Source organism: Neodiprion lecontei, chromosome 4 (assembly GCF_021901455.1).
Source record: "Neodiprion lecontei isolate iyNeoLeco1 chromosome 4, iyNeoLeco1.1, whole genome shotgun sequence".
NCBI lineage: Eukaryota > Metazoa > Arthropoda > Insecta > Hymenoptera > Diprionidae > Neodiprion > Neodiprion lecontei.
This window is the reverse complement of record NC_060263.1, coordinates 32092020-32380377: the sequence shown is the minus strand read 5'-3', so window position 1 is coordinate 32380377 and position 288358 is coordinate 32092020. Positions and strand designations below refer to the sequence as shown.

The 288358-nt window shown below is 39.0% G+C and overlaps 20 protein-coding genes and 4 long non-coding RNA genes across 74 annotated transcripts; 10 read left to right on the top strand and 14 right to left on the bottom strand.

Moving 5' to 3' along the window:
• The first annotated feature begins 47336 nt into the window (after nt 1–47336).
• LOC124294023 lies at nt 47337–53991 on the top strand. Its single transcript, XR_006903912.1, has 4 exons — nt 47337–47636; nt 48177–51951; nt 52235–52455; nt 52755–53991. It is a non-coding gene; the product is annotated as an uncharacterized LOC124294023 (long non-coding RNA).
• A 3586-nt stretch (nt 53992–57577) lies between these two features.
• Nucleotides 57578–77416, bottom strand: LOC107226493 (glycoprotein 3-alpha-L-fucosyltransferase A). Of its 8 annotated transcripts, XM_046736881.1 has the most exons (9): nt 77299–77398; nt 67473–67568; nt 65048–65298; nt 63953–64024; nt 62573–62764; nt 62222–62446; nt 61899–62087; nt 61481–61716; nt 57578–61230 (listed from the first exon to the last, which is right to left on the bottom strand). In XM_046736881.1, the coding sequence occupies exons 3-9, from the start codon at nt 65240–65242 to the stop codon at nt 60885–60887; spliced, it is 1455 nt and encodes a 484-aa protein (XP_046592837.1). In that variant the 5' UTR covers nt 65243–65298; nt 67473–67568; nt 77299–77398; the 3' UTR covers nt 57578–60884. The 8 variants fall into 8 exon arrangements, with proteins under 8 accessions (XP_046592837.1, XP_046592836.1, XP_046592839.1 ...); XM_046736880.1 differs by lacking the exon at nt 67473–67568 and having other exon boundaries at nt 77299–77416; XM_046736883.1 differs by lacking the exon at nt 77299–77398 and having other exon boundaries at nt 67473–67632.
• Nucleotides 77417–79602: 2186 nt separating this feature from the next.
• Nucleotides 79603–84959, bottom strand: LOC107226494 (leucine-rich repeat-containing protein 40). 2 transcript variants are annotated; one of them, XM_046737097.1, is made up of 10 exons: nt 84326–84959; nt 83711–83904; nt 83356–83559; nt 83150–83273; nt 82236–82405; nt 81950–82092; nt 81632–81847; nt 81229–81561; nt 80863–81048; nt 79603–80766 (listed from the first exon to the last, which is right to left on the bottom strand). In XM_046737097.1, the coding sequence occupies exons 1-10, from the start codon at nt 84474–84476 to the stop codon at nt 80661–80663; spliced, it is 1827 nt and encodes a 608-aa protein (XP_046593053.1). In that variant the 5' UTR covers nt 84477–84959; the 3' UTR covers nt 79603–80660. The 2 variants fall into 2 exon arrangements, with proteins under 2 accessions (XP_046593053.1, XP_015522811.1); XM_015667325.2 differs by having other exon boundaries at nt 79608–80766; nt 81632–81835; nt 84326–84948.
• Nucleotides 84960–86294: 1335 nt separating this feature from the next.
• Nucleotides 86295–88317, top strand: LOC124293965. Its single transcript, XR_006903829.1, has 3 exons — nt 86295–87155; nt 87353–87556; nt 87798–88317. It is a non-coding gene; the product is annotated as an uncharacterized LOC124293965 (long non-coding RNA).
• Nucleotides 88318–97332: 9015 nt separating this feature from the next.
• Nucleotides 97333–98336, bottom strand: LOC124293847. Of its 2 annotated transcripts, none has more exons than XR_006903719.1 (3): nt 98188–98336; nt 97790–98007; nt 97333–97519 (listed from the first exon to the last, which is right to left on the bottom strand). It is a non-coding gene; the product is annotated as an uncharacterized LOC124293847 (long non-coding RNA). The 2 variants fall into 2 exon arrangements; XR_006903720.1 differs by having other exon boundaries at nt 97790–98067; nt 98188–98276.
• A 2818-nt stretch (nt 98337–101154) lies between these two features.
• Nucleotides 101155–103568, bottom strand: LOC124294273 (ferritin, lower subunit-like). Its single transcript, XM_046739258.1, has 4 exons — nt 103429–103568; nt 102295–102399; nt 101797–102086; nt 101155–101691 (listed from the first exon to the last, which is right to left on the bottom strand). Exons 2-4 carry the CDS (start codon nt 102392–102394, stop codon nt 101404–101406), a joined length of 678 nt encoding a protein of 225 aa, XP_046595214.1. The 5' UTR covers nt 102395–102399; nt 103429–103568; the 3' UTR covers nt 101155–101403.
• Nucleotides 103569–103639: 71 nt separating this feature from the next.
• On the top strand, nt 103640–108773 carry LOC107223393 (ferritin subunit). The gene is made up of 5 exons (XM_015663065.2): nt 103640–103919; nt 107089–107207; nt 107281–107442; nt 107543–107683; nt 108138–108773. The coding sequence occupies exons 1-5, from the start codon at nt 103850–103852 to the stop codon at nt 108291–108293; spliced, it is 648 nt and encodes a 215-aa protein (XP_015518551.1). The 5' UTR covers nt 103640–103849; the 3' UTR covers nt 108294–108773.
• A 285-nt stretch (nt 108774–109058) lies between these two features.
• Nucleotides 109059–111462, top strand: LOC107223395 (coiled-coil domain-containing protein 115). 3 transcript variants are annotated; one of them, XM_046739260.1, is made up of 3 exons: nt 109215–109372; nt 109476–109652; nt 110262–111462. In XM_046739260.1, the coding sequence occupies exon 3, from the start codon at nt 110272–110274 to the stop codon at nt 110746–110748; it is 477 nt and encodes a 158-aa protein (XP_046595216.1). In that variant the 5' UTR covers nt 109215–109372; nt 109476–109652; nt 110262–110271; the 3' UTR covers nt 110749–111462. The 3 variants fall into 3 exon arrangements, with proteins under 3 accessions (XP_046595217.1, XP_046595216.1, XP_015518554.1); XM_046739261.1 differs by lacking the exons at nt 109215–109372; nt 109476–109652 and adding an exon at nt 109059–109178; XM_015663068.2 differs by lacking the exon at nt 109476–109652 and having other exon boundaries at nt 109217–109372.
• LOC107223394 (zinc transporter ZIP9) lies at nt 111136–113313 on the bottom strand. Its single transcript, XM_015663067.2, has 5 exons — nt 113013–113313; nt 112449–112578; nt 112003–112241; nt 111632–111766; nt 111136–111563 (listed from the first exon to the last, which is right to left on the bottom strand). Exons 1-5 carry the CDS (start codon nt 113106–113108, stop codon nt 111312–111314), a joined length of 852 nt encoding a protein of 283 aa, XP_015518553.1. The 5' UTR covers nt 113109–113313; the 3' UTR covers nt 111136–111311.
• Nucleotides 113262–119425, bottom strand: LOC107223389 (transcriptional repressor protein YY1). 3 transcript variants are annotated; one of them, XR_006904225.1, is made up of 4 exons: nt 118939–119425; nt 116645–117239; nt 113682–116280; nt 113262–113452 (listed from the first exon to the last, which is right to left on the bottom strand). XR_006904225.1 is itself a non-coding variant. In XM_015663055.2 (3 exons), the coding sequence occupies exons 1-3, from the start codon at nt 119423–119425 to the stop codon at nt 116166–116168; spliced, it is 1197 nt and encodes a 398-aa protein (XP_015518541.1). In that variant the 3' UTR covers nt 113649–116165. The 3 variants fall into 3 exon arrangements, 2 of the variants coding, with proteins under 2 accessions (XP_015518541.1, XP_015518543.1); XM_015663055.2 differs by lacking the exon at nt 113262–113452 and having other exon boundaries at nt 113649–116280; XM_015663057.2 differs by lacking the exon at nt 113262–113452 and having other exon boundaries at nt 113649–116280; nt 116645–117200.
• Nucleotides 119426–119589: 164 nt separating this feature from the next.
• On the top strand, nt 119590–122288 carry LOC107223391 (E3 ubiquitin-protein ligase FANCL). Of its 5 annotated transcripts, XM_046739253.1 has the most exons (7): nt 119821–119943; nt 120038–120106; nt 120352–120444; nt 120718–120965; nt 121039–121228; nt 121305–121545; nt 121719–122288. In XM_046739253.1, exons 1-7 carry the CDS (start codon nt 119929–119931, stop codon nt 121835–121837), a joined length of 975 nt encoding a protein of 324 aa, XP_046595209.1. In that variant the 5' UTR covers nt 119821–119928; the 3' UTR covers nt 121838–122288. The 5 variants fall into 5 exon arrangements, with proteins under 5 accessions (XP_046595210.1, XP_046595209.1, XP_046595208.1 ...); XM_046739254.1 differs by lacking the exons at nt 119821–119943; nt 120038–120106 and adding an exon at nt 119590–119723; XM_046739252.1 differs by having other exon boundaries at nt 119826–120119; nt 121305–121481.
• On the bottom strand, nt 121828–123724 carry LOC107223390 (NADH-cytochrome b5 reductase-like). 3 transcript variants are annotated; one of them, XM_046739255.1, is made up of 5 exons: nt 123603–123724; nt 122946–123484; nt 122624–122855; nt 122346–122554; nt 121828–122249 (listed from the first exon to the last, which is right to left on the bottom strand). In XM_046739255.1, the coding sequence occupies exons 2-5, from the start codon at nt 123196–123198 to the stop codon at nt 122059–122061; spliced, it is 885 nt and encodes a 294-aa protein (XP_046595211.1). In that variant the 5' UTR covers nt 123199–123484; nt 123603–123724; the 3' UTR covers nt 121828–122058. The 3 variants fall into 3 exon arrangements, with proteins under 3 accessions (XP_046595211.1, XP_015518544.1, XP_046595212.1); XM_015663058.2 differs by lacking the exon at nt 123603–123724 and having other exon boundaries at nt 122946–123568; XM_046739256.1 differs by lacking the exon at nt 123603–123724 and having other exon boundaries at nt 121828–121979; nt 122946–123568.
• Nucleotides 123394–130955, top strand: LOC107223387 (proton-coupled folate transporter). 5 transcript variants are annotated; one of them, XM_015663053.2, is made up of 7 exons: nt 123394–123413; nt 125653–125844; nt 128327–128587; nt 128690–129039; nt 129122–129401; nt 129526–129708; nt 129796–130955. In XM_015663053.2, exons 2-7 carry the CDS (start codon nt 125742–125744, stop codon nt 130020–130022), a joined length of 1404 nt encoding a protein of 467 aa, XP_015518539.1. In that variant the 5' UTR covers nt 123394–123413; nt 125653–125741; the 3' UTR covers nt 130023–130955. The 5 variants fall into 5 exon arrangements, with proteins under 5 accessions (XP_015518539.1, XP_015518540.1, XP_046595205.1 ...); XM_015663054.2 differs by lacking the exon at nt 123394–123413 and adding an exon at nt 123625–123754; XM_046739249.1 differs by lacking the exon at nt 123394–123413 and adding an exon at nt 123646–123769.
• Nucleotides 130956–132569: 1614 nt separating this feature from the next.
• On the bottom strand, nt 132570–137982 carry LOC124294274. The gene is made up of 3 exons (XR_006904227.1): nt 135017–137982; nt 134158–134788; nt 132570–132929 (listed from the first exon to the last, which is right to left on the bottom strand). It is a non-coding gene; the product is annotated as an uncharacterized LOC124294274 (long non-coding RNA).
• Nucleotides 133752–153671, top strand: LOC107223402 (tetracycline resistance protein, class D). 11 transcript variants are annotated; one of them, XM_046739247.1, is made up of 8 exons: nt 137002–137034; nt 137126–137141; nt 150598–150751; nt 151246–151509; nt 151753–152102; nt 152183–152462; nt 152554–152736; nt 152812–153671. In XM_046739247.1, the coding sequence occupies exons 3-8, from the start codon at nt 150649–150651 to the stop codon at nt 153036–153038; spliced, it is 1407 nt and encodes a 468-aa protein (XP_046595203.1). In that variant the 5' UTR covers nt 137002–137034; nt 137126–137141; nt 150598–150648; the 3' UTR covers nt 153039–153671. The 11 variants fall into 11 exon arrangements, with proteins under 11 accessions (XP_015518560.1, XP_046595203.1, XP_046595201.1 ...); XM_046739241.1 differs by lacking the exons at nt 137002–137034; nt 137126–137141 and adding exons at nt 145024–145041; nt 145639–145713; XM_015663074.2 differs by lacking the exons at nt 137002–137034; nt 137126–137141 and adding an exon at nt 133752–133782.
• Nucleotides 153262–154789, bottom strand: LOC107223385 (sepiapterin reductase-like). Its single transcript, XM_015663049.2, has 3 exons — nt 154531–154789; nt 154042–154355; nt 153262–153877 (listed from the first exon to the last, which is right to left on the bottom strand). The coding sequence occupies exons 1-3, from the start codon at nt 154763–154765 to the stop codon at nt 153629–153631; spliced, it is 798 nt and encodes a 265-aa protein (XP_015518535.1). The 5' UTR covers nt 154766–154789; the 3' UTR covers nt 153262–153628.
• A 454-nt stretch (nt 154790–155243) lies between these two features.
• On the bottom strand, nt 155244–156773 carry LOC107223386 (sepiapterin reductase-like). Its single transcript, XM_015663050.2, has 3 exons — nt 156054–156773; nt 155673–155986; nt 155244–155575 (listed from the first exon to the last, which is right to left on the bottom strand). Exons 1-3 carry the CDS (start codon nt 156286–156288, stop codon nt 155339–155341), a joined length of 786 nt encoding a protein of 261 aa, XP_015518536.1. The 5' UTR covers nt 156289–156773; the 3' UTR covers nt 155244–155338.
• A 138-nt stretch (nt 156774–156911) lies between these two features.
• LOC107223398 (ras-related C3 botulinum toxin substrate 1) lies at nt 156912–166849 on the bottom strand. Of its 3 annotated transcripts, XM_015663073.2 has the most exons (6): nt 166299–166849; nt 164795–165006; nt 159791–162405; nt 159275–159603; nt 158975–159153; nt 158734–158868 (listed from the first exon to the last, which is right to left on the bottom strand). In XM_015663073.2, the coding sequence occupies exons 1-3, from the start codon at nt 166549–166551 to the stop codon at nt 162103–162105; spliced, it is 768 nt and encodes a 255-aa protein (XP_015518559.1). In that variant the 5' UTR covers nt 166552–166849; the 3' UTR covers nt 158734–158868; nt 158975–159153; nt 159275–159603; nt 159791–162102. The 3 variants fall into 3 exon arrangements, with proteins under 3 accessions (XP_046595213.1, XP_015518557.2, XP_015518559.1); XM_046739257.1 differs by lacking the exons at nt 159275–159603; nt 164795–165006; nt 166299–166849 and adding exons at nt 156912–158022; nt 158109–158422 and having other exon boundaries at nt 158504–158868; nt 159791–159917; XM_015663071.2 differs by lacking the exons at nt 159791–162405; nt 164795–165006; nt 166299–166849 and adding exons at nt 156912–158022; nt 158109–158422 and having other exon boundaries at nt 158504–158868; nt 159275–159596.
• Nucleotides 166850–168826: 1977 nt separating this feature from the next.
• LOC107223383 (phosphatidylserine decarboxylase proenzyme, mitochondrial) lies at nt 168827–171381 on the top strand. Its single transcript, XM_015663047.2, has 5 exons — nt 168827–169425; nt 169497–169770; nt 169957–170190; nt 170327–170618; nt 170712–171381. The coding sequence occupies exons 1-5, from the start codon at nt 169385–169387 to the stop codon at nt 171098–171100; spliced, it is 1230 nt and encodes a 409-aa protein (XP_015518533.1). The 5' UTR covers nt 168827–169384; the 3' UTR covers nt 171101–171381.
• A 135-nt stretch (nt 171382–171516) lies between these two features.
• Nucleotides 171517–175908, top strand: LOC107223384. 5 transcript variants are annotated; one of them, XM_046739237.1, is made up of 6 exons: nt 171517–171680; nt 172958–173165; nt 173724–174101; nt 174268–174736; nt 174814–175107; nt 175343–175908. In XM_046739237.1, the coding sequence occupies exons 2-6, from the start codon at nt 173000–173002 to the stop codon at nt 175479–175481; spliced, it is 1446 nt and encodes a 481-aa protein (XP_046595193.1). In that variant the 5' UTR covers nt 171517–171680; nt 172958–172999; the 3' UTR covers nt 175482–175908. The 5 variants fall into 5 exon arrangements, with proteins under 5 accessions (XP_046595193.1, XP_046595191.1, XP_015518534.2 ...); XM_046739235.1 differs by having other exon boundaries at nt 171517–171959; XM_015663048.2 differs by having other exon boundaries at nt 171518–171865.
• A 2555-nt stretch (nt 175909–178463) lies between these two features.
• LOC107223397 (CB1 cannabinoid receptor-interacting protein 1) lies at nt 178464–183444 on the top strand. 3 transcript variants are annotated; one of them, XM_046739259.1, is made up of 3 exons: nt 178464–178736; nt 182019–182295; nt 183182–183444. In XM_046739259.1, exons 1-3 carry the CDS (start codon nt 178561–178563, stop codon nt 183218–183220), a joined length of 492 nt encoding a protein of 163 aa, XP_046595215.1. In that variant the 5' UTR covers nt 178464–178560; the 3' UTR covers nt 183221–183444. The 3 variants fall into 3 exon arrangements, 2 of the variants coding, with proteins under 2 accessions (XP_046595215.1, XP_015518556.1); XR_001525655.2 differs by having other exon boundaries at nt 178466–178736; nt 182019–182460; XM_015663070.2 differs by having other exon boundaries at nt 178466–178736; nt 182019–183444.
• A 73-nt stretch (nt 183445–183517) lies between these two features.
• Nucleotides 183518–189978, bottom strand: LOC107223396 (RNA polymerase II-associated protein 1). Of its 3 annotated transcripts, none has more exons than XM_015663069.2 (8): nt 188657–189978; nt 187926–188511; nt 187267–187771; nt 186855–187024; nt 186628–186787; nt 186275–186554; nt 186072–186178; nt 183518–185976 (listed from the first exon to the last, which is right to left on the bottom strand). In XM_015663069.2, exons 1-8 carry the CDS (start codon nt 189134–189136, stop codon nt 184608–184610), a joined length of 3657 nt encoding a protein of 1218 aa, XP_015518555.2. In that variant the 5' UTR covers nt 189137–189978; the 3' UTR covers nt 183518–184607. The 3 variants fall into 3 exon arrangements, with proteins under 3 accessions (XP_015518555.2, XP_046595190.1, XP_046595189.1); XM_046739234.1 differs by having other exon boundaries at nt 189404–189972; XM_046739233.1 differs by having other exon boundaries at nt 188923–189122.
• Nucleotides 189979–190056: 78 nt separating this feature from the next.
• On the bottom strand, nt 190057–194738 carry LOC107223382 (excitatory amino acid transporter 3). Its single transcript, XM_015663046.2, has 9 exons — nt 192635–194738; nt 192334–192511; nt 192004–192046; nt 191503–191542; nt 191240–191423; nt 190903–191136; nt 190577–190768; nt 190361–190495; nt 190057–190229 (listed from the first exon to the last, which is right to left on the bottom strand). The coding sequence occupies exons 1-9, from the start codon at nt 192873–192875 to the stop codon at nt 190073–190075; spliced, it is 1404 nt and encodes a 467-aa protein (XP_015518532.2). The 5' UTR covers nt 192876–194738; the 3' UTR covers nt 190057–190072.
• Nucleotides 194739–194820: 82 nt separating this feature from the next.
• Nucleotides 194821–276956, bottom strand: LOC107223392 (ankyrin repeat domain-containing protein 50). 8 transcript variants are annotated; one of them, XM_046739225.1, is made up of 18 exons: nt 276321–276956; nt 249799–249840; nt 229105–229163; nt 203878–206128; nt 202927–203100; nt 202446–202679; nt 201309–201620; nt 200854–201175; nt 200473–200719; nt 200100–200283; nt 199734–199950; nt 199364–199555; nt 199049–199296; nt 198367–198905; nt 198090–198267; nt 197663–197844; nt 196694–197517; nt 194821–196599 (listed from the first exon to the last, which is right to left on the bottom strand). In XM_046739225.1, exons 4-15 carry the CDS (start codon nt 205489–205491, stop codon nt 198096–198098), a joined length of 4455 nt encoding a protein of 1484 aa, XP_046595181.1. In that variant the 5' UTR covers nt 205492–206128; nt 229105–229163; nt 249799–249840; nt 276321–276956; the 3' UTR covers nt 194821–196599; nt 196694–197517; nt 197663–197844; nt 198090–198095. The 8 variants fall into 8 exon arrangements, with proteins under 8 accessions (XP_046595181.1, XP_046595184.1, XP_046595183.1 ...); XM_046739228.1 differs by having other exon boundaries at nt 194821–196533; XM_046739227.1 differs by having other exon boundaries at nt 194821–196500.
• Nucleotides 276957–288358: the final 11402 nt, after the last annotated feature.

Here is a 288358-nt window from a genome sequence, read left to right as displayed (position 1 = left end):
GATAAATTTTTGCAAGCCATAGTCTACATATGTTGCGAAAACGGATGATTATTGGTACAGATGCAAGAAAGAATCGGATGGAATATAGATATTTCATTTTTTATCGTTGTCGTTATTGCTCATTCTCTGAACCCCAATTTATCACGGGATCTACGGTTCTTGTTCCCTCAGGTTTCCATGCAATAATTCTTATGGAAAGACGGTCAACCAACCGTTTATAATTATCAACTGATATTTCAGTCGCATTACGTTTCACCGTCGCCCCGCTAATTCGTCCCGCCTTAATTATTTTATACGCATTATTATTGGCGCGCAATGAAACGCCATTGTGCCAGGGAGTGCAGCCATGCAGGGTAGGGCCTCGGGCTGTTTGACTTTTACACGACGTTTTTACCATAATTTGATTATCCCCCATGCTCAAGGCGCGCGGTCGGCGGCACGGGGGAACCGCCACGAGCAAAATGGCGGGTCCCCACGTTAGACTAGTATTATAATTAGCAATTTTCGAGTTATTTACTCGAGACGGTAATCAGAGTTGATCGAAATAATTGCGCCGCCTTTTGTGAAGTTTACTCGCGGGGAGCAGCGATAAGCGGCGTCTTGCAAACGTACCTTGATCAATACCAAAAGTAACACTGACAAATTCTTATTTTATTTAAAGTTTTCAGCGTAGGTGTCATAACGCACCACCTACGGTAAGAATCGATGGAATCAATACCGTCACGACTGCATTCTAACGTAAGATTTCTCGAATGTTCTTCGGACAATTTTCGAAGGTTTGATCAAGGAGCAACATGAGCCCAAAGTATCGTAATCGGATCAAATACACCAGATTTTAATAATTTTGAACCTTCTAAATACATATAAATCCTTTTCTGAAATGTTCATATTACATAGATTATGTATCATTCGAATTTGCTCATATTCATTGTATTCATTGCCGTCACACAGTAGCGACGTCTCATTTCATTCTTGTTTACTATAATTATCGTGGCAAATAACATTGCTTGCAGATATACTTTCTCCTTTCCGAATAATTCATTCGGACTACGAGACCCACTCGTATTTAAATGAATTACAAAAACTTTCCGGAACTCGTTGCCGTAATTTCCAAGAGGCTTCGCAGAGACTTTCGAAACATCCGAGACCCCGCAGCACACGGTGAATTTCTCGAAAAGGTTGTAGGGTCGGTAAAACTGGCGATAACTTCCGTCGAATCGACTTCTTCCCCGAACCTAACCGAACTCGTGATCGTTTCGATTAATTCCCACGCCCTTCGATTGGGGTTCGAATCGATGAATTTGAAAAGGAGGCACGCGGCCTGAAAGTCGATCGAGTCGAGTTTTGGAGGGAATTCTTCCCCCCCCCCCCCCCCCCCCTCGCGCATTTATCCTTGTAAATCCTGGACGCGGTGAAATTATTGACGAGTGGCGATACGAAGCGATGCGAAACTCGAATCGGACACGCGTGCAGGGTACACGGTTGGTATATAAGTCAGTGCCTCCCCGGCGTATCGATCCCTCTGAATCATTCACCATCCACACGTCGACCCTGCAAACACGACCCAGGACAGGGTAGCCACCTTCATGCGGCGCCAACCCCTGTAGAAATTTCCTCGCCCCTCTTCAACCTTTCGCCGTCCTCAACCACCGACCTACAGGGAATGCTTGGGTATATACAGAGAGACGGGCAACGTGCCCGACCTGACAATATCCTCGGATCGCATCCTCGTCGTCCTTGTCGCCCTCGTCCTCGTCCTCGTCCTGAAGAGGATCGCGGCTAGGGACTCCTCAAAAGTTCCTCCTCGCCTTTTCAATGCATGTACGTTACACGTGTACGTGTGACTCACGTCGCGTTTGCGGGTGTCTGAAAACGTCACAGTTTAGATTGTACAAAATTCATCTTACCCGGATGATAAAATGGTTCGGAAAATCCGTTCACAATACGTATACGGAATCAGACCGCGGGGAGATCGATCGAGCGTAGATGTACCTCGATATTTTCGTTTCTGCAATTTTTCTTCCTCCCGCACGTTTTCTTCACGGTACGCGGTAGTCTTTCAGCGATTTTTCATTTTTATAAATTTACCGATAACGAATTCTCAACGCACGCACTCGTAAGGACAAATCGGCTGTAAGACATGATTGGTATTGCTGGAGATTTTTTTGAAACACGTTTTTGTTTTTTTTACTTCCCTTTTTTAGTTTCTTAACTTTTTATCCACACGACAAGGCCGATTAATGTACTTGTCAATGTATTGTTGTTGAGTTCCTGACCATGGTATTTGTTAATAAAATTTTGAATTCCTCGAGGTAGGTCAGGTTTGATTATTATCTTTGTTAATTACGGAATTACGGAATCAACTATCATTATTCGTAATTAATAAAGATAATAGGTAAACCTGACCCACCTCAACGAATGGGAAATCTTATTAATGTAGACAATTGTAACAGGAATTCCGAAACGCTTGATTGCCTTCCAATTTTCTGAACAATTTTCCCTCGTTTGACTTATTCAACACGTTATTCGAGATTTTCATTTTTATTCTACCGACCCGACAACGAGGCGTAATTAACTTCACCCCCGTTCAGGTAGACAGAATGTATCGCGTAGGCGTGTACGTGTTTACGTATAACGTATCTCCGTGTTCGTCACGGTACGAAGAGCTTTGGCGGTGGAGAGAAAAATGAGATTCAAAAAGGGAGGCAAAATGGGAGAGTGTAAGAGGTGAAAAAAGAGAGGGGAAAAAATGAACCCCGCGCAGTAAAATAAAAAACAAAGAAGAAAAAACGCAACAACAAGCCGTTGACGTTTCTGCACTGCAGAAACAATACCTTTGGACACTAATTACCGAGCTACGTCAAACCCAAGATCTTGTTAGGGTGAAAAATTAACGGTGACCAGATATTTTTCCAACCGTCGCGTTGAAAGGCGGTAGAACAGTTGTTTGAAATGTCAAGCTTCCGACTGTATTTCAGGAGCTAAAATAACGGCCTAACGATTCGAACAGAAATTCTAACTGCGGTAATATCGATTTCGAATATCGTTACTTACTTCTAAGTGATAACTGACGGGGTGGAGAGATAATATGCAAACGAATGAGGAACGAGTAATTTTCTCGATAAATTGACGAATGTTTATACACACAAACACGCACTCAGTGTTTCAGAATATTCGGACACCGATTTCATGCGTAAAATACAAAATGACAGACAGGTGTGATCCGCGGTGTATACCTCAAGCTACGGGGTGTTACTCGAAATTAGTGAAATTAATCACGAACACGGGGGTTTGCTTTTCTGTTTACCGTAGCTGTGTATAACCTGCAGGTTAACTGCGATTATTCTTTTCCCCAATGCGCATTGTGCACAATATTGCTTTTACACCCTGCAATCGAACACCATCCAACGAAATTTCACCGGGATTCAGAAGCGAGTCAAAGTGCCCACCTGGGGCTGATTCATTTTTTATTTGCTCTTGTCGTTTTTTTCAAAAGGTTATTGCAATTTTGCGGACTCACGTTGAAGCGTTTATTATACAGACTCTTCGGAATTACGCGATATCGGAAAACTGCGTTAATTTTACTTTCTTTGTCCTATTTTTTAGACTTGATTTTTTTTTTCTACCGCTAGACACGTGCTACGATTGGTAAGTGAATTATCGTACACTTGCGCGTTGCTGCCCGCACTTTTTGCCATGCATACCGTAGAATAGTTATATGTATATTGTGTATACTCTGGAATGTTATAAATGAATTTATACGTAGGTACGTATATATCTATATGTATAAAGGGTTTGCAGAAATTTCACCGGGTTGCCACAGATACGCCACGCACAACATAAACTTCTTGGGTTCTGTTTCTCCAGCTGTTTGTGAATGGAAATCAACCTTGATTACAGAGACTTGAAACTACGCGTGTAAACCGTCTGGTTTCTACTTCTCGACTCGGTTCTTGATCGTATCTCCTATTTCCACTGAATAAACCTTCTGCAGCGGTACGGCATAAGGGATGCGAATATATATTATAACGCCGTTTGATATGCTTACCGAAAATTTCTGCACGTATTCACAAATCAGTTTTCCCCAAATGTATAAATCTCCCCGCGTATGATAAAATATTACGACTGATCTGTCAAAGCCGTTGAAACAATTCCAGGACCAAAAAAACAATAACCAAAAGTTTGTGAAATTTTATCCAACAGTTTTTTTTTCTTTTCTACCGTTTCGGCTAATCCGGCGGAGCGATATTTTAAAAATTTCCAATATTTCAAGCTCGGCCGTCAGCCATCGAAAATCGCCAATTAGACCGTGCGGAATTCGACATTATATGCTGAATCGGGAAATTTTCTCTGCGCGAAGATCGCAGGGGGGGAAAATATCTAAAGTATCGACCCGTCTTCATGCGTTGCGGTATTTTCAGCCAGCGTTTTCCGTGTTTAATTAGTTAATTAACGTATCCGTTCAAATTCACTTCGAGCACATTACATTATTCAGGTAAATATATATCGTTATAATATAAAAGTTTGAACAGCAAATTCTCACCGATGTTAGCCCGCATTATCGAGTTGTTGGATCGCCACCGAGTTTTTGTAATATCGGAAAATAGAGTCGGTACACCATAGAAATAATGCAGGGAGTTTGCCGTGCATTGAACGGTGGCTGATAAAAGTAAAACGTATAAAAAATAAGGACAAAAATAGCGGGAGGAGAACGAGAAAGAAGAACGGAAAAAAAAATGAGCGCAACACTTCGGCGTGAAAAGGCGCTGTGGAAGCGAGGCGCGAGGAGAAAAATTTTATCACAATTTACGTCTTCTGCAGGATTTGAAACCGCTTCGGGCAAATATCAAATGTAGTTTACTACCATATATCTGAAATATGAAATGACGCAAATTCTTTTACATTACATAACTCCGTAGCTCCTCGTCCTCTTCATTTTCTCATTCAATTTCTGGGCAACTCCATCGCGTGAATGTACGTGGACAACAAGTACGCCGAATATTTTTTTCATCGCTGTCATTTTTGCACGTAGGTATACGTAGTGTAACGTATAATAGTCCGTCTCACTCGGCATTTTGATACCAGCGAATTGGGAAAATGATCTCGTTTCGTCGAGGTCCCTACTATACCGACTGTTACACCTACGTATATACACGTGTTTGAGAAGCGGCTAACCGGAGGGAACAATTCCATTCATTAGATCGGATCTTTGCAGAGCGATTCGGCCGCCCTCGCGAACCCGACGACGGTCGGTCGCGTGTCGTAAATAAAATGCAGGGGTGTAATAGCTGCTCGTATCTTTGTCACGGTGGTTTGGCGTTCTTTTTCCATTCCCGCGCTGCTCTTTTCGCTCTTCCGCGACTCATTTCGCGATTATAACGCCGGAATGCGAATGAGAAAAGGGAAGGCAAAGGGATTTCGCCTCGCGAAAATCCAGGGGTTGGATGGTGGGTGGGGGCGGAGAGGGGTGGAGAGGGGGGGAGGGCGGTGGATGAAAGCTGGCGACCTTGTTCCGACGCAAAACATGAAGATTGACGAGCTGGCGAGACGGCGCGCCTTAGAGGAAAACCCCTCCTTCTACTTGCCAGGAATTAAGATCTCCCCCGACGCTTTCGCCAACGTCCGGGTTATTTTCTGGCCCACCCTTCGGCGACTCCTCGGCTCTTCTTTTCTCCCCCACGTGGAAGAAGAAAATTAACGTAAAACATTGCGTGTACACAGTGACTAGCTTTTCATTTATTCTACATTCAATCGACTTTTTTTTTTTCTTTTTTCCACAAATATTCCTTGTACCTACTCAAAGACGTATCTATGTAATAAATGTATGCTTTAACAAGATTAATCTCTGTTGCAAATATTCTCGTCACATCGCGGTTGCGACCGTACAGACAATTACTATTCGAAAAGTTTCGGCGAAGCTGATTCTCGAATCGGTCTAAGGCTAATCGTCCGGTCTCGCAAGCTTCTAACACCGATTACAAAAGCCATCTTCCATGATTTCTACCAAAGGATCGATTCAACTTCTTTGAATAACGCGACGCGGCTTGGCAAGAACTCGAACCTATAACAGTGCGCTACATAAGTTGAAACACCTAGCTTTTCTGTACACAGCTTCACCGTAAACTTGGATAAAGTGTTCTGCAGGTCGTAAATAAGTTACTACTTATCGCTATTCCCCCTCCCCCCCCCCCCCCCCCGCCCCACGCCGTCTTTCACGCTTTCTTCTTCAGTCAGCCATATTCCCGCTCTTTGACTATACGTAGCGCTGTTCCCGCGTCAATACCTACACTATCGCGTCTTCTATCGAAGGCTTTCTTTTGTGCGAAGAAAAAGGAAAAAGGAAAATAGACGAATAAATAATCCGAATAGAATAACGGGGAAAGGTGAGGAGAGAAAAGCGGTGTTGAAAATCCGCTTCGACGCTCCTTACACATTATATTTTAATATTCTCCCGTCCCGATGTATACTCGCAACACACGCAAACGCACACGCACACAATGTTTTATGGCGTACGGTAAACGACGTTCCTTTTTATCCCCCAGGCACGCGAGGGTGAAAATCTGATTGTAAAATGTCGAAGCGGGGAAAGTTTAGCCGAGGTTCTACGGAAAATGTGTACATGCATACACGATATACCCAGGTAATATATTTTATATACTTTCGTGTCATACGAAGAGCATAATTTATAAATGAATTTCGTGTTTTCTTTTTTTGTTTTCACTTTTAGATTTAGAACTCGAATCGTTCGTGAGTGGATATTTTTGTCTTTATACGCGTCTCCCTGCAGCTTTTCGAAATTTCTTATCTCACACCTCGCCTCGACTTCGTCTCGATGATGGCTTGCCTGTATTACCCTCGTACAAATTACCGGCTTCCGCCGAATCATTTGTTAAGCTTTTAGAAGTTACTCAGCCAGGCCGATACTAAGATAAAAACGAGTACTCGAAGATCGAAACACCTGAGAAGGACTGTTAGGTTTTATAGACTGAATAATATTGCACCGCGCACTCGACTGTAACAAGAATAATAACAAACAATATCTCAGGTACGTTTACTGTACAATAAAAATGCGGTACTTCTTTGCAATATGTATTTTTTGTACAACGTACAAACAAGTGGATAAAACAATAAGGATAGTTCTGGTTTTTCTTGCCTTTCGTAAAGTCCAAGTATTCTATCTGCACCTGAACCTGACACAAGCGTGCATGGATCAACGCGTAAATCGTTCGGTATATAATTTTTCTCCCCGATTTCTTTTTACTTTCCTTATCTTCTTTTCCGTCAAGCTCTAGGAGAGAAGAGCCGTGTTCTGTCTTTGTCCATAAGGGTGCGGTGCGTGTAATATTACAACGCGCAGCTGTAGGTGGACGTATAATATAAGAGAGTGAAAAAGTTAATACGAAGATTATACGAGGCGCAAAAGTATAAAGGACTCCTTCATAGAGGGCCATTAATTTCGGACTTATCCCGCGGCAAGCGACACGTACAAATCTTTTGCAAACTGGCAAAAACCGAGGGGGTAACGCGGCGCCATGTTACACTCGATTGTTCCTTGTCCCAAAGGATTTCAGTTCAATGGAGCGATTCTCAGATTCCGTTGCGCAATGCTGCACGAAGATTCTCAGGCGCTGTGCAATTTTGGTGCGCAGTTAATGCGGTGCGAAACCAATACTGTCCTTGTTTCGCTAGAACCGTAATAATGACCAAACATAATTATTCGACTATTACAATTGATATTGCAATACGTTATCAATTTATATGATTAAAGTACTAATTATTATCCCTGTCTAACTCACTAATTAGGTACCTGTTTTATATAATAAGTGAGAGGTAAGTGAATATTTTCCCATGAAATTGAACAATATTTCGAAGGAAACTACATATTGTCAAAGAACTTTTCCCCTATTAAAACTACATGCGAAAAAATTCGAAATAACAGATGAATCGATTAATTTTTGCCAATTCAATCGACCGTTGTGCGATTATTTTTTTTTCGGACTTGATTAATCGACGCCCCGATTGTTTTTAGCTCAGTGGTGGTCGTTGCTACAGTGAAAACCGCTCTCCTGGAATCCGGATAATCGAGTAGCCGGATGCATTTATTCATTCCACGCCTCGGCCGGATCCCGGTGTCCTCGTACTTTCGGCGGTATTCCGCTTCGTAACTTGCAAATAACGGCTTCGCACTAATCTGTCCTAATTGGCGGGTTAGGCGGAGCACCTGCCCCAGGCAGCCCGGACGGTAATGGGGAGATTTTGCTACCTGACGCCCCAGAAGTTAGTTTCGATAATTCTGCGCCCCTACTCTTATTGCCGCGCTCCGTCTTGCCGAAGTGGAAAAGGCGCGGATATGGTCCGGAACGGAGTCAGCGTTGCCGGTAATTCGACGAAAAGGCTCGCTGATTGAAGTTTATTGTGACTCACGCGTGTTCATCCGAGATACTCGAGCGGCGGGGTTCATTAGGGATGAATAGAATCCTCTGGTGGAGGTCGTAGAGCAGAATAGCCACGCAATAAGAAGGGTCAAAGTACAGAGTTTTCAAACTGCCGAAAATCCCTGACGACTCTACATATTTTGGTTTTCTACACTCTGACTGAATTAATTCTTCGTGCTTTGATCTTTACATACTTTTACACTTTTATATATTCTAAAATTCTACCAATCAAATTATCGGCACGAATTATAATGTTTTCAACCTTTTATTCTGTGGCCATTCTACTTTTTGAACTACACCCGGAACTCGCGTGAATCCACTCGGAATGAAAAGTTAGGAAAAGAGAAAAATTAACATTGCTGGAGATTTGTTAAACGATTTCGTTCTCTTTTACGAACTTTCGATTCAGACTGTGCAGCGTACGCCTGATTCTGACGAACGCGGCGCAAGACTTCGTGACTTTTAGTGGAAAAACACGATCCTGGGCAGCACCGTGCCTGCGTGCAACAGATTAAGGATCGACCCTCAGGGGGATGTAACGATGGAACTAAACTGGGTAAGGGCTGAGCGGGGCGAATCGAAACAAATATTTTCAACGTCTATAGAACCTCCCTCCGTCACGAAATCAAAAACACAAAAGTTCGCTGATGAAGCCTTTTTTCGGGACACGTTGTAACTGCGGTAATGCACCTGGTATAATATTATAAACTATGTTCTATATACGCATTCGTTATTACACGTTCTAAAATGTAGGTATTTTCCGTACAAAACTCGAATGTCATGGTTCGAAAAAAATATTTTGTTGCTGTTCAAACAATTTCATCAACGTATTTTGTAACAATCGCCGAATAATTTTCGAACTGGTCAAAAATAACATTAATTAGTACATACCTCAACCTTTCGACCGAGCCTAATTTTCCCCGTAGAAGACGAAAAATCTGTCTAGACGTTAATTATAACATGAGCCTCCTTTGGCGGTGTAATAATTATACCATAATAATCATTCCACGAATACATACTATACACTAATGCCGGTATTCAATTCTGGAGACAGTTCGGAATGTGTATACATAGTTCTACGTTATTTCTTTACAGGGAAGAGAGAGAGAGAGAAAAGGAAACAAAATTACAAAAATGAAACTAGTTTAATACGATACGCGACCAGCTTTTAAATTTTCCACCGAGAGGAGTTTATGAGGGATCTGAAGTGCGAAAACTTTTTCCACCTTTATATATATATATATATATATATATGTATATGTATATACACACATATGTATCTGCAACTTTTCAACAAAGTCGAAAGAGAATTGCCAATTCCCTTTTCCCTAGTGCGGATTATATAGCCAGGTTCTTCTCTTTCGAGAATAATAATTGAACGATCATTCGAGGTTAAAAGTTTCGTTGCGACTGGCATCCATTGATACGTACCTATTATAATTATCAGCGAGTCCAACCGTTCGTTTATCCGTTTTTCCTTTGCCCGGTGCAACTTTTGCCGACTGTAGATGCAGGTATATGGGGCATTCCACGAATTATCTATCAAGGTCGAAAGTTGAGCTTTTCGATTTGCTTTAGAATTTTTTACACGAATGTAATGGTTGAAAAACAGAGCCCTACTTAAAAACGAAAGTTTTAACCACTTCTGTCTAAAATATGATTTAATTTGGAAGATATTTTCGAAGAGCCCATTCTCTGCAATTTGAATTATTTCAGGATAAAATGGTAAAACTTGGAGAACGTTTTCAAGCTCTTTTCAGAAATAGAGCGATTATTACAGCAAACGAAATGTCATTGCGAAAAATGATGAAATTTAAAAAAACAACAACTGAAATGAAATCTTACATTAAATCAAAAAGAAAAGTTTCCAGTAATGTGGGTGGAAAAAAATACATTCAGGGAATTACAAAGTAGCGTATGTACCTGTATTGTGAGATCAAATATTTATCATTTGTAACCATTAATAATTATGTTTAAAAATTACAAATCTTTTTGTGCACTGCAAAACTCCACTTCTGACAAAGTTTCAAGTGTTTTGTTATATTTTACCAGATTGTTCTGAATACTTTCACATTTCAGCACGTGGATGCTCTGGATATCGTGAATTAAATCACGTTTCAAACAGCTGTGTTTAAAAATATAAAAAATAAAATATGGGGCTGTGTTTTTCGATCAATACCCACTTGCAGATAGGTGAAACATTCTGAAGCAAATCTAAAAGCTCAACTTCCGACCATGATCGATGCCTCATAGAATGCCCGATGAACGTACAATGTACATACTCGTACATCGCTGGGAGTGATATTCTTTGAAACCGATCTCGGCGCGTCGTATTACCGGCAATCAGAGGTGGTCAGCGTTTGTTGATCGAATTGAAATCGTTCATCTGCGATGCGAGCCAGCTTATCGAATGATCGGACAAAGCTAGAGGGTCGCTGCTGGCGCCTGATATACCGACAATTTTTCATGCCGCTATATTATATGCGTATATGAAATCGTGTGCGAGTTTATTAAACATGTTTGATACAACGTGATAATAGATTTAAAAAAAAAATAAATAAAAAACACACAGTCTCGCATTACAGATTATACTTCAGGCGTGCACCGATCGAGGCAAAATCGCTGCAGAAATCGTTGGGAAGATGGCGAATCTACGTGCCGTCGAATATACAGCAAGTGGAATACCAATTTGTACAAAAGCGTGCAGGTGGGAAAGAATTTTCTCATTAAAATATATCCGTTCGTATTTGAACGACCGATTCCCATGCTGCGCGAGCAGCATCCCGGCGTAACTTTAACAATACGCGTTCATTCGCGTGCTAAAGAGTTGAAGGTAATTTAAATTTTCCGTGTAAGCCGAAAGCTCCGTCGATCCGATCGACGTTGTCCCTGAGAGATCAACTCGAATTGTTCGCCGCTTGGATCTCGATCTCATAGTGTGAAAAGCGGAAGGAGAAGCGGAAACGAATTCTGTTGCTAATATAAGAGTAGACGGTGGAGCAATCGGCGCGAATTGAACCGGAATGACCTTATTGCCGGGTAGCTATACTCCGTTCCATGCGCAGGGTGACAGTAGGGGTTAAACGTCGCTGCAGGGGTCGTCGATTGTGCTGCAAGTTTCGATCGCCGCACGTTTTAAGAAGTTTGGTGATCGAAAAGTTTATCGCTCTTTTTAACTTTATCGTGAGATACCAGTCTTACATTGAGTATACCTACGTAAAATCGTTATAATAATTTCATTGATTCGTAAACTGTCAAGATATCTTTTAAAATAGAAAAATAGGAAATACTGGAATTATGAAAAAAGTAGGGGTATCGTTGCTTTGTTTCAAACCGCTTCGAAATTGTTGGAAATCTAGTACCTAGATTCGTTCAATTTTACTCTACGCGATGGCTCGTTTTCTTTAAAAGACTATTTTCTACAAATACATCGAAACAGATTTTATACTCTTGAGTCAACAATTCCATATTGCCATTCGTTTATCATAATCAGTATCGGTACAATTCCGCTAAATTATATATTCAGCAATGCCAGAACGATTCGCAAATGCGTTTCACAATGAACAGTATTGTCATAAAATATTTTGAGAATGTAATGAGCAATTGTATGTCAAATTCGAAGGAATTTGACAGATTTTTCATAGTTTCGCAGTGATTTATAACTAATCATTAACCAACGCATAAGCTTCGCGTTGCATTTCCAGCGTTTGCCATTTCTGAATCTCTTTAGAAAACGTGATCATACTTTGCTAATTACGTATTACGTCGTAGTAAAATTGACGCAACGTAGATATTAATTTTTGGCTTACAAACTTCTTTAATGCGCTCATTCCGCACGTATAGAGAGGATCATCAAATTTGTTATTAATTTTAAGCCTACTCAATGCAACCTAAATCTTTCATTGCAATATTTTAGCTTCACCTCAGGTAGTTCAATTATTTTAATAACTTATCCATCACTCAGATAAGTCTTACAATTACAATAAGGTTATTTCATTCAACCGAAACAATTCATACAGATATGTATAGAAATTATTCTCTGACACTACCTGTAGCTTGTTACGCTCAAAACGGGTCTGTTGATTTGGTGTTGAAGGGACGCGTCGACTGGCTCATCAGTAACGTCTAAGCAGCTGTTCGGTAGAGGTAAAAGCCTCATCAAGGCGCTTTATACTATATAATATACATTATATACAACTGATACGCGTCGTAATTCGTTCGTAACATGTGGTTAATCTATGTTTGTGAATGTTCATTCATGTTCGAACCGTGGCTTGAATATTCTCTTATACGTGTAGAAACCGAGAAAATTTGACCCAATTGTTTGAAATTTGAAAAAAAAAATTGCAGTCCCTAATTACGTAGTCTTTGAAATTTTGCACACCCCTCGGCGGTTCTGCCGCAAATTTTTAAACGACTCAAAGTTTGAATTTCACAGAGAACAATTTCCACCCGCACGGAGGGATAGGCTTACGTAAGTATTCAGCTTGACTGACAATGAGAATAACGTAAAAATTTTCACCCGTGTTAAACGTTTTTCCGAACACAGCACTGCAACACAGCGATGTATCGCTGCAGAATGATATTACATCGGGGCACCCTGTGGAAGCGGTGACGGTTCTCTCTTACAGCGCGGCAGCGGTGCCTTCCACCAGGAGATATTGCTTTACACGGTGTTCGAGTAAAGCCGTTTACGGCGAAAGTGGTGGGAGTGCAGAACAGGAATCCGTGTGGCGGAATCGATTCCAATTACGAATAAGAGAGAGAGAGAGAGCAGAAGAAGAGAGGCCTGCCTGCGAGTCCCAGCGATAAAAAATAAGCCGGATGCTCACAACGGCACCCGCTTCTAGACATATACAAGCCTTCCCGTGTTTAATAGCTCGATTTTTCCCTGCAGAGAATCCCTGCAGAGAACGTTTTCCACCGAGGCTCGTCCGCGGACCCAATGAAGTGCTGCCGAACCTGTACGGCCTTTCGCTACTGCCGCTATTCCACTGCGGAGACCGAGTGCGCGACTCTTACTACTGATTCGGTGATACGGCTGCGTGGCTTAAAGGCTGCTTCAGCTTTCGAATTTGTGTTAAAATCATAACTAGGTATAAGCTTGACGCTTAGGTATGTTGCGTAAAGAGTTGTGTGATAATGTTTTCCAGGAGTGAAAAGGAAAAGGGGGAAAATTGTTGTTTTCTTTTTAGCATTATACCGGATATTTTGACTCTCGGAACTCTGATTTGAGGGAAAACTTGGAAAAGATTTTGTCTCTTAGGAATCGCGCGTAAAGCCGTGGCATTGTAATTCTTCACGCCCTTCGCAGCGACGAAAAGTTAAAATAAGGTAAACGCTGTAATTGCACCAAAATTATCATACCGACATCACTATGTACGTAAATTTTGCTACGCGCATTGGCCGCGGAAATTTCTAACAAGCGTTCCTATAAATTTTTACTTCCCTGCAGCTGTGACACATGTCGGTATTTACAATGATTTAGTACCTACGACACCTGATCCTCCCTGAGTTACTCGAATATCAAATTTCTTTGTTTCGTGCGGCGAGTCTCAAGAACGGCACTTAATTTCCATCCCCATACCGAGGTGAATTTGCAGAAAAGCTCGCACCCTGCTTCAGCGTTTTCCTTGTTCCTTAATTTCTGCTTCCACAGCTGTTGTTTTTGTAATGTAATTAAAGAAAACTAATACTGAGCTCGAAAGGGAGTGTAAACATTTTCCTGCGGTTTGGAAACGTTGGTCTCTTTGTCTCGTAAGTTAATCTTTTTAATTAATTATTCGAATTACTTCGAGGAAGATGAAAGGCGGAGAAGGTAAAAAAAAGAACACGGTTCATGCCTGCCTGAATCCGTTTGGGATTAAATTACTAACAAAATTAAACAACGCTGCACGGATTCGTTCCTCTGATCGTATTGACGAGTCGGTAAATTGCATCGTTCTTCATTGCAAGGTGAATAAAATTCAAATACGATAGTTGGAAATTTCGTCCAAGTATTGCCTATATACAATAATTGCAGACAGGTCGCGGCTTCCCGCTTTCAATAATTACAAAACCCGTCCAGTGCCCAGAATCTATTTCGTAATCCACATTGTGATTAATTCTACCGTTGAATTTATCATACCGGTTGCAGCATCCTATATGTCGTATACATATTCCGTACATGATCATATATATATATATATATATATGGAAGCTGCTGATTGGACTATCATTAATTACAACACGGTCCTGCGTTCGAAGCCTGCCCCCTTTCCCCTTTTTCCCATCGTCATGGTCTGAAACTTGGGAATCATAATACCGAAATAAGCATTATAGAAATGCTATATTAGTTTAGTTACAGACCAGCTATTACGCGATATTTTGTCCATTGCGAGACGAAGGATGAAGTAAGGTAAGGATAAAATCCTTGCCCGCGTGTTAAATCCACGGAGTTAATCCGGCATGGGAACGAGGCCGTTTTCGATTGTGATACATGTAGTTATAAATGATGAGGTAAACGTTACAAGAATCCCCCCCCTCGCCCCCCCCAACCTTCTCCTCTTCTTCTTCCTCTATCCCCGAACAACGTGGCGTGATCGCCAAAATTTCTATTCTCACTGTCGGCTAAGCCCACACAAATTGTCCTTTGTATTGTCAGATCTGCGTGCAAAATTAGATGAACGTGGGTAGCACGAGTTTCGTTATACGTTATACGAGCTGGCACACGTTGAAATAACCGATGACATGATTATAAAACACGGACCGGTAAACTTTTTCTCATTCCGCGGGATCATTAATAACTCCTGCTGAGCTCGTCGAGTATCAATTCGTACCTCGGTTACAAAGTGCCGGGGAATAAATACACGCGCTTTCACGCATGAATTTTACGAGGACTCTGAACATGTTACAGGGTATCGTGTTTTACCTTGCCGCGAGACGACGCAGAAATTTTATATATCCGATTGCACGCTGTACGGTGAAAATTATTTTATAATAATTGCCTACATAAACGGCTGCGACGCGAATACCGCCTTTGTTATATCAGTAGAGATAAAGTATCGTACAATCCACGATGGCAGATATCGCATATCCTCCTCATATTCCTCTTGTAATTCTGTTTTAATTTTTCATCTTCTTTCCGAAGCGGTCGTTTAATTCAATCGAACTCGAGGATTGAGCTGTTAAGAATTTACACTGACAACGAATAGATACATTAGAAACTTCTCAACGTGCACGGGTGGTCTTGTGGCGAACTAGGATAGAAAAAAGAAAAACAAAACGTTCGTGTTCACTCGGCGTTTAAAAACTTACGAGTTTGCCAAACGATCATATTTCGCGGTTCAAGTTTTACCCGGGAAGTTTTTCAATCTACCGCACGCGCAAATATATGTATATATATATATATATATATTTATATATTTCTCTTGACGTTTTTTAACCCGGAAGTAAAAGAAGAATAATAAGAAGCGGGAAAGAAAAAAATCTTTCCAGCCACCCCAGGGCCAAAGTTACAAGCCTGCAGCGGTATGCAAGGTACATAGGTACCTACCCAGCTACTTCAATTCGCCACCGCGCGCTTATAAAATTTACACAATATGCACGGTGTGCGTTCAACCCACCCTAAAGCACGCAAGTCTTTTCCGCCCAGCTCATCTGCATTCTCAATGAGGAAGCCGAGCGCTAAATACATCGGTGTAACACGCGGCAAACGCAATTAGCGTTACAAGTCGAGAGATGGTAAGTCAGCAGTCACGGGGGATGACGCGTTTGATGAACCCGCATAACGTATGTCGGATCATTCTCGATTAATTCGAGTTCATCGTGCGTCGTCGTTTCGCGTGGGCTTACAGATATAACGCACCCACCTGTAAAAATACACGAACAATATACACACGCCAACAACTCTACAGTATACCTACGTATACCTATAGCTATATTGTGGCAATTAAATTTGAACAAAAATAGGTGTAGATTTTGTCCCATGAAAATGGGGTTACCCGGCTTTGTGTGGTCGGTGGTGTATTTATTCCGTTATAGGTGTATCCAGCGCAAATACGGGATCTATGTTACATATTTTACACAGTTATTAATACCTATGGAATGCACAGCGCGCATCTAGAAAATAGAAATTGAGAATACCGATACTCGCCCTTTTCTTTTTACTCAAAGTACGCGACTCTGTAAACTCGATCCTGATCCAAAGTTTCTACGGTACGCACGATTTCGCGCATTAACTTTTCACCGGTGTCTCCCTGCGTCCCCAAGAAAAGAAAAAGAAAAACGAGAAGTGGGAATTGGGAAATGGAAAAGGAGAGAAACCGCTTTCACTGAATCATTCAGGCGAACGCGGATGGTTTGTCATACGAAAATCCATCGAGCTGTCACCAGCCTCAGAAGAGAAAGTAGATCATCATCCCACGTAGCAACATTACTGTAAATTTTGGTCTCCGGAGAACAAAACACCCGTACACTGATTCTTAGGTGACGGTTGCATTCGACTTTCTTTTCTTCTTTTTCCCCACAAAATTGACGAATTTCGAAAAGTTCAAATCGTCTTGTTACATGAAATTTCCAGATTTCTCACGTATCAGTGATTCGAGCAAAAAGTTTGCAAGCTCCGGTACTAGAGAATAATTTTATCCCGATCAGTGGGAACGACTTCTTACACCCGGGTGACAGGTATTATACTCATATTAATATGTCTACGACTTGTGACTCGCCGAAATGTAATTAGTTTAAAAGCGGAAGCCACCGCTGATGTCGCACCTCGAAGACCGGTTACTCGAACGTCTATCTGACTAATTGGAATCCACGTGCGATAACTCGATTAATCGGTTGAGATGAACAATGCGCCAAGTGGGTTCGACAGGAATGAGTTAACCAGCCGCTCGGGCACTCGTCTCGTGTCTCGAGATAGATTCGACTTTTCCTGCAAGCGTTCGCAAATTATTCCGCTACTGCAGCGGTATACCTACGCCGCTTTGGGAATTCAATTTACGAGGTATTGTCATGCGGGTGCAATATTAAATAAATAACGGTGTATAATTCAACGGTGAAAGGGCGAAAGACACGCGATGAATGCGTAAACCTACCGTATACGTGTATACGTATACAGATATGTATAAATGCACCAAGGGACGCGAATATAGATAGAGTCTACGTTTCGCTCGCACCTACATAAACTTCCGAAGAAATGGACCGTCAGCTGGTATTTTATTGACGAAGCTGACCGTTTTTCTAACCGTCGAAAATCAATGCTCACGTTCATGCGCTCTCAAGTCGGTTTAAAACGTCTGACTTAAATAATGCAAGCTCTCGAAGCGTGGCTCTAATCCCCAGCTATTCAGGATCTCCTGAAAAGACTCGGGCGGATAAAGAATCCTGCATCTCTCGTTGCCTGAGTCATTTTATCGCGGCTATAATTACCTTGGCGAGAAAAATTCTACCCTCGTATCAGCGCAGATGCTCCAAAACTTTTTACTCCGCACGACGCATGGAATAGAAAATTTTCCAGTCGGCAAAAATTTTCACTGAAGCCCAATTCCGTGCCGGGAAATCGAGAACATGTGATCAAGAATTACGTATCATCACTTTATACACAATGGTACTGATTAATTGTGACGTAGGTGCAACACCGCGAACTTATAAGATGAAAAGATTTCTTCAAGAAGTAATAGTTTCAAAAGGGAATATTCGCCCGGTCTTCCGTTCCCTCAACGAAGGAAAGTCTCGTTATGATGGTATAATTTCATCCGAATTCAAATGGTCCCCGTGATTATAGGTACAGTAAATCCGCGAGAATGACTCAGGTGAACAATACAAGACCTTGCCAAGGCTATAAACTTTCACCCATTCCTTGAACTGGAATGCTGGATATAATTTTACCAATTTCTGTGTGAATGGAGCTATTTTCAAAACAAAGAAGAGTAACTACTCGATGTTACACAAAGCTTGTAATATTCTGCGCGTAATAAACATAAGCTTACGTGAATCGCAGCTTCACCCTTTGGAGAGAAATCTTATACAAAGCTTGTTGAACAGTTATAGGTATTCAATCGAGCTATTTGCGAATATCAAAGACCGGTGAAACAACCCTCAGAGGACACAAAATATGTCGAGATATAATGCAAGAAATTCTGGGAATAGTCGCGTAGATTCGAAAATTATGAAGTCACGAAGGTAAATTCATGCGTCTCATTTAACCCTTGGGTGGATACATTTTTTTTAGATGTGATTTACTTGAAACTTTGCATGCGTGGGCTTTTGGGGTCGCTGATTACGAATATAATCTTGAAATTCTAAAATTCAAAATGGCGGACCCAATATGGCGGACAAACAACAACAACAAGGAGACAAATTTTTGGTAAGTAATAAGTTTCTGTAAGAATTAAGACTCGGATTTTTATGGTAGATAAGCAGAAAATGATTTTTTCGTAAGAAAGTACTAATTTTGACCACTTTTTTACGTGTGCTACTTCTGCAATAAATAAATAAATAAATTTAATGATTTTTTAGACATGTTATCAGAAATATTTCAGAAACCATGTGGAACCAAAAGATTTGGCAGTTGTTACCAAAAGAGTAGTCTGCTAAATAAAAATCTGTAAAAAAAATGTGGGACGCCGAGCGTGTCAGCGTCAATTAAAGGGTTAATGAATTACATGAAGAACGAAGAAGCACGTAGTTCGTTCAATCTTGCTTAATACTCTCGTCGATTCCGGAATACTGTAGTACAGCCATGGCCCATGGACGTACAGGGTGAATTGACAAGGATCGACTGTCCTGAATTTTCGGATGAAGCGAACCTCGCCCGGACGAAGCTGGGCGTAACCTCGATGAGTCAATTAAGGGTTCGCTGTAGGGTCAACGGTGAACAGAGAGAGAGAGAGAGAGAGAGAGAGAGGCGGGGTAGGTTTCATTAGATACACTGGAAGGACAGCGCATTGTCTCCGGGAAGACAATGACGCGAAAAGTACAATGCACCTAGGCAGTAACGATAACACCAAAGCAACTCCCCGTTTACATGGATCCAAGCTGCAGTGACAAGGATCGTATGTACGTACATGAGACGCTAGGCGAAATCGGGAGAAAATGATATGCACGTCGAGTGCAGAGATGAAATCCAATCAGAATCCTGAGCTTGCCGAGCTAACGACGCGCCGAGTTTGGAAGCCGAAGTTTGGAACAGGGTCGGCAAATATTGTTTGCCGTTTTGTTGTCCCGCTCTTCGCGTCTTGTGCACGTGGCTCTCCTCATCGGGGCCCGAGCCCCTATTTGATTAATCAATCACCCTTGGTTAGCGGCTCCCAGGCGACGCCGACGTCGCGGGTGGCGGCCATTAGTTCGCGGTCAAATGCACGACCTCGGACCCAACTTCGCAAAGCACATTCATTTCCCGGAGTTAACTGTTGATACGACAAACGCGCGTGCGGCAAACTTTCACGAACCAAGGACCGCCGTCCTCCTCAGTTCCGGCTTCGATTCCTGTGTTGCACCGAACACTGCCACAGCTATACCTATATCCTGTACCGCTATCGCGAAAAACGAAAAAAATTTTAAAACGCTAAAATTTAAAAAAAAAAAAAAATAATAATAAAAAAATACATCCGACGATTTCTAATTCATTCGTTTACGAATAAAATAAGCTCTTGCTCATCGACGATCTATACATGGATTTTCCGGTAGTAAATACTAGAATAATTTGATTTTTCTGACATTGTTATCAACGACATGGTACAGTTTACAGTTGAAACGTGATGTTTGACCATCTCTTTCTGGACCAAGAGGACGTTTTTTAAAATTATTATTATCTCGATGAGGTTAAATTGCACTTTTTCAAACCTTTAAATATTATTGTTTCGGTACATCCTTCAAGAGACAGCACCTTATGGTATACCTTTGTTTGCGCAGACAGTGCCGCAGCCTTTAATTCAATCTAAAACAATTATTGCAATTGGAACGATAATGAATCTTGTGACTATTTATTTTGTTGCGCAACTATCGGTGCGGGGGTGAAGATTTATCCACCCCTGTTTATTCGAACGTGGTTTTGGTATGTCCAGCTGTTTGTATCCGTGGCATACCTATAATGCGTAGGGGGTAACTTGCCGTCTAGAAAGCCAATATCCGCTGACACCGAGAATTATAGCATCGATGGTGAAATTAAACTTGGGCTTGTTTCAATGCTTGAACTAAATTACAACACGCAGCGATAATGTCAATGTGATTATTGTCACACAAAACTACGATTCATTAATAGTTCGTAATGACCCGCTTGCTTGGATTCGTTAAACTCATGCTTCAATTACCGCAGAAATTAAAAAACGTTCGAATCAAAGACGAGATTAAACCCAGTTGAGAAATGATTGATTTGTTGAACATTCAACTTATCGCAATAACTTCCCAGGTAAAACGGCCAATTCAATAACCGGCTATTGTAAGCACCGTTTTGAGTCAGAAGTCGAAGGAAATACTCGGATCGTTTCCGGTTTGTGCAGGATGATAGTGATAAAATATAAACTGTATATTGTATCCGGTGTTGTGCATGGATTGTTTCACTTGTCTGGAACGGTACGGTATTGACCTGTACAGCATTATTAAACGCAAACACTTCCGTATTCTGCTATTTTCATCGTGACACATTTAATAGCGTCCGGGCTGCTGATGTCCTCCGACGTTATTTGTGTTCAATTTTAATACGTTCTCTCTCTCTCTCTCTCTCTCTCTTCATTCTGCTCAACTTTATTGCACACAAACGAAGCGATGTATGTATGAGCGTGCCTGCAACGTGTCGCGTATGGCGAGTGAATAGCGAAGGGAGTTTATCTCGTCGTAAATTCAAAATTCATCTATCAAATTGCGCAAACACTAAATTCTAGGGACGTTAAATAGAACAACCGGTGATTTGGATGTCACGAATGTTTATCTCATAGCCGTAAAGAATCGCGGCGTTAATTTCCTCCAGATTACACGTGCAGTGTAGGTCTATCCGCGCATTGTACAACCTTGTAGTCTTCTGTGTTCCAACTATCTATCGCGCAGGCTACTCATTTATTCATCGCGTTTCGCGTACTGCTCCAATAATTTATTTTAATTAAATTAAAGCTCCAAAGATACTCCTCTTCGTGAATTCGACGTTACGACGTTGGCTCGTCGGCGTTGTTCATGTCACAGTCCATGGAAAAGAAACATAACATGCAATGTGGGAAATTCGTCAGTTTTCACGCTCATCAAAAAATAAGATTTGACTTTTTTCACCGGTATAAATTTCGACTGTTTAATTATTTCAATTTGACGTACCAGTAGAAGATTACCTTTTACAATTCGATTCTTCTTTTTATTAGTTACTTTAATTTTTCTCTTGTCAAAAAGCTCCCCAGAAGATTGTTAAATTTATTGTAAATCTTCGCATTGTTATTAATATAAAGCTGGGGAGCAAAAAAAAATAGTCATAACTTCTCGCATTATACATGATGTTTAAGGCAAAACTGAACATATATATATGATTCAATAATGAGTTTTCGAATTTTGACCAGTCAATTGTGAAATAAGACTTATGTATAATTGAGGGAGGATTAAATAGGCAGGCTCTTTTGGAAGAAACTTAGTTACGAGTCGCTGCTTTCATGATAAATTTTCTAATGATCAATACATGTTTATTTCTGCAAGAGGATCGTTATTCTGACGATTTTATAAAAAAAAAGATTTTTTAAAAACTTGCATATATGGATATTGTATACGTATACATAAATGCTTAACTTCCCAACGTAAACCCTGTCATAATTCAACTTCACTGTGAACATTCTGCTAAACATGCATCGTTATAAAATCGCGTAACAATTTTTTGACAGAACATTGCTTAACATAACCGAGCACAAATAAAGATAATCAACTCAACATAACTCGCGTAAAGAAAAATTTTAACCAATGAACAAGCATTTCGACGCGTGAATCGGAGCTAATTACGTTATACCAACCCAATTTTTACCGCGGAATGACCGTAAGCTTGGACGCGACTTTTGATAACACGCGTTTTCAACACTGCAAACTTGCGGGGACGGGATTTTCTCCGAGTATCAGTGGCGGTGAAAATCACGATATTTTTCATCAACTCCGGCGGAGGATCGAGTAATGATTTTCAAGATGGGCACCGCCGCGATGCTGCAGCCCTGGGGAGTTGAAGTTGCCATATTGTATATTGCAGAGCCCGCATATTGCTCCTCGGGCGCACCTCTGGAAGTATGTGCGTTGCGACCCAAGGCAACGCCACTTGCGGAAAGTATAGTTGGGTCAACTGTAATTTCGCGGCACAAAGTGCAGGCAGCGCATCCTGCGAAATTTAAGGATGCATGAGATGTAGATGCATGTACGTAGTCAGCTCGAAAATTGTGACGAAGCAAAAACGTGACCAAGCAAAGGTTCTAATAAGTTTAATCAAACTAACCTGATCAAACCTTGTTAAGTTGAATCTGATTATAAAAAAAAGTCTCTGCAATCTCGAGCAAAATATTTAAACACCGAATTTCAACTCTAAAAACCCTGTGATTATAACCTCAGATAAATCACATTATTCTTATACTTATTTCACCAAAAAATTACCTACTATATTCATAAATGAATTATACAGTATAAATTGTCACTGTCCGCAATTTTTTCTCGAGTTTGTGGGCTGGTAAGAAAAATCCGTTGTGTAAAATCTTGCTAATTTTCAGATGCAGATCATAAATTTGCGATTTAGCCAATAAACGTATTATCGTAACCCAAAATCTAACTCAGACGATCTATGGATAATTCATTTGCGAATAAAATAAACTATTGTCAATCAGAATCGGACGATCGATGTGAATTAATTTTCGCGGTAGAAAACCACAGAATAATGTCATATCTCTGAAGTTGTAAACATAACAACGTCTTTGCATACAAAAATGTTAAGGTTTTAAATTTTATCTTCCGCGTCACGAAGACTTTTTTAGTTACCTGTATAAACTCGATTAGCTCAAGCAATTTGTCTAAGCCTTTGTTTTATCAGGTGATCATTCCGACTGCTTATTCGGCCTGACATTACGTTAACATACATCCTTAGTATTAATTATAACATATTAATAAAATATTTTCCCTGCATCGATGCGGTTGCAAATGCGTGTAAGGGCGCTGAAATTATTCCCGAGCCAAGCTTGAGTTATCGCCAGAACTTTCTAAGTGATAATAAACGTTCACCGCTGCAGAATTAGATGAAGATGCTACGGGGGATGTTTAACCGGAAGGAAGACCGAGAGGGGAAACAATAATGCCGCTGTCCTATAAAGGGGAGCTTCTCGGTATAGCTACTGCAGCTTTTAGCTTCTGTTCTCTCTCTTCTCGGTACCCTAATCTCGCTTATTACTTGTGCACGTGTGTGTGCGTGTGTCGTAAAGCTGAGCTTTCTCAACAGAGCCGGTGGCGGTGTATGCGATAGAAATTTTTCCCATCGTCTCGTTCTCCATGTTCCTTTAGAAATCACCGATCTACCAGAGCTCTGCGTGCAGCTAAAATTTTTGTGTCTTTATAATATACCGTTCGTCGATCACTAGCGTTATTCCCACCGAATAAAAACAATGTACATATTTGTTCGCTCATTTTACGTTTGGAAATCAATTTCTTTCAACGCAAAATTAAAATCGTTTGAATTTTCCGAATTTTTGAAGACAATATATCGGCGAAATTAAATTTCTGATTTCTCGTGGATCAAAATAGCGATAAAACGGATAATAGTTTTTGTTTGTTTGCTTCTTTTTATTTTTTTTTGTTTAATACACCTTACGCCGGCGCATTTCCCGCATGCAATACCTCAATTCGCGGGTGGAGCTGAGTTTCCCGCAGCAATTTACCTCTCGTTGTCCATCCAAGTCGGGGCATTCTACATGTACGCAATACCTACATCCAAAACAGCTTACTCGGTCCGGCCGGCCCGTAATTACCTGAGATGTGGCCGCTCTCCAGCATCTCTCTGCAATGTGCTTCTCAAAGGTACATCCCCGTATACCTAATACAACGACCTCTGTGTGTACATGTAATATACGCACATATAGGCAAACATACGTATCTGTGGGATGTAATAAGGTGGGTGGAAGGCTTATACCCTAACCCCGGTAGTACAATGCTTAGATCTATTGATTTCGCAGTTGGATTGTCAGCCATGAGCGTTTCCGTGCTTAAATTAATATCCTCTCAAGTATTAAATCCGCAATTGTGAATTATTTGACGACGAGCAGCTGCGCAGACGTCGCACCATCCTTCCGTTCATCCTCCATACAAATGTATGCTGCCTGTACACCTCGCATGCAAATCCACCGCGCAATTATAATCTCTGTTAACGTAAAAAAATTTCTCATTGCGAAATTAATGATCGCGAAGACGCTTATAATTATAAAGCTGAATAATTGTATAACACCCCCATTGACCGATGCTGCGTCGAATCTATGATACAGGGTTTATTCAACGTGCATATCTCTCAGTCACATGTTCTCATGATCCTCAAATCGGTATTCATGGATTGACCTAATTGTACCTTGTCGGATAATCGTCAATGCGCGATAAGCCTGCAGTGCCGACTGTGAGTAGAATCGAGAATCAATCTGCGCCGGCAAAATTTACTCCGTTCAATTTTTCGCTGCAGATTATTTTGAAAAGTTTATAGCAATGCCGTGAAAAGTATTCGTGAGCGAACTGATTATTCTTAGGTTGAAACATTTGAAGTTTGAAGAATCTTATACCGCTGGGAATGTCATCCACTCCATGCATCGATTTCCGATATACAATATACACGGATATACACAGTAGATGTACACGTGTACAGGTGTAATAGATACAACATCGAGATTCTTCGCCGAGGTAAAAAAGCCAATATCTTCATTAATGACGCTAAGTCAGAGGAAAAGATTTCTCCGCTGGAGTTTCTGTCGCATCATTGCTGACAGTTTACGAGATTGTGATACAGAAACGATCGGTCTGTTCAGTAAATAGGCAGATATACTGGAAGACGGTTCAAACAGTGGGTTTAAAATGTATCGGATGGATTGTACGCCGTGTTAATGCTGTAAACAGGCCAGTCTATAAGAATAGAATGTTTTAAAATGACGAAATGCCTGAAATAAAAGGAAAGGCTGGTGCGGTTTATATAGCTGTACAAATTCGAAAATTTACCAACGCTAAAGATATTCCCAAAGGTCGGCGTTGCGTCATTCGCGTAAATGTACATTGTATACACGCGGTATATATATGCTAATGAAATTGTGTGAAAATTGACGGTTAATGTTAATGCCGTAGGTCGATGCGTTGGGCGAAATTAAATTTCATAAGGCAAATGATATCCCGACAAGATATTGAATCTAAATTGCAAAATTTTACGTACAATATTGCAGGTGTATAATGTGTGAGTTTGTATACGTATATAAACTTACACACGGCTATTGAAGACGAAGAACGAAGCTCCGCGGTCTCTCCAATCCTCCACATTATTAATACCGTTATATAATATACCCGGACCAGATGTCTCGGAAATTTATTAAAAGTTGCAGTATGACCAGCACGTCGTCGCACATTTTCATGCCACGTTATGCGCTTGTCGCGAGTAATAATTTAGGTAGAGAGCACGCGATTAATAATAACCGCCTTTGACGTTAACTAACAGGAAACACGCCAGTTGAAAAATATTGATTTTTAGCGAACGGATGATACCGAATGGCCTAATATAATGACATCTGGAAATACACAGATATTTCCTTCCAACGTTCATTTACGTTGCATCTCGTATCCTGATTGAATTTATGTGCACTGCATTGGAAAATTTACAGGGAATGAGTATAATCGGCCAATTCTCCTGTTTATATAGACAGGGATAGCGGCAACGATGTACAAACGTTACCTTCTCCAATGTCAATCTCACGCACAGTGCGAACTACATATTTACGCTGAATTCATGGATATCGTTGACCAGTTTTCGACGCTTCGTAACATCGGTTATTCCCCATTTCCTCCAACAGCCGGTGAAAATAAGCTCAGCATCGGAGATTTCAGGAAAGAACATATAAAAGTATCGGACATAATTATGAGAGATCAAAGATGCACCGTTTGAGGGTTTGACTGCGTCAAAGCCGTGGCTAAGAAAGCGCAAATTTCCGACAACTTTTTTTTTTCCACTTGATTTCTCTCGCCTTCTGCAGGAATATGGCGTATTCGATATTTAACAGATCTCAAACAGTCCTTTCAAAGACTTCTCAGGTATTTCTGAAATGGTTACAAGTCGGGTTTGAGTCTGACTTACGAGTTCGAAGCTGTGCACGTGTATTAAAAAATCAAATCATCGGCCCCAGGTTACGTTATATTGAAAATGCAAATCAATTGTGAGCGGGAATTTCAGTCACGGCCCGGTTTCTATTCCTGAACGCGGAATCAATGCCGCAGTCTGCCAGGGTATCCCACCGTAATAATAGGGAACTGCGTAGACTGGCAGAGATACGTCAGTATTCTCCGAATGTGTATGTGCATCTAACAGGCACGGACCACGGGTAATTAAAATCGTTCCGCGTAGCCGAAGCCTCATAGAATATAATGTGCGAATTACAGTGCCGGAATGTCACCGATCACTTTGTGATTGAAATTGACAAACAAATACACAGCGACATATTAATTCAATTTTGAATTGCCGAAATGAATCGGCGTTCAAATCAACCCTGATGTAACCGCAGAATCATCAATTTTCAAACTCACTTTTCACTTTGATCAGTGATCAAAGCGCTTTTGGTAGTAGAGCTTTAGGCTGTCTGCAAACTTCAGCTTTTACGAAAATCCCGTTGAACGTCGGTGGGTTCGCGTATATACATGCAATATGAAATAAAAAAATGTTCTTTTCATCATTTTTTCTTGTTCAAATCGGATTATTATTTTTTTAAATTTCATTCTTCTCGCAGAATGTTACGTTTCCATTGGGTCAGTACCGTGATGGGATTCGTTCCTTCATTACTTGTACCTACAACCGATAGACAGAGAAAATATTTTTCGCAACTTGTAACTTTATAAATATGCACTCAAAGAAATACCTTTGCTATCGACACACTGATATGACCTGCAGCAAATACTGTTTCGAAAATTAATTCTGTCGAATTATTCATCTCGTCCTCTTTTTTTTTCATGATATAACTGATACTGTAGAGAGAAAATGTATAACGGTAAACAAAAATCAGGAATAAAAATGCCTCGTGAAATAATTGCCGAAGAAAGAGGCAAGGAGTGAAGAAATTTGGCGAGGTGAAATTAAAGAGCAGTTAATCGAATTACAGTTGCTATTCCTTTCGCGTATCAGACGGGAATATGCATTTTTTCGATTTTGCAAATGGGACTTATTGGAGAGAGCGATACGATGAAGTGGCAATAAATGTATGATATCGAAAAAATGTACCGCTTATCTGGTTTTAGGATGAATTTCGGAGGGGCTATTCGGTTCTGGAATAGTTGCGGTAGACTTCAGGTTGTCATCAACTTTCAATTATCTGAAATCGCGGCATAAGTAATCGTAGAAAAATTGAAATCGGACTTGGAATCATCATCTGAAATCGCTCATCACCTACAGCGATACGCGATGTATCCAAATACCACAGATAGGATTTGAAATCACTTGAAATCGGTATAAAGTATTTGAAATCGCATGGGACTTTGTGCCTTCTAAAATCGCCCATAACGGTACGGAAATTTTTGGAAAACATTCAAAATCGCATATAAATAAAGTTTCGACAATTATAATTACACTAAACAGTCGCTTGTACAAATGAATTTTCTTATCTTTAATTCCAAAGCGACGACGTTCTAACCGTCAACTGTACAAACGCAACGCCGATTCAACTATAATTTTCCTCCCAACTGTGGAATGTATAAGATGCTTCTCATTTCGTGAATATCCGATCGTCGAAATTTCTCGTATTCTAAAAGCACGACGATTGTCGCTGCGGATTCCGCCGCCGCATGCGAAAGCCGCACGCGATCGTATAATAAAAAGGTCAGCAGCCGCCACGCCCGTCATGTACATACTGTATACGAAAGGATCCTGCAGGGGTGCCTTGGGATTTGGTTCGTTGCCCGCGTACCTTACCGACGCCTGTGACGCGCCCTACGCGCCCTACGTGCCTGCATACTTAGGCTTTACCGCGGACCCGCTGCCGAAGCATATTTCGCAACACCGTCGAGCCGTGAACAAAGCACAACGGGGACGAAAGCTCCCGGAAAATAAGGCACGCGTGGCCCCGCGTAGCGTCCCTCGGGTTTGGGAGCAGCTTCTCGCTCTGCTCGCAGGGAAAAGCGGCCTGAACGCCGGCGCAGCGGCCTTCTTCGTCGGCACACGTATCGCCGGCAGCTCGCCCGGATCCCACATTCGACCCCACCTCGCTATCAGTCCCGACCCTCTTCACCGTTGTCCGACAAGAACCCACAGATATCACACATGCCCCTATAATATAGGTACCAATCTGCCCCCGAGCCGGCCGCCTTCGCCGATTTAGATTCGACTATTGGCCCACCTTCGCGTCTCAAACTGCACCCACGATTCCATCCCTTTCCTCGAGTTCGTCGTAAGTTTATGCGAAATTTCGGACACCGTTTTTATTTCGTCTTGAAAGTACAGTTTCAAGATTTCATGCTCAAAGATGTTGCTAAACAGAAGTAGACGTTTGCACGGAAATTTATAGGTGACTGAAATAGCAAGTTTTTCTACAACTATTTTTTGTAACGTATTGATATCACTGTGATTTTCCGTTTTTCAGAATCGAGAAACGTGCAATTTAACCATTCGATTCTTGGGTGATTTAAAATTCTCAGTAACTGTTGATACAGTTGAACGAGCAGTAAACACGCACAATGGTATTAGAGGTGAATTGATTTTTGATCTAACGTCATCTAACCTTCTGCGGTGCGATCACTGAAATCGAATATAAAAACCGTATACGCAAAAAAATATCGATAAGAATATAGTAAAACACAGACAGGACAGACGTGATAAATAAGATTAAAAAGTGTCGATTGTCACATACCAGTTTGAATTGTAGTATATCATTTGGCCAATTCAGTATAATTTTCGTGTCACACAGAGATTAATATTGAATTCATTCTGACGGACAAGTATGGGGCATGATATACCTGCTACAAAGTCATAAAACCTTATTGAGCGTGGAATAATACGGTCATGACAAGGTAGGTATAACCCCCAGTTGATGAGAATAAAGAAAAAAGTGTTGGACAGAAGACAGTGAGTAATGAAAAAAATTTCCGGTCACGTGAATCAGAGGTACGACCAGTGCATACGGACTTTCATACGCAGAATGGAATTCCAAGTTAATATTCACGGTAGCTTGGAGGGCGAGAGCTGGTATTGGATTATTTCGTTCTCCATTCTTTTCCGAAGCAGGAAAATATTTCGACAGTTTGCATGCTTGAGTTACCGAACAACCAAGTTTCTGAAATTCCAAAGACCAATTCGGACGCGATCGCGCTTGAACGGATCGAAGCGAATTTCTCAAGGAAACAAACGCACCAATTAACGAAATGCTATCGAAAATTACCCCCCTGATCTCTCCGTAGCGCATGACGAAAATCCATGAAACCTAAAGGATGCAAAAGGAAGGGGAACGCCTTATTTTCCAAAAAATTCGCTCTGTGTACGGTTAAGTGAAAATAGGGCCATTCGTTTTACCGTCAATACTACCCGGAAGGCGACCCGGGCGGTTAATTGAGACGCGGTTCTCCGTGTTGTGGTTTAAGTCATGCGGTCATGGTTCCTTTCCGGTGAATAATGCACGGAGCAGCAGCAGCGGCCGAAACGTTAATATCGCGTCTAAACTTCGTTTCCTCCTTTCCCCTCTATTTGTTTACCCATGATCGATACCAACTTCTCAGCTAAACGGAGTCTTCTCTCTCTTCCCTTCCGTTAGCTCCCTCACTTCGATTGTACCTGCGATGCCATTGTTTTAGCTTTTCCCGAGGCGTCGAATACGCTTGTTCGGTACAACGTCCCTTTTTCCTATGCACGAGGAAAAAATGACTTTCCCGCTTGACAGGACCGCACAACTGGATCAAACATAATTTCTTTGTTCTTTTTTTTTTTTGACAAGCAGACAGTCGTGCTTTCCCCACGGAGAAATTAATCGACTTCAATTAGTGTATTACCTTTATCGAGGGTAGATACGATCCGGGGATAACGGGGTGGTTTTTTTTTCATTCACGGGGAAATAAAAACTGTCGATCGTTGAACGTGAGTTGTCTGACAAAATAGGTCGACGTTCGAATGAATTATTTTTTCGACGCGGATAGATCGCGATTAGATGTCGATGTATATAATTCTACACCGGGTGTTTCACTATAATTGCCAATGATTAGTCTTGATTATTTATACGCGAGCAGCCTATAACTCACAATTTTACATTAACACTATCGCAATTTTGAACTTGCAGTGCCACCATACTTTATACACCAAGAAACACTATTTGTTCCAGCATACATTATTCACATACCTATAGTATACATTGTACGTACCAATCGTAAGCCAACGGCTTATAAATTCTGGAAAGTAAAGTTTCATCCATCAAGTTCACTGGAGCAAAATGTGCGAGCGGTTGGAAGGACAATGAAATCAATATCTTCGGTGCAACTGGTAGTAGCGTGAATTTAACTTTACAATTAGATTTCTCAAATGTTTATCGTATATAAGTCATAACTTTACTCTAGAAATTATTCTGCCAACAAGAGATAGAAATTGACCACCTCTCCGATGACATTGTTGCTGCACATTGTGAAACAAACGAACTTTCCGAGTAGACGGTAGACTTGGACGACGTCTCGTGCAAAACAACTGCGGGATTCGCGTCTGTTGCTCGCCCAGCTTCCTCTCTAATCAGTTAATAGTGCAAACAGCAAGTCGGGAGGGAATAGCCTGGAGATCATCTTCCAGAAATAGTTGAGCGTGATTTCAAGCGTTCTAAGATCACAAGGTGAGCGTGACTGCTCTGTGCGAGAATCATTTAACAGTATACAGACAGAGGGGCGGATTGATTGACTGACAGACGACCAGACTGGTGGACGGACAGACGGACGGCCGGACGAATGGACGGATGGATGGATGGATGGCCGTATAAATGGATATAGACGGAATCCGCGGACCGCGCGGGGACAATCCGAATGGAATTCCGAGGTCTGTCGTTCGTCTGATAAATAAGCAGTAAGCACCGATAAAATTAGACGGAGAATCCGAGGGCCTCGAAATATTTCCAGATTTGGCAGACGAGGAAGAAGCAGAAGCATCCGAGGTAAAAGTCAGTGGCCCGGTAAATCCGTCCGTCTCGTCGGATTAAAGATCTAAGCAAAATCATCGTCCGGCCGGATCCTCAAGGCCGTGTAATTACCTGAACGGGTGGACAAAGTTAACAACTCCAACCGCGTCAAAGGGAGATGAGGCGACGATGTAACTTCTAGTGTGGATCTTCGGGGCTGGTGCGTCGGTTTGGATACAGAAGCAGGGATCCGTGCCCCTTTCTACCCGAAAGTTTATCCATTCACCGGAGTCGTATATATACATTTCGGCTAGTTAAACCGTCGACGGTGGGAGAATACAACAAACGAGCAGGCTTCTCGATTAATGGGACGGCGGCTCGACATTAAACTATTTTAATTGATGCACGGCTGCCTTACCGGCGGGGGGGAGCAAAAGAGGAGCACTCGGAGAGGGTGCCTCGAGCGACTTGACGTGTCTCTCGCGGGGCGTGACCCATTTTCCAACTCTGCGTTTACGTGTTGGTACGCTTAATGCTTTTGCGGCGGTGGCTGTGGCTGCGAATACCTCGCCGCCGCCGTGTGGAAGTTACACACTGTGTTCGTGTATTCCGGAGTAACTCCTTTTCGCGTTGAAATTCACGCACGCGGGCACGGTTCCAACGAAAGCTGTTAACCGTGGTAACGGGGCTTAAATGCGAAGGCGGCGGAACGGGGTGCGTAACAAGGTTTCATCGCGAGCCAATTTAATCGAGCGGGAGCTTTCATTGGCTGAAAAGTACGGCTCTTTTAAACCCGGTAGAAAACGTTGCGCACTGATTATCTCCGAAATTCCCGCCCAATAGGGAGAGGGATCGAATCTCACGAGTCTTGAGGAATCGCTGAAGAATTATAAATGGATGAAGCGGAGACGGGGAATCGGAATGGGAATGGGAATGTAAAGGAGACGGGACTCGGGAATCACATGAATAATTCGGGAGTCATTAAGCGTAGGATAAAATGAAAGAGAAAAATAGGAAACTTTCCCGCAATAAATCGTCTCCTTTCCTCGACGAGATGCGAAACGGAGTTTGAAACTCCCTACTCACGTTTCGGTATTAGGGGCAGGGCCGATGCGGTGGAGAAGTTTCTTGGCTCGTGGTCTTCCGCTCCGAGATTATAACGTACAGTTTACGCCGAAGCACTGACTGGCACTATTTTAGAGCCGATGATGCACTGTGAAAAATTTCTGCACGCGACGGACGGCGCGACGATACTGCGCCCTGTCGACCGCCCCTGCGCAATTATACCAACGCCCCTCTCCACTATACGCCCCCAACCCGTGGCCGACGCTGCCGCCGCCGCCACCACCGACGTCGACGCCGACGCCGACGCCGACGCCGACGCTTCAGGTTGCTTTCACCGCCGTGGCCCTCCTCGTCGGCAACCCCTACGCGCCACCGTAATCCCCGTTTGAACGAAGCGGCCCGCTTTGTGTTTCCACCAAATGAACTCCAGCTCGCCCGGTTATTCAGTCATCCCCTGAATCGCCGCACGTCAGACGCACCCCGCCCATCCTTGCCATCTCTTTATTACATGCGACCTCCGGGCCTCACGGACTCCCGGTTGGGCTCCTCGAACGCGTCGATAGTGAGCTGGTTCCTCGGAGCGCACGTGCCAAAACTCTTTATCAGCGCTCGTCGAGAGGTCCAATTTCGTATGGGACCTACTCGAGGGGCGGAAGGTCACGGACTCGGAGTTTCGGTCCCGAAACCCGCTTGTTGCGAGAAAGAAGAGGGATCGCGAGAGGGACCATGAGCGTCGAATGTGACTCGATACCTGCAGCAAAGAGTCGATCGAAATTCATTCAAGGCGAAATCGGACTGTGACCCACTGTTCGAACCGTTATTCGATATCATTCCGATTACGATACGGCAATCATAAAGGAGTATACGGTATTATTTCCGTGATTTCGTCTCTCAAATTTTCACACAGCCGAGAAGGCGTTGAGTGTCTCGTATAACACAAAGCCGATCAGGTATAGCTATGCGTATACATATACACATATATTTATACCAAGTCAGGTTCTGGAGGTACTTCACGAGCTTTCGTATATACCTATAAAGAAATAGCTTGTAGACCAATTGCCAAAGTGCCGTGATCGGATTATTTTACACTTTCGTCCGACTCGACAGCCATTCTTTGGAAATCATCCGGAGAATAGTTTAGATGTTTCCACTTTGACAGTGAGACGGCTTTAAGGCCGACTTCCTGTTATGCTGGGATATGGAAATCACGAACAAGGTTGTCAATTGTTATTGTCATCGATTTTCCCTCTTGCTTTAAACCGATTCCACGCTTCCGCAACTCGTCTTATCCATCGTGTAGCGCGATAGCTACGGTTTCGAACGAACACAAAGACTAGTTTCTAGTCAGAATTCCGCAAGTTTTATCGTTTGTTTCGCCAGCCCGAAAGTGCGCGTGTATATCTCCTCGTCTCTCCGGGTCCTTGAACACTTACCAAGCCCTCGTCTCGCCCTCGCCAGGTGTCCGAACCATGCAAGTTCGGTTCGAAGACCTTCTCGGATATGGTAGGGGTGTTGGTTTCTCTGTTGAGATAACAACTCTAAACAGCTTAGGTACACACGGAGTGGCGCGGAAGCGCGAGCCCTCCTTCTCACTTGCAAAAATGAGGAAGAACGTGTGAATTATTCCCGACTCGTACCTTGATATTTTTTATTTATTTTTACTTCATTTCCGCTCACCTTTCTTGCCCCCACCTCCTCATCCTATTTCGTTTCCGCTATTGATCTTTCGAATTTTCTTCCAGGAGCGTGTGCTCCTCGCTTCTCGCGGCTTCTGCTCCGGCTTATAAGCTGCTGCCGCTTCTGCCAACTGAAATGTCCTTGAAAGTTTCTCGGTTAAAGTTTAAGCCTATACGTGACCTCCGGTGCCCACGGGATTTTTCCTCGGCGCGCAGACGCGATCAGACCAAATCTCTTCGTTTTCGGATCCGCAGGACGGGGCGCGGGACAGCGGATATTGGTATGCAAAAATTGAATCGATTCACCCACTCTCACCCTACTACCCCTAAATGTCGTGGAGAATAAATCGCGTCCTCTGAAAACGAGCTTCACGCCTCTTTACTGCTTTCGAAATACATATTCCTCCTTTTCTTATCCCGGTGTTGCACGAAAATCGTTACTTACCCCTTCGTGTTCTCTAAAACGTGATCGCGTAATGCGCGCTGATTACTGACCCTCATTATTCGGTTACGTGGAAAGTCTATGCGTACATCCCAAAATTCAATTCGGATGAAAGTGCACCGTGGTTAACTCCTAATTGTACCCAGAAATAACCCTCGCAATTAGCGATACTTGATTCATTAAAGCGCTGCATGCGTCGAAACACATCGTCTCAATGTGATGCTGAGTGGGTATAATTCAAGATCGTACAAGTCAATCTTCGCCGAGCGTCCTTCGTGATCTTTTGTATTACGCGTTTGGAGATGGAACGAAGAGCAACCAACTACTGCGGTGATCTTATTCCTTTTATATTTACCAAAGGAAACAGAAACGCTGCGAAAATATCGGAAGATAGCACCGTACCTACGAATTCGTTCTTTCTTTGAATGAAAAATCGTGCCTCGATTCAGCACGGTTTCGATTTCAAATCTTTTCACCCGTGTTCGCCATCAGAATCTATCAGAAATCGATGTCCCGTCTGACAGATTGGACAAGAAAATCCCGCCGGTAAGATTTTCTACAGGTGCCTATAAGAGTTTCGTGACCACGAGCCCATGTTTTTTTCTTCTTGTTCTTCTTCTTTTCCTACCCCGCAGAGTAGAAAACTATTTCATAGGTCACCTAAGAGTTTTCTTTTCTTACCTTTTTTTCTTTTCGTTTTTGTTGTCTTTTTTCTTTCTACGAACGGGGAAAGTGGGAGTGAAACAAGGCTCTTTGGTAAAACGGGTCAACCAACGTACCGTGTCTCGGCCATAGTCCTAAGTACCAGGTAATCCCCCGCACTCGTAATCCATCACGATGTCCGTTCGTAGAAATTGCAGCCAGTAATATATGTTACATGAAATGTTGAAAGCTCGTCTCGCGCACGTGGGAGGTGAAGCATTCTCTTATGAACACGTATTACGCAAAGATTTCTTGCATATTATGGTGGTCGGTCGGCAATTGGTTGTACCTGGCGATTGAATTGCATCACCGAATAGAACAATTAAAATCGTAGGTATATATATATTATTATATTATTATTATTATTATTATATATATATATATACAGCGGAATCGGAACCTCGGTTGAATTTCTCCCTTGTGTATTTATAATTCCGAACAAGTTACATGCGGACGTGGTACAGTTGGCAAAGGTAGTCGCCGATGAGCCCCGGGTGCGCAAGCTATGTATGTTTCTCTGGAAATACATTTGATCCTTCAAAGGCTGTAACAGTCAACAAGAGACGAGTAAAGCCTGAATTGAGATTGCAGAGTCAGAAAACAGGCGAGTGACTACTCGCTTACGCTGATTGCAGGCAACTCAATTTTCAGGACGAGCATTCGGAATGACTCGGGGTTCTTCCCTGTTTCATCAGGTGGGGTGTATCCGCCTCTACCGCCGCAGCCAGCTGTCCTGTTCACAGTCCCGGTGTAGAAGACCACCTTAATTCCCCCTGATTTTGGATAATATTCAAATTACCTCGCCTCGTTAACCCGCAGCGATCGAGAGATCCGTTACTCCCGGAAACCAAACCTTTTTTCGGCGATTCCAATCCACGTTGTGTTAAAGCACATGCGACTGTAGTGATGGAAAATCGAATCGTGCCTCGGAATCGACGAGGACCGTATGAATAATATAACGAACGTCAATTCGAATTGTTTTCCGATATTCGCCTCGATCTCGCTTGGAGCCCGTGTTCATTCCCGCAAAAGTTATCGTACTGTGCGTGGTTAAGATGTATGTTTGTTTCCGTCGGGTCTTGAAATAATTTGTCAAGTTGTAAGTAAAACGCGAAAACGCGAAAACGCGAATTAATTCCGCGCGATATGCCCGTCCGAAAAATATGTTCACCGCTAAAGCTCGAGGTTTATAACACGTAGCGCGTGTTTCTAAGCTGATATTCCAGGCCGACGCTTAGGTACGCATAGTAACTACGTACGTATGTAAGTTTTGCGAAAAAGGAATAAAAAAGCAACGGTCTATCTGATGAGCGAATTTAGAGCTCAGCAAAAAAGAAACTTTCGTCGCCGAGAAGGTCAGCCGTTCTTCGCCTGACCCGCGCTCTCTTCATCTCCACGTTCACGCCCACGTCCTTTCTCTTTATTTTATCCTACATGCCCCATTTCCAAACTCGGATTTTACTTTTTTCACCCACCCTTATTATACGTGAGACCCATTTTTCTAGGCCCTCCTGCAAAGCGCTTCCGAGATCACGATATCAGCTGGCGCTGACATATGTGAAATTCGATATATCCGATTCGATCGTTCAACTCGATTCACCCCTGTCCGAATTCATCCTGCGAGCCACGACGCAAATTCTTCATCGTTACGTCGCAAAAAAAGAGGATAATCCGGATTTAACTTACGGTTCTTTCCGCAGGTTCTCGACTCTTTGCAAATTTTAATTTCTCACAATCTTATACAAATTTCAGTTCGATGTTCTCCGCATTAACACATCCAATCTTAAAACCAGAAGCGATGGCGAATCCGGGTTCGGTTGACTGATTTTATAAAAATGAAACGAAAGGTAACACACGTTTGGTACAAATCACCTGTTTATTATTGCAAGCCTGAAAATGTTCAATACAAAAGAAAGAAGTTGGACTTGAATAAATTAACCATCGTTATTATTATTATTATTATTATTACTAAGCTCTGTACTCAAACGAGTCGTAGAATGCTAATTGTTATCAAGTTAAGGCTGTTCTTTATGAAGGGAATTATGAATGAGACAATGAATAGTACTCTCTCTTAACTACGACTGTATAGTATTCGTTCTGAATCGCGTTAAACGACTTTTCAATTCCCGGCATTGTAAGTCATGCCACGTAATGTACCTTACACCTATACCAACCGCAGACATAAGCCGTACCAGCTTGATGCGCAGCAAATGAATTCACAGGATTAAATTTTTTGATCTTCTTTACCATAAAGACAGAATACTACAAGAATCGCAGAAAGTCGATTGTTTGTGTCAAGGGTGAACACGGCGATGGATACAATTGTATGGTGTAAGAAAATGCAAGGCATCGCGAGTATTTTGCACGAGTCGGCCGGCAGTTTCAACTCTGCAAGCGCGTTTTCCCCGGAATTCGTAAAACTTTGTTGGGATATCGGACGTGGGAGTTTCGGCTGAGAGACTATTCAAACTCGCGAGAATTTCTTGGAGGAAAGAGGAATACCAGCGGAAATTCACATTTGCAACGAATTTAACACAAGGATGTTACCGCATACGTATACAATGCGTATGATATATTTCTCTCTGAACAACCCGGTTGTACAGAAATGTGGAGCATTTAGGTTTATCCCACCACTTCCAGTTCGCAAACCGCTTCAACTCCGAACGTCTCGATCAATCATTCTTCCACTGACACTTTCTCTTTCTCTTCTTCTCTCTTTCTCTCCTCTCTCCTGTTGCTCCGAAAGACATCACTGCAATATAAACCGCACAGCCAAATAGCCTGGGGAGGATAGGACAATTCTTCACAGGACATTGCGCTCAATGATCGGAAAAAAAAATGTAACTTCAATACCACCAGCCGAATTCAAGCCCAGCTATGGAAACAAACCCTAACTGATTCTGAAAACAGAACCAAGCTCAAATGTCAACCGAATAATGAGCTCCAAAAAATAGGAATCGTTTATGATGAACTGGACGAAGAATTTTCAGTGAGATTTCAGATCAAAGCCGTGGACTTTGAAAATTGAGAAGTTGCTCGCCGAAAATGTGCGTCCAATTTTGAAGTTGGATGACATTTTTTTTTCTAATACCCAGGCATGGAACTCAGACGAAACGGACAGGATAAAATTTTTTTTCACAACTCGAACGTAAAAATCAAGGCAAACAGTTTTTGCCCACTAGTGACAAAAATTGTTTGGCAATTCCCAACAGCCCTTAATTCGTTGAGAAACGAGGTATTTCGTTCACATTCAGCAGGTGGCCAAAATCGCCTAATTTTATATTTTCATTGCGAGATATACCGTTTCCAAACGGTCAATTTCCGGGGAGCCTTTTCTCTCGGCAGCCACGCGTGACGAGATGATCGGGTGCATTTCTCCGCTGATCATTATCGGTTAGGTAAGTTAACAAGGCGTATGCCGCTAACGACGTATCGAAGCGTTAGAGCTGGCGATGCGGGGCTGCCATAAGCGAAGCGCCGGTTCACTGGCTCTGATGGGTAATCAGGTATATTCTGTGCCATATCATGCATACGGAATGAAAAACAATGTGTGCCGTACACCGGCGAGCCTTTTTTACGAGGCGGTGAACCATGCGACCGCCAGACTGCACGGCAAGGGTTGCCGTGCCCTCAAAGCAGGGTTTGAGCCGAGAGAGACACGGACGCACGGTCGAGATGCTCTCAAAGGATTGTTAGCGCCTTTCGCTGCTCATTCTCTCGCAGATCTCTAGCAGCCCCCGCCAACGGCGTTTGTTCTTCTCCTCGTAAAGCAGCCCCGTGTGTGACCCTTTTGTCAAGCCACACGTGCGCCCCACCGCCCCTTCCCCTGCCCCCTTATTTTCGATATTATCAGCTTTTTGCGCGACTCGTCCGACAAGTTTATAGTTGCATAACGACACAAGGTGTCTTCCCGACTCTCGCGAGCGCGAAGCACTTAGGAAAAAATAAGGGAGAAGACTTCGGTACGATCGAATGCTTTTATTGCAAAGTCTACTTATAGAAAGCTCGGAAAATTTACGGCGCAGGTCATTCGATTGCTGTGTCTGACTCGAAAGTTACGAACATCTCGTCGTTCTTTCCTGGGCGAAAGAGAAAATATGGAAGAAAGAAAAGACAAAAAAAAAAAGAAAAAAGCGAAAAGAAGAACACGGGAAACCTTGAGGAAAAAAAAACACGGGGTCTTATTTTCTTTATTACCGGGAAAAAAGGGGTCCGCTTAAATTCTCCGGCTACCCGTGTAACACAATATACAAAGTACCGATGAAACGAAACTTTTACAATTTTTCGCCACTTTACAAAATAACTCTACAGCCCGAATGGTTATTGCGGTTATGAAAACGGTTATTCACTAAAATTAAACACACGTCACGTGTGTGAAATGAAAAATGATCGCACTGAGGAGAAGAAATCGGTAAGGTATTACCTACCTGATTCCATTTTATCATGGACATACTACAGACCCACCTGTTTAAACAAGTTATAGGTAGATACGCCTGCAGACTTGGTTCTTTCGTACGTAGACAGTTTCTGCCTCGTGGTAAGAAGCCGAATTTAATGTTTGAGAAGTGGACTAACGAAGAAACGGCGTTGAGACGAGACGTGAAAAAAACTTGATGCAAATATGCACAGCGTAGGTAGTGAAACACACGTAAGTGAATTAAATAGTTACAGACGGAGTGACGCGTGTAATATTGTGAATAATTGGTGTGCATTCGCTCGTTCAAATTCTTAAAACCGCAACATGTTACAATGGTGGAAAAAATATTTCGTCAATTTTCACACGGATTCGATCAGTTCTATCTGCCGTTGAAACTACGGCTAACTCCGATATTGGATTCGAGTACGATTTTGTTTTTTCGTTCACAGATTGATCTGTATGGAGATTAAATTTTATTCAGTGTGATTTCCACTGTAGGATAGATTGAGTATTGGATTGGGGACAAATTGATGAATAACGAATTGACTGCGCATGACGATCGGTGCTCAGTTTTTTCGGTACATATCCGTCGTGCAGGTTGTTGTAACTGTTTATAAGAGCTTGCAGGTTTCGTTTTCTCTGCGAAGATAGAATAAAGCCTGGCGAGAAGTATCGAAATCGTCTGAAAGGGAGTTTAACAAGTTTCGGCAAAATGAGCGAAGGTGTAGATGAACCTTATACGTAACTGCGTAGGCGTATGACGTTTTCAAGCGGTGGCTTCCGAGAAATCGTCGTAGTTCGAAGGGTGGATAGATCTCGAGAGTTTTGCATCCCCCGTTCGGTTTCACTCTCCCTTTTCTCCGGGAGCCACCCCGGCACCCCACTCCATCCACGCTTCTCCATTTCCCTCATTTTCAACATGATTCGAGACCAGCCTTGCACCTTGTCTCAGGTTTCAGGACATCGTAAAACGAACCATTATTCCGCTAAAGCTAAGTTCGATTCATGGCGCATATACACCAGGAACAATAAACTACCAGCTGTTCAAATTTTCCGAGTTCATTTGTCCGCGTATAATAGTTTCCCAAGTTTCAAGTATTCAAGTCAACAGCTCGTCGCAATAATACCTTGCCGTGCGGAGTGACTCGAAGAGCAAAGGAAGCAAAAAACCGGCCGCCAGATTAGGGTGGATTTTTCATCGAGCGAAAATGGCGAACCGGCGAAGCTAGGTTTCGCAGGCAAACTTTATATCCCGTTTCGCGTGATAAGCCGAGTTGTGTACACACGCGTTAGTATAATAGACAAGCAGCGTTATTGTTCGCAGTTATTCAGACGCGATGACGTATACTGTAAATTAGATACAGCGAGAGCTGTGGATTTTCCAGGAACTAGTCGAGCGTTAAACGCGTCTCGCTTACAGACGGTCGAATTTACTCCGTGAGCACCAAAATGGCCGACGAGGGTTTTGTGCCCCCGAGGATACACCCTCGTTTCTCCCAAACATTGGGTTTTCATTTATCCAAATCTGGAGAGGAGGGCGGCTGCAGGCTTGAGCGAGGTTCACAGGCGCACGAGGGACTCTCGCATCAGCGAACAGACACCTTGCCTGATGGCGGTATGTAAGAAGCACGCCGCTATTTTTACCTGCTCCCTTCTATCCTCGAGCGAGATTTGCCCGCCATGGTTATCCGAGCATTATTTTCCACCATCGAGCTCACTCAATTTCACATCACATCGTGTACACCGTTCTTTCTCATGAAGGAGTATCGATATACCGCGGGACGCTCGATTGAAGAACCTTATTCATTATGCGCGGTCATGAGTGAAGAACGCAATGCGCGAGGGTAGGCGAAAGCGCGCGAAAATAATTCAAATCCTACCTGGCTACATGATCTATAGAATAACGTGGAACCGATTTCATCCTCATTTGCATTTATCTAACAAACTTTTAATTAAACGCTTGCAGTTTACAACTTTTTGAGAAGTAGGCGGTCGCATTCACCGGCTTCACCCTGGTCCAGATGTTGCATTGGATTAGCGACTAGATTTACGTGGCGTTAATTTCTACGCGGTTATTATACAAACACCGTTGTTTGGACACGTCGAGATTAAAATGGGAAAGTTTAACCCTTTCGGGGGTTTCTAATTTGATAATTACGTAATCGTGATGAAACACCTGAGCAACTTTATCACGCTATCCGCGACCTGCGACCATCGCGCTCGATCCTTCGCGTTCATTCATTAGTGACCCTCGCTATAAATCACCGCCGAGTGGTGTTACACTTTCAAGACATGCCCGGCTCTATTAGCTCTCCTCTCCGGAGGAGCTTCAACCCGACATCCTTCGTTCGACAATCGATACTTCCGGCTTTCGCCGGACTTGTAAGGTACGCTGCTCACCGCAGCTAAGCAGCGACCGTCAAGGGTCAAGCAACGGAGGTTCGAACGACCAGGAATCTTTCCAAGACGAGTACTTTAAAGAAGTCTGATCACTTGGACAGTGATCCATCTTCGTCTTGCACTCCAAGTTTCAAACTTCTCGACAACCGCCTTCGGCACGTAATCAGACATTCTCTGCTGCCGGCTGGTCCAATCGACGTGTTGCCCGCAGGTGAACCGCTTTGGTATTCACGAATCTGAAACAGTTGGCAGGAATTCGGCAAGCATCGATGGCTCGCGTCAATTATCAGATTTATCAGTTAGGCACACGCTCTTGGGATCGACGTTTCGCACTTGCGAGTGATATTGCCTTTTCTAAATCCCACCGACGACAATCAAATTTTCTCACGACGATTCCAAAAACGTTACGGTACTAAACGAAATAAACGAAGCAATTGTGAAGGAGGCAAAGGAATTTCAACGGTTACTTTTAACCGTCTTACCGATCACTACGTCCCCTAAATTCAACAACGAATTTAGTATCACCCTTTCCAGCAGTCGCGTTTCCCTCCGTCGGTGCAGGTTGGAAAAACGGAGACAGATGTAGACTAGATTCATCTGGACAGTTAGAGATGTGCGGAGACGCAGAGGGGCCGAAGAGCTGTGGTTAAATAAACCGAGGAGACACCGCGTATTTACATCGTTTCCAGAATGTCTACCGCTTCGTTAGATGATTCGCAAAGCGAATTACTTCCGCTACTGACAAAAGCTGTGTGTTGTCGCCTCTTGGTGCCTGGTCAACCCTGCTAAGCCTCGCAGCCCTGAATAACCACCCCTAACCCTGCGGTTCAGGTGTCTGTACTTAACATCCTAATCCCTCAATCGATTTTCCTCATGGTTTCACTTTATTTTTGTATAATCACTCCGGTTATCTTGTCAAAGAGTCAGCCTAGCAAGAAGACGCCTATTATACACATGTGCGGGTTGAAAATTTCGAAGGAGACTTTTATCACGCGTTTTCACGCCGTTACACTCCGTGCCAAAAATATCGCACAGCTGCACAGCAGGAAACTGAACTTAATCAGAGTCCTTTCTAGTAAACTAGTAAACTCGCCGCTTGCGTGTTCCAGCTAAGCTCGATCGAACGCAGCCGTAGAGAGGAGAGAAGCTTTCCGAGACGATTATTCGGAAAAGACATCCGATAGGTATTCAGAGTACCTATTAGCGAAACAGCAACAACAAATGTTGCCGATATTGGAACTGCGGAGCTTGCAATCGCTTGTACACAACGGGGTTGACAGTGGAAGACGGCATTAGTATTCGCGCGCAAGATTCTATTTGATAGAAAATCCCAACGTATTTGCGGCTTGCGTTTCTCCCGCACTGTTTTCCTCAGCATAAATTCCGAACCACACGTATTCTCAAGCGCGTACGATGTACATCGAAAACCTCCAAGTGAAGTGTATGGAGTAGGTTTATCACAGTGCCGAGTTAATTTGTTCCCCGAGGCAATTTCTTTCTTGCTGTCCGTTGACTTTGGAAACAGCGAAAAATAAGGTACCCTTAATATTTCTTTTATACACAAGCAGAGCAAAGTCTGAGCGAACCCAGTCGCTTCGAGATCCTGCAACATTTCTCTGAATTCAGGCTGAACAATTTTTGTCACATTGCATACTTTGCGTGTCTTTGACTCGCAATTCCGCAAAAGATAACAGATTTTTACCGAGAGTATAGCACGTGTCGAAGCCCGATTAATGATCGATTAGCATCTCGGTTGAATCTTTAATCATAACAAGTACGTGTCGTGTGTACAACCGGGTATATTGTGCGGTGAAGCGCGGCCGTGTCGTTAGCCGACGTATCGTTAACATATAACGCACAACATATACCGCCAATTCCAGACCGGACTTAATTAACGAAACATGCAAAACAGCTGCGTACATATAGGTATGTATACAAGCATTTCGGCGTTGGCCTGTTGCGCAAAGAAACGCGTTAAATAACACCGTTGTTCGTCTCGTGCATTAGCCGTTGCGTAAAAAAGAGCTAAAAGCTCTTTCTCATTTTACACCTACGAAGTCCTCAAGTATTCGGCTCGCCGTTTACTCTTACAGTTTAGGTGCAGGTATACTTCGCCGCGAATCATTCAGAGCTTGCAGAGGAAATTTTGCACGGATCTCCGCGAAAATCTTCCACCTTACTTTCTCTTTCAGCAGATTAACCATCGAACCCCAGTCGGCAGGTATGGCAATAAAAACCAACATTCAAACTGTTTATGGACTTCGCTTCGTCCGAAATATTTCACAATGGTCTGGATACAATTCGTTTTACTCGTATACTATATGTGCCTTTCTAAGGGCGCGATATCAGTCTGCGAATTTATATGTATATATATATAATATATATACATATATAATATATATACCGTTCCGTTTTCTCTCCCTTCTGTATACCTACGCGCAGAACAGCCGTGTTTTCTTTCGCTTGAAAAAACCACCGCCAGGATTGTATCAGCGTAAATCAGATAACATCAAACTTTACACAATGGCATCGCGACTATACATCGAACTAATCAAAACGCCATCCAGTCGCCGCTACACGCCCTTGCAACACCGAGAAATCTACGCCCTGCAGGTTCAATAACCCAGAAAACGACGAAGATAGATCGAGACAGCTAAGAAGGGATTTTTTTCCCGTTTTCCCGATACTTGGATATTCACATTATTCACTGTAATCGATGATGGGATTTAAAAATTTAAAACGAATAGCAGAATTCGCAACGTCAGAAAAACGGTGTGAATAAGACTCGCGCGCGATAAAATAATGCCCACCTCAGGCTACGCTTTAAACACGGCGCAGACTTCATAAATTCATTTTCGCGAGCCTTGAAACCTGAATATTTCTTCACCGTAGAATTATGGTTGACGGCGGAGAAAAAGTTATAACAGCACCAACCCTTACGATACAAGAAAAATTTAGTGCACCTGTAAACTGTCATTTAGACTAAAAGGAAAACAGAATCACGTAACATCTGCATTGTTTCACCATTTTGAAACACAAAACGGGGGCATGGTGTGAGAATAATAACGGTGATTAATACAACACATATAACATAGTTAAAATCGGATCAGATCCGTGTAATCGGAAATAACAGAATTTATTCTCTGAGATCAATCCTCGTGTCGTGAATTTTTCCTCACAACAAATTCGAACAGGCGTACAATGGCAAGTAGATCAGTCTTGGTCCAACTACGAAACGAGTCGGTCGACGTAAACAAAGTTACCGGCCCAAAGTGTCACCTAATATAGCTAGTTTACAGTTCGTAACGTGAACACAGTGAGCCTATAATATAGTATCGTATTCGACATCGTAAGAATAAAACAGACTTTGTGTCTTTGCGTAAAAGGTGAATTGAATATTTGGAATTTTTCCTCCGTTTTCAAGCTAAGCTAGACTTGAATCGATGAAAATAACCAAAATGCTTTGAAAAAAATTGAAACTAAAATACCAGTGCTGGACAATGGAACCAATATCAAAACGATTTGAGTAAAGCATGAAATCTTTAAGAATATTTTGAAAAATATGATTGTTTGAGAAGGCTTCAACGTTTGTAAGTTAGAAGAGTCTCTAAGAAAACAAATGTAAAACCCAAACTAAGACTACGGTCGTTATCGGTTACAATTTTTTCAACAACACTAAAAATTACAAGAGGGGAATTAAAATCGTTCGGTTTATCAAGTGCCCCATGGGAGAAGCTCTACTCGGTGAAAATTATGCTGAACTTGCGTAGGTACATATACAGAAGTCCCGCGTAGATGCATAATGCATATCCATAATTGAGAATTCAATTGATATCATGCAGTCGTCGTTGCCTATCCTCCGAGGTGTTTGGCTATGCAAAAGTGAACTTCCGGCTGTCCATCGACGAAAGCAGACACGAGTATCCCGGCACTCAAAGCCCGTGACGTCCAGACACCCTCGGTCACGTTTCCTAGTCCATTTCTCGCTCTTTGGCCGGAAAGTTTGGGCTACGCGTAGAAGGTGTAGCAGGGTGAAGATTAGAGGGCGACGTTGATCATGGACAACCGCCTGGGAATAGTCCCAGCTTTTGGAGATATGAAGAGCAGAAAAGGGCTGCAGGATGCGGTTCTCTCGTCCGAGACTCGGGTTCTCGTGAAAATTCTATTAATGATAAATGAGGATGCCGATGGCCCGGGGCGCCGGAAGTTACGAATGAGAACGGCGTCTTTCGCGACGCGACGTGCCGCACTGCCATTTTTATTTAACCCCTTCCGGTAGGGGAAACATTTTCACTCTACGACACACATCGAGCTCTTTAACCCGCGTTGGGCTGCAGAGAGTCGATCGATGCTCGTTTCCGTCAAAATTCAAAGTAACGTTCTCGTCGGGTAAACGAGGGAGCAGCCGGTGAATACCTGCGACCTGAGTGCATCCTGCATAGCTCCAGGTGCAGTTTTTGCCTTTCGAATCATTTGTTCTTATCCGTGTATGTTCAGCGTATAGATATATACGTTAGGCACGTGTATATGCACACGCTGAGAGTGCTTGGGAGAGTTTTCTATCAGAACTCTGAGCTTTATATAGATAACTTGCACCCACCCACCCGCAGCTTTATCAGCGCGGAAAAGCGCTTGAAAATAAATGGGAAAAAATAAAATCAGGTGTACCGATAGAGCTGTGAATGCCTGTTATGTAATCTGTCCGAATTACCGGTTTTCAAAGGTTTACGTAACCGTGAGTAATAAATTATTCAGAAAATCGTTGACGCGGCGTGTTGTTCTCGCCTCGGGGATAAATCGCTTTTTTGCTTTCTGGCGTCATTATGCGCAGGGTATTATCATCGCGCCTCATTTGAAAACTCGTTTCTATAACTGGACTATCGCTTGGTTATATTATACATGCCGTACGCGCTTTGTGAACTTGCGAGAGTCGTTATACGTCGACGCGTTAAAGCTGCTTTAAAGCGTAAGCATTCCGTTGTTCCGAGTCTCAGCCAACCGAACGCAAATTCCAGATTGATAATTCCCGATGAGCTAATTAAGGCGCAAGTGATTTTCGCACAGCACAACCGCAGCCAAACTCTTCGATCGATCTCGAACTCGTCGTCGGCAATTTGTAATAACGCTAAAGACGAGGAAATGGGAAACGGGGACGATAATTAAGATCAACGGACCCTGACTCCGCACGCCAAATGGAGGAAGACCGACCATTGCGAACGGATTGAGGTAAGTAACTCTGGTTTTTCGGCATGCAATTCGTCTCTTTATAAGATCGCGAGTATCGTATAACGTCGCCACACTCCGTATTCCAGAATTGCAATTACGTGAAACGCTGGATTCAATGTCTCTGCAATGAACTTCAATCCTTTGCGCGCGATTTCTGAAGAATCTTGTTATACGTGTTATTATTGTTGCGGTCGTAGAGTTTGAAATATTGTTGGTTAAATTCTTGTGCGATGGTATTAAAGCCCGAACGCTGGATTAACTTCACCCCTCAAGACTTTAGTTGGCGAATATGAAGGAAGATAAGGAAAATTACGTACCGTATCAAGTCCCGCTGATTACTCCACGCTTCGACGAGTGGCGTGTGAAATCATGCCGAATTATTTAACTAGTTGGCAACGGTGTAATGTCTGATTACCTGTCTAATCGCGAATTAAACGCACGAGTCTGAAGTTCGCTCAAACTAACTTCCGACTACCCAAACTCGGCAAATCTCACCCGTCTGTAACAAAAAAAGATAAAAAATAAAAACGATGTTTCCAGATCTCGCGAATACGGATTTTCATCGAAAAGGCTTGCAAGCGAAGCAGCCGAGGGATGTGAGGAAATTACAGCAACAGCTGACGCCGCGTCGAATCATGAAGATGAGAGAGCTGAAAGATCTACGATGTATAATATCTGTACGCGTAAACTTTAAACGTTCGTGCTATATATCTGTCGTATATATGCAGTGGTAATAGCGTAGGTACAGTGGAAAATGGCGAACGTTGAAAGCAGCAGCCAGAACTTTTCCTCTAAAGCTGCAGCGGCGCCGCCGCTTATCTGCATACGCGTAAAATGGCCATTCTCGCCGAGGAATATACGTATTTAAGGGCACAATCTCTGGGTTCGAAGAGCTGCGCTTAGTCCCCCGTAAAATATAAATCGCCAGCTATTTCGATGGTGCAAGGCTGAATAACGGTCCGCGATAAATTGAAAGTCGAATTTGACGGTAATCGAGGACACGGGAGGCAGGCCTCAAGCGTTAATCTCGAAACCAATTTCACCCTCAATGCTCCGTTCACCTCGTCGAATTGCGAATTGTCCCGCACTCGCCAGCCAACCCGTTGATTATTCTTTACCTTCGATGTGCACAATTTCGACATTCAACCTTCCGTTTGCACTCAGATTCGCTACGTTCGCTGCTTACGGTTCAGTCATGCTCGACATCAAAGCACTCTCCAGAGGGACGCGAAAGCGCACCGGAAGTACTCCTCTCCTTACTCCCCGCCTTCCGCGTCGCCTATAATAAACACACGCAAACACAGGCAAACGCGCAGATATCACGTACGACTTGTAACGCGCAGACACTTGCGAACCAATGGGAAAGCCACCTCCGTGACTTTTCTCCACGCCGAGTGTATGGTGAGACAATGGTATATTGTGTGACAAGGGAGGAAAGCTGACGGTTGCGACGAGTGTGAAATGCGCGCCTCAAACGATCACACGAGTTGAGATCCCCAACTTTTGCCACCGAGTCACACGGGACAGTTTTTATAACAAACGAATGAAACGAGTGGTCAGGCTTTGCGCGGCAGTTTTGCGGAATGCGAGTGGTCAATTTCTCCTCCCTAGGGACGAAAGTAAAGCAATTGTTGACTGTGCTTGCGCGAACCTATATTTACAACTCTAAGACGAAATTGACTAACTTCATTTCGCTGGTTTGCTACGCAAAACCTCACTTTTCATGCACGTGTGATAAAAAAAAACCTTGTTCCAACTTTGTTCCACTCTGAACTTCCATTCGTCGGTACTTCGATGTTTGAAGAAAATTCGCCGAAAATCTTTTCCATTTATTCAATCCGGAGACACTATACATATTTGTTCGACTGCAAAGCTGTTGCACTTATTTATCTCCTTTGTACAACTTGCTCGTCGAGTAAGTTGCGGCCAGGCGAATGGCTATAGTAATACCTACCGACGAGTGATCGGCACCACCGACACGTGATATGAGCAATGGTGATCATTGCGGGTAGACGCTAATTCGGTTAAAGTCCCATGTCGTTTTTAGAGCATTAAAGCGCAAACCAGATCCAGGGGGATGTGACGCTAGGAGGTGAAGGTAAGTTGTCTGGTTACACGCGAGGGTGAGTGCGCATTCAGGAGGAAATCGGGCGTGCAAATTGATCCGCGTGTCGGAGGTGGGGCGATGAGTTGAGTCAATCCCTGCGTAAAGTGATCCTCTGAGGATTTATTTTTAATTTAAAAGTTAAAGTAATATTATCACCCTGATACTGCGGATGGAGAGCGAGAGAGAAAGAGGCGAATCCTGCTCGCAGACGCAAAAGTGGAGTTATACATTGGTGTACAAATTTTTTGCGATATTATCGAAGGGTTTTAATGAACACGGCGTAATTTATATTACATGTGAATAGAAAAGACGCATTTCGTCGTGACTGCGGCGCAAAAAGGCATCGTCTCGCCGAGATACGTGTATTATGAAAGCAGCAAAGCGACTTATTCATGCCTTTTTGAACAGCCGCATTTATACGATACGCTTCTTCTGTCTCTCCCGTTTAGATAGGTACAGATTTTTCATTAAACCTGTCGTCTGTTGTTTCATATACTTTTAACGTCAAACGATAAGATCGTGAGAATCGCTCGCTAATCGTAAGGCGAATCCGACTTTATTACTGCTCGTACAGCGCTATAAGAAAAATAACACAGTTTAATTATTTACTGACGGCGTTGTGAATGTATAGAGAAACTTCTTAACCCTAGGTTGCAGTACGGCAAGAAAAGCCTCGGATATACATACATTAAAGCGTTTAGTACGGTCGTTGGAGAAAGTTTGAGGTACTTCAAATTCATAAATCATCGAGTTCTAAAGTGCTGAAGTACCTTCCGCGAGGGCGGAAGCGTACGGCTTCCGTACCAAAAAAGCTTTTAAAGAAGTAATTGGCTGAGTGAACAAGCACCCCTTCACGTGTGCCAGTTGCCAATCATCCGCAATTTTAAAACCGTGGGAAACACGCGTTTCGAATAAATAATAAACTTGTATTATTAAGTGATCGGAATTCGTTGGATTTTTACTGTATTCATATTTTCATTCAATGGGATGGATGTTTCCTATCTAATTTCGATTGAAAGCTCATTTTTTCCCGTCCCTATTACATGCTAGTTAACAAATCAGCCTTTTCATACTTTGCCGATTTTCAAACGATTAGAATGACCAAGAAGAACGGAAAAATAACGAGTATCCCATAAATAGAAGGTATCTTTCATTCCGACCAACTAAGAAGCTTCCACAAAGTTTTTTTGAGCCATACGTTAAATTCTTTGCGAAAATACAGAATCCACGCATGCATGTGTGCATGAAAATTCCGAGCGAGTCGAACAATTTTCAACATCCATCGGTTCCATCAGCGATGCAGCCGGTGAGCTCGCCAGTTTAATGTAACCTAATTTTTTGAAAGCTTTTTTAGCACCGTATCGTCTTATCCGAAAGTTATATATCCCGAACACATGGCAATGAATCTATAATATTCTAGGTAGAAGCTGTCCTCGGCGATACACTTGTCTACGTAAAAGCTAAAATACTTACCATTTTGCATGCACGTAGTTCCACGTGTACATTGTACCGAACGAAGCGATAGTTGGCGATAACTTTCCGGGTCAATATTCATTCGTTACAAATTAACTGGCGATGCTTTCACAAACGAAAACGAGTTAATATTTTCAGCCTCTGCATCGCTCTGTATTAAATTACGATTCACGTAGTAGACACGTAATTAAACTAACTTCTGTCGTCAGTTAATTTACGGTAACTTTTGTATTCGCCAATAATTAGTTTAGTTTACGACTCTGGCGTACACTGTGCGGATGATACTTAAATTTGCTTGTTCCAGTTGTTTCATTTTTCAATTCCGAATAAACGAAAGCGAGCGAATGAAGAACTTTACGACGAGTCTGAGCTTGATGTTACAGGTAAAAAGTGCGATGAACCAGGACACGTAGCCCCTTGCATCGGAAGCAGTATCAACGTCCCGGTGTATGAGAATTACGATACCGCAGCGCAGGGTCGGAAGTGAAGTCGAGTAATATTGTTTCAGTGTCTCCCGGGGCTTGCATCAATCCGGCGGTCGCTGATCGAATCTCTTACTCTTCGTATTTTCCGGAGAGAGAGAGGGAATCTCGCCTCGAAAGACGGTGAAATAACAGTTGAGAAGAAAACATCGGAGACGCACAAAGCAATGCGGATTCAGACCAGTATCACTGCGCCATAGTTTAATTTTCTTCCTTCGGCAACGTGACCACATCGACCGTTAACCAGAGCATCGTAAGCAGCGGCTGATTAAGAATGACGAAAAATAATCAGTTTTCGATTAAATCGATTATTTTTCCTCGCAATCAGTGAAAGATAAATAAATATCTTTACCCCAAATTGAAAAATGTTTCGAATGAAACTAGGAATTATGAAAAAAAAACTTTCCGCCATTAAGACTGTGTACTGGAATTTATTAGATTTTGATTTCAAATGCACCGTTTCACAAAAATACGAAATAATCGATCTATCGATTAATTTTACCCGATTTAATCGAGTCATGTTCGATTATTTTTAGCTTGGTTGCCATCGCTAGCGCTTGACCTCATCAAAGAATCTTAGAAATCAGGCTGACTTGGAGAGTCGCTGCGATAAACGATGGCTTCGGAAAACTATGTACGCTTTCACCCCGTGAATATGACCCAAGGCAACAAGAACTGCTCGGATACGGTTGCTTTTGTCGCCGCAACTGATGCGGGCTGTTTAATTAGAATTAGGCGGTGAAAAGGAAGCAAAAAGGTATTTATTAATTAAAATTGCACACGCTAGTGGCCGCAGAAGAGTCATCGAGCTTTCCCATTTTCAAGTATCACTCAAGTATAATAAATGAGGGATGCATGTCATATGTGTGATTGTAATAAGTAAAAATGATACCGCCGAGTATGAATCGACGAGAAACACGCGTACATTTCCGACTGCTGACTGACTTTGAGGCAGGTCCATTCTTATACTGTAAAACTATATTGATCGGGAACACTAGAGATTTATTCGGCTTGTCGCAACAGCTTAAGCTAAGACTTATGTTTTTGTTCAACCAGGTAACGAGGTGGGATCAATTTAAGAGAGCAGCGTATCGATTGCTCTTGAAATTCCGTGTAACTTACTGCAGGTCAGAAGCTCACCTATACGCAATCTAACCCTGTCGTTATTCTAACGATTTCATCGTTCGCCTGACAAAAAGGAAGCATCCGTCGGCCTGGAAGGAAAAGAACTTCCTAGAGTCACTTCCTATTGAAATTGCTTTTCTAATCAACTTCCAATATGTATGTCCCAGTGGTCTTTCAATTCCCTGCGCACTCTCATTCTATGAAGCGATTGAAAGAACCATTATACGAGGCTCTCGAATTGCATTCGATGAATTACTAATCTACCATTAATTCTACCTTCCGAGTGATGGAACCGAATAGAAACGAAGGAAAAGAAGACGGGTAATTATCGGGGGAAGAAAATAGTGAATCAAAGATCCCAATCTAAATTTACTCACTTGCGAACACATTGTAGAATGATAGCAAAGTCTTCCAAGTCTGACGGAAGGGGGGGGGGGCGAGGCAAGAATAGCAGAAATTTTTTTCACCAAATTCAATTCCAGCCTTCACTAAATATATATGTATATTTGCGTACCTACTTTGGCCATTTTTATTGCCGGTATTTTGCATACCATCAGAAATTCTGCAGACAGTGCTTCGCATACACGATTAAACGCTGTCACTCTTGCCTGCTTCACAATGCGAGAAATAATTAATCAAGATGCTAATTTTCATATTCATTTTATCTATCTCTTTTCCTCTTCATTGTCATATCCTTCGATATTACTTCATTTCGCGACACTTTCTGACGCAGAACGAGCAATATTTCCAAGGGACTGTAATCGTGATTAATCAATCTGTAACTTGTAAATCCAACACCGCGACACGCAGGGGTGAGCAAAGCGTAAACACGTCATCGACAGTGGTGCGAACCGATCTGGTAAAGGTGAAGAATCGATAAGCTTGATTCTCGTATCTATATTAGATACAGGTAATTATAATAATCTTTCTTTTATTTTTCTGGAGTGAACGAGGGTTTTAGTGTGTATCTGCTTAAGTTACGTAATTAGTTACGTTACGTAGTAAGTTGAAAACAAGTGAAAAAAAAACTATCCGATATGGAAAATTTATGACATAGACTTCTCGGCGTATGTACCTTCAGGTCGCAATAAATCGGAGCTGAGCTACCCGCTATGATTTCATGACTGACGGATGAGAGAAAGTGTAATATCAATAAATTGAATCGTCTCAGATTATAAGAATATTTTTTTCCCGGAGACGGACGATCAAACGAACGTGAAAAATTTACCGGGGTCAACTTTATTGCTACTTAGACGTTCTCACAGCGTACGAAGACTGAGGAAAAAATCCAATAAACTCATAACCTTTGTTCCTGTCATAAATATATACTTAACAGCAATTCCATGCCTATCGACAAGTAGTTATTTGGTGGGATACCTACACTAAATTCTTAATCCGACGACGTTGCTAGACGTCCTATTGACCGAGGACTGAATCTTGTTTTTTTTTTTTTTTTTTTTTTTTTTTTGTAGTCTCATCATTTCTTTTTCCGCCTTCTTCAAACTTTTTTTTCCCTCTCCTTGAACGAGTACCACCAAACTTCCGTTTTCGTGCGGACACGAAAGAAAGTGCGGACTTAATGGAAATTCAATCCCGCGTTCAAACAGGTTGATTATAGCACTGGGAGTTGGAAATTTTTATTTTACCTTGACCTCAGTTTGAAAAACTGGCGAGGAACATACTGCAGAGAAAGAAGTGAGAAGAAAAGAAACGGGGAGGCAGGGAAAGTGGAAAAAAGGCGAGAGCCTCCCCCGCTCGGCAAAGAAACTCGGCAGAGCGGTTTCCTGTTCTTGGTAGCTTACGGTTTTCTAAGAATTACGCGTTGTAGTCCTGGGGATTTCGAAGATCTAAGTTGCCGACTTTTATACCGAGCCGGTGGATGAGGGAGGAAAACGCGAGAGAAAGTCTCGGGAACATAAGTCGCCTGACTGTAAAGTAAGAGGAAATTTGTTGCTGAATATTTATTTCTCTCGAATTAAATTGCCCACGTCTTTAAGGTTCGCGAAATTTAGCCTCGTAGGTTTCAGCACCCAAACTTGGATATTCGAGAGAGACGATGATATCCCCGCGTTGAATCGTAAATCCCATTAATACGTCACATAGCCTACGATGTTATCGTGCGAAGCTCTCGGTTGGGCACTCGGGTGGCAAACGTTCGTAGAAGTTGGACCCCCGCAAAATTCACGACGCAGACCTACCTTCAATTCAGAAAAGCGTAACATCCATCAAAGTGGGATTTACCACCGTTGAAAGACCTCGCGTTAGAACTTCCTGCTACCAATATCCCTCGTTCCTCGACACGTATGTAGGTATACACATGTAGATACATAAATTCATAAATATAAACACGCTCTACAGAATGAAATACAAGAAACATCCGTGGAGTCCAATTCCGCGTGTAATTAAACCAGGGCCAAAGTCACTGCGGAGTCAAAGTTCTTCGAAGTTTGGTTGTGGATAAGTTGCGCAATCATTTCGATTAAATGAGCACAACTTTTACAACTAAACTACAGTGAGCACTAAAATGAATTTACACCCATCGTCAGAGTCGAGTTTCAGTAGATTCCCAGAAAAATAAATCTCCGAATCTCAGGCAGCAACAAAATCGAGTGCAAATTATATTTCACCGGTTGCCACAAATTATATCGATCAACACTTGTGAAGTTATAACTACCGTCGGTTTTTTTTTTATTTTGTACTTCTAATATTCAGGGTTGTATGAAAAAAGTACCAAAAAATTAAGATCAATCTGAAATTCAACTTTATCAATTTCTCGCTGAAGGGTTAAAGTGAACGCGTGATTGATACACATTGGCGTCCGAGTTGAGGAGCTTGTGGTAAATTTTAAGGAAGAGTGGACGAATTCAAAGCACGCTACGCAATTTTCGAAAATTCAAGTTTAATGAGTGTATGCATCTACTGGCGCCTTGGAGGGCCCAAGGGCTTCACGTTTCGACCTGTGGGTGGCAAAAGTAGCGAGTGACACGAGAAAGAGCGGAGAGCCATAAATCATCAATTTACGATGCTTAGAGAAGAGAACTCTGCAGTCCTCGGTAAGCTAGCTAAAACATTCCAAGAACGCGAACTGAAGACTTTTTATGTACAGAAGACAAGTGTCTCTTTCCCAGAAAACGGCGAATCAATAGTAGTCAAAATTACCCTCTCTCATGGATCTTCGTGTCAGTAAACAGGGCCTGCATGCCACTTATTTGAAGAAATTTAGAGTCAGTTGGATCAATTATCCACAGCAAACACATCTCGAATTATATACTTTGCACATTTTCTATGAAATTTCCTATTGAATTCAGATGATCATTGAACATCGAAACATTAAGAACCCATTGCGCTTATGTAAATAGTAAAATATCTGTCAATTATAAACACTAATTAGTACAATGTGGTTTCAAATTTATTAGAAACTGGTGTGCTTACCTCACGTATACGTTCACGCGCGGAGCCAACAAACTCAACAATGAGCAAATGATTATACCTACCTATTTTACACGTCGAGGTACCGAGACAGGGTTCGTACGCTTTTTGGAATTTGAATTTCCCTGACTTTTCCAGGTATTCCAGAAAATAATTGAAAAGTAACAATATTTCTACACATTAATACTAATGCCTCGAGTATTACCTGGTAAATATCTTACTATTTGACAATCAATTTACAAAAAACAGCCTGCGATTTTCCGTAAGAAAAAAACGAAAGAAAGTTTGGTATTGAGTAATATACGTAGAATGTACGAAGTGGAGCGATAGAACAAAATTGTAGGTACATTTTTTTTTCTCAACATCGATAGTACTTCGTATAAAAACGAGTTTATTTCTTCGACGGACTCAAAACTCTAATTTTATTTACAAAATTCCCTGACTTTTCCCCGATTTCCAGGTTTTACCTGTGCGTACGAACCCTGCGAGATCCTTTTTCAATATACTTCTACGGCAAGTAACGCTTTAATAATGTTCTGAAGAGTTTTTAAGAGAATCAAGGGTGGTTTTCTTCCCCGATATCACGGGAGCGTAACAAATCTTCTCAGTTGATCGTGATCCTCGCATTGCCTTCGAGGACGATTCCAGATAATTGAACCAAGAGAGGAAATTTTTCCTCTAATGCTATGTCATCCACCCTGCGCCTCATAGTTTCTATACGAATCCGATTATCAAGTGTAACGAGGAAATGGATTCCGTTTTGGAAATGTCTCAAGTCGAAGTTTGCGAATGCACGCGGCAAGAAAAAAGAAAAGAAAACGGATATTAAGATTGCACAAGATTGTGGTTCAACCCCGAATACACTCAGGTTAATTCTTCCAATTACATTTGAAGACGGGGGAGGTTCTTTAATATTGTGTACCGATAATTTTTCTCGAATAGACCATCATTAGAGACTAAATCTAGATACAATGTCGAGCTTTTCCAACTAGTAACACGAACCGCACGAGCATGTTTCATTAGAATTTCTGATGTGTAATTCAGTGCATGGAACGTGCCCTTCCATTCGATCCACGTTGCAGCTTGACTTAATTCGCGGAAGGAATTTCCCAAGGCTTATTAAATTAAAAAGGTCAACCCTCCTTTTGAGTTTATCCACTATATAGCCTAGGCACTTTCTATAATGACTTAAAGCGGTAGCGGCTAGTTCAATCTCACAAAATACATGTGTATTACCGAATGTACATACGCTGTTTGTTCGTTAGACGGATTTAAACTAATGATTAATTTAATTTTCATCCGAAAATTGATAAAATGGTGGGTGGTACGATAAAATGTTGTTGTTTTTATTCATTCAAAGTAACATGTATTTTTTATTTTGTCTAATATAACAAAAATATATTACAAATAGCCACTTACAATCAATAATAATTGTGCTTTTCTCGTCACAACCATGTAGTATTTCTATATGATCTATAACCAACATGTTGTACTTGTTTATTATATGCGAATGAGTAATTACAGTCATCGCAAAACTCCACGCGATCGCATCGTCGATCACTTTTCGATTAATTCATCACTTATAACGATCATACCGAGGCGACGATCTCTTTTTCCGATTCATACGCGCATTATCATAAATTTGATTTCGATATTTGTCTTTCTTTTTTTTTCAACGTGGACCAACACCCGTTATTACCGCACACTGTGCATGTATTATCCAAATGTATTGCGGACTCTGATTGCGAGATAAGACAAATTCATATTGCATATTGTACATTCACCGATTAAAAAATACTCGTAGTTAAACAATATTCATATGAATTTATACACGCGAAATTATACTATTATACGCACATGCGTAATGTGCAACTAACATATCTTTGGCTTGCTAAACTGAATAAATTAACATTGTAAAGAGTCTGTACAGTAACACTCGTTTATTCAAATAATAAGAAAATATAACAGACGTTAACAATTAGACTAGAATGCTGCCTCATTTTTTTTTTTTTCTTTCTTTTTTTCCCAATTTGGAACATTCAAATTAAGGACAATCCTAATTCAGCCACCTCAGCATCAAAGAACAAACTCTACGTATCAATGAAATCTCATTCCTCATTTATCTCAATACTGACCATGTATTAATTATTTCTACGCACGTAAGGATATTTGGAATTTTCCAATTACGATTCGTTAAAAGCATACAAACCCTTTCGCGGCCAGCAATACTCACGGTTGCCTACGTAATAATACTTTGCTAATACTAAATCGATGTCGATGAGGATTAACAAAAGTTAACAGGAATGTTCATGCAGGAATGACAATTCAGCAACAAAAAACGCGTTTCAAACTTTCACGAACGCAACACGGACACTAACTAAAATTAGAATTCTAAATTTCTATTCTACATCTTTCTCGAACGAATTCGTTACTTTGATTTGTCTCTACTCCGCATCACGAAGTATTTTATTAAATATACACCTATACTTCGTGATCATTACCGCGACAATATATTAACGACAGGAAAATTTCAACCGATATCACAGAAATATAACTACCATACGAAATATCTCTTCACTGGTGAAATTCGTGGGAAAAAAATATACATGTATTCGTAACTTTTCGAATACAATTTGCAAAAAATATATTCAAACGTTTAATATTGAAAGATGTCATCTAATTTCGCCAAGAAAATTTGCAACCGTCACAGTTTTATTATTTGTTTTCTTAATCGTTGCACTACTGTGCGTAATTGCATTTTATGCCATCATTATGCGTTTGATGCCTTTTAACCGCCTATCTTTAGTGTATTAAGTGTTTTATGGCAAAAAGCTTAGATTAGAATTGACATTTAGTCACCGATTGATAACAATTTTTAGACCCGTTGCACTTTCAGATGTAAGAAAATCAATCAAACAACCAAACAAATAACAATAATTTCCCGAAAATCTTTTGCTCTTGATACTGTCATACCAAATAATAATATAAATATTTACAATACTTCGCATACACATGCGAAGAAAGATACCGGCCGTTCATTTATTATATGCACCATAACCAGCACCATTAATAGTAATTAACATACGACTAACGACTTTACACCTTTACTCACACTCGTTATAGGAATAACTCACGTGATTAAATGATATTTACAATCATCCCTACATATTTGACTAACTCGATTATACTCATTCGTGTTATACGCTTATGCAGACTAGGACCTATACTTTTGAAATAAAAAATACGCCACTATTTCATCTCTTACAAATGCAGAGTTCTCCCTTATCACTTGGGAGACAAATAAAATTTTGCCATGCGCTCTCGGAACAGAATAGCTCTAATCGCACGCGGCGGCATTTACGCGATCAGTTTTAATTCGTTTGACGCAGAGACGGTACGTATTTACGTCGTTCATTGAGAGAAAACGAAAATAATAATACCAACCAGACTCATGTCAGCACGAAAAAAGGCAGCAACCAAACGAAAACCGTTAAGCATCGTACGTATACTTAACAGATATTATACGTTATAACATTAGGCCATTGATATAATATTGTAACATTACCAATTAGGAGATATACTATGAATATTAATATGTATACGGTATAGTAATACACGCTGCGTATGGTGAATTGATAGTGACTCAACACATAATTGATTATTACATACGGGCGTTCGTTTTTTCGCACAATATCAAACGATGCAAATATTTCAGAGCTATGATCAATTTAAACTCTGTACTACCTGAGTAGGCACATGATCGTTCACACGAATGGACGTCATGAAGTACGTATCTCGACACCGAGTATCGAAGTGGGAGATCACAGCGTTCTTTTTGCAAACGTACCAGTAGGCCTCGATTCGCCGTGAAGGAGCTTATTTACAAATCGGGGAATCAAGGGAGAAGAAAAGAAATTCGGATACATCCATCGTACGTTCGCGTCTCCGAACCGGAATCGTTTTACGTAAAGTGGTACAAGACGTACAACACTAAACGTGCTCACCGAGATAAGTTATTGAAAAAGAAATTTGGACAATAAATATAACCTTGGATTGACTTGTACTTGTTTTAGACAAATCTTGTTTCTTCACTCAGAATATATGAACACTTCATTGTAAAAATGCCTCTTATCTGATTCAATTGAAAATATAGTACGTGCGACGGATGATTATTATTTTTTTTTTCTTTTTGTTTTTGGGGGAAAAACGTTTGTTAGATCGAAAATAGAATACCCTTGCCATGCGTGATGCGCTTTCCGCATTACTCCGTTAATTCTTAACGTTGCTCGATGTCTGTACACGTCGGACTTTTCCACCTGATTATTAGATACGAAGGCTAATATTGAGCCGCGAACTATCAACGTGAATGAGCCTCAAGGAACATCAGATTATAAATATCGACCGACCCGTATTATTCTGGCGAACGAGCTTAGTTAAATTCGTGGATAATCTCGTCGCAAATTTGAATTTCCCGCGAACCTTATGGTCCCACCAAATCGCACGGCGAGCACCGTGATTTTCAAATACAACCGCGAAACCCGGTTTACGGAATCCGGATATCCTCTCTCTGTCTTCGCGACGAAGATCAATTGGCGACAGCTTTCAGCCTACACGTTTCGAGGAACTAGTTATTCAATTTCCAATCGCGTTCAATGGCGCGTTGTGCTTCCGCCAGGAGGACTGCGTGCAGACTCCTTCACCTCGCCACCAGACGTTCACGTCGCTGTACGATTTCACCGGATACTCGTCGTGCAGCATCGCGCATACGCGACAGAAAAAATACGTATTTATAAATTCCCCGGTACCCTTCCAGCGGAAGTACGAATTGTAAAGCTCGTCGTCCTTGTCAAGGCGGTGCAAGTAATCCGCCAACTCCTTAGGCGACTCGAACTCGTCCACGTGGATGTACGACCTGTACGGAGAGCTTCGCTCGTAGTCTTCCGGTCTGGCACCCATCACGATCGGCAGCACATTGTGCCTGTGAGATTGATGAGAAATCAGTGCGTGATTACTTGGAATTATTTATCTTCATTTCAGGCAGGAAGCACCTGACGTTCAGTGAAATTAAGGAAACCCAGATGGGCCCTGCAGTTGTCAGAGATTAAGCTAAGAACATTCAACTTCTTTTAAAATGGACCCAATTCTATCCAATTTAAACCCAACAATAAAATCGACAACAGCTGAAACAGTGGGATGAGGAAAGTCGAAGACAGAAAGCCTGTCCATACCCAAGACCGTTGACGAAGAATTTTTCCGTTATGTAGTCCTTGCAGTTTGAATTCTCAAAAGCAAGGTAGAACTTGTAGTCAGTGTCCAACATGTCGAAGCATGTCTGCGCCCTGGACCGTGGACACCTCAGGGATCCGCAGGCCCCGTATATGTCAACTGGAATGTATTTACCGAGTTCCCTCGCGTACTGGAGCCTCTGATTTCGCGCGTGGCAGTTTGATACGAACCAGGCAACCTTTACAGAACCAGAAACACCGTCGTCAATGATTTTTGGTAATGAGCGAACGAAATCGGCAGAACTGTAGGTATAAAATTTTTGAACCGTTCGTGATATCGAATCGAACACACGGAAGGAATGGAAATTAGGTAGTAGAAAAAGCTTGATGTTTAGTAAAATAGTTAACCAAGATGGCGGACCTTTCTCGTCTTGTTGGCGGCGTAATTGATGCGCTGTGGAATTTGGGTGATCTTCGGATCGTAGTAATGCCATCTTTCGTAAGGAGCGACTATGTCGCTGTCCCTCCTGTACGTTGCCGTCCAGTTTATCTGAGGAAACTTTATCGTCTGCGTGTGGTAAGGACACTCCAGAAAATACAGCATCCATATCTAGTGTTTTAAGGTATCGTTAGTGCGTGATACGACAGCCAAGACAGTGTGACAATTCACGAGTATCACAGAAGATTAATCATCTCAGCGTGATTGATGAATTGAACGTGCTGAAAAAAGACGCAGACACACACCTGGTTCTGCGGCCTGGAACCGGGATGACTGACGTGGTCTTTGAACAAGATCAAGTCGGCCTCTTCAGGCTTACTTCGTAGGATCGTACACGTGTCGACGGGGCAGCCAAGCTTCTGGAATATTTCACGGCCAGGTTTAGCCTCGCCCATCCCATTGGTCACCAATATTTTCTTCAGCTTCTGCTCTGCGCTGGTCTTGTTGTACTCTGGAGGTACGTACATCAGCTGAAAATGGAATTTGAGCCGATTAGCGTGCGAACACAATGAGAACCGCGACCCAATTTGCCGGGTCCTGAATGTCGACCTAGATTTCGGTGAGAAACAATGCATGATAACGAGCCAAGGTCCGACCTGATTGGTGATGCGATCTTCCATAGGATCCTCTTCGGGCCAGAGACGAGCGACTCGTTTTCCACTACGCCGAATCCGCGGTGCGGGATGCGGCAATCGGTGGCCATCCTTCATGTACCACGGTCTGTGGGCTGGGTCCCAAACGTCTTCAGATATTTCCAGCAAGTTGACCAACGCGGATGAATTCACCGCCTTGAAAATCAGGTCAGCTTTATTACACGTGATGCACTTATTCGGATACCCATAAAACGCGGTTCGCATTCGTTGTGTGTATTATATGTATGTACAAACAAAATTGGTCCCTCGAATGAATAATCGTTGATTCTATCACCCCCAAGTACAGGATAAGTCGAGTGTCTGAAGTAGTGACTTGGGACCAAACTTGTCCTATTAATAGTAGTGTGCATCAATCTTAGGAGCTGATGCTGGAAACTAAATATATATACAAGGGTAATTCGTGGCGGTTTCATCACTGCCGAACGAAATTATTAACGGTGTTATTCCCGTGAGCCTTCCCGTCATTTCGGAGTGACGAGGAACTCTGTTTCCCGTAACGAGGCGAACGTATCACGTTACGCCTGGCTCGCAGCGGAAAATTAACCTTTTCACTGTTCCGTATAGTTTCGTGTCTTACCCCAGTTTTGAACAATAGAAATAATCGCCCGAACTTATAAGGTATAGCGTGAGAACGTGGCTGCGGCAGCGCTCCAGTTTCGTCTCGACTATTTTCAAGTTACATCGCATCGGTAAAAATATTACCACACATCTTCATTACAGACATGGCAGGCAATTTTTACACCCGAAGTACGTAACACCGAAGACGTACCTCTGGTACTATCGGCGTTTGGCTTGCGAAATTGTCAGCTAAACAAATACGGTGTGGTCTTTCATCCTATCCTGTCAGACCACGATATATTTGAAACGAGTTCAATGACGCGACAGCGAGACAGAAGCAATTTATTTACTTGCGTACGTAGTCTACATGTGTGGAATAAGTTGTACACGTGTGATAGTTTCCGAAGCTGATAAGGAATTGAAAAAATTGAAAATCTGTAGGTAGATAGAAGGGTGATTTTAATTTCATTCGAAGGACCATATACCATGATATTACATATGATGAGGATTGATGTTCTAGATTTCTAATTGTAAGTGGCTGGCTATTTTGTGCTTGAATAATTTACTCTCAAGTTTCTGTATCGCTTGGGCTAAGCTTGTAGCTAATCTATAAAGCAGACGTGACGCGATAATGGCGGACTATGCTATATTGCATTAAATTCAAGGATCGAGGAAAGGGTCCGTGGGGTTTGCTTCTGCGAAGCTCTTTCAAGCACGACTAATACATAGTCCCAGTCCCGTATTAAATTTGCTTATCGACAATACCTCTGTTGCTATCTTTTCTTTTCCTTTGCTCTTAGGACGGACTCTCTTCTTCGTAGACCAAACCTGTTTCATCTGCGATTCAAATTTCTCAATTTAAAAGTGATTCTGACTCCACGATTCAAATCACTTACATACATTGTACAATATGCGGACAAAACTCAGGGCAACCACTGCATCAATCAGCGCTGCGAGCTTTCGCGTGTAATTGGAAGATAGAACGCGTGGCAAGCTGTTAGTCCTCGATTTATTGCTTCTTTGACTGTCATGTATTTATAATTACGGCGCTTAATTTCAGCCACAACGTTAAACAAACGATTCGCATTACTATTACTTACACGATTGATAATTATAATGTTTTACGTTGATACAATGAAATAGCTGAAATAATTAGACGGGTTAGAACACAACGAACGAACAGAGGATCTCGGCTGACACGTGGCTGCCAGTCAACTCGATGCAGACTGGAAAAAGTTGTTGTACCAAATTAGAAGTGATAAAATCTTTACGCTCTTCCTGACGTCACGGCGTGCATCCAGGAAGAGCTATAAACTGGAGGTGGGGTGAACAGGAACAGTGACCGTACAAAAAAAAGGGAAATATCCAAACTCTAAGAACTACTAACATGTATAATATTAAAAATATTTCGTATCATAATCACGTTGCAAGGTATCAAAGATTTACTTATTTTGCGAGTTAATTCGCATAATTTTTACCACATTTTTGTCTTCTCCACTGCGTCAGGTTTATTCTCGCCGAATTACATGATATGAACATATGGTGGCCCAATTATCAGTTGATCCGATATTGTATCGATTGACTAATCGATTAATTCGGCAGTTGATATACATTTACCAAATTATAATTCGAATCAATGTCGTTAAATCGAATTGAATCGAGTCAAGCTGATACGTTCATATCAATTCACATATCACTTTGATTAGACGGGTTAACTCTAATTAACTTTATTTTTAAATTATTTCTTCTTTCGACACAATCCGAAATAAAGCAAATCCGAATGGCTGAGAAGGTCTTTGAAAAATCTTTCCTTAAAATATATATGGACTGACGGCAGAATCGCTGTGTCCTTGAACATACCTTCGACCCGTCAGGTATCGTCCTCGCCGGTGTATCCGCGTGAACAGCATCTGTTCGTGGGGGGTGCCAAAAATCTCTCTGGCGAACATTCAGTACGAAGAATAGCGCCACGGTGAGACATAACACATACAGAAAACATCGTTTCAAAGAAAACCGCATCAGACCGACAGCCATTCCTCGATGTTGTTCAAGCATCGAGCAATATCGCCGGTAATTTTCTTCGCCGGCTAGCTCTTCGACATCCAGCTAGTCTGAAACAGGGATTAGAAGGTATAAATTACTTCAGTGCCACAGCCATAATTAAATCGACTTCGATTCCATCTCGACGATGAGGTAGAAAATTGCGATTCGAGCCCGAAGAAATTCGTTACAACTCACCGCTGCAAATTTCTGAACTCCGAACACACTCGATTTACGTAATATACGGTCTGAGCAGCCACGTTTTAGCGCTGACCACTGCTTCCGCTTGCGATAAGCAATTGCGATTTAACCGGGATGTGTTCGCTTCAGCTTTGAATGTAATAAAAAATTATATTCTTGTGAATTTTGCGCATAACCATGCAGCAACAATAATTATCAGGCAGGTATTATTATTGCATTTGGCATAACGAGAGCGACATATTTTTATCCATATGGTACGTGAAACAGGACACACGCGGACAGGATAGAATACAGGATTGAAGTGAAATACTGAAGTTTGTCGCTGGCACATACATTCCGCATTGAGGTCTTACTGAAAATGAAAATCTTATTCGATGAGCCGAGCAACAGCTGATTCGTCAAATAAATTTATCGAGTTTACAAATAACTTGGCTAATATTTTTAACCAGCAAACTCTTTAGACGAAGAGTACTACCGCACAGCACTCGATAGAAAACGGCCGACGTCGACTCGGGACCACGTAACGATAAGAACTGACGTCGTATTTCGTGCACAATCCTCTTTTCACAGGTAAGTACATAAAATGTTTCTCTACGCGTATCGAACACTTGCAAAAACAATTAAACAGACGGAGAAGACTATAATTTGAACAGTTTGTCGTTTTAAAAGCGTCGCCGTACATGTACATATTATGGATACTAGAGTAATTGCCGACGAAACAAAGGCGGCTTGCTGCAGCCTTGCGAAATGTCAACTAAACTCATGCATTTTTAGTTTCAAATTTATATCGATATACGTATTTCAGATGACACACCGACCGCGGTTCAGACCGCGAAGCGGCTTGTGCAGCCAGAGGAAAACCGTTCGCGAAACACCGTTGTACAAAAGTACAAAACGTCACAGTTGAAGAATGAGCCAGTCAAAACGACAACGGGACGCAACGTTCTGCACCGAGAATCCCGCGGTGCCGTAACGCTCAGTGACGTTCGTGTAATCCGCGAATCTGTAAAGCCGAAGAATCTCTGTATTCTTTCGGATCCAAAACCGACGCCTGAAATCTCTATGTCCAATCCTACGCCGTTACGGCGATGCCGATACCGCATTGCCACGTTATTTGTTCAGCTGGAGGCTGAAATCAATGGAATATCTCTTCCATTTGCTTTTCACAGCTTACGTCGACTCTTTAATACCGCCGTCAGAGGGAGTCGAGCGGACTGATTGTCAGCAAGGTATACAAAAAGGAGTTCTCGTGTATGGGAAATTATTTTCCTACATTGTCAGATTAAGCTCCGCGTCGAGATAACCCGTATGGCTCAGGTGTTATCTCCGGTTTTTATCGAGTGACCGGCATATATACACGAGGCGACGTTCAGGCACTCGGCATGTGGAACTGTCTATTGACGTATTAAAGTTTTAAAAAGAACCTTTATACCCTCGCTCATTGTACGGTCGCATTGTAATGTGCCCCGTTTTGAATCGACATTGTAAGTTGTTCGGTGTGGTTAATCATCAGTTGCACGCGATATTCATAAGGTAGAAGATTCATTGAGAAATGTCACCGTGCTCACGATTGCTAAAGATCGATATTAACTGGTGCACGAGGTGACCTTGTCCTATAGTGCGTGTATGTCTGTGCGAAAAACCGCAATAATGTAACTAGAACATGCTGTAATCGGTTATGCATCATTTGGATAATTAATTCCAAGTGTTCTCACCCAACGGTGGTTGGTTCATCGATAGTTGAATGAACAAGGAAAGAAATCGCTCGAAATTACAGCACAATTCAATGCTTATAAGGATAACCGATCCCTCGGAACGAGTCCTTTCGTTCTAATCGTGACCTGCGACCGCATGCAAATAACACTCAACACCGTAAACAGTATTCGCGCGCCAAAAGTGTGTCGAAAATGTCGGAAAGCCGTCCGCGGCAGGTGATGCTACCTGGGTCCAAGTTTCCTAATTCGACCGGTGCCAACTGATTCTTGATTAATGGATCGCCCGATTACGAGCGGGCGTGCATGAAATACCGATACTTGCGTCATACCTTCAATGTTTCAGCCGCACCTTCTTCGGCGAGATCGGAGGATGCCGAAGCATTGACGCCGTCTGTGGCACAGCAACGACCGCACGTCCGCAGAACCTGGATGGAAATCACCGAATCAGACTAATATAATTTGAAAAACCAACCGATCGTACTGTTCGTTTGGATCACGATGATACAAACCACTGCCAACTGGGTCTCCGTTATCTTATCGTCGATATACCCACCCACACCACGCACCGGCATTAATAACGTAGTTACTTGCATACGCCCACCGGCCATGAGGACAGACTTGTGAAAGGACTGCGATATCACGAATCAAATCAGACTCATAATCTCAGCATTCCAATAACGTTTTCCAATTTTACTGACAATCGACATCATCTGACGCTGTAGCTCTCTGCCACTTCTCGTCCGCGATCTTAAGTCTCGCGCGGAATGGACGTAACACGGACCCGAACCACTTACAATCGATCCTAATCTGCATCTAGTTTGTATTAATTGACGCAAACACGCGTCGCGAAGGTGTAAAAGCGTATCTCTTAACCTGACTATAAATAATTTATACGGCTCGTTGTCAGCTGGTTGTATAGTAGCTGGAGTTCGGATTTATCACGATCAACAATGGTGCGCGGAGATCACACGTGCTTTATTATCCCGGCTGACTGACAATCGGTAAATAATACGCATTGGAAGCAGTGAGGCCGCCTTCTTCTGATTGTCTGGTCTTGATCCAAATGATATTGCACGGATCATCAAAATATCTACCGGATACGAAATTTTCCACATTATTTTTATACGATACCAGTTAATTCGTAGAAACGAAGCAGATCTGAATTTATGTTATGTGGACGTTTTTCCAGTGTGTATGACGGTACGTTTCGTGTACCGGCAACTCGAGCCACTTGGAATAATTCTTGTTTTTTCACACTGACAGATTTTAATGCTACAGAACGCTGTACTTTATATTTTTTCCCTCATACTGTACAGCAATTTCTAGTATTAAAATCTCTTCGTACAATTTTCTTTTACAACCTGACGTCTGTCATTAACTGTATATTTTATTTGGTAATTGACAATATGACTTTTAGAAACTAACGTTCAGCTGTTCCAAGTTCTATCTATCACCTGCCAGTGACTGAACAGTAACCACGATAGACACGAATTCTGATTGCGATACGCGAACTGATAATTCTTCATGACTCTCAGACCGTTTGATATAAACGCGTTGTAGTTGAAAGAAAAAATAAACCTACAATGGTCGGAATTCAAACGAAGCGAAGAATACATGTTTCATAAAGTTTCAAATATTTATTTGTTCATTTCTCACCGCGGAGTAAAATTACCTTCAATGAATAGGAATAAATATCAGCTACTGATCAGAAATTGAATGCATTGTTCATGGCTTAGTAGCAAGACTTCTTGTGATTTCAGTTCATATACCAATTTATACATCCATATGGTTGTCACAATGGAGAAAACAATATTTTAATGAGGTCAAGGGAGTTCCTCTTTGTATACGCTGCATGTTTTTCAGACCGCTTTTCATATTTTATAGGACTTGCGGATAACTAGATAGGAAAAACTTTAACCTCATGATGGTTCTTTAATTTTTTGTGAAAAGAAAATTTATATTCCGTGCCGTCACGCAGACGAACTGTAGCTTTTCATCCCTAAAAAAAAGAATTAATGTTAACGACCATTTCCCTAAACTAATATCTTGAAGATACTTCGCACACTGGATGAGTAACAGATGAGAGTATAACCAGACTTAGGCCACAACGTCGAAGCTGACAAAAAATAAATATTCATTCAATGAATTCACGCTGAGTAAGACATTTCTCAAACTGCGAATCATTGATTGAATAAAAATTTTCAATCGTCTACAAACAACTTCGCTCGACTTACAAAAGTACTATACAAGTTGTTGATTAATTATTTCTATCGAAGGGATTAATAAAACTGAGAGAGTGTTGTATTGATTTTATAAAATAATGGTGTGTATGATTCCACAATTTTGTTCGCACCACTGAATAAAAGAATCTCGAACTTTTCTCGGTTAGAAGAAACTCTCATGGTTCAGAAGTTCTGACTTAGAGATATTTTTTGCAGTGTACATTCATAGGTGCTGTTCGAAATGCTAAGAGTTGTTTGCAGTCCTGAATTTAAAGTGAACTTGAGCGACAAACGAATGAAGTGAGCTTTTACTCTATGTGATGATTCTAAATACTATGCAGTGATTGCGAATTATTATACATAACGTGGTATCGGAAAGTTATTTATAAAGAGTGACTATGTGCATGCGCCTGATCGTTAGCCTCGTTGTGTACGTTTCATCGGAAAGTACAACATATGCCGTTGAAAATGTGAAATATGACGTCGTGAACCAGTGACGGATTAAACTAGACGATACGAAGGATCAGCATTCACTCGGTAAAAGTGATTAAGCAAACGATTGAATAACTGTAAATGGATAAACGATGAGTCCAAGGTCGAGACAGGCATGTGGACCACACATGATCTGCGGTGAATTTAACAATTTGGTGAACAACGCGAAAGTCCGCGACCTAGGAGAGAACGCACTTTCAGGTAAGTCAACATGCCAAATCCGCGTTACCGATCAATTGTTCCAATTGTCAATCATAAAAATCCACACTCGTCGTTCCGAGTGGTGCACATTTTCCGCGAATCACTGCACACACATGCCCATATAATTTGAGTGCGGTCTACTTCCTTGTTAAATAATGTAAACAATAATTATAAGCATTAAGGGGCTCTGAAACAGGACATTTCAACTCAAGTAGGTAGGAAAATTTGGGACCTGAAATGAGATCGACATCGAATGTACGTAGCGAGCTGTATAAACGAGCGATAACGCATATCAGGATCGCGACCACCCACAGCTGCACAAATTTTCACATACTGTATGTATATGTTTATGTAATTTAGTGAGCACTGTTTTCTCCGCGGAGTCCACTCGGCATCCGGACGAATAGTCACATGTCTAAATATAAATTGAAATTGATTAACGTGTATGCGTGGTTTAACTTGTAACAGAGTTGTAACGATTTACCAGAGTGTGAATTCTTCGTTGGATCAGCGGCAATTAAGCAACATTTGCAAAACCCAACTGGAAATTAAACGTTCTAACGAAAGACTAACGCCCGTGTATACATTATATGCCGGTCAAGAATATGTCGGAGAAAATAATGAAACGCTGTGAGCACCAGTCGCTATTTCCGTGTAACTGCTGCGATCCCGAAGCCTCCCACTGTCCAGTTATTGCGAAGAGCGTGCGCGCTAAACGTTCAAAGTCATACGCGGGCTTACAATTAAATTACGAAGTACCATTCGTGCCGACGAATCTTCCCCCAAAGGGTATAAAGTCGATGTATACGTAGTATCGAGATAAACAAATATCATTCGAAAAATGATCAAGGGTTTTCAATTACACGTAGTAATCTGTGATTCGCTAGGCACTGTAAACGCAGCTTGTGCAACAACTTAGATATTATACATTTAACGGATATACTACTAGTCGTTTCTCTTTTTTCCTCTGTTTATTTTTTTTATCTGTCGTACATAGTGCGTGCGCATATCATCAGATAGCGGGCGTTAATAGGCCACATTGTAATTCGCGGATAATACAAGAGATAGGACACCATAATTGGTATATTTTTACTGCGATCTACCGATACTGTTCACTGTCATCTTTATCCGTGTACCGTTCGCATATTAGATGTCGCATAATATATAGACCCACTTTTATTGCGAGTTATCGGCATGAAGTAATTCTTTCAATTCTCAATCACCCGACGACATGGATAATTCGCGGTAGCGAGTCTAATCGCACAAGCTTGCAGGGCAACTGCGATCCCAAAAGAATGTGTTGTTATTATTGCCGAATTGTTGGCGAGTTATATCGAGGTTTTGGTAGCGGAATCAAGCAAATGAGACAAATATAGTCTAATTCGGAATGCTTATTCGTGCCTCGCAAGCATCGCGGTAACTCAACGTGCGAATTAATGGGATATTGTATACACCGTGCTCCATCGTTAAACCTCTCTGAATTTTCAACAACCACAGGTAAGCACGATTCCCGCAGTATCCTAAGCTCAAGCTCTTTCAGTCAGACTATAAAGCAGAAATAATTTACCGCAGCCTATATCCAGTGCGGAGTCTAGAGTTACTGACTAGTAGATAGGAACTGGTTAACCGGTGGGTTTTACTGTCGTATGAGAATATAGAATGTATTCCTAAATATATGTGCGATAGTAAGTGATCGCGACAATTACACTGAGACACAAGCAAACCGGTATTTATTAGGGACATGCTGGTATAGGCGAATACGCAATCAGCACACTGAGAGAAAAATGTCGTTGAATGAGCCAAATGTACGGTCAAGGGCGAGGAAATGAATTGACACAAATAAATATTTATTTCGCCACCCGTGACCGCACATTTACTTGATTCAACGACTTTTTTCTCTTAGTGCATATATATATATATATACACGCAGGATAATGTATAAAACAATGACAATTTTTGAGTGACATTTCCGTCGTATTTTATAACTTGTATGCAGGCTTCTTCTGCGTGAACCTGTCTAATCAACGGCATTATATGTAACAGAACGTGATTACGAGAATACCGACAATTGTCATCATGCCTCGGCGAACAACAATGACGCTTTTTTCGTCACCAAAAAACCCGTGGGTTTTCATTGAAAAAAAAAAAAAAAATTAATAACTGGGCGGAACTAATAATCGCTTAATATTCTGATTATGTGAGAGACAATGCATATTTACGCTTTGGCTGATCATTCGTTACATTCATTGCTAAACGGTATTCGTTTAAATTCTTGCCCATTCTAAATTTATTCCCGGGCACAAGAATTGCGAGTTAGTATGCAGATGGACATTATATTCCGGCTTTAGCGAACTAGGACAGTAAGTTTTGTTAGATAGCAGAAAACATGCCGTGTAAACCTACGAGTGAAACATGCGGGCGACGGGCCGAACTACTTTCATAATTGTGTGAAAATAATAATTGTAGACCTTGAGCGAAAACAGCGGAGTACGAATTTGTAACCAGAGACAGGAAAGTGGCAATGCTTAACCATATGCGTGATTTAAAAATCATGGCCTCATTGTCTGTCATTGCAAGCTCAGAAATGTAGAATAATTCCATTATACGCGTAAAGGTACATCCGTAATGACACCTAATCGATTTACGCGACCGCGTGGTAAAGCCACTTGGCTGTAAGTCTGTGCCAGCTTGAACCATGAACCGATTTACCTAGATTAAGGTGCAAATCACTTAAATGTACCCGAGACAACGGCTTGGATAACCACCGACTTTACTTGGCATTTATACACATTTCAAAACCAGAAGAAAGGTGTAGGTAAAAGTGCAATTTCGACGTTCGAAATTAGATGGACATCCTATATTACAATTTACAAGAACTCGAGCTGTTTGAAGGTAATTAAGATATCACTAGCATTTTTAATATCAGCTGCTAACATAAAATGTTGCACGACGTATGAAACAGGCACGAACGAATATCGCAAATAATCGGAATAGGTGTCAGCACAACAAATTCGTACTTGGCTTGGGTTACTAATCCGTGCATGGAATTTCTTGCTCCTTATTTCTTCAAAGATTTAAAATTCTAATATTATAAACCGAAGGTACTAACGCGTTTTACACTTTGCAAAACTGTCGTAAAACAAACGTTGCAGCCTGAGTGTACATTCGGATATTTACAGACTTCAGAGATATAAAAACGACGTTAGCAGAGAGGAAAAAGCGGATTCGCAGACTTATCGGAAACGTTAAATCGAGTACAAGTTTTTTGCGATTGCGTAGAAGCATTTAATGAAAATATTTATCGCAGAGATATAGCAGTGCGCAATCGCGTCACTTCCTGGACGACAAAATACGTCACGCGTGTTCATCAGCGTGTAAAACGTAGCGTATAATAAATACGTACGAGTTGTTTGACAAATGATCGCGATCAACCCCAACATCCGTATCACCGACCAATAAATTTTATATCCCGATCCACCGTTTACACAAGTATAATACTTACTAATAAATAAACGGCGTCCCCTATAATTATTTTCGGATTCCTTATAGATTCAGGTGTAGAATCGTAGAATCTGAGTGCGGAATAAGGCCGAGCAAGAACTGTTATGCACTTCAAGCGGCACATGTTTCGAAAACTGTTATATTTCCACTAAAATACTCGCGTGAGCATAATATTAAGTGCCAGTATACGTTCTGGACTCGCATGATAAGGTGCACTCAAGTTTCTAAACTAACCACTGCATCTCGACTCGGGCTCATTTCTTCGACTGAAGATTACAAGGGAAGGGAAACCCGCCGAGGTACCGGCGATTACATCAGGATATCGGCCCACGACGGACCGAACTCATCTTGGCAAAGAATATTACCGGCCTGCTGCAATGTGTGTACATCCTCCACCTAACACCGTGAAGCTAACAACCGACGCTAATTGCGTAGCCAACGATAAGCCCAGGTTAGTAACCTGCAGGACAGCGAAGCGATATCGTTGTCAAATTAATCGATAGCCTGTGAAGGGATTCCGTATAACCCGTGGAAAGAATGACTTAACGCGAATCGAATCACACCCGTAGCGTTAACAGCTGTCGAGTATTTTTTTGATCGTCTGATCAATCGAATACGTACCTAAATGTAAGCCGGATCAACAGATGAGCTCGCATGACGTATGAATATACCCAATGCATAATGTGCTATACGCTTGTTTGGAAAGTATTGCGTCAACGATTTGCAAACTGCCGCAGAGAGTAATTGCAGAAATTTGTTAGTGTGCGATTGAGTGTAAGGTGAATAGACTGTGCAATATAAATGTGAATAGTTCAACATCGTGTGCATTATTCCAAATAAACGCGGGATGAACTTTAGCAGTTCCTTTCTGAACTGGTGAAAGGTAGCGAGCGGAGGTGGAACCGGCGGTTTTACGACGCGTACGTTCGCGCGACTCTTCATAACAATCGATGTTCCTCTTCCATTCGCGAAATCAATGAATCTCTGGGATTTCTACAGTTGCAGAGCAACCGCGGCGGAAAGGTTGCGGGAAAGTACGGACATAATGTCGCCTGCAGTTGGACCTGATCGTTGAGAATTTTTTTAACGGGCTTGTGTGTCCGGTGAATTTTGTAAGAATTCTGCATTTTCGCAGAACGATTCACTTGATTTCTTTTTTGCCACTCGTTGATACAAATGGAAGAATAATGAACTGATCGTGATTAAATGAGATTACAGACAATTCTCATTACTAATCTTGTTTGATTATGGTTGAACAATTGCAAGGCGTAATTAATCGTAATATCAGTATCGCGTCAAAAGTTGTAACTAAATTTAACTGAAGTTGATGATCAACAATACTGTTTTACAGAAATTTCACACTGTTTTCATTGCCAGAATGTAATCACAGTCATTAACTCATTACTGACATTCACCCGGATACGAGGCTGTTGAATGATGGACAATTCGCAGTGATGTTCTGTAGAGAATAAATCGCGTGATTGTAAATGCTTTTCAGGCGCAACAGTACTCGAGGTTTTTATCTCAAGTTTCTGCGTTAGTCGAAATCCCTGAGCACTGATAAAGTGGATGACGTCGGGGGTCCTCAACGACGGCACTTATCCAACCTCGCCATCCTTCAAGCGCCCAATTTCTATCCTTTCTCTCTTGTACGTGTATTTCCCTCTGTCTGTAGCGTATTATCCACGCTTGGAAAATGCTGTCCCACGAGTAAGTCACAGGCACATTAAACCTGCCTGTAAAAAACCCTTTCCACCTTATAATCCGTCGTACCTAATCCACTCGGAATGGGACTACTTATGGTGTCGAGTTCCGAATCGATGAAAAAGTGCTAGTCCGAGTCACATTCCAGTTCAGCAAAAGCTTCGGAGGTGTGAATCCTGGCTTTTTTCCAAAATAGACACCTCTTCTGCTCGTTCTTCTTTACTGGAATAGTTTCCATTCTGGCCGAGAGAAGAAAGCTGCGAGCCACGCCAAGTTTTTCTCTTATACTTTTGTGAAACCGTTCACACTTTCACGCGATTGTATACTTTTCACGTAGGAGCATTTTAACGCTGACTTTAAAGTACTCGAACTAGCATGAATGTTTTCAAAAACGAATTACTAATTAAAATATTCTCTGCTCAAGTGCACCAGCTTTGTCAAGTAAAAATTGTATGCGATGGCCACATTTCAGGTCGCTAATTTGTGTTATTTATAATTGCTTTATCCTCGCAGGACATTAAAGCTATTCCAAGCTATAACGTTTGGTCCTTTGTTCGTTCTGCAAGAAGAGGGATCGTTTATCTACAGGTCAGTTCGCAATGTGGCACCGATATTATGGAATTTATTTGAGCAAACTGTATAGCCTCGCAGTACTAACTAAGGGACACCGGTGTAGCAGGCCGGGAAACTCGCGTTAAGCTTTCGTTATCTCGTTAGTTTAAGTGCGATTCGAATTAAGCTTGTGCTCGAAACAAACGATCGCTCACGCAACGCCGCTTTTGCATAAATCTGTAATAAGGTCATTTGCGTGGAATATAATGAATCCGTATTTTATCAGATAAATACGGATCCACGGAAATACTCAGCAATGATAAATGTAAAAGAGCCGAAGACTCGCGGAGATTAATTTTAATTGTGAAAATAATGTCATCCGACAACAATTCATCTCGTGAATTCATTCGAGTAAAACTTCGTCGATATCGCGCGTTATGAAAAGCTGTATATATATGCTTCCGTTTGTATTCTAATTGTGTCCGCGCTTTCATTGCTTTTTAGGTAATAATTATAAAAAGGCGGTCCAACGGTTTTCCGAGAGGGTTTAATATTTTTTTATTCTTGCAGTTTTTTTTTTTTAACATACTATAACGGAAATCTACGCTTTCTTACAACCGAATGAGTGAATCATCACAAATGTTTTCAACTTGCTCAAGCCGTGTGTAAATAATGATAGTAATGTTATTTTGCAGAATGATTAACAGATTAACAACCATTGACTAACTAGAAATCTATAACCTGTAAATTGAGAACATTTATAGTCATTCGTAATAATATTGTCGTGATCTTATAGCGGCTGTATAATATATACACGTGAACATATATTTATTGGGATATTGGAGATCCGAACGATTCTAAAAAGAAATGTTCATCAGAGGCATATGTCAAGAAAATTGGAATGATCTAAACTTTGACAAAAAGTAGCCATTTCGTGACGGTCTTACAAATCTTTGTCCTCGTTCGCACAATCCACTGTATGGCTGATCTCTGTCAGGATTCAGGATTGTGTAGTTAACCCGAGAAACAAACATATATCGAAGGATTCCGCACCGTTATTGACAGTAAAATTTCCAAGCTACATGCTCAACAATTGGGGATTCTCAAAGTGCCCGTCGGTCAATGATCACCGTGATGTGTTACAGTAAATATATATAATCGCGAGATTGTAAGAAATTAATTTTCACCCGGGAAAATACGAGATGATAAACAAAACACACGCAGCAGGGATGAGCATAATTTGATTTGCTCCTCTGTATGCAGTACCTGCAGGTAATAATAAATGATTAGTGCACGTGTGCCCCTAGACTACACTAGGATATCCAGTCTGATACACTCCCAAGTTACCGAATAACAAGGATAGGGGCGAGAGGATGGCGGCGGGGAAATTCGATACAAGCGAGAATGGGGTTTCGGTGAACGGGTTTTGAATTTCTGAATTGGCGTGCTTCGGTGGAACGATGAACGCGCAAGACTCACTCACCGAGCACGAAGATCACCTCACCGGGTCCCGCGCTCCGCCTCGGAAAGAGAAACGTCGACTGCACCGCCGGCGCTTTACGCGCACCCTCGCGACTTCCCATTATCAACCCTTCGAAGTCGTCGAAAAAGTCCTGTCCATTGGAGGAGACCCAGACCCGGCCACGGGAAAATCTATAATCCACGCGTCTGCGCCACCGCGCGAGGAATCCGCCAGTGTGGGTGCAGGATGCTTGTTTAAAACCGGAAGCTTTAACCGACGGATGCGTAGGGTGGACGTATTTACGATTGACCGGAATTTTTTGGACTTCTGAGCTTCGCGCTTTCGATCCGGCAAGCGAGATATAGGTATGCTATTCGCTGTGCTGGGAGTTCTGCTTCGTGTTTTCAACTTACCGAGGTGAAAATTTTACCTAACGGTCTCTTCCCACTAATCAGGACGCCTTAGAAAATCAAAAGGGATTGCGCTCTTCGAACAGCTCGACGAGAAAATCGATGAAATACTTGAGTCAACAATTTCTTCCTTCTTTACAATAGCGAAGCTTGAGCTGTAAAACTAACTGTACGAGTCTTCTCTGAGCAGGAAAAAATCGCTCGATACTAAAACCAGAGGAATATTGAGCTATGTAGCTACTCGGTACGATGGACTCTAATTGCATCTTTGCTGATATACTGTACGACACTGAATATTATGGGCAACAGAATAAGATAGTCAAAGTCAGAGATCGCGATGGTACTTGAGAGATTAATTAAGACTTCATTCTGGTAACAATAAATTACAGACGAGCGATACGCATGCGAAAGGGTACACATGGTAGTCGAAACTCAAATAATTGAAACTGTTCTGCTCGATACTTACCGATGACCGCTAATTTATACGGGCTACAGTATTTTACATTTGTTCCTGATTTTTTATTTTAATTTACTATCATCGTGTAGTAATAGTGACATTGTTAACGACGACATGAGAACTATCTTAAAATAATTAGCTCTGTCTTAAACTAAAATGTAGTAGGTAAATCCTAGGAAGAAGTCGCTGTTTGTGTATGGCATAATATGACATATATGACATAAAGTGTATGGCATGTCAAAAAGGAACGGAAATGGGCAAATTAAGACTCGTCGGAACATCTTGAAACACCTCAGGAAGCGCCCTGGCGGATCATTTGGCGTGACAATTGCACCAAGTAGCTCTGAGGCATCGAGTGTTGCACAACAATTTTTTATTTATGTAAAAAATTTTCCAGTTTTCAAAGTTATGCTGCATATAGATTTGGCAAATTAAACCTGTCAAGATCTGCTCCGCCGAAGAATTCGTTAGCTTCTGACGCTGCTTTCTTTTTACTCCCACTGTTTTAATTTTTAAACTAACTGCGAAATTGCACGCAATTTTCTACTACAGCAAATAAAAAGTACTCAAGCAAATTATTTTTAACCAACCAGAAAGACCACACCTTACCAGCTTTCGCCCCCTGCTCTGCTCTTACAAGTTAAAGTCGTTTTACAATTAGTTGGTGGCTGACCATATAACGGAATGTACTACTGATACGGCTAGCCTCGTTCGGCTTCACACCAAAATCCCGGTAATTAGGTTGCTTACGATCTTTTCGATTCTTTGATCCATTTTGTATTTTAATAAAAACTGTAGCCAGTTTGTAGATTGAATAAATTTGAAATTTTTAATTTATTTTGATTATTGCTGCGACTAATTTAATTCGTTTAAATATGTAAAGTGACGGTCGCTTGAGGATGCGGAATGAGTAAGAAGTGAACAGAAGGATTCTTTGGTGATTAACCGATATTTTCTATTTTATACTTTCACATGATAAAATATCATTCCAAAGCCGTTGTTGTATCATGACATTCAGATAATTTTGACTCCTAATTCTAAAAATTTAACGAACAAAGTATGTCTGACAAATATATAATTACGCCTATAAATATTTAGATAGCAGGATATTCTTTCAAGTAATAGTAAAATTCTTCATTCTTCCGACACGTGAATTTGTAGCATTTGTACTAGCGATGGCCACTAACTAAGTTAAAAATAATCGATGCATCGATTAACTGAGTCCAAAAAAAAGAGTAGGACATGACTCCATTGAATTGGTAAAAATTAATCGATTAATGAACTATATGGTTTTTTTGTATGAAAAGATGCAGTACGTAGTCTTAATGCCGAAAAAGTATTTAATAATTTATACTTTCATTCAAAATATTTTTCAATCGGGTAAAAAATAAACATTTATCTTTCACTGATTATATGAAATCAGTACTTAGTATGTAAGACAATGATAATAATTGATACTTTAATCGCACAAATTGATATTGCATTGAATTATGTAAAATACATTTATTTAGGCTTTGTACAATACATTTACATCGGTATAGATCCTTACGCGAACTCAATCAGTATAGTAATATCTATGTATAATATCGTGCTCACAGCGATCGTGTTTGATTTCTACAAAAATCAATAACAGTAATTTATTGACTCATGGCATATCTATAAGTTTATTATAAATTTATTCTGACGTAATTATTACTACATTCATACACAACTGATCTTTCACGGGATTCTAAAGAATTTATTACTAGTGACTACGTTGAAAAAGCGAGTGTCAGTGACGCCATCAACAACACAATTAAATACTACGCATATGGTACATCTCATCGCAGCTGCCTAATCCGTGAAAATCAAGATTTTGCCAGTTTTCGAGTATGACTGAAAAAACAAGTACAAGCTAAGGTTCAAATGCACTTGATTCACTTTCTTTGACCGTATTTCGCAATTTTGATTACATGGTTTATTTGATTTCAATCAGCCTCACACGTACACAGATTGGCATGAAATTAGCGTAATTTTAATACTATAAGTTCATTTTTTTTTAGACTCTGCAGCGTTGAATTACAAAATCTACTCTTCCTCCTTTAATTCTCTAGATTGATAAATAATCGAACAATCAGTCAAGTTAGCGCTACGTAAATCTTCGAATAGAGTTTCTAATTCGTAACTTCTGTCTTTCAAAAACTGTTTGTACTAAATTTTTGGCTTCACATTTAGTAAGCCGCAATTCTTTTGTAAAGTTTCTCCACTATTGATAATATCAAGTAGAAAAATATGCAGATGAATATCATAGGTGAAAATTTGTAAAAACTGAACAGAAGATTTTAAAGAACAATTTTTTCAACACATTTACACCTAACATTATTTCGCACTGCACCAATGGCTTATTATCACGCAAGCAAGCTGACCGTGATCAACACAATTTGTATAAAAACAGTGCTTCTCGATCGTGATTACAACTACCGTCTTATGTGAATTATAAATACTATTGAATATAATACTATAATATTATAATAACGTTAGGTAGAAATTCGATCTCGAAGGTAAGCAAGGATTTCTTCTGTACTTTTTGAGAGCGTTGTATGTCGAGGTTGCTTGAAGCAATTTCCAGATAATGCCAAATATCTATACATCATTTGAAATATTTGATATCATGAATTTTTTTATGATGCATGCAAAAAAGTAAGCGAATTGATTACTTGCATCAACATAATGACTTACTTTAGCTGTTTAAGGTTTCCAAGTTCAGGTGGTACGTTTCCGATATTATTATTGGAAAGATCGAGATTCGCCAACCTTTTGAGTTTGCTTAAATGCATGACGTCAATTTTCTCAATCTTGTTATTGTTGGCTATTAAGATTTCTAATCCAGGAACATCGTAAATGCACTCCGGAATATCGACAAACCTGATACATTTGAAGTGATTAGCTATTTTTGCATCATTTTACGACACTTATGCATTACGAAACTGATATCTAGATATCTTATCACAGTAAACTTTGTTAGAAAATTCATTTTGAAAGTTTGAAGGAAACAACATGCTGCATACAGAAATTAATGATGATATGGTAAATCAATGGTAATACCTATTGTAAGCTAAATTGATTTCTCTCAAATGAATTAGCATAGCGATACTGTCAGGTAGTGAAGAAAGTTGATTATTACTGATATCCATGAATTGTAAGTGCTTGAACTTATCTCCAACCAAGTCGGGCAAACACTGTAGGCGATTACACGCTACTTTTAGTTCCTTAACAGTTGTCACTATGAATAAACTTAGTGGGAATTCTTTGAACTGATTTTTACTTAAATCAATGCTCGTTACTTCAGCTTCAAATGCATCTTGTGCTATCGAATCTGGTATCTCACCTAGATTTTGATTGGCCAAACTTAAGTATTTTCCATTTTTCAAAGCATACCTGAAAGGCAGATAAATTTTCATAATATTTTACATATCATGAATCATTCAATAAGTAGTAATATACTAACTTGTCTGGCAATTGACCAGGAGTTTTGGAAAAAGGTAAATACATCATATTAGATCCCAGGTCTTGAACGCTCATACTTTCTCTGAGATAACGCAAAAGCCTAGAGGTTCCGCATTGAATCACGTCACGTCTAATATTGCGGATGTTATTTCCATCAATCAGCAAAGTATGCAGATTGGGCATAAAACATATGCAACTAGGGATGCTGCAAATAACCCTATGTGTAGTTGTGACCTCACGACTCAACAAATGTGAATCAAAAATCTATCACTGGAATTTCATTGAGAAATCAGTATGACTTTAGAGGTAAAAAACATACTTAACAATGTTGTTGTTGGATAAATCTAGTCGTTCCAGGTTGCACAGCTGCACGATTTCTTCAGGGATCATTTCAATCTTGTTGTTTCCTAGAATGAGTGTTTTCAGATGCCCCATGCTTTCCAAACTCAATACATCGATCTCCTGAAAAGGGTTGACTTTCAATAAAGAAAGCAAACGTGTTCAATACACTAACTGAACTTATTAATATTTCTTAAAAATATATGCAAAAACGAGGTATAGGCGAAAAAATGAGACAATGAGAGTATTCAGAAGAAGGAACTTACACTTATTTTGTTATTACCCAAATGGAGTTCACACAAGGCCGTGCAGCCATTTGTATCTGGTGAAGTACTGAGATTGTTTGTATGCAGCATAAGAACTTCAATTCTGCGAAGTTCACCCATAGGCGGTACATCTTGCAATTGATTAACACTTACATCCAACTTCTTCAGTGCTGTATGTACGTATAAAAATATATTTAGGTCACAGAATAAATAGTCCAATTCTCGCTCTCTCTTTTTGTTGCATACGCTATACGCCTGATAGGACGATATTTGAGGATTCTGCGACGTAGGCTTTCCTGTCATTCGAAGCACTTGTTTCTTCAATAAAGCGCTATATCATTATATGAAAAACATAGCTCGGATGACATGGAACGACCCACAAATTATTTTTTGTAACACATTAAATGTCTGGACATGCAATAACACCAAAAATTTGTCACAATATTAAAAATGATCAATTCTACTTCTACACAAGTTTTATGATTGATTAACGCTATGGTTATTACTACTACATCAAAGGGAAAACAAATGTTATATAAAAAAATGTTTTATCATGCAACCAGCTCTTGATCAAATGATAAAATCCATGTACACATGCGGAAATTAGCTGTGTCAGAATCAATTTCCGCATATGTGGAACTATTTCAGGCATGTGCTATTATTTGAAAAAATCGCGCAAAAAGATTGTCTTTCTACTCAAATAATTGCGAAAATGTTACATGCCATTGCCACATGCCTGATGTATTCATAAAATTTATGATTGAGCAAATTAAGCGACGATTCTTTTACCTAGTGATTTATTGTAAGAAAACTATAAATCCAAACCATGCAATGTAACATCTATATAATCGACTGATGATGCAACCTGACATGGCAAGAGAAAAATAGATTTACAACGTAAATTTGAAACACACCTCTCATACTCATAATGTCTGGAGGCAACTCTTTGAGCATATTGTGACTTAAATCGAGAGTGACCAAACGTACCAGGTACCCCATTCCAACAGGTAAGGTTGTTAAGTTGTTACACGATAGATTCTGAATAAATACAGTTAGCGATAGACGAGAGATAGTAATTCTACATAACTTCCCAACCATAAAATTGTTTAAACCCACATACCAGATGTTCCAACATAACTAGATCTCCAATGCCTGGATCAAGTTCTTTCAATACATTATTTGCAATATCCAAGAAACGGAGCTCACACAACTTGTAGATGTTCAATGGTAGAGTCTGTATTTTGTTTGAAGCCAAATTCAAATTTCTCAATTTATTCAAGTATCCAATTTCAAGCGGCAAATCTTCAATAATGTTATCATGCAACTGAAAAATTAAAAAGTTCGTTTTCTCAAGATATTTAATTCATTGTATTACCCTGAATACTGTTTATAAACGGATCACTTTTGAATTTACTAATAAAAAAGTCTTAATACTGTGAACAAATATATTTGCACATTTATTCTATCCAACATACATCCAAAACATTGAGCTCCGTCAGATACTGCACTCGTGAGTCAAGTTCAGTCAAGCTGTTTGAACTCAATTTCAATATTTTCAATTGTTCATGTTCCCACCATCGCTCCTTTCCCTCGTCACAATCTAGCGTCATATCCAACTTTTTCAGTTCTTCATTCGTCAGCTCATTTAAATGCCATACTCTTGCCGGCACTGTAATTAAAATGATTGAAGAATGCACTGCTTTAACATTAGATCAAACAAGCATAATTATAGACAAATTGTGATGTTAGTTTTATGGCACATTTAATAATTTTCTGTACATAAAGAACTCTGTTCCTTTTTCTTAAACTTTTAAGTGTAAATGAGACTGAAAACAAACTATGGATATATGCTCGACAAGGTGACAGCATCAAATTCATACAATAGCCACGCGGAGTTAGCCTGGAGTCAGCCACCGTTATACCTTTACTGGACGAATTTTTATGTATTATCGTACTCCGTTTCTTTCTACTTCTATTGTCTAACATCTACTTGTACATCTATTTTAGAATTAATCAGGCCGCGAAAACTCGCAGACATAATTTCTCTGATACGAATAATTGGTAAACTCCAAAATCTCTGAATGAATTACCAGATGATAATCCTTTCGCTGATAAATTCAGTTGACCACTCGTTCTGGCTGAAATTATGTCACTCTCGGATAATTCGGTATCGTCATCCTTTTGTGTTCGAGATTTGAATACTGCCCGGTAATTGGACCTATTTCTACCAGCATAATTCATCCCAACAAACAGTTGAATGTAATTTCTGGTTTTAGAATTCAATTATACAGTCAACGAAGAAGTGAGGTTAGGACGATGCGTTCGAGCATCGCTGCATAAAACCGAATTTTCATTAGGTCGCTAAAATTGCTAGGTTACGTTCAGTATGAACACCCGGGAGTTTTTTCCGTTCAAAAATAGTCAATACGGGCTTCCACACACGCTTCATATACATCTGCCACGAATGAATTTGTTTTTACGGGAATCGATTGTGAATCGTGTGTGTGATTAAATAGCGCAACCCCGATTTTTGACAGTCAACAGATTATTTATAGAAAATGGAACAAATTCATCTAGGGAATTTAAGGGGGTGCTCTAGTCGATTTCGATAGCGAGATATATATATATCTCCAGATAGCCGAATGTATATCCCTAGAGTACCCTGGACACTCCATCTCTCTCACTCTGCTTTTGATTAAATAAGAGGAAACGTATCGACCAACCAAGTTGTTAAGCAAGAGAGACAACTCCTCCGCCATACTTTCTGCACACGCGGGGCTACCTCCAACGTTAACTAAAATATATGAAGATTCACAGCCCTGGGTCATTATTCGAAACAGTTTTTCGGGTCTGGAGGTATTAGCAGTTTCACGTATTATCAACCAAGCAACTATCTACGCCGCTAAGAGAAATTCTTCATAACCACGAACGTTGACTGACAATGAAGTATAAAAAAGCAGTTGCCCTTATGGGCTTTGGCTGCACTAATCTTCTCAGTAACAGTCTTCGCAATGGTAAGCTCAAGCCAGAACTTAGCCTGTGCGTACTCAACAACTTGTCGGTGATACAAGAGATTAAAAATGGGAATAAATTTCGTCCAAAATTCGTAGCACAACAGTAATTTTTAAGTTAGGTACCCGAGAGAAGAATGTATACATAGATCATAAATGATAATAGATCAGATGTAATAATGATGCGGAGACCAAAACGTGTATATGTATATGCGGTCCATATACGATATTGATATATATGATCCATTTACGGTTAATACGTGATGCATACTATACATTTTACAATTTTCCAGGAGACATACTAGATCATCTACGTCTAATAATACGTCTATAATATGAAAATAGACGAATTATTCTTTTCGAAGTGGGATTCTATTCGACTCGGTCTCGATATATTCCATAACATAAATATTCATAATTATTCCAACAACTTTTCATCTGCTCTCGCGATCTTGAATTTTCGTAGGCATAGAATCGAAACGCTGTTTTAGCTAGTCGCAAGTGAAGTATCTACGTTGGGTACAGAAGCCGAATCGTTTTTCGAAAAGTGTTCGTGTGGAAGAAAATTCAGAGTAACTAATACATCACGGATGCGCTAATCTTGATCGAGATGAAACGGATGCTCCGTATATGAGACAGTTTTTAACGCAGTGTCCTGATTTAAAGTCCCAAGAAGGTGATTGTCGGCAATTTTTTATTTATTTTTTTTTATTTTGATAGGGAGAGATAGATCGAAACTTCTCAAAACTTTGACTGTATTTTAACACACACTTGAAAGATCCGAGCAAATATTTTTACAATCCAACTGTCGCAGAACGGCGGCGTTATTAGCTGACCCGATAACTGAAGAATATATCTTTAGTCAACGGTTAACCATCGAAGGGCATAGCCGCTTGAGTCTGGAATCCGCAGGAATAACGTGCGTATTTCTTTCTGACATGTAAAAACTGAAATCATTACACATCATATCATTTCGTCATAAATCATACATCATACATCATCATACATCATACATCATACATCATACATCATACATCATACATCATACATCATACATCATACATAGTATTAAAGTTCGAAACCAATGTTTAGATGTTCGGATGTTCAGAAAGTGACGTCACCCAAATTTTTTTTTCTCTTGACGTCATTCATCTAAAATCAGCTAGTCAAATTCGTCAGTCTGGAAACGAACGCGCAGTAAAGCGGACGTATGAAAATCGCGCTCCGCAGGTTTCGAGTAACGGGTTCTCTACCTCCTGGATCCGGCGCTCCGGATCCGCTACCTGGTGAAACTCGCCTTCCAGAACAAGCGCTCCGTAGTTCTGGCTGTCCAGGTTCTCCACCTAGTGGATTTTGACATCCAGGAAAAGCGCTCCGTAGTTCTGGCTGTCCAGGTTCTTGGCCTGGTGACTTTTGACCAAGTGCTGCGTAGTTTCTGCGTTCCAGGTCCACTAACTGCTGGAACTCGAGCCCCAGGACAAGCGCTCCGTAGTTTCTGCGCTCCAGGTCCGCTATCCAGTGAAACTCGACTTCCAGGAGAAGCGCTCCGTAGCTCCTGCGCTCTAGATCCGCTACTTGGTGAAACTCGACTTCCAAGACAAGCGCTCCGTAGTTTCTGCGCTCGAGGTCCACTACCTGGTGAAACCCGACTTCGAGAACAGACGCTGCGTAGCTCTGGCTATCCAGGTCCTTGACCTGGTGACTTTTGACCTTCAAGACTAATTTTCCGTAGTTCTGACTGTCCAGGTCCTTGACCTGATGACTCTTGACCTTCCGGACTGATTTTCAAGTTTACAAGTTTAATTATCGAAAACGTCACGTTTTTTACTATCAAACCAATATGCATGTTACAGATAACATTTTGAATCGGAAAAAAAACCGAATGACCAGGATCAACAAATTGCAATTGGTGAGTGGTTGGCATTGTATACATAGCAATACATGACAATAACGTCGTTCAATTACAGCTGAAATTCGTATGCGTAGTTTTTCAAATCTGTCAGCATTTACAATTATTTGATTGTTCTGTGGTATTTTTTGACGAAATTTACTGTCGTAAAATCACAATACGTTATACTTACATGCATGTGTAAACGTGATTTATAGCATTATATAGAAAAAATCACATGGACAGAGACAGTGTTCATTCTGTATACTGTGAAGCGAATGCCAGAATTTTTTGGGGAGTCATCATGCCCCAGTCTCCCCTACAACTATGTCATCTGGTAAAACACTGACAACGAGTAAGCGAGCGCACGAGATACAAGAACCAGTCACACTAGGCATCCGACCCCGAGCGAGCTTTAGCGAGTAAGTGTTTCAAAACTAATTATTTTTAATTCGCGCACCATTCTATTATCGATGTACCAAAATAACTCAAAAAACCGTGATATCATATTATTTGTCTAGCTCAAACGTAAAAAGTAACAAATTTTACCAAGAAAATTCTCAAGAAAAATGAATGTGATTTAACGTTTTTTTCTGAGATTTTTAGTTCATCAATGATAAAAATATATGTCAATTCAAAGTAATTTTAGTTTTTACATTCCAGACAAAAATTACGCACTCCATCTTTCGTGCCAATTCGAGATTCCAGCAGCGAGGCGCTTCAATGGCCAGCTAATAACTTCGCCATTTTGCGACAATTGATGATAAGTAAAATTTTCTTGTACTGTCGAAATGTGGGTTAAAATACACTCGAAATTTTAAAAAGCTTCGTTAGTTATCTCCCATTAAAAAAAAATAGCCGACAATCAACGTTTCGCTTAGAAATTATCGTATTTGATTGATTTAAAAAAAAAAAAAAACTTTTGTGCACTTTTCCCGATCTTTCATATAGTAGCATTTAAAGTACCCGGTTTTCACTTTGAACCGACATGAAAAATATTTTTTCTCCATTATCTGACTTTATTATTGACCTTTTTTCGGCGTTACTTAAATATTTAGCTATATAATTATTGATTGCTTTCAGTTTTTAACCATTTGTATACGATAAAAGTACAGAATGAATAACAAATAATGAATTATTTTTATGTAAACCAATAAGAAAAAGCTATGTTCCTATTTGTACACGGTGAGTATAACATTTTTATAATATTGAATGGTAATTGTAATCATATTTTATCTAAAATTTTTTGAACTTGTTGTGTTTATAATAGATTATTTCTATAATTTTTTATAATTTTCTCATAATCTTCTTGGTGAAATGTGTCGATAAATAAATTACATTGATCCTTACAGACTATGTTTGATGAGTTCTAATACTAAAAATATTAATTAGTCTTCGAGGTATAACCCGAAGTCGTTAGCGGTGATCGTTGGAGGTGGTTGGCGGTGGTTGGAGGTGGTCGGAGGTGGACCAGGAGGAGGACGAGAATTTGTGCATGGTGAGTAGAACATTTTCATAATATTTAATGGCAATTGTAATTATATTTGACCTGAATTTTTTAAATTTGTCGTGTTTACAATGAATTATTTCAATTCATTTTTCGCGCTAGCCCAGTTTCAGTAGCTATCAGTGCGCTAATAAAATTTCTATGATTTTTTACAATTATCTCATAATCTTCTTGGTAAAATGTGTCAATAAAAATATTATATTAATCCTTACACAATATTTTTGATGTGTTCTAATACTGAAAATATTCATTAGTATTCAAGGTATAACCCGAGGTCGTTAGCGGTGGTCGTTGGAGGTGGTTGGCGGTGGTTGGAGGTGGTCGAAGGTGGTCAAGGAGGAGGACGAGGATTTGTGCATGGTGTGTAAAACATTCTCATAATATTTAATGGCAATTGTGATTATGGTGGGGTCGGATCGGGTCGGGTAGGGCAGGGGGTAGGGTAGGGTAGGGGTAGGGGTAGGGGTAGGGGTAGGAGTATGAGTAGGACTACCCTACCCTATCCCACCCCCACCCCCACTTCCTCCCCCTCCTCCACTCCCTCGCCCTTTCCACTCCACTCTAACTCTTACTCCTACTTCTATTTCTACTCCCACACTTCTCCAACTCCTACACCTACTTCTACTTCAACTACTATTACTCCCACTCTTAATTCTACTCCTGCACCTTCTCCAACTCCTACACCTACTCGTACTTAAAATCCTATTACTCCCACTCCTACTTCTACTCCTACACCTACTCCTCTTTCTACTTCTACTCGTTCTGCTACTCCTACTCCTCGAGCAAGAGTAGCGTTCGGAAAATCTTAGTTGTGACCGACCTAAAGTCTCGCGCTAATTCGTCAAATTCGAGCATTCAATTATTCTGTTAGCTGCAAGAGACTCACTATCTTCTACGTTTCCATCTTTTATGTGCTTTACTAAATCTCATCATTTCGAGAATAGACATTTTTGTGCCATTCCATTTTCCATAATTAAATTGAGTTCGGCCCTGATTCAACCGAATCAGGTAATCTTAAGTGATAATAATAATAGCTACATTAGCGTTTTTAATAAATAATCATTGCAATCATTTTTAACATACATCAAAATCAGAAAATAGACACTTTCAAACTTTCGATAATAAGATATCATTCTGAATCTACAAAGGCTAAGTGACCGACGTTCAACATCGTTCGATTGATCAACTCTTCCAAACTTGAGGTGAGGCCCTGGTCCAGAATTCTACCGACGCAGACCGACACGATCCGACGGCTCTCAATCTCGTCGACCGATTCACCTAAAGCTAAGTCAATCCGAGTGTTAATCTTCGAAATTGAACGAATTCTAGTTTCACCTTTATAATCAAAATTTACTTCAGTAATATTCATTCAAAAGCAAGTCTAGAATTGGTGGCTAGCTTCACTACCCCCAATTAAATCATACTTATTGTGTTCCAGGAATTTACCAACGAGACTTAACAATAGGATATATAATTGATTGAAGATAATCTAAAAAGAGAGATACAATACAATAATCACGACCAGCTAGTTAACCATCGTTCAGAGTGGATGTTCCTGGTACCAAACAATAATATCCTCTAGAATAGAATAACACACGATTTGTATAAGCTTGAACACTTTATGAATTGTTACTTTCGGCTCTTATATCATTATCACCATTGATTGTTACCTGACATTTCAATCACCAAATCGAAACAGAATAAACTTCATCTTTTACCAGTTAAATCAAATGAAAAGAATTTATTTTGAACGACCTTTTTCCCATTTTTATTATTATAAAATTGCCTCAACAATTTAAACAAACCTCACAGACCTGTACAGGACTATAGCAACACGATCCTACAAATTACCGGCTTATCGAAAGGTAGGTCTTTTCTTAGTTTAAATGATTATTCATTGTCGTTGCGTGGGAGCTTGATGATTCAATTATTCATTAACTACCACCGCTCAGTACACCCTCGACCCCACGTAACACAGGTTTTCGTTTTTTGGCTGTAACTTATGATGCGTTGATCGCAGCGTATTGGGGCTGCGCCCAATCGATTTCTCTCGCAAAATTACGTCGGAATAGTGCCTGAAAGGATTGATTCCGGCACTTTTCAAAATCGCGAAAATTTTCGCCAAAAATACAAAGGGGTTAACCTTCCTTTTTTTTTGACCAAAAAATTTTTCGTCTCAGAATTGATTCGTATGACTCTTTTCCGACCAATTGGACCCCAAGGAACTCAGAAAACGCAGCGAAAAGAGCGTGGGATCAACAGGAGAGAAATTCAGAAGAAAAATACACCTGCTGAAAAATGTCGAAAATTCGGGTTTTCGTTTTTTGGCTGTAACTTTCGATGCGTTGATCCCAGCGTATTGGGACTGCGCCCAATCGATTTCTCTCGCAAAATTACGTCGAATAGTGCCTGAAAGAATTGATTCCGGCACTTTTCAAAATCGCGAAAATTTTCGCCAAAAATACAAAGGGGTTAACCTTCCTTTTTTTTTGACCAAAAAATTTTTCGTCTCAGAATTGATTCGTATGACTCTTTCCCGACCAATTGGACCCCAAGGAACTCAGAAAACGCAGCGAAAAGAGCGTGGGATCAACAGGAGAGAAATTCAGAAGAAAAATACACCTGCTGAAAAATGTCGAAAATTCGGGTTTTCGTTTTTTGGCTGTAACATTCGATGCGTTGATCGCAGCGTATTGGGACTGCGCCCAATCGATTTCTCTCGCAAAATTACGTCGGAATAGTGCCTGAAAGAATTGATTCCGGCACTTTTCAGAATCGCGAAAATTTTCGCCAAAAATACAAAGGGGTTAACCTTCCTTTTTTTTTGACCAAAAAATTTTTCGTCTCAGAATTGATTCGTATGACTCTTTCCCGACCAATTGGACCCCAAGGAACTCAGAAAACGCAGCGAAAAGAGCGTGGGATCAACAGGAGAGAAATTCAGAAGAAAAATACACCTGCTGAAAAATGTCGAAAATTCAGGTTTTCGTTTTTCGGCTGTAACTTTCGATGCGTTGTTCGCAGCGTATTGGGACTGCGCCCAATCGATTTCTCTCGCAAAATTACGTCGGAATAGTGCCTGAACGAATTGATTCCGGCACTTTTCAAAATCGCGAAAATTTTCGCCAAAAATACAAAGGGGTTAACCTTCCTTTTTTTTTGACCAAAAAATTTTTCGTCTCAGAATTGATTCGTATGACTCTTTCCCGACCAATTGGACCCCAAGGAACTCAGAAAACGCAGCGAAAAGAGCGTGGGATCAACAGGAGAGAAATTCGGAAGAAAAATACACCTGCTGAAAAATGTCGAAAATTCGGGTTTTCGTTTTTTGGCTGTAACTTTCGATGCGTTGATCGCAGCGTATTGGGACTGCGCCCAATCGATTTCTCTCGCAAAATTACGTCGGAATAGTGCCTGAAAGAATTGATTCCGGCACTTTTCAAAATCGCGAAAATTTTCGCCAAAAATACAAAGGGGTTAACCTTCCTTTTTTTTTGACCAAAAAATTTTTCGTCTCAGAATTGATTCGTATGACTCTTTTCCGACCTATTGGACCCCAAGGAACTCAGAAAACGCAGCGAAAAGAGCGTGGGATCAACAGGAGAGAAATTCAGAAGAAAAATACACCTGCTGGAAAATGTCGAAAATTCGGGTTTTCGTTTTTTGGCTGTAACTTTCGATGCGTTGATCGCAGCGTATTGGGACTGCGCCCAATCGATTTCTCTCGCAAAATTACGACGGAATAGTGTCTGAAAGAATTGATTCCGGCACTTTTCAAAATCGCGAAAATTTTCGCCAAAAATGCAAAGGGGTTAACCTTCCTTTTTTTTTGACCAAAAAATTTTTCGTCTCAGAATTGATTCGTATGACTCTTTTCCGACCAATTGGACCCCAAGGAACTCAGAAAACGCAGCGAAAAGAGCGTGGGATCAACAGGAGAGAAATTGAGAAGAAAAATACACCTGCTGAAAAATGTCGAAAATTCAGGTTTTCGTTTTTTGGCTGTAACTTTCGATGCGTTGATCGCAGCGTATTGGGACTGCGCATAATCGATTTTTCTCGCAAAATTACGTCGAAATAGTGCCTGAAAGAATTGATTCCGGCACTTTTCAAAATCGCGAAAATTTTCGCCAAAAATACAAAGGGGTTAACCTTCCTTTTTTTTTGACCAAAAAATTTTTCGTCTCAGAATTGATTCGTATGACTCTTTCCCGACCAATTGGACCCCAAGGAACTTAGAAAACGCAGCGAAAAGAGCGTGGGATCAACAGGAGAGAAATTCAGAAGAAAAATACACCTGCTGAAAAATGTCGAAAATTCGGGTTTTCGTTTTTTGGCTGTAACTTTCGATGCGTTGATCGCAGCGTATTGGGACTGCGCCCAATCGATTTCTCTCGCAAAATTACGTCGGAATAGTGCCTGAAAGAATTGATTCCGGCACTTTTCAAAATCGCGAAAATTTTCGCCAAAAATACAAAGGGGTTAACCTTCCTTTTTTTTTGACCAAAAAATTTTTCGTCTCAGAATTGATTCGTATGACTCTTACCCGACCAATTGGACCCCAAGGAACTCAGAAAACGCAGCGAAAAGAGCGTGGGATCAACAGGAGAGAAATTGAGAAGAAAAATACACCTGCTGAAAAATGTCGAAAATTCGGGTTTTCGTATTTTGGCTGTAACTTCCGATGCGTTATTCGCAGCGTATTGGGACTGCGCCCAATCGATTTCTCTCGCAAAATTACGTCGAAATAGTGCCTGAAAGAATTGATTTCAGCACTTTTCAAAATCGCGAAAATTTTCGCCAAAAATACAAAGGGGTTAACCTTCCTTTTTTTTTGACCAAAAAATTATTCGTCTCAGAATTGATTCGTATGACTCTTTTCCGACCAATTGGACCCCAAGGAACTCAGAAAACGCAGCGAAAAGAGCGTGGGATCAACAGGAGAGAAATTCAGAAGAAAAATACACCTGCTGAAAAATGTCGAAAATTCGGGTTTTCGTTTTTTGGCTGCAACTTTCGATGCGTTGATCGCAGCGTATTGGGACTGCGCCCAATCGATTTCTCTCGCAAAATTACGTCGGAATAGTGCCTGAAAGAATTGATTCCGGCACTTTTCAGAATCGCGAAAATTTTCGCCAAAAATACAAAGGGGTTAACCTTCCTTTTTTTTTGACCAAAAAATTTTTCGTCTCAGAATTGATTCGTATGACTCTTTCCCGACCAATTGGACCCCAAGGAACTCAGAAAACGCAGCGAAAAGAGCGTGGGATCAACAGGAGAGAAATTCAGAAGAAAAATACACCTGCTGAAAAATGTCGAAAATTCAGGTTTTCGTTTTTTGGCTGTAACTTTCGATGCGTTGATCGCAGCGTATTGGGACTGCGCCCAATCGATTTCTCTCGCAAAATTACGACGGAATAGTGTCTGAAAGAATTGATTCCGGCACTTTTCAAAATCGCGAAAATTTTCGCCAAAAATGCAAAGGGGTTAACCTTCCTTTTTTTTTGACCAAAAAATTTTTCGTCTCAGAATTGATTCGTATGACTCTTTCCCGACCAATTGGACCCCAAGGAACTTAGAAAACGCAGCGAAAAGAGCGTGGGATCAACAGGAGAGAAATTCAGAAGAAAAATACACCTGCTGAAAAATGTCGAAAATTCGGGTTTTCGTTTTTTGGCTGTAACTTTCGATGCGTTGATCGCAGCGTATTGGGACTGCGCCCAATCGATTTCTCTCGCAAAATTACGTCGGAATAGTGCCTGAAAGAATTGATTCCGGCACTTTTCAAAATCGCGAAAATTTTCGCCAAAAATACAAAGGGGTTAACCTTCATTTTTTTTTGACCAAAAAATTTTTCGTCTCAGAATTGATTCGTATGACTCTTTTCCGACCAATTGGACCCCAAGGAACTCAGAAAACGCAGCGAGAAGAGCGTGGGATCAACAGGAGAGAAATTGAGAAGAAAAATACACCTGCTGAAAAATGTCGAAAATTCAGGTTTTCGTTTTTTGGCTGTAACTTTCGATGCGTTGATCGCAGCGTATTGGGACTGCGCATAATCGATTTTTGTCGCAAAATTACGTCGAAATAGTGCCTGAAAGAATTGATTCCGGCACTTTTCAAAATCGCGAAAATTTTCGCCAAAAATACAAAGGGGTTAACCTTCCTTTTTTTTTGACCAAAAAATTTTTCGTCTCAGAATTGATTCGTATGACTCTTACCCGACCAATTGGACCCCAAGGAACTCAGAAAACGCAGCGAAAAGAGCGTGGGATCAACAGGAGAGAAATTGAGAAGAAAAATACACCTGCTGAAAAATGTCGAAAATTCGGGTTTTCGTATTTTGGCTGTAACTTCCGATGCGTTATTCGCAGCGTATTGGGACTGCGCCCAATCGATTTCTCTCGCAAAATTACGTCGAAATAGTGCCTGAAAGAATTGATTTCAGCACTTTTCAAAATCGCGAAAATTTTCGCCAAAAATACAAAGGGGTTAACCTTCCTTTTTTTTTGACCAAAAAATTTTTCGTCTCAGAATTGATTCGTATGACTCTTTGATGACTCAAAAGAGCGTGGGATCAACAGGAGAGAAATTCAGAAGAAAAATACACCTGCTGAAAAATGTCGAAAATTCGGGTTTTCGTTTTTTGGCTGTAACTTTCGATGCGTTGATCGCAGCGTATTGGGACTGCGCCCAATCGATTTCTCTCGCAAAATTACGTCGGAATAGTGCCTGAAAGAATTGATTCCGGCACTTTTCAAAATCGCGAAAATTTTCGCCAAAAATACAAAGGGGTTAACCTTCCTTTTTTTTTGACCAAAAAATTTTTCGTCTCAGAATTGATTCGTATGACTCTTTTCCGACCAATTGGACCCCAAGGAACTCAGAAAACGCAGCGAAAAGAGCGTGGGATCAACAGGAGAGAAATTGAGAAGAAAAATACACCTGCTGAAAAATGTCGAAAATTCAGGTTTTCGTTTTTTGGCTGTAACTTTCGATGCGTTGATCGCAGCGTATTGGGACTGCGTTTAATCGATTTCTCTCGCAAAATTACGTCGGAATAGTGCCTGAAAGAATTGATTCCGGCACTTTTCAAAATCGCGAAAATTTTCGCCAAAAATACAAAGGGGTTAACCTTCCTTTTTTTTTGACCAAAAAATTTTTCGTCTCAGAATTGATTCGTATGACTCTTTTCCGACCAATTGGACCCCAAGGAACTCAGAAAACGCAGCGAAAAGAGCGTGGGATCAACAGGAGAGAAATTGAGAAGAAAAATACACCTGCTGAAAAATGTCGAAAATTCGGGTTTTCGTATTTTGGCTGTAACTTCCGATGCGTTATTCGCAGCGTATTGGGACTGCGCCCAATCGATTTCTCTCGCAAAATTACGTCGGAATAGTGCATGAAAGAATTCATTCCAGCACTTTTCAAAATCGCGAAAATTTTCGCCAAAAATGCAAAGGGGTCAGCCTTACTTTTTCTTCATTTTTGGAGCCGAAAATTTTTGGTCTCATATTCGATCTAAATGACCCTTTTCTTACTAATCGGACCACCAGGAACTCAGATAACGCAGCGAAAAGAGCGTGGGATCAACAGCAGAGAAATTACAAAGGAAATCTTCCAATCCTTGGCTGTAACTTTCAGCCTGCTGCTTTCCACGGCATGAGGCTATACGCAATTGATATCTTCCGCAAGATCACATCGACGTAGGGTATCAACAAACCAATTCTATCATCTCTCAAAATCGGCAAATTTCAGCCTGAAAAATTTCAACGGCGCAAATTCCCATCTTTTTTTTGCGCTTCTGGAGCCAAAAACTCTCCGTTCCGTCATTTTTTCGAATGATCCTTTGTAGACGAATTGAACCCTAAAGAAATTCGAAAAGGCCGTAAAAATGTGTGGGAAATAAATGCAAAGATAGACGAGCAAATTTTCAATCATTTATTCATCTTAATCCAGGTCGCATCAAGTACTAATGATAGAGTATCATTCATGTTATGTTCTGCGAAAGAGCATTGCACCTGCACGCAGGTCATTACTTGAGTAATACCTCCAATTTACGATAATCACTGCATTACACAATATCCCTCATTTTTAGCATCAGATAATATTCGTTGCACTTTTTCTTTCTGACTTAATATTCAGATTTATTATTTAATATTTAATCATCCTTTTGCATTGCTATGTGACCTCGACTGTTATATATTACAGTTCACTGTATTATACAAGTTACGTTCCATACTGACACCCGATGGATGGTTGTAGAATTCGCACGCAAACACTATTTACCGGTGCAAATCTAGATATTCAAATTGATGGCATGAAATTTTGTTTCAAACTTACAGACCGATAAAATGTATTAATCATTTTCAATCACACACGCCACAAAATTCACTATCTATGCGGCCTAAAAGTCAAACCCTAATGTTAAGTTACCCGCCACACATTTTTGTCACCAGCTGACGTCGAACAGGCGTCACCATCATTTTGAGGATCGATTTCTTCACGCGTGACAGAAGAATATAAAGACAGTTGCCCCTTATGGGTTTTGGTGTGACAACCGAAAATCGTCGTGCGCTTGCGCCCCCAGAGATGTTCCAACGGTAGAGTTGAGAACTTATTGCAGAACATCAGAGAGTTGACGATTTCGAGATAATGCTGGCTGCATTCATTTCTGATCCTACTCCTACTGCATCAAATCTCTCTATCTATTAAAAAAGTTCTGAACAAATGAACTGGTAAAAAAGATTATAATAATGGTCGTCCTCGTCCATCTTGCTGTCCTCGTATTTCTCGTTCTCCTCCTCGTCCACCGCCGAACACACCCAACCATCGCCAACAACCTCCAACAACCACTGATAACCACCTCGAGTTATACCTGGAATAGTAATAAATATTTTCAGTACAAGAACACATCAAAAATATTGTGTAAGGATTAATATAATTTTTTTATTGACACGTTATACCAAGAAGATTGAAAAAATCATAAAAAATGAAAGAAATTTTGTTAGCGCATTGATAGCTACTGAATTTAGGCTTGCGCGAATAACGAACTAAAATAATTCATTAAAAACATGACAAGTGTCAAAATTTTTAGATAAAATATAAATACAATTGCCATTAAATAGTATAAAAGTGTTTTATTCACCGTGCAAAAATCCTCGTCCTCCTCGTCCACCTTGTTCTCCTCGTCCACCTTGTTCTCCTCGTCCACCTCGATCAGCCGCAAACACCCCTAACCACGTCTGACCACCTCCAAACACCGTCAACCACCTCCAATGACCACCGCTAACCACCTTGGGTTGTACTCCGAATACTAATAAATGAGCGTTTGTCCCGGAAGTCGAGTTTCACCAGGTAGCGGACCTGGAGCGTAGAAACTACGGGGCGCTTGTCCTGGAAGTGGAGTTTCACCAGGTAGCGGACCTGGAGCGCAGAAACTACGGAGCGCTTGTCCTAGAAATCAAGTTTCACCAGGTAGTGCACCTTGAATGCAGAAACTACGGAACGCTTGTTCCTGGAGTCGAGTTTCACCAGGAAGTGGACCTGGAGCGTAGAAACTACGCGGCGCTTGTTCTGGCAGTCAAGTTTGCACCAGGAAGCGGACCCGGAGCGCAGGATCCAGGAGGTAGAGAACCCGGTACTCAAAATTTGCGGAGCGCGATTCTCATACGTCCGCTCTACTGCGCGGTCGTTTCCGGACTGAGAAATTCGGATAACTGATTTTCGTCTGTATAGATCAAGAGAGAAAAAATTTTTGGTGACGTCACTTTCTGAACATCCCAACATCCAAAATTTGGTTTCGAACTTTAATATTATGTATGTATGATGTACGATGTATGATGATTTTAATTTTCACATTTCAGACAAGAAATGCGCACCTTATCTTTCCTGCCGATTCCAGACTCAAGCGGCTAGGCCCTTCGATGGTCAGCCGTTGACTCAAGATATTCTTCAGTTAACGGGTCAGCTAATAATAACGCTGCCGTCCTGCTACAGTTGGATGATAAAAAATTTTGCTCGTACCTTTCAAATGTGTGTTAAAATAAACTCGGAGTTTTATGAACCTTCGTGCTTTCCGAGGTTTTTTCTCTCCCTGTGAAAAAAAAATCGCCTACCATCACCTTTTTAGGCCTTTAAATCAGGACTGCGTTAAATATATACTGTCTCACATACGGAGCATTCATTTCATCTCGATCAAAATTAGCGCATCCGTGATGTATTACAGTTACTCTCAACTTTTTTTTATACGAACACTTTTCGAAAACAATTCTGCTTCTCTACCCAACGTAGATACTTCACTTGCCACTAGCTAAAACAGCGTTTCGATTCTATGCCTACGAAAATTCAAGATCGAGAGCGCAAATGAAAAGTTGTTGGAATAATTATGAATATTAATGTTATGGAATACATCGAGCGCGTGTCGAATAGAATCCTATTTCGAAATGAATAATTCTTCAATTTTCATATTATAGCCGTATTATTGTAGATAATATAATTTTTCTCCTGGAAAATTATGAAAGTTACAGTACGCATTACGTATTAAACGTAAATGGATCATCTATATCAATATCGTACATGGACCGCATATCCATATATACTTTTTGGTCTCTGCATCATCATTACATCTGATCCATTATTACTTATGATCTATGTATAAATTCTTCTCTCGGGTACTTATACTTTAATTAAATCACTGATTTGCTACGAATTTCGGAAGAAATTTATTCTCATTATTAATCTCTTGTTTCACCGACAAGTTGGTAAGTAAACACAGGCAAAGTACTGGCTTGGGCTTACCATTGCGAAGACTGTGTTGCTCGGAAGGTGAATGCAGCCAGCATCATGTCGAAATCGGCAACTCTCTCATGATCTGCAATAAGCTCTCAACTCTGCCGTCGGAACATCTCAAGGGGCGCAAGCGCATGACGATTTTCGGTTGTCACACCAAAGCCCATAAGGGCAGCTGTTTTTATATTCTTCCGTCAACGGCGGTGAGAAGCGTTTCAACTTCCCCGGCGAAAATATTATGACATATTTTCCCCTTTCATGATGAAATTTGATGATCGACAGGTTTTTTACGATTCCAGATTTTAAGAGCTTTCATTCAAACTCTGCATCAATACGATCGATGCACGGACAGCCGAAATATACCAGTTTTAATATCGTCCAAATCGTCAGTTCGATCAAGAATATTTGTTCTTCGATAATTCTCTAGACTAGATACATGACGTATGCTTGAACTATGTATATGCCATATTAAGCTACTAATAGCTGCGAGAAGCTTACGGAGACAGCACAAGAGATCGCGTGTCCATTGTTCGCGCTCAGGCAATTTATGCCTGAGATGATGCTTCAACATCGATTTTTAGGCAGAAGGAACGGTAAAATATAATAATAATTAGAGAATCCGTTGTATATGGCTGGCTAGACTCAGGTACCTACACGAACTGTTAGGGTCGAGGTATCCAAAAGCAGCTAGCGATAGATAAATAAATAAACTCATATCAAGGACATTAACAGGTCCATCAGTTTCGAGTCAGAAAACAGTGATGTTCTCTCAAACATGACATTCTCAGATTTCAACTTATCAATGTACAGAAAAGGTACATCCAAATGATAGGGATCACAATGGAAAATTGAATGCTCAGAAAAAGAACACTCATCACCCGAGACATTTGTACAAACAAGATACAGTATATTACAGTTGAACACAGTATTTCAAAATTTTATTAGCCGATGGCGTAAAACTATCATTTTCTTTTTCAATGTGGATGTTTAGTTATGTAGATACCGTAGTAGTTTAATGAAAAATAATTTGGTTCGTCTTTTTTCGTTCAATTGGCGAATTTGAAAGCAAATTAAACAGATTGGGGAAAGGTACAGTATGACACGACCCATCCAATTGAACGAAAATACAGTCATGTACATCTCAAGTTTATTTATACACATGGGTATTATGTGAAATTTTCACAACTGTGAAATTCAGACAACATAATTCAACTTTTGTAATCATTATTTGTAACGGAAGACGAGAAATACGACGTTATCATTTGAAAACGCTCAACTTTATGTACATATAAGATAAGCAGGCATTTCAAGCCATGAAATCCAATGTAATTACTGGTGAATAATGAATTTAATTTGTAGTAATGAAATTGATACAATAGAATATTTGAATTTGACATCAATGTCAAAATAACTTGTTGTTAGTGGAGCATTGCATTTCATTCAGGCAAGACGTCTGTTTGAATAGAAAGTGTTCTTCCTCTTGAGCACAACTGTAAGAATGTCTGTAAGTGTGTTTACATTTTGGAATCTTACGCTTCTGATGCGAAGCCCGTAAGACAGTCAATGACCGTCTAATAATTGAAATGCGGATATGCATTATCATTAATCACGAGGACTTTTCATTGTTGAAGATATAAATTTGATAAATTTGATAAATTTGAAAGACGTCTGTTTATTTCAATAGTCAAGACAGGTGGTAGAAATAGAGATTTTTGCACTAGCTAAGCTACAAAATTTTATTTTATTTCATTTCATCAGTACCTTTTACAAATATGTGGTGTAAATTTAGTTTGACACAGCTAGTTGCCCTAGTTACTGGGTCAACTACAATCCACTGAAATCAATGTAATGAAGTAAACTGTTTAGTCTATATTACAGAGAACAAAAAACAAAAAACTAATCTGTATTGTCATCATCACCATCTAAATATTATAATAAAATAAATTGATGACATTACAATTTTGGAAAAATTTACATGGATGTCTGCAAATATTCATCGAAAAGGAATACTGCAAGAGATGCATCAGGAGCCGAAAAGAACCGCTTGAGATCATTAACATAACCAGCCAAGGTGTGCACAGTTTTCGCTTGCCGATTGAAGAATCTCTCTTCCAAATAATGAGCAACGGATCCATCTGCCTCAGTATGCTTTGCTGTTTCTGCATGTATTTTCAAAGCTTCGTCTGCCAACTTTTTGTAGTTATCCAAAACATTACTCATACTGTCAAATTCTGACAGATTGTCTTTAATCTGCAAAACCTATTACAAACATAAATATGCAAAATAAAATATGCCACATTATAACAACTTGTGTAACAGTTATTGAAGTAACAATATCACCTTCGTTGAGAAAAATTCGCTCACCTTTTCGTCATCGTCGCTCCAGAACTTAGCTTCATCATTAAAGTTCATGTTTCCACCACGCTGAGTGATAAAGTTGATGAGATCTTTTGCGTCATCCCATGCTTGATCAGACAACTTTCTATAGAAACCTTTGAATCCATCACGATTACTCATGAAATTTCCAAAGTAACTAGACATCAGCAAGTATTTGAAACTTGCCTCAATCTGAGCATTGGCATATTGTTCGAGCTCACTATGTATTTTATCAAAGTGTCCATATGTGGCATTACAATTCTTCAATGGAACATCACCTGCAAAATAAGTAACAGAAAATATGAATAATATTTATTAACTATATATTAGGTAATAATAATAATAATAATAACGCAAATCGAGTTTCAGCTCATGATTATTTGTCTTTCTTTACCACAACTGTCAAATAATCGTTGTAGTGACTGAAATTTGTATCTCTGTACAAAGTTAGTTTAAATGAAAGTTATTATAAAATAGTAACGTTACTTGAGTGATGACTTTTGCTACATATCTCATTGACATTTCTGTAACAATAAGTTGCTGAAGCAGCCACCATCAAGGTGGAAAGAACCACGAAAACTTTCATATTAGCTGAAAAATGAAACAATAAAATGTTAATCTCACAATCAAAATGTTACTGTTTATGAAATAATTCGAAAAACCCATTAGGCTAACAGCTTCAATCCTAAAACTTCCCACTATTCCAGTTATTTGTTGAAGTAAAAATTTTTGGCGAGAATTGAAGATTGTTATCCTGGTAAAAAAAACCCTACCGATAGCCCAGCCAATTTTTCTGAAAATTTATTTGGTTCTAAGTTAAGTGAAGACAAACCAGCAGGCCACAAATCATCTTTAAGCTTTAAATAAAACCAATATCACAATTGCGTTGCATGCAATATAGAAAAATATATATATATGGGCTTGTAAATATATGAGTATCTGTATGGACCCTTGCGACATGCTCATACGACATGTGACACAGTCATTCGTTTTTATAGATAAGACTTCGGTCTATCGTTTCTTCACTTATTATCGAACAATAAATTTGTTACGTACATATAAATACACAGGAACAGGCATTGATCCAAAAAAGGCCAGAAATGATTTGCGAGGTTTAGAAACTCGTAGTTACGATATCAAGTAAAGATGTATTTATCAGGGCGCGTACAATAACTTCCCTTTCGCTTCGAGCACAAAGTTGCAAAAAAACTTCTAGGATAAAGTAAGATCGATACAAAAAAAAAAATTATAGTTCTAATGAAAGAAATGTCACCAAGTTGATGTTCATTCAAATGCTATTAGAAACTATCTTTGTGAAGAAAGAAGACGAATTATTCAAATGACAAGAAGAAACTAACAGTAGAATATGAACGGCGACCGACCGTTAGTATGCCTCGATTTAAAAGCAACTTGTGACGCCCCTGAAGTTGGGTGATACGTCATGAACTGTAGTATACATGTGTGTGTAAAAATATTCTACTGCGGAATACGATCGGAGGGACGATTGTGTTGATTGAATGCCGACAATTTTTTATTTTTTTCAACAACGTAATACTCGAACCCGATGAAGGATTAATTGCACGGTACACAACAGTTGGAAATCGCGAGAATGGAACGTACCTTAAAAACCGTGAAGTGCCCAGCTGACAGCGTGAATACTCTCGCTTCGACGCTCTGCTGAACAATGAACACTTTATCGGGGGGAATATTCCTGAAATCGGATGGTCGTCTCGCATATCAGCGCATGCGCAGTTTTATTGCGCAGCAATTTCTGGAGTGCAAGCCAACAATGACATGCTGAACCATTGTGGATCGCATCGTACCAGTGTACTTTGTTTTTAAGGCGCTGATGGTTGATTCGAGAGTTTAGTTACACATATTATCTGAACAAGCTTTGAAGCCTCCTTCTATGCCAGTGTGTATAAAGGTTGCTTCGAAATAAGGGTATTCTTCGTTTGACGAGCTTCGATCGATTAAGATACTCATATTCTTTGATCTCACCTAACCCACATATTTGCGCACCTTGAGGTACATCGACGCGATGAATTTTATCTACGGATTTCTACTCCTTTTGGGTTGCTTCAGCATCACTCCTGGGGTTTACTCAGTATGTAAGTAAAATTAATTTACCATTTCTTTCTTACCTAAGTAAACGCAGGAAAATTCAAATGATTAGAAAAAATAACCATGAACGGATTTTTCCGATCCGAGTGAGCGATTTGTCGCCTTGTTCGGCAACGTTTTCGCACGCTTCGTACAGCCCTGAGATGCAGTGTTGCCGCTTGTACCTTATTTGAAGTACTGATATATCTAAGAAGCGAGGCTACTTATTATTGCAGTTTACGTGATTATTTACTGATCATTCACGTAATACGTTCGATCTTGATCCGGTGGGCTAAACATCTTATACTACTCTACTTTTTTCTACTTTGTTTATATGCCTAACTTGTGTGCCAACAATAAAATAAGACGATAAAATTAAATTCACCGTATGGCTGGATTAGAAAAATGCGGCGCAGTATTTTGCTACCCGTAAAAATCCAGCATATCACTGTTAGGTCAAATGCCAGACATTGAATAATACGATAACATTATCTCGTTACAGATCATACCGTCCAATTGCAAAATCCCCCCCAATCGCTGCAGTTATCTGCAACTGAAATTAAAACGGTCAATTAACTCCGTATGCTACCATGTCTCATTGTCAGCAATATAATAACAAGGTTGAAAAATACAAGCGAATTATAATAATAATATTTTTTTTAAACCAAGAGCACTTGTCTGGACTTAATTAATTCATTACCATGCAACAAGAATTTTTGATACTGAACGAAGAGTTTCAAAAGTGATTATAATTAAAAGGATAGTAGTTCAAGTCAGTTTTGCAACATCGTATTCACATACATGTTCATAAGAAAAAGTTGATGGATGTAAAAACTACTGCATAGAATCTATCATACTTCTCATTAATCTGTGATTATTTTATAACACATTCCAATACTGTAGTAGCCTTATCGCCTTGTTACGGTAGGTTGGACATAACAATTGCCCTTTCTAAACCCAAGATATTGTATGCCTCGAGGACATTGAATTTTGACCTGAATTATATCCGATTAGTGTCGGTTGAAATATGTATAGCAGTTGAGTTACTCAATTCAATTCAAACATCCATAATAAAGTCTATGGTTTAACCAAATAGATTTCATCATTCTATTTTACAGTATTTACATATTAGGAGAATGTAACGGACAGGCACTTCAATAGAAATCAGAGATTTGTTAGTGTGCACATGCATTTACTGTAAATGCTTATGCTGATTGGTTATGATTACGAATAATGGTGCAGCATATGATGAAGTCAAAATATGTGCCATGTTACATTTGTAATTCTCAAAGGCAGTTTTCACTTGACAGTCACATTATAAATCAAAAATAAATCCCAGTGTGTTCAATGCTTGATTATAATATTTTTATTCGGATGACTTGTGGTTTTTAATTGTAGCAAAAAATATTCAGATTCTGTCGGTGAAGTTTTACTTGACGTCACTATGATAAAAATTTTACCGTGAAAGATGTTTCAAGTTTTGCAGAAAATTTTTGTTTTCGCACTTTATCTTGGTGCAACTAATTGGACTACAGATTTGTATATATGGTTTTATAAAAACTAAAGATGTATATGTATTCATCCCCGTTGATAATTTGGAATTAAAATAAGGGGAGGAGCTTAGTGAATGACGTTTTTCCCGTGTACAAAATCATTATAATAAATTATTGTTATTCTGGAACCAACTTGACAACAACGCCCACATTGGTCGACAACGGTGTCTGCCCATACATAGATAAGAAAAATATTGATAAGTTTGTTCCACGTGATCTCTTATGAACACATATTGTCCATGGTACAAACTCCACACAGTGAGCAATGCATATAGTCTGCAACACTCCAATTTATAGTTCAACAAGTATTGCCGAATCTTTCGTCATGAATTTGTTAAGTGATAGCAACTGATACTCTAATATTGATTGATCTAACTGTACGACACAAATAGAAGAGAGATACGATCGGATGATTAAATATTAGAGGACAGTTTGAAGTCAATCGTACTTCACATTACTCATTCGTATCATACATCGAATGTATTTCAACATGTTCCAAAAATTCTAAATTATTCATCTTGCTAGTTCATCCAGTATTAGATGAGAAATTAAATTTGCTAAAATAGCAACGTTAGTTAACTATTTGAATGTTTCGTGCCATTATTGCAGAATCAACAGTCATTACGACACCCCAAAAAATTCATTGTTGCACTCTTTGATCAACGAAATCATAGATGTCTAAAGAAAAAAGTATCATTGAGGATGTAATCTACACTATATCTTGTATCAACCTAAAAGCCAATTCAAAGAGAATTGGTTATAATAAAAAAAAAAAAACAATGATTATGAAATATCACTCACTTGAACATGTAATTAAAAGTAACTTAGTATCTATATCTTAGAAATTAAATCAAATAATTAAAATCTGTTTTTGAAGTGGCAAATTGTTATTATTATTCTTTTAAAATCTAATCTCATCAAATTGCCTTTTCATCATAATTGCGTCTATAGGTAAACTGAGTTTGGTTTGCATGGAACATATTCATTTACTTATAAGTATATCTATGATACATCCATTATTCTCCCAATTATGAAGATCAAATAATGTTATGTGCAAATGAATGTAATTTACGATTTTGCCTCTCCACTTGAATGAGAAAAAATGTCCTAATGAATATATTTGACTCTAAATAAGAGCAGATTATTATTGATGTTATTAACTATAGGTACATCATTATTGGAAAGATTCAGGTATTGAGCAAATCTGTTTCATATTATAACTAAATTCAATTGTCCAGAAATTAATGAAGTGTAAAATGGTAGAGAATTTCCAACAGGAATCATAAGCACACCCTTTCCACGCTTGGAAGATTTCAATTTTTACTATGTTGAATGATGTTTAAATGTACTCTTTTCTGCTGAGTTTTTGTCAGCAACCTTCTACCAACCTCAACCTCATTGGAAACTATTAATGAGTCAACCGCCCATGCTCATAAAGACAAATAAATAACCAAATACAAGATAATGAACTGCAAATATTTGATATCACAAACATGTTGACATGAAACAAGGTCTGGGAATTTGAGCGCTTTTAGGATATGAATTAAAAATGATTAAACCTTCTTGAACAATGGAACAGTCATTTAATATTTATTTATTAATCATTTTTCAATTTTACTTTAAGGTTCAATTAACGAAGCACCGATCGATATAAAATGGGTGGATATGGTTGGAACGTGTACGAAAAGACTGAAGGATCAGGTTCAACTGGAAATCTCCGCATCTATGACATATCTTGCTATGGTAAATGAGCCAATTCCATTATTTTATTACATTTAAAACTGCCCACTTATTCTAATCACTTTACTGTTTACAGAGTGCTCACTTTGCACGCGATAGTATTAGCAGACCTGGATTCAGTAAGTTTTTCTCACAGGCCGCGGATGAAGAACGTGAACATGCGATCAAACTTATTGAATATCTATTAATGCGTGGAGATGTAACCAAGAACTTCCAACAACTACTAACATTCCCGCTGGTACGTTTGTAGTTATTGACAAAATGAATTATTAAATAATGAAACATAGATTCAATGATAATACAAAAAATCGTTGTTTTGTTCACCCGTTCTATTTTAGCAAGTGTCTTCAATGACATGGGCTGATGGAGCAGCAGCACTTAAAAGTGCTCTCGCAACGGAAGTTGACGTTACAACAAATATTCGAAGTATAATTAAACACTGCGAAAATCCAGGTGCAAATGCTAAGAATGATTATCATGTGAGTATCATATCTTAAATAAAATTGCTATATACTTTTTAATGCTGCTTATTGTGCTAAATCTACTTCAACATTGTTACAAAATGACGTAGTATAGCACATACAACTTCTATCTCTATAAATCGATCTAGAAATTTTCAAGAGACAATGTACAAATTATCAATTAATTACGATATAATAGATTATGGATTCTTGCGTAAAAGAATTTATATCATTACTCACAGAACTGCACGTACAAGATAGTGTTGAGAAATATTGAAGGCTGTCATCATAGTCACGGTGCTCATTGTAGACCCCAAGCATATTTTTTTTTGTATCTAGCCTCTGATCTTGGTTGTCATCGCATCTTTTCTAAGAAAATATAATATATACATCGTCGATTTGTAACATATTTAGAATTCTTCTGTAAAACATTTATTTCTGTCAATATAACACTGTATTTTTTCTTCTATAGTTGGTAGATTGGCTTACTGGTGATTTCCTAGATGAGCAATATAAAGGGCAGCGTGATCTCGCTGGAAAATACACAACTCTTCAAAAGATGATGGACACTTATGGTCCTATTGGAGAATTTTTGTTTGATAAGAAACTGCTTAATGGAGAAGTGTAAGACACATGTTTGATGCAAGAGCGAGGAACTGTGTTTGATTTTATTTTTATTACAAATCAGTCATATTCAAAATTGAATCAGAGTTTCAATAATATTCAACCGCGTATATGGTAATGTAGTAACTCTTGGTTTTACCAACACCGTATGTTTAATATGCCATAATTAATTTATGGGATATAATGCAATGCATCGTCAGTACTAAAAATGTACTGGAAGTAAAACATCTCATCAACAACTCACTGGAATAAGCGGAATATAAAATAGCTGTTGGCACTGCCAGAACATACTATAAAAAGTATATGAATACGCCCTATATTCTCTGATTTACTATTATTATTTCTGAATATGGCTTAAATAGTATGTGCGCATAGTAGTTTTAAGACAATGTATAAAGTAAAGAGTTTATAGTGTTTGTTATTCGGTAATAATTTTCATAATGTAAATGCTATTGAGTGAATAAACAAATACCGCTCTAACTTATTTCAGACTTAATATGGCTGTGCTTTTTTTGTTATGATTACTCCTCGAAAAATTTCGACAACTGTTTTTCAAGGCTCATTGTCAACATCCGAGAATCGCTCCAATTTGAAAAGAAAATAATGCAAGATCAGCGGCAGTGAGTTAATAATTTACAGGTATTTTATTTTAAGTTGATCCAGAAGTGATATCCAACTGATAAGAGCAAACCCTTGGTTGATAAAAATGCATTCATTTTTCAATGTCGTATTTAGAAAATCTTTGATTGTGCGCCGCAAACACTTCACACACCCATAAGCTTCTGCAGTAGTCACGCGCCGAGAGAGAGTATAGCGTACTACGAGTGGTACAGACAGAGATCAAGAATCGGTCTTTGAATGACCACATTATCATGGTTGGTATGACTAGGTAGGTGTGTCGCCACTAGAGATCAGTGTGGCCAAGCTAAGAAATCTGATATGCATACATATCAGTGTACGAAAACTGTCAACACTGAGCTATCACCTGCTTTCACCCATGCCCTTCATCAAACTTAATGCCGAGTTCGCAAAATTTGGAACAATCGTAACGAGCCCGTCTGTCCCTGATCGTCACAATTTCTGGTATTCAATAATTATTAGATAGCTTTTATTTTATTTCGCTTTCAGGTTTCACTCGTTTACTTATTTGTGTCATTTATGCTATTTTATGATCAAATTATCTTAGGTTAAATGAGGTTAGAAAACATGCGTTAGTAGGACTTGAGATCTAATGCTCCCATTGAACTTCACTATTACACTAAACTAATAGGTATAATAAACCTGGGGTGCACACTAGCCGAGTCAAAAGAAATAGCTCAAACGGGTATCTCTATCTCTATTACATCGCTCAGGGAATACCTAGGTATGTGTATAACTCAAACAGGTATCTCAATATTTACCTATGCCACTCATGATACAACTATGTACTATGTGCTATATCTCTCAGCACACGTTACTACCACGGCAGCTTATGGATGATACGCGCTACAGTAAAAGGAAAAATTCAGTGAATTTTCACTACCGATTTAAGACAACTTGCAATATATTCTTCTTTCTTACTAAAATGTACATACGTCATGAATACAAGATTTTTTGTTTTGCGAACAGCAGCTAATATTAACTATACAAAACCTTGAATATTTTGGGGATATTGCAAAAAAAATTAATTTACAAATTCTAGTATTTTAATTGAAACTTCGTTGCTCATTGAATCATATTCTCACCCCACCTATATATACTCTTCCGTGTCTCGAAAAATGCAACATACACCACCCAAAGTGAATTACACGAGTATCGTCACATACAAATTTCACGTCACTACTTGGAAAACTTAGATTATTTTATGAATGAAAATGAGAATTTATGTTGAAGTTTATTGTGTGGTCAACATTGAGTGGTCTGTGTAGAATTTCTTGAAACATGGAGCTATGCAAATAGACACTGTAATGTTCCCTTTTTTTCTTATTAAAAGGTGAAAAAATATGCATGGAAGTGTAGACGAAGTATGCGCAGCTTTGGACAAATTCACGCTGCGAAGCTTAGAGTTGATGGAAGAAAAAGTGTCTGTGACGCTGCAGATGGAAGAGATATTAAGGGATGGTCACATTGAATTAGCAAAATCCCGATATATTCGTGGTATGGAAAATATTGGAATGTTGCAAGTACCTACTGAAGCAGGCCAGTTTGAATCACTGTTCAAGGTTCAAACAGAACTGGATGAGGAAAGCATTCCACAGTTTGATGTAATTAATAGGAAACATAATGATGAAGGTAAAGAAATTCCAGATCCAATTAAGTGGTTCGGAGTTCTTGTTCCACAAAATCTACGCAATGCACAAAAACGCTTTCAGGCAACTGCGCAGTTGAGTAGTAAGTGCGGTAATATTCGTACAGAGATTATATCTACCACGGAAAAACTAAACGAATTAAAACGCATTAAAAAAAATATATCCAAATAAGATGAAGAGTTTGTACATTTGTACAGACATTACATTGTAAAGTAATAAATAAACCTGATTACACCAATAACCTGAATAACCAACACCTATTGGTTCCTGCGCTAAACTACTTGAGAAAAATAATAGCTCATCTCAGGAAGTCTACCTATAAGTAAGAAAGTAAAATCGAACCATACAACCAAACATACAAATTAGAATACGTATGCTTCATTATGAATACCGCTCTGTTTTTCATAAAGTATACCTATGTTGATAATCGAAGTAAAAATTTAAACGACGTACGCTACTTAAACTTTGATGGTTCTTAAAATATAGAATAAAAAATTGAGCAATGTGCGTGAATTATGATGTGTGTATGGAATTTCGATGATTCTGCACGATACTAGATGTAATAAATTACAGTACGTAATGTATTAATTTACACATTGCAACAATAAGTAGTAAACAAATATCCGAACAGTCGTGTGGATTAAAGATAATATATCATTTTTGTAATATGATACAAATAATTTCAAGAAACAAAAATTAAATGGAATCATGCCAATAAGATTGTCAATTTATGGTCAGTGATGGTGTCCGGTTGTAATCAAAGCTGGTAATAATGAGCCAACTACTAGAGCCAATAATTCTTTGGATTTGAGTCCTCCCACTGGGACTGATCCACCCTCTGTAGTTGGTAAATGCGAATGGGTAGAACTTCCTCTCACCATTAATTCTGGCAAAACGTGAACAGTAGCTACATAAAGGAATGTCCCTGCACTGAACAACATTGCTAAGCCTGTCGCGTTAACACTGCTTAAGGTTTCTTTGCCCTCCTAAAAATCAAACAATTTGAACTGTTATTATGATTCACATCAAAACAGAATGTATCAAGTTGGCTTACCTTTCCAATGCCAAAGAAGGTAATTAAAGCAAGACAAGGAGCTGCCAAAGAAAATACTAGCAGATGCTTTCGTATCCTTTTCCTATCCACGCCTTCATGTAATAGAAACGACACAAGTCCGAAAGCTGCTGGTGCCTGTAAAAGTAATTTTGCTACATTACAAGCTTCGTTTCATTAAGTAACAAAAGAGTGCAAGCGAAAATAATTGCAGAACTGAATTATTCTGTTTAAAAAGTAGAGAGGACTACATTAAATCAATAAACAGCATAGAAAGAAAAATAGCACAATCCACCAGTTGTAAGGTTGAAAGAAGGTTTGTTTGAATTTACATCACCTGTGAATATGAAAGCAAATGTAAACAGCATAGATACCTTGTGCAACATAATAGCTAGAAAGACGATCATCTCGACATCAGCTTGTGACGTGGTAGCAGCAGCTCCTAATGCAACACCATCGGCTGCGGAATGAACTACTAGACCTAATGTAGCTGTAAGGCTTTTTTCTGTAGGTTTACCACCTTCTCCATTATTTCTGGTTGAACACTGATCCACTAATAGCATGAATATAAAACCTAGTACCAGTGTTATACCTATGAGGCTGTGGAGGTCACCTGAAAAAATAAGATGCACAATAATCAAGTAATAATTACCCTATGCCTCGGATAGAAAACACTTGACAATAGCAAATGAATTTTGTTTTATTCTTATATATATATATTTTTTTTTTTTTTGCCTCAACTGAATATATTCCAAATACAAGACGGGGATATAGAAATTTTTGGCCAGTCTGACGCACTCTCGATCTGACGGTGTCTTACCGCTGCCATGCTGATGGGCTTCGTTACCTCCAGCATTGAATAAAGCTCGCACACCTTCTGGAATAATAACAGCTAAAGCTGTTCCGACAAGTAGGCCTGCTCCCAAAACTGAGACAAGCTGTAATTTATCCTGAAATTGATGAAAATAAAAATAATAAATAATAATGTAGTACGCAATAATGAATGTATGAGAATACTTAAAAATAACGCTGAAACTAGCAGGTAACAGTCAACAGGTAATACAGGTGGAAAGGTTCCAGGGGATGATCTAACGATCAATCTTCGCAGGATTACTTAGGGAACCCTTTTCAATGTATTCTTTGATATTTTATCGTTTGCTCACTCCCTGAAAGCCTTACAGACGTATTATCTGCTAGTTTCAGCATCATTACTTGAAATAAAAATAATCACTGAAGTAATCGATCAATGCTTATATATCCGGACATAAATATTTTGTTTCAGCTGGGCACTAAGTGCAACAGATGTCACAGCGTGAACAGATGACACTTCAAAACGTAAATTATGAAAAGACTACTTAAGCGATTGGAGAGATATTTTACTTACCTCAGATAAGTTGACAACTAGAGGTAAAGATCCGGCCAAATATGAACCGAATAACATTACCAGTGCGAGCATCCAGAGAACCGTACTTTGCTCCATATTTGTACTATTAAAAATTACGTCGATGCCCAATCATACGTTTCGATAATTCCTACCACACCAATATCGAGTTCTATGACTGTTTGCTGATTTATCAAAAGTTATAAATATTGCGACAAGTGTTTTTGCATGCATTTTTTTCTGCTACGTAGCCATATTTGTACTAAATGTAGCACAGAGTGTGACACGCCACTGCAAAACTTTACCGCTCTCTCAACTTGTTCAATCGCCGTTCGCCGTATACACAAAAATACGTCAAAGCACCGACTATATATCCCTGAAGATATTCGTGCCTGGTTGCCTAGTGTCAATTCATTGAACTGATGAAAACCAATCATTTTCATCTGTGGGCCGGCTTTCATAATGTCGTACGAATTTCAATGATTACGATATTTACACCTGTATTCATGGTCCTTCTCATTTCACGTTTCATGAACAAGGAATCCTTGTTCCTCAAGGAAGGACTATGAATACGGGTGTTACTTAACATTTTATCCGAAACTCTGTGCAGAGTGTATAATACACAATTTTCTGCGCGTGTTAATTCAATTTTATCGTTCTCTTTCAATGTACATAGTTTAACATCTGGTAGACAGCCTACACACACGCACAATTATCGTAACACTTCTGTGGACCCGCCGTATGATTGCATGCCTTAGCTCGGTTCATGTCAAACAAGCGGTAGCAGACTACCCGGTAACTTTCAATGTATAGGAAACACAATCCAAGGGACGTATATACGTGAGTTCAGTACTGACTGACTACCGCAAACGCGTTCATACCTATATATAGTATTCATAATAGAAATAAAGTTGTTTCGAGTGCTCACTCTCGTTTTAATAAAATTGGATTGAAAAGCATCTGCCATTTTAGCCTTTACCTCATTTCGTACTATCAAAACTAGCCCTCATTTATTAATGACTGATTGACAGTGAATATTAAATTTTTAACTCCCACTGGCATGTAGAAATAACTACAAGGATATGATTTAAATCAATTATGTATGTAAAATAAGATCTAAATTGGTACAGTATTTTTTAGCTTTTTGATACCTCTTCTAAGGCTGAGATTGAAAGACAATTAATACTGATATTCAACGGCCAATGTTTCAATCTCATATTCGAGAAGTAATGGGGCATATGATCATGTACGTGCATAAAATTGAACATGCATCATTAAAACACTCTTACCTGTTTGATTAGTTATTCAATATGGTACTGCTCAACAATTTCTATGAACAATAACATTTGAATCAATGCCCAAAAAATGATACAACACATGTAATACGAATAATAACTAAACACAGACATTATTTTGTATTTACTTTTTCTCATCTCATTTCATATAAATTGACAAAACTTAAATATATCATTAAGTTTAATAGTAATAATATTATTACATAGAATAAAATTTATCCTTTCCATCTTTTTAACATGTGTTCTTTTTTAGGTTTTAATTATTTATTGTTAATGATAAAAGTGTTTCGCATCATTATCACTGAGAATAAATGCACAAATCTCTTGACTTCGATAATTAAGATTTAGCTTTATCATCTCAAACAGAATATTTTCAATTAGTACTGCCATTAGTTTAGACCTTATTTTTCATTTGTACTGGTATCTGATCAGTAGGCTAATTTTGGTATTTCGTTTCTATTTATTGCTAAACGAATTATAGTTAGCAACCAATCCCCAAAAATAAGTAAAACATACCAGCTGCTTTTGCATATTTGATATCGTGATGAATCAAAAATGCAACACTGAGCATTTGTTTTCTATTATTGATAATTAATCAATTATATTTTGTTTTACCTCAAGAATCACATTAGTTATTCTCAACTGACAAATATATTTTACTCAAATAGCTCAGAATAAACGACTATAGGGATCGTGCATACTAACGAACAAAACAATCCAATTTGCATCAGCATGCTAGTACATGATTGACACAGTGTTTCATCCTATTCTTACAACTGGCAGTAATAAAAACTGGGTGTGTGTACAAAATCACATAAAACTTGACGATATGATTATATAAGTATGCACAATCCACATAATTATCAATCCATTTCCAAAACGTAATATGAAAAAACTTGAGTATATTATACGAATCAGGAAAAACTTTCACATTGTAGTAGACTTAGCATTTAAAAATATTTCATACTGGAATCCACAAAATATTAACTTGATTTTCCTATTTTCAACTTTTCAGCAAGCCTGATCATGTACCTAAAACTCACTGTTCTTATTCATATTGAATACCCCATTTCATCGAACGTGAAAAGATTTTCAATAGAGATATTTTATATAAAAATTAGCATGTGTAATTGTTCAGACCAAGACGACGTTCGTATCTACTTATACTACGTGTAAAATTACATCGTCTCAACGTACTCTTTTCCATCAGACATGTTTTAATTATAATGAACTAATGATGTATTTCTTTAATTCAAGCTTTTGAACATTTATTCCCAGATCAATGGCACCATGGGACATACGAGATAGATGTAAGCAATCCAGCTATTCTGGCTTGTATAGTCAAATATGTGAAAATATTTATTCATTACATTATTCGTATAAATATAGATATGATTTAATTGAACAAATTTAAACTAAGCAGTCTTTCTGAAAATAGAAAATATTTTACGTTTCAACTTTCGTGAAATTCTCACAGTTTACCAATTTTTCTATAAAGACTGACATTGAATCTGAAAACCTAATTCTGAATAAAAATGTAAACAAACATATTTTACCACGCAAACTATCTTGTATGTCTTTGATAGGTACTCTGGTTCAGCAGTATAATTTAATTGATTTTTTGTGTTTATGGTGCTTCCTTTACTGTGATTATTCTTTATTTTCTTCATTTTAATAATCAATCGTAGCACAGATGTATTTATTGATCAATTGATTCAAACTTTTAAGATAGCTAATAGCTTTAGTACCCTCCTGTCCTCATCACTCGCTGCATCTTGTAAATATGTACACTGTTTGGGTTAATAATTAAAGGCTATGATAATTATAATGGGGTCATTAGGGAATAGGGAATTTAGAGGGGCTAATCAGCATACACGATGAACTGTTGGTTATCTACATCAGCGACTTCCACCTGAACAAATTGTGGTTGCTGTAATTGAATCTGTGATACCTGTCTACCGATAGCATTGCGAGATCTGAAAAATAAAATCAAGATTTAATTGGATTTTTTAATAACATTGATTCAGCAACATCTCAATATCAACTACATGCTTTCGGAAATAGATGTATTTCGAACGAAAGTTTTCTATCAATATACGTCTAGCATATAATTGCGTGTCATGACTCTTGTTTGCCTGTTGCATAAATGCTGACAGTCATTTTATTCCAACTAATTTGTACTGGTGATTTGCAATTGCACTATCTTAATGTTATTTGTAATCGCGTTCATAAAATCCAGTAGTATATCACTTGTATTAATTCTGGGTTTACACTACTAAATTTCATACTGTTTTAAGCCAATTTTTCAGTGAAAGATTATTTTCACATAGTTATACTTACTTAGCCTTTGCATGAGTCAGTATGTGAGATTTTAAGTTCGTAGATTGAGCAAATTTTTTGCTACATCCATCGAAAGGGCAAACGTAAGGTCGATCTCCTGTGTGAATTCTAACATGAGTTCGTAGGTTAAAGTCCAAACTGAAGCGTTTTCCACATCCTTCGAAGGTACATTGAAAAGGCTTTTCCCCGGTGTGGACAAGTTGGTGTCTCTTCAACTTGGAGCTCTCAACAAAGGCCTTCCCGCACTCAGCGCATACATGTACCCTGGGGCCATGGGTGTGAAGGTGTTTGCGCATCGCGCTATTGTCACGAAACATCTTCGTACATCCTTTGTGTGGGCAGGCGATAGTACGTTCGACTCCATCTATGCTGGGCGGCTTGCGTACTTTTAATTTGTGGCCTGGGCGTGCGAATTCTGCCAATTGTTTCGGATCAGAAAGATCAAGACCTGGCATACCGTCAGAAACCGAACTACCAGAGTGGTTGAATTTTGCCACAGACTTGCCAGTCATGTATTCTGTGTAGTCTGGATCGGGCTCTGGGTTGGAACCCTCATCTGGAACATCCACCAGGTGAGACGCTAATAGGACACTCCCTTTAACAACAACAAACAAGCAAACCCAAACAAAAGCTATCGTTCTGTTCAAATTTTTGCGTAAGAAACAAGGGAGATGGCCTGACATCCTTTGCATAATTCTTATGTCATTATAATAACTCAATAAAACTTTGCATACATATCTAGACATCCTGATTCCACAATAATTTTTATTATCATCAAATAGTTATATTTTTTCTATCACAACAGTCAAACGAACAGTTGAAATTCTTTGAAAGCTTACAAATTTCTTTTCTTGTTAGTTCTAATTAGAAATGTGCAGGTGAAATGAGCAAGAAAATTTCACCTATCAATGATTAAAATAAACTTTATGACGCTGAAATTGTACACATCTGCAAATTTAGCACTTTGGCATGGCTTGTCAATGCATTTGATTGCAATGACCCAAAAACTATTTCATTTGTAATAAGGAAAATTGAGGTATTTTCATAAAAATGGGAAACTTTTAGTTAAACAATTAAAATGCTTCTCGATTTTTTGAAATCTAATGTATTACATCAAAGAGCCAAATTGACAATGAAAATGGTTGCCAAGTTATGACTTTTTCTTTCCAAGCAAAAAGTTTGTGTATATTTCAATTACTGACATTGTGGCATCATAATGTAATAAAATTGTTTTGTAGTTATTATAAATTCCAAATAAATGACGAAGAAATAAGGTATGTTATTCTTGACGTTTGAGCATACTTTTATCTGTTTTTGCATACTTGGAACTCAATCAACATATTCGTATCGAATAGATTTCGATACAAAGACAAAATTGGCATGCAAGTAGCAATTGTTACAAGCGATTCCACCTTCCATAGTTTCTCCAGTCCATAAGCAAATAGGATTATTTCCAATTGGCGATTTGATTCTGCATAATTGAATGTAATTTTATAACTAAGTCAGTTTAGGAGAAGCGGAATATTTAAAGTTAAAGACAAAAGCTTGAACGCTGGAAATAATAATGCAGATGTTCGACTACGGAAAACTGAGTTGCGTACATGAAGATACAGGCTAGTTTTCGGTTAAGTGTGATTACGAATTCTATGTAAACTTAAGCTTAATTTGGAAATAGTGTGATTCAAATTTAAACCTCTCGGAACGCCAACCCGCAAGGTGTCTTGGGTAAAAGTTAATATGGCTACCAACGTGACGCCCAGTGCACCGCGACATACATGTTAATATAAAATATGTTATTAAGAGGCAAATGAAACTCTATTCCAAATCGAATCTTTGACGCACTAAACATGTAAATGCACGAATCTTAAGACGGAATGTCATCGATACAGTTGAGCATTGTGGGCAGGGGGCATGAGAAAAAAGATTTCACCCGTTTATGGCCTTTGTTCATTTGCCGGATGGCTCCTCCGCCATCATCTCGAAATGGCCGATGCAAGCAAAAGAAGCCATTTTCAAAATATGGCTGCCCCCTGACAGCATAATGGCGTTCCTCCGATCAAAACAAACAACACGGACTGTCAACAAAATCGCCGGTGTTAAAATGTTCGTGAATTTGTCAAGTTTTTTAAATTACACGTGTGGCAGGAACGCGGTATTGATCACAGGAAACCGGAAGTGCGCGACGCGCGTGTGTGCGTCGAAAATTTTCCATGCGTCTGGTCTTTTTTTTACAGGTTCGGGATTATTACTTTCAGAGGATTATTTCAAATGACAGGAATATTCAACAAACTTACCGTCATCGGTTCCCGATGCCCACATCGTAACGGAGAACTCGCCTTCCAGTGTTTTAATCTGCACCTGTTTCTGCTCCCACTTCCTAGCCTTCGTCTCTGTCCCCATGTCTCCAAATATTGTGTGATCCGGGGCTCTAAATCTGGAATTACCGCCCTTACGCGCTTTTTTGGGACCTTTCCTGGAAGGTCCGGGGCTTGATTCAACATAAATATCGTTGTCTGGCACTGGTATTTGATCGTAAACGCTCAGTGGGTCTCCACCAACTATTTCTTCTTGCGTTTGCAATATGATTTCTTCACGCCCTGGCTCAGGCAGAGACTGCAATGCGATCATGGGCTGCCCATCCTCCCCTTCGATCGTCGTTTCTACAGTTTCACAGGGTATTTCCACTGGTATAGTCTCGATTTCGACTTCCTGGATATCTGGTTGAATCTCCACTTCGGTTATTATGTCTGAGGACGCCATATTAATCTCCGCTGACGCCATGTTACTAATCAAAATGGCTGGCTACGGCCGCTCGCAGGGCGGCTCGTCGTATGTCACGTGATCTCCACTCGCTCCCCACTCCCGTCACTTTCTGTTAAAACCGCCATCTAGAGAGGATTTCATCAACTACCCATCTCGTTTTCGCTGGATCTCGTAACGTAATAGTTGGTATTAGTTATCATATCGACGGTATTAGTCGATATTAGAATCAGCTGACGAGTAAACTGAAGAGTTTGTTGGCTCCATCGTTCGTTCACACGTGTTAATGTTTACAATGATATTAAAAACGTCAATATCGGTATGCAAAGTTACTTCGTTATAATCATTATACGACGGCATTAAAATTAAGATAATCTCAATTCTGGTGACATTCTTAAAAGTTTATAATTTGAAACTAATAATGGATCCGCACGAATGTTCGGAAATAATTAGCCGGCATCCTGAGTTAATACTGGTTTCAAACAATCCAGTAACGTGGGAGGGAATGTTAAGCGTCACTGTGAATGCAGCTGAGAAAAGTAAAGTTAGGATCAAACTGACCCTACCAAATTTCCCCGCATTGAATGGGGCTACTCTTAGTTTTGGAAAGAATCCAGAAATTTTATGCCACAGGGATTTCAGCAGGAAATCAAGAATACTGATAGAAAGTGCAGTTACAGTTACTTCATTCTTAAAACAGCTGCAAATATTGATTGTGCGTTTCATATTTAAAATTGCATGTAAAAGTCGTACCTGTCTTATGAGGTTGAAGTTAGTAATGTTACTATGATAATGTAGGCTTAGGAAAAATTGATGCTTCGCATATTTAAGATTGTCTAAAATGTAGTAAACCATAATCAATGAAACCTACTCATATTTTGAAAACTAACTTTAGCCTCGTCCTATTTTATCCTTGTATAAACACGCATATCACTTTCATTTCTTAGGGAGAAGCCTTGCACAGTCACCTTCCTTGTCTGACAAGCATCAACAACCACTCAATTATCTCTGAACTAGAAGCCATGACACATTCCCCGTGCGTGCGTATAAATAAAAATTTAATGCACATCAACTAGAACAAATTTAATCTTACAGCGGGAATCGTGATTTAGTAGTGCACATCTTTCGAAGTTTGAATATGTTTGATATTCTTATAAAGCTTTTGCGTCTTGAAGAAATATTTGAATAACTGATACTTTGAGAAATATTTCAAGTCTAATTCATCAACTTAGAGTCCTTGTTTTATGATTAGATCTTGACTTGATGAATTATTATCAAATGGTTCTATTAAGACATCCCGAATTCAATTACAGGACTTAAGGCTTTCAACGAGTCATGGATTAAATCTCATTGAATTAGTATCAAAAAATATTAGAGTCAGGTTACAACGTGATGCGAAATGTTCAGATACTTGGAAAATCGTTTCTAGTGATCTGGCACAGTTACAAGGATGCGAACTTGTTGTTGGCGCAACAATGAGCTTGCATGACGCAGGAAATAAACTTGATAAGCAAGTAGAATCATTGGAAAATGTTTGGGAACATTTGAAAGATATTGACAGGTATGTTCTACATGTTACAGAATTTAACTGGATCTGAAATTGAACTAAAATACTGTTTATCGTTAACTTTCAGAAATTGTTGGGTAATCGATCCGCTTATACCAATGCCTCATCATATCTATCGAAGAATAAAAATTAACTCATCTTTATCCATTCTGATAAACATTAATCCACTCCAGCCAACCAGTCTTCCAGCTATTAAAATATTGGGTAGTGATTCAGAAGTAGCAAAGTACAGAGAAATAGTGTCAGGAAATTTTGAGGTACATTTACTGAAGAATCTGTAAAATATAAGGGGATTAAGTACAGACTTGTACAAATCTGCAACAAAATTTTCAGTTATGGGATCCGAGCAACAGTCTATCTGAAAATTTACGGATTCTATTAAATTTGGAAGAATTTCCTCAGGCAACACTGACAAAAGATGAGAAGCAATGCGACAGTGGTCTCTTCAATGATGAGGAATGCTGCATTTGTTTTTCACTAGAACTGAATGACAATGAATTACCTGAGAAAGTATGCAACAATAATACGTGTCGGAAGCAGTTTCATACAGCGTGCCTATTGCAGGTGCATGGAAGTACTTCTAAAATAATTTTTGACGCAAACATGTACCCTTATAAACGCCATTACACCTTATTTATAGTTGACGGAGCATTTTTATTCGGAAAAAATTATTTATTTAGTTTGATGGAAATTTTTCTCTGTAGAGCATAAAAGATTTTAACAAAATTATCATCTCGTTTCTTGCAGTGGCTACAAGCAATACCTGGCAATCAAGTGGTATTCAATCAACTGCATGGCGCTTGCCCACATTGCGGGCAAAACATATCGTGTCCTGTAGAATAGGGCATCACACAAATTGTCAATAATTTAAGAGTTTATTACCGTGACACTGACATTACTCGTCAGTTTTTCAACATGTATTCATCCACTTCCCCAATTCCCTTGAAAGTCAATAAGTCAGGTGACTTTCGTTAATATACTATTTTCCTTAAGACTTCAATGGATTATCTATGAAAAATATACTCATCTATATATAAGATAAAATTAATTTATAAGATTTCAATTGATAAACCTAGAGTATGCATCATCAATCAAAAACGTGAAAATTGATAAATTTTAAAGCTGAAATCCATTGAGTAGCAGCTTTATTAAACTCTGGAGTACCACAAATTAGCACTAGAGTAGATTTTGGTGACCGAGATTCTAAGAATCTTGTTACAGTGTTCTCCTCTAAGTGACTGCTCTCTATTCTAACGCCGTTTATTCTTTTAGCGCTATCTGAAATGGTTTGAAAATAAAAAAAATCATAGCAATGGATTAGATTGCTCTACTGGAATTATAACTTGAACAAATATGACATATGTTTGGACCAACCTATTTGGGATAGTTTAATTGTACAAGAAAAGTTCCAATAATGTGATAAGTCACGCAATTCGTTGGCCAAAGGGATGTGAGCATGCGACTTGAATCCGCATATCAAATGTATCCTGCTTTCTTCCAATTCGTCATCGACTATTGATTTTGCAATTGGATACAGGGCTGCTATACCAGTTCCAATACTGAGCATAAGGATTTCTTCAAAGCTGAAAAACAAAATTTACCTCAAGTTGTTGAAGTAGTGAGAAAACTAAAGCTATCAATCAAAAGCCCACCTATTAGGCTGATAACGAAATTCTCCATAAGGGCCTCTAACTTCGATATCTTCGCCAACTTTCATTTGTCCTAAAGATTTGCTAAATTTTCCATTAGAATATATTTTAACTAAGAGAAGTAACGAGTTAGTAGTCCATGATATTGGGGTGTAGGGTCTCGATGAGATTGAGGTACGCAGTATCACATGTTGACCAGGACTTAAAAATAATTGTGTATCTGCATCTTCTAAACCTTGAACAACAGTTTTATTGTTGAGTGACTTTCTTATTCCGTAGTTCGGACAGTCTGCAGACTACGGATTTGTTAAAAATTAATTTTCACCTCCGTAGTTCAATCGGATGAAAATACAATTAGCGCAGGCTTGTTTTAATTCGGAAATGACAAAAGGTTTGTATTTTGTAAGCGATAAAACATTCTTTCGGACAGAAAACCCTGCTTTTGATATCCGTCTTCTCTCCCATTTATCAATCAAATCTCGATGAACGTCATGTATACAAGGATTACACCCGTATCCACAACAGTCTGATTCCAGGGGTGTAACTGGACGCTCATCTTCGCCATCATTGCAACTCATGGCCAAATATAACAATAATGACGATAAGTACTTGTCGCTAACACAATTACGCTTGGCTTGATTTTATCTACGCTTGGTTACATTCGATGAAAGAGATCAAAAATATAAACTAAAAGATCTCACTAGTGAGGTTATGTCGCACCTCGCGTAGCGCGTACAACGAAAACTGTGCGTGAGTATGTTTGGAAAGCGTCACCAGGCAGATCTATAGATACGTAAGTTGAATTTTTGCCAGTACGCGAGCCATTCAGTTTGCACAGCAGGCATTCACCAATACGACCAATCCCTAGAAAAACGTACACATACGTGATTTGTTTGCGATGTGTTTGTCACGTATCTACAACTGCGGAGTATCTACTTTTAGGAATGAGTGTGCTACTTTAGCGCTGTATAATATACTTTACATTGGTTTGGATGACAATCGAAGTAAAGAGATATGACGCGTTCGTTCGCTGATATTAGCATTGACTACCAGTCGATTCGCAGTGCATTGTGCTATTTATTTTTTTTCCAAAAACTGTTCGCGCCGCCCTACGTAACAGAAGGAGGAGATCAAGTAACTACAAATACGGCAACTATAAAATTCACTCTCTATTATTATTAATTGCCCGAAAGCTGATAATTATACGCCACTGACATGCCATCTCGCATGCCATGACGATCAAAGTTCGTAAACCCTGCAATGACGTAAACCCGACAAACAATGTGATCTAGCTTTGCCACTAATCGTCCCAGATATGCCAGAAAATATTTTACTATCGAAAAGTATCTGTATTAAGTCTTCTCTGTCTCTTGTCATCTATGATCAATAATAATAATAATAATATAAAATTCAACATCCATTTGTCTGTCCGTATAATGTCGCTTATAAATTCCAGAACTACCGAACCGATTTTTGTTTCACAATAGGTTTGCACTTTAGGCTTTGTTTAGTTACAACGAAATCAATAGTTTTGGAGATATAACTGCATCTGTAAACCAAGTCAGAACGGGATCACGCAACTTATGCGAACGCTGACTGAACTCTTATTGTTAGAGATAGAGGATAGTTACGTTGGAGAGTTTTCAAGATCTCGATGAGCTCTGCAAAAAAGCCCCCGAAAGTATATAGCTATGTATATCCGTTGACTGAAGTTCAGACAACGCTGTATCTAATAGTTTTGCTACAAGAAGTATTTAAAAATATTGGTGGGGTGAACCGCGACGGACTGCTAATATGGAATAAATGATTGACGCAAATGTTCACCAAGTGGACTTCGATACGCTAGCTAACTGTATGAAGTACAAGTGATCTATTTTAAAAATTTTATCTATAATTATTTTAAATATAGAATCCAGAATAATCACTGACGATATGAACCGCACGTTGATGAGATTTTTTTTTTATTTTCTGTACACTGAGATAATGAAAGAGCATATTTTACTCAAATTCACAGGAAACGAGGGACGCATTAGTGTTTTTGGTAAAAAATATCCATGTCAATTATATTTTTTACTATAAATGTAGCAGATTTTAGTCCGCACACAGTGATTTTCATGATTTTTAGGGTATATTATGCATTTTACGAAGTATATTTTACCGAAAAACCTGATTTGTCCCTCTTTTCCTGCACTTTTGAGTAGAATCTGTTTATTTTCTCCCTCCGCGTACAACTAATACCTTTATTTATTTATTTATATATATATATGTATATATATATATATACTCTAGAACCGGATATGGTATGTGACCTTAACAGAACTGACGTCTAACTACAATCTTTTTTCCACAAGCCTGACTCGAGAGGGAATACCGATCGAATGATATTCGTAATAAATTATACTAATTGACTGATAATATTGAAATTTATCCTATAAACTGTATTAGATACTACTAAGTTATAAATCGATTGCGAAATAAATTTGAACGGCAATTACACAGTATAATACTGGATGCGAATAGATTCAATCTCCAGGGACGAAAATATGAGCGAATGGATCAAAACAATTTACAGGTTTTAGTGAAGCAAAACAGGAATTAATATAGCATAACCTGAAAGAAAATTACCTGTTTCAAAATAAGTCTTATTGTTGAACATTGTTTGGCGGTGGTCGTGGAGGGGATAAAAACCATACGTAGTCTCAATTGTAATTAACATAAGAATGGCAATGCGAATGGTTCAGAAATCAAGGACGTGGGATCTGCGGTTACTTATTCCCCTGCAAATTAGCTCAAGTATATACATGTTTACATTTTTATAAACACTGGCTTATAAGTAACTGTATGTGCGCCGTATTGAATAAACTGCACATATATTGGATTTCTTTTGTGTTCGGCTGGTAGCGATCGTTTATCATTCGTTCAGTCACCAGTGGTATGCAAACGATCAGTAGTGCTTGTTGCTGTAAACGTGTCAGCCACGTTTTCATCTAAACTGTTTAAAATTGGTGATAAAAGTTGTATCTGTAACACAGGTTACTCCAAATTGAGGATAATTTCAAGCTGATCCAATACAGACGGTCCTCCACTGATCGCTGTCCGTAAGGATTCAACATTCAAAGATATGGCGGACACAGAAATTGTGGGTCCTGCCGTAAAAGGGCATCGCCGGTTTTTCGTATTGGGACCTCCAGTGACATTACTAATGTTCTCAAATGCATTGACAGGTTTGAAAATTTAATGTTTTGTTTTCGAAGTTGGTTTCGTTACTTGGTAGGCACGGATGCGATTTGGTCATTCTGTAACCACAGCTTCCGCAATGATTGACGCGGACAAAAAATTGCGATCCTATATCTCACAATTGTGATTGTTTAAATCTTTTCTTACACTCCGCACTTTGTAATCAAGCCTTGATTCGCATAGTATTCTACCTAGGCATTGACACATAACTATATTTTCCGAAAACAACGAACTGTGTCTATGCAAAAAGTCTATATTCCACCGCTTCATACTCCCGTTGACTTGTCACCGAATATCTGCTGAGAATAATCTACGTACAGCAAATAATTCTCTTGTAATTTCGAGAACCTTTCTAAAAATAATTCGATCTAATTTATACAGCAATTGAGAACACAGCTAGCATTTAATATCAATATCAATACGTCGTAGCTTTGCTATCGTTGCGTTGAAAAAAAATTTCAGGCACGTTGCAATCTAGGTGATTATTAAAAACTGTTATCATCCGGGTCCGCGACACTCATCATAATAATACAGCCACAGAAAATATGTGTCTGCTAGGGCAGATGAGACTACCACCACCACTATAGGCATATTTTTGGGCGTGCCGATTTCGAATCCGATATCAGAATCGCTCGGCTCCAGCCAGAACTTGATCAAAATGCCATACCCCAGACATAACTAAAAATCTGGGGGTGATGGAGCAATTCTGAAACCGGATTCAACTTTCGGTTGCCTAAAGACATCGGTATAGGTATTGGTGGTCTAGTCCGCTCGACCAGACACTTTTGTTTCTGTGGCTGTATAATCAGCCTGTCGGACATTGCGCGTTTTGCAGTGCCGGCGTGGTTAACTGACATACCGACGAAAATGCCTTGTATTTTTTTTTACTCGTCTACTGTTTTCGACGTGTCTCCCACGTCGCCTCTGTACAGACTACCGTCTCTATCGCACCTGCTCCGGATTTATACTCCTGGAGCTACAATTAATCGTATTGGTGCATTCTTGTATAACGCTGTTGCGATTGGTTAATTCTTTTTGAATCCAGGTTTCATGATGCGATGGAGTCGTAGCGACTATATTATTTTATGCAATAAAGAAAGTCATCCTCATTAGTCATAGTCCATTGAAGCTTCAGAACTTCGTGCAGTTATCAACCAAATGACCTTATCGCTGGTCTCATTTACCATCGACCATAGCTGATTGTTAATCGTCCGACCTCACTGTCAGCAGTTTGTCTCAGAGCGAATGAAAATCCGTCTACGATAGATGGTGACCAATCACATGCGCCCGGTAGCACCGACTGGCTGCAACCACTCGTGATTAAAAATCACTTTTTGCCGCCGAAACTGGCACTACTATTTGGCAGATTTTCAATCCACCAAAGTTGCTTATATGCAACTTTGATGATTTTTTACTGCGAACAGAAGTTGAATATCCGTCTAATTTTTCTATTTCTCAATGTTTGTAAAAAGATGATAATTTGTGATGTACATAATTGTAATAAAACTTTTCCAATCTGCAACCCAATCGAGTAATATTGCAAGCGTTTTTTCAATGCAAATCTCAAAACAAGCATCAACAAATACTGTTTTTTTTTCGTTGAGGTGTTTCGAGCACGGGGTCACGTGACTGATTTAAAAGCATAGGCTATAAGAATCCATCCCATTATTTCAATTTGATATTTTTTCTAGATGTGATCCTTTTGATGTTAGGAAGTGCGCTCTAGTCAATTGAGACTGATCAATTATCATATGAATTAATATTGCTCAAAGCTTGTGTGGCAGCAAAATAAATAGATGACATAGATGATAGTTGGCACACTAAGATATTCATTCGGTGTTATCGTAAGCTGACCAGAGTGGACTTCGAGCGAAAAATTCCAAGTCAACTCGAAGTTTCAAGAATGAATTATTCCGATTCTCGTAAATACTCTTGTCAGCCACATCCTGCTCGAAACATCGTAAAAGCATGCTGAGTCAATGTTAACCGACCGGATTAAATGTTACTACTTTTTTTGACTATTACCGAAGCCTACGCATCACCGTTGTGAAAATACCGTAGCAACCCACTTCTACATACAATACCGAATACAAATACCCAAAAAAAGGTTTTTTCCTACTCATCAATGATGCCAAGAAATGTATTCCAGTGATTGAGTTACCACTTATTGTAGGAATACTTTTCTTGCCTTTGTTACCGCATAAAGCAAAAAAAGTTCTGGTCATCGTTGTTCGGTTTAGATATCACATGTAGAATCGGCTTTGGTAATTGTAAAAAAAAGTGACATTTTACTCGGTCGGCAAAAGCTGACTATAGCATCATCTTAAGTAGTGACAATTTCTTTCCCTTACCTTATGTTCAAAATTTCATACAATTCCATGATGCCACCTCTGACAAAGGCTGCTTGATATCATGTGATTTATATTTTGTACCATGAAGCATAATGATAAACATTATTTCAATTCACAGGTACAGTCCTGACGGACTTAATAGTATATCGGGCGTGTCTATTTTCACCAAATACAAATCACACGGAGTGCAGTATTCTTCGCACAAATGCGAGTAGTTCTGAAGCAATAGACGTAGAGGCCCAAGTGGAAGCTCATGTAAGCATGATTGTGTTGGCAAAATCTTTGATCGAAAGTGTGCTACCAGCAATACTTTCTCTATTCCTTGGTCCTTGGAGTGATCGAGCTGGAAGGAGGCCGCTTTTCCTATCCGGGTTTGCGGGTGAGCTTTAAGTTTTTCTTTAAACATAGACTGAGTGCATTGTATCTCTGAAAACTATGAGCTAATAGTTATAACATTTGATTGCCAATGTTGCGTCCGCAGGTTTTACCATATTCTACATATCACTCACTTTCATGTGTAATTGGAACATGAATCCTTGGTATTTCTTGATTCCTTCGCTACCGGCATCTGCTTTGGGTGGATTAAGTGCCGTGATAATAGCATCGATGTGTCATATCGCTGACACTTCTGCAGAAAAAGACAGAACTATGCTCTTGGCTTGGCTGCAAGCCTCAGTTTATACTGGAGTTTTATTTGGCATCTTTACTGGACCTCTGATTTTTAAAACCAGTGGTTATACTGCTGTATTTAGTACAGCGGCAATCTGCTGTATGCTGGCACTACTTTACATTTACTTTTTTGTCCAAGAAACAGTACAAGATACCTCTAAGGTCAATATCTTCTCTAATTATCGCTATGTATTATCTAAGGTGTTAGCGTATATTCATATTAAATGTGATGATGCTACCGCAGGAATCGATACGTGGACTGTTCAAAATCTCGTCAGTTCAAGAGCTTGTTTCAAGCGCTGTCGAGAAGCGAGATGGCTTTTTTCGACCGGTCGTCTGGCTTGCAATTTGCATTCTTGCCCTGTCCATAATGGTTCTTGAAGGGGAAGTCAGCATAAGTTTTCTCTTTACAAGAGAGCGACTGGGCTGGGATGTTCAACGTTATTCCTATTTTAGTGGGACAGCTGTTCTATTGAGTATCCCATGTATGATTGTCGGCGTCTCGTTGTTCAGTCGTATTTTAGGTAACTTGAGTCATCATCGTTGTATTACGAGGTTGATCAGAAGAAAGCGAAAAATGATGTGGAAAAAAGAATGAAAATATGGGAGGAACGTTGCACGAATGATTTAATTAAATTATAATTTCAGATTTTCCAGATAGTTTAATAACTGGTATAGCACTCACATCATGCCTGGGTGGTGCACTTACAAAAGCCTTTGCAACAGAAGGTTGGCACATGTATCTCTCGTCGTTTATTGGATTTTTTAATGGAGCAACAGGACCAGTTATGCGATCTACCATATCAAAGTCTGTACCTGCTAAAGATATTGGTGAGTTTCACGATTTCCCAGTTAAGTTACATCATGAGATAGATAAAAATATACGTTTGGAAAAAAGATTAATATCGAGATTTTTAGGTAAAGTATTTTCTCTTACCTCGTCGCTGGAAACATTGAGTCCGTTGGCCGGAGCTCCACTGTACACGCTAATTTATTCTCATTATTTACCACCGATTTATCCATCACCTGTTTTTCTTCTTTCGGCTAGTTTTTTCACACTACTGCTATTCCTGACATTGTGTTTAGCAGTAGTGAACCGAAATTATCGCAATGTAAATTTTGCGCCCTTGGTTGAGGAGGAGTAAAGTCAATGGTTACAATAAATAGTATACTGTGTTACAATTGCGGAAAGTGGGTAATTTCCAACGAGTGTGGAGTTTGCAGCGTGGGCCGCAAAAGTAAGTGCTGCGTTCGCGCGAATACGAGTACAAAGTAGGCAGTAGCCGAGATAGCCGGAGTGTACCCAATTGTGAAGTTCAGGTAAGCGAGTGCGCCAGCGTCGTTTTACCGTACCGTTCAGAAATGGAGCACATTACGCACGCCCGACACGCTTCGAAAATCCACCTTACCTAGCACGTGTTTGAAAAGTTTCACCATTCTTTCATCAATTATTGTGCGTTACATCAAACGCAGTGTGACACAGCATACTTTATATATTGTGTTGATCCATACCGCATTACTATATTATTATATTTACGAACTGTAAAAACGTTGCTACGAATCGAATTATAGAATTTTCTCATTTCAAAACTACCGACGGACTGATTTTGACAGTATTAAACGCACACACATATTATGGTTAATGATCATTTTTATGCGATGAGCGCAAATTTCTAGTCCAGCAAAAATTTGGAGGTAGAGTTCGTTACCTCTGACAGCGGTTCTTTTCGAAATGTTTAGTTCAACCCCCTAGCGATTGCGTTGTCGACTTAACGATAAGTTGATAGAACCAGAAGGGTGAAGTGCTTACGTGCACATATTTTTTGGACTGTAGTAATATCTGAGATGAGTTAGAAGTTCGCGACTGTATTGGTTGTATGATTAAAATTTCGTTGGTTTCGACAGTCAGTGATGACAAGATGCAGTTCATAGAGAATTTACGACGTTTCGGCAGGACCCCGCCTGCCATCATCAGGTTTCTTAAAAAATTAAAAAAAAAAAAAAACAAAAATAATATATGTATATATAAATTTTACAGATATAAATTTAACAATTAACACTTTCAATTACAATTATTATACATAAATGCCTCTAATTAATTATTATTGTTAGGTTGTCATAAGATAATAAAATATTACATCACTGACTGTCGAAACCAACGAAATTTTAATCATGTAGTAATATCGTAAGTTTGGAAAATAGTGCAAACACGGGCAAGGTACAATATTGTTTATGCCCGACTCAGATGTAACGGCTTCGTTTATTGACCTGAAAATCGGGACAAAAGTATAGAGACGAGAATGAAGCCGATAGTCATCTTCTGACGTAATGTACCATTATAATATGCCTGGTTTTCTTTAAGTTTTAATAAACGGCTTTACAAATGTACAATGTAATTACGGCCATTGAAGCAATATGTACTAAGAGAAAAGTCGACATAATGTATAAAAATATGCCGACAGTTCTCAACACGTCAAAATTGAAAAGACTAAAATACTTTTACCACCAAACCTAATTACTTGAACCTGTACTTTGTTCTACCACGTTCGTAGTTAATGTACGCATGTACAAATAATTACGTACCTTGACTTATAGACTGTTTTTTAATGATTTATGCAGTTTTTGTGAAGTTTTCTCACAGCCTTATGTATACTAATTATAGTCCTGAAATTATCCCATGTTTCTTATTTTTTGCACCCCATATCACTTATTTACTGGGCTGTATAATATCGCGAGAGTATCTGATGGCAAAACCGCAACCACGGTTTGTTCAATTGGAGTAGTGGGGGAAGCGGCCCTATTGAGAGAGTCTACTGTAGTTATAGGTGTTTACACAATGTATTATGCCATAGTAGAATATGCAAATTGTTTTCTTACCTATAAGTCAAAAATATTATTACAGTTTTGTGATCTTGATAAGGAAAATAATGTGGACATTTTCTTCTGTTTTCATATTATTTGTAATCGTAAGTATCTAGTTAATGTCTCTTTAGAATAATAAAAATCCTCTCTTTTGTATTTACAAAATAGGAATACGGATTTCGTTATTACTGCGCGTTACTAGCGTCGAAATATTGTAAATAACGCTAAATCTCGGAAACGTATGAATGTGTTTAGTGTAATACCCGCAGCCAAACATTCAAAATTTCTGCTGTGTATCGCAGGAAATCTGAAAGTTCTTCAAACATATTATCAAGGTTCCGCAGGTCTCGAATGGCGGCTCCAAACAGTCTGATATATTTGAGACTAGATTTGCTTTCTTACAAGTCTGCATTACATTCATTACACGGAGCAGTAATGAAGAGGAATTAATTATGGAGACGGTTGAGAATTCTTGAAATCAGAATGTAATTATGAGATGTACATCGAAATTTTTCGCGGCTATTTGCACGAAATCATGCCCGTGTACACAGATGGTTGGTTGTAAATGTTGTTGAGCAAATCTTGACCGCTTCGCCAATTTTACCGATGTTTCCCACGGAAGGCAAACATTTGTGTTAATTTCAACGTAATACATAACAAGAAAATGTAGGAGTATTACATGACGTTTAATAATGAAAATAAAAATTCAGCGCACGCGTTGCAAGTCGAGTGCATGCTCATTGGCGTTCAAAATAACTATTTTATACGACCTTTCGTAAGGTATGAAAAATATTTTTTGTCATTATTAATTAAATTATTTTTACACCGTGATATGACGCATTAATGATTTTGGTGATGGAATTCGAGCCTTCACTGTTATTCTAAAAGAATGCTTTCCAGTATTCTCTAAAAATCTAACTTGTATAGGTAAGTGGTTGTAGAATCAAGTCACACCTGCCATTAAAACGGGGCCTTCAGCGACCTTGTAAGGTTGTAAAGAGGAAGGCCGTTAAAATTATACGGCCAGGTTTTATTGGTTTATATTTTCTGCACAGTATCAACAAGAAAAACAATCCATAAGAGCCACATTTTTGATCGTGCTTTTCATCGCTTTGCAAACCAATTCAATTACTGCAAGTATCGTCAAGTATTATCGAAACCTTTTGTCGTTCATTCATACTTTCTTTTCTCTGCAAAGTATGGTTTTTTTTTATTTTTCAGGTTGTTGTAAAACGCTGTGTATCTTTCAAGATTATTGTTAGATTTTATTCAACTGCTTTTTGAGATCAGATGGTAAGATTAGATTTATAAATGTTTCAAATCGCCGTAAAAAAAAATCTGTACAAAACTGATAACAACAATATTATTATTACGCTGATTGCGAAATCTACCTTATGCACCAAAGGATCCCGCAGAATCCTTATGGAAATTAGCTCCCGGTCGAATTTGCTGGATTTTTAGTACGTTGTAGTACATATCCTGTACATACCTGATTCAAGTACGGAAATTCTTACTTGCAACCACGGCAAAAGCCATGGTGAGCGTAACTCACCGACAACGCTGGACACAGAGGGCAAGGGTATAAGCTCAGGCCGAATAAGAAGGCCCAAAATATAGTATCTATAAATACTTGAAAGTTCCTCATTCGCCCAAGTTCCATAAAAATGAAAGGAACCAATCAGGAAGCGCGTTAGAAATCTGCACGCTAAAGTACAAACTCCTTAGAAAGCGTTGCACTGAGTAGGAGCAGGGCAGGTTAACAAAAATCTTTTAACAGAGCAGTTCGCGAACGTCTTGTAGCTGGAATAGTTCATCAAAAATCTAACACTAGTGAGTAATATTATTTTCCCATAACAATTATCTAATACTATTGAATAATGTTATTTTCATAACAATACTCGGACATTATAATTTCAATTTAGTGAAAACTGAATAAAGCGAATAATTGTGTTCAAGTGTGAGTTAACTTAATTAATAACCTTTCCCACTCACCGGCCAGCGCGCTGAGCCGCCCGCAGCTTTAATCATCAAAATCGACGAAAGGTAAGTGACATCTTTTATTTCAAGAGTTTGCAGACTCTCTGCGAATCGACTGTGCAGTTTTTGAGTGATATACTTGATTTCAAGTCCCCCTTGAAGTTTTGTAATGCTTAAAAATCGCGTAATCCATAGATATAAAAAAATCCATAGACCCCTTTTCCGAAGCCTTTACATATACATGAGAACTTTTGGTCGGGAGGATTTGTACTTAAAATACTGAAAACCGAGCCAATTCTACCGGGAGCTAATTTCCATAAGGGTTCTGTGGGGTTCTCTGTTTTTTACTCGAGTGAACGCATCTTTTACTTTGAAAAGATAAATTAATAATATAGATGGTCGCGGACGTTTTAACCAAAGGAATATAACAATTTCTCTTACCTTGTCGTTTAGATGTAAACTTCCGTACATGTGAGAATTTTCCATTGCACAGTTTCCGAGATCATCAGGGGAGAAACTTGAACACGGAAATGTTGCGTTCTACACGGTAGAAGCGCGTGTATCTGAAAAGAAGCAAGATACGGCAGTTCGGCATGCTTGTTATTTGAATGTAAAAGATTCTTGTAAAACAGCATAGCGTACACTTTCGACAAAAATCATTTCCAAATGGCCCAAGATCACAGATTCGAATAAAATTAACAGTTAAAATAAGAAAAATAAAACTATACCGTTTCTTCTTGAACGGAGCTTTTAATATTGACTCGTTTCGAGATTTTTATAGCACTGATGTATCTATTGAAATTACATCCACTTGAAATATCATTCCAGAACTAACGAGCATCTTTATCGTTCAGGTATTTTTAATTATACCACTATGCAAATTTAATCTACCATAATACTTCCACTCTATTCAGGATAAATAAACAGAGTGGGTAACGTTGTTAAGTCATGAATTTTACAAAACTCCTGATATCAAACTCTTTGCCATTTTTGTCCCGAAGACGGCTCCAGATATAGTTTGCAGTTCTATGTTATCAAGGTACACATGGTGCAGGTGATAAAGGCAGCAGATCTGAAATTTAATTCAAACGTCTCGATTAGTAATAATTTTCACCTTTCGTGTTTATAAATATCACATAAAATACCTGTGCATGTAACATATCTACCTACTAAATGGAACGTTACATAAAATTACTATCATATTGTATTTCGAATTGTAAATGAATAATCGAAACAATAACTTGTTTTATTTTTTTTTCTTTTAATGGCATAATTGTTTTACCAAAATCAAATAGCGTACCGATTTACTGATACTTTTAGATATTTTCATTCAGCCGCTTCCGCGATTATTCCTGGTAGTCTGTCAGGACAAATTAGCAGATTTACGGACCGATGTCTTCGATATAAGTGGCTCACAAGATTCGTTGACATTATACAGTCATTTTCGGCCGAAACCAATGCATATTTATGTTCTACGATCATAAGTGATGGAAGGTAAGCACAAATTATGCAGTGTCACAACTGGTCCTCTTAACATTTAGATTTTAATTAATTGGTATGGAAATCTAGTTTCTGAAAACACTGATTCCTCTATGCGAATTAGCACTATGCTCATAACTTACATGGCGACATAAGCGTCACCTGTTTGTCTCGTTCAACCGATAGATAGTAACTTATTTAGCATAGTTTATTTGCATTATTAATGATTCACGCTACGCGTACAGAATGTGTATTGATGAATCGATCGGAACGTCTTCCACGCTATATGTTTACCTTACATCGCTGCAGCTCATTGCTCATGCAATTCGATTCCGTTAAATTCATGTTGATCCGCATTACTTTGAATTAATTCACACGCCATTGACACGCCAATTCGACAAGTTATTTCCCCCTCGCAAGGGGCATTAACAATCTTACATGCAATGCAAATCAATATATTTATTTTCAAAATCAATTTGGAATTCCTCTGGTTGATTAAGTAAAATAAGTTACTCTTGATTTGACATGTGGAAGACAGATAATAATAACAATATTATTATTAATAATAATAACAACAACAACAACAACAACAACAAAAACAATAATAATAATAATTTTGACAACTCGTTGAGGATTTCTTCCTAGAATTTAACGCAAAGCCAAGATTTAAGGAGGCACCATAGTCGATTCCGACGTTGACGTATATATCTCCAAATATCAAAGTCCACGTAACTCGAAAGTGAAAAAGGGCTTAACGGCAATGTTCTATATGGAATTCCGCACAAAAACCACTCCAATACGTTTGCATTCGATGTAGAAATAAAGAAATGGTACGGATTCTAAGAAATCGCAATAGTAAATTGTTAGAATTCATGCCATTTCTTTATTTCTGCGTCAAATGAAAATGTGTTAGAATGTTTTTGTTTAGAATTGTGTATAGAATGAGGCTGTTGAGCCCATTTTTGCGTTTGAGATGCGTGGACTTTGATATTTCGAGATACATACTTCAACGTCAGAATTGACCATGGCACCATTAACCCTTTGAGGCATACATTTTTCCTTGCAGTATAATTCCTTGAAACTGGGTTTTCAAGGGTTACTGGGATCGCTGAAAACTAATACGATGTGAGAATTCCAAAATTCAAGATGATGGATTCAATATGGCGGACTGAAAATATAAAACTTGACCTTTTTTGCTCGACATTTGTTGTCCGGGGGTTTTCGCGATCGCTGAAAAAACGAATTCGACGTCAGAATTACAAAATTCAATTATCGGATTGAATTCGGTGCACCTTGCACAAAATGCTAGGGTGAATCTCGCTCTTTGCGTTATCCGGAACTAACGAGAAGGACGTAGCGGGATTTTAGTTCCATCTCCGTTTTTGTTTTTTGTCTTTTTATGTTCTTTATATCTCTTTTTGTTTTATGGTGTTGCTTTTGGTTTTTCGCACAGATCACAATCCCTTCTAAAACGTCAGCATTGGCATCTTGAAAGTCCAATTATGCAAAAATAATGATCACGATATGTCAAAAATAGAATATAAATCTTAAATAACCCATTCAAAATGGTGTCACATATATGTGACGCTGTGCCGCAAAGAGTTTACTTACTCGTTTATTTTTATGTTACGTATCGTGACACATAGGTATATGTTCAATGTATTTCACTGTTATGAAATAAGAGAAATAATAGATAATTGTTTGTCGTACACAGACACGTAGTCAACGCGTCTAGTCATTATTATGAAGTAAAAAGTAAGACGATTTGAACACATGTATGCGATATGGAGTACGTAGCAGTCGCGAAAAGCTGACCAGACGTGTTCGCTTCGGTGCTACGTACGACGTAAAATTTGTCTATTGTGTTTTTTTTATTACATAACAATACAATTTCATATTAACGATATAGTTTATGAATCTTCGAATACAGAAACAGGTTTTTACGGGTGAGTCAACATTTCACGTTTTCTTTTTGTTGTGGTAATTTGCCCAGAGATTTTGCACGGAGAGAAATTTGTGACAATTTTTTATATCGACATCAAAAATACTATTTATAGTAAGGCTTGATGATCCGTACAATTGGAAAGACGGAGTACAAGAATAATTGACATTTTATTTCTCCGCTCGGAAAGAGCAGTGACTTATTTTTCCTTTCGAAAAAATTTGAATGATTAAATTAAAAGTGATGTAGAATTTTTTTCAACATATGTGTTGCAATACGTAAATTACGAGGTCCGTTTAACGCTTTACCGGTGGAACATGCCTGTAAAGGCCCGTTATAATCTTCTGTTTTCATTGTTGTTATCTTATGAAACGTTGAACCGGCGTAAATTCACAGTCAACAAGAATAAAAACAGAAGATACTTGAAGTGCAGGTCGTTATATGTTTCACCCGTCAAACGTTTAAGGGACGTTTGTGAATTCGGGGGTTAGTACCTACGGCAATGGGGAAATAACTTGTCGAATCGGCATGTCAATTGAATATGAATTAATTCAAATTAATACGGATTAACATGAATTCAAGGGATTCGAATTGCGTTACATAGGTCAATTCCTATTGAGTGAAGTTAGAAAAAATTAATTAAAATGAGCATTTTTGAAATTCGATCTAAAGAACGGAGAGGATTTCATTAATATTTATAAAAAAATCTTGTCAATGGGCACATCAGTCTCAGAAGGTGAAGCGAGGGACATGAAAAACATAATGCTTCGTTTGAAAAATGAGAAATTGAATGCTGAAAATTTGAACAAGTATATTAATAAAGAAGCATTGCCTCAGCTTATTTACACTCTTCTGTGAAACAAAAAGGTTGTGAGAGAAGTTTTCTGCCATGAGGCGGCTAAAAACGCGGCTAAGAAGTACAATGCTTCAGGATCGATTTTCTTCCATGACAGTGCTCAGCGTAGAGAATAATATTGTTAAAAAAAGTTACCGCTGAGAAAGTGTTGATGAAAGCGTACATACCGAAAGTATTAATGTTAACATGACGGTGTAATTAAAGCAAGTTCCATATTTTACGTGTATTATAAATTTAATTTCATGAAAACATGGTTGTGAACAAAACCAGTTTTTTATTAAGCCGGCCCCTCGTAGGACCCCCCCCCCCCCCCCAGAAAAAAATACTGGCTACGCCCATGTGTGTGACGTATTTTACTATTTGGTGGCATTACGTGCGACAATTGCGGAATTCAATTCCCGATTGACGCTCTTATTTGTTATTATTATTTTTTTTTTGTCATTTATTATATAAGTTGAATGCTTATTTCTTGCAATGAACTTTAATTAAAAATAAAAAGCAAAAAATAAAAGTATCGGTTTTTTGGGCAGTACCTCCCCCCCCCCCTCCGGCTACGCCCACGATTACAGGTATAGTTAAGCTTCATTATGCATCACGTACACTTACAGTTCACGAATTAGACTCACTGAGAAAGGAGTTTACTTACCGTTGACAAACGTATATTTGGATATGGCGAAATAAATGTTTTAGTTATTATTATCAAATTTTAGTTGAGCCAAATAATGACCCACAGAATTTTATTAATAGTTAAAAAATCATATTTGGCCCAAGTGAAATTTACTAATAATAACGAAACATTTATCTCGTCATATCGAAATCTACGTTTGTTTACGGTAAATAAACTCTTTTCTCAATGCTTGTTACAAGAGTAACGTAAACGCCACAGATGTGCAGATGCAGATAATCACAAACAAAAGTAATAAAATATTTTTTATGTGTGCTTTTTCTGTATTGCTCTTATTGCAGGCGTGAATTGAAAATTTTACTCCAGGTTTTGCACTTGACGTTGACACTTATTTAGTTCCGAAGACGTTAAAACAGCCATAAGCCATCGCGGGAATTATTATTTCATTTAAAATTTTACAAATCGCGGTAGATAATAAATCAGTTGTATAAACACCTTCAGTCACGCGTGCACGTCTATTTTCTCATACATTTTCTCACAGTAGTATAAAAATTTATTTGCGTATTTCTCGGAAATCTAATGATATTAAAAGTGGTGATTAACATCTTGATGCTTACGAAGCGATATAAATCTGCGTGTAATGCAATTTAATTCTTATACAAATAAAAGGTTCGATTCCGCGGTGCGGCCACATTAACAATAAATGACACCAACCACTATTAATAAAAGAGACGGGAGTTCAAAATAAGAGTTCTAATAAAAATACTGCACTGTTCAGCGAGTAACTTTTAGGATGTTTGTTTTATTTTGAATTTATATTGAGTCCTATTTTTATCCCGAGGCTGTAAATATTACGGTGATTACCTACCGCAGTGGCTTTGTGTTAAGTTTCGCGAATCAACTGCAATTTTGCGAAAGCTTAAGGAAGAATTATACGTTTATGAAGGGATCACCACACATCAATTTTCATACCTGTTATAAATTTCAAGTGTGATAAAACCCTTCGTTTCGGCCCTAGATACAATTATGCACTAATGACGTTATAGAATCTGTCGTGTCCGCAAAAACTTTACAAACTTGTATCACTCATAATCTATACGAATTATTAACTGAATTTGAAATTTATTGCGCTCTCCACGACGTCAAAGTCCGTTGCACCTGTCCTAATCTGAGAATTTGGAGGTAGTGGGTCTGATTAAGTGTCTGCAGAATGAACGTTACCACACGCGGAGTCGACTAAAAATAAATGTGAAGGAAGACGCAAACTCTTAGTTTCCTCATTAAATGTGATGGGACCTGCTAATGAAACAGATAAATTTTGTTGAATGGTGCTGATACATTTGAATAAACATAAATTAGTCGGAACGAGCGTGGATTGCTTAAAGTCAGACGGAGTTAATTTGAATTGAACGAATAAATGAACTGAGCCCAACTCAATTCATACAAAGTTGACTTGCCAAGCGATCTTCGAAACACAGACTACTTGACTCATTGTCAGTACAATATGGGAACAACTGGACGCGAGATTTCGACCGCTAAGAACGTTCCTACAAACAGACTTACAATACGCAATATGAATAAAAAGACTTTGATAACATCTTTACGCAAGCGAAGTAATTAACAATACAATTTTCATCACGACCATTATTATTTCTTCGAGCATCGATTTATAACCACTGGTGACTAATTATTTTTATGCGTAGTTCAAGGGGTTAAGAGGAGATGTAATCGGTAGATGTGTCGATGACTCTATGAATAATGTATCCAACTGGTTCAACGAATAACAATTAATTAAAGTTACTTCTGGTTTGGACACATAACTACAAGCTGTACGCGTAATGACGTCTGGAAAAGGATGGGAAAAAAGGAAACGTATGTAGGAATGTAGTCGACCTTGTAATTACGCAATTAAACTTGCCAAATTTATACAGGAGGGTGAGAATGTTCAGCGAGTTTTTGAAAATAACGTGTATCCCAAAAATAAATACCCGTTTATTTTTTACCTTCAGTTCAAAAACGGCGCGCGATAAATCGAAATTGCAAACATCGAATTTATTTTACCAGCCGCTTATTTTACACGAGCAATTCAAAATTGTGACGCAAAATTACGCGACACATCACGCGTCTCTTTGCATTATCGAGGGACTGGATTTCACGAAGACAGAAATCCATTCGGGCAGGCACCCAATCCTCCGAACCATATTGATACTGTAACGGAAGCTTGAAGTTATCGGAGTGAAACCACGAGATACCGGAAATGTGAAAACATATGGAAACGAAATCTAGGTTCCAAACATTTTGTTCTGCGTTATCTTCGTCAACAACTCGACCACTTTGTAGTTTTTACGACACATAAAGTAGGATCTTGTGGCATGCGCGTATATAAAAACTTCTTGACTCATGGAAGTTTTTTACACCCGTCCAAACATCACTATTTTATGCGTATTTGCCAGGAAAATAATTATCATACGGTCGTTGGCTTCCAAAATTGAAAGTTCTCATCGCTGCTTTGACGATGTGGATTTTGTAGACGTCGATATTGGAATTCGATTATCTACAACAAGGTAGAGAAAAAAGTAAATATTATATTCATTTCGTACCGGATAGGAATGTAAAAAAAAAAACCGCAAATAGAGATAGGATTATATAATACACAGGATCTTGTAGGATAGAGTAGAGAATTTAAAGCTGCATCGTTACGTATTAAATTAGAGATCGTCCCAAAGAGATTTACTTGCGTTCTAAGTATATTATATAAGTGGTCATATTTGTATTGTATTCATCCAAAACGTTGTTCTTCGTGACCAAGAACCTTGTTCCACTCATTCCCTAAATTATCACTGTGACATACAATAAACTCATGTAAATTTGAAAGCCGTATTAATTGTCAGTTGATATTCTACCACGATCTGCAGGTACGCTAATATAAATGGTAAAAAAAAGTTTTGCTCACAAATGCAATTAAGAATCTCGTTTCCAAGTGTCTGCACCTGCCTGCTCCTATAAGAGTAGGATTCATCAATAATCAAAGTCATGAGTGATGTGAGAGACACGAATAAATAGATGAGTTTTAATTGTCCCACACCCTAAGAATAACTTGAATAAAGGTTTACATTTGTTGCTTTTAAATTGCAGATTATCAATATTTAGACTTTTCTTTATGAAAACGAGAACCGATAAAATTCTACGTTCAGAAATTATAGAAAACCAAGGATAAACTGTTGCATACTACTTTTCGCTACGCTAAAATAATATCAACATATACGAAACCTGTTAAAAACAAGTTTAAATACAAGTGATTATTGTTTAGAAGTTACAATCTGCAAAGAAATTACAGAGAATAAAATAGAATAGAACAGATTGTATTTATTGTACCAGGGTGGACGTTCTGAAGTGTAAACGAGCAATGTACAGAGTAAACAGACTTAGAAAATAACTTAATGCTAATGAACGAGAGAGAGAGAGAGAGAGAGAGTGAAAGAAATGCGTTTATTTATTATGTTGACTTTATTTATAAACATAGAGGGAGCAATAGAGGGAGAGAGATAGAGAGCGAGAGAAAAGAGGAAAACAGCAGCTATTGTAAGCTCTCTACAGTTAGAGTATAACAAGTTCCCGGCTGTGATCAAGTGAGTTTAAGTCTTGAACTTTTGGTGACATTTCACTATTCTTCATCATACATTATTGGATTTTTTTACCGACCCTTCAATATTGTTAAGAAATATGGAAACAAATTTAAAGCAATATTTGTGTTTTTTGCTCGCAATTATTCAAATTTTCTCTAACAAACATTACGCGGTGTAATGAAATCTGTAGCCTGTTTGGTGTGGATTCACACTTTGTAGACAACGCAGGATAAATTTAACGATGATCATTACGTTTAAACAGTAAATTATGGTTACCTAATTGCCTCCATGCCTTGTCCCATTCAAAATTTCCATGTGCATCCTTAGAAATTCACTCCGTATTCTAAATTAAGTGAATTCCTATGCCACTCCATGGCAATCTGGAATGGAAATTCCGGAAAATGTTAACGTTTCTCCATACGAAGCGGATGAAAAGTAGAATTAACCCATTCTTGTACATGCATGGTTACAATCGTGAAAGTTATATTTTGGAATAATAGTAAAGTAAAATAATAAAAATAGACTGACCGTTATTACAATAATATTCGTTGGCCGAGTAACCGTAGATTAGAAAAATGTTTAAATATTTGCCGATTGAATTTAAATCGGCATCAGTCGTGCCAGGATGTATGAGGGACGTGAACGCAACTTCGTTACATTATGTTACGCTATAAATGACGGTGAAATATGTGAATGATTGTTGAGGACGTTCCATTGCACGTGGAGAATTGAGATCTTCGAGCTAATGGAACGATGCTAATGGAACAAAGGAAAATTCAAAATTTACATACTAATCACGGAGCAAGCGTGTAGAGTCAGAGACAATTAACAGCTAGTAAATTATATAATTCGCATTTATGAAATATTGTTAACTATACGATAAATCTATTCGAACGAATCAGGACTTGTTACGCGATATTGCCTCACATGGTGCAATGATTTGAAAAACACGTATAGGAAACACCTTTCATTTTTGAATCTTACACTCGGGGTTTAATCGAGGAATGTGAATGTATGCTCGTTCTCAACGTGGTATTGAAAGGAACTCACGTTCTGTGATCTTGCAACTTCTCAAGTTCAACGAGTATCGGCGTATAGATAACCGCGTTGAAAAAAAAAAATTACATTTATTAAACTTACTAGAAAATTATTATAATTGCATATCGTTACAACGTCGTTTCGAATATTGTTGTAATTATAAAAAAAAACAACGTGGTACGAGTAAGTATTTGCTATGATCATTTTTAATATGTAATATGATAATGTTTGGTAAGTTTACTGTATTTTTTCAGCTAAACGAGGTCTCAAAATCAGTTTACTTGTGCTCCGGCATTAAATTGTGACGACAGTGACAAGAAAATATATCACGACTGGCTATACCCAAAGAAAAATAATAATACATACTAGATTTTCTAGTCGGAGCTAGACGACTGATTTTTATTCTAGAACTCCGCATTTCACGATCATGGTAGAAAATAAAAATAGTCTAAGACTGTACGGTAACCATAACTGACAGTTTTTCTCGGTGAGTTCTACGTAACTCGGAAAATAATATGAACAATTTTTTTTGGGTGCTCCAAATAAAACTTTATACTGTCTGGTTGATCGCACCGAAACTTCCGTCGCCTCAACGGTAAATTATTCGCAATAACAACATATGTTTTTTGGCCAACTGCAAATGAGTCCTTGTTTGAATTATTAATGAGTCTTTTTTAATATTAAGTGACCCAATTATACGGTAGAGAACAATCAATATCGGTTAGAGCCATTGGATTATGTAGGGCACCGACACAGTTTCTCCGTAAATACAGTGTCAACATTTACAGGTGTAATTTCTGGGTCTGTTTTGTTCATAATATAACTTGCAGCCACCGACGAACCCGAGCGTATGTAATGAATATGGTTGCGCTTTTAGTTGTTTTTAGTGGCTCTGAAATCGAGTGAAAAAATTATCGTAATTCCTTAGCAATTTGTAACACGCAGTGAGAGTTCCGACATATTATACCTACGTTGAAATAGTACGGGAGATTGAACTGTTGTATCGCGAAGAAAATAATGGGAATATTTATTTCAATTAGAATATACAGCGGTGACTTATTATTAATTCCACTATCACTCGATCCAACCTTTAGCAAAGTGCGATGGACTTTGTTCGGTTTGTTTACGAACGAGTGCATCATAAGATTCGAATGGTGCCGGTATAAATAACGGCCAATCGAGTTCTACTCCTTTCGGAAACGTATATCAAAAGTATAGATAAGAAAAATAACGGCCATTATACGTGTTATTGAGAGATTTCCTACATTGTAATTAATTACTGCAACAATATTGCAATCGCTCCAAGTATCGCCAGAGTATTCGTTAAAGAAAAAAGCAGTACTAGTTTCTCCTCGTTATTTGTTCCGCAAGGAATGTAGTCAATTCGAAATACAAATTACCCGTGTATGGAAAATTTTTTTTTAAACGCGAAAATTGTTTGGCGAGTAAGATTTCTTACATTTTATTTCACTGCGCATTAGAACGAATGAACAAAAAAGTACGGGTAAAAATTCTGACGACGCAAAATCGTATGCACACACGTCCATACGTAGGTATACTCGCATATACGTACGAGCACGTATACCCGCCTTCATTCTTTTCACCTTGGTATTCGATCTCGGAATATAATTATCTAACTGAGCCTATAAAATTGCAAGAATTATAAACTGGCAATGCTTTTGCCCCTTCCGCGACTCCTGCAGACTATGAGGGACGACTGCTCCACGCTTCAGAATTATTTAGTCAGCCACGATAATTCGTACATAATTTGATACCCATTCGAAAGCGTTTTAGAAGTGATCAGTGATTGCATAGATTTTAGTCCGCGTAGGACTCGCACGGACTGTGATTGTTGTCACTTTAAACGTGAAATTAATAAGTTATCGAAGGAAATACGTCACTTATAACGAGAGGTTTGAGTGTACGCTCATTTTTATATCCATCAAAGTATCATATGTATTATATTACACATTGTACGTAATACTTGGCCTATTTCCACCACTTACTTCAACATCGTCATTGGTTGAAAATTTCCGTTTTCCAACTTTACACAAATTGCTGCAAGAGTAGTTTGGCTTTTCGGTTTTATAAGCGGGTAAGCGGCTGGTTGCGCTCAGCACCCGACACTTCCGTTCGCTGACACCGCGGTATTTTCACGACACATTTTTCAGCCCGTTGTAATTAGCAACTTGCTGATTTGTTAATTTTTTTAAATATCAAGTACCGCGTATAGTTCAGTCACAAATAGTTCTGTGAATCTGCGTAATCAGTTTGTTGTACGCATATGAGTATACAAATGAACCTGCACGATACGTATTACGGGAATCTGATTAACTCCGGTTACACTTATTGTTAGTTCTGTTCGTGACTACGGAAGCCGAAGAATTAATTCGACTTCTGGCTAGACTCATTTTTCAACATACAATACTGAGTGAGTACGTAAATAAAAATGAATGAAACGTGAAGCTGATATTGTACTTATATATTATTCATGTTTCTAACTAACAATGAGAATTCTCTCTAGATAAATCTTGACAAACTTCAAAATTCAGTGTACGTGATTCGTAAATCTTAAAAATTTTAAAACGTACTTTGACAGGTGTAACTACAGAAACAAACGAAGTGTTTTAAAAAGTGATTCAGAGAGGTTCACGAATTGTGAACAGAATTTCAATATTATTGTAGAAAAAAGATGTGGCAAACTTATTCAGGCGGGTTTTGAAAGTATCTCATTGACACGTTTTGACGAATTTTAAAAGAATCGTGAGGTTTTCTGTTGAAACTCGTATCGGAGTAATTTATACTTTTAGAGGGTCACTTACGGAATACTGGTCACGAAAGCGATTAACGCAGCCGATTTTACCTCAGGTCTGCATTTAAGCGGCTCTCTCTCTCGATCAACGGTCAGAGAACCATTATATAGTAAACGACCCTGTAGACACGAACGAAGTCGGTAGAAACTGTTCGTATATTATCGGAAGAATTAGAACAAGTTTTCAAAAAATTTATTCACACCGAGTTCATGAACGTACGAGATAAATGACATGCGCGAAACTGGATCGAAATTGTACCGACGAATAATGAACGTCTTGCGCAACTAAACAGAGAATTATCCAAGATAGCTTGATTTTAACAATAATGAACACAAATTCAAGAAGCGAAACAAATCGTAGAGAGAATATAGTGGTTATTGAGTAGATTTTACAGCACTTACGATATTCGCTTTATTTGCTGCAACGTTAAAACAAGTCTTTGTAAAAATAAAATACCGATCGTTCTTGGTTACAACAAGTTCACCTTAGAACGAGGCCTTTCTTATACAAGCATTTTGTGCTAGACTCATTCCAATTATGCATCGCATACATACATTAGACGCGATTGCGAACGTTCACTCATGCAGATATATGCATATTTAATTTTACAAACTTTGATCGATCCTTACGCCCGCGCCAATACGTGATCCTCTTTGTTAAAACGGGATGAAATCCTCATCAATAAACTACGAAATCTGGCGTCCCGTCGATAACAAAACAACAACGCCACACTATTTGAAAACATACATACCACGCGTATATGCTTGATTTACGATATCATTTTTACTCACCTGAAAACACAAAGTTCCCTCAACATTCCACTCACGAGATCCACGCGATATAGATATGTATAATATACCTGTATGTTTACAGATTGACGTAAAGTGAGGAATCTCTCCCGTATTTGCAATTCACAACTACCTTGCGATACCGCGGCGAGTGCGTAGGTCATGCAAAAAAAATTGTAGGAATAGCTGACATTTCAGTTATATTATAATTTCGCATTTTGTAACAGTGTCTTTTCATCGACGATGTATCCAGAGATGGCACAAAATTTAAAGTCGTGAAAACGACGTTTGAAGAATGCGTTTCGCGCAATTTTCTGACGTCTGAAAGATATCTTTGTGTCCAAAAATTATCTTCATTCCTAAACGATGAGACCTTGAGGTCTCATAGACGTCACAAAATGACGTATAAAACATCCCTTAGACGTCTTTTCGACGACTTGCAAGTTTTGTGCTAGCTGGGATGTTCCGCTGAGTACCGATTCACGTAAATCGTTTTAGCTTTGATTCACGAAATTTTCGGTTTTCCATGGTCTGTAAGCATTAAAATTTTCCCTATTTTGAAGTGAACTTTTCTATTACCTCCATGATCGAGCATTAGTTTTTGTCGCGGGGCTGAGACCTTATCGTCAACATTGTTCGACCGTAAAATTGAAAACCTTCTTTTTATTTCTCGACCCATACACAACCTCACTGGTGTTCAGGTTGCCACAGTATGTGAATTCGTACGATAATCCAACAGAGATTGCTCTGTTGCTTCGTGAAGGTTTGCGCCAGTTTGCAACATACATTTTGTTTTTCTTTCGAGCGTATCAACTAAGTTCTTAACTGCGCCATTGTGCTAAGGTTGTGCTTAAATGATATACGACGGATACTATTTTTTTTTTCATGCGAACTCTCGAATATCTTGACATGCGAATGACCGGAAATTGTCTCTTGCCAATTGCAGTGGATATCCATATCGTGGGAATAGTTTTGTGAATGCTACACGTGTCGCGCTTTATGTCATATTTTTCATAATAAATGCAAATTGGTTGAAATTTAATTCTTTTAGTACAAAGTCTCAGTCTATGTCCCCACCGCATGAAATTGCCTTCAACTGTTTGTTCTTAATGTTAAATAGTAGCCACATTCTTAAAGCTTTTAACCAGCACCGTGTCATTACTGGGTTACCTCCGTGGTTAACTATATACAATCTTTAATTTCTATTAGGATGTCTTTCTTCGTAGATGCGTTTATTACGTCTTATATTTCCATCATTTGTTGACAATACGTGCGCAATACTACTTATGAACACCTCCACTGGTATTTGTAAATAATGTTTTTTATAAAGTCTAAATGGAATGGCAAAAACACGTACTACAGAGTCTAGTTCCATGTCAAGTGAAACATTATTAACATATATGGTTTGAAAATGTGACGGTACATCTGTGTCTACGCGCGTGTACTTGATCGTACAATAGTCTCCAACATATCCTTCAGTGTCAATATCTAACTTGTCTAGTTGCTCAACATTCTCCTCGTGAGATGCACAATCTCAATTTCATCATTTATTTGCTTTACAGTGTTATTTTTCTTTCGTTTAGTAGCTTTTTTACGAGGGCGCATTCTAAGAATATGGCCTTTGATTACACATTCACTACAAAATTTATATCGGAGCGTACATGGAGATTTTATGTAGTTACAAACATTGACTGGATAAGGTCGAGAATCCCTTTCGCCTCATTGTTTCATTCAGATCTTATGTGGTTACAAACATTATCTTGATAAGGCCAAGAACCCCTTTCGTTTGCAGAGTGTAGTAACAGCTTATATTTATAGGCGTAACGTGTAAGTTATACTGCTTTACGGGGTAGCAACAGATGATATATATACAGATGTATAACTAACTGTAAGCTGTACTGATTATGAGGTTCACGGCAGACGAAGCCGAGTAACTTCGTATATTATACCACAATTGGAGATAGCCAGCAGGAAGGAGACCAAGAAGAAGAGGCTGGGCAACAGCCAGAAAATATCGCGTTGAAGGGACTAGGAAGGCTTAAAATCTCAAGAAATATCATTTTCTGTTATCGATCTGTTCTATTAGTACAGTATTTTACGAACATTTTTGCTTTGACGGCTAGAAATGGAGTAAACATTCGCTTCGCATTTATTGACAATTGAAAAAACATATGAATTTTTTTTTATTTTTAAGTGCTTTATCACATTTTAGTCAATGAGAATCATGGTAATGGTAAAAAGAAATTTTCAATCAAAGAAGATATTGAGCGTTGAAGACAACCGGGCGTTCAAAATTCGAGACTAGTATGTATATTTACAATTTACACACGTCTTTTTCGAGACAATGTTCTTCGTTGTTTTGCCACAATAACGCAACAACGCCATAAGATATGACATCATTTTTTTTTTTTTTTTTCATACAAACATACAAATTTTCTCCACAGATTGAACCGACGTATGTATAAAAAAAGTAATATTTTTGTACCGAGATAACAATAAATGTTGCCAAATTTTTGTGTTTCTCAAATCATCGACCGATGTTTTTTTAATTTTTACGTTTTTTCACAAATTTTATAGTTCAATCTGCGGATGCGAATCCCTTCAATGAAATACCGTTTGAGAATTTTTTAAATTTGCATGCGGCTACTTGAAATATTGGCAAGAAGAAAGCGATGCGCGAGACGCGCGTTTGTCTTGAACGCTCTATATTTCTCTTAATTACACAGGCCTGCGAAATTTAACTTTTCATTTCCCTCCCAAGTAATAATGCTTCTTTTTAGATATTTAGATATGTTGAATTAAAACTAAGCGCTAGTTTTTTTACAGTACATCGAGATTCATTGTTATGCATTTTTCAAAAAAATTAAATAAATATAAAACTGTATGTTTAGATATAAAATGAACAGCATTAGGTTCAAACAAGACTTGAGAGACAAGATAAGTCAAACAGGCTTTTAATATTTTTTCTACTTTCTTCAAGATTCTTGTTCAATCTGTTTCTCTTGTACCGACCATTCGATCCATCTCATTATTAAAAAGGAGTTTTCAAGAAAGTAGAAAAAGATATCACAAGTTTGTTTGATTCATCTAGTCTCTCAAATCTTGTTTGAACCTATTGCTGTTCATTTTATAACTAAACATTCAGTTTTATATTAATTTTATTTTTTTTCCATAAAAATAGTTCAAAAATGCATAAAAATAAATCTCGATGTGCTGTAAAAAAACTAGCGTTATATTTTAATTTCACATACCTAAATATCTAAAAATAAAGCTGTGTTATTTGAGGTGGAAATTAAAAGTTATATTTCGCAAGCCGGTGTTATTAATATTTGTTTACGAATGTCACTGATTCTCGTCGACAAAAATGTGAAATATAAGTTGAAAATCAAAAAAGTTTGCGTGTGTTTTCTCAACTTATCATAAACCCCAGTGAATTTTTAACCCACGTTTAGCCGCCAATATCTTCCTAAGTCTCTTTAATAAATCGTGTACGCCCTCTTCATACCGTATTCTTATAGTTACGATAAACGTGCTTGAATATCCAAAGCATGTGAGTGCACGTTTAATCACCTCGTTATACGGCAAATGGCAAAGTGTAACAATAGCTTACAGTCATTACTACAAAACTATTACAAAGCGTTCGTACACGTATCGCATAGTTTAACGATCTTCCTGCATGTAATATTGTAACTTTGACGTCACTTCTGTTTACAGATAATTCGAAATCGGCCCGTAAAAAGAAGGGGCTGGGATAAATTCTACAAAATGCCGGTAGAAGGAGGAAGTAAAAAAGCAACGAAGGGCCGCGGGCGCTTCTTAATCCTGGGATGTTCAGTCGCATTGCTCACATTTTCGCAATCATTCACGGGTCTGTGAACTTACTGTATCTAATATCTATAATCTAAACCTGCTCGCGTGACGGCTGCAGTGATTGGCCGAGCGTAGGAAAAAGGATAACATCTAATGATTTTAAGAATAATTAGATATTTCGCAACACGATGAAATGATGAAAAAATATTTTATTTACGAGGTACTTAGTAAACATTGCTTCGTGTCGATCTCTGTTATTTCACAAGGTATAATTATTTAGAATAGTAAATTAGCACCCACCTAAATGCAAGGTGGAATTAATCGATTATACTGTAGATAATTTTATTATCCATTAAATCTTCTCGGCACCGTTTCGCTCACAATCGGTCTTTCCACTCTGTAGAAAGACTACCCACATAGTTTTTTTAAATTTTTGCAATATAAGGCAAGGCTACTAGGGATATGTTAGAAGTTGAATGTATATACAGATTGTCCTCGCTCTTATATGTAAATTACGATAATCGAACTGAAGAATAATAATTTGATTTGCAGGTATCATTCTCACGGATTTGATCGTTTATCGTACGTGCTTGATATCGTTAGGAACAAATCACACGTACGATTGCAGTATGGCTCACACAAATGACAGTAGCATAAAAGAAAGACTTTTGGAAGCTGAAGCCGAGCCGTTAGCAAGTATGATTGTGATGGTCAAAACATTGATCGAAAGTATACTGTCGGCAGTGCTTTCGTTATTTCTTGGTCCTTGGAGTGACCGAGGTGGAAGAAAGCCTCTCTTACTAGGAGGTTTGACAGGTGAGATATTATTTTATCTTTCGGTTTTTACTATTGAATATATCTTCTCATGAAACAGTCTCGTATTGACCTTTCGGTATTATCGTGCGCCAATAAAAAATCAAGCTTCCATTATGCAACGGGTACTTTCGGCTGATTATTTCGTATTGGTTTTGACGAAGTCGACGTTGCCAACGGTCACCTTAATTTTCTTTCGTCTGTAAATGTAACAGGCAATATTTTCTAACTACATCCTCATTTCAGGTTTTACATTAATGTTCGGCCTGCTATCCTTACTCTGCAGTTGGGACGTCAGTCCTTGGTATTTGATAATTCCCTCAATTCCGGGGTATATCCTGGGTGGATCAGGTACCGTAATATTGGCTGCAATGTGTTACATATCTGATACAACGGCAGAAAAAGACAGAACGATGCTAATGGCTTGGCTTCAGGCATCAATTTTCGGTGGGGTGGTATTAGGCGTCTTTGGCGGGCCTATTATTTTTCAAAACTGTGGTTACACAACAGTCTTCAGTATAGGTGCGATGTGTTGCGCATCGGCACTACTTATAATTTACTTCACTATTCCCGAATCAGCCAAGGGTGCCACCGAGGTAGGTACTCGTTGTCAGATAAAAAGAAAAAAAAGAAAAAAAAAAAAAAACACGATGATATAATGAAAGTATTTCTACAGAAATCACAGATGCATGGGCTGTTTGAAATCGCCCTGCTGAAGAAGCTTGCTACCAGTATTATAGTTAAACGATACGGTTTTCATCGACCCGTTGTTTGGCTTGTCATGTTCATTTTTACAACATGCGCAATGATTATCGCAGCAGAGACGAGCATCGGATTTCTTTTCGTAAAAGCGCGACTGGGCTGGGATGTTGCACAATATTCTTATGTAAGTGGCGTGGGTCTCTTGCTGAACATCACAGCTTTGTTTGGAGTTTCTCTACTCGGTCATAGCGCAGGTAACAGTTATTCGATATAAATAATACGACGGTATAAACTTTTTTTCTTTATACATAGCACTAACCGATTAACGAATTATTGCAATTCCAGGGAGTGCAGACACGCTGTTAGCTGTCGTAGGTCTCACATCCGGTCTAATTGGTTCAATTGTAAAAGCTTTCGCAACGAAAGCTTGGCATATGTATTTCTCGGTATCAATCGCAATGTTTGGAGGAATCGTGGCGCCTGTTATGCGTTCCATCTTATCAAAATCAGTGCCAGCGGAAGATATTGGTGATTTTTCTAACTATTTAACAATATTATGCTCGTAGTCAGAGTTCAAGCTAAGGAGAATTTTATGATTTTCAGGTACTGTGTTATCACTCGCGGGGCTTCTCGAAGTAATGAGTCCACTTGCCGGAGCACCACTATTTACGTTAATATTTTCGAATTATTTACCGCCGATATATCCGACGCCCGTTTTTCTTTTATCAACTAGTCTGTTTGCATTATTAATAGTTTGCACAGTGTATACTGAAGTACTAATAAGGAGGTTTCGCAAACTAGTTTACATAGCTGCACCTCAAAAGGAATAGTCTAGTTAGGTTGTTACGCATTTTTACACTCACGCGATTATTGTGCGAAAATTTTTTTTTACTTAGTTACTATTTAATTTTAGTCTTCGTGTATTATTATAACTTCGTATTATATATGAAAGAGTAATTATGTGAAATATTAAATATACGTCGAGTATTATGTATGCATGCATATATATATATATAATACTCGACGAATTTTAATAATTTTTTGCGGCAATAATATCGTTATATGCTCCAATATTTTTCTGGAATGGAAAACTGAGATTTACGACCAAACAAAACTAGTAATGCTTTTTGATGTTAATCTGCTAAAATATGTAGGTAATCAATGAGTGGTTTGATTTCTCAGTGCACGACACAAACAATGGGTACAGTGCCTGTTGCCTTGCAAGTCTTGCAAAAAATTACGCCAAACAGCGTATTTATCGTACATTGTCGTATACGTCATCCCTATAAAATTCATTTACTTGTCGTTATTTTATGTGGCTAGGCATAGTATAATTTCAAATTTCCCGTTATTCTCACTTTCCCCAATACATATATTTGTACAGATTATAAACGATAGTTACTCCTATTTCCTCATGTTTTCAAGCTTCTAATAAATCAGAATAATCGATGATATCACCTGAATTGAACTTCTGTAATTTGATTATTTCTATCATACGATTAACTGTTTGCTGTGTCGTCAGCACCAAATCACTTGATTGTACTTCCCTGAAAAAATTTCTGGCCGATGGATCCGTTATACCGGTGATCACGGCATGCAGCATATCAGTGTCTACAAAGCCAGGCGAGTAATTCAGTACGTACACGTTGGGATTTTCTGTTGCAAATACCTGGAAAATATTAAAACAGCTAAATTTGCACTGTGGCAAGTTTATACTTCTATTAATAATAATAATGTTCCTAAACGAGAGTGGACAATTCGGTATTGGCTAATAAATATAGCAGAAGTTCATGTACCAAAAATTTACATCATATACATATAGCATTCATCTACCTTGAAGAACATGGTCCTTGCAGCTTTTCCTGAACAATAATATCCTGCTGACCCAAAAGGTGTATTTGCAGCAATGGATGTCACGTTTATAACGAACCTTGTTACTTTTGAAGCTTCATTGAACAATTGCATAAAGACGCCGTTTAAGACAGCTGGTGAGAATACATTAAGGTCGTAGTAGTCTCGCCATGTTTGAAAATCAGTCAAAGCGATAGTTGGTTTCGAAAGATCACCAATTGATGCTGCATTGTGAACAATTATAGCATTTTCGAATTGGGTTACACCTGCAGGACCCACGGCTTTGCTGATGATATCTACGGGAAAGGTAATCGGATGATTTTAAAGTACCGATCGTAGAATTAAAAATTTTTTATAGTTATCACGATATGTTGACACTGGAAAACACCTGCAATTTGCAACAGTCATTAAGAGCCAAACGGTTTAATGGCAGCATTTTATAAGTTACATTTGAGATAACATTGATCTTACCCTTCAAATGATTTGCATCTGTAACACGTAAATCAACACTTCTGGTTTGCACTTTTATTCTTTTGGGTAACTTGTTGGCCGTCTCCTTCAATCCATTCGAATTCCTTGCTAACAATAACACTAGTGATCCTTCACCTAGCAAAGAACCAAATGATTCGGCTATCTGACGACCAATTCCTTTGCTCGCACCAGTAACAAGGAGAAAAACCTTGCCAGATAATAATGATGCAGACATTTTTTGTGTATTGTTATGTCTCTTCTTAGATAGATACGAATTATATTATAAGCGGAATTTCCGTGTAAAAAATTATTCCGAACGTGTGCACGGTAAAAAGAATGCAGTACTGATGCAGAAATTTGCAGCACTTGTCGGTTTATCAACTAATTATATAAGATTTATTCATAATCACAAGTATTCCAAAAGAGGGGAACGTGACCTGTGATAGGCGAATGGGTCATCACAAATTTGTCAACCTACGGAGCTTAATTAACGAAACGCACGATGTCACCTTGAGATATCCTTGAGAATTGCCCTTCACCATTTAATTAACCGTATTATAATTTACTTGAAATTATTTCCTCGGCATTATCTTGGTGCACGGACATCAACATATCTTATATCGATAGATGATTATCAGGCTTGCGATTGTTTAGATATGTTCCTTTGCTTGCTGTGTACACGGTTTCATTTTTGAAAGCAAAATATGGTCACGGGGATGGTCCAAGAAAATGAGAAATTTTTTTTCTTACTCCTTCTTGAATTCAAATAAAGTAATTATACATACATGCCATAACTTTTTGGGGAATTTTAGTTGTTATAGTAATCAATGTGGCTACCAGACTTGTACTTCTGTAATTTGAGTACTTCCAAGAGACGAATAACTGTTTGCTCCGTGGTTAACACAGGGCGATTTTTTACCAAGTTTTTGGTATCCTCATCCTGAGCTTCGCTTGTGTATGTATGTACTGCATGTAGCATATCAGTGTCTACGGGTCCCGGTGAATAGTTCAGTACATTCACATTCGGATTTTCAACAGCAAACACCTAGAAGAATTTTTATGCAAATGATACACAGTCTCAAATGTTTATTTCAAATAATGAAGTTGCACGTATCAAAATATCGTCGAGCCACATATCATACCTTAAAAAACATTTCCCGTGCAGCTTTTCCCGAACAGTAATATCCCATGAACTTGTAAGGTTGAACAGCGCTGTATGATGAGATATTTATTACCAGTCTAAGAACTTTTGAGTAATCATTGAATATTTCCATGAAGACGCCATTCAAAACTGCTGGAGAAAATACATTAAGATCGTAGTATTCCTGCCAAATATTAAAGTCAGTCATAGCTACAGTTGACTTCGTAAGGTCGCCAATAGATGCTGCATTATGGACAACGATAGCCTTTTCAAACTGCATTGCACCTGCAGCACCTAAGACTTTATTAATTACATCTGAAACAAAACATAACGTAAGATAAGATTCGTGAAATATTTTGCTTATCGCCACGTTGTAAGTTACCTTTTAACTCATGTGCTGTAGCAGTACTCAGATCAACGCTTGCAGTATGAACACTTAAGCCTCTTGGTAGCTTATCGGCCGTTTCTTGCAGCCCTCTGGCATTTCTGGCAATTAATAATACTAAAGAATCATTACCTAATAACGGGGCAAATGACTGTGCTATTTGTCTTCCGATTCCTTGACTAGCACCGGTAATGAGAAGAAAAACTTTTCCACTCAAGTAGGCTGCAGACATGTTATACCAATATTTAAGGTGCGTTCTAGTAACTTCTACAATTAAAGCCTACTTATATGGATTCAAGTAAAATTGATTATGTTAACACACTGAGTGTCTCGAGCGGTTTGCTTGACTTTGTCGAGGTGATCTCATATCAACACACTTAATAGATTGTCATCACACCTAACTGTTAGATAATAGTCAAGGATTAGGTGACAGAAAGTTGTGGTAGGTATACGTATATTCAATGATGGTTCCACGCTAATTTTAAATTTATATGTACTTCAGCACAGAGAAAGACACATATTTAAACTTCACTGTGTATGACAACTGTTAGTTATAACATGGAACAAATACTTACTTGTTAATTTACAGTGGATAAAAATGAATTAAATATATCCAACTTTTCTATTTCTTCTCTAATTTATGTGAACCTGTAAGCAGTAGAATAACGCGTTCTATCCTAGTTGTATTCCAGCGATAGCAGAAACAACAGCTTTCACGGATCGGATAAATTCTGGTAATAGTGTAATATAAATAATGAAATAATAACTGTAACATTCAAGTAACGTATGAACATTGCAGGCGCAAATAAATCAAATACATAGTAGCCCAAAGGTAGCAAAGTACGACAATGGCACTAAGGTTGAATGCTAGTAATTGATTCTGAATACCACTCCTGAACTCCAGACCCTGAACTTCCACAGAAATCGAGGAGTAAATAAAAATAGGCTTACAGTCTGGCCTCGATTCTACGGACAACTTGGGACCGATTTCCGGAGAATCGAGGTTCCCAGAGAACAAATCTTGGCGCTACCACATGCCCCTTTCATAGATCCCACCTACCTCAACTCTTGCGATACGGGTAGAGAGTCCGGAGAATCGAACTCCGTAGAATTGAGGTCCGACGGTATATAACACTGTGATTATCAATTAAAGTGGGAATTAGTAAATTCATTCAATTAGCATTCCAAATGAAACAATCTTACGTAATGCATCATTTACAGAATGACATTAAGAATAATTTCTATCATATGGTGTGTAGTAATATTCAATTTATTATAATTATTTTTCAGTATCGGACACGGCAATGATGGTATTTATCTATTAGCAAAATTATGTCTTACTGTGAAATCAGATCCACATTAAAATCAAATTGTTTAGCTTTTTGGTGGGAAAATACTGTCTCCAGTAGATTCAACTAATCATTGTATTTCATTCCAGGTGAACCGTTTGCTATTACATTTACAGTGGAGCGTCATCATAGTCTTGCTGTTAGGGCTGTGACAGGACTCTGCCGTCCCTAGTGAGCCCCTACCATGGCAATGCCATGCACGTTAGTTGTTCCAATTGCGTGTTGAAGGGAAGCCTGGTGACGCGTATGATGGGAATATGTAGGGGAATAGGCTAATATTGACGCTCCACTGTATATTTATTCTTCACCGATTCATGACTTTCATAATGTTATTTTAGCTGGTGTAAAATAATTCCCATACCTTACTGCTTCAAATCTTACTTGTCATAATAATCAACATGATCACCTGACTTGTAGTTTTGTAACTTGAGTATTTCTATAAGACGATTTACTGTTTGTTCTGTCGTCAAAACTGAACCGCTTGCTTTAAAATCATTGAACATTTTTTTACCGTCTGCATCCCCAAGATTTTTCCGTAGCACTTGTTGCATATCAGTTTCGACAGGTCCTGGTGAATAATTCAACACATTTACTTCAGGATTTTCAAGAGCAAAAACCTGGAAGAATTTGCAATGGATTAGCGCACGATATATATTTCAAAATGATAGTTTATGTACTCGACCAATTTTATCCTAATACATACCTTAAAGAACATCTCTCTTGCAGCTTTTCCAGTACAATAGTACGCCAATGATTTAGACGGTTGGATTCCACACAAAGATGTAATATTTATAACAAGTCTTGTAACTTTTGTATCTTCGTTGAAGAATTCCATAAACACTCCATTTAAAATGGCCGGGGAAAAGACATTAAGATCATAGTAATTGCGCCAGGTTGTGAGATCTTTCATATCATTAGTTGGCTTTGAAACATCACCGAGTGATCCAGCGTTATGAATAATTATAGCCTTCTCAAATTGTGTCGCACCTTCAGAACCCAAAGCTTTGCGAACGACATCTGCAAGTAATAAAACCGGCCCTGATGTAGATGGGGGGTTATAATGGCCATGCATCCCTGATTCTTTTTACAATTACTTACTTTTTAATTCATCGGCCGTTGCCACACTGAGATTCATACTTGCTGTATGAACGCTTAGGCTTTTTGGTAACTTCTGCGCCGTTTCTTTCAAGCCATTTTCATTTCTGGCAATTAATAATACCACAGATCCATTTCCCAGCAAGGTAGCAAATGACTCTGTTATTTGTTTACCAATTCCCCGGCTGGCACCAGTAACAAGGAGAAAAACTTTACCAGATAATAATGGCGCAGACATGATGAAAGTTGATAAGTCTATTTATGGTAATAAATCTTTATTCTGAAGTCGTTTGATCGTGCTGTTGATCCGTTACAGTTTGAAGAACGTCTGCTTTCAGTAGCTGTACCAATTCACTCGCAGTCAATGCCTGAAAAAGTGTAAAATGTGCAATTTAAAAACGGAATATTCAGTTCAACGACCGTTACTCAATGCAATTTTTACTTCTTTCAATGCCAATAAGCTTTGTAACTAACCTGCAAATGTGGAGCAATATGTCGTACCAACGGATTAGCAGCAAGCTCAGATTCCTCCTCGGTCTGAGCTTGACAACCTTCGGTCAATATTCGTGCGATACAATCCTCTTTGACAGCTGTCAAAGATTTGACAAGGTCCTTCTTGGAGGATCCACCCTGCACAGCTCGTAGTTTTGAATCTAATGAAACAAATGTAAAGAAGACCCATCAAATTACGAATCAGAGATAACGGTAGAAAAATTGCGCCACAAAACATTGACCTGTGACAGCCTAAAATAAAAATAAACCATACAAACTTACAGAGACTTTGCAAATATTGTTCCGAATCAGGTAATTTAGTCTGTTCGGTTCTATTCTCGACAAAACAATCTTCGAAATGATTCCCTTCTGAATCTGACCGAGGACATGAGTTTTCGCGATTAGTCCAAGGATCGGATACCACAGTCTTCATGCCTTCGCGGTCTCTCAATTTCGTTTATTCGGTAAAAAGAGCATGAGAGAAACAGTTAGGCGTAGTATAAAAAATCTCTCGCAACGTCAGTCAAGGAGGTTAGAAAAACGACACTATTGTGTCACTATGTGTCAACGGTGTCAACTGACAAGTACGCGCAATCTTCGATACGCAACAGCTGAAAGATAAAATCGATATTCCTCGCAATGCAAACTGCTGCGGTTGAATCGTACGAAATATTGGAAATTGCGTACACAATTTTCCCGTCTTTGTAATTGATGCTGTAAACGATTATGGCAAAAAAGAATACGTCGCATAAGACAGTTTAACTTAACTAATATCTAGCCAAATTTCGATATACATACCGGGATATTGCTGTAAAAGCACCACTTTTATCCGTAAATTAAACCGCATATGTTCAATAGAATTGCATTACATCAGTAGTCGAATAGACTTAGCAGACTTGCATAGTCCGTCAAACAGTGGGGATTAAATGAAAGGCCAGAAAATGTGAGAAACTAGATGTGCTATTCGTACACGAATCGTAATTAGGGTCACACAGAATTTCTGTGTAGTATATGTTTCGATATGACACAGTCAGCTCAATGCGAAAGTGATTTGATTGCATTTTGCATAGATTGATTAATTTTTATTTAACAGTTATCCGGTCTTGGCATTCTTCAATGATGTATTTTCCGACAGTGAAAAAAACGACCAAGCAAACGATATGCAAAGTTCCATAGGATATTTCTATAACGAGTTAATTTTTAGTTGGTTTTGCTGTTTTAATACAATGGAACTGCAGAATTTTAGTAATTTAGGTGATTTTTGAAATAGGGATTTGGTTACTTCTTTTGCATGTATGCATAAAGAACAATAATGAGTTTTATAAAAATACCATGTGCTTTACTATCAAGAGTAGACACATACTAATATTAAACATTATGCATTATTCATTGTGACAGCTCTTCAGTCTGAAATTTTTCCCTTAAATATTTTACATTCCTAAAATTTCTAGCATTAAATATCAAAGAATAAGAATAATATATGTATATGATATAGTATTATACATGTATATATAAATATACACATAGTTAATCGGTAATCTTAATAATACTACAGAAAGAGATGCTCAAAGGTGCAATTTTGAAAACAATAGTCACAGTCACATGAATAGAATTTCATGCACACATAGACAAAATTTGTTGACCATCGCAAAATTGGAAACATTTGTGTGTTTACTGTCTTAATCATATAGTCTTGTTCAATTTGATACATCAGTACCGAACTGCTGTATTTAATTTTATAGTTATGTGTAAATACCTGTGAAAGATTGCATGACATTTTAGGCATTATGCGTCAATAAACGGCTATCTTGTAATCTATCATATTGAATTCCGGTTATTGACATTTTTCGGTTAGCAAAAACGAATTAAAAAAATTCAAAAGGCGCAGATAAACCAAAAACTGTAAATACTCGCTTCGTAATCGAAAAACATGTGACTACAATTTAATAACAATTACGTTGCATTGTTAAATATAATGCAGTAGTCAAAAAAACGTAACATATTTTAGAATTTATTTCAATAGAAGTAAGAATAGCCTCTGCATCATTCATAAATAAATCACAACCGGCGAGTTGCCAATACTCTAGAATAAGGGGGGAGGGGGATACATAAAGTACAAGTAATACAAGAATAATAAATTACGCCAGTACAGGCATCAGGAATATTGTTAAGAGAGGCCTAAACCCAACCGTCAGAATCTGCACAATGTCATCTATCAATTGACACAATACATCTCATAGTTTTTGCAACAACTCACTTTACAAATGTCAAAATTGATGAACATGTTCAATATAACAACCCTGTATTTTGTTCAGCAGTAGCTATCTAACTTATAAATAATAGTCATATTGTATACTTACAGTCGGAAAATCAAGAATAGTTAGTGAATTCAATAGCCTGAATTTCAAAATAAAATGCAGGTAAATAAATGATCGACATGCATCATGTAACACAAGTAGCAAATGATAGGAAAATTGATTAATAATTCTTTCAAACAGCACGTTCATATTTTATCACGCAATAACCTCTCTAATGCTTACACCTACACGAAAAACAAACAATTCAATAAAAATAAGAGGCTAATAATTTATAATAATCCGGGTACTGGAAGACAACCATCAAGAACTACAAGCAAAATACAACCAAAGAATAATATAGAATAGTTTTTAACGCGTAATTTGAACACAGTACTAGTTTTAATATCCACCTTTCTTGGTAATAATTTAGCTATTTATATATCACGATGATCACTAACCTTTGAAATCATTCAATTTTATATATACAATTTAATATTCCATGCAGAATCAACTGATACTGAGGTTACAAGTTTATTTTTTTTCACAACACCAAAAATTTGAAGCTGCATTTCGTCCTCGTTAACTAAACAACCTTCTTGGCTCGATATACAGTTTTTACATCTACTTTGCATAAGAGTTTTCTTTTGCAACATGGTTCCCATTATTCAACAATATATCGATTCTATTATACATTGGAAATTGTTCAGCTATATCGAAACTTCAATAAAAGATTTCAAGAAGACAAAACGATTCTGACGGCAAGGCAGCCACGGTTGATCACAGTGAAAATCTAGAGAGTCTAAATGTAAATTTTTACGCGTCGGAAGACCGCTGTCTTTCCCAACAACACAGCCATCTGCGCCAGAATGGTGGTGGTTTTCTACGTCGGTAGACTAAATTGGCACCACCACGTCGTGTACTCAGTGCACTAACTATTGCTTGATCAAAGGCCTCCTTCAATTCCTGCTGTGTTAGTGCTGAGGTTTCAACGTAGCTCACAGCACCTAATCGTTGGGCTAGTTGATGACCTTGGATTGCTGTAATTGGTCCCTGTCCATATCTTGCTAATTGTAACATTAGTTGAACATCTGATCTTAAATCGCTTTTTGTACCCACCTGAAACAAACAAAATTATTAAGCTGTTAGACTGTCAATTGCTGAACATATTGATCTGAATTATAATCATTGTAATATCCATGAGACAGAATATGATATAAAACAAATGTCGATGAAAACATACTTCAGCAACAATTAGTATTTGTTTGTGTTCAATAGACTGAACATCTTTTTGATGTGACATTCACCAAGAAATAGAGGTACTATTTTGGCATCATTCGTCCAATGCGAAATTATTTGTCTTTGAATGTACAGGGTGATCCAAGACTATTGCTCCATAGACTGTCCATTTGTTCCTTGTGAAAACACGCAACTGAAACATTTCTTTATTTTTGAGGGAAATTTGTCATTTGCGATTTACATTTGATCGTCACTTGATCGTTATTTGACCGTCGAATCTACATTGGATCGGGATTTGAATGTCCTGCGCTTGGCAGCTGTCCTAAGCCAGCAGATGCGACTAGATTGGCCAATTTCAAACTGGTGTGAGTTGCAAACACCAAGTTTCAAAATTAAAAGTAAAAAAGGTGTCAGTCGCAGATTTTCTCGAGGAACACATTGATGGCTTATGGGGTGATAGTTCTGGGTCACCCTGTACGTAATATCCTTTCAACCGATTGAATCACTTTCATATGTCAAGACAGTTCAAATAATTTATTTGAAATTTTCTTGGAAAATTTGAATAGTTACTGACTAGATTTTGCATGAAAGATATGGACAAATATGAGGTTGAAATTCCTTATGGTTAATGTAGTCACCCATTTTTAAGAGTGTATGACTTTAAGTAAAGTGTAATTAAATAAAATGTACACAAATTTCCAAAACTCAACTTATTTAGGGTGCTTGTTAAAAATTATCGAAGAAATTGCTTGTATTTTGCTCCGCGTTCTCTGGCTAAAACTCAAATTAATAGTACCAAATCAAGTATCTAGTAAATGAATCTTCAAACCGATCTGTATTTAAGGACAAGTTCGTGATCTATTCAATGATTATCGAACTGAGCATGTGAAAGTAATTATTAGATTTTGCCCCTTGATGAAGGAAGCTTGTTTTCTAACTCGTTTTGTAGTACCGGAAAATACCCCAACTAATTAAAAAGTTTCCTGACTTTTTCCAATCTTCCCTAACTACTTCTCAGTTTTCTAGCCTTTCTCTGACTTCCGAGTATTTCCAGACCAATGCTTACCATTTTAGTCAAAGCCAATCCAAAGATGCAAAACAATAATTTTTTGAATAAATGGTTCACTCATTTAACATTAGTAATTTCGATCTTATTGAAATATTTTTGAAATATTTGAAAGTACATTCTTGAGAAATATTCTTAACATATTAAATTTCGATTATATAAAAGTGTGTCAGAATTTTGCAAAGTGATTTAATTAAATTCATATATGTAAGTAAAGCTTTCCAAACTTCAATAAGTACACTGTTTATCATGAATGAAGCAGAAATTGAATTATTAATCTACTCGATTTGCCATCCCTTTTGAGCAACTTATATTTCAATCAAATTATGTCAATGTAATCACAGTAGGTATACATCCAGTATTGAAAGCTATTACGTGAAAATGTATTGCGTAGATCTCTCTAGTCAGTGATTGAGACATTACGTTTTATCTAATTCTGATATACTCCCACAGCCAAACATCACATTTCCTATCGACTGATTTAATATCAGCGAGGTAACATGGTGGGTTATCAACTCTTCAGAATGATCGGACTATACAGAAAGGTGGCATTCAAATGAAGGTACATTTCAAATTATGTGATGGCATTTGATGAAGAACCAAAGTTTCCAGACAAAGATATTAATTATAAAACCTGATTTACTATTATTAATGCTAAAGCTCAGTTCATAAATTTGAAAAGGTATACAGATTCTGCTGCAACTATTTTTTATGTAATGAATAGTTCAGACATTTCAAACTTACAATTTTACAAGTAAAACCTCCGTTTCAGAGATAATTACTATTTGCCGCTGTTAATGAGATAGTTGAGTATGTATTTGTCCAAGTTTTCTTTGTCACGCTATCAGTAGGTTATTTCCTAATCAAAATATAATGTAATCTTCACAAAAGATTACAAGTTTTACAACACAGAACAGTCATCTCATTCATACGCGAAAAACACTAAATAACTTTTAATTTATTTACTCTATTACTTAACCTCTTCAGTAATTAAAATAACCATATCCTTCGGTATTTCACATGCACGAATAATTTCCAACTACGATTTTTGCTTTGTATTCTTTTTTCACTTAGGATTAGTATAAAATGTCAGCGAAATTCGGTATTGCGATTCCGTTTGAAAATATGAAAGGGATAAAATTCAACAACAATATAATTCTTGAAAAATAAGCATTTCGAAAAGCTTTAAGTGAAGTAACTCACCAAAATAACTGGAGCGTTAGGACAATTCTTACGCACTTCTTCAGCCCATCTAGTTGCAACGCTATGATAAGACGATGGGTTTACGACGCTGAAGCAAACTAGAAATACATCCGTCTCTGGATAGCATAGCGATCGCAGAGGGTCGAAGTCGTCTTGTCCTGCTGTATCACATAGCTGAACGTTCACAGGCTGTCCATCGACATTGACAACAACTAAAAATATAGAAATACATGTGTTTGTACAAAGTCAAGAAGCTTTAACTTCTAAGCCGAGCAAGTAATAATTTTTGTCGCTCATAGCCAGTGAAACAGCTGAAAACCAATCGACAAGATATCGTAGAATAAATATGAGTAAACAGTGACAAAATACTTGTTGAATTAAGTAGAGAGTCAAATTGAAAATTTTAATTGTTCGAATTATGTTTTTACATACTTGTCACACATTACTTAACTGCGCATTGCTATCAGATCCCAATATTCACGGTGTTATTTTAGGGTGATCAAAAGTTTAAGTCATAAAATTTTTGTACCCAACCTTTGAAGTTTTATGACTGTATACAAGCTTAGCAATCATTAATCAAAATGCTGTAAATACTGCCACACAAAAAGCATCTTTACAACTCACATGGCTTTTAATTGCTATCACATTATATTATAAAGTGAAACAGCAATGTATATATCATGTTCATTCGGTAATAAAAAATGTCAATAATTTTCCTTATTTTTTACTATCGATCAATAGTGTCTCAACTATGACGAAACTTGAACCACATTTGTTCAAATATGAAAGCGTGTTCAAAAAATGTTTCTCTCAAAATTGTCAAGTATGTACAGATTATTCAATTAAAAGATTTTCTTCACTTTGAAAATCGTGATAAAGTTAATTGATAGCATACGAAATAAATTAATACATTTCAAATTAAACTTTTGCGATGATATCCAAGTTCAATATAAAACTGTGCATCGAAACAAATGCATCATCTTCTTGACTGAAATATAATGTTGATAATATTGGAGCATGTGCTCGTAGCAAAAATATTCCAACCGTTCAGCACTTATTTTAAGGTACGTTAAACTTCAATTTTTTGGTCAAGTTCCCTAACTCTTCCCTGCTATTCAAGTTTGCAACAGATTGAATGTAAGGAAGAAAAAGAAATGATCAACGATAGCTGCTGATACGAAATGATTTGATATTTAAGATAATTTTTTTCTTACCTCGAAACGTCATATGACACAAGTAAAGAGTAGAATAATTTAAAAAAAACAAGGTTCCGACAATGTTTGAATCGAGATTTGCACGCATTAAAAAAGGAGAATTTAAATATAAACGTACCTGATTACCGTGCTTATAACGTGAGGCTAAAATTAACTTGCTCGACAAATATTTGACAGAATGATCGTGGAGGATTAGTAAAAGATGTAAATTTTGCAAAAATGTGAAAAAAACAGGATTAAATCGTACAGCAGTTACGAGCGATAAGTAAGCTGAGAGTGGCAAGGCTTACCGTTGTAATTATCGAAGGCCGTGGGAACGTATTCGCCGGGGAAACCATTAGTCGAATATGAAACTACGAGGCTAGTTTTCCCCACGGCACCGTCGCCGACGAGAACAACTTTAATTCTTCGATCAAGGGGAGCGTGATCTCCGGAAGCACCATTCTGGGTCGTCGATCCGGCGGCCCGTTTTACCTGCATCTGCATCATCTGTCCACCCTTCAGCAGCGGTTTCGTCCAATTCGAGTGTGACGAGGGTGGCATAATTTCACCTCTATTGTTGCACGCGATTGTGTTGATGTAATCACGCTGCTAATATTGCTGCCAATAACCTCACTGGACACGGACGACACATCGACACCTATACCACGCTCCGTTTCAGTCTTATTTTACTCCATTGATTCGCTAATCAGTTTTATGACACTTGTGGATCAACGATACTCCCGGCTGGCCCGAACCCCGCTCCAACACCACGAACCTGCAGCCCTGTACGAACGGTACGAACTCCACGAATCGTACACACAAACTCGCGAGAAAACAATGGAATGACGAGTCGGATAGCCGAAGGTAACCGAGGGGAACCGAGGGGGATACGTTCGGTGTTCACCTGCCGCGACGGGGAGCCACCAGATGCGCACCTGCGCACCTGCCTCGTGACAAAGCCTGGCCATGCGCTGTGCCTCATCAGCCTCATATTCCGAAACCAATACACCCTAATGCAGATCGTGGACGGTCCACGCACATGCCTGTGCACGCAGCTAAACATCAGAAACAGAAAACTCGTTTTCAGAAGCCTTTTTTGTGCTTCCGCGCCCCCGATTTTAACATAGGCAGGTACAAAAAACGACGAAACTACAGGCCGATGATGCCTGCGTACAACGTATAATTTTCACGCCGTAACACGGGCAATTAATAATCTTAGAAATCGAACGGAACAGTGTAAATTTATTTTCTATTCAATTATTCCGATCTGATTGTGTACATGTATGCAGCAGCAGGGGATCAATGACACGAATGCGTGCATACGCGCTATCTGCAATTACGCACCCACACATTTAAACATTTTTCTCATCATTGTTATTTTGTATTGTGCGTACATGTGTTCTCTTATATCTGACACACGTATGCATTATGATAATACAGAATTGCTGTTATATTGCTTGTTACGAGTATATCTTTATCTACTGCAGCAAGTTCCCTGGATGCCAAGGGTGAGAGGGAGTGGGCAATAATATCATGTGTCCACGCTTTATTGTTGGACTTGTTGGTATAGGCGTCTCATCGTTCAATCGTATAGTTGAACCACGAGTTGAACACTTCGGTACGAACGCATAAATAAAATAACGAGCACATGCACTATATCGCATGCGGCTGGATGCTTCAATAACAGCTCGGTTACTGGAACTTTGCTCGATATCGTGCAGCAAGCACCGCGAGCATTACTTGTTCAACGTATTTTATACTTTACGATTGTCGGGTATATATGTATAGTTACAGGTGTTTGCAGGTATCACTGCAGTAAGTTTTTCGGAGGGTGATATTATCCCTCTTACAAGTCGATATACATTCTGAGAGTTACTAATATATGGATCAATGTTTGCTCTGTTCGTTGCATCCAAATTATATCCCTTCGTTAGCGTTGAAAATGTAAACTTTGATGAGTTGATGATTTCACACCACCTGCAATCAAGTCTGAAACTTTCTACACCGGTATAGAAACTGTAAATGCTGCATTAAATCGGCGTGTATACTCTAGTCTCGATGTCATCCCCTTTTTCCAAGTTGAACGGGTTCGGTTAACGGAATCTATGTACAATAAACACGTATACACTAGACTGGGCAGGATCCAATTTTGTGGAATACGATACAAGCATTTTTGGGCTAGATCAATCACATCTTTATTCTCTGTATATTGCGAAAATCGCGGAAAAAAGTCAATCGATCTAGCCCAAAAATGCTTGTATCGAATTCCAAAAAATTAGACAAAAAGATAACACAACTGTCAACATTTTCTGAGAATTAGCGATTTTTTAGCTGATAATTACGGCAGCGGTAAAAAAACGATTAAAAATCCCGAAAAACCAATGCTTTTCTTATGGAAAAAAGTAAGGCTTCCTAGGCACGGGTAAATATGGAGTGAAAAATTTTTAAAAATTCGGACGTTTTTTTGAACTATTTCGAATCAATTTGGGGGGTATGACCATTAAAATTCGATTTTTCCCTTCTTAAGGACAGGTCTAATGTACATATTCATTTTACAAATAGTAAAAACCTTAAACCATTTGCTATAGTTGACTGTCTCGACTAGCGATCAATTTCAAATCTCAACGTTATCCGAGTATCTAAATATTACCCCGCAGCAACCTAGACGCACCATTTTTGGCCACCTTTGTGTAATTATTTACTTGTCTCTTGTAATCGCAAGAAACGCCATGCCCCGAACCCACCTGTCTCTCTGCCACGAAATAGGAATAAAAAATAGTTACATCGTAAATCGTAGACCGGATTTCGCGTTCAGCCACTGACAACGATTTCGCACAACACGTGTTCGTGATTCGCGGATCCTCTCCGCTCAATTCATTCATTTTCATTGTGACGACGGAAAACTTCGGTTAGACATGCGAGTCAGAATTTTTTGAATAGAGAAAATCGAACACGTGTAATAATTTTGGCGTATTTTCTTTCAATCACAGACTCGACAAACGACGAGTATTATATCCATTATTATTTCACCGTAAACCCGAGACAAGAAACTCAATTCAATAGTCAAATACTTGTGTGATATGTAGTGTATTCATCACTCAGATTATTAGTTGCTGCTTTCGTTGCTCCCGCGCGTGCGGCCAACGAGCTGAACGCTTTGTGGATTTTATTACCTATTGCATATTGGTATCCCCCTTATCATGGTCAATCGCTACAAGTTTTTTAGCTCGTTCATTTGATTTGATAGCCCCGTGGTCAACAGTTGATGCTTCCTAGACTCTCAGATTTTTCTCTGCGGTATAAGCTGCGGTATAACTTTTGGTCAAACATAACCTCTGACTCGCCGCATTAACCGCGAAATCCAATTACAAAAATCCATTTATCTATGTGAGGGATGTCAGTTTTTAGGATTCTGAGATCACTGCGATACGCGAGGTTCGTTTCATTCCATCTACAGACATTTTCCTAGGTTCTCTAGTCTTAACCTCAAATTGTTTTCTCAACAGTATTCATCGCGATGCTCCGGCATACCGTGGTCGTTTTCAAACGGAGATGTGTTTAGCAAAGTTTCGTCGGAAAGAAATTAGGAATTATGCGTCTAATCCTAGTCCAACAAGTAGCCAGGTAAGCATGTGGCATTCGTTTGTCAAACGGCGGAAATGGATTATCCCAGTTGGAGTTGGAATATCGTTGCTAGCAGTTCTGCAATGGAAACTATTTTCAAGGCATTCTCATGCTGAAAAAGATCGCGGCACGCCTGGACCAATTAATGGAATTGTGGTAATGATTCGCCAGTGAATTTTATTTTGTGAGTTGTAAGGTCTCTATACTGGAAAAAATCCTAAATTCTGAGAAATCTGCTGAGTTTGTATTCTTGAGTCTCCGGGCAAGATTGAATTGTACATGGAAGTTTAACTAACTGATTCAGAGCCTTGTCTTTTATTAATATAACTTTTCCTTTGGTAGGTAAAATGTTATTGTTGCTTACCATTGAGGATAACAAGTAGATTGTGGGGCTGGCTTGCTAGCATAGAGGTACCACTAATTTTCAGGCCAACTTTCTACGGCTTGTATGCAAAGGCATTCCGTGCTAATCTTGAAGAAATCGATTTGGATCTTACCACGTTTCCTAATTTAGTCGAATTTTTCGTCAGACCTCTTAAAGATGGTGTACGACCTATCGCTCAAAATGTTGATATAGTAAGTATACAAGGTTTGGTTAATAGTTTGACAAAAATCGTAAAGATTCAAATGAGGAGTATTCAACAGTTGATCGCAAATTCATCATTTGCATAGTCGACACTATGAATTCTGATGGTTAAATAAATAAATATAGGTATCACCCGCGGACGGCAAGGTACTGCACTACGGACCTGTGACTTCTTGCCGAGTGGAACAAGTCAAGGGAGTGACTTATAGCCTTGATCATTTTCTTGGAGATCCAGACTGGCCGCGAACCAACCCTAGCCTAGAAAATATTGAAGATAAGGACTGCAAGTATCTCAGATCGCTACTGAAAAATCCCGAGAATCATCTGTACCAGTTGATTATATACCTGGCGCCTGGAGATTACCATCGATTTCACAGTCCAACTGATTGGCAGATACGATTTCGCAGACATTTCCAAGGTCAATTCATTTCTAGATATACCACCAGAAAAATAATGCATTCATTAAAAAATGTCTATCGTATCCATGATACAATTCATACTTGATTTTTAGGCAAATTATTGAGTGTCAATCCACTGATTGCTGGTTGGCTGCCAGACCTTTTTACCCTAAATGAACGTGTTGTATATATCGGCGAATGGGCTGGTGGCTTTATGTCCTATGCAGCAGTTGGAGCTACTAATGTTGGCTCCATAAAAGTTTACTGTGATCTAGCTTTAGCTACAAATGCAAAAAAATGGCCAAAAGAAAAACGATACGACGATGCCAGTCTGGGCTGCACCAACATCTCTAAGGGTCAGATGTTCGGTGAATTCAGAATGGGATCCACGATAGTATTATTATTCGAAGCGCCGCCAGATTTTCATTTTTCGTTACAGTGTGGACAGACCATAAAAGTAGGTCAGCCATTAAGGAGAATTAATCGAACGCCTGACAAATGACTGCATTCTTCTGTGTAACGAAATGAAATATTACATAATTATGCACGTAGGACAATCCAATACATAAAATTCAGGTCAAGTTCAGTATTGATTTTTGTCCGTGTTTGCAATGCTATGCAGTTGAAACTTTTAAAGAATTTTTATCATGATCTATGTAATTACTAATTACTTTTCACACTGTACTGTAATATTTCAGTATAACTGTATATATGATAATATGATAATGATAATTCGTACATTTCTCATGTAAAAATAAAAAAATAACAATTTTTAAAGATAAATCACGTTGAATTTACCGATCCCTTGGTAGCTAAGTTAGTACAGTTCGAACCCTGATGCAGTAGCTTCGGATTGTGACATTGCCGGCACGAGGTAAGCTGATTTGCGAGACTTCCGGGCACCAGATAGCAGTAGCTGTACATCATCCCCGGTTCCCGGGCGTGAGCAATTCTCAAGGCTAATTCGGCCTTGCGGAGGGTATCCAGGGTTGAAAACGTCCCGGAGGCTGGGTGAGATGTGCCGTAGACACCCCCTGGGAAATTCTGCTTTTTGGTGATGAAAAAATGAAAATAGTGTTTCGGTATTAATAATTCAACGCATTATCAAATATTTAACAATACATGTGGACCAATAACAATTTATAACATATCAATCAAAATACATAACATATTATAATAACAATCGAAGTATATTTTGAAAGAAAAGAAACAGAGGGCAGAATAGTAAAGGATATTATTTTATCAATGTACATACGTACTACACGTGGTAAAGTATTCATTCTACATGCACTTTACGCATAATTATACACTTATTGTTAGGTAGATGTATTTGGATCGTTCAATGCGTGATGAAGTACAACGTAAATTTTGACGAGTTTTTACTTGGTAGTCTTTGGCAATTTTTAAATATCCACTGAAGTTGGCAAATGTATCGTTGAAAAATTTTTAATTTACGTATATAGACGGAATTGAATAACTGATGAAATCATAAATGATTACAGGAATCAATTATTGACTGCTGGTATAATAGATTAATTATACCTATGTATATTTTACGGCCGCGCACAAAAAATTATAATACATTGACACATCCGTAATTGTTATTCTACATGCTGAAATAAAAATAGACTCTGATAGAACGAACTTTTGGAAGCTTTGAAGATATTTCGAACGGGTCAAAACCACCGCAAATAATTGTGATTCATTTCTCGCATGTGTGTTTTTGAAATGTTTAAATACAACGCATTTTATCAGTCTACCCCGTACATTATGCAGATGATATCAGTTTTTAGGTATGAAAAATAGGGGAATAGATCGTAGATTACCTTCAAACATATCATATATTTTGTTTCCTACCGTAAAACTGCTACGCAATCCATCATATCCAAAATAGTGCAGTGTGCATCGCTGGATGCAACCGCTAACGACAAAACCATTGTCCACAATATACCTTTGAAGATCACAACTATTCATTGTCACTTTATGTAACAGATTATAGTTCTCTAATAAACGACAAAAAAAAAAAATATGGATTATTGAAGTCTTCAGGTCGTTTTGAAGAGTTGCACTGTGTCATTACTGATTTATAGTGAAGTTGAAGTGGAAATATATTCCCACTATGTAAAATTTATGCCTTAGATTGCACAGGTTAATTTGCAATGGTACAACATAATAATGGCATCATCAATCGTAACTTGGGTGTAAATTGAAAGGCTATTTGCAATGCCGATATTCATCTAAAGTGAGAGATAATTATAATTGTTGCACTTTCCAATAACTGGTAGGGGTTAGAGTTTAATATAATGAATACATCGAGTGAAAAATATAACGATAATACCAAAAATTGTTATTTCTACAGTGGTGTGCTATGACAGATAGGTATGTGAACCGATGATAAAGGATGAAAATTGAAGAACGGAGTTGTTTGATTGGATTTCAAACGAGTCAGTTAGTTTTTTTTGGGATCTTTATTCAGACGAGTTTTTGTAAGACGATCCAGGCCGAGCCGCTCGTGTCACTTTCCGTAACACCTACAACCAGAGTTGGTCAAACGGCCTTCATTACAGGTAATTTAATTCCCAATCTTTTTTTATCCCTTACATTAAATTATCTCAACCGCTCTTTGGGCACGCTATGAACTACTCTGTCTGTTTTAATGTAGATAGAAAGCCCATTCGTTACTATTTCTGACATAATCCTTATGACAGTGTGTGTTCATACCTATTATAACAATGTCTCCTCGATTTAATGTCCGGTACCAATAAGTGTCGACGCGCATTAACGTAAATCTACCGGGTGTATTAATTCTGATCAACTTCGTCATCTAATTGTTAGTCTACCTGTTGAACCTTGAAATCTCGTTAGATCTGCACTATAAGCAAGCTCGCTCAAGCCTATAGCGCGCATTTGTATGAGATTCTTTACGACTGAGTGCATGAGAGAAATGAATTAGGTAATACACATTTGCAAACGGAATCGTGATGGACTTTATATTTTAGCGGGAATTGAATTATCCGATATTGTTTTTCTGTGTTGCATGTGTGTTATTTTTTTCGTGACACTGCTAGGATAAAACAGTATCCGATGAACATGGTGAGATAAAATATAATTAATCAATCACCTAGAATGGCGTTGGGTATCCGACGAACGGTTCAATACCGTTGGCACATGGAATCCCGGGCCACGACTCGATCACGTTTTCTTCTCGTACAAAGGGGACCAGTGGCTTTACGGCGGGCATATCAACGCCAAAAATTATTACGATCTCTGGCTTGCAAGCGGCAACGAACCGTGGACGAGAATACCTCTGCCTTCCGGCCTGATTCAAGCTGGACCACCGAAAAGACCTGCTCTCTGTGTCGTCGATGGGACCCTGGCTCTGTATCCCCTCGCAGGAGATACCGTGTGGCTTTTAGACGTGAAAGATAACGTGTGGACGGCCTTTGTCTGTTTCGGGAGTTCCGTCATCGTGGCAAATGGAACTGCAAAGAACTACTGTCCAGGTATTGGCTGCTGTTAATTGGCCTAGACATGAGTCAAGTCAACGTCGTTTCACATATTACTACACTACATCATATTACTTACACATATTAAATATTAGCTTAAAAAAAAATCTAACTACATCGATATTACTCCCGTCCTAATTTTTGCTATTATATTTCCGTCCAGGTAATCCAGGTCGGAACGCTATATCGTGGTGCGACGCTCAGGAAGGACGCCTTTCCGTCTATTCCGGAAACGTGACTTGGTCTTTCAGTCTGTCCCCACCGCACTGGTTGAGCCACGTTATTTCCGAGCCCGATGCTTCGCGTTTGTCCCGATGTTCTCCATCGTTGCAAGCGGGATTGGCAGAGAGTGACAAGGCAGGTTTATACCTGCTTTGCGAGGAGGACGATTTCGGTACCAGGAAGGTGCTGAGGCTCAAGGTCAAGCGGAAGGGTGTCCAGCTCGACGATCTGGGGAGCCTGTCTCTTATTCCCGGCAACGTGTCCAACCTGGGAATAACAATCGCTCATTGCGACGAAATTGTCGCCCTCGTTCTTGCCCAGGAAGACAATCTTCCGGTTTGGGTGATTGACAACGAAACCGGATGTCTCGTGAAGACCGGAAACTCCTGGGTGGGATACGCGCTCAAGTGGTATGAGGACGCCCATTTAGTTTGATCTATGGATATTAAAATTTCAACACCAATACAAGCTTCATTCGTATTTTCAGGCTGCAGATATATTCAGCGGTTGATTACACGCTAACTTGTGCAGGAAATACGTACAAACTGAGAAACCCTCGAGTGCAACCCGAGTCATTGGCGGAATCTGGAAAGAAAACAAAGTACTGGCCAAATAGGAGGGGTAGTTTTCAGATGAGCTTAATAGAGCTGGGCGAACTCATAAAGGTCGATCAGGACGGCCTCCACCTCTACCATAATCGAACCGCGACCGAGGCCTTGGTGTTCTTTGCATTGAGCCTGCTAATGTTCCTAACTTTCGGAGTTGCATGGTTCTTCAAACGGTGAGTCTAGTGTTTCCAGACTTTGGTATGCGTACATTCATTAATGAATTTCTGAAAATGGCCGCGCACTTTTCACCCATAATCACGTAAATTATTCAACAGTGGAGCGAGTTATACACAGCACAGACATACACACACGCCCGCCTTAGCCTCGCTCAATATCTGACCTTTTAACAAGTTTCTCAACATTCTTATTTTTCTCCTATCTACATATACGATTGTTTTCACCCGGCAGGTGCGTGACCATGCCAACAGCTCCAAGAGGGTGGCCCGGAAGTTGGGGAAGGTCGGCAGTTTCGGTGGTTGCCGGTGATTGCACACCGACCGCACGCTATACCCCCATACCTCGTGGAGAAATTGGATTGATTACTTGACCGCGGTTCACAGGATCCGTGCTCAGAATTTCCCGCATGCCTATGTAGGTACACCGTACAGCTTCAGTGTCGTTATACGTATCACTCAATGGATCGTTCTAGTTTTTCTTCATGAATATGGAGTAGATGTTATACCTTTCCCAGTTTGACCATGGTGGAGTTTGATCGCTCTGAATGACCAGAAATACTACACTACAGTTTTCACGGCCACATTTTACTCGTACGCAATTCTAGACAATGCAGATACATATCATTATAATATGTCAATACCAGAAATGCATAAAACGGCCCATTTCATACTGTCTTAATGGGTTACAGAAATTAGTTTGTCATTCTTTTACCGATTATAGGCAGCGGTGGAAATTTTAACAGAACCGAATATCGTTCGGCGCTGCGAATTAATAAAATGATGAAATCGCTCTGAAAATATTGTGTTCTTAAACTTGTCTACGTCATGTGTTGAAATATAAAATCAATTCGATATCGACATTGATTATTACAGCAAAAGATTATCAATTTATAAGTAACAGCGAATTAGCTGTAACAATTATATATTGAACTGAAAATTGGGTTTTCTGAAACTTTCTTGCTCAGATACGTCAATCTCATTTATGCAGTTGCGTGCTAATGAAAAGTTTGGAGCTTTCGGCAGTGAAAAACAGAGAACTGATATCGACGTACATAAGTAGGTATCACATTTCTCTACATGTGTCAATAATATACAAGCCCGTATGTACGGTTGTCGATGGAGATAAGATAAATATACTGTGACTGTGTCCAAGTCGCGGATAGGTATAAGGGTTTATTGGAAATCGATAAATATGCAATTTGCAAAACTTTTTCACTGTACATCGGATCATGTCTTACTGGAAGTACGTGAAGCGATTCAATAATAAATGGCGGAGAAGATAGTCCGGAGGGATACCGGTGGTGCCATCGATGGAAATACAACCTTCACTTTTATTATCTGACTTTATAAATATAAGATTACTGCTCTAGTTTTTTTAGCAGACTAGCACTCACATGAGATTTTATATAGTCCGTACATATTGTAATAGAGTTGAAAGCAGCCACGACGACACCCTCCAATTCCTTAACAGTATTCTTCTTTCTCCGCGGCTTCGTGATAAAATTGCTTCTGTAGAATTCAAGTAGCGGACGCAATTTCATTCAACCGCTAAAACGACTTTTCGTAATTGCACCAGCAACGAGAGTTCTATTATATAAATTTCTACAGAGTTTCGCAAGGGAGTACAGCGCAGTTTCCATTTTCGCGCATAACTTTGAGATCAACTTTCGGGGTAGTTCTTACCCTGTGAACGGCCGAATCAGCAGACAAAAACATATGCATCCAATGTTTTTTGATGTACGATAGTACAGTGAATGGTGAAAATCCGTCATGTCCGTGTCAGTTAATTTTCTTGTAAGAAATTGCATTCTGCGGTTGCCATTTTCAATGCTCCGATGTGATTCTTATTAGTATCGATCTTGAAATTTCAGCATATATTGAAATCCGTCAGTCCCTGGTAAAATTCTTCCTGCAAGTTTCTCGCCTCCGGCGCGTCCTTCAAACAGCATCATCATTACGCCCGATGAGCCGGGTTCTGCTTTGAAGTTGGTGCTTGCAGAAATCACCCTGTATCCATAGAGGTATAGCGGAAGCGTAGAAGAAGCCCCGAAGCGGCACTGGTCGCTGGCACCTGGTGAGGACGTCACGTCAAATCATCGGTCTCAATTCAGTGTTGTGACCGTAGCGTGCGAAGAATGTTACTTATACAGTCTGTATCGGTGCTTGTTGGCATTGTATTGATCTAGCTCTCCCCCTGAGCAGGTCTAGCGTGTGTCGGGAAGCTGGTGGACTGACTTGTTGCTGCGTGGCGGTCACTCGTGGTGTAACTCGGCTCAGATTCTTTGGATCAGGAGCAACTACGATTTCAATCTTCACCAAACTACCATCTCCGTCCGTTATTTGGTATATATTACCCTGAAATATGATTTAATGTAACTGCAGAAATAGACCCGGCCTTTTGGCACGCTATATTGCGGCACGTTACGAGAAGGGTGAATGCTGTGTAGGAGTTTTTGGACACGCATCGCATGCGAAGGCCGAGGATTATATACCTATGCTATCGTTGCGCGGATCCTCATCATCCGCAGGCGACGTGTATTTCAGCTCCCTTTCCCGCACCAAGAAATTACGGCTATTGTGACGAAAATTTGCAAACAAATAGGTTTATTTTCATAATTCTATGCTTCGGACGGGTTTCATACGACGCGGGAAGCGAGGACGCGAAACTAATAAGGCAGTCGAATCACGTCTTTACGTAACATCGTTGTCATTCAAAAAAACGTCCGTATGTTATATACCCAAACCTTGGAAAGAATTCCATAGGTACCAAATGATGGTAACAACTCACGACAAAAAAAAAATGGTTCGTGCAATCTTATTCATTACCACGGTAGATCATCAGCGTCTTTCCAGGTATGAAGAAATACCGTCGAAATTTGGTATGTATACCGTTCGATCACGCCACTTTGAAAGGATCCAGCGATATTCATACATTTTATTATTTCGTTTTTCTTTCAATTTCTGTAGGTAAACCTGAAAAGTTTTCGACGATGTACCGATTAATGACCTTAGCAAGTTTATACGTCTATCGAACAAGATCATGATTTCTTTGCAATGACGACCGTTTAAGAGACTGCCGTGAATCTGCGAAGTGATATGCCGAGAAATCATTGGTTTCGTCGAAGAGTTGTAAGGGTGAAGGTGAGACGCGAGGTACTTAATCTCTAAATGCAAATCGATATAATTTTTATCACAAGGGTGAAAATTACCCTGTACGTGCCGCTAGAAAGGCTTTCAAGGTCGGCGATGAGTTGCGTGGAGTTCGTCCACGTTCGTCGTAAGTAACCGGGGCGCCGTGGGCCTTGGCACCAATGAGAGAGTCAGCAGGATCGAGGTTCGCGCCCGACTAGAGAAACCACACCGCGGGTCACTCAGTAAGCGTCGCGACGTCCGCGGCGTTGGGTGCACGTGTAACAATCGGGGGCTGACGAAGTGCTGAAATGGGGCCAGATGGGGGGTGGTGGACATTTTCGGGTGACATTGTCAATAAGAAGAGAACCCGGCGCCGGTCCAGTGTTTTGCAAAATGGAGACGTCAGCGAGATTCCGCCAGTTGAAAACCGTCAAGCTGAGCTGTGAGGCGACCTACAGGCTAGACATCAGTTTCAAGCCACCGCAACTATTGCAGTGGGTAACAACGTCATTCTCAAACTATTATCATACACAGCTATTTCCCATGGTTCAACGCTTCGAGCGGAATTTACCTCTGCGTGCGACGTAAAGCGATAAATTGCATCAGCTGCACAAATTTATGGTATAATATAATGATAATTCGTTCGGCCAGCTTCGCTGATGTGTAAAACGGTCCAGTTAGCAATTATTTATACCTAGGTCAGACTAGCTGAGATTTATTTTCACCGCGGTCGATTCCGTATAATTGATTGCCGTACAGTTTACATTACTTTTCCTCGTACTTACGATTTGTATACACGTTATATGTATTGTATACAGGCTACGAACACGCTTCGGTGGCATGAACGACAATCGACTTAAAATTAGGCTTCACCAGCAGCTGTATGCAGCCACTGTTTACTGCGCGATGGTCTCTGTTCAAGGGAGAGAAGAGATACCCGTCGCCGCCGGTTGACACGTGGTTTATTTTTTTTAAGCTTTGCCGCACGACTCCGCAGCGGAAGATATACAAGACTGTGTTTTCAGAGGACGGCAGATTAATTCACGGATTTTTCACTCTACCCCCTTGCAGCGATATAATAGCAGTGTTAGGTTACGCAACAGAGATGATTAGAAAACATGAAACCTCTAATCAACGTTGTAACATAGAAAAAAACGAAAAACTTATCACCTCACTCTGAATTGACGGTTTTTACGGTTCTGCAGGCGATTACTAACTGCATAATAGATTGCCTGTAGAAAATCGGTTACCGTGGTTCTTTTCTATTTTCTATTCTCTATTTCGTAACTAGTTTCGCATACATAGTTTTCGTTTCTACACAGGGTGTTTCTACACTCGATGGAAAACGCGGTTCTATCTTTGACACGGCAAAAGTGGCTGACCAAACGGACCGACGCTACTTTGTCCGTCTGACACAGTCTCTATTACTACTGCGTCTGATCACGAGTCTCCACATCTACTGCGTCTGGTCGATTTTCCTTTTCTCTTAGCGTTTCTATGATCTGTCGCTGCACACGTACGCTTCTGGTACTGGAAATATAATTGCAAATGATAAGACGTTCAATTATAGAAATGCGAGATGACTTCACACGCCTTATTAGATTCAAATACCGTATTTTCTTAATGCATCTGTTGGTCTTCCGGCGAGCGGAAAGCGTTTCTGAAGTTTTCAATCAATCGATGACAATGAAGCACCGTTCGTGTTGTGTACATGTACCGTTTTACTTTAATGTTTGCATTACCCTGTGCCAATTCCAACCTTAATCTATATCGGTATAACGATCCGGGAGTTGTATATGTGCAGCTTATTGCTGGAAATGTTCGGAAGTTGACGCGGGCTGATCGATTTTCGGGTAATTTGAACTGAAATACTTATACTCAATCAAATTTACAATTTCCGTGTACTGAATTTGTTAGTAATCTCATTCGTAAGAGTGGATTTTACGTACCAATATCGTTCAACCTCGACAGACACAAAAGGTAACAAAAACTAGTTTGCATAATATAATATACATAATATACTTGTAATAATATTGTAAGGGAGAATTTTGTTTGATAACGGAGTGACGCGCGTAGCACGAAGCTATACGTGAATATTATATATACGCAAAAGCGTACGAAGCAGCAAACGGCATATAGATGGAACGATAAACAGTCTTAGCAGAGATTCGCTACAGCTCATCGGGAGATTTAATCCTACCCCGTCAGTTTATTATAAAAGAACCTATTATAATTTATTACAATTGAGGGAGTTTGATTGGCATTAGATTAGATTTCAATTATCACAGTATTGACTGTGACTAAATAATACCTTCAATCCTCTGGTTATTACTATCACTGCACTACATTTTTGACAGCGGTCGAATTTTTCGCAATAGATATAAAAAAAATGTAGAATTTCGTAACCAAACTTACAAGAATACGTGTACCGCTAGGTTCTATTGTCATCTTGTTTAAAAAACAATGTCCAAAGCACTGCAAGCTAACAATAAGTCGACCCGAAATGTTGAATGTCAGGACGTGAGCTATTCTCGGATAACAAATAAAACCGAGGGTATCAACATTTTTTATACACCTACGTATAGTTGCGGTTATAAAAGTTGTAATTATAGATAACTGTAGCTTATTGATTTAGAATGCAATCGTCCATTATGTAACATAAGATTTTCCAACGTTACAATTATTAAATAATACGCTTGCTTGTACCATCGCACAGGCTAGGGGCGTTTGCACAAATATTAGGTCAGCACATTTTTATCAATTTCTGGAAAACCCTTCACCTTTGGGATCAGCTCCATGGGCTTACCATTCCCTCGCCTCAGCAGTAAAATACTGCAACCATAATATATCCTACCCATGTTCGGCCAGAGTTAGAGATCAATAATATTACAGGTGTATAGAAGTACAGTATATACTCCGAACTCTGACCAAATAATTTATTATTAAATAAATCGAATATTGTCTACTAATCAAGCAATTAAGTAGCATACAACACATTCGAGTATGAGAAAAATAATAAAGATATCAGTTTGGTTTCGGTATGGTTTGTGGGAAATTAACGTACGTCGGCAGATTACTTCTCCTGCATCCTTGTTTTAGGAACAGAATTAACATTTGCTTATAAGATTTTCCACACAAGACTCTTAAGTCTCCCCTTTAAGGCACGAAATGGCATCGTTTCGACGAAATCGCAATAGTAAATACGTAGAATTCATGCCATTTATTTATTTCTGCATCGAATGAAAATGTATTCAAGTGCGTTTGTTCAGAATTGCGTACAGAATGGGACTGTTAAGCTCTTTTTTACGTTTGAGATACGTGGGCTTCGATATTTGGAGATATATAACGTCGACGTCGAAATCGACCAGGGCATCCCTTTGAGTAGGTTGTTCTGAAATCGCGCAATTTTACCCTTTCTATTGTATACGCGCCTTGGCCATACAAGCGCGAAGACGAAAAAGATCATAAAACGAGACGAAGGCTGCCGCGTATCCAATCAGCCTTTCAATCAGTATATGTTTACTTAGGCTCAAATTGCACTTTTCGTAAATATATTGAGCTACGCATTACACGTGTACGCAACATCCTGTAAATAGTTCGTTGGAAAAGAATTTCATAGTTCTTTTATCAATTAGTTCTAACAATATACAGCAAGTGATTGTTGATTAGGCATTTCAATCCGTACAGTTTTGATAAAACTGTGTCATTAAAGCTTTATCGTGATCGCATATAAGATGGAAACAGTAAAAAGAAATACCATGTTATAAAAATTTCAGAACACTCACAATCGGTGGAAAGCAAATCGAAGCGGTTGAAAGAGCCAGAGATGGTACAGCTTGCGCTTACAGCGCGTATCACAATACCGAAGGGATCGTCGCCAGCAACAGAGGACAACGTGAGGAACTGCAAATTGCAATGAGAGTATTAGGATCCGGTTACCTGACGACATGCTTGCAGATAAAATACTACCGGGCGGATGATCAGAGCCATTGCGAGTGGGGCTCGCGTCTCCATTGCATAGAACTGGATTGCTCCAGCGTTGAAGGAAGATTGGTAACGGTTGACAGGGAGACCTACAGAAAATTGGGCATCGATTCTTAGCATTCTGGGGAAAAATGGATTTTCACGCAATTATCTATTGTCCGCTAAATTATTACCTTAAACTCGCGATTCAATTGCTCATGTACGATTGCGGGCTGTGCTCTATTTATAAATTAGGTAAATCGTACAGATGAAATATATACATACATACATACATATATATAATTATTATAATAATGTACACGGATATCGTGTATATATACAAACGAGACATTTGTATATTACATCACGTTATTTGAATTATTTTAACCTGCCGTTGCAGCATTAAATTATTACTCAAGAGTTTTAGCTTTAATTTTGTTTCGCGGAAAAAATCGCTCAATAAGTGCGGTAAGTGCTAAAACTGATTGCATAGCCGAGATGAAATTGAAAGCGTGTCAACGGTGGTTAGATTGATTTTCTGTCGGTAGTTCGAATATTTTGGACACCTTTTTCGTAGCTGGACAGTGAAATTCAAACCGAATATTCAAATTTGTAAAAGAACAAATTACTTCTGCGCCAAAGAATTGAAGAATATACGTACCTCTTCGTTTTCGATAATTCATTTCGAGTCATTCGCTTTTAATGGGAATACCAATACCCAGAGTACCGTTAAATTTTCTCTGCAATTTTCAGACTTACTTAACGTCGGCAATGCGCAAGACATCGCCATAACATCCATAAATGATCGTAACTATAAAACATGCAACTCCACTACTTTGTACCATTACGCGTAGATCATCAAAACATCGGGAAAGCCCGTATTCCTTAGAAGCGTGACGTAATATATGAATGGTCTCTGATATGAGCCACTTTGATGATAAGCCACATGAAAATCGGATGAATTCTTATTTTTTAGTTAGCAAGAAATATATGGGAGAGAGGGAAATTCCCCTAAGGATTTGCCAAGTTAACTACTAACCACAATGAAAATGTTACTCAAGATATGCCGGCAAATTGACCTCGACATTGAATATACTGTACCGTTTACTTCTTACTCATTATTTTCGACATACGCAAACTCGGAAGACTAATTCTAAGAAGCGAACTAGCGAAGTAACACCATAATTCAATCTATACATGATTCGTTGCAAAAATGACCTCACATACATACTCTATACATATATTGGCGCAAAAATTTAAAGCTGGAATATATATATCATAGATTTTAGATAAAGATTTTTTGTCGAGTGAATTTTTATGCTTTCAAGTTTCAACCAATGCGTTGCTGCACCAAAAGTGTAATACAAGTTTGTCTCATTACTGAAAAATAATACGCGTTGGGACTCGATCATATTGAACTTAGCAGACAAACGGTAAGTGCTAAAACTACGTATAAATACGTATGTGTTGCGAATAAACCTGCTCGGTGAAGTCTGATGCATTATGTAAAGAAGCAAGAATAAATATTTATTTGTGCATATATGCAAGAGATTTCTAATCCGAACCAACGTGCTTTAAGAAATATTTCGAATTGATTCTTGAAACCAAACTGAAATCGTATAATTAGTATAAAGCAACTGACACATTGGCACTTGGACTTTGTACAGAATTGTAAAGTGTTTTTAGAAAGAGGTGATGAAAATCGTATAGACAGGATGAAATTATTACCTGGTAAAATGACCGTTGATGTAGATGTGAAAGAAATAATTACGGTAGCCTGCACAGTTATTATCAGTAGAAGGGAAGAGAATTTCTGCGTGTATACTGAACATATCTTATACATATAACTACTAACAGAGAAATTTTTCACACTACAATTTCGCGGATCAGTAATGTGTACTTGCATAGGATCAGTATAGTCAATGAACAACGACCAACTAGTGCCTCTACGCTTACTATTATTACTCAAATTTGTATGATCATTATTGTCTATTTAAACTAACACATTTTACATTTACCAATTATACAATAACTGGAGAATATAATGTACGTTGAAAATAATAATAATAATAATAATAATACTGTATAACACAAAATCCAGTGCTTATTTCGTGTATGTTCATTTTGAGTTCGATAAATTTGGTAACGGGAGTGACAAAGGAGCTAGAGACCAGTAATACTATCGTAAAGTTTAACATGTGTGATATTTTATTACACTATAATCTCAGTAAATACGTTGGAAAACGTATTTAATTTTATCAAAAACAGCAAAATAAAAATTTGCAACATTCTGGATGGGCTGACCTAAAATTAATATAAAAAATTATTCCATCCCTATCACGTTTATTATGTTTACGTACGTAGTACCGTTTGGAATTTATACTGAAGTAAACTTTATTAATTTAATATTCGGGCGGGATATAATTTAGCAGTTCTTTTTTCAATTCAATGTTTCCAAGTTTTTCAACTCTTGGTTTGAATTTCATAGATATTTTACTTTTATCTTCTTTTAAATTCATGGCAGTGTGGTGTAATGCAACAGTGTACATAACTGGGCACCATTCTCTACGCACTATACCCTTAGCCAAGGCTGTTAAATAACATTCGATCAACGAAATATCTTCTTCGACTGGATATAGATATTCTTGTAAGGGCATTGGTAACATTTCCAATGGCGTTCTGAGTGAGCGTAAAGCTCCAGCATGTTCAGACCATAATAATTTTCTGTAATGTACATCATGCCGCTGTGCTAATGGTACTAATAAAGTCATTCCAAATCCTTCGTTCCCATAGGATGTTGCAGAAAAATGTTCGCACAAAGTAGTAAACATATCTGTGAAAGAACTCAGTCCTGGAACTTCGGTATTGAAATTTAACTCTTTATAATACCTTTTTACAAGGCATGATATAGTCTTTGTCAACAACGGTGACACATTTTGATCCAAAAACAAAGTATCACATAAATATGCAAGTAATAATCTACTGTATCGCACACTAGGCGATAAATGTTCCACTAATTCGGGTAAAGTTAATTCTAGACTGAATATTATTGCAATAAGTCTACCATCATCTGCGCTACAATAATATGTGACATGTTTGAAGCCGCAATAATCATAATCATTTCGACATTTCGAATATAAATCCACCAGTGGTAAGTACAGCCAGTCTTTTGGTAAAGCTGGTTGATCCCAGGAACCATTACATTTAATAAAATATTCATAGAGACGAACCAAATTTTCCGGAAGATCTAAATTAACTTCTATAACAGTCTGAGTAAACTTCAACTTATCCAGATCGTTAACGAGTAAAGCTACTTGCAATTTTTCTCGGGACAAAGCAGTTCGCACCATTTCTCTCGCATATAATGGAGCGTCAGCAGGTAAGGCTGATATCAATTTTATCGATAGTTTCCAAATACTTTCTCTCATTTCAGAATTCAATTCGTCTCCTAACAGGGTTCCACAGCGAACGATTTGGGTTACCAGGGATAATTCCATTCGTGTATACCATGACCGTTCTAGACTCCAATCAATTGATTCAAGTTTATTTATATATTTCTTGAACTGAGGTTGATTCAGAATTGTTTGAATTTCAGCCTTACAGAGTGATTTCGAAAGAACGCTGAGTACCGTCGCCAAAAATGGTATGCAACTATTATGCGAGACTGCGGGCAATAACTGACCTTCATGTCCTAGGACTCCAAGGTTAGGAAGAGATGATGGATCACGTTCCGTAATTTGCACAAGACCGCTAAGTAGGTTCGAGCTGGAACTGAATATAATTTAATTACATTTTGCACTTCAGACAGCATATTACGATTTTTGAAGGTGCCGATAAGAGGAAAAATAACTGCTCGTTATAGTTACCACAGCGTAGAGAAGATATTGGATCCTTGGGAAATCAGCAATGGTTTCATGAGGGAAATATCTCCTGCTGACATTAGTGTCATTGCGACAAGTTTTGTGCTAGCCCACTAAAAGTGTATGATAGGAAAATTATAATTGAATGAGTCGTGAACCAAGATTTACCTAAATCCTAATTAGTATAACAATTTTTTAAAGATATTTACTGTCGGTGATGGAACAGTTGCCAATTGCGTACTCCATTTAGAGAGCAGTGTCGAAAGGTGCGATCTTAAAGAAGGTTCGAATCCAGCGACCGTTATCAGTGCAGCTGCATGTTCACATGCCAATTCAGATGCCGGTCCGATATCATGGTTGCTAAGTAAATTTTGCAATTGGGATAATATTGTGAATTGAGCACCACCAACGCTTTCCAATCCCACACCACGAAGTAACAACATTTTCCAGAGTCGAAGACTTTCGATGCATAAATTAATGCTGTGCTTTCTGAAAATGCATTATTTATAGTTTAAATTAAACTGTTTGTAGTTGTAAAATGGTTTTGAATGTCATTTCTTACCCAGAGTGACCTGTAATGTATGATAGTAGGGAATTTAAAACCTTGTAGAAATACAAGTTTTCCGCAACTAATCTGCCACCGTAACAAACGAGAATTCGGCAAAAACGAATAGCGGCTAGTACTGGAACACCATACACATCATTCACTGCATCTTCTGAAACTGCAGGAAAATGGGTCACGAATGTTAAAAATAATTTGTTCAATGATGGTTCAAGTTAAATAAATACCTAAACGATCGGTTGTCAGTGGGATAAAATGCTGTGTGATAGTACCCAGTAGTTGTGGAGTACTAGCAATACTTACAGCAGCTTCGTGAGAATACCTTGCTAATCGAGCTAAGATTTCTAAGGCTGCTGTAACTCCAGGAGGTGGTGGTCTCATTTCACTAAGTATATATCTGAAAAGAAAAGAAAGAAAAACAAACTGTTCAGTTTCTGTATTCACCATGCATCATCAGAATATTCACTCTCTTCATTCATGTACTACGTTTAGTTGAATATGTATATTGATTATCTGAGCTCGGTCAAATGGTATTGGAAGCGAATGAAATTGTCTTATTTTAATCATCTCAGTCTTCTGTCTATGAAGAATGGTATGATAAGATTCGGCAGATATGTTTGAAATATATTGTACCATTACCTGATCCTCAGAATGATGTCTGATCTGAGAGCTGCAGCAACTGTATCAAGCTGGGCTAACTCATGATCTTGCAATATACTTATATTTTTGACATCAGTTGGTGGTACAGTAAGACAAGGCTCTTTGTAATCTCCAAGACCCATTAATCTGTCTAAGCATATTTCATCTGCCTCACTGAACAGGAACGACCTAAGTGCTTGCAAAGTTGCTGTAACAATAGCAACGGAAGAATCATCCAATGAAAATCTTAAAAGCAGGAAGATATTCCTCTCATTCAGTGTAGGTAATGGCGGAGGTTGCAGAGCCTGGTCATACCATCCTTTACGGCTCTTTTCCATGATATTTCCCAAAGTATTGAGAGCCATGCAACGTTGTTGCTGTGTTGAGGATCTACTCAACTGCAATAATTCTTGGAGAGAGTAACCTGGCCGTTCGGGCTCTTCTCCATGGTGATGGAGACCTTTGTCCACTGTCAGATTTTCATCTGTAAATGGAAGCAGCATCCCTGCACCAGAATTAAAAGAAAAAACTTGGTTATTGTTTGACATGATTATACTTTATGCAGTGCTTTTGTATAAGGTACAATTGCTGATATTTTTAGTAGAATTTTGAAGGTTTCTGCGTATGAATATAGTATATAATTTTTTTTTTTTTTTTACCATTAAAGTCAAAACGTGCGTTGTACGGTTCTTCTGGCTGGGTAGTATTTGATGTTGCAGGCATTTCTTCCATCCATTTCAACTTTTCTGATTCTATCCTGTCCATGTGAAGCCAGCCCTTCTCTTCCACTTGTTGAATAATTTCTGCCGATGGTTTTGGGATATCTGTATCGTCTTCCTCAGAAAAAACCTGTTCATGGTATTTACTTGCAGTTTCATATTGCTGGCCAGAAGAGGCCCCTGTGTCTGATTTACATGGTACCACTTCCATTTCTTCTTGCATACTACCTACAATTTCTTTGTCTTGTAATTTTTTCTGTTTTCTATTTTTTATGTATTCTATCGTCATAGGGTCTAGTGTTGAGTACAATATCATTTTCTCTTTCATAATTTCTTCTTTCGTCATATTATTAAGCCTTTGTAGATTAGCTGTATGAATTTCTGTTGCCCATGGTCCTTCAACTAATACACTATTATTTGTACTTGATAAGGTGTGTAATTCTGCATCCAAAGGATTTACCGTGTTGGATGGTTGTATGGATTTGTTAACTTGTTGTTGGAACAAGCTATTTGTGCTGTTTGGTACCTGCAAGGGGGAAAATTGTGAGTAAAGAAAATTGTCTAGTAAATTATCGGCAACTTGATTTTCTAGTTAAGAAGATGATGTTTGTTTCAATTTACAATGAATAAAATTCAACAAAATAATACTGTATAATGTAAAAGAATTTCACCTCAACACGTAACATTTTCTCTGACACAAAAACCTTAGGAAAACCCGTTGCAGATGTATTCAAAGGCAAGGTATCGCAAGATTCTGTTTCAAAAACCTTTGCAAACTTCTTTTCTATGATATTTCCCAGAAGTATGTTGGATAGTAATGTTGTTGTATTCGATGCCGATTCAACAGTCGTTTGTACAACATTATCATGAATTGCTGCTTCAGAGACTTGAGTATTTAAAACATCACTGTTTGATTGCGATGTCGTTCTTTCTTTACCTTGATATCTGTTTCGTCTACATTCTGCAAAAACTGAGCTTGGCTTACGAACAGGATTTTCATGTGTCTGAATGATGGGCACTCTATTCTGCTGACGAAGATTTATTACTTTTGCTGCTGGCTCGTGTTTGGACTTTAGAAACTCTTCTTGCATATGAAATAACTCCTCCTCTCCGTCACCAGGTTTTGGTCGTTTCAAAGAAACTGGCTCCATCGCATGTACTTATTGTTGGCTTATTCATTCATACATAGAAAAATTTGGCAACCAAATTGATTTTGGTGAATTAACACGTTCCTACGTTGTGGCGTCGCAAGTAAACTCAAAATTATAGGTTAGTTTTGCAAGTTCCACATGTAGGGAGGTAATTCTGTCAACAGATGTGACAAACAGATTTCTTCGGAAGTCACAGCGGTCACAGCCAGTCACAGCCTAAATTACTGTCGATACCACTACTATCACAATCAATCACAGATTACATACCTATGTGTACGTATCTCTTCGTCTCTGCCTAAACATCAATTTTTTGTTGACAATGTCAGAGTACCACTTAAAAACACTGGCGTTACCCTCTGGTCAATATCTTGAGCTGCAGCCTAGACCACGTGAGAGCGTAGATTATAATCTTAGAAATCAGAATAAACGCCGAATAGAAACTTATTCAGTGCACCGTACAGTTTCCACACTTTTACACTGAGTTCATACGTGAGATCATACTTCACAGAGCCTACACATGCACTTTTCATGTTGCCGATTCAATAAGGCACAGAGCCTAGATATAGGTATAAGGATTTACGAGGAATGGCAGCTCCATCTGACACGAAATAGGTTTCTGCACTGAATCTATGGATATTCTGGACGGTTGTGCGGGTCGGTAATACAGAGCATGCTTACCTTAGCAAAGTGCCACTGTAGTGGTGAAAAGCTATGTACAACTGAAAATTGACTGCAAACAATGATCATCAATTTACAAAAGTTCCAACGTCACGTAAAATCAATGAAACACATAAACTGCCACTCTGTCATTAGCTTTAGTTTCGTGTTGGCCATGTCCACAAATGCAATGTGTTCTGAAAATTTCCCATTTATTTGAACAAGTGATTTATTCCTAACTACTGGAGAAATAATTCATAACGCTATTTGTAATGATTTTTAATCCTTGGTATTTTTTTCTACATCCTTAACACCTAAGAGTGTAGATGCTGCATCCTGTAAATCGACATGATCCACAGTGTCCTTTCTATAGTGTGAGATAATTCCTGCACACAGTGCATCTCCAATAATATTGATAGCTGTCCGGAAACGATCTCTGAAATTTCATATTTCAACTTTATTTTAGAGAGAATTTATCATGATATAAGGACCTAAACTGAGTGATTCGTAGCTGAGAGCAGAAACAATTTTGGTAAGAGATAACGGTAGTACTGTAATGACAATTACACTAGACAATCGATAGCAATGATCAGCATCACATCCTCAGCTGGTACTCCAACCGAATTTAATACCACCACTAGCATTACGTAGCCACCGTTCGGTAAACCAGCTGCACCAATGCATGATATTGTGCACGTTACACTAAGTGGAAAGCACTTATTAGAAAAATATTAGAAAATTATAGGATGGTTGTAAATAGGCAATAAGGAATATAGTTCTGACCTGATTGCTATTATTCTGGCTAGTGAAAAATTTAATCCTCTCAGTTGTATAATAAAGATTGCTCCAAGTGCTTCGTAAAGTGCAATACCATCCATATTTATCGTAGCGCCAATTGGGGCAACAAATCTGGAGACTTTTTGATCAATCCCTATCCTGTCAAGGCATTGAATTGTAGTTGGCACAGTGGCAGTACTGAAACAATAAGTCACGAGTAAGCTTCAGAACCTTGGATTATGATACACGTAAACATGTTTGCCACAGGTGAAGCGAAGGTGACGTGTGCTGATCCAATATTTGACGTTCGAAACAGAGGAATTGATAAGTACCTCGATGAAGTTCCACACGCAGTAACAATCGCTGGTCCAATTTTTAAAATAATCTTGTACGGGGATTTTCTTGTACACGCGAAATAAATCAGTGGCAAAGTAACAAAGCCATGGAAAATTAGACCAATAAAGACCGTCATAACGTAAATACCCAATCGAGCAATCATTACTTTGAAGTCTTCTATGCTCAGAATTTTTCCTGGGATCAGGAAAACCACTGCGATTGGAGCTATCCTGAAATATATTTGAAAAACTTATTTTATGCACCCATTCGAATACGTTCTCAATTTGAAACTCCTGCAGAATTTTTTTACATTTTACTTTTCTCACAACTTACATTACAACCCAGTTCATAATAATCATTGAGGCCTCGGAAAGTGTTTGAAAAAAATCTAATACTGGCTTTCCTTTTGACCCCATTTTTCCTAAAGCAAGTCCAAGTATCAAGCTGAAAGATACTAATCCCAGTACGTTGGTTCCATCTGTGTACTCGCTCTCAACAACCCACTCAGAAATAGGCACTGTTTAACACATGTGTATACATGTCGTTACTTACATTGATACCATTTTTGTACATGTGTACAGAAAATTAATACGAACCTGTGGTATCATTCTCAGGTTCCTTCAAAACAGTGCGATACTAAAAAAAGAGATACATAATTATGGTATAACTCATGCATTTTTGTTCATTTAATGGTATTGTAGAGTGTATAGATTTCATTTTTTAATCTTTTTGCATTGACCATGATTTTGCAAAATTCAGCCGCTTTTTTAGTCATGTACATCTGCATCTTAAAACTTAGTCTGTTTCGATAATGATGAATACTGTACAAAAGTAATGACCAAAATAATCGTTGAAATAAATACAAAGGTATGAAAGATCTTGACATGGATATAACAATATTTTTGAATAAACCAGTTACTTTATACTGATGTCAACAGTGATATTATATTTTTTATCTCACTTTGTTACGTAAATCACTGCTTCGCAACTTTGTAGGCAACTAAGATAAATCTTAAAGATCTGGTTTGAATCAAATTTTGATGGGAATTGTAGTTAATTGTGTCACATTAGCTGCAAAATACAAAAGAGCTTCTTACTTGTGCCAGGCATGCTTTTATTAAATTGTCCGGGAAAAAATTTCTGAAAAATAAAAATAAAAAGCACAACATTATTGTTATTATTAATATTAATGACTATTCTTATGCCAATAACAAGAAATTCTAGTCTCAGAATGTAATCAAGACTTTTCACAAATGAGATCACATGCGACTGTAGCTATATACGAGTAATATGTATAGATTCAAATCTAATTGATCAAAAATTCTATACAGATGTGATCAACTCGGTCACTGAAATAATATTTACGAATTTCAGCTGAATAATATAAACAGCTTTTTTATAAAAATTATTAGAGCATAATTATTTACCTAAGTAGATCCAGTAGAGTATCTGTTGTGAGAAAGTTCCTCATAGATTCTGTAAATGTTACATTCTTATCGTTTTGCCATTCGCCAGGTCGTATAGTTTCCACAAGTGTCAGGCTTAGAGCTATTCCCAATGTGGTTGTCACTGTATAGTAGTAGAGCGCATTGATTCCAATGCTTCCTATAATATGTATTTATTGAATTGACCAGAAATTTCTATGTAATCTTAATTGGGTCATGAGATGGACCATGAATATTATTGGTAAGAATGTTCATTCCCAGATAGAATAAATATAAAAATTACCTGAATTACTCAAATTGCAACTAGCACTAACAATGCTTGTTACAATTAATGGTAAAATTAAACAGTTCACCATTCTAAGGAATAACTCTCCAGGAAATTGGAAATACATAATTTCTCGTTCTGACCATGGTTGTCTGGTGAAATTTTTTAAACTCAATCCGATACCCACACCTATTAAAATGCTGACCAAAGTTACTATTGTTAACCAATTTTTAGAAAAACATGATTTAGCGATCGTCATCTTTTCACTTCTATGTGTTTTGACACTCGTATTTTGTATTTTCAATGCACTTCGAAGCAAATTTTTGTCGAGATGTTGTTAATTTTTTTTTATATCACATCACTTTTTAGTTAATATTGCGAGTGTGCAACCATTGTACAATCGAAAAAAATTAATTGGTTTCGAATATAAATGGGAGAGCTTGATCAAACCTTGACCGTTTTGTAAAATATAAGTTGTTCAACTGTGCACTGCGTACAATAATATCGCGAAACACAATCTAGTCAGACCATAAATGATTTTGCAAGGCTTTTTCAGTCACCGCAGACAATTTCATAATTCTGCAAACAATACTATCGGCTTAAAGTACACTGATTTCAAACACACAAAGCACCAAGTTGTTTTACATCATTTACTACCTACTTCCATAGGTGAATTTGGTAAACACTCCTGCAATACATCTTGAATCTTTCAAAGAATTAGGGACACAACACAAAATAGTATTCAAAGCAAAGGATTGATCATACTTGTGAGGATGAAATTCGCTGAAACTATCCTGAATTTAATTATTATATTATATTCACAAGTCTGTATAGGGGATAAAAATAAGTAATATGTAAGCTTGAAATTGACTACTTCGGGTTTCAGACTCGTCTTGAATGATGAGTACTGTCAGAGCACGAACTGAATAACAGTTGTTAATATGCGAATGAGCGATACATAGCACCTTTTGTTGTACCTAATAATATCAATATTGATCAATGTAATACATTGTTTAGTGAAAAATAAGATAAAAAAAATTAATGGCGGCAAAGAAGATTCATTTAAATGGGAAAAATTTCCGTCTCAGTTTTTAATTTAACCACCAAAACATGGTGATAAAATTAAATTGTTAATTGATTAACGACAAAATGTATGTAGCGGTGAAAGTACTAGAACCACCTACAATTTTTTTTATTATTAGCTGCATTTTCTGACACTGCGGCAATGATGCTTTCTCATTTCATAAGTCATTTTAAACATCCACTACAGAAACTGACCAAGTTTTTAAATTTTTAGATGTATGCAATTTGATCAAGCGAAAAACGTAAATTGTATTAAAATTAAAATTCATCATCAAGTGGGATGCATATGTCTAATCGTTAGTTGTAAGAAAATTATTTCATAATTTTACAAACTTACAAAGATATAAATTCTTTAAAATTCCTCTTTAAACTCAGATAAGATAGATATGAGTCTTTGATGTGATTTTCACCAATTTACATGTATCTTGAATGTGAGATATTTGGTCACAAAGTATCTATGTACTGTTATGTCACTGTATAAAGTAACAATTCAAAAATTATTCACTGCACATACACTCCATCACCCATCCATATCTTGGCATATTTATGTGTTAAGAGGAATATTTATGGAGCTCTATTTTTTAAATATATCTGATTTCATGGTTGTGTGTAAGCTATTCAGTAGAATTATTTGAATTCTAAGTATTCTTCAATACATCAACAGTTAGAAAGAAGCGAGACAACAATTTAAGTGAAATGCAATATCAATTTGTATCCAAAAACGTATCTTCAATATTTTGATCTTCCCCACAAACCTGCAGTTTCATTGCAATTGAAGTTAAACACCGTAAGGTTCTTTCTTGTTAGCACAGAAGCTTGGTACATTAAATCTGCGTGATAAGTTTTATAGGTATTATGCGTAGGAGTCACAATTGAATAAATGCCCCAATTTCAACGATGTGTTCTTGAAGAATATGTCATTTCTTTTTACCAAAATTAAGTCATGGTATTTTTTCAGATAGGAGTTGAACCAAATACGAATTCGATGATTATTTAGTAAAAAAAAATCTTAGTGCATCATACGTTCAATTTTTTAATAGATAATTCTTTTACTTATTGTATATTATCAATTAATTGTTGAATATATCGAACGATATATCCACGATTATTGGTAAAGTAAATTTAAACAGCACAATGATTTTTATTTATACAATGTGAGGAAGATCACTATCATTTACTTTATAATACATTCTTTCACTTTCGGAAACACTGTTGTTGTATTCATCTGAAGATAATATTTACGATTTACAGTTTGTTATATGAACACAAATTTTCAGTTTAACACAAGGTTTTATTTTCCGTTTACTATTTTCATATTACAGGGTGCGCTAAACCGAACACCACTTTTAATAATAATTTAGTTAGTTATTTACAATATTAGTAATCATAATAATAGTTATTAAACTACTTTAAACTTTGCTAACAATGGTTTTTACTAATTATACTATTTTCTTCTTAGTAACTCGTTTCTAAAAATTTTTACTCTCTCAATTTAGCATCATTTAAATCACATTTCTTGACCTAAAAAAAATCACACAGAAGTTATTTGTTGTACATGCTAACTTTTATTAACATCCCGTTTAGTTAAAATTAGCATGAACCAACATTTATACGTAATTAAAGCTATACTCAACATACGATAGAAACGGTCAGTAGATATTAAATACTCTATTTACTAATTCTAAATTAAATCGTTTGCCATGTGATTACGAAAAATTAAATACAATATATATTCGTTATTACATGTAGGCCTTGGATTTACACTTTCTTGATATTAAATCATATTCTAAACATTCAAAATATTTTTCTAAACCTTATAGAAGAAAGTTTTACGTATCATTATTTTTTCCGTTCAAACATAGACTTTGAGTCTTGTTGATGGCAAACGAAATTTACCTATGTTTACTACTGAGTAAGGGTTTTATAAGTACGGATCATATAAAAACTCAATTCCATGAAATTATGTCAATGTCATAGCTACAACTACTAAATTCTAAACAGTACAAACCTTGCCAGATCGATAATTATCATGTACTCAAGTACTATTGATTATTAAATTAATTTTTTACATATAATCAATAGCAATGGAATATTTTTCTATATGTATAGTTCCATGGGACATATGCGTTGGGTCTAAATTCTGAAAATAGAAATCCTTTGCAAATTGCAGGATCCGAGAATTGCTACGATTCAGAAAGTATTAAAATCGACATTAATTTCAGGCAATTTTTCAGTATTACATAATAGAGTTTTATTAGATTTCACGGATCTAAAGTCCTGTTTGTTGGATGCCAATTTATGGGGTATAATATAAGAGTAGATTCTAATACACGAAAGAATTGACGTTTAATATTACGACAGTAATGTAGAAATATTTATATATAATGTTAATCTAAAGGTTGTTTATAATTTTATTGCGTTATTGTTAAAGTTAATAATGATTAATTCGCAAGTAGGCAAACTTTGTTCAATTCTCCAATAATTTTTCCGTTTCATTCATCATCTTCAATCCGCAAGGCTTTTTAAATTTATTTATAAATGAAGGCAAGATGGAGTTTTTTCTTAAACAGTAAAAAAAATAATTGATAGTTAACAAAAAAAATTTCTTACTTCGGGGGTCATTCATTAAATGCTTTTTTCGTTTAATCTCTTAATCTTGTTGGTAATCTTTGGTTAGCTCCCGTAAAAAGTAGGTTCAGTATCTATTTCGCGTATTTCAATTGGATTACATAATTAGTTTCAGGTGGAATGTGAAGCAAGTTAGCGGAGTGTCCAGCGTTGAGACATCGCGATCAGAGCATCTATAAGGCAGAATAGAGTGGTTGTAGATTGAACTGTAAAGGGCCAGTTGAGTTTAGTACAGAGATGATTGGCACAGCAAAACTTTTCTAATGTGATGTCTTAAAATTCCAAAATTCTGTTATGACATGTAATATAATAATAATAATGTATTTAGCTAAGTATCTGAAATAAAAAATGTGAAGCATGACTTACGTTGCATAAAAACTCCAGATGCATTCCCATTCAGTGATAGACAACTCAATATTTTTCAGGTGTTATTTTCTCTCCGTTGGTGCATACAGTTATACAATAGAAATTTCTCAATTTAGTTGTTCGGTTGATCTACTTCTAATTGCACATACAGCGTGACGTAATAATAGATACGATCGATTTTTGTGCACAATGCATAAATAACTTGTACTTATTTACATATAGGCTCAGTTCCGTGTCGGAGTTAGGCCATAATTTTACGTATTTCAAGCAGCTTTTGCATCGTAACATCGTAATCATTCCATCAGGAAGATTGATTGCTGAGAATTTTTTCGTTTCTTTCACGGTTCTTATTATTCTCAAATTTCCTTCAAATTGTCGAATATTTATTCACGATGTGTCCCGTGTTTGTAAGAAAAGTTTTGCAATATTTCATATATAATTTGAGTTTGTTCTTTATCCTCTTCAAAATATAATTAGTAGATATCAATATGTAGTATTAGTGAGATCAGTACAGAATTTCATTACCATTACCTTTATACAAAGTTTTTTTTTACGTAAGATTATATTTCTTAACTTTATATACGTAATTACTTATGCAATTTAATATTTGGTATTATGTATTAGGTAATATTTGCTCAATATTTATTTGCCATTTATTCTTTTCATCTCGTGTTATTTTCATCACTTTTTATTTGAGACAATTTGATTTTGCTCAAATAAAAGGAGAAGAATTTATTCAACGACTTTCGCTTTTTGCTGATAAATGTTCTCCAGGTGTGGTACCGATTTGTGATGCCCGGTTGCGGCATCACAAATTGAAAAGCCTGGAAAGAAAAAATTACCTATTGTTCTCTGAATTGAAGAAATTAAAAAAATTATAATATTGTTGTTGAATAGAGGCATCTCAAAAGCATCCAGAATGGTTTTTGAATAAACATTTGTAATTTTCTGGGGTACTGTGAAACTTACGGATAATTAAAGCACACTATTGCTTCAACTTTCAAAATTTTTCCCAAGCTGTCTGCATGTTTTGGCCGGGTACTGTTTTTATGCCATGCCTTGTGCTTCTTGAAAATCTGTAGACAACTTCACGTATAATTCCTGACTGCGAGGAAGCTAAGGCTACAGTGTGGATGAGGGATGACTGTCCACTGGAAATTGGCAGAAAAGATTGTTGTTTGGAAATGTGCGAATTTTTGCCACTCTTTGCACAGAATACATGAATTTTGTGTCTCTAAGTTACCAAATCTGGCAAATGCACGTATCTAGCAAGTTGATGCAAAATTACTTAAAAAATTTAATGCAAAGAATATATTAATTCTGGAAACTTTAAAGCAGCCCCTAATACATACAGTAAATAAAAAAAATTAGAAATAAGCTTCCCGCAAAACTCTACCTGCTCCTATAATGGAGTTTCTTTCCGTGTCTCCGCCTTCCACTGAAATCCATTGACTCTTGTAGTAATGGGTTTGTTTCTATTCGTAGCATTTTCAATACCATTTCTTACACCTGCAACTAGCCTCATAGCCGGGTTTGATACAAGCCCATTACGTTTTGGTTTCGGATTACTGCCGCTAGAAAATGAAAGGGAACGTTAATGTTTAATCAGAATAGTGTGCCAGCTATACGTGGAAAGAAATACATGTTGACATTCCAAAGGTGTTGGAGCTCACCTTCCAGGAGTATTTTCCGGTATGTGTTTGACATTTCTACCGACTCCCGCACCGCTATTACCTAATATTATTCTCATGTGTGTGTCCCGTGTGAAATGAGTATCTGCGGAATTTCGTTTTTCGTCATGTCCATTTTTCTTATCTTTACCAATGCTTAAGCCCAACATTTCATTGGTCAAGTCAAACGGCTTTGTACCGTCGTTTCTATCAATAATTTCAGTTTTTATATTTATTGGCTCATAAATCGCGGTTGCGTGATTGTACATTCCCCCTTGAGCTTTATATTGTATACTTTGATTAGCCGTCAACAAAGATACACCTAATTGACTTTGTATCACACTCGCTGCAGTTTGTGCACTGGGTGGGCTCGTATTAGTTGGTGAATATGGGATCAAACTGTCGCTTAACGGAGAATGTGGCGGAGATGCGTAGATAGGACTTTGTGGCTCGCTTTTCAACGGAGACAATAGTTTACTTAAAGGACGACTTTTCGCTCCTCTAGAGCACTGCTGTAGTTGTTGAGTAAAAGATAACGGAGCCTGCAAGAAGAAATATTCAAGGGTAACGCAGGCTAGATTATTGGTATGTGGAATAAGTAATACAGTGGATGATTTGTGAGAAATAATTATTTCATTCAAATAACGTACATTAAATAAAAATTATGAGGTGATTGGCTACCTACTTTAATTACCTGGTTGACCATTGAGTTCTGACTAAACTTTCCTTGATCACTCTTGGTACTGCCCGTTAAATTACTACTCGATTTGCTGTTACTTGAGTTGTTACCAAGTGATACACAACTTCTTCTCTTGGTTGAATCAGGTGATTCTGCAGGGCTATACTGGGTAGATAACGGATTGAGAATAGCTGATGATGGCTTAGTTTCAGCAGTGGAGTTCGATGTGACTGAAGTGGCACTGCTGCTTCCACCTGGAAAAAACAACCTTATGTCACATAAATCCAATAAAGAATTTTGCCATAATATAGCGTTACTGACCTCCATTAACTCCTGGTCTCAAATTCTTTTGACTCGCCGTATGTTCTTCTAGCAGTCTAACAACTGTGTCATGTCCACTCTTTGCAGCTACTTTAATAGCATTTCGTCCACAATGATCCGAATGGTTTGGATCAGCGCCATGATTTAGAAGCGCTCTGACACAATGTTCGTGACCCTCTTGCGCAGCAATACCTACGAGATTCATATTTCAATTACAGAAAGATATCATTGTTATGAACAGTTATAAGATTTTAACGCTTCTTTTGGCGATCTCTATATTTGGTTACATTGTAACGAATCCATATTGGCTAGCATCAGTTTGGAATTGAAACAGTTTAGAAAAAGATTATAATAATAAAAGCAGACAGACCTAATGCAGTTGCACCTTGATTACAGGTATGATCAGGTGTTGCCCCATGCTCCAGAAGAAGTCTGACAATAGCTGCATGGCCTTGCCATGCTGCAGAATGTAAGGGAGTTCGCCTTTCGTTGTCACATGCATTAACTCCAGCTCCGCCTTCAGTTAGTAGCAAAGCCACCATCTCCACATGACCTTGCCATGCACTCACGTGTAATGGAGTCCTTCCCTGTAAAAGAAAGCACGAGATTGCAGTTATTAGTTTTTGCAGATAACTCAAACAGGTAGGACGATATATCATACATGAGAACGTATTGTACAGTTGAGTTAAAATATGTGATGGATACGAACTAAATAATTATTTAGAATAATATTCACCTCAGAATCTCTACTTTCAACATCGGCATGCGCATGTTCCAATAAAAACCTAGCCATAGCTAATCTGTTTTCCAATGCAAGAATATAGAGAGTACTTCTTCCATCAGCATCTTTAGCATTAACGTCAGCACTGTGAGCTAGTAATACTCTAACTGTATCATAGTGGCCTTCTAGTGCAGCTAATCTGTAAGTATAGAAGAGTTGAAGATGTTTAGGCTGTCAAGGACGTTTAGAAGTTTTATTTAAAAATTTTCAATGCATTTGTTACTAAATCAAATTATTATATTTTACAATGGAATTTTTGGAATTTCATTTCTTCAAACTGATTAATCGACATCGAAGAGATAGATCGGAAAATTTACTATCGCAATACCTCAAAGCAGTCTTTCCGTCATGTGCATGTTGATCTATTGGAGCACCGTGATGTTGTAGCAATCTTTCTACCAGAGCGCTGTGTCCTTCTTGCGCTGCTAACATTAGCGCACCTTTGCCATCATTGTCAGTTTCGTCGACCTTGGCTCCAGCTTCCAACAATGCCTCACAGACATCGACATGTCCTTCAAAAGCAGCATAGTGTAACGGTGTCCACCCGGAATTGTCTCTATGTTGCTCATCCAAGCCTGGTAGAAGTGATAAAACTTTACAACCTTTCATCTAATGCTACAGACAGTTCACCTTATCTATATACGAAGATGTTGCTAATGATCCAACTACAGGTGTAGCAAATCATTCAAATTACAATGACGGTAGATACCTCGATCAAGGAGCTGTTTAACTACGTCGGTGCCACCTTGAGCTGCAGCAACACTGAGTACTGTCCTTCCTTCATTGTCTATGCTGTCGACATAGCAGCCCCAAAACAACAGCAATGCTACAACTGATCCATGTCCCATGCTCGCAGCTGCCCAAAGCGGTGTTCGTCCTGTCGCATCACAGTGATCTACGTCTGCTTCATATTCCAGAAGTAGTTCACAAACATCTCTGTGACCCTCGAAAGCGGCAACTAGTAAAGGGGTCATGCCATCCTTATCCTGATGATCTACCGCAGCACCACGCTCTAAGAGTATCGTTACTACCTAAAATTAGACGATTACATAACAATCTGAGTCACAAAATTGCGTGAAAATGACAAATCAAGTGAATTGGAAACTATAGATTATTCCTTCATAACCTTCGATTGGACGGATGGTAAATCCTAAGTTTAGATACCTTGGCATAACCGTGGTTGGCTGGAACACAAAGGGCTGCAACGCTGAGCGCTGTTCTACCATCGCTATCTGCATGATTAATCTCAGCACCAAAGTCAAGGAGGTGTTCAACTATTTCACTGTGACCCATGTAAGCAGCTGCGATTAAGGCGGTTCTGCCTTCGTCATCCGTTCTATTAACATCAGCACCATGCTGCAATAGGGCTTTGACGATATCTTCATGACCACCCCAAGCAGCTGCTCGGAGAGCCGTGCGCTGATCCCAATCTGCACAATCTACCATTGCCCCTCGGTCTAGAAGCTGCTCGACAACCTGCGTCAATGAGAATTTTGATTGTTTGAAATTTGCTTCATGAAATAACAGGTAGGTATGGAGATAGAAAAAAAAACACAACAGACACGATTGACAGACTGTCAACTATTTCTATATCTTGCCGATTGATTATGCATTTCATAATTTATCATGATTAATTGATCATTATCCGATTACCATAAATAATTTTTTATTATTATCTGTAGGCATATGAAGAAAGGAACTAAAAAAATTAATGAACTTAGAAAATATATCTATATAATCTGGTACGTACACATGAATAGCATTAGTGTGAATGTTAATGCAGGTTTGTTATAATTCGTAAGCTTCAATAAACAATAAGCTGTCAATACAAGCATGTACGTAGCAGGCATGAAAATGATTAATAATCATCTTAATTCTAGTTCAACTATTTATTAAACTTGTCGTACGTTAATTGCGGAAATACCAATTAGAATCCATGCGCACCTACAAACCATATTACTTTGTACCGATTCAGTTTTATTTCGCAATGCTTATCAGACTTAAATTGGAAAGGAAGTGTAAAAAACAAACCCTTGCTTTTACCACTGGTAAAATTATTTTTTGGAACCATCCTAAGAGTATTCGAACAGTATAACGGTTTATTAGTTTGTAAAATGCACGTTCGTGATAAATACGCAGCTGAAATTTGAATCTCCACAATTTTGAATTCAGCCGCAGTTGGGACAAAAATGAGCTCCGTACCCAATACCCGGTACCAAATAGGTTTAGTCAGGTGATTAGAAAAATAACAAAAAAATTAACCACAATAATAAAAACGAAATAAAATAAACCAACACTAACTACATCGGGGGTACTTTTAACACTGTTGAGGATGTGCGAGGAGTGACATGGCTGTAGTTGTACCTGGGTATGCCCGCCCCAGGCGGCTGCCCTCAGGGCGGTCCAGCCATCACAGTCCGCATGATCAGCGCTAGCTCCAGCTGCAAGTAAAACTCTCACTACATCAGCGTAGCCATGTCTTGCTGCAAGGTTCAGAGGTGTCTGACCGTGTCGATCTGTAGCTTCGAGCTTGGCCTGTGAGAATATTAAAAACTTATCGCACAACTCCATCAAGAATACCGTCAATTACAAGATCGGGTATCAAAACGAGGTGATTCCAAATTACTCAAGTAGGTGTGTTTCGAATGTAAAGGAAGAGCGACGGACGGATCCGATGCTGACGTGTGGACAAACAGGCATGTGCATTGAATTCAATCTCTTATACGGTTCTACGCCTTTAGTCGATGATTGTCGTTAGGAAATTAAGAAACATTATCGTTACCTGTGGACAAGCAGCAAGAGCCAGTTCCAGAAGAGACGCATTGCCATCAGCTGCTAGGGTGTGTAAAACGGTACGGCCACTGGAATCTGCTTGGTTGATATCCCCGCTCTCCCCAAGGAGTTCGGTCAACGGTTCACCCAGAGATTCTTCCATTGGACTAACGTCCTGCGAGACCTTTTTCGATTCCAAACAGTAATAAGATAATTCAATTTTAAGATCCATTTTCCGCGTTTCAATGAACACACCAATATCTAGCTTAAAAACTTTCGTCCTGATTTAGGAGATGACTTGAACTACACGTTAAAGTACAAAGTCTGCAATCCTGTTTCAAAAATGACTGACTCGCATTGAATTTCTAACGTAAACTAGCCACTGTTACGATGCACATTCTTGTCCATTGAGTTGGATAAAACTTTTGGTCGATGACTAATAAGTCTCACACGGTGTTAAATAGTGAGTCCAAGGTCTTATTCAGTAATAAGAACTTACACATGATACTGCTGTAGTATAACTCATCACTTTCATTGTGGTGAATAAACCCTGAAGAGTTTTTGTGATTTCAGTACACTTATGAAATCGAAGAATGAGCGATACTTTTAGTTTTGTTTCACTAATCAGTCCGAAGATCTTTAGAAAGTGTACTTGCAGGACAGTACTGACCACATTTTACGTAGACAACTGCTCGATAGTCAAAACACGACAAGAGTGAAGAATGATTAAGCCTACCATATATCTTATCGCGAACGAAGATTAGCGATGCATACTGCAATTGTTTCGATGCTATCTGTGTATCGGATACGTTTGTGTGAGTGGACCCCAGGATGCATGACTAGTAAGTGGCTAAATTGTACTATAGACTCGGAGAAGACCGGAATTACGTATATTTCAAATTGGGTTGTCAACTGTACGTAAATACGTAACGAATTCGAACAACGAAGTTCGAGGACTCACCTGACTAGTAGAAACGACGTCCCTGATCGTATCTTCTTCAATGATTTTTTCCGAAGGTTTAGCTCCGGCATCAACGAGTAATCTTAACAATTTCGTGTCCTGCCTTGGCCAGAGGATGCAATCAGAGCTGTCCAAGTAACAATTTTCAATCGGTGCACTACTGCCGATCATCCATAAAACTTGAAGCGTGTGAGCGTCTAATGTACAGGTTGTTGCGTTGAGATTTGTCATGGAGCGTTGAAGATGCTGTCCAAGGACGCAAATCTCGTCGGAGTTTAACTCCGGACCACGCAGAGTGTAGTAAGCTGAGAGCATTGCGTGGCCTTCGGGAGCTGAGCACAAGTACTTTTGGGTGCAGTGTTTCACGTCTAAAAGCCACTCGGCAAAGCTATGGTGAAAAAGCATCAATGCACCGGCTCTGGAAACCGAAATAACACGTCGAAGAAGGTGTAGCCGTCGATTGAAGTCTTCTATTGTGATCGAGGTGTTTGCGGTCCAAACGCACTTGTACAAAATCTCTTGAGTGACTGGCAATTTAGCAGCCAGAATCACATTTAAGAGAGGCTGAACCTTGGCGAATTGTTTTCTGCTAAACAAACGTTGACACAGCCAGAGATAAAGACCGTTGAGTGTTCCCGGGATTTCGCGAACTTCCCGTAGCACGATAAAGTTCTCGGCCACGCCGTCCAAAACTTTTTCCAAGTAAAGAAAACAGCCGTTACTCTTTATGTGCAATTGATTAAGCATCTCCGCCGTGTCCCTGGAGATATGTTGCCGCAGGGCATCCTCCTGATCGAGTCTCGCCAGAATGTATTGCTGTACGTCCCTGACGACCTGCGACTTTCTCAGATCATCAAGACTGATTTTTCTAAATCCCGTGAACATCCGCGAGATTGTCTTGCTCTGTCGTCTCGCTGTGCAAACAAGAAGTAGCCATTGAGGAAATAAATGATGATGGTTAGCGAGTAGTTCGGCTATCGTCCTGCTGACATTGTCGCCTTCCTGTCTCGAGTCTCTAGTCCCGGTTTGGGGAGGATTCAGTACTTGTCCTTCGTCGATCGAGTCGACGAGTAAAAAGAGGCAGTTTTTTGGCGGTTCGACCTCCAGCAGAGGAAAGAGCAGAGCCTTCTTCAAGGCGTCGTCGGGGTCGCGGTCCAAAACGTCTGGCTGTAGAGCCGCCTGGATTTCAGAGTCTGTACGCAGCTTGTCGGCGTACGATTCTGCGACGGCTTCTCTTGACGTGAGTGACGTTGTTCCAGTACTGGGAGTAGGCGAGGCGGGCGACGACAGGTGGATGCCGTCGGTGCTGGCTTGCAACAGCTGGGCTACCAACGATCTGACGAACTGTGCCGGCGACAGAGACGCCTCGCTTCTCGCTTGGCAAAAATGTCTGGCCAAGAGCCTTCTGTTTAGCGCTCGTTGGTGACGGGCGCCGGCACCGGACGATGGCCACGCCAATTCTGCACAGAGTGCGGTTTTTCCGCTTCCGGGACCGCCGACGATCAGAGCACCGCATGTCTTCGAGGCCGGTCGTTGCTCCAAGCAGTGTGACAACTTCATGAAGGCCCATTCTCGACAGAAGAAACGCTTCTTTTCGATCACCGGAGCCGCCATTTTTCGGGGGGAATTAGTTTCAATGGTTTTAGATGTAATATTGGCAAATATTGATACTCGCTGAAATTTCAGAAACTTTTCTTTGAAAAGTAATTATTCGCTTGTGGTGACACTGAGAAACCGATCACTTCTCCGATCCTTTAAAAATACAACTCGTAGTTTGACGATGTATTACATATCGATGTAATGTATAGTAAGTGATCTCTGGAATCAACTCGTACGTATATTTTTTTCTTTATCCCTTTTTAATCACCGTCTGAAGCAAAACCAGTTTTCAGTTATCCTTTGAAGTGACGTTGGTACGTCGACAATTTCGATCGAATTCGTTTCACGGTTCGATTCCGCCGGAAATAAATGAATTTGAGGAAATTTCGTCGGCCATGCACCAGAAGTAGGTCATCTGGGTTCGTCCCGTTTAAATCAATTCGCTGGGACACGTGTTCGAGGGCGAATCGATGCTGAACTTTAAGTTTAAGTTAGGATTCAAGTGGCGCGTCTCGTCGGTCCGTTAACATGTTGGCAGGAAACAGGAAGTTGATCCAAGCCCCAGGGGGCTCCGCACCTTCGTCGGTCTCCATCCGGACAAGTCATCGCCTCGACTTGGGACACTTCTGTGATCGACGCCCCTGCATCCTGACTGAAACAGAAGATTAAGTGGAACTTCAACGCAGGGAGTTGTAGATCTGGTTGCTTGATGGATATGGCAACTTATCGCCTCCGCAAGTACGAACACGCCCTATAAGTACTTATGCGTAAAAGGAAAAGGAGTCTACTGGATAATTTGAGGGGGAAAAATCGATATCGTTCAGAGTTAAGGATCTGGGATTTGGAGTACCTGCGATTTGAATGGGATGTGACTTTTCTCAAACGTACAATTACTTTTTTCAATTTCTGATCGCAAGACAGCAGTCGCATAGCTCTTCAGATGGAATTACGAGAACATTTCCCGAACATTCGATTTACACAGTCTACACAGCGTGCTCTTGGTACTGTATACAACTATTGATGAGTTCTGTATGATAAAATTGAGTTCCAGTCTCGGTTACTTCGGAAGTCGGTAGAGACAGACGGTGTCTTTGAAAATTGCGAGGCTAGGCATGTAGCAACGCCTTGGCAACATACACGATTTCCATCGAACAGTAAGAATATGACTTTTGTTTGACGTGACGGGTGTCGGAGGGTGACATAGGTAAATCAGTTCCCCAATCGAGCGGCGAAGATTCAGATAAACTGCGTCTGCGCTTTTACCGGAGAATAATCTCTTATTAACAAGTAGTTGGAACAAACCGATGGATCTTCCATTCTGCCACATTGTTTTGCGCCCTATTGTTACCGCCATGGATCAGATTGAGTCTAATTGAATTACGTAGGTGCGAACGATGTGTGATCTTGCGAAGAACGATCAAGGGTTGTATGAGTTAATTTTCACGAGCATAATATTAGCAGTTAAAGTAATAATTTAAACAAGCTAGGATGCAACGTCGAGCGACGGAAAATTATACTTTCGCGTTTTCGCAAACAATGGTTTGATGATTGGATAAACGGTAATTCAGATCACATGTACGGAGGGATGATGTTTTCAAAATTTGCAAAGGATTTAACTTTTCTGTATTAATATTCCATACCGCCGTGAACTTGTAAAATGAAAGTAAAAAAGACGAAGGAAAAAAAAATATCCGCAAGTTTTTGCCTCGTTGTAAAAAAGTTTGAATCTTTTTTCTTCTTACCTTCGCTTGTAATATCCACCTACCATACCTAATTTTCGCGCTATATATTTTCAAACATAGGGAAGTGTAATTTCTCGTTTATCTCGGAGAAAAAACTTTGCGAAATTACAAAAGTCATCTTTCATCTTTAACGCGCGTATAAACGTGTTGAATTCGAACATAAATTTAACGGTTGCGTTTTCGTTTCAAGGAAAAGAATGAGAGCGGTTGATAGAAGAAACTCGAGACATTAATGTCCATCTACGTATTATATACAATTTACAGTTAAAAAAAAAAATGAAAAAGCAGAAAACACGATCGTTAATATGATACGGAACAGACTTTCATATTTTCTGCTTAAACGTGGGTATTCCATATGATATAAGAAATTCACACGAACATTGTGCCGCCGCACGGGAGGCACTCAACAGATTTCCCTAATGACTTTAACGAGGGCTTGTTTCTCCTCGACAATATTCCGAGCTTCGTATATGCTTCCGCATCTCCACTGGATATATTTTCTCGTGGGAATTGCTGTTAATCCGTCTCGCCTTCCGAAGTATATTTCATATATTTACACCTTATTATACCAGCGTCACAGTTCACAAACGAGTTAATTAATCAACCGACGTGAAAACCTTTGTTCCAAGCAAATCTGCGAGAGTGTAGACGAGGATGTGGGAGGGATACAAAAATACTCTTTTTGTTCCTCTTCTCTATCTGCAAGTTCACGAATTTCTGACAGAGCTCAATTTTCCCGCAAATTGATCTGAAATGGTGTTTGTGACGGTGCTTCAGTAATCCGGAACACAAGAAATTCCGACAAGATGAAATGGCGAACCGACACGACGTGCCTGACAACCGCCATTGGTTTCAAAGTGAATTTAAAGTTTAACAAAGCATCGTACAAGCTCCGAATCCTACGCACCGCGGAGTCGGTGAAAAGCAAATTGAGGCGTCGTAGACTTTAACAGAGTTGCGCGACGTTTGGATAAGGTTTAAAATTGCGTATAATCAACTACCAAAGGTGACTCCGAAACTTGCGCTGCGAGTATAAGATACGCTTTATCGTTGAATATTCCGTTCTTACTCACAATTCCAATTCTCATTATCTGCCATAATTAATTTCGCTGGTAAATTGGTCGGCTTTTACGGTGTAAAATTGAAAACTGCCTAATTGCAGAGTAAGTTCAACTCGGCGATTTCCGTCTGTTAAACGAGAAGTAGGTACGCGGGGCTTACGCTCGTCGGTAGTTAAATCCAAGTTGGAAAATTTATACCTTTTGAGGTAAATCCGGATTAATTGGAGTCGTACAAGCGACGGGGACACCGAGCCGTACGGTCATCGCGGTTTTCCAATCCTCCCGTCGAGCGAAAGGACTAAACGAAGGACGAATTCGTTACGCAAGGTGCGCAAACTCAAGCCTCGGTTTGTCTGCTCCTACGACGAGCATACATCGGTTTCCATTTGCTCGTTTAAACGCGAAACGCTGCAGTGGCAGTGGCACCCAGTAGTCATACGCGTTACTGGTCACCATATTTGGCAGGTTGGCCAGCGGCGCAACAACTTATTCCTGTTTGAAGCAGGTCAGCACAAGCCTCGGGTCAGATTGCTCCTCGACAAGCGCCTATAATCTGCCTTCGAGTCTCGCGAACCTCGAACAAGAATGACTCTGCCAATTTTCTTCGCAAGCTTTTCACCAGGGTAGATATATACGTATTTCTACAGGATGCGTCCGTAAGCGTGTCTTTCAATTTCTACTAAATAAAGTGCCAGAAATTAGGATGGATCAGAAATGTAACCTATACTCATTGTCAGCGTCAGAATTAACCGAGTTTCTTGATTTTTGCTAGCGATCCGGCAATCGGAGACAGTTTATAAATCTGAAACTAGAAGCCAGATTTGGCAAACAAACGTGTTGAGCGTGTATAACTTAAAACGAAGTTCAGTTTTATCATCATAATTCCATAAAAGTATTGAAGGTTCAAGGTATTTCACAAAATTTTGATTTTCAGACTTCACTACCTAATGCGAATGAAGACTAGAATGTTTGGCTGCTAACTTCAGCCTCGTAGACATTTTTTTTTCACAAAATTAACGTGGCTCAAATTTTTCGTAGAGATTAAAACGTAATTTATCTAAAAATTGTTTCAATTTTCATATTATATGCTTCTCACTGCATTTTCGCAGAACGTATTTCTTCACCTATACACACGTCTTTGTACAGCCTACTCCGCTGTAGGTAATAATATTTAACATACTGTAATGACCAATGGCGGTGAGTTGAAATAAATCACGATAAGAACCGTTCGTACAGATAAATATGCTGTGAATCCGCGCCACGTCCGTCAGTGGAGACGAAATAAAAAAAAAAAAAATAGGCTGGCTGTATTTTATTAGCTTCTGGGTCGTTTATCTGATCGTTTCGTTAACCGGGGGTGTGCCCTTTGCTTTCGTGAGTGTTCGACTTGGAAATAAATCGGTGGCAAGAGGAGGCAGAGGATGGTTAATCCCAGTCGTCGTTTGGTGAATTGACGTCGTTGGTTAGCCCCCCTCCCCCCTACTTCAAGGGGGAACGAGATTCCCGGATAACTTTGGTAGTGAAAACAAAAGAGTAAATAATTGTCAATTAGCGAGTTTCCGGAGCCTGGAGGAAGAAAGTCCACGGCTACTGGGTACGGTGTGATTAATTTTTGAGCGGGATGCAGCATAAACCGAATTTCACTCGGAAAAACTTTGTCACCGATTCGGCATATTCGTATAGTTTTCATCGCCGAAAAGCTTCTGGTTCGTTACTTTTGTTTGTTTTTTTTTTTTTTTTTCATCGATCGCAATTACCTTTAGGTGTGCAGAGAAAACCCTTTTGTGTGTACAGTGGAGCACGGAATTTGCTCGGAGATGAAATGGCGGAGTCGGAGTTAATTCGTAGCGAAGCTTAATTGTAACCCCTTTAGTCGTCACGCTTCCGCTCTAATCACGACCTGGACAAGGGATGAGATGAGTAGAAAGAAAGACGGTGGGGTGGTAAAAAAAAAAAAAAAAAAAACGGATGCGAGGAAACACGTGTAGGTATCCGGTGCCGACCGTACAGAAGATTGAGTTACTTTTCTACCGAGGTGCGTGCTCTGTATATACGTATGTATGTATGTATGTATGTATGTATGTATGTATGTACGTAGGTATATATCACCTCATATAGCCGCAGCCACGTCCGACGTGAAAGCAGAATGGATCGCGAAAACTGGGCAACAATAGGAAATAACGACAGGAAGAGAAGACCGGAGGGGGAGGCAATAACGATAACAATGACAATGACAAGCCTAACGATACCGCGGTGTGATAAGAAAGGGAAGCCCAGAAACTGAAGGGAGAAAAGGAAGTGACTGCGGAGGCACAGCGAGCCGACTCGACGTTTGTCAAACACAATCCCATTCGATTGAACTATACATACATATATCTATGCGGGGCAATCGTTGTTCGTACTTCGTTTGCGACTGATATCTAAGCCGATAAATTCATGGCGGAATATCTGACTTTCGAAAATTAGGTTTGACCGATAATATCGAAACGCTGAAAATATGTCAAGTGACAATCATCCCAGCGTGCAACCGAACGCAAAGTGTACAACGGACAAAAAAGTGTTTTCGACGCTTTACACGCGATTATCTTACACCGCGACTTATCCTTCTGGTTTTTAGCGTGTAACCGTGAACCAGAGAAAGTGTGAGAGAAAAGATGATAAAAAAAAGAAAAATAAAAAAAGAAAATAAAAAAATAAAAAACAAAAAAAAAATAGAAAAAATAAAACGATCCTGTAGAATCGCGTGATCTCTAGTCACAGGGGAAATTTTCTTGCTTCCTGCAGATTTTTTGTTCACATATATCTCACTATAATACGATTTCTTCCTTGCTTTCGTAGCTTCTAACATACCGTATTATACACACGAATATAAATGCGCAGCATCTACAGCTGGCGAATAAGCTAGCGAACGAGTATAAACCGATTGCTGAGCCACAAACAAACTGTTTTGCAGACGCCGGGCGCGTTCTCTAGAATGCGTGCAAAAACAACCTTTGATATATATATATACCTATATATTCTCAGTAATTTATAACGGCACGGATGTGAAATAAGAAGAGAAGAAAAAAGAAATCTATGGCAAATGAAGACGTAGGCTGTGCAGTGATTACGGTTCAAGTATCGTTGTTATTTTTCCACAAACGTTAATCGCAGCCACAGACTCTGCCAGTATGGCGTACCATACATACATATCGGTATAATGTTATGCACGAATATCCAAAGAATGTCTACTTTTTTGTAACCATAATAACGACTAAAGATAAAATCCATAAAACGTGTTACACGCATACAATGAATGATAAATTTTGCATAACGCGTGAATTTTTAACAATTACATTCTTTCCAAGTTTGGATAAACTTTACATACGTAGTAGTATCTGAAAGAGTTCCGACGGAAAGGGCATAAGCAAGAATAACTCCGTCGTCCAACGACTATAGACTTTGCGACATCGGCGGGAATATTATTCCGCGTAGGGGATAAAATCTCCTCCAAGCTGCAAGAAGAGAACGACCAGCGTTGCGGGTTCTTTTCGCATATGTTTTACGATCATGAGACAAAGATGGCGTCTTATAGCCGGATCAGCCAGTCTGTTTCAGTGCAATTGGCAGGCGAGGAGGAGGCTGCAGCAGAGCAGCGTGTCTCTCTGCCTCGTTGTGTAGTTTTATATCCTACACGATCATCGCCTACGACTACGCCATTTACACGCTACGCATCTTTATTTTATAAATACATTTTCTCCACTCGCGTGAACAGTTGACCGCTTGCGAATAAATTTTGTTCGCAGTTTCAATTTCAATACATTCGTCGTGTATGGGTCATAAACATTTCGCCTGTAAGGAATCACTCAAGGTATATTGAAATACTGACCATTCCAATTTAGCGCAAGGTCTTTTGATTTCTTTCTTTCCTTCTTTTTTCTATTTGTCAGGCTCCACGTAACGTACGTACTACCGATGACCAATGATTGATGCCGGATGCGTATAAGAATAGAACGAGTCAGGTAACATTATTTCAGCAAAATTATTCCGTTGTATAAATAATGAAATTCGCGATCTCTATACCTGTTTCTTCAGATAAGAATTTTATCATCTTTCATGCGTTATGTTCACCAGTGAAAATGCCGTCGAAGCATCTTTCGCATTAAAGATATTTAGAAAAAAGTACAGCCCAATTATTGTACTTGTAACACGACGATGATAATAGAATTATAATTTCACTGCAAAGTGACGATTTATTTGTTTCTGTAAAATCTATTCTTCCGGAAGATAATCGAAACGCGATGGACTGAAACTTGTCCAATCGCAGGTTAAATTTCCATTGACGGCAAAATCTGGAATAACTGTACTTGATTGCGGAAATATGGGAAAACGGAAGTGCTGCTGGGGCCTTCGCGTTAAAGAAGAGATGCCCTGTAAACCCCTTTGAACCCCCTTTCCTTAACTTCGTGCAATGGAACCAAAAGTTCCGTTTCTCCTTGGCTTAACGCAGGTTCATAATTCGTCCTTTGCCACCGCTGCCGGTGACGTCGGGTGAGAAAAATGTTATTTACCGTTAGACGAAGGTCAACCTTTATTCGACCTTTGACCGACCTCCGTACCTACTCCACTAACGATGAGCCATCGATATCATATCGCGACACTTTTTACGGTCGACGTATCGTGGTATGTAAACCAGTCGATGATACAACGGACAAACATTGCGACCCTGTGAGATATAGAGAGCGGTTTTCTTGATTGCCAATAAAGGTGTCCGTAGAAAAACGAACCTCGGATGACGAAAGATATCTCTGGTAAATTTCTTCCCACAGATAAGGAGTTAACGGTGCAGTGCGAACGATCTTGTAGCGCCTCGTATCCACGACGCGGATAAGAAGTAATATCGTAATAATACCGGTCCGTGATTAATCCCCGTAATCGTTGATAAATCTCGCAACCGCCTCTGGTCGTATGTAAGGACCAGACGCATAGGAAAGAAACGAGAGACACGATCTCACTGCATGTCTGCCTGATCCCTCGATCCGTTATAAAGGTCTTAAAGACTGTTAGATTCGTTCGCGTCGTCTCGCTCCTCGAATCGATTGTCGGTTCCTCCTGTCAGCTCGGCACCGTTACTTGATCGAATAGTGAACCTTCACACCCGCTGATCGTAAGGTTTAGGCAATGAGGAACCTTTTTTTCGCCACCGAATTTAATCCCCCGAACACGACCAAACTTACGCTTCTTACTACGTCAACTGTAGGCTAATTTATCCTCTTTGGTGTGCGTACGGATAGGGGAACCACCACCTAATTTACTCCGGGGGTCACGTGTCTTTTGATCCTTTCACGCGAACCGTTCCTACGTATTTCAATTTGTCGAGATGATGTTTTGGCCAGAGGTTGTCGCAATCCAACGGCTTGACTTGACAGTTCGATCCGGTGTTAAGATTAATCGCATAGATTACTTCGTCAAATTCATATGCGACCGAATTTTAAACGACTCTCGATTTGGCGCACCGTCGAATCTGCAAAACTCTCTAACGCTCATATACCATACATACGTTACTCAGATTCGACACTGAAGATGAAAAATGAATCACGCTGTTATAGAATTATACATCGCAGTCATCCGCACAGGAAAAATGAGTTGATCCTATGACGTTTTGTTGTTTTCATGCATTCGTTATACACGCAGCGGCGTCGCGGCGTGAAATTTTAACGAACTAGTCCTACAATAAAGCGCTAGCTGAATGAAAGTTGTTAAGGATTTGAGAAGGTGGCAGCTGGAAGTGGATGTACGTACCTACTCGCAGAATTCTAAGGAAGGTAAAGAGTTTGGCTCGCCGGTGTGAATGTCATATGGTATGATAAAGACGTTGACAAAGACACGCGGAAAACTAAAATGCATGCATTTGTATAATGATATATGTATATTATACCTATACGTATAACTACGCTGTTTCACGACGTAGTACGTAAGGAAATGTGACTTTGAAAGGCGTAGCTCCACTCCGTCCGTAAATGTAGGTATACGTAAAACGACACTTTGTCTTCTCGTTGTTGTCGGAACTTTTGCTAAAATTTATTTATCGCTGCATGTGAAAAATCACCAACAAAAATAGATCGATCGCTCACGCCTTTCCGAAAGTTAGCAGATCCTTATCAACCGTTTATCCCAGAACTAGTTATTCTACTTCTCACGATAGTCGGGGCCATTCTTGGAGACTTTTTTTTGGGTGGGGGGGGGGGAGAAGCGAATGCAATTCGGGAATATAAACGATGGTTTCGATCTATAACCGTACGCGAGACGGGTTTCCGTCGAGACACGCTGCGCCCATTTGAAAATAGAAAAGAACGAGGCGAAAACGAGAAAAAAAAAGCAGCACCGCTGCAGCAGCGATTTAAACTATACGTATCGGAGAAGCCACGGGAGCTGCGGAATGCAGGGGGCACGTCTATCCGCAATGCAGGTGAAGTACGAAGGCCAAGTATTTAGTCGTTCGACTCGAGTGATTGCAGCGGTAATGGTTTCGGGTGAGTAAGATGAGATAAAACTAGTAAAAAAAAGAAAAAAAAAATTATCGTTAATCTAGGGATAAAGAAAGAGGAGAAATTTAACGGGAAAAACCACGCGGTTTGCATTACGTGCAATTTGCGAACGGGAGGCGAATAATTATTTCTCAACCACGAATAAGTGTATAGACGATCGTGTAGCGTGAATTGAAATTGGTCAGGGTGCAGATGCGCTAATTGATAATAATTAAGAATGAAAGTCTGAAGAAGAAATTATCGGTAATCATGATCTACATTCATATGTACATTATACCCAAGTAACGTAAAGATGGACGCATATGATCAAATGACACGGTAAAATGCACGTATTGTGCGAATAAATTTCGCGTCAAACGATAAACGTGCGCTTAGACGTATTAAACGGAAACACTTGAAACGTGAGTCATTCGCTTTAGCGGCCGACTGACAATGCGTGAATGAGACGCTCGTGTTTAATTGCGATTAATGAGCTTAAGGAAAGAATTTATTAGGTGCGAACGGAGTGGCGCCTGAATAGCTTGAAAAGCTGCAAAGAACGCGACTCTCTGGAGCATCGCAAGGTACGTGTAAAGTTTACACGCGACGATTACCGCTGCACGCTTCGGCTTAAGCTGAGCAAGATTAATGAACAGCTGCAATTAATTTCAAATCAAATTGACCATTCCTACCATAAATATGCGATGAGAGAATTTTTATTACACCACGCGATACTCGCATGCAGCCTTTCGAGATTCTCTTTGTACATAACATGTAGATATACAGGTATATACGTATAAATTATCCTTTCACCATTCGTTCGTATAATTCGATCCATCCGTCGATTTAACGCTATATATTGGTATTTTTTTTTTTTTTTCTCCCCAAGATACCTCGACGTACGTTTGTAAAAAGAACGTTACGCAAGCAGGCGTTTCAAGTACGGCACACTAATAACCAGACTTAGGCTAATCCAATTACTACAAGCAAAGTCGCCCAGCAGAGCAGTCTTGCTCGTCAAGGCTTAATAATCCAGCACAACGAGTGGCATTGTACACAATATAAATTTATATAGTAAGACGCGAGAATTGACGAGTCTACAGTTATTATTTTATTCATCAATCACATTTCATTATTGTTCTTTGCCTCTAATCGTCTGTATATACATATGCATATATAAGGGGAAACGACAAATTGACGCGTGTAACGAACATGTGCGTCTCGTGCGGATGCATTGTATGCACAAAACCGGCCGCTGCAGCAGCAAACTAATTTGCTACAATCTATATCGTTGAGACAACTGATTACGAGTACCAATTAGCGATGTTGCGGGGTACAGCGAACCGCTGTCAGGAATTAATACGATCAAAAGTGGCAAGTGTGCGTGTATAACGAACGCGCGGCACATGTGCGTCTGTGCAATAAAACTCGGTGATTAATATGGCAAATAAATAATACTTGATCGATTTGAATTGACCGTCAAGTTTTTTTTTAATTTCTTTTTTTTTTTCTCCCTCGTCGTCGTATCAATTAATCGTCTCATTTGAATACTTGCATATATATATATATATATATATATATCATCTTTTTAAATTATCGACGATTTTAAAACATACGCGCGCGTGTGTGTGTGTGTGTGTGTATATGCGTGTATATACTCGTATACACACACACATATGTTGAAACCGCGATGTCGGTTTGACTAATAAATTTTTTTTTTACATAGATTTAGGAAGCTGAAACGAATGTTTGTTAATAAAATTTGTGATTACTTGGGCAAAGTATTATGCGTCAATTTTATTAACCGCAGGGAGAGGCTATTTATTCGATGTGTATAACAGTAGGTATACCTGTATATTTCAGTATAATTTTCGACCGCACGGTTGTCGTATAACGAACTGATGGTGAAAATCGTTGAATCCAAGATAATATTTATTTCAATAGTCTTCAATCGGACATTCAATCATTTACAAATGGTTATTTACTTGCAGTAGGAAAAATTCGTTTGAAATAGAATTATTTTCATTGGAACAATCAAACATTTTTCTTTGAATAAATAAATTATCCGCTAAGGACGATTGAAATAAACATTATTTCGGTTTCAACTACTTTTTTTTTTTCAGTGTACTATACGAATAAGAATTAATTTAGATTGTAATAATATACCACACTGTGTGTCTAATTAATACTTTTGTCACGGAACAGATATTAGATGTTTCAATTTCACCACAACTTTCCGCGATTCTCTATTATCGTGTGAATGTGCACTGCATACATATTATAATAATTCCATGTACAGCATTTACCTGGAGTTATACATATACCTATACTATTACACTCTCGGATATTAATTTCTTGTTTAACGGCGCAGATACTACGCCTTGTAATACGTGTCCACATTTGTTTCAATTAAATTTAATTACCCTCCGCATGAGGAATATACGTACACCTACACATGGACCGCTTATATTATCTTTGCGGTATGATTTATGGCTGAAACTTCTGAACTCGCAATATAAACGTATCATATTTTCAACATTTATCGAAATCATGTGACGAATAAATTCATAGATAGATTGTAAATTAAAATCGACAAGATTATTAATCAATCATCCATATTTTTCTCTAATACTTTGGACAAATTTTCTTTCTTACTTCGTTTGAAAATGTGTAACTAGTAGATCGGTTACACGGTGGATATTCTATTAGATGAAAGAGAGCGGGGCAAAAAACATCCCCGATCACGACAGGATTAATGGATGAAAATAAGTATTGTCTGTACACTCGATAAATCTGCATACGCGGGTACGTAAATATTGATTCGTACATGACCCAGCTGTTGCAACAGACACAAGTACAAAACGAGCGAGCGAGCGAGCGAAGCGAACGCGACCCAGAAGTCGTAGCGGTGTGAAGTCATGTACCTACTCCGAGATCATTAAAATAACGATGCAAATCGCGCAGGTAGGCTGAGAACGAGAGAGAAAAGCTCGTTATACGCGTTTTGCAATTCGCTGCACTCGTTCCATTGGTAAAGTCCTGCACGAATTACTTAAGCTACCGAGTTTGCCGCAAATGCTATCGGACTAGTTTGTTTCACGACTAATCCGCCTCGTAACGTAAAAATAATCGCGCACCATTTATACACAGATTATCCAAAGACCTGCCGAGAGGCGGTCTAAGATTTAAGAAACGGCTCGTGCGGAAATTATCTATCTCTGAATGAAATTACAGGAAAAAGCGAATTTAATCGTCGCAAGATTTCTTCGCCTTTTTGTCATCGCTATAAATGCTAGAAGAGCAATCGGGAAAACTAAGCTTCAGTCCTTGAAATTATCGATGCTTCGGTAGAACGGTTTTTCGTTAATAAATATTTACAAGTTAATTGTCATTTGTAAAACACCCTAGACATAGTTTAGGCTGGAAAGGACAAATGTGGATATACAAGGAGACAATGAAGATTGTTTTATTTTTACCTCCAAAGTTGTTATTATTATTCTGCCTATATCCTTAGGTCGCATTTATCCACCGTTCGACCCTGTTGAGTGCCCGTTTTTTCGCTCTACCCCTTTTTTTTTTTTTCTTATCCTCGTATAAAAATGTCAAACCCTCGGCGATTGCGAAAGGTCTCAAGGGATAAAATTTTCTCCCTCTTTGTCTCTTTATACTTGCATCCTCGACCCATGGCTTTTGGGTCTTTTAAAAACCCGTCCAAAGTAAACAGTCGTTGTAACGAGAACGTATCGGCAACCTTTTCATTAAAAACACGGCAGAGACCTCTACCGTGAAATTCCGGTCTTGACCTTTTGAACTTTTCCGGAGGTTTCGCGTGGCGTAGAGTGGCGCTATCCTTGTTACACTCAACTCGTTAATTGCACCGACGAAATTGCGGATTAGCCCTTCGTAAGCGGGTGTATCGATTTTCTTAACCAAGTTCCCACGGAGCCGTTTCTTCCGATTAAAACCGTAGGTACGAGGATCGGATTTACCGGGAATCGAATTATACAATGCTAAGAAATTTCGCGAGTCATTATACGTGCAAAATAAAGCACGAGACGCGAAAATCCATCATCATTCGCGATATTTCTTTTATTATACCCTTGCGTTTAACGGCCTGCAAAATTGCTACGTACGCTATGCTTATACAGGCATGCAGCGTCGCTATATTTTCGCAAAATTCAATATTCGACTGTGTGCAAGCGAGATAAAAAAAAATCGTGTTTAATTCCTCAATGCACGAGTGGACCATCGCTAAACCCGCAGTTTGTACTTCGGTTGGTTACATATGTAAGTCTGACTTACATAGGTAGATTCGCGAAGTTGCAGAAACGCATTAAATCATTCGAAGGATATCGTCGGAGTTTCTTTTCCGCGGAAACTTGACCACCGTGAGTGTATTAAAAGTGTATAAATCTCGAGAGAGGTTCGTTAAACGAATATTACGTTGGCGTAACGTTTCAAAGAGCGAAGAAAGAGAATTCTCTTTGAAACTCGTTGGACGATCTGTGTATGCATATACGGTGTAGTCGCGACGACGTAAGAAGTTGGAAAAGTAAGAATTTCATCCGACCTACGAATCTGTGATAGTAAATCTGCCTTTGTACTCGTTCGGATCGCAAGCGCGAAAACTTGACGGAAAACTTAAATTTCCACTTCCAATTTCCGATGGTTAAATTTCTCTCTTATATCTTCAGGATAGAATGAGTGAGAGAAATCTCATCAGCTATTTGAGAATGTGAGAAACGGTAGAATGACGATGGATAAATATTGATGCATTGATCCGTATAATTCCATTTGCTGTGTTAAAGGATATTATCGATCAAGTTTATAATCCATCGAAACTCGAAGTAAAAAATAACAATTTTCCATTCACCGCGAGAGAATAAAGAAGAGGATTGAAAATTTATCCCGAGGTTAAGGATTTCGGTCGCCCGGTAAGGTGGATCTCGCGAGGTTATTTAATTCCGTCTCTGCAAGTTGTTCAAGACTAGGAAAACGGAATCAGAGCGCGGTGAGGTGAGATGGACCAATTAGACGGTTTGTTGGGCAGACTAATTGATTCCGCGGGCGTTAATCTTTGTAGTGGTTGGAGTGGTGGGTGGTAGGTAGGTAGGAAGGAAGGTGGATGGGTGGGCGACTCGTTTCCACAGAGGTCCATACACTCGGTCGGTTGGGCAAATGGCTTCGTTCAAAGATCAGAGAACTTAATCAACCCCTTCGAGTTCACGTTATAGCCGTGTGCAGAGCGCAGGCAGGATATGTCTGCAGAAATAGCGAGAGACTAGAATAATATTCCCTCCTTCACGGTTATCCTTCCACTATCACATACACACAATATAATAATACACGGAAAACGTGAGGGGATTAAACAAGCAGGAATTTCCGTTTACGCGAACAGCTGTGCGATACGGAGGACGCGATTCTACAATTAATTATACTCGCGCGTCCTCCTCCTCTTCCTCCCGGTTGTTTATTTACCAAATAACCCTCGCTGAAGAATTAATCAGACGAATTTCAGGACTGCTTGAGTTGCTCGTTGAATTATTGCGCTGACAATGAAACGAATCCGCTGTCTCCGGCCTGCGCGAAAGCTTTTACACGAGGCAAAATCATGCGCTTGCATAGCGATAAATAATTGCAAATCGTACGACGATTGGTAATCGAGGAGTGAAAAGTGCAGCAGCTAAAATTTGCGGATCCCGTTTGCTGCTCATATTTTGAGTATAGGAAGACTTGTTTGCACGTGTGTACAAAACGAGCTGACAAAACACACCGGTCGCAAACGAACGTCAAGCGTGCATCACCGCAAAGTAGACTTCAAACAGTCTCGCGGCAAATGTAATATTTTTCTTAACACGTGAAAATACGTTGGCTAAACACGGAATTTTTCTGATTCGAAAGGAGGAAAGAAACATACGAAAGCACGTTCCCGCAGTTACGTACGTGTATAATAATAAGAGCTGAATTCAATATTTCCTCGGGATTTGCGTGAAAGTTTTTCCCATCAAAAATCAAGTTTACAAAATAATTACAGGTACTTGAAGATTTTTACTAAAAAAATTGATCACGTTGAGGCGTTACACGTATCGCCTGGAGGAGTGCTGCGGCAAACGAACGGAATATAATTTGCCTGTGAAAACGCGAGTTTACAGAAAGAGCCGTCGCGTATACAGCGAAAGTTGAATGCCGGAGGAGTGGGCGGCGGTGTGTAAAATTAGAAAATTTATCGCAAAACTATGTTAATACCATGCTCATCCTGTTGAACTTACGCGCGAAGCATCTCATCGAGTCAGTAAAGAATTGTAGTATATTAGGTATATGTAGAGACGAAAGAATTTCAGGATAATTTTAAGCGAAACGCTGTTTATACGAATGGACCAATGTTTACGTAATATTTTTTTTTACACTCATATGTCTTAAGTCATTACATATACATACAATGGAAAAGTTTAACCTCTTTTTATCGGTTCGCTTAAAAAGTTTCGGCATATTTCAGGCAATGGGAAATGACAGAATAAATTGGCGTCTTTCGGATATTGAACGATACTCGGAGTTTGGTTAACGTAAGAAAATCACGATGTTAATTTTGTAACGTTGACGCGTAGCAAAACATTAGACAAAAAAAAAAACCGTCATTACTTTGGAATTTTAAAATGGTTTGGAACGAGTTTGCTTTTTAAAGTATAACGAGCACGTTACGCTTCATTGCGGTTTGTCATCGGTTTCGGAGGTTTCGGAAAATCCTTGAGTTGCGAAAAAAATTATTTTTCCTAGCCAATCGTCGTTACGTTAACGTTGCTAGCTTCAACCTCATAGAAAATCCGAGTGGTAGGCAACGTGGCGTAAGACGGCAGGGTCCGAGTTTCCGATTCTGGTTGCTGGTTTAACCTGCCCGCAGTGCAGTGTGCGCGTATGGGGGATACTGAAAATAAAGTATTCTATATTTACACACGAAACGCTTTGAGCTTTGGAGAGAAAAAAGAGAGAAAGAGAGGGAGAGAGGAAGAGACGAAGAGAGATCATTGGAAAAAGAATCTAAGAGAGATTTGTACAAACGAGGTACACACACATATATATATATATATATATATATATATATATATATATATATACCTGTATTTCGAGGAGCTGCGCGGAAGAGGAAATACACCAAGTATATAGTTATCAGCGGTGAAAGACTGTGCAGACGATTCTTCGAAAGACGAGAAACGAATACTCACAATCAGTAACCACGTTATACCTATAACCAATATTCAGCCGCGAAATTTTTTGCAAATTGAACAGAATCGATGAAGCATTCGGAAGCAGAGCTGGGAGAATTTATTTTTATTTTTTTGCTTTCCTCATCATTCCGCAGACAAGGAAAAGAGCGAAGAACTCCGAGGAATGGGGCAATTCGGTCGTGAATTTAGACGTTTCAAGAACTGGAAGCGGTGTTGGGTTATCGATTTTTATACATATACATATTTAAGAACCCTTTCGTTGATTATCAGGGACAATTCTCCGTCAACGATCCTCTTGAGCTCGCGCATACGCGTTGAGTGAAAGGTTAAGTTATCGAGATTTTCCTCGCGGTGAAGCTTTCATTCACCCACATCTGTGCATATACGTGTATATATATCTATATATACATATAGATATATGTACAAGTATATACCCGTCTTCGCTATAGACGTTCAAGTCCCCCCCCAAATGTGCTTCAAGTTAATTCTCGCACTGATTAGATTGCACCTTAGAAGTAGTCGCGCATTAGCCACCTTTCATCGCGCTTTAAACCGCTTCAGCGGTATCTCAATCTGCTTTAAGCGTTGAAATGAAAAAGCTGTAAGAATTATTAACATTATTAAGATTAGAGTTCCTTGTTTTATCTGCTTGAAATTTGCTGTTTTCAATTATACTTCTTTATAGCGGAGAAATATCATTCTTATCGGTTAACAATTAAAAGGTCAATTTGAATAATATGATTGAATTTTTTTTTCTATCTATATTTACCATTAGTTCGTTATTTTCAGCATCAGGATCCGAAATGAATTATTGTCTCCGAAATTTCGAGAGTTAGGCTCGGACTACACGTTTAATTTAGGTTGGTCGTTAATTTCCGACACATACTTGACACTCCTGGAGTCGATGAATAATGACGAAGAAACAAAGTTTGAATTATTTCTGATTTTTAGTTTGGTTGGAAAGGGTGCCGAAACCGATTTGACAAACGAAAAGTGTTTTAGAACCTACCGCGCTGCATTTTTTTTTTTTGTTACAACTATTTTCGCACCCATTAATGACTTATGATATGTTACAACGTTTGTATCATAGAGCATTTGATGTAAAACAAATATAGTCCGTATAACGTTGGAATGTGATAAAAGCATCATCAAATACGTTTATCCGCTGAAAATACTTCGTTTTTTGTCATTCTATGTCTCTCTCCCTTTTTACTGACCAAATAAAACAAATAAACCAACAGTTTTCTTGTTTTTTATTAAAAAATTAAGTTCTTTTTTTTTAATTTCAAATTGATATTGGGACTCTTTCCAATCCGGCTAAAAATTGGAAATAATTCAGACACTATTTCCACGTCAGAAAACTGATATTTTCAGGTATTTCCGCAACCAAATTAAAAATCCTTCTAAATTTCCATGTTTTCCAGATTTTCCAGATGTGCGGCCACCCTATGAAACACAAACGATTATCAAGAAGCACACCCCATCGCCCGCAACACGTTCCGTGTACGAGAAATATCGTCCATCTTCCATTGCGCCGTATAACTAATAGATTCCGTCTGATTTACAACTCGATACGTGCACTCCGACAAACGGGGCAACCTGCTTCAGGACGAAACCTGAAGGTGCATATTACGTAGAATGGACGGGTTGTACGTATCTCGACGCCAAGTGAACCTGTCTGTTAGGCGAGATGGAAATACGTTACACATAAGCGTGTATACGTGTAGTATACGTATAGCATTACGCTTACATAACTTTACCTTTAGACCGCAGTGTCGGTAGAAAATTTATAGTACCATTAAAATAGTTGTAGTAGTTTAGCGGCGTAGGCGAAGCTGTGTACGTAGCGCGATCCAACGATATCGAATTCCGGTTGTTGCAAAACACAAATTTTATTAGCCGTCTATCCGCCCACCGACCGACCGACCCGATGCTCACGTACGTGTCGCATTGACACGTGTAACGTATCAGTGGCTTGTACATGTACGTTCGTACATCTCTTCAATGCAGCAATTCGGCCTTGTTACGGAACGATTCATCGAGATTTTTGATGGGGCCTTATATTATTACGTATAACGTAACCCAGATCCCCGCCCACGATTAATAGATCAAATTTAGACAGATATAAATTTCTGCACCTGCACGACCCGGCAGAGAGAGAGAGAGATATACGGTTATACATGAAGGTTTTCCGGAGGAATTTATTACGGGGGGTATGAGTCAAGGCCTGACTTAAGCTGACCCGGTTTCACCCTGCAAAGGCGGGGTTTGGTTGGATGAGACCGCAAACACGTTTCATTAGTGGTTGCAGACTGTTGTTGGCCAGGCGGTGTTACATCTAGCTACGCAGAAGGCGGCTGGATAGCACAGGTATAAGGTGTATTAGAGCGGTGGATGGATGCAGGAGCTCCTAGGAAGGTAAGGGAGGAAGGCGAGCGCGGCAGCCCTAGGAAATAGGTTGGAGCGTCGTCGTCGTGGGATGGATGAAGAGAACAGTCTGGTGGATAGAAGAGCTTTATTCCCCCCGCGCGGTGAGGAGATTTAGATTAGCCTGGTAATTGGAGAAATAATTTGGCGAGCTCGTAATCAGGGAGAAGATTATTTATATATACATGCATATGTATACATGGGAATAGATTGCGAATCTTTCGGATAAGTCGTAACTAGGTTGGTATATAATAATCCGTTTAAATTCAAATTCCAGCCGATCCTGTTTTGAAAATAACGATATTTTCCACTTTTAACCCATACAATTGAGTTTCCGTGAGAGATAAGCAAGACGAGAAATACTGATTACACGCCATCGTTAATGCGTTTTCATATGTAAAATTCACAATTATTGGCGTCATGAACGATGCACGGATATATAATATAAATGGTACAAAAGAAATGCGGCTTTGGGGATGAAACGCGTGCAGAAAGAGACGGAGAAAACGTGCGGGAAGGGGAGGATTGTATAGGTATAATCACACGGAAAATAGGGGCGGGCAGATAACCAAGCGAGCGTCGAAAGGTTCGGACAGATCGTTTTCAACAAATTTAAATCCATACGGGCGAATCAAAAATCGTAAAATCATTAATTTCGGAAAGAAATTCAGGGAAAAATTGTAATTCATCTTCGAAATATTACTTACACGAAAATCAAGCATTTTGTACTCAGGACGCATCGTCGCGGCGCGTGGATTTTATACGTACGTACATCCCCTTCATTTATTTCGTACAGAAACCACCGGACGTGAGGAAAGTTTCGACCCTTGGAAAGTTGACGAAATTGGTTAATTAACTCGGGCCGGAGGGAAGCAAAGCCGGGATGAAGTTCGGAAAACAAATTCATGCAGTATACCGAAACCGCGGTAGTCAATTAGACAGTTAACAGAATTATAATCATACACACCGCGATCGTGTTTTAAAATAATACGGTCTTTGATATGAGGTAATTAGTTAAAAAAAAAAAAATTAAAACCAGAGAAATCCCCTTTGTTTTGCAAAAAAGCGAGGAAGAGGAAGAAATAAATTAAACTTGAAGTAAGGAATCAAAATAAGTATATAAATAGATTTAAAAAAAAAAAAGAAATAAATCAAATAACTGATAATACTTGAAGTCAAACACGAAACGCACGATGCGGTTCAACGAATTTTTTTTTTTTGCGGGATTTTACATCGACAAAGAAAGGAAGAAGAAAGGAAATTTCGAGGAGGTGAGTTGCCGTAACGGCACTCGAAAGTTTTTCACAAAATAAATAAATAAAATAAAATCAAATACAGTAAGTGAAAGAAGTGAGATAAAAGTACAAAAGAACCTGGGTATCGACCGTGTTCAACGATATTTTTCCCTTTTCATAAAACTCTGCATATATTTGCTTATACGTATACGACATGCAGACTTCAGCCTGACTTTGCACTCAGCGAAACAAGATATTGAGTTGAAAAACTTTTCGATATTTTAACTCCAATTTCGTTCAAATTTCTTCTCTTTCTTTACATACCCGTATAATGCTCGAAGAACACAAGACCGACAACGTAAACGACTGCATTCGCAGTGTCAAAATATTCAACGCCGTTGCTACAGCTGTAGATTGAAAACTACGGAAAGGTTTCAGTTTCTTTCTCGTTTCCTTGCTGTTTATTATTGTTTTAGTTTTTTTTTTTTATTTTATTTTTTTCCATCACGCATACAACTTGAAAGTTGGCTGAATCTCGGGGAGAATACGGGTGAAACGAGTTTAGAACTAACTTAAAATTCTCGAAGCGATACGTAGGCACCCAACGTGTCGTTACGATACTTTCAATAACTCGCATAGCAGATAAACCTACGATCAGCAGGAACATCGAAAACGTTCCAATTCGTACAATTTTCAGTCCAATTCGTTGTCCCAATTCAACGGATTCTTTTATTTCAACGGAAATTTCAACGACGGCGAATAATTAGCTCTCGTCGTCACAGCGTAACGCCCGCGGGTTTAAACCCATATATTCGCGACGTTTCATTGGGACATATATATGTAACAAGGTGTTATACGTGGGATACGAAATATATTCCGGACCTATTTACCGATGACGCGACGATTCACAGTCATTCGACTTTATCAATTCGACGTAAGGCTCCGAGTGTAGGTAGGCATAAAAGATGGAGAATCGAGGTTGAACGTCGGTGCTTGCAAAGCGTGACGAAGGAGGATTGTATTTAAGCGACGGCCGAGGAATAGTCGCGTTATCGTCTCACTTCTCGTCTTCTCTTACATTATTGATCAACGTATCGTACGTACAAAGGTACGTTACCTACAGCATGGCGTTAGAATGTTTCTCGTCCTCGGATTCGATCGTTGAAAACATGAGCGTAGGTATGTATAATACGTATAGAACACTGCAAGCACCTCGCAGGCCTCGGGGTTTATCGTCTCGTTACACCGTCGTCGCGACACACTTTCAATTCTATGAAAGCTCCCTTGCATCTGTATTACGTTAACGTTTCCCTCCTATTTCTCTTCTTCCATAGATCATACTACATCTCTGTCTTATTGACAATGAATCGACGACGAACAAAACATACACGGAGCCAACTTTCCACCCACAAAACTTTGTATTACATACATGTGTATGTATAAATATACGTACAGGTATATAACGTATTACGCATGTACATACGTTTGGAGGTAGTCGCGTTACACGACAGTATACTGTAAATATGAGTAAATTTGAGTATACCGTGTATTACACGTACATAAATAGGTATCTGTACACCTATTTCGTGTAAAAAATGTGTCAAGATAAATTTCTGTTGATTATATGAAGAAAAATTTTTTTGAAATTGAATTCGTGGGAATTCAAGTGTTTGTTTTTTAAATACGATTGGGATAAACGTACATAGCGATACAGTCAATGCCTGCGAACTTTTTTTTTTTTTTCTTTTTTTTAGTTTTTCAATATATTCGTTCAATGGTGAATTTGTTACGTAGTTCAAAAGTTTACTCTACACCTACGGTGACATAAATTTCACTGTCAAGTATAACCCATGCGATATATCAAAGTGTTAATTTTCATAAAATCTGCATAAGATTCACGAAACGACGATTTCGTTAATTTTCTTCACCTTTGTCTCTTTGTGAGCTAAAATAAAAACGAAAAGTAGGAAGAAAAATCGGTCGAGGACACGCGATGTCGAAATTAGGCAACAAGAGCGAGAAGAAAGAAACAAACAAATATAGCAAAATCCGCGATTCTTTAAGATTTTGATAATCGCCCCTCTCCACATTCGTACATGCATGGTATTTTTTCATTGAAACGGTGTCGTCGTCTCGAACCGAGTCTTCGCGCTTCGCAATCGTTGAGTTTATAACAACGAGCTCGACGCTCTCTGGCCGACCGCCGACGTTCGTTTTCAATCTTATATTAACGAAATCAAGCCCATGACGGATCGAGCGCACAAAACCCACGCGGCGACACCGCACACGTTTAATTGTCGACCCTAAACTGTGACCCGAGACCAAAAGTCCCCTGGAGATTAGCGAAGGGTCGAAAGGGCAGATACTCAAGCGCCATACGAAAGATGCGAGGATCGATTCGCATCGCCTCGTGACGTAACCTGTGCACGCACTATACACACACACAGCTACTCGCTGGGAGGGAAAAAATGAGAGCAAACGAGAGTAAACGAGGTCGCGGAAGGGACGATTCCTTACCCTGCGTCTCGATCTCTCCGTCCCGAGTTTTTTGAACTCGATATCCATATTGCACGCATTATTATACAATACACGCTGTCGCCATAAAAGCCAGTCACGAGCCGTTAGCCGATGACTTTATTTTTTTTTCTTCTTTCACTGTTACATAACCCATTTGACAAATCTCTTCTACCGTCAGTGCATAAATTATATATTTAGGAACGAACGACGTACCGGTAAAAATTTTATGCTGGCGTCGCAAAACAGGGAGACTGATTTCACGTAAAGAATGATGAACTGTTCCAATTATTTTTTTTTTTTCCTATTCTTACATGCAATTAGATACCTGTAATTTTAATGCTTCTGTATTTTATAATCTCAAGATACGAGTTGAGAGTGCAATAATTATTTCGCACGTAGTTGATTGTGCGAAATATAATATTTGTTGCGATAAAGCGACTAATGTAAAAGTCAGACAAGCATATGTAAATCGGCGGGTGTGTGTGTGTGTGTGTGTGTGTGTGTGTGTGTGTGTTTGTGTTTATTATACTGGTTACGTCGCCTTACTATACGATCGTACAGTAGTAAGTATATATGAAGGTGCTCGGCGCATCGTGGATTTTAAAGAAGGGATGCGGGTCGAGAAGGAGAGAAAGAAAGAAAGAAAGAAAAAGAGAGAGAGAGAGGTATACACTGATACAAGCTTATAAAGAATATATATAGATGCACATAGTTGGCAGCAAACAGGTTTTGCTTGGCAAAATTAAGCGGCGCCGATTTACACGTTGATATGGTGCGAATGAGATTTTTTGTTAAAATTTTGTTAGACACTTTCAGCGTTAGCCAGCTTAAAACTATGATATAACAAGTATGCGGTCATGATTTTTTATCGCCTATGATTCGCTGTAGTAGATGCACAGCCGTAATCTTCAACTTACCTCGATTTTTGATGGTCGCAGATGCGGTTCTCGAAAAGCTGGCTGCTTGCTCCTCGTGTCTGAAACAGACGAAAAATTTCAAAATCAATGGATGTTTAAAAAAAAAAAAAAATACGATCGTATTGTTAAAGGATCGGACTGAAACTCTGTACGCCAGTCTCGGATAAAAAAAAAACAAAAATTAAAAAACCCGAACACTTTGTCCATTCAATTGATTCATTCTACCAAGTTTTTAATATGCACGAAAAAAATCTTGCAAGATACAAGTGTTCAACGAAAAAAAAAAAAATCATTATGCGCGTGATTGGCCGGCAAAGTAATAAAACTGACAATGAAACTGAAAGATCATTCGTCGAGTGGAAAGCAGAATTGAATTATATCTGTGCAATTTATGCTCATCTCTCAGATGCATCAGTGAAATAAGTATAAAGCAACCGTGTTGAAGTGACAGCAAATAACGAAAAAAAAATTAATAATAACAACAACAACAACAATAATAATAATAATAATAATAATAATAATAATAATAATAATAATAATAATAATAATGTAAAATGTTGAAGGAGTCGAAGAGATTGTAATTGATCATGCTCGGTTTACATTAATATATATTTATTACACATGACTGGAGATAATTCGTTGATATCGTTTGTCAGCTGTACATCACAGTTTTACACAGCCGTATACATATGTACATGTATGTACAATACGTCTGCTCGATAATAATATCCCAGCCAAATATTGACTATTGTCGGACAATTTGTTATACAAGCTGGTTAATGTTTGTCAACGCTGCGATAACATTCGAAGTAAATAATCAAATATTTGTCAACCTCTGATGACCCCTCGATGAGTTTAGAATTTTTCAGCACTTTACGTGTGATATCTCTTTCCATTCTTCGCATCACGTCTAATAGGGCGTACTTCGACAGAAGGGCGAACCGCGTGTGTGTTTGCAGAAACACAAGCCGCCGTGTGCGTAAAGTTTGGAAAGCAATGATATGATTGATCGCAGATCGTGACGGGCGTTTGAAATACACACTTCGTGACAAACGGCTCAAGTTTTTATTAATAAATGAAAAAAACGTGTGGATCGATTGAAGAGAAACGCTTCTTACTAGGGCATAAAATTCCGGCCGCGTCTCGCGTTCTCTGCAGTATGACGGGAACAAATTTATACACCCACATCGTCGTACGGATCGTGATTCAAGATTTGCGTGAGATTCATATCAAAGTTGACAGCGTTTTTGAAAATCCATTCTGAAACTTGAGAAGAGATGAAATTTTTTACTTAGTTTCAGGTGATGTCTTTCGAATTTCTCTTCGTCTCTGAAAGCCTGCGCTGCAGAGCTGAAGAGGCAAGAAAACAATATTTCATTTCTCTCTTTCTCTCTCTCTCTCTCTCTCTCTCTACCTCTGTCCGGATTTCCTTTTATATACGTCACGTTCGTGAAGATGCAGAGGATGAACTCGAGATCCGAGGTAGGTAATCGAAAACGCTTTCTTAGCTAAGCCACTTTATCCCGGAGGACTTCCTGTTCCGATTTTCATCGTGCAATAACCGTGAAGGGGGGCGTCTCGAGTGCCCTTAAGCCCTGACGTCAGAGACAACCTACTGTACATTATTCGCGACGTATTTAGGGTATTGCGAAAATTTTCACACATATTCGAGGAATACCGCGACGTATCCTTGGTACGTTATACGTATATATTATACACAATTGATTCGAACGAGTCGTATACGTCATTATTTTCTCATAATGAATGTCATTCTACGTTTGCCGCGGCATATCGATTTCTTTGAAGATCCATGCACGACACAACGAGTCGTACGCACTTCCGGATCGCAATTTATTTTCACATAGTTGCAAGCTTGTTGATAATTAATAACGGACAGCCGTAAGTTATTGAAGAGCCGGTACGTCGTATGCCTACATACGTGTGTACGTGTGCGTATGTATAAATAATTGAGTAATCTAATGAAAGAACGCAACAACCACGAGCCCAAACACACACCGGGGCCTCCGTCTAATGCATCGCTTCACGAAACTATCAATCACGCAGGTTTGACGGTTATCCCTGATAAACGGCGAGAAAGAGAGGCGAAGGAAAAAAATAAACAAATATAGAATAAGAGAGAAAGGTGGGTAAAAAAATAAATAAAAAATACACCCACAACCTTTTGCAGTTCGCTATCTAAATTGTCACGCAATGTTTTCCTAATTGTTCCCGCGCGGCGGGGTTCAACTGATTCGCAGACGTATTATTATTACAACATCGTGGCAGTTGACGGAGTGAATTTTTTCAGGAATACATTCGAGTCGTATTTCGATCCAATTAGCCGCGTTAACGTTCGCGTAAATTAATTTCGCAGATAAACAAGTCTTGCAAGAACGATTACATTTATCGATAATAATTTTTGAAAACGGTTTGTGAGAAGAGGAAAGAGGAAAATAAGGCTCGTGGGTTTCGACGGGTTTAATACCGGCTGATCCTAAACTCTCGAGAAGCTTATATGCGCGTGTCAGTAGAAATATATGACGTACGATTCGAGTTCCGTACGTTTCGGATACGGAGCTGAAGTGCGGCCGTGGCTTAACCGGCGTCCCGAAAATGTTGGGCAACATCTTGGCTCCGGGCCATAAAATTGGGAACCGGGAACTGCAACGTGGCGGCCATAATCCATTGACACCCGGGACGCGTCGTCGAGGACGAAGGGAAACCAGAAGGAAGGAAGCAAATAAGGAAGGAAGGAAGGAAGGAAGGAACGAAGGAAGAAAGTACGGAAGAAGGAAGAACTCGATTCTGGTTTTGGGTCACGTTGCAGCCCTGGAAAACATCGAGTTCACCGTTCCCGAGAGATGGAAAAGGAAATTTCAGCTATTCGCATACTTCTTGTTTATGTACACGTACATAAATTATTTCTTTCTTGTTGTTTTTATATATCAAACTAGGAATAACGAATTTATTACCAACGAGTTTCGCTATTCCTAAAACGCGTCTCAAAGTCCTCGCAACGTATGGCATGCGTGTACGTAATAGGTGAATTTTCAGCGAAATACAAGAGACCAGTGAATTCTGTTGGTTTCTTTCTTTCCTTCCAACCCCCGACGAATTTCAGGCTCCCTTAGGCGAATAAATTTACGAGAGAGAAAGAAGCCCGGTTATAGAGTTTAGAATAAAGTACGTACATACTCGGTTCTCTGGCAGCAACCGACCGGCAGTTAGAGGTTGAGTTCGCATATAGATGAGCTGTTTTCTATCGAACGCTGTACTGCAGGTATATATATATATATATTTATAATGCGATGGCGTATATTGAGGCTTCTTCAATATTTATCGTATCACAACCGAGCAACTTCTTCGATATTTCGTATCCCTGAACAGCGTCGACCAATTCTCATCTTAAATCCGATCGCGCAATCTTCGAGAGATTCGAAATAACCAGAAACAGTACAAACATTGACTACGGTATATTTTCGTTGAAAGGTGTACTAAAAATTTTTCCACATTCAGTTTGTAATATGAAAAATTGCGAACGCGGGATGGGAACATTCGTCGATAAATTATACGACCGATAAAAATTTGTCTTACGATATAAATATTGATTACCGAGATAAAGAAAAAAAAAAAAAAACAACAAAAAACCAAACAATGATAAAGTATTTTTGTCGTAATATTATTCAAGGCGAGCGCAGCGCGTTCTTCCATACAATGAAAGAAATGAGAAAATTTTATTTCAACGAAAAAAATTGGAATTGTTTAGGAGTACCAAAGTTTTTCCACCGTATCACTGTGTACACACCTTAATACATACAAACAATCTTCGGTAACATATTCTCCGGGGAATACGAAAGAATTACTTTACTTCCGCGTGTGTTGTATCACGACGGTTTTACAACACGGGGACAGATGGTGAGGCTACATGGGGAATGAGGCAGGCACCTTCTACCTACTATCCGAGAAGAATATAAAAATCGAGTAAACTTTGACACTCTGCGTTATAAAGTATCTGTATACCTACGTGTCTACATAAGCTATTTTTAACCGACGACATACAAAGGTGGAGTTTTGCAAGTTTGCGCAACTATGCACATAGGTAGTTTGTATAGGGCATAAAGACTAGTCCGAAATAATTAATGTACCTACTCGCGCCGCAATCGAAACACGGAATTGTCACTGGAATATTTGGTCTGCAGTTCAGCGTGGGGTGGGAAAGAAGAATAAAAAAAAATACAAAATTGGCCCGAACGAAAGAACAAAACAGCCCAACGAATAGGAATACATTACGCGGTCTAGACTTTACGGGGAGAAAGAATCGTGGAGTGCATGCAGTTTCAATCCTAAATGTATAATAAATGTCGTTCGAAGAACTTGACGCATCAAATTAAAAAACTTCAAACGATGAAAATCTTGGCATATCTTATTTTATTTACGCATCTCGCTGTATCACGGTCGTTTTCGTAAAATCTACGGAAAAAGAAGAAAAAAAAAAGGGGGGGGGGGGGGGGGGAAGAAAATAATTCCGCGAGGATATACGAGTATATCGCTCGTATTGGAAGATACTGTAGTCCATGGACGAAGGCGAGAGTTCTGGCAAGCTGACATCTCAATGGGGATCAAGGTTGATGGATACGCTTAACGTGAGGGTCGATATTTTATCATCTGCCATTCGGTGGCTGTTGCGGGTTTACTGCGGTGTCCTGATCAAACTCGAGGGAAAGGCCTGATCGAGTTTCTAACATGGGGAAAAATGTACAACCTGGTGTCACGTCATAGGTATACATACACATGTATGTACATTAGACTGTATGAAAAATAAAAAAAAAAAAAAAAACAAACGACTATTTATTTCAAAATTCTAGTCGAAAATATTGTTTCAAATGACGATAAAAAGATGCTGTCCAAGTTTCAGCTCTTAATATCAATATTCAGAGATGCCTCGTCGCGATTTTCTATTTCCCATTTAAATATTTAAAGTCAAAGGTCAACACGGGCCGTAAGTAACATTTGAAAGAGTAGATTTATCATTATATTATAAGAGAGCCTTTTCGCAGAGCGTTTCATTCTCTAAAAAAATGAATCCTGGTCTTATCAGTACAATAATGCGTTGATGAGTTATAAAATTCCAAACTTAAAAAAAAAATTTCCCAGGTTATTTGAATAGGAAATAGAAAATCGCGATGAGGCATCTCTAAATATTAATATAAAGAGCTGAAACTTGGACAGCACTTTTGATCGTTGTTTGGAATTTCGAAAAAAAAAATCGTCGATTTTTTTGATACTGTCTAATGTACACATAAAAAAATTGCACGAGGTTTAATTATAGGCAGATATACTCGATGACTTCATAAACTGTTAGATGGTGAAATTACTGTTCCAAGGAATAATAGGCTTTATATTAAACGAAGAACGGGGGAAAGGCAATCCGTGGTTGCGGTTTTTCGCCTAATCCACACCGCAGGAATAATTACGAAATAAAATAATGTTGTAGTCGGAACAAGTGTTTTGAGAAATGCGATTGAACTTGGTGGATATACGACGCAAGCCGTAACAATTGTACATCGCGTTGTTCTTCGCTCAATTTCTGTTAATCGTAAGCTGTAAACGTCGTCAAGTTTTTTTTTTTTTTCATTTTCATCGAGATAGAATTTCAAAAGCGTAACTATACATATATAAAATTAAAGTGAAGCTTTGTTCATTTTTCTCAAAACGTATTCACATTGCAGACATCTCTGTGCATGTGTGACGATATAACGGTTATTCGACGTCAATCTAACAATACAATTGCGAATTTGAATTCGAAATTTCCCCCGTGTTTCATGCAGAAAAATTACACGTTGAATATGGAATGAAACAATATGTTAATTGATTTAATTATAAAGTTACCCGAGGACGACTGTAACCACCAATAACTGTAATCTGTGTCGTACATAAAATATACATGTTATTGCGGTTCGACCTAACGAGCGAGCGAGAATAGGTATATTACGATACAAGTGCAAGAATCACATACTTTGCGCACGCGTAACGTACACTATTTTTTATAACACATGTAATGGGAAGTTCGACTCGAGAAAATTGAAACCGTGGTAGTCTAATCTAAAAATAGACACGTTGCTGCAACACAGTGGACGGGATCGTAGTCACGACTCATCGTGTCCGATGGTGCTAGTTTAGCTCTGAAAACTGTATCGTAATTAAAGTGTATGAAAATCGGGCGCTTCGCGCATACTTTTCGGTGCGCAAAGTTGAATTTCCCACGCAGGTGTTACAAAAAGGTTTTTTATACATGTTTCGTTGACGAGAATATTGCGGTAATATTGAAACAAATGAATATCGTAAGTGTGTGGTTAGCTCGTTTATCGCGATGTTACATCCTCCATATTTTCAACCATTCTTTTGCTGCTCGTTATCGGGTTCCGCGCAAACGAACCTATAGAGAAATAAAGGGAAGAAAAAAAAAAAAAAAAGTCTCCGATCCAATTCCACTGTGGAGTTTTTTTCAAGATAAAGTACAACGCGTACCCGTAAAACACTGCAGAGACTTCAGTAATATGCACGAATATTTGCTGCCTCTTTTTCGACCCTTTGTAAAAATAAATTCTTATCAGATCGTTAATGCTATTCAGTTTCTCGCTTCAGGTTCCACGTTTATATTTACGGTTTTCTGCTAGTGATGTGATTAAAATTAGAATGTTAAAAATGTATGTATTACAGAAACACGACGAATTCCACCGCGTGATTCATTTTAGATATACCCATATATATTTATAAAAACATCGTTATCACTTAACTTCCGTCGTCCGGGCGTACATTCTTGGTTAAAAATATATATATATATATATATATATATATATATAATAGGAGAACTTTAAATCCGGAGCTTAAAGATCAGAAAACTACGTAAGCCACATAGTGATAAAAATGCGAAAATACAATTTCACCTCGTTAAAAACAAAAAAGTTCATTTTCTCGGTTGTAAAACTTGTAAATGTGAGTTTTGTTTTCTACACAATTTTATTTTTTTTTCCACCATCTCGTTTTTGCCAAATTATTTTTCAAGTTTCGATGAAATCGACGTAAAAAATATACGTGGCCCCGATCTGTCCCTGAAAAGAGACACACAAGATACTACTGCGATTAGAGAGAATACACACGCAGGCTGTGCGATTGTAGTATGCATGCAGAAAGAGCTGTTGCAGGGAAAAATGGGATTCGTTTCCTGCCCCCCCGACTTTCTCGTATTATTAAGCCTGCAGCCAGGCAGCGTCTGTCAGGTTGAATTATGCGAGGCAGGCGCGTTTTAGATTAAAATGTAATTTCATACCCGCGTACACGGACACACAGACGCACGCATACAAACGCGATCACTGCACCACACACACCAACATGGCGGTGAAGTACGGCGTCAAGTTTAAACTTTGCTCTAAACGCGTGTTCGGTATAGGCACAACATCCATATCTTCTCTGCACATTGCACTTATGATGTACCTTGCCACGCGGAACACCGGTGGGGATAATAGTTTTACTGAAATGTTGCAACTCTTTACGCGCGTGCTTGTTATAACTCACCAAGTATACTCTACGTGCAACTCGTATACGAACGTAAGACTCGACGATTAGCAACAAAGAAATGCCGCAATTTTTCCACACTCTTATTCTAACGTCTCGTCTCTTATCCATACTGGTGCATATACATTTACTGTAAAATATTAGTCTCTCTGATCCGCTGAATTTTTCCCCCAAAATTTATAAGAATTACACAACAGCGTTAATTTTAAAAACGTCGCGCAAACCGGATAGAACGTGATAATTAAAATATACCGTATAATCGCGTGCAATGTGACATCGAAAGTTGCCTATACAGCGAACGGAAAATCTCTGTGCAAGGCATATAAATTACGCTGATGCGGAAGTGGTCAACAGATACGTACGTACACCTTTTAACTGTCAACCAATATCCCGGATATGCCTGTGTGTGCGTGTTTATACATGCCTACCTGAAATGCTTCCGTACATCAGATCGTTGTGCGCAAGTGTAGAATATTATATGATGCAGCCATACTTGGCCATACTTGGCCATACTTGGCACGGCGTTTATATTACAACAGAAGCTTATGCCGATTGCATCGGCAGACATTTTTCTTTGACAGTGAAAAAAAGGAACTCGAAACTCGAAGGTGTGTATTACGCGCAGTACAGCTGTAGAGTGTAAATAGAATGACAGGCGTACTTCCGAATTTCCGTATACTCACGGCGTAACGAAGAGAATGGCTTATAGGTAGTAGGGCCATGGCGAAACCAAGAAGGGAGATAAGGCGGAGGGTGGCTGGCTCAACGAGGCACCGCGAAGGGATTTATCTGGGTAAATTAAGGAGCCCCGCCGAAACCCAAGATCAAACCCTTAAATAAATATCGCTGATCCCCCTCCGGTTTCGTAGTGAAACTCGCGTTACCCGGACCCCAAACTTTACTATTTTATACCCGCCTCAGGTTGCTTCTCTGCAGAATTGGATTTCACCGGCATTCTCTGTATGGATCAGGTATCTGTTGTAAAGCGTAGGAAATAAGCCGCGCCTATTGTGCCTACTTTCTGCAGAATTGTAACAACTTTTTGTATTACTCACATCGCGCCAAGGTTTTTTCCTTTAAATCCGAATCTAACGTAGAGATCGATTTAGCAATTTCCACCCGAGGGACTTTTCCCGGTATCCAATATTAGCAAAAACACTTGTAATTACGGTTATCCTAGATAATCTGCGACTAAAAATAAAACACCGGTAGAAACGGAAGACAATTTTTCACTTTTCAGATTCTTCATTTTCATCCTACATCACTCGAAGTTCATAAATGGTTATACAAAAATATGTATAATAGATTTAAAAAAAACAAAAAAAAAAAATCTCCCCGACATATGCATGCACTTGAATTACGGAGATTAGCTGGTTGATTGAAAAACAATAGTATTCGTCAATTTTATTCCGGGATATTCATACACTGAGTATTTATCGAATTATTGTATTCGTTAGTTTAGATGATCTCTAATATAAGAAAATAATAATAATAATAATAATAATAATAATAATACAAAACCGGAAAATGCTGGATTGTCTTAAATCACTTCGAAATGATTTAAAATGAAGTAAATTTGTTTGATTTCACTCTACGATGTTTCATTTTGTTTAGAAAACTATTTTCCACAAGTTCACCAAAACGCAAGTTTTTTTTTATCATATCGCCATCGTTAATTATTTGATTTCACAAGGTTGCACCGATATTGATAAGGATCAACGAATAAGAAAATCATACTATGAATAAAATGAATCGTCGTAGAGTAAAATCGGACGATTTCACTAGATTTAAGAAAAATTTCGAATAACAGATTTGAACCGCGGCATCGATATCTAAACTCTTTCGTTCACAATAATCCTAATATACAGTTTCTATTACTGTGTATTTAAAGGAATCTCCGTATCTCACGAATATAATCACTTTACAAATACTCAATCGTGTAGAAAAATGAACTGATTGTACATAATTAATAAATGTCATGATTTTTCGCCAACCAAGTTCAGTAAAAAAAAATAAAAAAATAGTTCTACAGCCCGTTGCACGTGGGGTCGGTCGGGGACTATCGCATGAGTAACTTATCTAGTGCCTATCTCGTTCCTTTATTCTATTGTCGTCTTTGTCGCCACGTCGCCGGACTATAAGAAAGGAAGAACTTTCCGCCTCGAATGGCAACGGAGGCGGGATGACGGACCGGAAGTGCCGAGGGGGACTCGTTATCTCTGGTCACCAGGAAATGCGATCTGATGCGAAGGTGGTTCTCGTTATCACTGAAAATACGTAGTACTCACCGGATACTCTTGGGCAACGAAAAGTGATCGTGCCCTCCCCGCCTGAGTGCAAGTTAATTTTGGCTCGTTCCAATAATCTTCAAGAAAACAAGAACGAAGTAAACACTCAAGTATCGTAACATAATACCGTAAGATTTGAGGATAGAGGCCTAATTTTTTCTTCTCCCTTATCGAAGTTGGTTTGAATTTTCATCCGAAACGCCTCGTGTGGATATCGAGATTTTTGCATATTATTCGATGGTAAATAGAATCGTTTTATCAGAGCCGACGCGAAACCTGTTCGAAAGTAGCAAGCTCCTTTATTGTGTTTCAAGTGTATGTAACAGCTATGCAAAAGTCCGATAAAATAACCGTTTAATTATTTTTTTTTTCAAACTTTCACCGTTAATAACGAGAAAATATCCAAGCTTTGGAAAGGGTGTGCCAAGGAAATTAGAACTGCAGAGCGCCAGACCCGGGCTAAGTTGAGGCGTGGTGCAAATTAGAGAGAGAGAGAAAGAGAGTCAGAGAGAAGAGCGAGCGGCAAAATAAACCCAATTTTCTACTAGCAGCATCTTACTTCCACTGCATGGAGAACTGACGGAAAAGAAGAACGATAGAACCACGACTAGGGGTACATTTTATTTCTTACCCCGCTCTTCTCCCTCTCTCTTTCTCTCTCTCTCTCTCTCTCATTTTCTTTCTTTTTTTCCCTCATCTCCTTCAACCCCTACTTCCATTTCTCTTTGCGGCTATAACTTCGAATAAGACTTTTTCCCCAGGCTGGTTTTTCCGGCCGGAACTTAACCTTCGCATCTTTCACACACTTCGCAGGCCGTGAATATTATAACGAAAAGGGTTATTGCAATTATCTAGTAAACGAGAATTTTAATTACACTCAAAGGCATTACGATTTGTATAAACTCGCCGGAGGACGAAATTCTGACGCTCATCGGATTTAATCTCTGGTTCGTCTAGACATCGGATATTCTTCAATGCATAAAAAGGTATATATATATATATATGTGTGTGTGTATGTGTAATATAATAATAATAACGTGTAATATTCGAAATCACGAGTGAATTTGACCCGGTTTCTCTGTTGCGTAGGGGTGCAGGAATTCCAGTTGTCTCCCCGTTTTTACCCCGGAGTTCCGCAGACAATTTTCATATAAACACAAAAGTTTTTCTTCTCCCCTTAATTCTCTCATCCCGCAAATGTGTGTCGGTGAGTAGCTTTGCGTTATTCGCACCTGCGAGGGGGGGGGGGGGGGATTTTGCAGCGTGTCATTTGCGCGCGGTGCGAGAACGTTCCCCTGAACATGTGGATAAAACTTTTCTCTCTTGGTTTCATTTCCTTACGAAACACTGCAGTTATACGTAGCGGCAGACTAAAACGTGCCGACAGAACCAAAAACTAAGAAACAAAAAAGAAAAATTGAACAAAAGAAAATCGTGAAAAGAATATAATAGAGGTATAAAATAATGTAAAAATGAAATTTTCCGATTACCCAATGAGTTTTACGTCGTTCATCAACATACGGCGAACGTTGAATTTTTATCAAAGTTGCTTTCAACATCCGGAGAGCAAGACTGAAAACCGATACGGTAACCAAGCTGCAAGTAGATACGATAAAAATTAAATAACAATATACTATATAACGATACTTTTGACCGTTCGCAAAGAATAATAAACTTCTGTTGTTTCGGAGGTGTATAAAACTGCGGGGAAAGACTCAGTTTCGCGATATCTCTCAGTAAGAATGGCAACAACGGAAACGGGGATGTAATTCGGAAGGTTCACCCCCCGCATATATACATATATATACAGGTTATACGGTATACGCGTACAAATACATACATACGCACGTGTACACGTGTATATTATACTTATAAGCGGGTGAGAAGGTTTCTCCGGCGTGAAATGGAAGCAGATTTTGTTTCGAGGCAAAAAGCTCCGCGCGAATACGTTTCAAGAGGCATTGTCGGCGGTCGGCGCAGCCCTCGGGTGTCGTTGCAAAACAGGGTTTCACCCACCCGAGCGACCAACCTCGGACCGAGATAACGCGCGAACCAAAGGAGCGAAAGGGTGTGGGAGGGAACGACCCCTCGCCCCGTTACGTCACAACAGATGCCGATAACGCTTCTCGTAATAAAGCTGTTACTGTCGCTGTTGCTGCCGGCCCTCGTCGCCGAGCGGCCACCGGAACTATGGTTTGAAAAATGGCGAAGAAGGAGCGGCTGGCAAACGGCCTTCAAAATTCATCCGTATCCGTGAAATTGCGAAAAGCTTTCAACGCCTACGAACTACTTTTTATTACGAGATAAAATCCTTGGCTAAAAGTCAATTTTACGCTTACCAACAACCCTACGTATAAATTACACGAATTATAATAAGCAGAAAGCTTCGCGTCGACTTTCACTGCCGCTCCGGCTATGATGAATCAAATCGTTCGATTTTTCTTCGGATACTATTTAAACATGTAGGTATGTGGTGATAAAGATGGGGATGTGTAACAGCCGTTGAACCGTGCGATTGTAAAAGCGCATTTACAAATATCAGGTCAATGGATCGAGGTGCTACCGATGGCACGATATCGTATACGATATGCGTACATCTCGATTAAAAAACTACAAATTTCTCTGTACGGTATCGATACACAGTGCAAAATGATGTATGTATGTACATGTATGTAAGATCCGCACAGAGTTTTTCGTAGGGTGAAAACTTGCCGAAATACCTTATGCCGTCCATAATTTTGCCTAGAAACAGAGGTTCGGTGTGATATTAAAGGATTGAATAAATGACATGCGAGCTTTTGTAATTCAAACGACTCCACAGTGATATCGGAAGATTAAAAAAGACGTTGAAAAGGATCTCAATCGAGACTTGTCCATTCGGAGGATATTTCCAGAAGATTTGTACAACGACGTTAATCGAGTTGACGAATGAAATACACTTGAGAAAAATTTCAGATGACACACTCCGAAGCAAACTGATCGAATTACCGCAGCGTAGGAAAGTAATTCTGAAAACGACGTGGCGGAAATTCTCACCAACGGCTGCATATTACAAGCTTGCTGGTGTTTTATCACACCGCTTTGAACGTGGTTGAATTAAATACTTCTGCAGGAATTTAGCGTATTAAAGAAAGAGTAAAAGGTTGGTAAAGGGAAAATTTCATTATAATTAAAAGAAAAGTGCAGACGCGTTATCTGAAAATGCTCGTACAAAGAGAACAGACGACGACATTACGATAATAAGAGTCCGATGTTATGCTGTCGGAGAGAATCGGTAGTCACGCGCAACGTGCGTTAAAATTTGTCAAATAATATGCGTGTCTGATGGCATAAGGTCGTAACCACCAAAAAAAAAGATCAAAACAGAAAGCCTTAACCGTAATTTTTTTTTCCTCTAACAATCAGTGAAGCGCATAGATAAATCGAAATCTGCAAATATACAGAAATGTTAAAATAAAATTTTCGAAGATATAAACGAAAGGTCGTAACCGTCGATTATTATTTTTTTTTTCCAAACGCCTTAAAGATTACTAAAACGCATAAAAAATTGAAACTAACAAAGTTATATAGTGGCGATATCTATTTTCTGAACGTTGATAATCCAAATCGTTAATTATCGGAACGATAGGAATAACAATAATAATTTCTTGGTGGTTAGACCCTTATGCAATTACCACGGTAGATAATGTTTTCATTTTTCATCACAACCAAAAGGTCGTATCTACAGCACATACGACCTTTTACCATTAGCCTATGAATTTATACTTGAGTCCAGAAGAGAAGTGGAAAAAAAAAATTGTTCATTATAATCTACCAGTACATACGACCTTTCGTTCTCAATTGAACCGATATTCAATTTCAACGTTCCTGATCATATTTTCACGTTCAAAGCCTAGATGCGATAAAAAAAAAAAAATACACGCCCTCTTGTCTTTTTCAATTCAAATCGTAGAATGGCGCTTACGACATTATGCCATTAGACAGGCGACACTATAGACGTTTTAAGGAGAATGCGAAGGACAGAGAAGCGCTGGTAATGTCGCCAAACACGAGATGCATTTGCGAGATGTTGGAACACGAGCAACAACTGCGCAGCGGGTATTGTTATCAGCAGTTTCATTGTCTTTGGTCGTACGCAGTCAGCCGGGAGTTGAACCCCCTTTCGAACAATGCTATCCTACGACAACGCCGGTATTACAGAGTGCATAACTTCGTAGGTGTCCATGGTGTTACCTATAGTGGAAGAGACGATAATTGCACAGCCTGCCTGCAAGCGGCGGAAGGCCTGACGACCACCTATGAGCCGAGGTGGAGCTTAATTAAGGGCCGAGTGGGAGGGAGGGAGGGAAGGTATAATAAGGAGATGCGTTCGCTGCCTGCCGATTACCCCGAGGAGAGTTTGACGGTAATTAATAACTTCCTTCCGCTCGTTCTTCGTTAAAAGGATTATACATACAGGTGCGAAGTGGTCGACACGGAATACAAAAAAAAAAATATCCCAAAATGTTAGATTTTTATTTTATTATAAAAAATTATTTCTTATGCCTCGACCATTCTGTGTCATTTAATTTGTAATTTTTATATTTCCGTCATTCGATAATATGACTGAGAACTTGGGACGTAAACGCAAAGGTTGAAGCGAACCTTCGCGCGTAACAGCGTTTATTCGTATGTGACGACTCTCTCCGGACGTGGTGATATTATGAAATGAGGAAAAGACTTTACATCGATAAAAAAAATTATCAACACGGTTTAGATTCTTTTTTTCTGACGTGCACACTTTGCCCCGGTCTCTTCTACCTTCGCGTACCTTAAGTCAGTCGGCGTTCAACTTACAATTAGCGACTACTCGTTTATTTTTTTCCCATACTAACATTTGAGGATTTCAATATCAGACGATATTGAAGGTATTGTAATTCCACGGTTGCAAAAGAATTAACCGAATCCACACGGTTGTTCGAAACACAGTCCGATGCAACGATATTCAACAAGGAGGGGAAAAGATTCGCGGGAAATTGAAAATGGGGAGAATCAGTTCGAGTGCGAAACGCCTTGATGTAATCGAGAATCGATTAAACACACGATATTCACAGGATTCTTTAATACTGCCGGAATTATTATTTTTCTCGAAGGTGGGCAAGTATCGTTGTATTATCCAACCAATATTCTATAGATATAGCAGAAATCGTTTGGATGAAAAATATTGACGGAAAAGTTTCTTTTTCCTTTCCATTCTATATCTTCTACTTGTTCTTCTTTTTATAGGTGGCCAAATTAAAAGGAAGTCGGTATAACAGCGTCTAGACTTTGTAGAAGAATCATCTTCGACGAAAGGGCATGGAAAATTGCCGAGGTTCGTTATACCGAGCAGGGTACAAAGAGTATACAATGGAGTATAGGATGTATATATATATCTATATATATATGTGTGTGTGTGTGTATATATATACACACATATATATACGATATTCCGGATATTTGAAAGTTTTTTCTCCTCTCTTTACGCTTAATTTCTTTTTTTTTCATTCTTTTTTCATTTTTATCCAACTTTCTGAAAAGTCTACCTAACAACCCGAGGCGAATATTGCACCCAGCGGAAATTCAGCTGATGAGCTCGAAAGCCGTCGAGCTAAGAAGCTAAAACTTGAAGGCTTTAATTTTTTAATACTCTTATACTCGGATAGAGATTTTTCTCGCCCCCCCCCCCCCCCCCCCCCCCCGCCCATCCAATTTTCAACGATCCCGCGATACAACGCCGCCGAATTACCAAAAGGGTTAAATTAACCCTGGAGTGCGTTAAGTTTTGGCGGGAGAGAAAAAAAAAAGGGTACATAATTTCCATTGAAAATTGCGCAGCCTCCGAATTCCGTCCCAAATTTACGCGGAGTAGGCGGTTTGATCTTGACCGGATTGTTACGAAATTTGGCAAACTCGGAACTCCGGCGTTTTCGAGATTGGTCAGTTATATGCGTGAAAAATTGACAAAAGAGAAGGATGGCCTTCGTTTTCAAGAGTCAAATGTTCGCGGCGTTGACACGAGAAGAAACTGGATCCTGCAAGTCGCGATTCCGAGTATCTTTTATACCTCAGAGAACCAACAACGCGGGGGGAGGGAGGGGGGGACATTTTTCTTCAACAAAAGAGTATAAAACCAGAATATAGTAGCTAGTACTACGCGCTGTGGAGTTCCTCTTAGCTAAGAGAAGAGAGAGGAGAGTGGAGAGAGGAGAGAGGAGAGAGGAGAGAGGAGAGAGAGTAGTTTACACGGAAGAAGAAGAAGACAGGATGCGACGACCCTTTGTGACGACGTCAAGAGCAACAAAGCTTGACAGACCGGATTTTAATTCCCAAGTAAACCTTGGCTCGGGGATTTTATCTCATCGTAAAAGCGGAAGTTGCACACTTCCAGTAGCGCAATGTATACGTACAAGCTACGAGACTCACCGATGGGACGCGTACGCGATGTGAATGGGGGGAAAAAAAAAAAAAAAATCAAAAAACAGTCGATCATTCAAAACTCCGTTATACGAAAAATCACAAGTTTTATCCGAGGTCTTCTTTTTCTGTAAATTGGCAAACGTGAGGAAACTGTCGATCGAAATGGTTGAATCGCATCGCATCGTCTCCTCACGGTGTCGTCGAAAAAGAGAGACGTTAAAGTCTTTCTTCAATCTTTCAATGCGCTTTGGAGCTTATACACGGATATACGGATCCGTCTGTCGCGAAAGTCGATATGCCTTCACGTTCGCGTAAAACTTGTTGCGTACGTGCGCCGTATGGATAAAATCATACATTCATTCCCCCCTCTCCCATGCAACCATTATATTTTATCTGTGTCATATTTATATTTTAATTCCGCACCATATATTTGATACACATGGGTAAGTGGTATTAGTGTTTTGTCTATATTATTCGAAAAATCCTTTTAAATATTGAATTTTGTTACGCGGTAGCTGTAATGCATACGTAAATATGATATAAATGTATTATAAATTACACGTCGTATCGGAAGGCGGTGGAGGATCAAGATTTGTGCGGGTAAATGTGGTTTGTAATCCGAGTTACATGAGCTACGAATTCTCACGTTTGACAATCATGGTACAACTCAATTTTTGTTCTGAAAATAGTATAAATGTCGGATCATCCCGCATTACGCGGATATACACACATGTAATACAAGAATCAAAATTCCATGCTAACTGGATTAACAACGTCCAACTTTGTTCATTTTGGATTTGACATTTGATGATTTTTTAACCCCTAAATAACCATCGTTACTCAAACTTGAATTGCATTAATTTTTTCAGATTATTTTTCCCAAGTGTTTATACTCCAATCCCACTTACGATTTCTTGATTTTAAACTCAAACAGAAAATGTATATATATATATAATACTTTCGGCACTAAAAAAAAAATCAACCGACAATTTTTCCAAGCCATTTTAGTAAAACATAAGTGATGTGAAATTTGTTTTCCACAATTTAATAGTCCGAATTTGAAAAATTGAATCAGATGGGACAAAAACGAAGGTTCAAGATGCGCGATATTATTGGCGCAGGATCGGACTCAATTGAGCTGAGATAAAACTTGCCTCAAAGCCTCATCGTATTACTAGAAATTTATATCAATTATTTTCTTACGGATTCGAGGAGAGAAAAAATCGAAACTCGATTGGTTTATTAAAAAAGGACGACGCAACGTCGAGTCGACCGAGGGAATCAGGAAACGAGATCCCCTTTGCAAGGAACCGCGACTTCTTCTTCTCGCCCCGCCCTTCCGCCGCGCAAATACAGACATATATATATGCACGTATGCATATGCATGCAGGCAGTGGTTCTCAACTGCAGGGAGACCTCGAATCCGCGAGAAGACTGACAATGAGCGTATCTGTAAGACAACGCTGCAGGTATAAAGAGAAACTTGACTCGATTAAATTTCGCGAAATAGACAGAAATTATAAACGGGCTAAATAAGGCGGAAATTAAAATCCGCCTTAATTAATTCGCTTCTCAAGGATCCTTGCGGAGAAATTTGCAAACTGCAGCACGCTTCGCGACACGACCAACGGAAAAAAAGATATTCGGAAAATCATTGATAAATTATTCTTTATAATTATACGTTTAATATACTTTGTTACAGAAGTTCCGCCGCGTTAGCATTCTGCAGAAAATTAATCTTCGTCGCAAGTTTACACGATTTATTAAATAGTAATATCTATTATAATACGGAGAAAGTTGATTAAAGTTGTTGAATGTTGTCGAAGGTTGATCGACGGTGCAATTTGGAATATATATTTTTGTAATAAAAGCAACGCACGAATTGCGGTAAGGCGTATAAATTCAATGATGCTTTGCTGAGTAAATTCCAAAGTTCCGTTTTATCGGTGTAATATAAACCCAAATTAATGTAACTAGCAGTGCAAAGTGAAGAATGAGAAATAAAAAGCTTTGATGTAAAACGTTCCAATAATTCATAATTGTGATAAATTCTCGCAGAGCAGTGAGACTGAACAAAATTTTACTCCTGCGCATTATCCACGCATTTGTTAAATATAAATATGTTAAATAGGAAGTAAAAAAAAATGATGTGGCTAAGAGAAAAAAAAAATTCCTCATCTTATGCGAATTTGTAACGATAACACTGTTGACTGGATTGAAAAAGCGTATCTGCATGTATATATGTGTGCAAATATAAGGTATGCAATAGTTACCGAAGTAAGGATTGTTAAATTATTCCTGACTTTGTGCCTTGAAGAGTGTTTTGTTCGTATCTTTCCTCTTTCTTTTTCTTCTTCTTCATCTGTTGAGAGGGGATACAGCTTGGACGGTCTAAAATCACACTTGGAGTAGAACATTTTCCAATTAGGCACATATAAGTAACAAACGACTCCGAACTCGAGGGATTTTGTGGTGACGTTTCCTGACATCACTGACCAACTTATAACAGATAGAAGAAAAATTTTCAGTTAAAAACATGTTTACGGGTTCAAGTTCGTAACGCAAATGTTAAAAAAAAAAAAAAACTTCAAATATTTACGATTATCAATGAGATTTCGTTTATCGACCAAAAAAAAATATCTAAAACAATTTGTATAAAACAATTTTGGAACTAAAATTCTAAAATTTAGCCAGAAGCTCAAATCGACAAAGAAATTTCATACATCGTGTGAAAATTTCAAGTCGATCGTATAAAAATTGACGGAGGAATCTGCGCTACTGGATTGAAAACGTGCGTTCGTTCGCTACTTAAATGCGATGAAAAACTTCCGAAACGTTCTTGAAAACTATAAATAATAAACCCTTCAAACTCACAATGCTCCAAGTGTTTTCATTAAAAACAAAAGGAGCAAAAATCAAAGTAGGTATGATTTTAGACCGTCCAAAAAAGTTGTACCCCCGCCCTCAAGGTTCATATTTCACCGTGTGTCGGAAAGCTGAATATTTTACAATTAATATCATTACAAACTGCAGACAAATAAAATGCGCCATAACGTCTGGCGCTGTGAAAACGAGGGAAGGAAACGTGAAAAGATCCGAATCCCTGTGCAGCTACAGAGCAGCCAGAAGCCTTTGGTGCAAAGTGGCCTCGAGGGACCGCGCGCGAGTCTTGAGGACCGTGAAGAGAATTTCAGATACGCGTTTCTAGCCACCCCCAATGCCCCTCGAAATCCCAAGCAAGGGCTGCTGCACAATCCACACTATATTCGAGCAGCAGGCCGGCGTTTGTATACGTATAGAAACGCGATGCTCCCCCTCTGCAACCACCCACACACAGAGTAATTATTGCAGTTATGTATGCACATACACGTATATCGTATGCGTAGGTACACACGCCATCTATGCGCACGCAAACCGAGCGACCCCTAAAATATAAGATTTTTCCGAGGCACCGCGCATGCCTGTTTATGATGGTTCGCGAAAAGTGTGCGGAATATTATAGGTACACTGAAAGAAATTTTAGTTCCCGTTACCGCTCGGTCCTTGATTATTTTCGTTTTTTACCACAATCGAAAAATATAGTTCTAGGTAGAAAATGAAAACTAGTTTTCTAGCTGTTACCGGAAAGTCTACTATCCGTTGCTATTCTCTCTCGTTACGATCACTGTTGCTAAATTTTCTTGTAACTGTTGCGAAAATTTAATGCTCGTGCGGCAATAAATTGACGTTAAAGCCTTGTTTAACTAAAAAAGTAGGGTAAGCCTCGCAAACTGATTTTGCGTTGCAATAACCAAAAAAGGATGGACAATAGCGCAAAATGGTTAGGCGTATCTCGTTTTTCGTTATTCCAACAATATTCAAACAGTTTTTTTAACGATACCTATTTTAATCAATTTTTCTAGTTACTGTGACAAATGAAATTTTTCTCAGTGTATGCATAAGGTGTATAAGTATAGGGTGTGAAAGGGGAGAAGAAAACGTACGCGCGGTATGACACACCAAGTTGAACGTCGTACGTAGACCGTTCCGGAAATATGGCGTGGAAAATTGAAAAAAAAAAAAAAAAATATAACATTCAAGTGGGTATGTACTACATAAAATAAGGCACGTGGTACGTGGTACACGGATCGTTGTATATAATAATATTCGTAAGCGTCTCTATTACAGATAGTACACACACACACGCACACGCACATATATATATATACATAAATATATCTATCATATATTGATACGTTTATGCATAGGCGAGAAATATTCCGTTCCTTACTCTGTTTTACCATATACATCGTAGATGTATCTGTTTTGACAGTATTGTACTTTTTCTCTACGCCTCTCAATTGACGGTACAACAAGTGAAAGTGATCGAATTGAATAACATAATATCACGCACCAGTTTTCACCAAGGTACGATTATACTGCGGTATCCGATCATCTGCAACAAAAAAAAAGAGAAATATAAATATGAAGTATACATAGATTCGGTATAAATATAACGTAACAATATATTCGTTGTAAAATGGGTATCATGATATTTCGAACGAGCATCGATTATCATTGTTACGCACCTATACAAGTATGCGTACGAAAAAGTGGCTCACAATCAGAATGGAAATAAAACGTGCGAAGTTGGATAATTCAAAACATATTTTATTCCCATCGCGTAATACACGGAGAGAAAAATTTGAAAAAAATTACCCTGCTGTTACTATAATCGTGATGTAAAAGACACCTAACGCAGTTTTTACCGTGCTGCATCAGAAAAATGCGTCGTCACATTTTAAATTTTGTGCCGCCGAAATACATAGTTTCTAAGCAAGGTAGTAATTTTTTTTTCATAAAAACCCATAATTTTTGTAACACGCATCAATAAAAACCGCATTAGGTGTCTTTTGCATCACGATTACAGTAACAGCAGGGTAATTTTTCTCAGATTTTTCTCTCCGTGTATACGAATAAAAGGTATCCAGTTTCATTGAATACGAAAAGAGAAAACTCCTCCTTTACTTTCTTGCCTGCGCGCAGTTAGAGATGCAGATGCAGACGCGAACTCGTGTCGTCGTCCGAGATTTTACGTATATAATCCTCGTATGCGCAAGGTTTATAGTACACGAGGTACGTGGTAGGCGTTGTTCGCTTTATAATTACATTTCCTTCGTGGCCTTGCCGGCAAAAATCCCCGTCGGTTTGCAACACGAGCAAAAAAACTCCAACCAACCAAGTAGACTGCACACGTGTATACCATCTCAGCTCCGACTCCTGGGATTTTTATCATCATTCGATGCAGTTTTTTCCCCACCCCCCCAACTTGGATCTCTCCGCGGTCCGCAACCGGATTTTCAGCTCAGCTGCAGCCGAGAAGAGAATATCTCGAAAGCAGAGGCGTACGTAATCAAAGTTGAACGTTATTTCATAAAATGAATAGCCAAGGAGAAAAAAAAAAAAAAAAAAAACAAAAAGCCGACCAAACAGTCTTTACAAATGATTCTAGACGTCCGCATTCCGGTTATCAAGCGATAAATAAAGGTCGCAAAAATTTCTAAATTCCAATTTTTTTCACACCAAAAAATATCTCTTTTACACATCGAGAAAAATTTGCCGGAGTATCAGCGGCGAGAAGATCGTCGTATAATAAATTCATCTTCGATCCCCGTAAGCGCACGGTACCGATAGATCTTTGAGTATTACGTTACCCCCGAGGAAAATGATAGTTCGAAAGCAGAAATTTGCTGACCCTGTTTTGTGACCCGCTATAGATTTGCGGCACGTTTTCGATTCCTTTCTTATTTTTTCATACGCGTACAGTTTATTATTTTCAGCATATTATTAATTCACCTTAATTGACCGAAGTATATAATAAACGACTTAGCGGTATGATACGAAGAAAAACAATTTTCCAAATTGTTTATCGACATCGAAACGATATTTCGTAAAGACTTGAAATCGCGTGAATAGGATTGGCAGATTTCGTATAGGCGTGTGGTAAAGGTACACGTGAGAAAGAAAAAAGAAGCAAGAAAAAAATGTTACACGAAGAAGGACACGCCCTTACCGAAGTAAGCCGATTATGCAGCAAGGGTTCGGCATGCGTTTGGCACAACGGACTCGACGGAGGGAATTTGGCGAGACCGCGAGGGTAGGTAGGTACATCAATTACCCTAAAACCTCCATCAAGGGGTCCGAGGTATGTCGTTTGCGGCTGCGTAAGTACTTTATTCGCAAATATCTCCGGATGAGGTGAAACTCTTTGCGGTTTATTTCGGTTCACCGTTCAAGAATCGTCAATCCCCGCCAAAGTTTCATATATACGTACAGGTATGCGATACGCGTGAGAAATTAATCCCGTTACGTAAAGTTGAATAAAAAGAAACTCAAAACCCCTTTCAAAAAAAAAAACAAATGAATATATATTGACAATTGAATTATTAGTACGATATGAAATTAAAACTTGAATCATAATTGATTTGAATTTTATTATTTATCTTAGGTACCCGTCAGTCGTAGACCGAGGTGAGAAGTAATTAAGATAATATACAGTTCAACGGTTAAAATAGTTCGACGATGAAAAAGCTCCAATCACACAGTTGCTCTGTTAATTTTCCACATTCGCGATATTTTATTCCACCGCATTAAAGATACGTTCTTTTCAAAATTTCGTATCATTTAACGCATCGTCGCACACATTTCACCGGCATTGCACAAACATGAATTAACCGCGATGATAATATTCCAACAACCTAAAAACACTAGAAAAATAATTAAACCAATGTTTTTTTGTCAAAATATGAGCCACGTGAGAAAGAAAAAGAATATTCTCAAGTATCGTAATGGAACAACATAAACGCATACGTCGTAAATAAATTATTACATAAATCTTTTGCCAAACGACACATTAATCAAAACCGTACGTAATGCTGTAATTCTTTTATAAAATATTTCTATCGCGTGTCAAATTACACTTTTTACACACAATTGAGAACAGATTGAAGCAACTGTGGTCCGGTTACGAGTCGCAGTTAGAAGGACAGGTCCCAAATTCACCTCACGTCCCTCTCGTTCCTCCCCGAATACGTTATACGTATACATGATATCCGAGTGTTCGCGGTATTACGAATACATTATGTAAAATCCAACATATACGTGAAATATTGACACACACACACGCACGGACTGCGACTGCAACGAACGCACCGCAATTATATCAAAGGAATACTTTATATATCAGTTTCCTCTCTCTACAGCGAGTATGATGAGGATACACAGTAAGGGATATTGTGTATACACAATTCCACATATAATACACCTCCCACATGTATGCACACCAGCTGCACGGACGCACTTTATGCCTTCGTGCCTTGGTCCGCGTATAAAGTCTCAGACATCCGGTACAATACCCTCTCTCTAAGGTTGTGATAGCTGCCGCTAGTTCCTTGCATTGTTCCAAGGTTCGTTTTACACCGCGTTAAACGCAAGAGAGTACACGGACACGTTTGTAACGTCTCTCGTGCCACTCGTTTCTCTACCTTTCTAATACCAAGCGTCTCATTTCCTCGTTTCATCGGCGATCCGTTGAACGTGCGTACATACACGCGTCTTTGCACGTCTCTCAGCTTCGTTCGACGGGCAACATTTTTTTTTTTAATTTTTAGTCGCTTCCATTCATCGAACAAAATGACGCAATGAACATAGATTTGAACTGTGAAAATATTAATAAGCACGCTGCAAAGTTGGGAAGAAGAAATTGCCGGATGGAAAGAGTCTTGGCAAGCTGAATTCAAGAGAGGCGAATTATTTAATGTATTTTTATATAATTCGGATTGAACCGCAGCGGTTACGCCGGGAGTAGTTTTTTCTTCCCGGTTGATCCCTTTGCCCCATGCGAAGTTACACACAGGCGTATACCATATACCTGTGCATAAATAAATACAGTCGTCAAAGCTGTAGGTCAAAAGCAATAAAACTTGGAGACGAGTCGAAGACGTTCTTTTCTATACGTGTAATATATGTATACATACAATATGTAATATGTGAAAAGTAGAAAAGCGAGCGAGAACGGAATTGGAAGAAGATGAATATATGTAGGAGAAACTCGCGATGGGGTTACTAAACATGCGCGATGTCGAGGTGGTAAAATTATATGTATATAAGTGGCAAAGTCGTCATCGTACGTGATGCCTAGCCTTAGAGCAGCACCGGCTATTCTCTAACTAAAGTAGCTCTCGTCTTGACTCGACTCGACTCGACTAATTTCATATCCCTAAGAAGGCGGTTGTCGCATGTCTGCTCTCGCTTTATAGACTCGGTACTCGCGATACGAGGAAGAGAGAACAACGACTGTCTTATACAGCGAGGGAAGAAAGCGCGAGACAGAGAAAGAGGGAAAGAGAGAGAGAGAGAGAGAGAGAATGGTACATGCCTCGCAGTGTATTAACGAGAAGCTCTGAAAGCTTTATGAACAAGCATATAATTATCCTTGAACAGGTAGAAATTATTTAAGCATAATTAGTCGCGAAGCCATGCGAGTAAGATAACCGACGAAAAGTGCTCGTGACAAGCGTGTAGGCATATCTTCCCTATGCCTAAAAGTAAAGTACATGTAACAAATACAGCGCATTCAGGATGCGGAGTTGGCGAAAAAGAAAAAAAAAAGAAAAGTACATGAATCAGCGATAAACGAATGGTCAAATACTCGTGTACACAGTAGGCAATACTTGTACGATTTGAGTAGAAACTTTAGTCATCGTATAAACAAACGGCGAAAAGAACTAAACGAATAAAATAAATACCACTTTCGGTGAGACACCTCGCATTTCAACATACGCGTAAACTTTTGTTATTTGACATTGCGGATAATTGAGATATTGAAAAATATGGCGATTTTACGGTAATAAAACAGTGAAAATCCGTCGCGTACGACAATTTATAATTAAATTATATCACACATATATATATTTTTCTTTGTTTCTCGAAAGATAGTTTCAACTATGCGATACTAGGTAAAACAATACGTGGACATGTTATATAACAACGAGCCTTGAAAATTGGCAGCATAATTAATACAAAGGATAAAACCGTAGTCAAAACTGTTGTCGCAGCAAGCAGCTCTTCTCTGTAGCTCTCACTGGTTGAACTGATTAAATTTTCAACATGTCCGACGACGCGTTGATATTCTAGTTATCTAGATAGGTACGTAGATAGGTAAACACCGTATACATACATGGTTAATAATATCTATTATAGTTACGTATAACGTTGAAGATACCGAGCAAGCAAGATTGTCGATTTATTTTTATTCACGAAGCGAGAAAGCGGCAATTTCTCCAACTCGGATAAAACCTGCTCGTTTGACAAGTAAAGGCTGCACCAGCGAATAAGCAATTTTCCAACAAACGTAGTTAAATCGTGTCAAGCGGAAGTCCGTGGCGCTTTGTAATATTCCAGCTTCGATTTTCTCCCTTCGCCTAGTTCCTCGGATTTCATTTGAAATAAATTCGATTCCAAAATCGTTCGCCGGTTTATACGATCGAAAGAAACCAACTTGTTGTTAAGAAAACGAAACATGTGTGACGTTAAAATAAAAAAGATATAAAAAATTTATACGGTTCAGTTCAGCTGTCGTACAAGTAACAAACAACTGTCACAGACTGTACCTACATTAATATTCCATCGAACGAAACAACAAGCTCTCGTATATCATATAAACGTGCATGTAACTAGCCTACCGTAGTTATAGTAAAATCCGTTGTGGCAAAGCGATAGCTGATCGAGTTGGATGTCGAAGATAAAAAAAAAAAAAAAAAGCACAGCTTTGGTCGTAAACACGAAACTTACGTGTCAAATCCTTATACCTTATACCGAATGGACGGAAGCGCGCGCAAACGTTTCATATTTAATTCATAAGCGCGGTTGGGGCATTGCTCGTATAACATTCATTCATTCGTTATAATATGCGTATACGTTCGGTTATGCAAAAAACGTTTCTTAGAATAAGAGGAAAAGAGAGAGCGAGAGAATGAAAGGGAGAGAGAGAGAGAGAGAGAGAGAGAGAGAGAGAGAGAGAGAGAGTGTCCGTGCGAGTTTCTGGAACAAGATCACATCGTCGGAAATGGCATGGATCGTACATTTGGCGCCGGAATTCCTGCGCATAGCTCTCGACAGAGATATTAAAATCGAATATCAAAGAGAAAAAAAAAAAAAAAGACGGAAATGAAAATTCCCCTCCTCACACTGTTATCAGAGAGAAATACGACTGATTCATCATCGCGTCATCGCGTTACGAGCGATCCCTACACAGTCATCGGTTTGTCGAATTCCTGAGGCGAAGTCAAACTTCAAACAATTCCACGAAAATGAAATTATACGAACGGTGCAATCATTACGTGTATTTCATACCCGGTGCTGATGCGAATCGTATTTACACGTATGCATACACACATCCATACATATATACATATACATATACATATATTATATATAGTCATTTGAATGTAAAATGGTGAAACAGATACGTTTCATTAAGGCGAACCCACCGCACCAGATAGAATTTAAATTTACACCGACGCGAAAAAGCGAGTGATTTTTTGCACAAAATTCAAATCCATGAATACGTGATGCGATAACGATATTCGTTCTGTCTGAAATCGCGTACTTGAAGTGTAACAAAAGTGCGTGATAAAAAAAAAAAAAACAATTTATTTCCGATGAAATTCTGACACGCAAATCAAGTGCAAGATTATAATCGTTTTAAGAAAATGACTAATAAATTTTCACGCCGCAGCAACAACGAATATATCATACGTATAATAATATACAATAGACTTGTTTTTTCTTTACACGCCCTGCGAAATAGGTATTCGATTGATTAGTTCACCGTACATTCAATCAATCCTAATACGCCTTAATTGCTTATAATTGCCCTTGAATATATCTAGACCACTTGCTATCTATTAGACGAAATACATGTAAATATACAATACGATGACGGCTAGACACGAGAGCAGCTGGCGAATCAGTTGCAATCGAATCATATACTTCTCGCAAAAATTAAGGGAACAACAAAATTTTCGAAATTTTTAGGTGATTTTCAACAGGCTGTATTTCAGTGAAAAATGGTCGTACAAGAAATAAAAAAACAAAGCTTTCGAAGCTTGAAGACTCTAGTTTTTGAATTTTTTGATTAAAAATTTTTCAAAGCACTATTAGCCATGCAATCCTTGGATAAAGCGCGAAGAAAAAATTTTCAAAATTTTTTACATGTTTTTTTTCGCTCTACGGGCATGGAAAAATTTTTCCGAGCTAAACTAATGCATAGGTCGCATAGCCTGCTTATTCAGCTTCAAGATGCTTTTTTTTAAACCTCGATACGACCATTTGTCTTCGAGATATCGAATTTTGAATGCCAAAGGATCCTTTTTCACTCAACTGCCGATATCTCTGGAACTACTGGTCGCACAGCAAGCCGAAGGGCAGATTCTTTTTCTGCAGAAAATTTCCTACAAAAATCTGTCAAGGTTGATGTCAAAAAAAATTTTTTTCCACCTGTAGCGTTAACGTGAAAAAAGAGCAAAAAAATGCCATTTTGCCTTTTTTTGGATAATCGACTGTATCTTCGTCAATATTGGGGGGAAAGCATAGGTTAGAAGAAAATTTTACAGCCTAATGTACCCCAAAGGTCCCTCTAAATCGGTAGATCGATCGGTTCAGCGGTTTTCCTGGACCGATTGATTGAAATTTTGAAAAAATTAAGAGAACAAGGTCCCTTAAGAAACAAAAACCTTGTTCCCTTGATTTTTTCAAAATTTCAATCAATCGGTCCAGGAAAACCGCTGAACCGATCGATCTACCGATTAAGGGGGACCTTTGGGGTACATTAGGCTGTAAAATTTTCTTCTAACCTAAGCTTTCCCCCCAATATTGACGAAGATACAGTCGATTATCCAAAAAAAGGCAAAATGGGATTTTTTTGCTGTTTTTTCACGTTAACGTTACCGGTGGAAAAAAAATTTTTTTGACATCAACCTTGACAGATTTTTGTAGGAAATTTTCTGCAGAAAAAGAAACTGCCCTTCGGCTCGCTGTGCGACCAGTAGTTCCAGAGATATCGGCAGTTAAGTGAAAAAGGATCCTTTGGCATTCAAAATTCGATATCTCGAAGACAAATGGTCGTATCGAGGTTTAAAAAAAAGCATCTTGAAGCTGAATAAACAGGCTATGCGACCTATGCATTAGTTTAGCTCGGAAAAATTTTTCCATGCCCGTAGAGCGAAAAGAAAAATGTCAAAAATTTTGAAAATTTTTTCTTCGTGCTTTATCCAAGGATTGCATGGCTAATAGTGCTTTGAAAAATTTTTAACCAATAAATTCAAAAACTAGAGTCTTCAAGCTTCAAAAGCTTGGTTTTTTTATTTCTTGTACGACCATTTTTCACTGAAATACAGCCTGTTGAAAATCACCAAAAAATTTCGAAAATTTTGTTGTTCCCTTAATTTTTGCGAGAAGTGTAGAAAAACCGGCTGGTCGAAATAAACTTAAAATAAATTGCAGAGCGTAACAACAACAACAATAGGTTTTCTTTGCATATATTTCAAGTTTATTGTAATATCGCATACAGCGTATGCATTGCTATTTAATTTTGCAAAACAAATGCTACGATATATCGGTAAATTAATTTTTATTTTTTTCAAATCTGTTCCACCCACATATCGAACAACCAAACGAATACTAAGGATAAGTGTATAATTCAGTTGAAGTAAAACGTTGTGTCAGAAGTGTGAATTATAATTTTCAACTATCGATTTTAAGTTGCGGTAATCGAGTTTTCCCTCTCCATGCCGGAACTTCGATACGAAATTCCATCGATAAACGTAATGTACAATGGCATGCGTACATGTTCTACGTAATATTATAATTATGTACAAACGAGGTACCCGACTATTTTTCAACATCACATTAATTTATAACAACGGGTTGATCGCCGTGTTTTCTTTGCCGTGCATTTCCCTTGTTTTCCTCGCTTTACCCTTCAGCATACGGGAAATCCGCACGATATTTCTCGAACAATGCATCATTCTCTTCATCCGCTGTTTTCATCCGATGTTTACCCAGTCAGACAAAGTCCAAGTCGGCAAATGAATGCAGTCACAATTTATCTGTTTTGCAAATTCTGCACCGCTGCATAGTAAATGCAAAGTCGCGAATTCGACTATGAAACGCACGGTGAAGTAGAAAAGAAGAACAAATAAATGAATAAAAATAACGAGTGTACGAAAATTAACCACCCGTGATACGAGTTTGACAAATCTGAATTTACAGGTAATACACATATACCAGTACAATACGGTATATACGGACGTAAGATAATAAATATTGAAATATATTGTAATTCATCGGTGCATAGAACCGTGGAGGGATACATGCGCATTTTAACAACGTGACTTGCTCTACAATCGCGTTGACGGAGAAATAATTATATGCACAAACCGGAGTGCAACGATTGCGAATCGAGTTATTGTACGAAGGGTTCAGGTTGAATAGCCTCGACAGAAGATCGCTACTGCACTTCACTCTGCCCTGCAATCAATCCGTCAGTCGGTCAATCAAGTGTGGAGGGCGCGGTATAATCTCGATGAAATCAAGTTAGGAAGGAAGGAAGAATGAAAGAAAGAAAGACAGAAAGAAAGAAAGAAAGAATAACAGGAACCAACGGGTGGGGGGGTGAAAAAGTAGAAAGGTCAACAACTTTTTACGAAACGAAAACCTAATTTCTACAGTTTTTAACAAATCTAGAAAGTGTAGAAAAACAGAGGTTAGAATATAGAATGGCAAAATGTAGAATTTTATATAGATTTTAGATTTCGTCGTACTACGTTTGAACCTTTTTATATTTTTCACCTTTCCGTATTTACAATTTTCTGTGCTTGTACTTTGTACATTTTAATTTTGAAAATTCGATATTTTGGTCCAGCTTTTATAAATCAATCATTTTAATTTTTTACCCCTACCCGAACCAACGACGTTCGCATTGATCTAAAAATAGCAAACTCCATACCGTACATTCATTAATACTACACTTACTATGCAACAGCATTGTGTGGAATATACTGTATTACAAGTATGATCTAATCATCGACCATAATACCGAGAGCGAGAGAGCGAGAGAGAGAGAGAGAGAAAGGCCCAGGGTATAATAAAAGGCTTATGAAAATGACGTGTCTATATTTAACCATCGTATGCGAAGCCGGCAATTTACACGCGTGTTATTTATAAAATACAACATCACCTGGTTATAGATATCGGTAATTACGTTCCCGGTATTCATATAAGGCCCGTCGTTATTGCCTGAATCACAAACGCGCGCACACACAAACACACTATGGTAAAATAATCATTCGGCATATAATATGTACGAGTGTTTAAAGGAGGGTAACGTTCTCCTCCAAGACACAGCGGACGACAAGACCGGAAGTTCGGATCAAACTTATTACATAATGGCGCAGCTTTTTCATTCCAGTATGGAAAACGCCTAAAGGCTAAAAGTATGCATCGCCACACGCATGTCACCGTATGACGTGCACATGCGGCCATACGCAGAGCTTGTACGACGATGTTACGTATATTTATAACTTGCACTTAAGCCCCCGCTGCTCCTCCTGGGTTGATGCCACGCTCATCGAGTAAAGCTTCTCGTTTTTCGTGAAATATACATATATAGCGACAACTGAAAAGCGGCAAGTAAAAACAGTACAAACAGTAAAAACAAAATTCCCTGACTTTTCCCGATCAGATTCATTGTCAGATTTTTTCCTCGACTAAAATGCTATATAGTAATAGTTTATTAACAAATCTACGAATTGATAGGTATTTAAAAATATTGTCACTATCAACGGTACGGGAAAGTAATTTATCGTTTGAAATTTTCTAACTCAATTTTTGTCCCTAACCAACTGAAAGATTCCCTGACTTTTCCCTGATTTCCAGGTTTTTTCCTCATAAGCTGCCACCATGACCGTGGCACCATGAATCATCATACGTCTCGTCTCGCCTCCTCAGTTCGTCCTATTAGTAAAAACATTAAAAAAACTTCTACTTCACTTTCGTCAAACGATTAGTAAAACTATGTACGAATCATCGCGTATTTGTGTGTTACAGAATCACATTACACATATAATACGACATGTAAATAATTGTAATCGAATTAGAGATAATAACAGATAAAATACCTGTTACTCGCCTTCGATTAAGCAATTACTGGATGATGATGATAATCAAATTTTTTTCAATCTATTTTTCTTCAAATTCTTATCGAGCATTGTTTTAATCAATCCGTAAGGATGTGGTAAAGACGAAAAAAAAAAAAAAATAACGAACAACAAAAATAATGATAACTAAATCGATAACGGTATATGCAATATTAGTACATATCGTTGATTCCGAGTCGTTCACTAATCACGGTGCAAATGTGCACGCAATTGCTTTCGATTCTAATCTATGAGCCACTGCAGATCGCATCAGCGATCGCACTCACTAGTTAATCGGAAACAGCTATCTCCGGGCGTTGACAGCTGCGGCTTGGCTGCACGTTCGATTATGACGAGCATAATATTGCTCATTATTGCAGTACATCGCACTTGTCAACTCGGGACGTGAGCGGTAATTTTTCTTAGGGTAGAATATGTGTCGGACTCGTACAGTCCGAACGAAAGATCTGCCGAAACCGAACATTTTCAAGTGAAAGATATTCAAAAGCTGTTACCGAATCGCAGTGTCGTTTAAAGGAGTTTAAACGAGATGAGAAAAACGAAAAAAAAATTAGAAAAATAAATGTTACATCATCGTTAGTTTGTTTGTAAATGATTTTTCTCCGAATCACCCCATAGAAAACGAATTTTTATCATAGTTGAATCTCAGTTTATTGAAAAAGTGTTCGATAAAAAATTACTAAGGTATACACAAATTTAAATTCATTCACAAACTTACGTTTTGTTGAAAATTAAGAATTTCAATCACACAGATTTAAATGACATATCTGTTTTTGGCAACGGGTCGAGAATTGATTAAAAAAAAATAAATAACTAATTAAACGAACTCTGAATCAATGAAGATTGGGACAATCAGTACGATGTGTTGACGTTGTATTTTCGATGTTTTGCAACGGTAAGAAGATCGATCTTCTTTGAATTACCTTCAACCCAATCATAACCACGTTGTTTCACAATCTAAACATCGAATTTTTATTTCTGCCCAAACAACTCGAAGATTTCGAGCGTACCTTGGACTTTCCTTGGACTTTGGAGTCTTGCAAAGCATAGCGATAGGAATCGAGAATCGATTTTCCACACATCTTTCGCCCCGCTCCTCAGGGATGGTGTTGCTGATGTTATTAATATATCAGACGATCCAGGTTTAAAACAATTTTCGGTGTCATCAAACACGCTGATATTAAAAAAATTCAACGATCAATGAGGAAATGTAATTTCACATAGAGCTGTTATTACGCGTAACATCATCGATATATGTAAATTAATATATTATACGTAATAACATACAGCGCGAAAATTTCGCAAACATAATTATGCAACAGCAGAGGGAAAAAGCAATCTGTAAAACAAAAAAAAAAAAAAAACAGAAATGATATTGTGCAATACTTTCACCATCGTATAATATACAGATAATAACGTGGACCGGGACCGGAATAAAAAAATCTGGGTTTCTCGGTCACAGGATGGAATTTTTATTACATATACGTGCGAAAGAGTTCGCTTCGAGTTCTCCTCTGTGCCATGCGGTTTGCGGTAGTAATTCCATCAGGGCGTAAAAATATTTTTACACCTTTGAACTATATAACCAAGAATAGTCACAACGTTGAAATTATTAACGCTAACCTGACTAAACCTTACGAAAAGAATCGTTACTTTGCAATTTTCGAATGAATTTGAAGGAGTTTGTTTTTAAAAATATGAGCACGTTCTGCTATTATTGAAGTTTTTCACAAATTTCAGATAATCTTAGAGGTGCGCAAAAAACAGTTTCTTCTAAATACGCATCGTCACGCTAACGTTACTAACTTCAACTTAATGAATAGTCGTACATATAAGTTGGCTTTTTCACAGACGTTCTACGAGAACCTTATGCGTCATACCCGAGTAGCAGATTTTTTGTTGTTACAGATTCGGATCCGTGCAGCTGAGCCACGTGACCCGACAATACGCAAGACTTCGATTTTGCGACTGGATTTGTTTTACACCGTAAAAACTTTCAACGAATTAGGCCCCTAGAAAGTGAAATGAATTCCTGACATTGCATTCTCCCAATTTTTCCCCGCTTGCAACAAAAAAAAATCTACAAATTACGTAGTAATTTATTACTTTTTTATTATTCTATAAATTACACAATACGGAAGTTCGCATATTCTAAGCGTAAGGAATTGTCCTGCGCCTGTCATATAGAGACGACTGTACAGACTCGAGGACCGGGAAAATTGAAGTCGATCAACAGCTCCAGAATTAAGCGTTATTAAACCTATGCACTTACGTAAGGTACATACGTATATTTCGGAGAGAGAGAGAGAGAGAGAGAGAGAGAAGACTCGAGTGGGAATTACCGTCAGACACGCACGCGCTCGAGTGTAACTGCATTTTGATCCTTTGATCGTTCATCTCGCGATTGGATATCCATGCACGCCTACAGTGCCGCTTCGTACGGCTTATATACCTATACCTATGCCTATGCGCCAATCTACGGCTATGGCATTGCCATGCGGTAAATACCATTCGTCAAATAATCAGCCGTATTGCAAAGTTTACATCAACGTCCAATTTGAAATTTCACAACTGTTCTGAACATTCTCCGTTCGGGGAATATATCTGCCATGCTACTATGTCATTATTATAATCCCGTACTAACACGGACATTTGTAAGCCATAAAAATGTTGAGAAACAAACTATGCCATCTCATTATCCCCAGATGTTAGAACCGATGCGCGCGTCTTCGCTTTGTGAGATACCGATCGCTTCGCTCTCATTTTCGTGATCTCAATTAAACAAGAGTGTAATGTGCAGGTAACTCAAATGCGGTAACGGCCTAAAAATTCTTCACAACCGATGAAAAATCGAAATGAAATTGTCAATTGCTCGGTTTAATGGGATTCAAATCTTGGAGAACATGTCTCACGTACATCGCACGATAACGATTGATAAAAAGATTTTTTTTCTTCAAACCGGAGGCACGGATTATTGCCAAATATTTGTTAAGCCCTTATTGTTATATAAGACGCCGAGCGTCGACTTGTGCAACACGACGAATGTCAGCGTGTAATTTTTTGAAAAGCGTGGCTTCGCTTCATCTTCGCCCCGCGCATTTAGAGCCATGCATCGGGAAACCACTATTTGTTTAACCCAGTTCTTGCGGCAGCAAGACCGAGCGCGGAAACCTCACCTTCTCTGCACAGGTGAACCTGAGAGCCGACCAGTGCACCTTGCATGCACAATGCATACGTGATACGTGCATGTATATAATAATAATAGAGCGCACGCGGTACTCGAGTAAAAAGGGAAGAATAAGGCTCCACGGGTACGGAAGAAAACATCAAGAGGTAGCCAGCCACTGTTGCTTGCTGCTGCTGTAGGTGGATGAAAATATTTCATCAAGGAGGTTGGTATAAACTTTTTATCAATTTTATTACCAGATATAATCGTACTTGTATACCGAGTATTTGTCCATGGCAATTATTATATTCGTAAGCTGCGTAGTCTTTTTCAAAAATACCAAGACAAATGGTATTTATTTGCACAGCAGATACGAGCTCGGATAACGATGCGATTGCTTCAAATCGCGTCTAAAATGTTCAAGTTTGTTAAAAAAAAAAAAAATAAATCGTTTAATTTCACTCTGCAATGACGAGATTACAAGTATCCTACATATTTAATTAATTTTTTCATCCTCGCGTTCGGCATTACATAGCAGTGTCTGGTCTGACGTTTAAAACATCCATCGCTTTCATAAATTTCTTTTTCCCAGCTCAAGAGTATGTGTAATAACTCAAGAGTTTCATATACGAAGTTCTGTTTTCCGTTCACATCCCATCAATGTCTCTCCATCTCTCTATTTCATTGTACTCGGTAATGTGCAAATATATATATATATATATATGCATGCATAAAAGAATTGTCGGTTTCCTGCCCATCAGCTGCATTCGCCAGCGATTAGAGCTGCGGAGTGTGCTCCCACTTTCGTACGTAGGCAGGTATTATATTCGTGAAATTGAATTCTGTCATAGAAATTTAATAATGGAGTTAGAACGAGAGATGAGGATGATAATGGATTCGCTGATTGGATAAATCGAGCAGTCGATATTACCAACTGCAAATTTACAATTACACACACACACACACATATACATATATGTATGTATATGTATATAGCAAAGTTGAATTATTCATACGCTGCACGATGCCGTGCTATTTTTGTACATATTCCGACGCCATCGTCCCAATTTTACTACAAACCGCCGAGGCCACGTCTCCGGTCACAAACATTTAGATCATCGCCGCGATAACAATTAAACTCCGAATCCGTATCCGCGTCGTGATTTACGGTATAAATTCCAATGTTCGACCAATTCCGCAAGTGAACTTATTAAAATAATAATGATGTTACAATAATGAGATTTAAAAAAGTAATACAACCGTTAAGAAAACTCTGGTGGTGGTTATTTCAAGAATATGTATAAATAAACGCGGAAGCACAGAAATCGGGTTGAAGGAAAAAGCATTCGGAGAGCGCTTGACGCGTCTCGACAGCTTTCAGTGCGGTACCTAAAACCTACACAAAGCGTATATAAGACTGCAGTTTGTTCGCGGAAGAAGGAGAGGCGTGAGTTACACGCGCGAGTTAGAGAGAGAAATGGAAAGAGAAAGAGAAAGAGAAAGACGGAGAGAGATACTCTATTTTTGAAAGAACATTCGGGTAAACAGCTTATACCGACCTCGTGTTCTTCTCGTCGAGAAGAAAACGTGCCGAGTAAGTGAACTGCGGTAAAAACTGAGCCTAGAGAGCTGTAAGCAGCCAGGCCAATGTATAACTGCACTAAATTCGTCCGAATTGTCGCTTCTTATCCTCTCTCTAGGCGTTAATAAATAATTCGATATTAAGCGACCTGAACGCGTTTCCAGATATCGCTTGCGTACAAAAAGCGTTTCACCGTTTCTTTTTAATTCGTTGCTCATTTTCAGCAACATGTGCGCATTTTTCATATTCAACTGCGGTACGGTGTCGAATAAAATAATTATTCACAATTCGCTGCGCACCGAACGAATGTTCGATTCGAAATGATTTTAGCAGCGCAGCGTCGTTCCACGTCATTTTTCGCGATTTCGTTGAATTCGATTTCCTCTAACTGTAATTACCACGACCGCACGAGATTTTAATAAATAAACTCTCCCTACCGACTCGAAGTGTGCTAATTTAGCTACAGAGAAAATGATACGAAATCTATCACGCAATAATCAACGCATATACCGCGTAACCAGGGATTTCGAAAATAAGCAGGCTTGAAGCTTTTACGAGAGATAAAAAAAAAAAATATTGCAATTACCTCAAAATAAATAATTTATATTTTCTTTGTCGCGAATAAATAATTTTCTCAACGAAAAACTGGAATAAACGGCAGGATCAATATATAATAAATAAATGTAACACGTTAGATAAGCGATCCCGCGTATACATATAGTACATAACGAATAAGAGAATCAGTACGCATACAATATACATATATTTGCGTGGCCTGAATGATGACACAACGTTGGCGTCTCGTCAACTCGTTTAAACATCGAGCTGACTAACTTCCGCGCCGCGCGTTCACAATCGTTAATTCATGGCCTTCTCTCACTGAGTTCACATCGTATGTGTATGGAATATTTCTCGCTTTTCTCACCCGTAACCTCCTAGAAACCTTGCGTATATTGCGGTTAGTGTGAAAGAAAGAAAAATAAAAAAACAAAAATGTACACTCCGTAGAACGATTGTAACTATTCTCTCTATCGTACTGAATAATATCTACAGCACCGCTTTGCCGGCGAATGTCAAGCTTAAATGTCCTGCAAGTAGTCATTGTGTCTGTTGCAGCTGTCGTGCTTTACGATTAAGGCCAGATCCAACCACGGAGTCGACGATCAGTTTGTACGTACTTCGGATCGTCCAACTGACATACATTCAAAGACCAATATCCGGCATTTTACAAGTCCTTGGTCAATAATTTACGACCATACGTTTAATCTATAGAGATTGGGGTGTTTCGGAAAAAAATTAATTTACGATTTTCCAACGTCGTATCCCCTGAAAAGTTTTCTTCAGATCAAAAGAATGCTTCTATGAAAAGATGAGCGTTCCACGTTATGTGGATGATCGTGCTCATTTGGTTTTTCACTTTTTTTCACATGTTTGTGAATTTATGAGGAAACACGTTGCAGCACTACAATTATTATTATTTGTTTTTTTTTCAGACATTTATATTCAACCCAAAGATAACGATCCATAACACAACGATATATCAACCGGAAATATTGTCCTTCTAAATTAAAGTTTCATGTTAAATTATAACTATTTTATGAGATTGAATTAAAACACTTCTCAAACATCAACCGGAGATTTAACATTACAAGTGTGTTTCTTCGTAGTGAGGTAAATTGATATTACGATAGATGTAAGCAACGAACGAAAATTTTATTCGCGATACTTCATAAATTTGAAAAAAATGTAAAAAAGGTAAAGATCATAACGTAAAACACTCATCTTTGGACAGAATCTTTCTTCTACGCTAAAAAAACTTCTCAGAGGGAGCCACGGTGCAAAATCGCAAATTATTTTTTTCTCAAGCACCCTAATACACATACATACTTCCCACTCAGGTGTAATCAATATTTCCCAATGAAACGACGATTTTTCGTCACTTGATACTTATAAAGAGAAAATTCATGCAATTCGCAAAGTGCATGCATGCACTAGGTACAGGCATACCCGCAGATGCATTCCAACCGCACCTGTGTAAACCGGCAGCAGCAGGTATAATGTATATAAATAATAGGAAACTATTTCATAAATGTATCAGAGAAAGAAAACGGGGGTATTCGTCAAGCTGCATTAGTTAGCGGCTCGGTGCAGACACGAGAATGGTGAAATCCTGTGGCACACCACCACCACCACCACCACGTGGGCGATATGCCTAAGCTACCACAGGCAGGCACATGTGACTGCGTGCAAGAGAGTCTGACAGGAAGTAGCCGAGATACGCGAGATTGCCAGAGATAATAGATAATAGACACATAGTAAGTGTAAGGCGGCGGCCAGTCGTTAAGTCACACAACTGTAACAATAAAAAGTTCCAACGGTCTCTTATCATTTTAAATTACTGCAGGGGAGGCTATTAACCCTGCATAGTGAAACAACTTGTTATAGTTGCACCGCATCGTAAACCAGTACCAAGAAGTATAATAATTGACTCGGTCGGTTTATTATCCACATACGCGATTTTCCTGATTTTCCTCTTTCCCGCAACGTGTGCCAGTAATAGAAGCTACCTGTAATAATTTTCCATTTACCGCGTATATAGTAGAATGAAAAAGAAAACTGATATTACATACAAGGCGCGGACGGTCAGTTTCCACTTTTATCGATAATGCGGTGTGAGTTGGTTTCGAAAAATACTCCGGCGATCCAGTTAATGAGAAAATTCATCACGGACCTAACCGCGGTTCTTCGATAGTGGGATATTACTTATCGCCATTATTGCCACAATTATTATTATTGTTATTATTGTAATTTCCGGAAGCCGGCCGAAGTGTGTTAACATCATTAGGCTACGGGGAGTCGTTGTATGGTCGTTGCTCCTCGATTCTAGACGAGTGGTCACACGAACCAAATTATTTTACACACTCGCTTTGATCATTAAGATTTTTGATTATTAAACCAGACTCGTGCGTAAATTGATAATACGTGAACACGAGTAACGATACACATATGCGTCGCACCCGTGGAGAGGGGTTAATCATTTATCAATTTTGGTGTACACCTGATTCCAAGATTTCAAAATTTCGAAGGTTCAGGAAGAACATAATTATTTCAAGGGATTTCAAAAGGTTTAAAAGGTTTCGACAAATTTAAAATGATTTTAACAGATTCCATATCAGTTCAAATGAATACTTGAAAAGATTTCACGAAATTTTACAAGTTTTCAAAGATTTTAAAAGATTCACAGATGGGTGTACACCAGATTTCACAAGTGATTAACCCCTCGGCTGTACCTATATATACAATACGTTTGGCAAAAGAATAGCAAGAATTGAGGGGAGTAAATTCGTTTGCAACTTCTGTAACTACGACTCACAAATTTTGGACTATAACGTAGCGCATGTGTCAGAATAATATGAATCATATTTTACTCTGCATAAAAAAAACACACGTATTGTACATACATGTAGAGGGATTAAAAATTTTCAAAAAGTTAGCGGTGCAGAGTTATGTCCGCAACGACGATAACGATCGATTTAAGGTGCGACGTAATTGGCTTAATGGAATTGAAAATGGACCGGATAGTTGCCGCTGCTGCTTATTAATGGGAGTACATAACAGCCATCGATACAACTCTCTATCCATCTATCTATTGATCTATTTATCTATCTCTCTCTCGCTGAATAATCTAGCTACATCGGCCACCGCTGAGGGAAGTGTATCGCATGTACCCACCATCCGGTTACAGATACCTGCACTGCATCTACCTACTGCACGGTATCAAACGACGTTACAGAGTTCCGTCCAATCCTCAAACGAGTCGTTATATTTGCATAACAATTTCGTCCAATATACACACCGTGTTTAATTCGGAGCGATCAATGAAACATACATTCAAATTCGCACAATATTAACGATGTTTAATGAAAGAAGAAACGAAAGTAAAAAAAAAAGAAAAAGAAAAAGATCTTCGATTGACCGGGACGACGTTTGGATCGCGGATATAGACGTGGCCAAGCCCGTGTTATCCGTTAAAGAATCAATGTATGCAAACTTGCGTACCTACGCATACATGCGACGTGTGTATAATTGGCGAAGTTCAATCTCGGTAAAATCGATGGACTGACGATAACGTTTGCGAGTCGATTAGGCGCCAACAACCGGCCAAGCCTTCCTTCTTGGGTCATCTCGTGAACGAATATATTATACATATGGCAATGATACGTGACTACAACAGAATGACAGAACAATCATGGGTTCTTTGACGTATCAATGTATGAACAATCGATTATAAGCATATTATTGATCACGATGTTAAGATCTGCCGTTAACTTTTTCATCGAGGCTTCGTTTCATCGTCAAATGTCAATATTATTTTATATTCCCAGCCAATCCTTTCGATGACTCGGTTTGTTCTTTTCTTTTTTTTTTTTTTTTTTTTTTTTTTATGAAAAGTTCCACCATTGCATTACACTTTTCCCTTTTGCCATTATTGCGTGCACACGCGTTCAGCAGTAGCGAAGTATCGTATCAGTTTCCAATTACATTTCTTATTAAAGTTCGCTTTCGAGCGTAACGAGCATTACGTCACACGGGAGAGGCAATTGCGTGATTGACAAACATACATGCATCCTGTGCTCTCGAATACTAATGCGCAGGTAAATAACACTACGGTCAGTCAGTCATTCGTGCAACAGAAAATTCTCGCTGTAGGTAAACATTACAGCGTTCCAGGTTCGAATACCGTGACGATATCAGGAGAATGTAGGAAATAAAAATACCACAAATGCGACACACATGCCGCGAGAGATTTATAATCATTGAGCGATTCGATAAATTCATCGTGGTTTTTTAATTTTCTCGACCGCAGCCTTTGCAAAGCAGAGTTTCGTTGGATTTTATTAAAAAATTGAATACATCGGTAGAAGAAATATAATCAAACAGTGAATTGTACATGTTCGATAATATTAGACGTTCGTTATTAATCGAAACAGTGAGATGGGGTGAAGCAATATCGTCGTTTGTTCATCGTCGAAACGAAGTTTACTGGTAAAAAAAGCACGATAAAAGAGACATCAATGACAAATATAGACAGCTAGTTTACGACGTTAAAACCAGCGGTAGAAAAGAACGTTGCAAGTTTTACTTCCATATTTTTTCTTTTATTAACAAAAATATCCATTTTTCCTTCCATTCCTTTACCATCGATCCTCGTCGTTGTTTCAAGGATTCTGCTTAAGGCTCAGCGATATCCTGAATCGGGCTACGTTCCTCATGAAAAATAAACAATCTGAAGCGCGTTTTCTACCATTCCATTCGTCCAAATCCATGAGCGTCAAGCAGTCAGTCACTCGGCACTATTACGGCGGAAGTTGGCGAGCGGATATCTCCACGTTGGTTCGTCGAATAATTATTCATGTCTATCGATTTCATAATGGACATTATTTATTTATACGCAGGATTGACGTCTCTTATACCGGGCTAGCCGTTCCGAGCCACTGATTATATTTTCACCCTGCATCACCATCACTGTCCCGGTATTTATACACTTTCCGAGGTTCCCACTGCAGCGATCCAATCAATATTTCAAATTCATTCAAAACATTAAAAGTAAAACTTGTTCGAGTCTCCATATCTTATCATTACAACTGATTGAATTATTTTCGGACCGCACTATTAATTATTATTGGTTATTATAGTCGGAAGAAAAATTCAACACGTATAGTTAATTCAATATGCACAGGCATTATAGCCATCATATATCTATCTTGTGTCAACATACGACTCAACTCTGAAGTCTGTAGCTAAACGTATAATTAACTGGTCTTGCATGAAATGGGATTGTAAAATTAGTGAAACTTCGCAACCAGCTTCGAATCAGTACCTATGTGTATATATATATATAATATATATCATTTTATTATATATTCATTCAAAAAGTATTATTATTCCAATGCCACGAACAATCGATGTAATACGTCACGGTTATCTTCAAAATTGTATAATATACAATTGTATACGCGTATATTACCTACATTTATGCCCGTTACATAAACGGTTTCAATGGAAACAAATTTACGACTTGAATGTATTTTTAACTACTTGAAATTCCACATATATACATAAAACACATATCTACGTATAATCCTAATTCCGTTAGCTACGAATACGAAATTTTAAGAGGATGAAATATATCCGCCGTTACGCAACGTTGCAATTTATACTTTCGTACAAATTTAAACACTCTCTTCGACGACGTAATACGTCATGAAACGTGCACGATAATGTATACTAGAAACAGCACAACATTTTTTTTTAAATTCAAATCTTGACTCGCTTCGATCGGTATCCAGTTAAATTATTATTATTATAATTATACGTACATACAAATAGAACCAGATTGATTTCGCATCAATTACCGACTGCAAGACTATACTTTACACCCGATACAACTCCGAGTCAATTGGATAATTACGTAGGATCGTACCTACGGAGAATACCTAATGTCCGTGAGAAATTTTTCCGGCCGATGTGGTGAAAGAAGGAGGAAGGAAAAAAAAAAAAAAAACGAAAAGAAAACCTTAAATAGATAGACGAGGCGAGGTGATCGCCCCGTGTAAGGCGGTATCAAATCGATTCTCGGACCAAATATCCCCCCCCCCCCGCCGTATAATTCCCAAGAGGGTGCCTCGGATGGATGCCGGGGGGTTTCAAATGCCCCCAAAGCGGTTAGTCATACTGTCACCCGCCTGCGGCAGCAACGAGCCGCGACACACTTTTCTTTCGCTCCTCGTCCATCGATAAATTCAATTTCGATTTCCCGCCTAGCTGCTGCTGCTGCTGCTCAATCGCAGTTGAAAACGGTACGCGGATCATATTCGTAACTCGGTAGGTAGAGCCGTATCTGAATTCAGAGTATAAGGAGGGTGGGGCTAGCAATAAGCATGTGGAAAGATTGAGAAGTGGAAGGGTCGTAATGTCCGATGTTTCGAAAACGTGAACATTTTTTTCAAGAGATATTTTGAAATGTGAGAATTCGAGATACAGCAAAGTCAAGATACGCGCAGAGAGGTTGAGTTTAGAGTACCAAAGTAATAAGAATAGTGACAATTGTATGTTTGGACTTGCTGTATTATTATTGATTTCAACGATTGATATTTTGAAATTAGATGAAAAAAATTTAACCTTTGTACATTTCGAACTGTATTGAACAGGTTTTCGCGTCTTTGAAAATTCGATATTCTAACTCGTCTGTTATCTTGACTTTCCGCATTTTTACTCCCAGCCGGAGTATAATAAGCAATAGTTAAAGATACGTGACAAAAAAGAAGAACGTAATACCGAACGGAAAATGGGCGATATTTTTTTAAAAGAATTTTCCAGAATCCCCTGAGCACACATTTCTCATTATTACGTACCCGTACGTTATATCCGGCACCGCAACTTTGCGGTGTTTTCCAAATAAAGACACAGCGAAGCCGTCACGCAACGGAATCCCCGCGATGCTTATAAAGGTCTCTAGACTCCTGCAGAGTTTCTAGACCTTGGACGACGCTCAGGTAGGAGGAAATTGTTCTAAAAAGGCTCGCGTGGGATTCGGTATCAATTATTCAAAGGCAGCTAGCCGGTGTGTTCGGTCTGTCCTTCCATGAACCGAATCAGTTTACTACCGATAAACGTTACGCGATCAATTTTACTTTTCACGCTTTACATCGTAGAGCGCAATGCGTGAAAATTGATTTTGTTTACAGTATAGCCCAGATTTTGGTTGAATGTTTATTTATCTTGAATCTTCATTCATATCCCTATTGGGCAGAAAAAAAAGAAATGTGTAAAAAAGGGAACTTTCGCTGTATTTTCAGCTGTACAATGTTAGATAAGGTTGATTATTTTTTTTTCTCCTAAACACGTATCATACACTGTACGTTACAAAGCCTTCTGGTAGATGAAGAGAATAAAATAATTTTGTGGAATTGAATATAACATTGAAAGTTTGAAATGAATTCCTGCATCATTGAAAACTAATGTAATAATAATATTAATAATAAAGGAATAAATAATCACCTACAATGCAATATATATCTATAGTTATAACGTAAATTCGTGACCGGATCTCAGACGATCTTGCGATATTTGCAGAAGATCTCGTTGTACGTATGCTCGGATATCTGTACGAAAAGAAAAAAAGAAAATAAAAATAAAACGAATCACTCGCGGAATCTTGAAAAAAGAATGATAGACGGTGGTGGGCTGCATTCCTGGTGAATTGGTCAGCACCATCTCCCTCGTCTCTCTCCGCAGCCTTCATCTTTTCTCAAGTCTCCGTACCTATATAGCTCCAGGCAGAGCACAACAGCTGGTGCCCGTTGTTCTTGACTCATCCTAATCTTCGTACACTTATCTAGCGGATCTAGTATACCTATACGTACACCTACGATAATATTGTACGTTATTACGCAGACTGCAGTTTGCCGCGGACGAACGATAAATTCTCGATTTAACAATGCGAGAGGCAAGATAGTGACTATGTGCATCTATACTCACACGATATTAACTATACACATACATACATGTAAAGACGGCTTGATCGAGTATGGAATATCTTCAGTGCGTAGTACACATGTACATCCATTTTCATCTGCGAGAGTTGGGTGAATTTAAATTGAACAACTGTACGGCAGTATTGTGCAGTATACCTTATCGCGGTACATAGGAGGAGAAAGAGAAACAAAGCGAATTGCAAAACGAGTACATGTGTGTTGTATTAGGTAAAGGGTAGGTGAGTCGAAGGAGAAAGACAGGCAGGCAGGCAAGGCATGCACCGAATCGAAGCAGCAGTAGTTGCCTCTCGCAAGCTCGTGTTAGTATTGACGTCACCACCTGTCTTGCGGCCAGCAGAGTCCCCGGGGTATGGGTCAGCAGTATCCTACATATTCTTTTTGGAACACTGCGATGCACTGGGTATGCATGTACGTCCTGCAAGCACAAGGCGAAATACACATACACGCATACTCGAGACACGTAGTGCGTGTGTGCACCTAGGTGCCTGCCTATACGTTATTCAATTTGCACGTTCTTAGATGCACGTGTCGGTGGGACTGCTGCGGCAGCAGCTGGCTTATCAATGACCTGCAGTTTCACTCGTTGCTGGTGACGACCATGCTATGGATAATGTATGCATACGTGATACAACAAATGTATGTACGTGCTTGCTGTAGGTTCGTTGTGACGTCCTCGTCCTCTTCCCTCATGTGCATACTATACGGTATAGCGATAACGCGTTTCATTGTCAGTTATTTAAAATTTCATGGAGATTCGACATAGGTATGCATACTACGGTCTCACGATACGTACGCAACGATCGTATCAATCCCCCTCGGCTGTTTCGGACATTAGGAAGTTTGTCGTATATTAAATAATAATATACTTCGTTCGATTGTTTTCTCTCTCCGGATATCATATTAAATTACACGCACACAAAAATTGCATATCATTTACAATAGATGAGCAATGTAATTATCAATTCCAGTAATACGTATTATCGTATTGAAATTTTGCATCGATTATAGATGATTTGCAGAAATAATAAAATTATTCCTGAAACATAGATAGATGTACTTAATTTACGTGTAAACTTTTCGTATACAGTCCGCGACTAACCTCCCGCGTGCAAACACCTACAACTTTTGCACAGCCAAACGACACAACAGACATAACCGCTGAAAATGCTAAAACGAAGAGAAAAAAAAAGGTAAATAATGGGCGATCGTTCGCTCGCCTGCTCTGCAGTCGTTCTCGTCCGTTTGTAACGCATGGGGAAACTCGTTCCGGGTCTGAAAACGTGCAGGCTCTTTGTTTGACGCTTTATAAATGCAGGGAGAGAGAGAGAGAATGGGGGGGGGGGCTATGTAGAATAGAGTAGCGTTACGGGATAGAGACTAGGCACAATACGCAAAGACATGATAGGTGTGTTAGAATCCAGGCCCTGACCCTCGAATTGACGTGCCCATAATTTATACAGTTATCGTATGGGTACCTATAGGCTACGCATTGTAACGATTCGTACGTGAATTTCGCTCGGAGCAGAGAGCATTGAGCGATTTTTTTTTGTTTTTACGAAGTCACAGCGATGAAATACTCGCTGCATCGCTATCTTACACGGATATCTACGCCTAGTCACGCCTTTCGATAAACACCGGAGAATGAGACCGACTGATACGCAATCGGTTCAGGTATTTGAGGACAGTTGCGTGTTGGCTCTTGAAACATCGATGACAGCGGCAAAACGATCGCGTCTAATCGATGCAAAGTCAACTAATTGATTAACATAATTTCCGCGTAAAGGCAAATGACCGAAAATAAGAATATTTATCAAAAAAAAAAAAAACAATAATACAAATAAGAACAAGAAAAAGAAGAGAGCAACAACGTCGTAATGCAATCGCGACGGGCTCGCGGGACAGGTAAATGTCCCAACGATCGTTCGCTCGCCTCTGATCCCTTGAAACAACAAATTGTAGCCAACGAAACACGCGTCGTTCGGCTAGCGTGCGTGCACGGCGAGATTGATGGGCGAGGGGCGAGGTTACGAAATTGGTTAGACGATCCATCGCGATCGGTCATAGACGCGGAAGCGCGTGTAGAGAGAGAACTCAGTTGTGCTCAAATACGCGCACTTGCGGGTTTCGCGTAACTTTATGCCCTGTTCCAACGGACGAAAGTATCGTCGAAATCGTCGGGTGTTGGACGCGGCGAGCGTCGGGCGATCTGCAAATGACAACAACAGACGCCGAGGAAGTGAAACGATTAGTTCCTCCCGTGTTGCTTCACCGGAAGAGTGGAATGTGGAGATTGAACCTAGAAGAGCGCACCCGGAGGGTGAAATCTTGGCGTAATTCTGTTCAACAACTCACATTACGTAGATAGAGAGAGAGCTGAATCGATAAAACGGTGCCGAGCCAGCCGGGAGTCTTTGTTCCAAGCGAAGCGAAGGTCGTAAAAACTTCCGTCTCCTCTCTTCTTCCATTCACTGACGTATAAAGAACAAACGAACGAAAGAACGCGAACTGAACAACAAACTTGAGCCTTTCGCCTCAACTAAAACACAAAATCAAACGATTTCGAACAAGGCGTTTGAGATACTGACCGGTCACCATAAATCCATCACAGATCTCGAGTCTGTTCACCTGGCTAACAGTGCGAATAAATCCTTGTCGATATTCTGTCCGCGAAAGAAATCTCACTCTTATGTGAAAATCTCAACCGTCTAAAGCGCACCTCCGGTACATAACAAACGTTTCTTCAACCTTTTTCACGATGCGATTTTACGCACCCATATTTCAGCACAGATACCGAACTAACAACAAAAACGCGCACCCACCGTAGTCATCGAGAAAACGCGAAACGAAGATAAACAAAAAAACACAAAACAAACCTCGCAAATAGCGTGTCGACAACTGGAGATCTTTTATCGTTAGCTGACTCCTTTTTTGTCCTCCAGGAAGACTTTTCGCGAACAAGGAACGCGCGGCGACGCTCCTCGCACGACGAACGCGGCGCGACTGAGGCGCCGGCGTGTTTACTGCTCCCTCCATCTCCCCCTCGCAAGATCGCTTTCCCCCACCACCGAGTTTCCCCTCTACGCTCATCCGCCTACACGCCCGGGGCTCAGCTGGCCGGCAGTGGCGCTCAACCTGCGAGGCGTTTTCGTACGACGCGTAGTTCGTGGTTGACAACTCTGGCGTCTCACTCGCGGATTGATGGCGAGCGAATCGCTCGACTAATATAATATACGGGTTGACGGAGAGCATCGACTGAAGGGGGTTCAATTGTCGGATCGCGACGATACTCGGAGCGCTTGAGCGCCGCGGAAGATTCGAGAATTTCCATGAACACGAGGATGGATCGGGAAGAGAATCGATCGTTATCGCCGAGCTTCTTTTGCGAAACAATCGAATCCGCCCTCCGCGTCTAGACCGCGGTTTAACTGCCTCGAATCGATAACTGCACCACTTCACGGGGGACGGACGCCTTCTTAACGCCGGCAAGGTTGTTATTGCCGATCCGGCGTCCGCAGCCGGCACACGCGCATCATGGGTAATTTATTCGAGTATCCGCCGCTGCATCGCGACGGCGTGTGGAATAGAACGATGAAAACTGAAATTTGAGACTCCTCGTTTCTCCGAGTGTGTTACGCGTCGTGTGTACGTTATGCACAGATGCACCTGTAATCGGAGACGCTTTCTTTGAGACGACTGATGAGAAAACAAAGCACTCTCCGATGGCGTGTAATTGTTTGTTTGTATCCCTCGCTACCTCGCAGTTAGTATTACGGCTTGCAAGCCCCGATAAAACGATCAGGATACGATGTCTTTTTTTCGTTATTACACCCTTGCCCTCTTTTTGTACAACAGAAATCATAAATCAGTCCACCGCTGCAGAACTAGCTCGTCGCTCGAGTCAGTCGGCGCAGCGCTCTCGCCTTGTTTCCTTTCATTCGTCGTCTTCGACCCTTGCGAGAGGAACAGCTCCACACGCTGGCCTGGCACTGCAGGACTCGGCGACTGAATGGCGCGGTCAAAAATTATACAAATTTTAATCCCCCGGAGAGCGCAGGCAACGAGGGGTTTCGTCGCTGAAAGGCACGGCACCCTCCTCGTTGTTCCCTCGAAATGTACGCTTGAATTTTTAGGCGTATATACTTGAGTATGAAAGGAGGAAGAAAGGAAGAGAAAAAGGAAATTATTCTCCACCTCTTATACGTCGCACGCAGGACTGTCGCAACCCACGTTGCTTCGTATCCAAGCACCGCGTCTTTTGTTTGAAGAAATAAACGTTCCCCGAACGAGAAGACGAACGAATCAAGAAAGGAATATGAAAAAGAAACATCAGAAATATACAGGAAACAAACAAGCCATCGGCTGTCGTGGGATCGTCCCACACCGAATAATATAAGAAACGGATCCCTCGAGTTCGAAGAACTTTAATCAGCGTTTTCCTAAATTTAGAAACACGACAGGAATATCGTACGAAGTTTAACGGGATCTCGACGCTAAAGAGGTGGAAAAAAATTAGAATAATTCTTTCCCTGTATACATCGGAAGTGGCCGTATTTGTCTATTTTTTTTCTTCTATCACATTATTGATTTAATTTCTTTTTTTTTTAGAAGCTGCGGGTTTTCTGTCGCGCATTGTTTATTTTTAGAGGAAAGAAGAGAGATCGAGACGTCTGAATTGATCTACCCTTCCCTCCCCTCCATATCGTTGTACGAAACTCGAAAAATATTTCAAGAATCGCACACTGGAGAAATTATTTCTTAGATTTTTCGAAAAGGAAGAAAAATGTTTTTTATAGTGGGAATGCTGAGGGTACGAAACAGTTTTATAAACTTTCTGTCCCTTGATTTTCGAAATTTCAAGAAGATGATTATATACGAAATTTTCAAGTATCAATTACGCGTTCTTTATTTTCAAGCTTTGCATTGCGTTTATATCAATACAGAATGCAAGTGAAAAAGAGTCATTTTTAATATTTGTTTTGTTGTTGTTGGTTTTTTTTTTTTGTTTTATTGATTACGTAAAGAATAGCTGTTCGGACATGGCATGAAGAGAATGAGAAAAAGAAAAGCTTTTACGCGAAAGCAGTTTTCGCGTTCAAGAATCCGGCCCAATTTGTCAGAGAGTCGAGAAGATGAAAAAATTCCGCGAAAAGAAAAACCTGTGGTTTATCCGACAATCTAGACATCGATGCAATATAGGAATTGCTTATAATATTTTAATGTTCCTCTCCCGTGTCCAGCCATAAAATATATATTATACGTGTAACATGTGTCCAGAAAATTCGACACTACGTCTGCTAATGACGATTGACAAACCAAGGGTTCGACGATCCGAAAAGCGTCAAGTGTAAAAGTTGTTCAATGCCGTAATTTGAATGAAAATTCGTCACTCACAAATAGTACATTCAATTTTATTTTGTTTTTTATTTTTACAAATCGACCCGTCTCTTTTATTCGTAACAGTTGTACGTTTTTGTTACAATAAAATTTCAACCTATTTTCATCTAAATATGCATGTATGCTAACGTTTATTTCTTAAAATATCGTTGTATGAACCAAAAATTGTAAATCTTTATTGTTCTGCGCGATATTGAGCTTCGGACTTCGGATGCAACGAGTATCGAAAAAAAATGAAAGAAACATATTCGCAGTTCCGATATAGCCGCTTCTACGTACAACGAAGGTCCAATCAAACTACCAGCCGGAGTTACTTACGTTACGTAAACATCCGTTCACACTGTAAAAATTTAGACAGCTACTGATTCGCAGCGAATTGACCGTGATCAAAAAAAAAAAAAAAAAATACGTGTGGTAATTTAAAATGTGTCGTTTCCGGAGAATGTTGAATTATAAAGGGCACCATGTGCTGGGCACACATATCTATTAATTGGCGATAGATGCGATGGGCGGAAGTAGCCGGGGTCGCTGGAATTCTTTACGAGTCTTTAATCTATATTCGCGATTTCAGATCCACCGCAGCATCCGACTGAAAATTTCGCTCGAGATACGACGAGCTTCTCACAGTCAATACATACGTGATCGTGTCTCGAGCATCGAACATTGGTAAAGAAAGCGTGGATTATGCGCACGGCACGCAGCGAATGGTTAATAAATTAAAGCTTATACAGGAAGTGGTCTATTCTCGACGCTGCCTCCAAGGACGTGTCTCGCATCACGAACGTCTCGCTTTTTCCGTTCGTTCGTTATTTGACGCCCTGATGTGAGATTTGTTCATCGAAACTGCAGTTATATGACTTGACACGTTTCGGCATAGCGCTTGACACTCGAGAACTGAAGAAATTTAACGTCTCGTCTTCGGAGGAGAGAATTTTTGAAAAAGGCGCTTGATGAGTTCATGAGCAAAAAAAGGGGGGGAAATTGGAATCAAATTTCCTACGATTACATTACGGAGCGAAAGTCGACATCGAGATTGGATTATTCGAACGAGATTCGGTAAAAATATTCAAATAATCTCCAAGGATCACAAAAGTGTTGTGAATTTTTTACTTCGCGCCAAAAATCTCGGAAATATTCACCCAATATTCGACTCAGGGCCCAGCTCGCAAAAGCCGCGAATCTCGGCCCTAACGTTGTTTAAATTACGTTACTTTACGTTACGTTACATTTTCCATCGGCAGCGTGAGTCACTGAACAGGTTTGCATCTCGGAGTACAAGCGAATACAATAGCTGGGCGAATTTAAAACAACCCGTTACTCTTTATACACACGCACAATGCTGTACAATACGCATAAATTTAACATTATGTATCCTTACGCAACGTTTTTGTTAATCGTACTCTCTCGGGTCTGGATTATATTACACACTGTAGTTGCACATAGGTATATGTGTATCGCGAAATGCACAAAATGCCGGTTTTACAACAAACGAATGAATGAATGAATGAAAGATTGATACAGTTTTAAAAAAAATTTGAGTAGAGGAGACGAAAGCGACATGAATTAACACGATTTTGATATCGCACGATGCGGTGACCATCCGATTATGCATCCTGGGAAAAACGCCGGTTCATTTTAAATTCACACGCTAGATACTCCGAAGTAGAATATATCACTACGAATATTGCAATAACGTTACTCGCGTGTAGCAAGGAGATAAGATTGTCGCTGAAACTGCAATGACCGCAGTTCATCTCTCCCGGGATTCGAATCCGTCTAAATTTGTCGGCTGTTATACCCAGTAAATAATTCCTTGTACATTCAATATTACGTCATCTTCGGCGGGATGACTAACTTTTCGAAAAATCTGGACACAGTGTGAAATTTATATTTAACCGGTGTGGAGCATCGCCGCTGTATACGTAGAATTGCTTATTTTACAAGTACGGAATTTATGAGTCAATCGATAGAATTCGCATAATAAGATATAATTTACATATATGTATATAATAAGAGCCAGCCCTCGAACTTCCCGTTTTTTGAAGTTCCGAATTCACAGAAAAAAATAATACATTAATATCCAATTCGAATTTCAAACCACGAGTTCAAATACGTGATTAGCAATTTAAAAGCCCTCGGGTACTATATTACATGAAAATATGACCAGTATTTTTATTTTAAACCACTATGATGGATCCGGCATTCAAAATTTTGGAATTCTGGCCTTGTATTCGTTATCGGTGACCCAAAAAACTTCCGCCTATTAATTTCTACCAAAATCCAAATGAATTTACATTTTTTTCCCACGATATTGGATTCGCCATTTTGAATTTCGCAAATCTGACCTCAGATTCGTCATCAGCTACTCAACAAACCTTCGAGTACATACCAATTTTCGTAAAAATCTAAATGTTCTTAATTTGTTTTCCACCTATCGAACACCTCGAATTTAAATGAAAATAATTCAAGTTGATTCTCTAAACTTCAAAACGCGAAATTCCAGTTAAATCTCAATTATTAATTTTCGTTGTGATCACAAGAACTTCATTTTTTCTCTGAAAACAGAGAAAGAGAGAGAGAGAGAGAGCAGTTTATTACGTGCTCTGGGACTGAGGTCCCCTAAGAGCACCGTGCAAAAATCGATACAGAAAATTTAGTAAAAAGTTACAGGCGATCGTGGAAGCTTAAAATTAAAAGTAAACAGTAAAACAGTAAATACAAGTATTAAAGAATAAGAAGGAAAATAAGGTTTCACATATATAAAAAGTTTTACGAGAGAGCGCACAAGACGCGCTTACTCTCGAGGAAAATAGAAATAAAGATAAATGAAGATAAATAAATATAAGATAAAGTTGTAAATTAATAAATTAAATTATGCTGACTCTACAAGCATACGTACATTGGGGACTAAGCATCACCACCTGCAAGCAATAACGCACGAAAGGCCGTCTTAAAACCTTGCAAGGAGGCTCTCCTCCTGAGGTCTATCGGTAGAGAGTTCCAGAGTGTGCAGGCTGAAACCGCGAACGACTTGCGGAGAAACGGAGATAAAAAAAACCGCAAGCCGGATCTTTGAAATTTCAAACTCCTACTCACAGAAGGAAATAAAAATCGCTGCAAAAGAACGCGGCCAACTTCTATATTAGACTCAAAACCGCGCGATATTCAATTTCCAAATTCTCGTTCGACGTTCAGCTGTTTACGTACTACACAAACAACGAATCGAACAAAATATAGGTGAAATTATGAAATGAACTTCAGGTATGTAATGGAGAAAATATGGTTTGAGATAAGATTTGTGCCTCTAATTGACTTTAATCTTAAATTGGCTCGCAAATAATTCTAATTACATGGCTCGGCCGATGGCATCGCAACAATTTCCGACACAGATTGTAAATCCGCGTCTCCTCTCTACGTCTATAATTATCATCGTACAGCACGGAAAACAATGACGCTCCGTTACAGTCGTTACAGGTATCTACGCGCATTTCCTCCCTGCATTTAATTCGCTCTCTAATAAGGCTACAGTATGGCAGTAGTATCCGAATTCTTGTGTCACGGGCATCGCACAGCATCACGAAATGACTCACTCGCGTTCTCCAACCGATCGGATTCACTACGTCGCGTCACGTTGCGTCAGCCTCTGTTTTCGATCACGCTAACTCACTGACGACGAATTACCGATTCCTGTAGCCTCGCGGAGAGTCGACTGGTTCCATTGTACTTTTCGATTTTATACCGCGATTATCACTATTCACGATTTTCGCTACCTTTTTTTCGTCTTTCGCGTTAGAAACCAGAGGGAAATACGATGAGCGATTTAACGCGTGTCAAATAAAAAATGACGTGCCTCGTGTATTTTCATTCGTTGACCACTGGAATTGATTGCGGCGAGTTCGCGCGGCGGAATAAATTCCGGGGGGGGATGACACCGATCACGTCTCGTTTTAATTTATTTTTACCTCGATGCGGAGTTGAAAATAAAATTTCATTTTTTGTCGGTCACGCTTGTCAATTATTATTTCACCGCGGTGAAAAAAAAGCATCCCCGTTAACATATGCATATTTTTCAGCCATGCAAATTTTCCCACACGCCCTCTGGGATAAAGAGATCCTGAAGGATCTACAGATCGCGATTAGAATACCGTCACAGGTACGTGTACGCCGGCTTATCGTCGACGATTCTGCGAGGGAAATTACCCTTAAACTCTTCAGCTATAATATAACGTGTTACGTGTGCATTTACGGTGAAACGCAAATTACCGCCGCGCCTTGCACACACAATCGTAACTGCGAAGTGTGCACATTGATTTTTACACATGCGGGTGAAGCTGGCGCAGAGGCCGAAGCACGTAGCTATGTATTCGCGAACTCGGTGCAGCAGCAACGGCAAATTCGCTAAACAGTTGTTGTTTCGCATTTCAAACCAATTCAAATCCAGTTAACTGCTGGCTGGGCTGGTTTACCCCACCCTTATCAACATCCACGTATGCACGCACACATCGCGGCAGCTCTATGCGCGCACAATTTTGAACAACTTTCCTTCTTCGCTCCACGGAATGGGAATTAAATCTAATTTTCAACCGTGCTGGGTCAAATTTGTGAAATAAGAAATTGACTCGTATGACGATGAAAGAGATCGTTTACTGGATTTTCGTTTGTTACATTCGTTCTTTTTTTCTTGTTTTTTTTTTTTTTATTCCCCTCACCTTTTTGCGTAAGCTCGAATCTGTTCAACGCTCGTTCGTCACTCGGTGTAATACACTTCCGCGCCAAGTTCCGATGGTGCGAGTACATTATACGTATAGATGTATATGGGTGGGAAGGAGGTGTAAGTGTAAAGTGAAAAATTGCACGTTCCAAACGCGTTCGCCACCCACCAAGAAACTGGCTATATGGTAGAGGTGGGAGGGGGGGGGGGGGGGCATGATTTATTACCATCGCAATGTTATTATAGTGGCAAGTTTAATGCGAGGAAATTCACGACGAAAAATTTGCAACTTGGTCTAATAATAGAATACTGTATCACTGTAACGAAGCCGGAAAAATGAAACAAACAATCCAAGCAAGGAAAGGAAAGAAGGAAATTGTAACAAATATGTACGTATGATGAATGGCTAACGAAGAATAACTGTGCAGCGTCCAATGAATAAGGGTTGAAAAAAATTAAGCTTTCCGGAAATGCAGCAAGCTTGCTCGACATTCTTCCTTGTTATTACACATACAGCTGTACAGTCGGTACTTTACGTTGGAACATGACGGTGCATCTGTAAATACGTATAACGCGTTATACGGACTTGCCGGGAACGTATAAACTACGGACTGTTATACCTGCATGAGAGGCGCCCAAAACTGACTCGTGTAAACCTCGAAGGCCTAACCCTGTACAAGCGCGGTGACGTTATTGCGTTTAGAGGTATTATTTTGACACACAACCCTCCATAAACTATGCAGCCGACCCGTTTTCTACTCGTATAAGACTATAATACCTGTGGCTCGGTGTCGAGCGCCGCGCGCCGTCACCAATTTTGGTCACAAAAAAGGGGGAAGATTATTATGTTTTACCGAGTAACCGTTCGTCATCCCGCTAGAATGAAACCAACGAAGTTACGTTCCTCTTGCGCGTCAAATTCGAGACTTGAACCACGGGCGGCATTGGAATTTCGAGTTTGAAATTTTTTGGCGTTGAAACTCAAAGTTAGGAAATCAATCAAACCGGCGAAACGTCAAAGTTTCGAACGGTCCGAAACCCGAAGCTCGAAGTTCGCAAAGTGCAAAGTTCCGAAAGTCCGAAAATGAGAAAGTTTCAAGATCCGAATCATAGAAATTCGGAATGATCCGGGATTTTCAGTTCTGCGAGTTTCTGGCTTGGTGAAATTTCAACACTTTGATCTTTCTTTGTTGTGGATTTTCGATATTTTTACTTTCAGAATCCAGCTCGTTCTGGTTTTCGATTTTTCTGATTTTTTACTCTGTCGGAACTTTAGTTTTTGGGAATTTTACTTTTTGGAACTTTGCTCGATCGTAAGTTGAATTATCGGAATCATGCATTTTGGAATTTCAAGCCGTCGGGTTTGCGACCATTCGAAACCTTATTGTTTCGTATATAACAGATTTTTTACTTCAAGTTTCGCCACCAATTAATTCGGAATTAATAATACAACCCCACTCCTTGAACCGTTCTTCGATTCGAATGCACTCACTGCACGAGTGACTATCGAAACCGCATCGCCAATCGTTTTTGAAAACGTGCCAAGTCAGTATCAGTCTGAATCTCCGTGATTGGATATCTCGATTTGAATTTGGAAACGAACAGGTATAACGAATTTCGATAAACATAGCAGCACAGAGGTCAAATTTTAGATACGGAGGAGGAGAAGAAGTGTAATATATTATTCCCATTATTTAGCAAATGTAAGCTTTCGGTGAGGCATCGGGGAGCGTGCAGTGAGGCCCCAAAGTCGTTATCCCGAAGTCTTATGACACCCTGTGGGAAGATATTTGACGCGAGAGCTATGCATGTTAATAAATTATAGCCTGTTCAATGGAAGGACCGGGAACGAACGAACCCCGGTATTATACATATAGAATGTATATTGTATAGGTGCGTGTACGTGTGTACGTCATGCAGTTTATGCGTGCTGCGGCGATTTTGCGGGAGATACGCTGCGGTTGAGAGGTTGGTCCAGGTCAAGATAGTGCGCTTCTCGGAGGACCTACAACGCTCTCCCTCTCTCTCTATCTCTCTCTCTCTATCTCTCACTGTTTCTCTCTCCCAAAGCCCCGGGGCTAACTCAGCCGTCTGACCCTCCGAGTGAAGATTTCGCCGTTTTGCGAGACTAGATTTTAAGACGAGCCAATTTTGTACTCCGAGTGAGAAGGTACCGACGAGATGCGAGAAGTCAGATTTTCAGATATTTCAGATCCTTGGACAAATTGCACTGCCCTTGTCTTGGGGGTGTCGTTGCTATTTTGTTGTTTTTTTTTTTTTTTCTTCTCTTTTGAAAGATGATTTTTCATTTTTTCACGGATATATTGTACAAGACATGCGAAACTTTGTCGAAGCAATAATATTTGAAAGCGGTATCGCGATCGACTCGCAAATGAAGAAGAAAAAAAGAAGGTTACGATGCGGTAATCCTTAAATTCAATAACGGATAATGTACGCGCCTTCGACGTGAGCGGGTAGTTGAAGTAATTGGGTAAAGTGATTCTCTCCGCAGGATGCCTGTGCTAAGTTGAACCTCGTAAAAAATCTGTTATAAATTTTTTCATGTTTCTGCGATAGGAAATTGATACTGCATTCAGTCAATCGGGCTTGAAAATTTTACGAGACGAGGTTTTAATTTGCTACAACACTCGGATATTGAAATTCCGAGCGTGAAAAATCAATTCGAGTCATTATCGAGTAAAGAGCCAAGTGAAGAGATGAAAGACATCGATCGATCAATTATCAACTGACAAACTTTCGATATCAAGGAGCGAAAGGTTGACGCAATTAACGGGTTACGAATACATGACTTTACATGTCCCATATATTTGACTTTTTGTCACCTGCGAGTCGCACTTCCGTCAACTATTCGAGCCGGAATTTTGCGTTCACCTAACAAACGGGTACAGCACACATAGTAAGGTATACATGTGGGGGCGTGGACGCCGTTGGCGCCATGATCAATTGCACAAAGTACTTCCGCATAACTCGGTGCCTACAAGTTCCACTTAATTATTAAATTACTCCGCGTTAATCATCGCTCTCGCGCTAGTCCCACCTCGGTTCCCTTCGCTCGTTAAAACTCGATCCCTCAATTATAATATTTTTCCTCCCGAGCCTTTTTGCCGCATTATACAGCGATAGCCTTCAAACTTTTCTCAATTTTGTCATCTCGCCCGCGATGCGGAGCAGAGAGAGAGAGAGAAAGAGAGAGAAAAATAGAGAGAAAGTGTTTTTTCACCGTGCAGGAATACCTAATTATTCCAGAATATTCTCCATGGATCTGCCTGCTTGTTGAAGTCAATCTTAAACATCGAAGATAAAGGGTGAAGGAGAGAAAGAGAGTAACATTTCGAGTTTGTCTCTCTTTTTTTTTCCACGTCATCATTATCGTGAGCATCTTTCTTAACTAACAATAGGGTTAATAGAAAAGTAACTCGAATAATTTCGTCATTCAAAAACTGCGATTCTGGAATAGATCTTCAGCCTGGTTGGTTGAGCAAAATTTACTCCACGTCTCTGCGAATTAGTTTTGTAATCGAAGACCCGCGCAACCGCAGCTGGGATAAACTACCTGCTGAAATCTCATGAGAAGCTGGCAAGAGAACGACGAGAGAGGTGAATATATGCAGGATGAACAAACTCGACGGCCAGCTCTACCGCCGGGATATAATTATTGCTTGAGAAAGCAAATTGCGGGGTGCGTCTGCGCTGCGAAGTATTAATTTTCATACGGGTTTAACCCCACAAGCGGTCACCGCTCCCCAAAGAAATTTTGGCCAACCTTACGGTTTCCCGTACTGCGGAGAAACAGACCATTTTGAGGAAATTTAGAACCTCGTCGGTTCCACGGAAACTTTCAGCGTCGCGTCGAGGAGAAGATCTGACAATAAATTGAAATAAAGTTTATCATCGTTCTTTGCGGCGATTTTTCGTTACTGACAAAACGGACTTTCAACTAATTATCGCATTTCATGAAATTACACACAACGTATTCGCGTTCGAGACGAGCTTTTGCCTTGATCGTATACACTTGGCGGATTATAAGACAAACTTCCGGCACTTCCGGTAGGCGAAAATTAACAACAAATATTTGTACGATGCCAGAGAAATCCTCCCGTTTCAACGTCGAGTATTTGAGTTCAAGCTTCAGTTCCGTCGGTAATCTGGCACGGATTTTCAATTTAATCATACGGACTTGAATCTGTTCACCTGTCTCTGAAACGTTAAATGATCGCAGTTTCATGTACCCGATAATAGAACGCGGGGCAAAGTTCCCGTCTAT

Bases quoted from the DNA above. Each gene is read 5' to 3' on its own strand.
- LOC107223395 (XM_046739261.1), top strand. From the start codon at position 110,272: ATGCATGGAAGTGTAGACGAAGTATGCGCAGCTTTGGACAAATTCACG.
- LOC107223386 (XM_015663050.2), bottom strand. From the start codon at position 156,288: ATGTCTGCAGCCTACTTGAGTGGAAAAGTTTTTCTTCTCATTACCGGT. The intron at 155,987-156,053 runs GTAACTTACAAC...GTTTTGTTTCAG, and splicing joins TACAGCACATGAGTTAAAAG to ATGTAATTAATAAAGTCTTA. The intron at 155,576-155,672 runs GTATGATATGTG...AAATTCTTCTAG, and splicing joins CACGGGAAATGTTTTTTAAG to GTGTTTGCTGTTGAAAATCC.
- LOC107223389 (XM_015663055.2), bottom strand. From the start codon at position 119,425: ATGGCGTCAGCGGAGATTAATATGGCGTCCTCAGACATAATAACCGAA. The intron at 117,240-118,938 runs GTAAGTTTGTTG...TTGTTGTTAAAG, and splicing joins GGCATCGGGAACCGATGACG to GGAGTGTCCTATTAGCGTCT. The intron at 116,281-116,644 runs GTAAGTATAACT...TTTATTTTTCAG, and splicing joins CTGACTCATGCAAAGGCTAA to ATCTCGCAATGCTATCGGTA.
- LOC107223391 (XM_046739251.1), top strand. From the start codon at position 119,826: ATGGATCCGCACGAATGTTCGGAAATAATTAGCCGGCATCCTGAGTTA. The intron at 120,966-121,038 runs GTATGTTCTACA...GTTAACTTTCAG, and splicing joins CATTTGAAAGATATTGACAG to AAATTGTTGGGTAATCGATC. The intron at 121,229-121,304 runs GTACATTTACTG...CAAAATTTTCAG, and splicing joins TAGTGTCAGGAAATTTTGAG to TTATGGGATCCGAGCAACAG.
- LOC107223385 (XM_015663049.2), bottom strand. From the start codon at position 154,765: ATGTCTGCATCATTATTATCTGGCAAGGTTTTTCTCCTTGTTACTGGT. The intron at 154,356-154,530 runs GTAAGATCAATG...CCTTTCCCGTAG, and splicing joins AGATGCAAATCATTTGAAGG to ATATCATCAGCAAAGCCGTG. The intron at 153,878-154,041 runs GTAGATGAATGC...AATATTTTCCAG, and splicing joins CAAGGACCATGTTCTTCAAG to GTATTTGCAACAGAAAATCC.
- LOC107226494 (XM_046737097.1), bottom strand. From the start codon at position 84,476: ATGAATTATGCTGGTAGAAATAGGTCCAATTACCGGGCAGTATTCAAA. The intron at 83,560-83,710 runs GTATGTTGGATA...TTAATTTTTCAG, and splicing joins CGGAGCTCAATGTTTTGGAT to TTGCATGATAACATTATTGA. The intron at 80,767-80,862 runs GTAAGTCATTAT...AATGATGTATAG, and splicing joins GGAAACCTTAAACAGCTAAA to ATATTTGGCATTATCTGGAA.
- LOC107223387 (XM_015663053.2), top strand. From the start codon at position 125,742: ATGGCGGACACAGAAATTGTGGGTCCTGCCGTAAAAGGGCATCGCCGG. The intron at 129,040-129,121 runs GTCAATATCTTC...ATGCTACCGCAG, and splicing joins CAGTACAAGATACCTCTAAG to GAATCGATACGTGGACTGTT. The intron at 129,709-129,795 runs GTGAGTTTCACG...CGAGATTTTTAG, and splicing joins TGTACCTGCTAAAGATATTG to GTAAAGTATTTTCTCTTACC.
- LOC107223390 (XM_046739255.1), bottom strand. From the start codon at position 123,198: ATGAGTTGCAATGATGGCGAAGATGAGCGTCCAGTTACACCCCTGGAA. The intron at 122,856-122,945 runs GTGAAAATTAAT...CTGTTGTTCAAG, and splicing joins CATCCGATTGAACTACGGAG to GTTTAGAAGATGCAGATACA. The intron at 122,555-122,623 runs GTGGGCTTTTGA...TTTGTTTTTCAG, and splicing joins TTTCGTTATCAGCCTAATAG to CTTTGAAGAAATCCTTATGC.
- LOC107223382 (XM_015663046.2), bottom strand. From the start codon at position 192,875: ATGACGATCGCTAAATCATGTTTTTCTAAAAATTGGTTAACAATAGTA. The intron at 192,047-192,333 runs GTAAATAATTAT...TTTATTTTTCAG, and splicing joins ACTCTACTGGATCTACTTAG to AAATTTTTTCCCGGACAATT. The intron at 191,137-191,239 runs GTAAGTTGTGAG...AATATATTTCAG, and splicing joins ATTATGAACTGGGTTGTAAT to GATAGCTCCAATCGCAGTGG.
- LOC107223397 (XM_015663070.2), top strand. From the start codon at position 178,561: ATGGGGGGTGGTGGACATTTTCGGGTGACATTGTCAATAAGAAGAGAA. The intron at 178,737-182,018 runs GTGGGTAACAAC...TAAAAATTTCAG, and splicing joins AAGCCACCGCAACTATTGCA to AACACTCACAATCGGTGGAA.
- LOC107223384 (XM_046739237.1), top strand. From the start codon at position 173,000: ATGAAAATTGAAGAACGGAGTTGTTTGATTGGATTTCAAACGAGTCAG. The intron at 174,737-174,813 runs GTATGAGGACGC...TCGTATTTTCAG, and splicing joins GTGGGATACGCGCTCAAGTG to GCTGCAGATATATTCAGCGG. The intron at 175,108-175,342 runs GTGAGTCTAGTG...TTCACCCGGCAG, and splicing joins GTTGCATGGTTCTTCAAACG to GTGCGTGACCATGCCAACAG.
- LOC107223402 (XM_015663074.2), top strand. From the start codon at position 150,649: ATGCCGGTAGAAGGAGGAAGTAAAAAAGCAACGAAGGGCCGCGGGCGC. The intron at 152,103-152,182 runs GTAGGTACTCGT...GTATTTCTACAG, and splicing joins CAGCCAAGGGTGCCACCGAG to AAATCACAGATGCATGGGCT. The intron at 152,737-152,811 runs GTGATTTTTCTA...TATGATTTTCAG, and splicing joins AGTGCCAGCGGAAGATATTG to GTACTGTGTTATCACTCGCG.
- LOC107226493 (XM_046736880.1), bottom strand. From the start codon at position 65,242: ATGCTTGAACAACATCGAGGAATGGCTGTCGGTCTGATGCGGTTTTCT. The intron at 64,025-65,047 runs GTATGTTCAAGG...TTTGAATCGCAG, and splicing joins CGATACCTGACGGGTCGAAG to ATGAAACAGGTTTGGTCTAC. The intron at 62,088-62,221 runs GTGTGTGTCTGC...TTAAAACACTAG, and splicing joins GTTCCAGGCCGCAGAACCAG to ATATGGATGCTGTATTTTCT.
- LOC107223383 (XM_015663047.2), top strand. From the start codon at position 169,385: ATGTCAGTTTTTAGGATTCTGAGATCACTGCGATACGCGAG. The intron at 169,426-169,496 runs GTTCGTTTCATT...TTTTCTCAACAG, and splicing joins AGATCACTGCGATACGCGAG to TATTCATCGCGATGCTCCGG. The intron at 169,771-169,956 runs GTAATGATTCGC...TTCCTTTGGTAG, and splicing joins GACCAATTAATGGAATTGTG to GTAAAATGTTATTGTTGCTT.
- LOC107223396 (XM_015663069.2), bottom strand. From the start codon at position 189,136: ATGGAGCCAGTTTCTTTGAAACGACCAAAACCTGGTGACGGAGAGGAG. The intron at 186,555-186,627 runs GTAAGAAATGAC...ATGCATTTTCAG, and splicing joins TACATTACAGGTCACTCTGG to AAAGCACAGCATTAATTTAT. The intron at 185,977-186,071 runs GTAACTATAACG...AATTATATTCAG, and splicing joins AATATCTTCTCTACGCTGTG to TTCCAGCTCGAACCTACTTA.
- LOC107223394 (XM_015663067.2), bottom strand. From the start codon at position 113,108: ATGGAGCAAAGTACGGTTCTCTGGATGCTCGCACTGGTAATGTTATTC. The intron at 112,579-113,012 runs GTAAGTAAAATA...CATCAATTTCAG, and splicing joins TAGTTGTCAACTTATCTGAG to GATAAATTACAGCTTGTCTC. The intron at 111,767-112,002 runs GTATCTATGCTG...TTACTTTTACAG, and splicing joins TAGCTATTATGTTGCACAAG to GCACCAGCAGCTTTCGGACT.
- LOC107223398 (XM_046739257.1), bottom strand. From the start codon at position 158,738: ATGTCTGCGCCATTATTATCTGGTAAAGTTTTTCTCCTTGTTACTGGT. The intron at 158,423-158,503 runs GTAAGTAATTGT...TATTACTTGCAG, and splicing joins AACGGCCGATGAATTAAAAA to ATGTCGTTCGCAAAGCTTTG. The intron at 158,023-158,108 runs GTATGTATTAGG...AAATTCTTCCAG, and splicing joins CAAGAGAGATGTTCTTTAAG to GTTTTTGCTCTTGAAAATCC.
- LOC124294273 (XM_046739258.1), bottom strand. From the start codon at position 102,394: ATGAAAGTTTTCGTGGTTCTTTCCACCTTGATGGTGGCTGCTTCAGCA. The intron at 102,087-102,294 runs GTAACGTTACTA...CTTATTTTGCAG, and splicing joins TAGCAAAAGTCATCACTCAA to GTGATGTTCCATTGAAGAAT. The intron at 101,692-101,796 runs GTGAGCGAATTT...TGTTTGTAATAG, and splicing joins GGAGCGACGATGACGAAAAG to GTTTTGCAGATTAAAGACAA.
- LOC107223393 (XM_015663065.2), top strand. From the start codon at position 103,850: ATGAATTTTATCTACGGATTTCTACTCCTTTTGGGTTGCTTCAGCATC. The intron at 103,920-107,088 runs GTAAGTAAAATT...TTTTACTTTAAG, and splicing joins TCCTGGGGTTTACTCAGTAT to GTTCAATTAACGAAGCACCG. The intron at 107,684-108,137 runs GTGAGTATCATA...TTTCTTCTATAG, and splicing joins ATGCTAAGAATGATTATCAT to TTGGTAGATTGGCTTACTGG.
- LOC107223392 (XM_046739225.1), bottom strand. From the start codon at position 205,491: ATGGCGGCTCCGGTGATCGAAAAGAAGCGTTTCTTCTGTCGAGAATGG. The intron at 201,176-201,308 runs GTATCTAAACTT...GTCTAATTTTAG, and splicing joins CCAACCACGGTTATGCCAAG to GTAGTAACGATACTCTTAGA. The intron at 198,268-198,366 runs GTGAGCTCCAAC...TTCATTTTCTAG, and splicing joins CCGGAAAATACTCCTGGAAG to CGGCAGTAATCCGAAACCAA.